The sequence below is a fragment of the Xenopus laevis genome, chromosome 2S, assembly GCF_017654675.1.
Source record: "Xenopus laevis strain J_2021 chromosome 2S, Xenopus_laevis_v10.1, whole genome shotgun sequence".
NCBI lineage: Eukaryota > Metazoa > Chordata > Amphibia > Anura > Pipidae > Xenopus > Xenopus laevis.
In genome coordinates this window covers 51,182,195-51,470,552 of record NC_054374.1, presented here as the reverse complement: position 1 = coordinate 51,470,552, position 288,358 = coordinate 51,182,195, and the positions used below count along the sequence as shown (strand labels likewise).

Below are 288,358 nucleotides of genomic sequence, written 5' to 3'. Positions count from 1 at the left end.
GATGGAGGTAATGTCCATATGCAGTAGAAGATCTAGAGCCTGATCATGGTTAGCAATAAAGCCCTAAGTCATGGTACAAAGGCTGCAATATATAACATGGATTGGTCACCCACTGATCTTGACATATTCTTAAGGGTATCATCAGCGCCAGTGGTATTACCCTATTAATACCACTGGGATCAAATAGAACTTTTACCAGTCTGGTAAAAACACTACATACATGAGTTTAAAAAAAATAAGTTGACACTGGAAATGGACCAGCAGAAAGGTTGTGTCTGGAAAAATGGACCAAAGCTGGCACATTTCCCACAGCCAGTTGGCTCATATCCCTAAACTACTATTCACAGCATAATTTTGTGAGTTTATGCAGTTTGATGAAATAGAAGCATTGTTAACCTAGATAAACACAATTAATGGTTGAATAAAATTATATTAATGATGTATTATAGTTTATAATAATTGGTTTGGAATAAAGATTGAAGGCGGGTGCCAGTTTCATTCTATTGTCATTGGTCCAAAGAGAACATTCTAAAGAGAAAACACATGTATGGTGAAGAATAGATATATTATAAAGGTTAGCACAGCTGTACAGTAGAACATAGGTGTAAAGAAATTATTAGAAAGTTAAAGGACATCACAGAAGGGAAACACTATTCTATACAGTGCAGATGGAGAACATCAAGCCAGAGAATTATGTGCAACCTTACTTTTAAACACACATGTTTGTCATTTCAAATACTCTTAAAATTAGTGAGAGTCCAAGCCACATAGATTAAAAACAAATGTTGTATGACTTAAGAGGCATGAGGCTTTCTGTGAGTCTGAAGTGTATTTCCCAACTCTGCACTAGGATCTAGAAAAGTAGGAAATGACACTGCTGAATTAAATCTGCAATTTTATTGGATTGTTGCTCTTGCATTTATTGCTGTGGTAACACAGTTTATACACATCATAATAGGATTTCACTGTGTAACATATGGTCCTCTGGGGCACATCTCTGTATATCAGATATCCATGATCATATAAACAAGAACATTGCATTTTCATCCTGCTCAGAGTGATCTCCCAAAGCTTAAGTAGATGATGATTTCTTGTAGAGCAAATAATTAACAGTTATTGATATACAGTGAACAGAGAAAGAGCTTTCCTTAACCCTTTCCAGCTAATATTCCTTTGGTATCAGTATTACAAACCAATAAAAGAGATTTGCTGGTTGCTGGTGTTGACAAGACCAGGAATTACCTTTTCCCATGCAACTATGTAATATAAATAATTACTAATTCTTCTTCTTATTATTATTATTATTAATAACAACTAATTTTGTAATGGCCATCCCACTACAAAGTCTTACTGAACAAAATATTTAATGAGAAAAAGACACAGTGGGTCATGTGATTAGAAATAGAGCTCCCTGTATATTTTAGTACTGTGCCTCTAAGGTAAGAATGTATCTTGTATTTAATTTATTGTCATCGCTGCTCATTAGTGATGGGTGAATTTATTCGCAGGCGCGAATTTGCGGCGAATTTGCGCGATTTGCCGCCAGCGAATAAATTCGCGAAACGCACGCGAAAATTCGCGGAAAAAATTCGCTGGCGTCAAAAAATTTTTTTTTTCACTTACTTGCTGCTTTCAAAGTAAAACTCCCAAACTTGGCTGCCCTTTTACTAGACACTAGTGGGATCACCTGACTATAGCTGGAAAGGGTGGGAGCTACATGGAGCTGGTCACTGCTCCTGTATAACTATAACAAACAAGGGAAAGTTGTGCTCACCACTAATTTTTAAAACCATTAGGCGGTGAAGCAATGAGGCTGTGACCACAAAATACCCATATCTGGCCAGTCCTATGCTCAATTTGCATCTGATTCATTAAGAATTCTATTGTTTCATTATTAATGAATCAATAGAATTCTTAATGAATCAGATGCAAATTGAGCATAGGACTGGCCAGATATGGGATGACTTTGACGTAGTTGGCCATCTTAAATATATTGCAATATATGGACAAACAATCCTTGTTTTGTTTAAAGGGTAAGGCATTTCTCAGTAGCAGTATGCACAAAATGTCTCTGTCTTAAATATATTGATAATGGGTTGAGTGCAGAGGACCTCTTGTATTTGTCAACATATATATATATATATATATATATATATATATAACACCAACATATTCCACAGTGCTGTGTATGTGTTGGTGTATACATTGATCAAGCCCTATATACACTGATTTTGATAAGATTATACTGTATTATACTGTATTTGTTTTCATTATAGTTGCCCATTTTAAGACTGATTCAGCTGCAAATCTGTCTGAAAATGTACCCCCCTGGTGCTAGTGCATATTGACAGTGGCGTCACTACATTTTGAACAATGAGGGTTAAACATACGAAACATTTTAATTTATTTATATATAATACACAAAAGCTATGAATATCTTGTAAATTATATCCTTATAAACGGTGAGTTCTGATATCAATTCTGTCACATAACTCACTGTGTGTATATTATAATAAATAAAGTACCCCCAGTTGCAAAATATGAGGATATTAGAAGTAACATAATATCCTTATATTTTATATACTATTCACTATAGTAGTGTGTATGTATATATATATATATATATATATATATATATATATATATATATATATATATATATATATATATATATATATATATATATATATATATATATATATATATATATATATATATATATATATATATATATACAAAAGGAATTGTGCACTCCGTAGACAAAATTAATACCTGGGTGCCAGCATGGGAAACAAGCAGTGAACAAGGATTGCGGCACTGACGAAGATCCCTGTGGGGGATCGAAACGTTGAGGCTTAATAATAAAACATTTTTTGTTTTTTCACTAAAACCCTGTGCCGCAATCCTTGTTCACTATATATATATATATATACACAGTTTGTTCAGAAACACTTCAGAGCGTGTCTTCAGAGGATCTCTCTGACTACCAGTACAACACACCCCCACTCGCCGCCAGGCTCCCTTAAACAGCCCCACCTGCGGACTAATTGGGCAGCATACTGAACTATTCTTACTCCAGGGTCCTAACCTGTCTTACCCTGGAGATTTAAAGGAGCCAATACCTCAGGCTGGGTGCTATATATCTCCCATCATATACCGGCAGGCTATTGGGACATAGCTCTTTGTCACAATATATATATATATATATATATATATATATATTGACATTGATTTCAGTAATTTGTAAATATATAAATATCTGTATTTGTTTTTCAAACAGATTATAAAAACATATTTCTCATGAGAGAAAGGAAAAAGCCCAGCATCAGGTCTCCTAATTCAAATAAAGCATTTTTACAGGATCAGAAACAAAATCAGTGTTATGTTATGTAATGAATACATACCAAACCTATGTAAACTGGTAAGCTATTTTGGGAGAATATAAAGAAAGTCATTAACTGCAAATGCAGCTTATGAACAAATGTTCTTCTATGCAAACACATTTTTGTGAAAACTCTAATTTATTGAGCTGTCATATGAAAAACTTGGATTTATCAGATTATTGATTATTGAGAATCCTGAAGGTAAAATACATGTTCCAAATGTTAAAGGAGATCTTTTTTTGTTTCAATTGAAATCTGTTTACCACTCAGCAGTACTTAAAAATACTAGAGCTTTTGTTTACTATTAAAGGAGAAGGAAAGGTTAAATGACTAGGCATTGCCAAAGTTTAGGTACCCCCAGAGATTATAATGACCTATTTGATAACCAAGGAACCAAGGCTCCTTTTTTTGTAACTTGTATTTTTATTGAAAATTATTGCAAAAATACAACATATACAGCAAAAAAATAACAAAATGATAAGATATACAAGAAGAAAAAAATATATAAAGAAGGAAAAGAAGTAAAGGACATAGATCGGTCACAGAGCAGAAAGAAAGAAAATAGGGAACTCCCACATTTTCTGAGAACAGAATAGATATGTCAATTACATGCTCTATATTTTTCTGGTCATTACCATTTGCCATTTACATGATATAATTGTATGCACAAATTAACAGATAGCTATCATCAGGCCAGACAGAGACATACTAAGCGTCATGCCTACATAATCAAGGTTCCTGTCTGAGGCATAACTTGGGATTGCAAAGCCCTACCCTCAGTTAGGGAAAAGTTTTGCGACGTAAAGCCCCTTAACTCCCAGATAGACCAAGTATTTAGATGCTGGAGGGTGGTATTTTGTAAATAGGCTATATTTGCTTCGAAGACTCTGTTGGCATTTACTCTGTTGATTATTTCCTGAATGCTTGGACAATTAAGAGTCTTCCATGTAGCCGCTACTGCTATCCGTGCTGCCGTCAGAATATGATTAGCCAACTTTTGGCCTGCGTTTGGTATACCAATAAATGGTCTGCCCATGAGAAAGGTAGACATTTCTAAAGGGATTTGGGTTATCAGCATCTGATCCAATACTTTATTGACCTCTTGCCACATTGGTTGAATAATTGGGCAGTCCCAGAAAATGTGAGGAAGCGTGCCTAGTTCCCCACAGTTTCTCCAGCAAAGGGGCGAATGGTCAGGAAATAGTTTATGTAATCTGTCAGGGGTATAGTACCAGAACATCAATATTTTATAAATGTGCTCTTTCTGTCTCACACATGTAACCATTCACTGAGCGTTTTTCGTAATTGCTGACCAGTCTGTCATAGATAGACTATCTTAATTTACATTATTCCATTTATGCATATAGGCATGTTGTTCTAAGTCGACTTCTAAAGAAATAAGCCCTTTTTGCGGGAGTCCCTGTTTGGCTAGGGTTTCAAAGGCTGTACAAACACTTGACTTTGCAGCAGTTAGATATGGATACAGAAAGTGGCGAAGCTGAAAGTATTCAAACTGATATAGAATGGAATGTGGGGCCAGGTCTCTTAGCTCATGTAATGTTAAAGGGGCTTTGGAGAGCTTATAAATCAATTCACCAATCGTGAATAAGCCTGTATGTCCCCACCGTTTGCAAAACGAGGCATTTGTGGGGGGGGGATTAGGATTTTGAAAGTAATTTATGTTCAAGGGATATTGTGAGATTAGGTCACGTTTATGTTTTAGTTTGTCCCATATTTTCAGGGTCAGTTGGATAGTTGGGAGCAAGCCCTTTCTAGTGATATCTTTAACATTGCTAGACCATATGCGAGAGTTAATCGAGATATCTGGAGAAGCCAAGTTTTCAATCAGTGCCCAAATAGTGGGGGGGAGATTGGTTCGACCATGCTAACAGTTGCCTCAATTGCGCCGCCACATAATATCCTTGCAAATGGGGGACTCCCAAGCCTCCATGGTTAGTTGAGGTGATCAGGACTGACTTAGCTATTCGATGGCTCTTTTAACCCCAGACAAAAGTGTGAAACAAACCTTGAATACCTTTCAGTATTTTTGGGGATATTGTGACTGGCAAGGTTTCAAACAAATAGAGATACTTAGGTAAAATACTCATTTTAATTGCAGCAATTCTACCAAACCATGATATCGGAAATTGTGACCATTTTGTGAACAGCTTTTTGGTGAGACTTATAAGGGGGTTAAAGTTGGCTATAAATAAGGATTTGTATGTAGCTGTAAGTTGCATGCCCAGATAAGTAATCGAGTCCTCCTTCCATCTGTAATTGAAGTTAGCCTTTAATAGCTGAAGATCCGCTAAGGGAACATTGAGAGATAGAGCTTCTGATTTTGATAAATCCAATTTATAGCCAGAGATAGAGCTAAAACCATTTATCAAGGCATGCAAATTAGGTAAGGAAACATTCGGCCTAGTTAACGTTAGGATAACATCATCCGCAAAAAGGGCAATTTTAAATTGCGCTGAGTTAATTGGTACACCAGAAATATTTGGGTTCAATCTGATTGCCACTGCTAAAGGTTCTATACTGAGTGCATATAAGAGGGGTGAGAGAGGACAGCCCTGCCTCGTACCATTTGTTATTGGGATAGTCTTATTAGATTGGCCAGAGAGCTTAAAAATAAGTTGAGGGATGACTATAAAGATTTCTTAGAGCTGTTAAATACGGGCCTCTCAAATTCAGGTGGGAAAGTAGGGAAAATAGATATGTCCTATTTAATCTATCAAATGCCTTTTCGGCATCAAGGCTTAGAACAACTGATGGAGCACTAGTTCTATTGAGCATTTCAATATGGTTAATAACCTGCTTAGTGTTGTCACCTGCCTGGCGGCCTAGAATAAATCTGACCTGGTCTTGATGTATTAATTTAGGCAATAGTGGGGCTAATCTGTTGGCTAAAATTTTTGAGAAGAGCTTAAGATCCGAATACAAAAGTGCTATGGGTTTGTAGTTTGTACATAAAGTATGATTCTTCCCTTCTTTGGGTATGAGAGATAGATATGAGACCTGAATTGTCTTAAATATTGGAGTTCCTTGTAAAAACTGATTAAAAAGCTTCAGCAAATAAGCGGAGAGGATGTGCCCATCTGGCCCTGGTGTTTTGCCACTAGGCATATTTTTTAAAGTATGTGCTAGCTCTTCCAGGGTAATTTCACCATTTAATATTTGCAAGTTATCGGCTTGAAATTTGGGCAAGTTGAGGTCTTTTAGAAAGGCACTAGATAGGGTCACTGGATGCACCACTTTTCGTTGGAGTTAGCTGAGATAAATTATATAATTTATGGTAAAATTTGTGAAACTGATCTCCAATTTGATTGGGGTCATAAGTAAGTTGCCGAGCTTCGTCTTGGATCGCATTAATTCGAGAGGATGTTCGTTGATCCTTCAGCTTTCCCGCCAAAAGAGTGTGTTGTCTGTCACCCTTTACGTAAAAAGCCTGCTTCGTCTAAAGTATAGCTTTGGAGACTTCATCATCCTTAATGTTCGCTAAATCCTTTCTAAGATTCACTATTCGGTCAAGTATTAGATCAGAACCATGCAGATTATACTGTGTTTATAGATCCCTAAGCTTTCTGTGCAGGGAGAAGTATGTTTCCACCCGTGCCTTCTGCTTGCTAGCAGATAGAGCTATATGATGGCCCCTGACTGAGGCCTTGTGGGCTTCCCGCAGAATAGACAAATCCTGGACTGAGCCCTCATTAATTTGAAAATATTCCTAAAGGCTAGTCTCAATTTGTTTGAAGGCCTCTAAGTTATGCAATATGGTCTCATTCAGCCACCAGGTTCTCTAGGTGGAGGTTTAAGTAAATCAAGGGTAAGAGCTATGGGCGCGTGGTCTGACCAAGTGATTGGGTATATTTCTTTAGAATATCGTAAACGTAGAACCAGTTGTGAAATGAGAAAGTTATCAATACGGGAATGGACCTTATATACCGGAGAATAGAAAGTGTATTGTTTGTCCTTAGGATGATTAATACGCCAGGCATCAAACATATGTGTCTGCCGTATTAGCTGTCGGTAACTACGTGAAATCAAATGGGCTTATCTGGGGAAGGGTGATAGCGATCTGCCGTTTGAGAGTGCACAACATTAAAATCTCCCCCTAGAACACCGTATGAAGAATCAGATTGCGCAATTTTGGCCGTCAAAACAAATCTGATGCTTATTAGGTGAATAGACATTCAGAAAGGATCACTGACATATTTGCATATTTACCAATTAACAATAAGTAATGGCCTTTAGGGTCACTGAAAGTCTGATCAACTGTTAATGAACAATCTTTATGGATAAGTATGGCCACCCCTGCTTTTTTAGCAGGACCTGAGGCATAGAAAGCTGTTGGGTAATACTTGGAGTAAAGCCTACAGGTACTTGTATTTATAAAATGCGCCTCCTGAATGAATGCAATATCAGCTTTTAGGGCCTTAATATCTTTCAGTGCTAAGTATCGTTTAGTTATGTTATTGAGACCTTTTACATTTTACATTACTATCTATCAATACTATCTTCGCCATGAGTTAGGCTGTATCTGTCCTCAGTATTGAAAACATCAAAAATATCACAGGCTGATCAGACTTGCAGTTCGTTCCCTTTGGCTGAAGCATGAGAATTATAACTAATACAATAGTAACGAGGCATTCAGTAAAACCCAATAGATATAACATCATAAGAGAAATGAAGCAAAGTGACCGAATAAAGTTCTCCAGAGACCTTAACAAATTTAGTGAGAGAAAAAAAAAAAATGACAAAAACACATCAGGAACTGTTGGGCACATCAAGATCAGACTCACGAAAAAAAAAAAAAAGTCAGTTTTGCAGCTTCTTACCCTTTACGAGTGGGGATTAATCAACTCGTAGAAAAAACAAAATAAAAAGTTATTATATCCCAAAAGATAATGAATAGGGCTCAGGTGAAACCAACCTGGGCCTATGTGGAGCGTATCCAGGTGCTCCACAATGCGGGTGTCAGCAAATAAGCTTTGGCAGCGTCTCAGAGTGTGTGAAATACACAGATGGTAAAGTAAGTCGAGACTACCCATTGTGGATTCCCACAATGGAAAGGGTAGTAAGGTAGAATTAACTGTTGTTGGTATCCAGCAAAGTAACGTAGCTTCATGTGTCCTGAGGAGGAGAGGGGCCTAGTGCAAACCTGGGTGACATCGAATGTGAAGAACCCGTCATAGTGTTCCATTGTTGGTGCAAGGACAAAGCAGGCTTCTCAGGCAAAGCAGGATGTTGGAGTGGTATATTTTGTTCAGAATTGAACAACGCTAGCGAAGTTAGGCCAGCGACCGCTAGTAAATCGGCGAAGTTCCGAAATGACGTCACACTGGCAAATTTTCGCTACCGTTAGTCACTTCGCCCTTTAGTAAATTTGTAAGGGAGATGGCCTTCTTGCAATTCAGAGCTTTCTACATAATGGGTTTCTAAATAACCTCCAATACCTGTACAATTTCCCTGACTAAATAAGCTTTTTTCTTTGTTGAAATAACCTTTTGGTACTGTAAATTAAATCAAGGCCTTCATATTTGAGTTGATCTTGGAAAAATTTTAAATCAGCAGCATAAATGTGTAATGTAAGAAAGCACATTTTTTGGTGAATACAAAAGGCGAACATCACCAATAAAATGTAGGATTTTTTGTTCATAATTAAGAAAGGATTTGAAGTAGGCGGTGTAAAGTTTCCATGGAGAACCATATTAAAAATAAAAACTCCCCACAGCCCATGGGATGCAGTCTGCTCATAATTTAAGTCAGGAAGTTGAATTGCTATGAAGCTTACATATACGAAAAATGATCTGGTGAAGTGGCAAGGCTGGCCCAGATGTCATTAGAGTCTAACAATGAAAACATTTTTGAATGCTTTTCCCTTTGCTTCTTCTTGTTTAGACCTTTTTTGAACATTTTAATTCATTACAATGCAGTCATTTTTTTTTCTGTTTCATATAATATATACATACATATACGCATACAACAGACACACCTTCTGAATGATTTAATGTGTTTTAACTAAACAGTAATAGGAAATGTTATTTAAGTATATTTTGGAAAAACTGATAATGTTTACAATAGGGCTAGTGTACTGGCCTCACTGAATGTCCTATCCAATTATCCAGCAAGCTAAACACCTTTGCATAACAACTCTTGGACCACAAAGTTATGTTGAAAGTGTTTACTTATGCAAATGGTGTGAAACTTTAAATACATGAGGAAAATACAAATCAGCATTTGAAGAAATGACAGCTGAACATGTCTAGCTACTATAAGCAGCATCTCACTAGCTGGATGTGCAATAAACCCTTATAATCTACAGTCTGGTCATTTCCCTATGGGACCAGACTGTAAATTATATCCCTATAAACGACGCGTTCTGGCGTCAGAACGCGCCGTTTATAGCTTAATGTGTCAGCAGTTGTCACTGCTGCACTCTCCCTACAGCTTTCCTCCTGCCTGTCTGCCTCACTTACGCCTTCACGCTGCATGCAATTAAGGTCGTGCTGCCTTTCCTACCTCTCCGTTCCATTTGACTCCCACACTCTGCTGCTTGCTCCCTTCAGTGTCTCTCTTACTCTTCTGTTCCCCCTCCATTACTGATCTTGCTTCGTCTGCCTTGGTCTTCCTCTTCCGCTCTTCCTCCCTCTGCCCCTCCCACACCCTGTCACCGTTTGCTCCTGTTTCTTCAGCGCTCCAATCCAGGTAACTTCAATATTGCTCCATCTGCCTCTCTCTATTGCTCCCCCTCCTTCTTCGGTCACACTCCATCTGCCCCTCCCACACCCTGTTACTCTTTGTCTCGATCTGTTTGCTGCTCCCAGCAAACAGATCGGGTGAGATGGGCTAAAAGAAGCCAAAAAGCCCTTTGTGAGCAAGACATGCAACAAGACATGTCTCTGTGTATTTGAACAACTCAAATACCCAGAGACACACTCTTGGAGTACAAAGAAAAGATAGAAAACACCAGGGTAACAATTATGTTACCTACAACCCACAACTGAACATTATTAGAAAAATAGACCTGCACCACATGCTCCATACAGATACCAGACTAAAAGAAATATTACCAGAACTGCCTCTCTAGTCTTATAGACAACCACCTAATCTGAGGAAAAGTACTCTTCCTAAAACAACTAAAGCAGGTACATTTCTCTGCAACAGCAACAGTTGTGAAACCTGCAAATATATCCTGTGCAAAGATCAAGATGCAATACCAAATGCACAATAAGTCTAAACCATTCGGGACTACTATTCATGTGCTTCATCTAATGTGGTATACATGATTAAATATATTAGATCCTCTTCAGGAGGCATATACATTGAAAAAACAGGACTTCGCACAAGGTTGATCTGCACCAAATCATGTGATACACCAGTGGTGCAACACTTCTGCAATCAAAATCACAGTCTTCAGGACATAAAGGTCTTAGTTCTAAAGGGGAACTTTAAAACTGAATGGGAAAGGAAGATTTATGAATACAAATGTATGGAGTTATTTAACACTTTAATACAGGGCCTTAATTTATGGTCAGGTTTCATGTTACACTATGTGACCTGACTGAATCCAGACCCCTGGACTATTTACAACCCACCCTAATTCATTTTATTATCTGTACAATTGATCTTTATCTATCTGTAACTTTCTAATTTATTGCCCATGAATACCTTTCACTGATCTAACAGTTTACAGTATATGCTATACCATTCCATCTTTCATTTGTATTAGCCTGACAAAGGGGCATTGGTGCTCTGAAAAGCTTGAATGTATTTTTATTGTTAGCTAATATAGGTATCACTTCTACAATACTTTTATTTGTTTGTTTTTTTATTTGTTATTTTTACTACTTTAATAAGAAACTTGTAAGGTGTAACTACCTCCTCCCAGCAGGCTAGCTGTCAAAATTCTTCCAGAGGGGAAGCAGACAGACTTTCTTTTGGTCAAGCCAAGACTCTATAGGTGCAAGGTTAACTACTGTGCCACTTCTGCATTTCATAGGATAAATTACAATATATACAGGGGTTACCCATTAAATTATGGGTACTAAATGTTATCCATGGGCAGTTTTATGAAGACTGTATTGTAGCTGCAACTCGACTTTTTCTCACTTATTTTAAAAAAATTTGACCAAACTCCCAAACCCGAATCCCTTTAACTTACCAATAAAATCTCTAGAAAAAAATCAATGTACCTCCCAAAGTCAAGAACAAAAATACTTGCAGGACATTGTTTCCGACATTCAGGATGACAACATGCTTATTAGAGATTGGATAACCTAGAAAACAAAGCTTCTGAATTACAATTCAAAATATGTGATCTAGAGAATAGATCAAGAAGAAACAATTTGAGGTTTGTAGGAATTCCAGGATTTCACAAGTTGCATGACATCATTACTTTTTATAACAAAGACAATTCCAAAAAAGAAGAACTTCCAAATCTTAAACTTGAGAGAGTTCATTGCATTGGCACCTTAAAAGATCAAGCCATACCTAAACCGAGAGCATTTATTCTAAAATGTCTTAACTACGCGGAGAAAGCTATAATACTTCAAGCATACAAGAAGATGCCTAATCTAAATATAGAGGAAAGACGTTCTTATTTTCCAAGACTATACCATCTTATTGTCACAGAATCGGAAAGAGTTTGCTGAATCCTTTAGATCTTTATTTAATTGAAAGATTAAATTTGCTCTTAACTATTCAGCTAAACTCAAGATCTTTCTCTCATCTGGAACACATTTATTCGAAGATCCAAAGTAGGCGCTCAAATTTGTAAGGAACCAGGAAATCTGACTCTCCACTGAATGCTCAGCTGAAGGATCCAAGCCTTCAACCTGCTCCCAAGCAAAGGAAACATATTCCGAAAGTCTATTCACGCAACCCACAGAAAATACAAGACTCAGCGACATCGTCAAATTCAAGATCTAGGTCAAGATCCCCCCTTACTTTAGACCAATTGAGGGAGGAGGTCATGGTTTAATAGAAATGCTATATTTCAATGTTGACGATATTTATCTAAGCAGTTGAATGGGTGGCATATGTTTTACCTTGTCACGTTTCTCATTGAGTGAGTTTTAAACTTCTTTTCTCTTTAGGAAAAAAAAGTCACAGAAAGATATTTTATGAAATGCAAGGTAGGTTCTTACACATGCTTTATCTTTTTAATTTGGTTTGTCGGTTCCTGGTTGGGTAGTTTTTCCCATAAATCTCATCATCCTGTTCAGTTCTTTATGAAGAATATTAACATGGGTAATCTTTTGACCCTAAATGTAAACATTTTCATAGGATATATTTGGACCTTATTTCTAGGTTTCTTTCCTAAAACATTAATATTTTACCTTGGGTTTATATGTGTTTGTAAGGGTTTTACATTTGTTTTTGATATAATAATAAGTCAATGACCTGTAACTCGATACATTTGAATTGTGATTACTTAATATACTGTACCTCTGTATGATACTTTTTGTTAACTCTGTCATGGTAGTGATACAAGCCTGTATCACAATGAAATTATTTGATGATTAATATAGTCACATGGAATGTGAATGGATTAAACTGTATGTATGTAAAAAAAAAAAAAGAATTTTAACAGAATTGAAAAAATTAAAGGCTGAAATAGTGATGCTTCAGGAGACTCACCTCTCTGAAATAAAATCAGAAAAAAAGTGGTTGGGTAGGTAATCTAAGCAGGGGGTGCGATTGGGCCAGGGCCCACACCCCCTCAGGGCCCACTGGCAGCTCACGCACTGCTGATTCTGGGCAGCGCACCACTGATTCCGGGGCAAAATCATATATGCACATTACTGGATACCTGGAAGGCAGTGATCATGTGCGAAATTACAATATACAAGACTAACTTTATGAGACAGATTAATAAAGAGTTTATATACCATAGTAATAAACAGAAGAAAACCTACTTTAATTTTATTAATTACTTTACTACTCACAATAGGACTAAGAGCCTCTTTTCTTAAGAATAAACAGGGATATTTGACAAACTCACCAAAAGTAATTTATGAAAACCTCTACTCTCCTTCACAAACAAATAACTCTGAAAGCGAAAAGTCTAAATGATATTTTCCTCAGATATCCCAAGTTCCTTGATTAACTTGATTTCAAAATATAATCCAAAATTGTCAAAATTATAGCAGATAGACTTCAAATATATTTCCTTATATAATTTCCCCCCAGCAAAATGGATTTGTGAAAAATAGTTAAATAAAGAACATTCGGTCCTTGTTACAGGTTATGTACAAAACCAAGAGATCTGGAATTCCAGGTTCTTTGTTAAGCCTGGATGCTGAAAAGGCGTTTGATAATATTTCTTGGGGATACCTTTTTGATTGTTGTGATTGTTGAGGTTTGGTTTGAAAAGGTCTTTTTTATTGCTTTTTAAACAAAATTATGCAACTCCTAAATAAAAACTTAATGCGTAACCTTTTCCACTTCAGGTCCCCAATTGATACTTTGTTTTAACCAAGGTTTACTACAAAGTCTCAATTGGGGACCTGAAGTGGAAAAAGTTACGCATTAAGTTTTTATTTTGCTAAACAATAACAATTATAACTGAGACAAATTAATACCTGGGAAAGTGTGTATTAAACATAAAGGGGTTTGGAGAAGTCTATATAGTTACAAACAAGGTTTCTTTTCTTTTTCTTTTACAACATCAGAGGCATTTGAACTATTTAGAGCAGGAGTGCCCATACTTTACTAATGCAAGGTCTACTTTTAGTGATGTTGTCCCATTATGATTTACATCCAAAAAAGCATTGTTAGCATTATGTTTCATGGAAAATATTACTTAAATATATCTATTATATATCTATTATATGGAAACCCACTATTCAGAAAACTTCGAACTACAGAATGGCTGTCTCCCTTTTATCCAAATAGTCCAAATTTTTAAAAATGATTTCCTTATTCTCTGTTATAATAAAACAGTACCTTGTGCTTGATCCAAACTAATTCTTTGACATTTTGTTTATCATTGGCTGAGCTTTCAAAGTAGCAACTTCCTTTTAATATACTGTATAACATGCCTTATGGAAACAGTAGTATTTCAGCAGTGACATAAAGTTTATCGGATTAACAGAAAATATGCAATATGTATCATAACAAAATTAGACAGGTGCATTAATTTGGGTACTCCAAAAGAGATTTTACATCAATACTTAGTTGAGCCTTCTTTTGCAAATGTAACAGCCCCTAGATGCCTCCTATAGCCTTTGATGAGTGTCTGGATTCTGGGCGGAGGTATTTTTGACCATTCTTCCATACAAAATCTCTCCAGTTCAGTTAAATTTGATGGCTGCAGAGCATGGACAGCCTGCTTCAGATCATCCCATAGATTTTCGATGATATTCAAGTCAGGGGACTGTGACGGCCATTCCAGAATATTGTACTTCCCCCTCTGCATAAATGCCTTTGTAGATTACCTAGTGTGTTTAGGGTCATTGTCTTGTTGGAATATCCAACCCCTGCATAACTTCAACTTTGTGACTGATTCTTGAACATTATATTAAGTTGAATTCATCCGATCCTCAACTTTAACATGGGCCCCAGTCCCTGAACTAGCCACACAGCCCCACAGCCCCACAGCATGATGGAAGCTCCACAAAATTTAACAGTAGGTAGCAGGTGTCTTTCTTGGAATGCGATGTTCTTCTTCCGCCATGCAAAGCACTTTTTGTGATGACCAAATAACTCAATTTTCGTCTCATCAGTCCAAAGTACTTTGTTCCAAAATGAATCTGTCTTGTCTAAATGAGCTTTTGCATACAACAAGCGATTCTGTTTGTGGCATGAGTGCAAAAAGTGCTTCTTTCTCATCACCCTGCAATACAGATGTTCTTTCTGCAAATTGTGATGAATTGTAGAACAATGTACAGATACTGCATCTGCAGCAAGATGTTCTTGCAGGTCTTTGGAGGTGATATGTGGGTTTTCTGTAACCATTCTCACAATCCTCTGCATATGCCGCTCCTGTATTTTTTTTGGCCTGCCAGACCTGGGTTTTATAGCTAGGGATGTCGCGGACTGTTCGCCGGCGAACTTGTTCGCGCGAACATCGGCTGTTCGCGCTCGCCGAATGTTCGCGAACGTCGCGCGACGTTCGCCATTTTGGGTTCGCCTTACCTGGTGCTTTTTTTTGACCTCTCACCCCAGACCAGCAGATATATGGCAGCCAATCAGGAAGCTCTCCCTCCTGGACCACCCCCACACCCCCTGGACCACTCCCCTTCCATATATAAACTGAAGCCCTGCAGCGTTTTTTCATTCTGCCTGTGTGTGCTTGGAAGAGCTAGTGTAGGGAGAGAGCTGCTAGTGATTTCACTGATTTGAGGGACAGTTGATAGTAAGTTTGCTGGCTAGTAATCTACTTGATACTGCTCTGTATTGGAGGGACAGAAGTCTGCAGGGATTTGAGGGACATTTTAGGGTAGCTTTGCTGGCTAGTAATCTACCTTCTACTGCAGTGCTCTGTATGTAGCTGCCTGCTGTGGGCACTGATCTCTTCTGATCTCATCTGCTGACTGCTGTAATAACCCAATAGTTCTTGTAAGGACTGCTTTTATTTTCTTTTTTGTTGTTTTACTTTGCTACTTTAACAGCCAAGTGCTATTAGTCTAGCTGTGTTGGGGAGTGGGACTGGTGTGCTACTGTGCTGCTCCTAGTAGTTCAGCAGCACCAACCCGAGAATATTTTTTTTTTTTTAATATACATATAATTTTTTTTTTATTTTACTTATCTTACTGTTCTTTAAGGTGTCCAGTGCTGTTTGCTGTTCTTCATAGTAGTGCACCAATAGTAGTGCACTTGCAGGCATTATTTGCCCAGTGGCCATCTAGCTGTGTGAGCTTGTTCACATTCTGTCTAAATATCAATAATAATACCGTCTCCAGAAACACCACCTGAGTGACGTTTTTCAAGCAGCAATAATATATTCCGTATCCACCACTGCTGTAGTGTATACGTTGACCTTGTAGGCATTATTTGCCCAGTGTGTTCTTCTTTTTCAAACCACTGCCACTTAGCTGTGTGAGCTTGTTCACATTCTGTCTAAATATCAATAATAATACCGTCTCCAGAAACACCACCTGAGTGACGTTTTTCAAGCAGCAATAATATATTCCGTATCCACCACTGCTGTTGTGTATACGTTGACCTTGTAGGCATTATTTGCCCAGTGTGTTCTTCATTTTCAAACCACTGCCACTTAGCTGTGTGAGCTTGTTCACATTCTGTCTAAATATCAATAATAATACCGTCTCCAGAAAGACCACCTGAGTGACGTTTTTCAAGCAGCAATAATATATTCCGTATCCACGACTGCTGTAGTGTATACGTTGACCTTGTAGGCATTATTTGCCCAGTGTGTTCTTCATTTTCAAACCACTGCCACTTAGCTGTGTGAGCTTGTTCACATTCTGTCTAAATATCAATAATAATACCGTCTCCAGAAACACCACCTGAGTGACGTTTTTCAAGCAGCAATAATATATTCCGTATCCACCACTGCTGTAGTGTATACGTTGACCTTGTAGGCATTATTTGCCCAGTGTGTTCTTCTTTTTCAAACCACTGCCACTTAGCTGTGTAAGCTTGTTCACATTCTGTCTAAATATCAATAATAATACCGTCTCCAGAAACACCACCTGAGTGACGTTTTTCAAGCAGCAATAATATATTCCGTATCCACCACTGCTGTAGTGTATACGTTGATCTTGTAGGCATTATTTGCCCAGTGTGTTCTTCATTTTCAAACCACTGCCATCTAGCTGTGTGAGCTTGTTCACATTCTGTCTAAATATCAATAATAATACCGTCTCCAGAAACACCACCTGAGTGACGTTTTTTCAAGCAGCAATAATATATTCCGTATCCACCACTGCTGTAGTGTATACGTTGACCTTGTAGGCATTATTTGCCCAGTGTGTTCTTCATTTTCAAACCACTGCCATCTAGCTGTGTGAGCTTGTTCACATTCTGTCTAAATATCAATAATAATACCGTCTCCAGAAACACCACCTGAGTTGTTGTTGTTTTTGTTTTAAAAATAATGCCAGGCAAAGGCAGGCCGCCACGCAGAGGCACTAGGGGCCGTGCTGCTATGCTATCCTGTGGCCCTAGGAAATTGCCCAGTTTTAAAAAGGCAATGACCCTGAACTCCCAAAATGCTGAAGAGGTAGTTGACTGGCTTACACAGCACACCCCATCCTCTACCGTTTCTAACTTTACCACAACATCCTCATCCTCCACTGCTATGGGCACCCCACGTAACACTTCCTCCACCACCGGCGCCCCTTCTTCACTGGAGTCAGAGGAGTTATTTTCACATGAGTTTCTTGAACTGAGTGATGCGCAACCATTATTGGCAGAAGAAGATGAAGGAGATGAGGACGTTACACCAGATTTAATTCTGGCAGAGAACACAACAGAGATGGACATAATGAGTGATGACGAGGAGGTCCCCGCTGCTGCTTCCTTCTGTGAGCTGTTAGAAGAAATTGATGCATCTGAGGAGAATGATGATGAGGAGATTGATGTTTTGTGGGTGCCCAGTAGAAGAGAGCAAGAGGAGGATAGTTCAGATGGAGAGACGGAGAGTCAGAGAGGCAGGAGGAGAATAAGACTTAGAAGAAGCAGGGAGGACAGCTCGCAGGGAACAGTAGGGCAACAACATGTATCGGCACCTGTGGTCAGCCGGCCAACGCACCCGCCATTGCCGCCAACGCCGCCGACTTCTACTTTTACCCCCAGATTGCCAGCCTCAAAAAGGTCAGCAGTGTGGGATTTTTTTAATGTGTGTGCCTCTGACAAAAGCGTTGTAATTTGCAATGAGTGCAGTCAGAAACTGAGTCTTGGGAAGCCCAACAGCCACATAGGTACAACTTCTATGCGAAGGCACATGAACGGCAAGCACAAAGCACTTTGGGAGCAACACCTCAAAGGCAACAGGCAAACTAAAAGCCACCCTCCTTCTGGTCCAGCATCTTACTGCTCTACCTCTGCTGTCCTTGACCCATCTGAACCACCCTCCACTCCGCCTTCCACCTTGACCACCAGTTCCCATTCCCAGTCATCTGCCCCCAGCCAAGTTTCTGTGAGGGCCATGTTTGAGCGTAAGAAGCCAATGTCTGCGAGTCACCCCCTTGCCCGGCGTCTGACAGCTGGCTTGTCCGCACTCTTAGCCCGCCAGCTTTTACCATACCAGCTGGTGGACTCTGAGGCCTTCCGCAAATTTGTAGCAATTGGGACACCGCAGTGGAAGGTACCCAGCCGCAATTTTTTTTCAAAAAAGGGAATACCACACCTGTACCACCATGTGCAGAGCCAAGTCACCGCATCTCTGTCACTTAGTGTTAGGCCAAAGGTCCATATGACTACTGACGCATGGTCCTCCAAGCATGGTCAGGGCAGGTATGTCACCTACACTGCCCACTGGGTGAACTTGGTCATGGCTGGGAAGCAGGAAATGTGTGGCTCAACAACGACAGTGGAGTTGGTGTCACCGCCACGGATTGCACGCGGTTCTGCCACCACCTCTACTCCTCCTTCGCTCTCTACCTCGTCTTCTTCCTCTTCTTCGTCCTCTGCTGCTGGGTCCTCCCCCTCCTCCACACCTGTGCACCCCCAGCTCCCCCTAGGCTATTCGACGTGCCAGGTACGCCGTTGTCATGCTGTCTTGGGGATGACGTGCCTGGAAAGCAAAAACCATACCGGATCTGTACTCCTGTCATCTCTGCAGTCACAGGCCGATCGGTGGCTGACCCCACACCAACTGAAGATCGGAAAAGTGGTGTGTGACAATGGAAGCAATCTGTTGGCAGCACTGAGACTGGGCAATTTAACACATGTGCCCTGCATGGCACATGTTCTGAATTTAATAGTACAACGTTTTGTCTCAAAGTACCCAGGATTCCAGGACGTTCTCAGGCAGTCCAGGAAGGTGTCGGCCCATTTCAGACGTTCCTATACAGCCATGGCACGCCTTGCTGACATTCAGCAGCGGTACAACATGCCAGTCAGGCGTTTGATTTGCGACAGCCAGACTCGCTGGAATTCAACGCTCCTCATGTTGGAACGTCTGCTGCAACAACAAAGAGCCGTCAACGAATACCTGTTTGAACTGGGTGGTAGGACTGGATCTGCAGAGCTGGGGATTTTTTTCCCCCGTTACTGGGTGCTTATGCGCGATGTCTGCAGGCTCATGCGCCCTTTTGAAGAGGTTACAAATATGGTCAGTCGCACCGAAGGCACCATCAGCGACCTAATACCCTTTGCTTTCTTCCTGGAGCGTGCCGTGCGACGAGTGACAGATGAGGCTGTAGACCAGCGTGACGAGGAGCAGGAAGCGCACGATTTCTGGTCGGAATCACCAGAACGAACCCAGGCACCTGCTGCAACGCAGGGAGAGGTGTCAGAAGTGGAGTCAGAGGAGGAAGGTGGCTTTGTGGAGGAGGAGGACCAACAGGAGCAGGCTTCCCAGGGGGCTAGTGGTGACCTTTTGGGGACCCCTGGTCTTGTACGTGGCTGGGGGGAGGAGACCGTGGATGATGCAGTCCTTGATAACGAGGAAGCGGAGATGGATACCTCTGCATCCAACCTTGTGAGAATGGGGTCTTTCATGCTGTCATGCCTGTTGAAGGACCCCCGTATCAAGAGGCTTAAGGAGAAGGACCTGTACTGGGTCGCGACTCTACTAGACCCTCGGTACAAGCATAAAGTGGCAGAAATGTTACCAACATACCACAAGTCTGAAAGGATGCTGCATTTACAAACCAGCCTGCAAAACATGTTGTACAATGCTTTTAAGGGTGATGTCACTTCAGGAACTCATCAACATTCCAGGGGCAGAGGTGCCAGTAATCCTGCCACGAGCGCACCTGCAAGGACAAAGCACTTTGGCCACTCTGTAACGTCAGACATGCAAATGTTTTTCAGTCCAAGGCAGCGGCAGAACCCTTCGGGATCCACCCTCAAAGAACGCCTCGACCGGCAGGTAGCGGACTACCTGGCATTAACTGCAGATATCGACACTCTGAGGAGCGATGAACCCCTGGACTACTGGGTGCGCAGGCTTGATCTGTGGCCAGAGCTGTCACAATTTGCCATGAACCTCTTGTCTTGCCCCGCCTCAAGTGTCCTCTCAGAAAGGACCTTCAGTGCAGCAGGAGGGATTGTAACTGAGAAGAGAACTCGCCTAGGTCACAAAAGTGTGGATTACCTGACCTTTATTAAAATGAATGAGGGGTGGATCTCGGAGGGTTACTGCACGCCGGAAGACTTGTTCTGAGTTTCTGATTCTGACTCCCCATGCAGCTGTCCTTCTCTGCACGCCTCATGACTCCACATACAGCTGTCCTTTAGCGTCCTCCTCCCTCCACCACCGTTACAAACTAGGGTGCAAACCCTACTGGTTTAATTTGAATCCAGGTAAATCCTGAGTTTTTCTGGCCTCTGTGCTTCAGTGGCTGCGACCAAAAAAAACAGAATATTTTCAGCATTTATATGGCATATTTTTTCTGGCCTCTGTGCTTCAGTGGCTGTGACAAAAAAAATGAATATTTTCAGCATTTATATGGCATATTGTTTCGGCCTCTGTGCTTCAGTGGCTGCGACCAAAAAAATTGAATATTTTCAGCATTTATATGGCATATTTTTTCTGGCCTCTGTGCTTCAGTGTCTGCGACAAAAAAAATTTATATTGTTAGCATTTATATGGCATATTTTTCCTGGCCTCTGTGCTGCAGTGGCTGCGACAAAAAAAAATTAATATTGTTTGCATTTATATGGCATATTTTTTCTGGCCTCTGTGCAGCAGTGGCTGCCACAAAAAAAAAATAATATTTTCAGCATTTATATGGCATATTGTTTCTGGACTTCTGGTTCAGTGGCTGCGACAAAAAAAACATTTTTCAGGAAAGTACACATGCCTAATTTTTCAGGGTTCTGCAACAGTGGCAAAATCGCATCTTTTATGGTCACCGCAGGTGATCAATAAAGTAGACCAAAACTGGGCCCACACTGAAGAATCAGTGTTTTTTGGTTCACTTCACTGTACATTGAATTACCTCTGCCTGACCGTGCACGTGCACACAAGCACGGTGACTGCTAAACACACCACTACAGAAATATTGCCACCAACAGGACGAACATCCTGGAGGTGACAAGCAACTAGTAATTAAAAACTATTATTTGCTCACTTGACGGTATCATTCATTAAAGCTCTTTGCGTCTTTTAGCGTTGCAGTAAGCACCGCGTTTCGTCTTTGCGTGTGAACAGGCTGTAACTTTTACACGACTTGATTGGCATGTAGACGCCGGACGTTTTAAAGCATTTTATTACACAGGTTTAGAAATGTAGTGTGATTTCTGCCCTTTACAGCACAAAACGCAGCGCTGTGTCAACAATGGATTTTTCAGATACATTTTTGCCCTTGATCCCCCTCTGGCATGCCACTGTCCAGGTCGTTGCACCCTTTAAACAACTTTAAAATCATTTTTCTGGCCAGAAATGTCTTTTCTAGCTTTTAAAATTCGCCTTCCCATTGAAGTCTATGGGGTTCGCGACGTTCGCGAACCGTTCGCATTTTTGACGCAAGTTCGCGAATATGTTCGCAAACTTTTTTTCCGACGTTCGCTACATCCCTATTTATAGCAACTGTGCCTGTGGACTTCCATCTCCTGATTACATTCCTTACAGTTGAAACTGACAGTTTAAACCTCTGAGATAGCTTTTTGTAGCCTTCCCCTAAACCATGATACTGAACTAATCCAACCAATTAGGTGTTGCCAGTAATCAGTATTGAGCAGTTACATGCATTCAAATTAGCAAAATTACAAGGGTACATTTTTCACAGTTTGTTTTTCACATTTGATTTAATTTTATACAACTGAATGCAGAAAACACCCGAGTACTCAGATGTTCCTGGGAAATGAAAAACATACAACTGTTATCTTTTTTGTTGAAAATGGACTAAATTATTATGCAGGCTGAGAGGGGTTCCCAAACATTTTCATATGACTGTAATTAATATTTAATTAATAAATACTGTAATTAATACTTTTGGAAGTGAAACCAGCCTATTTGGTTTATTTAATGTTTACATGATTTTCTAGTAGACTTAAGGTATGATGATCTAAATTACAGATCCATTTCCATAAATCCCCAGGTCTCGAGCATTCTGGATAACAGATAACATCTTGGTTATAGAACAATGTATCAAAAGATTTCAAATTTTTCGACAAACTCATTCTGCCCAAAAGGTAAAGAACATAATATGGATATCTTCCACTACATGTGGTTTTGTCCAGTTATAAAATCATTGTGGCAAAGGGTTGAATTATATATAGGTGCCATAGCTAAGAGAAGAATAGTAGTGATGGGCGAATTTATTCGCCAGGCACGAATTTGCGGTGAATTTGCGCTATTCGCTGCCAGCGAATGAATTCACGAAACGCCAGCGAAAATTCGCCCGAAAAAATTCACCTGCGTCAAAAAAAAATTTACGACACGTTGGAAAAACTACACTGGCGTCAAAAACGCAGGCCGGCGTCAAAAACGGGGCGCCGGCGTCAAAAACTAGACATCTGCGCCGTTTCGCGAATTTTTCGCAAATTCGCCCATCACTAAAGAATAGTATTACAACCACAGTTTGCATTATTGGATATTAGAAACAAACAAAAATCATCTTGCAGATTTCTCATCTGAAGTACTTTATTTTTGTTTATATTTGATGGCAGCTACACATAAATCCATTTACCTATTTTGGGTTAAAGAGAATACCCCGAAGTTTTTTCATATTTATAAACTATGTCTGCTAGAGGCCATGCGGTATAGGGAAGGTAGCCAACCAAATCAACAACAATTTAATAAAAGGTAGACAGTTTATTTAGATTCATTAGATGATAATAAAAGAACAATCAGACATAAAAATATTGGGATACCATTCACATTATGCATTCCCCAACTAGATTTGAATAAAGTGAGTTAGGGAAAGGCTCAAACAAAGAGTTATAAGAGATCCAGGTCTTAGCCATTTCTTCTTTGTTGGATACTTTATTCTATTTTGTAGTTGATGCTTGTTTCAGCCAATTATATACATTGTTTTAAGTTGTTGTAAGTATCTGTAGAATGTTATTCAGCTAAACATTATGCTTGTTTATTGTAAAATGAAATTTGAAAAGAAAAACATCAATGCCAAAAAAAATCGTGACAAAATCAAGCTTCAATTCGACTTGTGCAACTTTTTCTAATTGTTGCTCCAAAAACTCTAATTTATTGACTTTTTACCCCAAAAACTCAAAATGATTGCATTATATAATGAAAACCAGTGACAACAGCCGAAACTATTGAGAATCCTGAGGGTAAAAAACATGTTCCAATTGTTAATGGGATCGTCTGCCATTGACTTCACAAGCCCTTTTTAGTGAGCTCATGTTGAACTTTTGTGATATCATGCTGATTTTCTGACTTACCCAGGAGCAGTAACCTATAGCAACTAATCCAATGTTTTTGCCTAAACAGGTGACCATGCTACCTGCTAATTGGTTGCTATGGGTTATTGCTCCTGGCCAAACTTAGTGCCTTTTATTACATAACCCCCTTAATAAATTAAAGCTGTCACCGAAACATCAACCTCAATTTTTTGATATATATATATATATATATATATATATATATATATATATATATATATATATATATATATATATATATATATATACACACACACATACACACACACACATGTACTTTGATGAATTCCCTGTATATTGCATATTTGTAATTGCCATGGGCTATTTAAATTAATTTATCCACAAGCACATTATCGTTAATAGGGTGTGTGATTTGCAGTTATTGCCCTTTATCTAAATAAATAATAGTATTCTGTACTATTCAGTGCTTTACATAGACTATTCAACATTCACAATAGTCTCTGCCCCAGGAGTTTGCAATCTAATTTCCCTATAACACCCCCAACTAAGAACTACAAGGCAGTAATACCATTGCACCACAGGGCTTCTATGTATGAGAGCATAATTTGTAGTTCCACACTTCTTACAATAATGCATTCCTATATTATATGGTTACCTACATCAGAACAAGAACTATATTATAATATAATTGAAAGTATTTTAATTTTTTAAGTGATTTTTCAAAGTCATTTATTAAGAGAAACCATGCTGACAAAGGGGAATCTGCTGATTACTGTCCGTAGTTCAGTTTCTCCTCATTGACGGAAACCACAAAGGCTGACTCTTTCTAGATCTGTGGCAACATAGATGACATTTTTTTCTGAAACCGCCCATCTTTGTATAAAAGATGTATTAAACATTAACTGATGGAATTCTTAAAATAAGGCCTTACTTCCTACAGAATTGTAAGAATTTATAAAATATTAAGATGTGTACAACATATATGAGGAAATGTAATTAAAGCAACGATATTTGCTACTACTCTAGTAGCTAGTCTATTCACCTATAGCAACCAATCAGGAGGAAGCTGGTTATCTAAAGAAAATAAAATCAAACATCAGGCTGCAATAGGTTACTGCACCTGACAGTGATATCTCTAGTCCCTTACCCTTCCCTGAAACTTTCTCCAACTTGGCTTCTTGTTCCAGGTATGGCTTTAACCTCCATTGAATGTTCCTGAGCAGTGGCAAACTATAGAGGAAACCCCTATGGTTGTGGGGGGCCCGGGGACAGGGGGCACATACCTTAGGATCCGCACAAATTCTTTGGCAGTAGCCCAATATGGGGTTGTTATGCGGCTTATGGGGGGTTTTACAGGTAAGTGCTTTATGATTTGATAAAAATGTTGACATTGAGAATGGTGAGAAAAATATGCTTTTAAAGCATACACATCAGCTGAAACAAGAAAGCCAATTGCTATCAGACAAGCTGAAATCGAGATGGAAAAGGGTATTGCAGAAAAGAGTAAAATTAAACCAAAATTATATTTTTAATAAGTAAATAGTAAAAAAACAAGATGGGTCGGGCCCTTATTATTCGAGGGAGGTCAGTTGGTTGATGAGAGCAGGGAAAAAGCAGTAATGCTAAACTGTTATTTTTCATATTCATTTTCAAGTCTTTGTTATAAATTAGGATGGGATTTTGCTACAGCCCATCCCCAGAACCATAGTAGGATATGGATACCAACACAGCCACCTTCACATTGCTGTTCTCGCTCTATACAACTTCACTAGGAAAACTTATTCAGTCATTTTGACTTCAGTATTACCTTTATGCTGATGACACCCAACTCTACTTGTCTACTCCTGATCTTTCTAATTCTGTCCTTTCCCAAGTCACAGACTGTCTCTCTGCTGTGTCCTCCTGGATGTCACAGCGCCACCTGAATCTGGACCTTTCAAAAACAGAATTCATATTTCCTCCAAGATCTTCCCCTGTCCCTCAGATATCACTGACTGTAAACAACACAACCTTTCATTCCACCACACAGGCACACTGCCTAGGAGTTATCTTAGACTCACATCTGTCTTTTTCACCACACGTTCAAACACTTGCAAAATCTTGCCGTATTCAACTGCGCAACATTGCTTGAATACGACCATATCTCAGTTCAGAATCAACTAAAACACTGATTCAGTCTCTCATCATCTCCCGCCTTGATTGCTGCAACTTACTCCTCAAAGGTATTCCAACAAGTCACCTTTCACAACTCCAGTCTGTTCTAAACGCGGCCACTAGACTCATTTATCTGTCTCGCCACTCAACATCAGCTGCTCCCATATGCATGTCCCTTCACTGGCTCCCAATCTCTTCTAGTATCAAATTACTTACACTCACATTCAAGGCCCTTAATAATGAAACCCCTCCCTATATTTCATCTCTAATCTCCAAATACACTCCTTCACAAAACCTTCGCTCTGCTTCTGATCTTCGCCTCACTTCTCCTCTGATCACTTCTGCCCTATCTCTTATACAAGACTTCTCTCTGGCTTCTGCTTTTCTCTGGAAATCTCTGCCACAAGCTGTCAGACTTTCTCCTTCTTTCCAAATTTTCAAGCGCTCCTTAAAGACCCACCTGTTTAAAGAGGCTTATTCAATGTACCTTAATTAATCATTGCTGTATCAAAAATGACAAAGTGTTTATATAATCCTAACGTCTCAATTGTACCCTAACCTTTAGTTTGTAAACTCTAATTTCTAGGTCCTTCTAACCCTATTGTACTCTGTAATCCTTGTTTGTTATCCACCATTTATTCCCTGTTTGCTATAACTGCAGTAAAGCACTGCATATCTTGACAGCGCTATATAAATAAATGATGATGATGATGATGTTGATAAACACAAACAAAAATATAGTTCACTTGTAATTAATGTTCACTCACTTGTATTACCCAATTTCAGGCTGTGTAGAGGTATATAAACCAGAATAGGGATACTAAAAACAAGAGAAAGCAGTAAAACCCCACACTACCTTACTAAAATTAATTATATAATCTAATTATATAAGTGCTTAGTGCTATTATAAACATATGCTTAGTTCTCAATCAATTTAGCACCAACATACAATTAATGGTATTTCAATTGATTGTGTTAATACAAATAATTATGATTAAAGTGCTTAAGTGCTATAGATTAGGTGCTGTGACCTTCAACAAAATGTATCAACACACAATTGATGAATAATCTAAAAGTTCATGGTTCTTATATTAATTAAATAAGGTGCTAGTGCTGTAGTTATAATTTTAAAGTGAGTTCATGGTATCAAACAATTAAAAATAAAGCATCAGCAATTCATGAATAAAAGTTCGAAATTAGAAAATAGTATAGAGGTGGAGTTGTCCCGAAGAAACTAGCTGCGTTGTTCTAAACCCTGGGACACCACACGTGGAAGAAAGGCAGAACACTGAGGACTGTGGTCTCGTTACTACGTTTAACTGTCTTGTAAGGAGAGCTAACTTTGCTATAAAACCAACAAATCCTCAGTGCCTTAGAGATAAAAGAGAATAAAAGGAATGAATGCTGCGCTAATAGCGCTACAATTCCATTAAATTTCTCTGAATCCGAGATTCAATTAAAGTTTAAAAAGGAAATATTTCAATAATGAGCTTTTTTTTTAAAAAAAAAAGGGTTTGAAGGCTCGCCGACGTACGTTTCGCTTACACTTTATCAAGGCAAGGATAAAACCCATTTTCATTTAAAATCCAGTCAACTGCCCCCCTCCCTGCAAAATCTTTTAATGGGGCTCACTCTGGCTCAAGTTAATGGTAAAATAGCGAGATTTATTCACCCTTACTCTATATGTTACAGTAAACATAAGTCCTAAATGCATTGTCTCTGAAGCTGTCTTTTTCTTTAATGCTTTTCTCTATACACAAATATAGTGCTACAGTGCTTGGCCTATGAAATTCTTAGTGGTTTGAGTTTACTGTTCTACCTACTTTTAATGGACTTTTTTTTAGCTTTTACCTAGTTTAGTATATTCAATTCTCACAAGAACTAGTGTTGGGGATAACCTGTCACCTGAGGGGGGGTCACTTGGCTTAGCCACGCCAGAAATCTGGGCCTGGAGCACAGCACAGTGCTATTTTAGTTTTTACCAAGGTTGTTGTATTTTTTTCTAGGTTGTTGCATTTTTTTTATTATTATATACACTATCCCACAATTGCAGCCCCTTTACGTGATACAGTCTGACATACCCTTCCTCTGATAACACCTTGGTTTACTCAAGCAAGCATTTTGGTGCTTGCTTGAGTAACAGACAGGTCCACCTGCCTCTGCTCCATGTGAGTCAGCCAGGGCTCATGGCATGATATAACATTAGGAGCAGTAACAGATGAGAGGGGTGATGTTACGTACCATAGGCATTATGCCTGGGATGTATGTGACATAGATATCTCCACCCCTTTTCTGTCAATATTCTTCTAAAAACCAGACTGATTGTGAGCAACATGTTGATCTGTTTAGAATTGTGCCCCTAGGTCTCTTTCCTTTCACTTACATCTGCTATATTATGCCACTCATCTGCTATATTGTGCCCTGGAGGATGGAGAAGATACAATAGAACATCTTCTTCTCTACTCACTGGAAATAGAAAGTGAAACAGCAAAGGCTGCAGTTTACTATGTGAATGCCTTTCCTTCTAATTAGCTTAGTGTTTAATGGAAATGTATTTTCCCTGCAGAAAAACACTGCATTATATTTTTATTACTGAAAAACTTAAATTTTTTGATGTTACTGTTCCTTTGAGGTTATATAATAAATAGGTGTTTAAAGATAACATACATTTTCTCATAAATCAATATTTAAGTAATATTTTTCACTAACAATGCTTTTATGGATGTAGATCATAATGGAACATTATCAATTAAAGTAGACATTGCATTAAACATCGCATTAGTAAAGTATGGGCACTCCTGATATAGAGTAAGAAGCACCTGCACACTGCAAAATATGGCAAAATATTTGGCATCATACTGTATCTGCTATAATGAATGTATCTATAGTAGCAATACAATGGAAGTACAATTATAGGTAGAAACTTTTATTAATAATGGGAATTATTTTTCAGAGAGTTTCCTACTGCATTATGCAATTCACTACAGAAATGGGGAATCCCCCCTTCCCGAACATATCCAGAAGTTACATAAGGATCCAAAACTGATGTTAAAATTAATAGGGAATACATAATATTAGATTGCCAGCTCTTGCCCTGGCATGTATTATGCCTAGATCATTGCCCCACATGATGAAATGACATAAGGCTCAGTTAATGAGTGGATGAGAGCTGTGCTGAATTCAATCAAAACGTGCTGCTTTGATAACTACTCACAGAGCCACATGACAGTCACACAGGTACTACAAACACTGGGTCAGGGGGGAAACGTACGGTACTCGTCTCCACTCTCTGTCTCACATGCACAGCAGCAGCACAGGCAGCTCTGAGTCCGACCAGCCCGCCCCGAGTCCAGCAGTTATGCGGTGCCAGTGCAGACAGCCTAATCTTGCTTCTTCCGCTCTCCCTGCCTCACCTGCACCGTCCTTCACGTCACAACGTGCGTCCACACGACGATTACACAAGAGGAAGATGGAGGGCGGGCGGAAAGGCTGAGACGGCGAGTGAGACGCGAGTACAGACGAGCAGAGAGAGAGAGGGTGGAAGTAAGAATGAGGAGCGGCGCAGTACAGAGCAGGGAGGGCGGAAGGAAGAGGATCTATTCTCATCATCATGAGAGGGCGGACTCGGGAGTATGCCTGGAGAGGAGGTAGGGCCAGTGCAGTGCAGCAGTGGGGACGGATGTCACGGATGACGGATCAAACACCCGATGCGATGCTGGCTGCATTCATCAGGGACGGGCCCCCTCTCCTCCCCGCCCCCCCCCGCAGCTGCGGGGTCTGCTTCCTCCCTAGTTACGCCACTGCTTGCAGCAGTGTTCATTATGGACTGGAGAGGAAGGCCAATTAAAAGAGAGTTACAGTAGTCTAGACGCGATTTGATGAGAGAGTGAATAAGAATTATGGCAGCATCTTGGGTAATAAATGATCGTATTTTGGATATGTTCCTTAGGTGGAAGTGACATGATTTAATAAGTGACTGGATATGAGGAGTGAATGACAGGGCAGAATCTAGGATAACCCCAAGGCACCTGGCCTGGGGAGAAGGGGTGGTAGTGGAATTGTTAACTATGATGGATACTTCCGTGATGATACTGGTGTTAGTTGGGGGAAAGAGAACCATTTCAGTTTTAGAGAGGTTTAATTTAAGGTAGCGTTGCGAAATCCAGGTAGAGATAGCGGACAGGCAGGAGGAGACACGAGTTAGTTCTGGGTTGAGATCAGGAGATGAGAGATAGATCTGAGTATCGTCAGCATAGAGGTAGTAGTGGAAACCATACGAGTTGATTAATTTGCCGAGGGAGGAAGTATAGAGGGAGAATAGTAATGGTCCCAGGACAGAGCCTTGAGGAACTCCAACAGAAAGAGGCAGGGGAGAAGATGATACTCCATTGTAGGAGACACTGAAGGAACGATTGGTGATGTAAGAAGAGAACTAGGACAGGGCTGTGTCGCGAAGGCCAAGCGAATGGAGGGACTGGAGGAGGAGAGGGTGATCTACAGTATCAAATGCGGCTGAGAGATCAAGCAGTATTAGTAGTGAGAAATGATTGTTGGCTTTAGTGGTTAAAAGGTCATTAGTTAGTCGAGTCAGGGCAGTTTCCGTGGAGTGTTGGGGCTTAAAACCAGATTGTAGGGGGTCCAGCAGGTTATTGTCAGAGAGGAATGAGGTTAGTCGGTTGTAGACTAGGCGCTCAAGTAGTTTAGAGATGAAAGGTAGCAGAGAGATAGGTCGGAGGTTGTCAAGATTGGAGGGATCAATAGAGGGTTTTTTTCAGAATGGGGGTGACAAGAGCATGTTTTAGTTGAGAAGGAAACAGTCCAGTTGAGAGCGAAAGATTAAATAGATGAGTTAAGGCTTTGATTAGACAAGGATTGGTATTGCGGAGGAGTTTTGAGGGAATTGGATCAAGCGGGCAGGTGGTAAGGTGAGAAGAGGCCAGAAGCTTTGAGACTTCCTCATCAGTGAAGGAGCAGAGGAGAGACTGGGGAGTGTGGAGGGAGGGTGGTGGAAGTCTAAGGGGGTTGAGTAGTGTAATGTCCCTTCTGATAGTGTCAATTTTGTTTTTGAAGTGCTCAGCAATATCTTGAGCAGAGACAGATGTGCATGGAGGGGGTGGAAAAGGGGAAAGGAGAGTGTTAAAGGTGGAGAAAAGTTGTGCTGGTTTTTTAGAAAGGGAGTTAATGAGTGAAGTAAAGTATATTTGTTTGGCTTGGAAGAGGCTGGTGTTATAGGAGCGCAGGGCAGATTTGTAGCTTTAAAAGTCTGATTCTGAACGGGATTTGTGCCAGCGACGCTCAAGTGCACGTGAATGTCTTTGGATTGCTTTTGTATGAGCAGTATGCCAAGGTTGAAGTGGTTTGGTTCTAGAACGTTTAGTTTTTATAGGAGCAAGCTCATTTAGGGCAGTGGTGAGAGTACTATAGTAGACAGAGGTAGCCACATTAGGACAAGAGATGGCTGAGATATTAGAGTGAAGAGAGTCAAAGGAAGAAGAGAGATGTGACACGTCAACAGCTTGCAAGTCGCAATACGTACGTGTTTGGGGAATAGCAGGGGGTGAGGAGGGAGTTAGTGAGAGTTGAAATGTGAGCATATTGTGATCAGAGAGAGGAAATGGCGAGTAAGTAAAATTGGTGGTTGAACAGAGTCTGGTAAATATGAGATTCAGAGCATTACCATTGGAGTGAGAGGGGGAGTTTGAGCACAAAGATTAGCCTAGGGAGGAGGTTAGTGAGAGAAGTTTAGAGACAGAAGAGTTGTTAATGTTGTTAACGGGCATATTAAAGTACCCTAATATGATGGATGGGATGTTAAATGAAAGAAAGTAAGGAAGCCAGGCAGCAAAGTTGTCCAGAAATTGTGCAGTTGGTCCTGGTGGTCGATATATAACAGCAATGCAGAGTGAAACAGGAGAAAAGAGCCTAATGCAATGATAGAGAGGGAACAGGTGGAAGAACTTTAAAAGTACAGCGCGGAGAGAGAAGCAAACCTACCCCACCTCCAGGTCTGTTACCAGGTCTGGGAGTATGAGTAAGGTGTAGGCCCCCATAGGACAGGGCAGCAGGTGAGACAGTGTCAGTAGGAGAAAGCCAGGTTTCAGGTTTCAGGTTCAAATTTGTGAATGTGGGATTTTTCCAACCACAAATTATTTTACTATAAGCAGATGAAACTGGTACTTCATGGTCATTCCACTTCTGGGAAGCTCACGTAGGTGACACTTCATATAGTTCAATAAATACATCCCAATGTAAACAGCTGCAGTTACTCTATAAGTACTAAGCTGCAGTTACTCTATAAGTACTAAACAATAAATATGTACAGAGCTCATATAAAGACACAGAGCTTAAGTTCTATGTGGTAAGAGACACAGTCGGAAGGAGGTCCCTGCCCCATAGAGCTTACAGTTTAAGTGGGTGGGTGGCAAACATACAGGCACAAATTGGAGGGGGAAAAAGTGCACAAGGTAAAGGCATTGTCCAATAGGTAAGAGATGAAATTCCAAGGGTTTGAGACAAGAGGTGGCAGTGGATGGACTCTAAAGCTGGCCATAGATGTTGAGATTTTTAAAAGATCCGATCGTCATTGTGAGACCACGATTATCTCGGAAACGATCGTACGATCTTATGATCGTACGAATTGTCCATCAACTAAAAAGACCAATTTGCCAGGAAAACAAAGGGTAGCTGCCTGCTTGGCCCTTTAAACATAGATAGATTATACTGGGACCGACAAAGATTTTTTAACCTGGCCGATCAACATGTCGGCCGAAAAATTGTAAGATGTTCGATCGTTCGAATACCACTAACCACACAATAATTTCGAAGGATTGGCCGGACTTCGCTAAAATCGGTCGTTTGGCAAGAGAAATCTTTTGCGTCTATGGGGAAGCAAAGAAACGTACAATTGAAGTATCCTCCCCAGGGCTGTGATAACTGTGTGCTGTTACCCCAAGCACTTCATTCCTTCCTCATTGTTTGTCCTTAAATCCTAATCCCCTGTCTATTTTCATTCATTGCCTATCTCTCAGCAGATGCCTCTTTTAACTCTTAACATCTGCAGTCCACGAAGATATGTTTCTTCGGTATTAGAAGACATCTCATCCATGACAAATATTGGGGTAGATGATGTGCACCACTTACAAACAGAAGTGTGTATTGTATAAAAATATACCCTAAGGCATTAAATGAATACTATTGCTCTCATGTAATAAAAATTACTTGCCCTGGTGGTCCAGTGGTGAGGTGTGGACGCCCGCCGTGCCATCGGCGGGGACCCTGCCACGCCGTTCTTCTTCCTCCTCCATTTTGGGTTCCTAGGGCGCACCCGCCCGTGTTTCATTCTATTTATGGACATGCGGGCATTATGGCGCAAATGCATGTTTTGGCGTGTAATTCAAACCCCTATATAAGGCTCATTTTGGCTTCAGTACTTTGCCCATTATAGGTTTATACTTGTGGTGTTTTGAGCGTAAGCTATTTGATTCTGATCCTGATCCTCTTTGATATCTGTTTTTGACCCTGCCTGGCTTTGACTATTCTACCTTCTGAAACCTGACCCTTGCCTGATTACCGACTCCGATTCTGCTTAACCCTCTGATTGACTACATGGTTTTACCCTTGCCTGCCTGACTACGATTATTCTACGCCTGCCCTGACCCGGCCTGATCTGACTACGATTCTGCCTAACGCTTTGTATTGTGACCTTCAGCCCAAAGACTTTGCCAACAGTTGTGCCCCTCAGCCTGTTTAGAACCCCTCGCCTTGCACCTCTCGTTTTAAGACCTGGCAGCATCTGAGTAGCTGAGGGCTCCTCCAGAGGCCAAAGGCGGCTGCTACAGGCAGAAGCACGAGCCGAGACCAGGGTGCTTTACATCTGTTCTAGATTTAGGGTGCCAACCGTTACATTATAATGGGCCATGAATGAAGATGGTCAAGCTTCTGCTGTTGCTGCTCCTTCCACCACTGAAGCATTACTTACCACTCTATTACAGCACCTGGAAGAACATGAGCAGAGGCAAGATTACCTGATGCAAGGTTTTCATAATCTGACCCGCCAACTGAATTCTTCTATACAGTCTCCAGTTCCTGTAGTCACCCCTCCTATGGCCACTCCTGTGGGTTCTTCTGCCATGTTGGGTAACGTGCCTAAAACCCATGAACCCAAAATTGTCTTCCCCGAGAAATTTAATGGGAATAGAACCCAATTTTTTGTATTTAAAGAGGTATGCAAACTTCAGCTTTTTCCCTCAATCTTTCGCCACTGGCGAGGAAAAAATGAGGTTTGTAATGAGACTGTTACACGGTGATCCCCAAATTTGGGCCCTAAGATTACCCTCAACTGATCCTGCCCACTTTCCCTAGAAACTTTCTTTAAAACCATGGCGATACTCTACGATGACCCGGATCATGCTTCACCTGCCGATTCCGCGATTCGTAAATTACGCCAGGGAAAGCGGGATGCTGAGGTGTATTTCACAGAGTTCTGCCAGTGGGCAGTAGAAACTGGGTGGAACGACATGGCTCTTCATAGCCAGTTCCGGATAGGGCTCTCAGATTCTGTCAAAGACAGCCTAGTAAACTATCCTCTGTCTACTAACCTGGATGATCTCATGTCTCTTGCCATCCAAGTAACATAGTAACATAGTAAGTAATGTTGAAAAAAGACACACCATCAAGTTCAACCTCTTTTTTTTTTAAATCTGCCTAACTGCCAGTTGATCCAGAGGAAGGCAAAAAACCCATCTGAAGCCTCACCAATTTGCCTCAGAGGGGGGAAAAATTCCTTCCTGACTCCAAAATGGCCATCGGACTAGTCCCTGGGTCAACTTGTACTATGTGCTATCTCCCATAACCCTTTGTTCCCTCACTTGCTAAAAAGCTATCCAACCCCTTCTTAAAGCTATCTAATGTATCAGCCTGTACAACTGATTCAGGGAGAGAATTCCACATCTTCACAGCTCTCACTGTAAAAAACCCCTTCTGAATATTTAGGCGGAACCTCTTTTCTTCTAATCGGAATGGGTGACCTTGTCACTGGAAAGGCCTACTGGTAAATAAAGCATTTGAGAGATTATTATATGATCCCCTTATAAATTTAGACAAATACAAGAGGTCCTCTGCACTCAACCCATTATCAATATATTTAAGACAGACATTTTGTGCATACTGCTACTGAAAAATGCCTCACCCTTTAAACAAAACAGGGATTGTTTGTCCATATATTGCAATATATTTAAGCTGGCCAACTACGTCAAAGTCATCCCATATCTGGCCAGTCCTACACTCAATTTTCATCTGATTCATTAAGAATTCAATTGCTTAATAATACATTTTACAAAGGGACTAAGTTTTACCTGCAACGTACTGGCTGCTTTCAAAGTAAAGCTCCCAAACTTGGCTGCCCTTTTATTAGACACCAGTGGGATCACCTGACTATAGCTGGGAAGGGTGGGAGCTACAACAAGGAGCTGGTTACTGCTCCTGTTTTACTATAACAAACAAGGGAAAGTTGTGCTCACCATTAATTTTTAAAAACATTAGGCGGGGGTGCAATGAGGCTGTGACCATAAAATACATATAGACAACTACAAGAGGTCCTCTGCACTCAACCCATTATCAATATATTTAAGACAGACATTTTGTGCATACTGCTACTGAAAAATGCCTTACTCTTTAAACAAAACAGGGATTGTTTGTCCATATATTGCAATATATTTAAGCTGGCCAACTACGTCAAATTCATCCCATATCTGGCCAGTCCTACGCTCAATTTTCATCTTATTCATTAAGAATTCAATTGCTTAATTATACATTTTACAAAGGGACTAAGTTTTACCTGCAACTTACTAGCTGCTTTCAAAGTAAAACTCCCAAACTTGGCTGCCCTTTTATTAGACACCAGTGGGATCATTTTTTTTTTTTTTAATGTTTTTAAAAATTTGTGGTGAGCACAACTTTCCCTTGTTTGTTATAGTTAAACAGGAGCAGTGACCAGCAACTTGTTGTAGCTCCCACCCTTCCCAGCTATAGTCAGGTGATCCCTTGCCCCTTATATATTTATACATAGTTATCATATCACCCCTTAAGTGCCTCTTCTCCAGCGTGAACATCCCCAATTTGGCCAGTCTTTCCTCATAGCTAAGATTTTCCATACCTTTCACCAGCTTAGTTGCCCTTCTCTCTACCCTCTCTAATACAATAATGTCCTGTTTGGAGACCAAAACTGTAAGGCATATTCTAGTTGGGGCCTTACAAGTGCTCTATACAGTGGAAGAATGACCCCCTCCTCCCGTGACTCTATACCCCTTTTAATACAGCTCAAGACCTTATTTGCTCTTGATGCTGCTGACTGGCATTGCTTGCTACAGCCAAGTTTACCATCTACAAGGACTCCATGGTCATTTTCCATAATGGATTTGCCTAGTGCAGTCCCATTAAGGGTATAAGTGGCTTGGATATTTTTACATCCCAACATTGAATCTCATTTGCTACTTATCTGCCCAGAATGCCAATTTGTCAAGATCGTGTTGCAAGGATGCCACATCCTGGATGAAATTAATTGGGCTGGATAGTTTTGTGTCATCTGTAAACACTGGTACATTACTTACAACACCCTCCCCTAAGTCATTAATGAACAACATAGTAACATAGTAAGTAAGGTTGAAAAAAGACATATGTCCATCGAGTTCAACCTTTTTTTTTTTTTTTTTTTTTTTTTTTTATTAACTACCTATCTGCCAGTTGATCCAGAGGAAGGCAAAAAAAACCCATCTGAAGCCTCTTCAATTTGCCTTAGAGGGGGAAAAATTCCTTCCTGACTCCAAAATGGTAATCGGACTAGTCCCTGGATCAACTTGGACTATGAGCTATTTCCCATAACCCTGTATTCCCTCACTTGCTAAAAAGCTATCCAACCCCTTCTTAAAGCTATCTAATGTATCAGCCTGTACACCTGATTCAGGGAGAGAATTCCACATCTTTACAGCTCTCACTGTAAAAAACCCCTTCCAAATATTTAGGCGGAACCTCTTTTCTTCTAATCGGAATGGGTGACCTCGTGTCAGCTGGAAAGACCTACTGGTAAATAAAGCAGAGAGATTATTATATGATCCCCTTATATATTTATACATAGTCATCATATCACCCCTTAAGCGCCTCTTCTCCAGCGTGAACATCCCCAATTTGGCCAGTCTTTCCTCATAGCTAAGATTTTCAATACCTTTTACCAGCTTAGTTGCCCTTCTCTGTACCCTCTCTAATACAATAATGTCCAGTTTGAGTGATGGAGACCAAAACTGTACGGCATATTCTAGATGGGGCCTTACAAGTGCTCTATACAGTGGAAGAATGACCCCCTCCTCCTGTGACTCTATGCCCCTTTTAATACAGCTCAATACCTTATTTGCTCTTGATGCTGCTGACTGGCATTGCTTGCTACAGCCAAGTTTATCATCTACAAGGACTCCAAGGTCCTTTTCCATAATGGATTTGCCTAGTGCAGTCCCATTAAGGGTATAAGTGGCTTGGATATTTTTACATCCCAGGTGCATGACTTTACATTTATCAACATTGAATCTCATTTGCCACTTAGCTGCCCAGATTGCCAGTTTGTCAAGATCACGTTGCAAGGATGCCATATCCTGGATGGAATTAATTGGGCTGGATAATTTTGTGTCATCTGCAAACACTGATACATTACTTACAACACCCTCCCCTAAGTCATTAATGAACAAGTTAAATAAAAGTGGACCCAATACTGAGCCCTGGGGGACCCCACTAAGGACCTTACTCCAAGTAGAGAATGTCCCCCCATTATCCAGAATCTTACTTACCACATCATAAAATGCAATCAAATTTGTCTGACATGACCTATCCTTCATAAAGCCATGCTGATTGTTGCTCATAATGCCAAGTTAAATAAAAGTGGACCTAATACCAAGCCCTGGGGAACTCCACTAAGAACCTTACTCCAAGTAGAGAATGTACCATTAACAACCACCCTCTGTACCCGATCCTGTAGCCAGTTTCCTATCCATGTGCAAACGACTTCATTAAGCCCAACAGACCTTAGTTTAAAAAGCAGTCGTTTGTGGGGCACAGTATCAAACGCTTTGGCAAAATCCAAATAGATCACATCTACTGCCCCCCCACTGTCCAGCATCTTACTGACCTCATCATAAAAAGAAATGAAATTTGTCTGACATGACCTATCCTTCATAAAGCCATGCTGGTTGCTGCTCATAATGCCATTCACTAGGACAAAATTTTGAATGTGATCCCTTAACAAGCCTTAAGACAGAGGGAGAGAAGGGGTCAGAAAGGTACTTCCTTTCATTCTGGTGTTACCAATGTTAAATCTTTCTTTCCGAATGTGGTTACCAATGTCAAACCCCCTAATCATCCTGTGCCTTTGCCTGAAGAAGAAACCATGCAACTGGGCATATCCCATCTTACTCCTGAGGAAAAGGCCCACAAGAGATCTTTGGGTCTTTGCATTTACTGTGGGGAAAAGGGTAATTTTCTGAATCAATGTCCTAAGAGGCCGGGAAACTTCCAAGCCTAAATGGAGAAGGGGAGCTCCATTTGGGTAAAGAACTGTAAAGATTGACTGTCCAATTGACCTTGTCCCAGATTCTTCTCCCCCTTGTGGTAGGACTTATCCCCTTTCCTTGCCGGAAGCCCAGGCAATGAGAGAGTATATCAAGGAAAACCTTGAGTGAAGTTTCATCAGACCCTCTAGTTCCCCTGCTGGTGCGGGTTTCTTTTTTGTTGGGAAAAAAGATGGTGGTCTTCGCCCTTGTATAGACTACAGGGGTCTTAATAAGATCACCATAAAAAAACGTTACCCCATTCCTCTGATTTCCGAATTGTTTGATCAGGTTAAAAATGCCAAAATTTACTCCAAACTTGATCTTAGGGGTGCTTACAACCTCATCCGTATCAGGGAAGGGGATGAGTTGAAAACGGCCTTTAACACCAGGGACGGCCACTACGATTATCTTGTTTGTCATTTGGTTTTTGTAACGCCCCCGCAGTGTTCCAGTCTTCCGGGACCTGCTGGGGTTATTCGTAGTGGTCTATTTAGACAATATTCAAATTTTTTTCCCCTAAACTGTCTGTTTCAAGAGGTATTGCTAAGGTTAAGGAGAAACTATCTTTTTGCAAAACTTGAAAAGTGCATCTTTAAGGTTTCTTAAGTTCAATTTTTGGGGTTCAACATCTTCATTTTGAGTCTAGAAATGGATCCTGGAAGGGTTAAAGCTGTTCTGGAATGGGCCCAACCTCTTTCTTTGCGTGCTACCCAGAGGTTCTTGGGGTTCGCTAATTATTACCGACAGCTTATTTTAAAAAAATTCCTTGATTGTGGCCCCTATTACTGATTTAACCAAGAAAGGTGCAGATCTGAGCATGTGCACAAACAAAAAGCATGTGGCCCCCCAAGGCCATTCAAGCGTTTGAATTTCTCAAAAAACTATTTGTATCTGCCCCCATTCTTCGTCACTCTGACACTACTCTCCCTTTCATTGTTGAGGTTGATGCCTCAGAGGTTGGGGCAGGGGCAATCTATCGAGTCTGCCAAGCGGTTGAATCCTAGGCTTAACTTTTCCCTTACTTACAGGCCTGGTTCTAAGAACACTAAGGCGGATGCACTCTCCAGGAATTTTGAATCCAATTTGAGTCTACTTAATGCATCCCCATCATTCCTAGAGAATTAATTGTGGCAGCTCTGAGATCAGACCTTGCCACACTATTATCCTCAGCTCAGTCTTCTCCTGTAGAAACTCCCTCCAGTAGGTTATTTGTACCTGAGGATCTTAGGGAACAGGTTTTGGGTGAAGGTCACAACTCGAAAAATGGCAATATTTTTAAGTTAGATGGTTTTCCGGTCAATATTGTTTCAAATAGAGGGGTACAGTTTGTTTCAAAATTTTGGCGAGCATTCTGCTCTTTGGTGGGGATTGAGTTGTCCAGTGGTGCGGCGGGGATGCCCGCCGTGCCATCAGCTGGGATGCCCACCACGCCCCTCTTCTTCCTCCTCCATTTTGGGTCCCTAGGGCACATGCTCCCGCGTCTCGTTCTATTCTATAATTTATCAGACCCCTATATAAGGCTCATTTTGGCTTCAGTACTTTGCCCGTTATAGGTTTATCCTTGTGGTGTTTTGAGCGTAAGCTATTTGATTCTGATCCTGTTCCTCTTTGATATCTGTTTTTGATCCTGCTTGGCTTTGACTATTCTACCTTCTGAAACCTGACCCTTGCCTGATTACCAACTCCGATTCTGCTTAACCCTCTGATTTACAACATGGTTTGACCCTTGCCTGCCTGACTATGATTATTCTCCGCCTGCCCTGACCCGGCCTGATCTGACTATGTTTCTGCCTAACGCCTTGTATTGTGACCTTCAGCTCAAAGACTTTGCCAACAGTTGTGCCCCTCAGCCTGTTTAGAACCCCTCTCGTTTTAAGACCTGGCGGCATCTGAGTAGCTGAGGGCTCCTCCCGAGGCCAAAGGCGGCTGCTACAGGAAGAAGCACGAGCCGAGACCAGATTGCTTGGCATCGGTTCTATATTTAGGGTGCCAACCGTTACATCTCAGAGGGCAAATATGTATTTTTATTATTTTTACCACCCCTTAGTAGACTTTGTTCATAGCTGATTTCATCACCAATTCTTTATCAGCTTTATCTGTACTTAAGTTCATAACTAATAGCTAATGTGATCATCATAATAAATGCAATTGAAACCCAGGGCAACCTTGTCTATAGTTTTATGAAGGGGATTGCCTTAGAATGATCTAGTTCCCAGGAAGAGGTTTAAACTTTTTTTACTGCAAAAAAGTATATTTGAAATGCAAAATATTAAAGGTTAAAATTTTACTTAATCTTTACACAACTCTATCTGTATTATACATTAGACTGTATGTTATTATAACACAATAGGAGGTAAGAAATGAAAGCAGCTTATACTGGACTAGAGCTGTTGGTGTGACCTTGGTCGTCTTCTGCTCTGCAGGTGCTTTCTTACTATCTGATGTATAACCTTCTACTGTGATGCGTTTTACTTTTTAGGGAAGGAATGCAAGTTTCACTTATGAGTATTCTATTTTTGTGGAATATCCTATAGGCTGAAATTGGGTTTTAAAGCACAATCATGGGGGCAAAACTTCCTTCCCAGGATTCAATGGCCTCTTCAATCCTGTTGTGTTTTCTTACAATCATATAACCAGTTCACAGGTTTCACCTACTTTGGAATGAAGTAGTTCATGAGGGTGAAACCATGCTGCTGTTGTACCTGCCTTCAGGTTGAAGAACCACCTACACCACTTCAAATGAAAGTTCAGTTGTCACAGGAACTCTCTGTGAGGGGAGGGAAAAAAAGCTTAAAAGGGCTTACGGGTATAAGAGAAAGGTGAAAAAAATTAAAGAGACAAGGAGAGAAAGAAGTCATAAATATTCTGATTGGTTAAATGAGGAATGACGAAAGAGGAAGAATGATAACCAAGAGAAAAAAAGCACAAAGCATGAAAAAATCTGCCAGAAGAGAATAGGACTTGAGTATAGATTGACTAGAACTGGAAGTGGGGAACGGTAGGGTAGGACCCACAACCAGTATTTTTACCCACTTGGCCTGGCTAACCAACCTGCAACTTCCTTATCCACAACCTGACCTACTACCGACAGCTGTTGCTGCAAACTAGATTTGTCATAATCAAAAGAAGGCAGGGCAAAAAAAAGTATAAAAAAGGTTTAAAAAATGTAGCACTTGCTATAGATAAACTGACCGACAAAACTGCAGACCTGCCAACCGGCATCTATACCCGCATCATCGGAAAGTCCTACCTGCATCTCACAGGTTACTCACTTTTTTTGTAGGTTCCCAACATGCTGCAGGACTCTAAATGAAGCTGCTTTTACTGTGAAGTGTCAGTTAATACTGTATGTATCAATTTTTATGTTTAAAGGTTTAATGACCAGAGATCAGTTTTAATGAACTGCTACTGGAAAGCATGAGAGAGGAAAATTAAACTAGTTGATTCTCACTTATTGCACACACTGTGGGGCATGCAGATATATATACATTAGTGAATGATGCAAAGTCTCTCAAAGTGGAATATGTTGATGCTATATACTGTAAAAAATAATAATAAATGCCATTTGTGAAATACAGAACATGGGAAGGATGAAACATAAGTCATATTCAGATGTACTCACTCGTATTCCATTCAGGTTGGACAGGATTTGCTCTGCTATACTGTATAATGAAAACCACTTGTCAGTTGGATGTTTTTTATCATTCCATACAAATTGTCTCACCTTGAAAATCTGCATGAAAAGACTGTTGCTTTCATTCACAAATCACATGGTTTTCATTAGTGACTAGTGATGGGCGAATTTATTCGCCAGGCGCAAATTCGCGGCGAATGTGCGCGTTTCGCCGCCAGCGAATAAATTCGCGAATCGCCTGCGAAAATTCGCGTCAAAAAATTCGCCGGCGTCAAAATTTTTTTCCCGAAAAACGGACGCCGGCGCCAAAAACGGGCGCCGGCGTCAGAAAAACGGGCGCCGGCGTCAAAAACGGGCGCCGGCGTCAAAAACGAGACGTCGGCGCCGTTTCGCGAATTTTTCGCCGTTTCGCGAATTTCGCGCGAAATTCGCGAATTTTTCGGCGAAGCGAAACGGCGCAAATTCGCCCATCACTATTAGTGACATGAGATTTCCTTTGGTATCATATACCAGAGGGCATGGTGGGGAGTAAGTAGATAATTAAAAAAAAAAAACAATTAGATTTCAAACCACACAATTTGACAAGACACATAACCCAGTAAATTGTGTGAACTGGAAACATTTATGAAATCTTTGATTTTGTAATAATAATTATTGATTAGACATATATTTTGTTGTGATTATTTTTATTAGTCCATTCTTAAGGCATAACCATTGCAGGTAAAGTTGCTGTACCGTGTTAGCCAGTAAAAATGTTACAGGGCAACCCTTTTGAAATAAAAAAATAACAAAAGTGGTATAAAGGTGATACCTTAATTGGCTAACTAATATAATCATAGCAAGCTTTCAGAACATTTTAGTTTCTTTTTCAAGCTGATTACAACAAAGTTGTGGTGTTATCTGGTATATATACAACATTCAGCTCATAGGTCAAATGACCAACAAAAAGAAATATCAATCTATTTGTAAGGTGTCAAAGTCATTTATGAGGGGATCTGCAAGAGACAAGCAGATAAGGTACAAGATAATGTGGGTCAAAGAGGCTGAGTATAAATTAGGGCTGAATTATTGGAGTGTAGTATCAAAGGAATTCCAAATGATCTTTTAGTCCATATCCAGACATGTTGGTATTTCTGACCTGGTGCAGTCCTATCTTAGTCCACATAATTAGCCATAAATATAAGGCCCAGGTTTAGTCTCTTCTTCAGAGAATTAAAAGTTTCCATCAATTTGTATTGCCACAATTTTCATTCATTATCTGTTTTAAAATTGCCCTTAAAAACCAAAATTCTTAAATCCTTTATGGAGTGATGAGGGCTATTGAAATGATTTCCTATTGGTGTGTCAGACTTTGCAAAGTCTGAGAAAGAGAAATACTCACCACCAGAACTAAAATGTTCTGAAAGCTTGCTATGATTATATTATTTAGCCAATAAAGGTATCACCTTTATACCACTTTTGTTATTTTTTATTTCAAAAGGATTGCCCTGTAACATTAAGGCATAACCTAAACACCAATAAAATACAATACAGCACTAGTGGAATTGGTGCAAAGGAACATCAAGCTGTGTATAATCTGACATACATTTTTATACATGCAACCATATATTCTCTGCTCACCATTGCACACGTTAAAGGCAATTCTTCCTTTTGTTGAGGCTTATAATTAATGACAGTTTCTTTATATTACATTAGAGTGCAAGTGCATGGAGGCCTGTAGGGTTAGAATAAATCCACAAGTAACCACGTAATGCATCCATTCTAAAACTATTTAAAAAAAATCTCCTTGGAGTTAGTCTAATGTAGCTATGAATAGCCCATGATCATTTAACCCACGTTCTTGTGGGCTGGATGGCAGGTGTACAAAAACAAAATCCATATGTAGGTTTTAAGATATAACACCTTCTTTAACGACATTTTAACTTGTTGGCAATAGAGTTAAACAGATGCGGTTTGAAACATTCCAGAGAAAAATGTGATTGTTGTTATGGGAGTATTATTAAAGAATGTTATGGAGGCCACTCAGTCACCTGTTTAATTAACTTGACAAATGATAAAATAGCATAGGTTATCGCCAATCTTCTAGGTCTTAAGGCTTATATACTACATATACAGTATAGTCTTAGGTGCCCCATACCACCTTGAGGGGTGGGATGGTTTATCATTTTTTGAGGTCTCTGAAGTATATGCCTGTTAAACCCCTTTAGATCATTGACTGTTCTTCCTGTGGTTATGGTGAGGTCATAAGAAAAACAACGGCTGTTGGAAGTAAAAGCTGGCTAAACTGTATGTGTATGTGAATAATTATTCACTCATTATATATGAGGCGTTCAAGTTCTCCTGGCTTCATGTTCTGGAGATGTCCTACCCACAAGGGATGCTGCTGTCAGAACAGACAAGGTGATAACTGAAAAAGTTGTAATAATAGGAGGACTAGTAGTGTAATTTAGGAAAATGTTTTGCCATCAGTTTCTATGGTTGCTTAGAGAAGTCAGTTACCCAGATCTTCTGTAACTATTCCTATTCTCTTTCTATATAACAAAGTCTGTAGGGATTCTAGATATACATTTAGAATAAAAACAACTCACAAGTAGGGATGTAGCGAACTGTTCGCCGGCGAACTAGTTCGCGCGAACTTCGACTGTTCGCGTCCGCCGAATGTTCGCGAACGTCGCGCGACGTTCGCCAATAGGCGTTCGCGTCAAAAATCGTTCGACCATTCGATTCCTTCGATCGCTAAAATCGAAGGATTTTCGTTTGAATCGAACGATCGAAGCCATTGGATTGAATGAAATCATTCGATCGAATGGCTTTGATCGTTCGATTCGAACGAAAATCCTTCGATCGAACGATTAAAATCCTTCGATCGTTCGAATTGAACGATTTTCGGATGTTCGAAGTTCGCGAACAGTTCGCAAACTGTTCGCATTTTTTGCCGGTGTTCGCGAACGGCGTTCGCGAACACATAAACGGCAGTTCGCTACATCCCTACTCACAAGACAAAGTTGGATAAGTTACCCTTTTCCTATAAGGATCATTATAGGACAGCTTTACCTGACCCAGATTTTTGCAGTATGCTTGCTGCATTCAGCCACCTTTTATCTGATTATAGCTACATGTATGGAATCTGTTATTCCTGGCTTGGCCTGCCCCTGGGGATGAGGTCATATAAGTGTTTATTCCTCAAAAACATTTGGGAGCGCAGGCCTGCAGAGATCCATTTAAACTCATGAACACATCAGTGTTTATTTGAATGAAATAATATCTTTAATCTTTAATAGTGCACTGCTGCTTGGTTCAGGACAATATGTGTCTGTGTGTTCTACCTGTGCTCATGTGAGTTTCTGTCTGCTTACATTTGTTTCCTTACAAACTACAACAAAATACGGGGAAACTAATTGGCCCTTGATAAAAAAAAAAGAATGTAGCATCTGTGAATGTGATTGGGATACTAGCTTCAATTAGACTATGTATAATCTCTGTAAAGTGCTGCAAAATATAATAAATAACAATAGTGTGCTGTGTGAATTCCACAGGGACCTACAGTACATTACAAGCTTTACAGTTTCCTCTCTATACAGTATATAGTTAGTAGAAGCGGAAAAACTTAATTCTAAGCAACGTTGTAACATAGATTATTTAGAAATTTTCTATGGTTTTTACACATAGAAAAATCAAACCTCCCTGATCAATATCTGCCTGATTTTTGTCAAGAGATCAATCAGAGAGACACATCAGAAGCGCCTATACACAGGCAGATAAGCTTCCAAATTGGAAGCTTATCAGCAGCTGTAATCTACTTGTTTATGGCCACCTTAAAGGGATACTTTCATGGGAAAAAACATTTTTTTCAAAATGAATCAGTTAATAGTGCTGCTCCAGTAGAATTCTGCACTGAAATCCATTTCTCAAAAGAGCAAACAGATTTTTTTATATTCAATTTTGAAATCTGACATGGGGCTAGACATTTTGTCAATTTCCCAGCTGCCCCCAGTCATGTGACTTGTGCCTGCCCTTTAGGAGAGAAATGCTTTCTGGCAGGCTGCTGTTTTTCCTTCTCAATGTAACTGAATGTGTCTCAGTGGGACATGGGTTTTTACTATTGAGTGTTGTCCTTAGATCTGCCAGGCAGCTGTTATCTTGTGTTAGGGAGCTGCTATCTGGTTACCTTCCCATTGTTCTTTTGTTTGGCTGCTGGGGGGGGTGATATCACTCTAACTTGCACTACAGCAGTAAAGAGTGATTGAAGTTTATCAGAGCACAAGTCACATGACTTGAGGCAGCTGGGAAATTGACAATATGTCTAGCCTCATGTCAGATTTCAAAATTGAATATAAAAAAATCTGTTTGTTCTTTTGAGAAATGGATTTAAGTGCAGAATTCTGCTGGAGCAGCACTATTAACTGATTCATTTTGGAAAAAAAAAAAATTCCCATGACAGTATCCCTTTAAGGCAGCTAGTCTGCACTCTGCAGTCACTGGTAGTGGAACCTTAACCCTTTAAGCTTAACTCTGCTAACTATTTGTATAAAATGTTACTGCAACCAATTGCTCCTTCATAATTATTATTATTCTGGGGATAAGCAACTTAGCTTTAATTGCAGAATTAGGGTAAAACTCCATGAGCGATGTTCATCAGATTTTGTGCGTCAGATTTTTTATGATCCTCCATGCAACACCACACAATGAAGTGCAACAGTATGAGACTTTGTAGGATGCTGGAGACATGACTCATCTCTAGCGCAATCTACATACCAAGTGGGCCTATTATGCTCCGAATTTTGTTTGCAGCAGCAGAGGAAGAATACAAGTCCTTGGGTTATTCACTGCCATGTAGCTCATTTATATTAAAGGGTTACGTATAAATTCATTATGTAGCATTTGTATTTTCGACTTGCTTGGGTTTATTGCTTCAGGCTAAAAATGCAGACCCACTCCTTCATCTTTTCAATCTTAAAATGTCTAAAACAAGATGGTAAAATACTCTTTTCTAGCTCTGATATTTTTAATTTGGAATAACTCTTTCTTCCACTGTCCTTCCTTCAACATAGTTAATCTAATGAACAACATGATTTCAATTCATTCCATGTGAAAAGTTTTCATCTTTGTGTAAAAACACTGTTGAATGGTCTCTTATGGCTGATGGGATTCGATATTGTCGCATTAAGTACATTTCACATGGGCAGTTTTCCAGCTGTAATTAATCATCAGTGAAAAGCTGCCCAAAACACTACAACTGCCTATTTGTCAAAGCACAAAAAAAGGGGTGTCTGCCAGGAAAGCTACCTACAAGGCCATTATCATGGAAGGCCATTATCAGGAATCTCCAACCTGGGGTTTCAGGTTCTGACTCCAAGCATCAACCCAAACCAATAAATAGAGCTTTTGCAAACCTTTCAACAAAGCAGGGTCACTATACATTTACAACACATTCTTTTACCTCTAATATTTAAAATGCTTTTTACTTTTGAATATGAATCTTCACTAAATATTTCTGGTAAACTAAAGTTTAAAAAGGAATAATAGGAAGGAAAACCTTTGAGGTTTACCAACATGCTTACAATGATTTGCAATAAAAACTTGTTAATGTTACTGTTTATTAGGATCAAAACGTGTTATAATTGATTTGTGACAAAAAGTTAAACCAAATTACTTGATATCATTATTGATTAAATCAGTGAACGATTTATACCAGACTATATTTCTGTAATGGGCTCTCCCTAAACCCCATATTGAATACAGCCAAATACAACATTTTGGAAATAGAAAGAGGGATAAAAAGATTTGTAGCTCATTTCTGGCCACACCCATTTTTGGTCACACCCCTAATTGCCATGTTTATGTTACAAAATTTGGTAGGTTATGAAAGTTTGAACACATTTCTGTGTTTTTTATGTGTTATTACAGTTTTGCTAATGAAGGTGAATTGCCCTATAAGCAAGTCACAGTTTCCCCAAACACATGCTTTTCTTAAATTGTTACAATTGCTTCTTTGCTTATTTTAGATTGTTACAAATGTATCGAAGTGCACCTGTCACATATTTTGGGCTCTCTGCCAAAAAGCCTCTTATTTAGTTTTAGAAACTTTTTATCTTTTTCTGGCTGTTCAGTGCAGGAGATCAAAGAGAAAGTCTAGACATTTCAGTAACAATCCAGGACTGCGGGCTGAGTTGTCAAAATCGGGATAGTCTCGTGAAAAACGGGACAGCTGGGAGTTATGCAAATTGTGTGTTCCCTCCCCAGTGCATTAAGATCTATGGGAGAGAGAAGGGCTCTTTCAGTATTCTGTTAATGAAAAGTATAATATTCTTTTGTAGAAGTTCATTTATACCCTTCTTGATCTATATGTTCTGCTTTAGTTATGGTGAGTTACGGAGCAACTGCAGGTTAGCTAAAGTTTACAGTGAAGCGCTGCAGAGCACATGGCATATCCCAACATGGCTGCTGTATGAGAGATCTGCCTGTCTGAGCATCACCCAAACTGCAGATTGTTTGTTAATGTATTTTGCATTACACCGTATACTCTATAAGGTTATAAAAATCCTGTAACAGGTTTCTGAGGATTCAGTTGTAGCACACTTGGTATTCTGTACCTGAAGGACGCAGGGTATTGTAGTAACTAGCTAATGCTTCAATCTACAGGAAGGAAGGGATTCTCCAGCAAATCATAAAGGAGACAGTCTGTGTCCTGCCCCCATAGCCAGGAGAATCAGCAGGGAACAGGAAGAGGAACCAGTCAGGAGGAGAGATCTCCTGGGAGATGTGCAGACTGGCAGTGTGTGTTCCAGCCTGTTGAATGTCCAGCCAGAGAGAGTGAGACACTGCTGTGAATCTGCAGGGGGAAACATTGCAATGTGCAGCTGGCTGGGACTTGTTGCATACCGGACAACAATTTTTTTTGACCATGCCCATTTTTGTGGCAACACACCCTAATTAACATGTTAATTTTACACATATTCACCACTAAATGGATATATACTTTGCTGCTTTTATTTCCTGTACTGAAAGGGCAATCTCACATGTTAAACGCTTGTATAAATATAAAAAAGATATTGGCAACTCATTTAATTAGTTCCTTTCCTTTGCTACACAGCTAAGCTTAGGCTATAAATGTATTTACTGTGGAATTATAGATATACTTAACATGGATATGTTGGGGGGTATGTAACCTATGTGGCATATTTTTCTATCCAGTTACAACTTATATAATGTTGTAACATATTTCCCCTATAAAATCAGTTGATTAGCTGAGTTCATGCTGGACTATTACCAAACAGTGTGTGCTGAATTGTGCTCAAACCACGTGCCACCTTTTAAAAGCTATTGAAACATAGATTTAATTGTTTCCGTTTAAGATAGACCTCAGAGATGTGGATGCAATAGTAAAATGCAAAATATTTTGAGTTGAGTTGTACGGCACAATATTCACAGATGGAAGCAAATTGATCTAATCTATTCTCCTAGTTATATTTCACAAATTACAGGATTTTTTAAACATATATCTGAATAATAATATGGCAATGGTGTGCAAAGTTTTTCTTTACCTGACTTGGACGTTATTAGGTGCACCATATAAAGCCATGCCTTAAGTAAGAGATCTTGTGATGCCAGTATAGGTACTGAATACAAACTGGTATCAAGCATAATACAATATGAACAGAACAAAACTTGTGGATGAATATGAAACTAATAAAAAGCATCATAAAGGTATTTAGAAAATTAACCATATTTTGCACAAATTGCACTTTCAAAGATATTTCTTTCTTTCTTCCCAACCAAGCAGCAAATATATTTTTCTTTCTAAGCACAAGCCAGTACAGTGGCTTTTGGAGTGCCCTGCTGCCTTACTGTACCAAGGTAGCCAAAGTCCATTGACCAGAATGACTTACTGTGCAGGGAACTTACTTCCATGAGGGATGTAACTAAATATTTTAAATGGTGTAGAACATTTAGTACATTTGTTTTAGAAATTGTAACTAAATTAGCTTAGTGACAACACAGCAAAAAAAATCATATATTTCCCCTTAAAATGATAATAATTTTCCTAGTTCTCATTGTGTTAGACCAAGAACTGTTTAATGTATGAACATTGTATTGAATATAAGTGATGGCACTGAAGCGTGGTGTGTAAGAGAATCCTTTATACAGGTTTGTGCACTCCTTTTTCTTGAGAAAATTATGGAACAGACTATGTGAGTGTTCTATATCTTAAAATGACAACATTTTGGAACTTCACAGGAAGAAAGAATAATCACCAGTTCTAGACATAAGTGAAACAGTATACAAAAAAGACTAATAAAAAGTACATCAAGCCTAGACCACAAAAAGAGCAATTTCAGCTAAATTAGGGAAGTGCGCCGGGGGATCACATTGACAGAATTATCTGGTTTGTTCATCAGTGTTGCATTGCTAGTAATTCACTGTGAGATTAATATTCAGCTACACAGTAAGAGATCTTGTGATCTCAGTATAAGGACTGAATACAAACTGGTATCCTGAAAAATACAAATCAAGAACTATTAAACAGAAGAGAGAGATAGAGCGACTTCTTATATTTCTGTATTATTTCCCATTGTTGCTCTAGTTGCTGCCCACTCTACTCCAACCTAGAGGTTGCACAAAGCATTGAGCAGGAATAAATCAGAACCAAAGCTCTTCTGTCTCCATCCTGGTTTATCCCCATATTTTCATTCACTTGGAGAATACCTGCTTCTTTGAATATATCATCTTACAGCACACAATCATTGGACAGATATCCTGCTTCTCCCCGTGTTAGAGTGCACCTGAACAATATCACTTATGTATATTCAGTCCTAATTAGACAAAGGAGACCATAACAATGATAATATAACCGTATGCCCCCATTTCAGGAAGAGCCATCCTTTGTCATGAAAAACATGGTAGCCTTTTATTGCCCCGCTATGTGAGTTTGCTGGTTCTTGATGATGAAATCATGCAGATATCTCAGTTTTGTATTTGGAGACCACCTTATAAACCAAGGAGAAAGCTATGGGTTAATGGATTTACAGAACTAATTAAGAGTGGAGTCTAATAGAACTTACCTTTTTATCAAGAAATGTGGGGCAAAAATCTCTGCTTAATTCTTTTTCTACTTGTATTGTAATACAAGCAAAATGTTTCACTTGTATAAGTTAATTTCAGAATTAAAATATTATTATCAGGCACCTAAAACATAAAGGGGGTTATTTACTAAAACTCTTCTTTTTCTTATATTTTACCAGAACCAAACACGACCTAACTCCCATCCATGAATTTGGCTTATTTACTAATATTTCAGGTCGAAAAATTTGCATCGAAAAAACCTTCAACTTTTCTATGAAAAACATAAAAAAATTTGAGTTTTAAATTGAATCATACGACCAATTGGCACTCAAAAAACACAAATTTATTGAGCAAAAACCAGTGACAAACACTCCTAAAATTCGTGATGGTTAAAAACATCATTAAATGGTTAAGGGTAAATTGAAAGCTGCCATTGACTTTTTCATGAATTTGTCAGGTTTTATTTTTATATTTGCAACTTTTAGCAGCTTTGGGGCATAATAAATCTTGAAAAAATTGAGGTTTATTCCTTCAACAAAATTCCAGTTTTTTCATTAAAAAAAAAACTGACTAGAAAAAATTGAGTTTTAATAAATAACCCCCTAAAAGTACATTTATAGATGTTATAGTATTTTTTTGTAGTCAGTTTTATCAGAGCTATCATTTGTTGCATTAAACTGTGCAATAAAATATATACAGATATGTATTAAATTTTACACTTAAGAAGTAAATGTAAATGCACCAAGAAGCAGCCTATGTGACTTAACATAAAAGTTAGTAGGAAAGAAGAAAAGGGCATTTTAAAACTACAAGTCTGTGGGGACAGAAGCTGCTTTTAATGAATATAAACACTATAATAAATGTTGTAAAACCGCAATCCAGAAGGCAAAGATAGGAAATGAGGAGTGCATTCCGGCAGAGGCTGACTAACCCCAAAAAGTTTTTTAAGTATGTTAATAGTAAAAAGATGTGGGTTGAAAGTGTTGCTCCTTCAAATAATGGCACCAGTATGGTTGTAACAGATACAGAAAAGACAAATGTGCTAAATCAGTTCTTTTCTTCAGTTTATACTATAGGAGGGTCAGAATTCCCAGGCTCACTTTATAGCTGCACTGTTGGCTCAGTTCAATCTAGTCAGTGGCTGACTTAGGATATGGTACATTAAGCTTTAATGAAAATTAATGTGAACAAGGTGCCAGGGCCAAATGGCATACACCCATGGTTCTAGGAGATCTTAGTTCAGTTTTGGACCAGCCTCTATTTCTGATTTTCTCAGATTTTCTTTCATCTGGTATGGTACCTATGGATCATTCCAAGATTTAAAAAGGGATTACGATCTCAGCAAAAAATTTGCAAATTTTTAAAGGAAAAGTAAACCCTCAGAATTTTTTCCCTTGTCAATCTTTTTCCAAGTTTCTTCACAGGATCATCAAATCAAGATACAATTATAGATCATTGCCAGAAGCTATGGAAAAAAATTGTGCATAGACTATCTATGGTTCAAGACACACACAGATTAGTGCTGTAACACTTTGGTGACTGCACTGAAAATTAACAATGTTGCAATAGGTTCTGTTAATTGCCTTTTTCCATATGAGCAGCAATGAGCATGGTTTATGAAGAATAGGTAATGTCAGACAAATTTAATTGCGTTTTATGATGAGGTAAGTAAGATTCTGGACAATGGGGGAGCAGTAGATTTGGATTTTGCCAAAGCTTTTGATACAGTACCCCATAAATGACTGCTTTCTAAACTAAGGTATTTTGGGCTTAATTAAGTTGTTTGCACAGGATCAGGTACAGAGGTTGATTGTAAATGGTACATTCTCTGCTTGGAGTAAGGTTCTTAATGGGGGCCATCAGGGCTCTGTATTGGGTTCACTTTTATTTAACTTGTTCATAATTGACTTAGGGGAGGTTATTGTAAGTAATGTATAAGTGTTTGCATATGACACAAAACTATCCAGCCCAATTAATTTACCAGCTTAGTCATCCTTCTCTGCACCCTCTCTAATCCAATAATGTCCTGTTTGAGCTCTGGAGACCAAAACTGTACAGCATATTCTAGATGGGGCCTTACTAGTGCTCTATACAGCGGAAGAATGACCCCTTCCTGCCATGAATCAATGCCCCTTTTGAAACAGCTCAATACCTTATTTGCCCTTGATCCTGCTGATTGGCATTGCTACAGCCAAGTTTATTATCTACAAGCAATCAAGGCCCTTTTTCCATAATGAATTTGCCTAGTGCAGTTTCATTAAGGGTATAAGTAACTTGGATATTTTTACATCTCAGGTGCATGACTTTACTTTTATCAACATTGAATCTCATTTGCCACTATGCTGCCCAAATAGACAATTTGTCAAGATTCTCTTGCAAGGATGCCGCATCCTGGATGGAATTAATTGGGCTGGATAGTTTTGTGTCATCTGCAAACACTGATACATTATACAATACCCTCCCCTAAGTCATTTATGAACAAGTTAAATAAAAGTGGACAAAATGCCAAGCCCTGAGGGACCCCACTAAGAACCTTACTCCAAGTAGAGAATGTACTATTAACAACCACCCTCTGTACCCGATCCTGTAGCCAGTTCCCTATACATGTGCAAACAACCTCATTAAGCCCAACATACCTTAGTTTAGAAAGCAATAATTTGTGGAGCACAGTATCAAATAGATCCAAAATCCAAATAGATCACATCTACTGCTCCCCCACTGTCCTGCATCTTACTTACCTCATCATAAAAAGCAATCAAATTTGTCTGACATGATCTATCCTTAATGAAGCCATGCTGATTGCTGGTCGTAATGCCATTCACTAGGACAAAATTTTGAATGTGATCCCTTAACAAGCCTTCAAATAATTTTCCCACCACAGATGTCAAACTTACTGGCCTATAATTGCCAGACTGAGATAGTAATAACCCCTTTTTAAATATTAGAATGGCATCAGCTTTTCTTCAATCCATAGGTACAATACCAGATGAAAGCGAATCTGAGAAAATCAGACACATTTATTATAGTGTTTATATTCATTAAATGCAGCTTCTGTCCCAACAGACTTGTAGTTTTTAAATGCCTTTCCAATTAACTTCTTTACTTCTATATTAAGCCACATAGGGTGATTCTTGGTGCTTCTAAATTTACTCTTTAAGGGAATAAATTGAGAACATTAAAAATTTTGTATCAATTTAAATGACTATTTCTGTTCTGTGTTTTTAGCTGAAAACATAATGCCCAATCTATGCTCCGAAGGGCAGCCCTCAAGGCACTAAAAGCTTTTCTGAAATTCAAGGTTTTTGTTGCCCCAGTGTTTATTTGTTTTTTGCACCAGACATTAAGGGGCAGATTTATCAAAGGTCGAAGTGAAGGTTTGAAGTTAAAAACTTCGAATTTCGAAGTAATTTTCGGGTACTTCGACCATCGAATAGTCCAACTTCGATTCGAAGTTGAAAAAAACTTAGAAATCCGAATATCTAAATTTATCATGTACATTTTAAAACTTCGACCATTTGCCACCTAAAGGCTGCCGAAGTGCTGTTTTAGCCTATGGGGGACCTCCTAGAACCTGTATGGAGGCAATTGGGGGAGTTTGGGCCACTTCGGCCCACTTCAACCCCAAAAAACTTCAACCTCCATTCCGTTGGTCTTTTTGAATTCAAAGTTTTTTTAACTTCGACCTTAGAATCTGCTCCTAAATGATATAACATTATGAACACTATTGCCCAAGGGTTCAATTACTTGCACGTTATACTTGCACTACACATTCTGGGTTATTAGAGATCACTAGATCCAGAATAGCATTTTTTCTGGTTGGCTCCTCAACAACCTGTGCCATACAATTGTAATGCAACAAGTTTATAAACTTGTTCCCATTAACTGACAGTACTGGCAGTACTGTTGCTCCAGTCAATATCTGGGTAATTAAAATCCCCCATTATCATTACTTTCCCCAAACTAGCAGCCTTTTCTATTTGCATCAGGAGCTTAACCTCCTCCTCCTCACTTACCTTAGGAGGTCTATAGCATACTTCTACAATTAATTTGTTGGACTCTTTACAATTGGCTCCACCAATAAGAATTCCACCCTTCATTTTCTAACATCAGCTCCTCCTTTATATTAGCTTTTAAATCCTGCCAAACAAACAGACATACCCCCTCTCCTTTTCTATTGCCTCTGTCCCTCCGAAACAAAGTAATATTATTTTCCCACCAGCACCTCCAGCTCTCCCATTTTACCAGACTACTTGCATTTGCAAACATACAATTAATACTGGTACCATATGGAACATATGGTATGTGGTCCTCCCTATCCTTAACAGTACTCCCAACCAAATCTGCTCCCCATTTTCCATTCCTTTGCCCACTACCTCGTCTATCTTGTCTTCCACGAAATCCTTTACTGAACCCCCCACGCTTAGTTTAAAATCTTCTCCAACTCTCTAGCCATCTTCTTCCCCAAAACAGCTGCACCATCATCATTGAGGTGCAGTCCATCCCTAGCAAAGAGCCTGTAGCCGAGGGAGAAATCAGCCCCGTTCTCCAAAAACCCCAAACCCTCCTCCCTACACCCATCTCTCAGCCACGCATTAATCTCCCTAAACTCCCGCTGTCTTCTTAATATTGCTCGTGGCACAGGCAATATCTCTGAGAAAATTACCTCGGAAGTCCTCGCCCTCAACTTTACACCTAGTTTTTCTAAAATCGTTCTTGAGGACTTCACCACCTCCTCCAACTTTGTCATTGGTATCAGGTCTTCCCCATCCCCTCACAATAATCTGTCCACTCATTCCACCACATGCCAAACCCTAGCACCTGGCAAGCAGCAGACGGTTCACCATGAACCATGAACCATGTTCCTCACAAACGCCTTTTTGTTTTTAACCACCTTAATGTTTTTAACGCTGCTTAACACTTAAAGGAACAGTAACGCAAAAAATAAAAGTGTTTTAAAGTAATGAAAATATAATGTAGTGTTGCCCTGCTCTGGTAAAACTGATGTGTTTGCTTAAGAAACACTACTATTGTTTATATAAATAAGCTGCTGTTTAGCAATGGGGGCAGCCATTCAAAGGAGAAAAGGCTCATGTTACACAGCAGGTGGCAAATAAGCTCTGGCTGTCTAATGGTGTTATCTCTTATCCATTAATTAACCTGTGCCATATAGCCGTTTTTCAATTTCCGCCATTGCTCCACAGCAGCTTGTTAATATGTAACTAATAACTGTAATTAATAACTATAGTAGTGTTTCTGAAGCAAACAGATCAGTTTTACCAGCAACACTACATGATATTTTCATTACTTTAAAGCACTTTCATTTTTTGGTGTTACTGTTCCTTTAATTCACATGCAACACTTAGATCACATGAAACACTTACTTAGCAAATCCCACACTCCCAGTGCAGACACAAACTTATTGAGGTTACAAACCAAAGAACACTAAGCCTGATAAGTATTTGCCTGATTAACTCCTCCCCCTTAATTAGCACGCATAGGGAAAATAAAAAAATTGCTGTTTGCTGGCAGCAGTAAAATACCCCTTATTAACTTTAAAAAATATTCCCCTTAGAAAACATATCTCAGGCTAAAACACAAAGAAAATAAATGCACTAAATGTATCTACCAGTTTACCCCAAACAGAGAAGAGAAAAAGCTGATAACACTCAGAACACACAGCATTCAGTTATTTGCACTTACTCCCTTCTTGCACCCAGCACTCCCAGCATGCACAGCAAACACCAACTCCTTCAGGTTTTTAACGCTGCTTAAAACTTAATAACACTCGCTGTACAGGCACAAACTTTTTGAGGTTTCAAAACCTCAATTCAGTGGTAGACTCTGTAGAAAGTGGTAAGAATAGTTAAATATATCTTTTTTATTAACCTTTTGGGTACAGTCTATATCCATATATTTTAATGGCTGCCTATATGCCAGGGAACTGAAACAGTTAATTAAAAAAACAAAAACCTTAAAGCTAAAATCAGTTGTATGCTGTCTTTTACTACACATATAATCAATGGAAACTTTGAGTGTTTCAGATCATTACGTGCCATCAGTTTTGCTCTATTATAAAGACGTTTTTTTACATGAAGGAAAAAGAAACAAACTACCTGGAAATGCAATCCCTATGCAAGTGGAAAACATGACAAACACTTGCAAATAAACATTTTAATTTGAAATAAATTCCCTCTAAAATCTGTTTTCTGCTCAGCCTATTTCCCTCTTTATTACTTTTTAGTATTACTTTTAGTCCAAGTGTACACACTGAGTTTTAAGATGAGTTTTTACTTGAATGATTTATGTATAGTTAAAAAATAGAGTCATCTCCTTGAATATAAAATAAAATTTGGATTTAATACAGACATTTTTTTCAAAATACAAAATTGCAAACATAACAAGACTGAAATTGCTTACAGAATATTCAAACATTGTATTATGCAAAACGGTTGATGTCACAATGGCTTGTGCTTTATAGGGGGTGAATGCAATCGACAACCGTGAAGAATGTGAGTCCTGGAAAATGAACTGAAGTTTTTTAAAGATTCTTTGCACACCAATAATACACTGGAATAATATTCCATAACATGGATTCATTTTTGGATGCAACAAATTCACAAGATTCTTTGGAAAACCAGAAATTAGATTGGAATTGAAGTGCTTATTTCCCAGAAGCACTTGCTTGCACTTTAGCTGCTGTTGCTCATTTAATTCATTCCATTCTTGGCTGATTCAGTTCATATTATCATTCCTTCATTGTTCCAAAAGCTCAGTCTGAATTTCCTGGTTCTGTTTGATTTGAGTTCTGTTGCTATGCAAACAGTATGACCAAATACAGTTTCCACTGCAGCTTAGACACAAAATCATTAACATGAAGGCAATTTTAAAATCTGCTTATTTTTGTTCATTTGGCTAGCATGGAAGCTCTGATTGCTGACTTTTTTTGTTGTAGCTATTTTTAGTATAATTAATTGAATGTTCGCACCCTTATATGTTCCGACTATGAAACACAAATTTGAGTTTATTTCAGAAGGGCCATGTCATATGACTGTGTTGATGCATTTTTGTGCTAGATGTCTGCAGATTCTTCATCTGTCCAAACATCACAAAAAATCTGTGCTCTTATTTAACAAGCAAGTGATCTCTTGTTGATTTTTTTGTCCATTAGTGAAATTCCCTAAGGAATTATGCAGGAAAGAAAGAAACTCTGATGACAAACTACAATAACAACCAAGATGTGCATTTTGCTGAGCCGACAATGTTAAACAAACAAGATGTTGGAACTAATAATCCTTGTGTCATGTTAGGTGAACTATCATTGATGCATTAGTCCAGTAAATCCACAGCAACCCAACAGAATTTCATTATTCGAACAACAATAGACTGATGGCAGATAATGGTTGAAGGGTTGGAAAGGACGACTGTACTGAGGCAACTCTGCATCGCTGTAAATAAATGGGTCCAAAGAAAACTAAGAGTATTACTAAACTACTGTATGTTAAGAATACATTTTCATTGGAATAACAGCAAGGTGATTAATACTATAAAAATAGAATCAATCCTGATCGTGGGTTATATTTATAGTGGTATTAAAATTAAGGCAAATCTTAGTACATTTCTGTACCTCTGTAGTCAGCTTATAGGAATTCTGAAGCTGTTACCCTTTAACCTAAAACCTATTTGTTAACAAAGTGCATTAAACTGGCCTTTCAACAGGCACTTAAAAAGATTTACTACAACCGAGGCACCAGTTTCACAAAGCTTGTATTATTTTTCTTCCTTTAAAAAAAAAGCCTATAAAAATTTCCATTATTAATCTAATTAAAAAAATCCCTTTTCTTCCTGGCTTCCTTCTACAACGGAATTTGCAAAATCCATCACAAAAACCCCATATGCTCAAATTAATAATTTACACAAACATATTGCTGTATGCTTAAATATTTCCCAGTAAACATATTGGACCTAACAGAAAATGTCTTGTTTCACACATGTGCCTTTGATTAATAAGACGTGTTGCTGCCTTCTCCTTTCAGTTTACAAGGGCAATTTTCACATCAAGAGATAGCGAGCATGGCTTACATAAAATACTTCAAAAGCAGATTAAATGGTCATTAAATATAAGAACTGTTTGTATAGTGTTTTGGAGATCACATTTTATGGTTGCTATCTGTCTCATTCTCCGTTGTAAACTGTCAGTTCCTAAGAAAAAGAAGTTTAAAATTACAGGAGTATAAAGTTCAGGACTGATCTAAGAAACAGAAAATGAGTGTACAGAGTGTAAGAACAAACCAGGGCTTGGTTAAAGTAATTATGAAGATATTCTTTGATGAAAAGCTGTGAAGATGTGGAATTCTCTCCCTGAACCAGTTGTACTGGCTGATACATTAGATAGTTTTAAGAAGGGGTTGGATGGCTTTTTAGCAAGTGAAGGAATACAGGGTTATGGAAGATAGCTCATAGTCCAAGTTGATCCAGGGACTAGTCCGATTGCCATTTTGGAGTCCGGAAGGAATTTTTTCCCCCTCTGAGGCAAATTGGAGAGGCTTCAGATGGGGTTTTTTTTCTTCCTCTGGATCAACTGGCAGATAGGCAGGTTAAAAAAAAGTAAAAAGGTTTAAATTGATGGACGTGTGTCTTTTTTCAACCCAACTCACTTTGTTACTATATTAATTTCATAACAGCCGAAACTGGTCTACAGTGTCTCCTGTCTTGAAAGGGTCTCAATAAGGTTCATCACCTGGGCTCCAAGAGATGCCAAACCCATTATATCATTCCTTATTTTGTATTTGCATAATGGAAACATAAGAGAAGGAAAGCAAAAACTCTTTGGCATATATGAGTAGGTGAGTCAAAGGAACATCATGTAATAATCTACGTGGTGTTGTTTGTGAATTGTAATGTAGTTACTACAGTATAGGCTATAGAGCAAAGTGAGTAAACGGTCACAAGTTTGTCTGACAGACTGCTCTAACCATAAGAAAACAAAATACATGGTTATTATGCATGGCAAAAAAACTCTCAAAAAATCATGCTCCTGCTGCTGTTAAGTTATTGTCAACATCTATATTTGCACATGGCCATGTAAAAAAAATGCTGATATGCATACAACAGAAACAGATTTTAAACAAAAAACCTTCATATATGTGTATTCTCTCAACCCCAGTAATTATAATCTCAGATTAAACAGATGAACACAAGTTTTGAACAGGACTGTGCCAGCATAACAGTGCTATCCAACAATTCTCATAATGAAGCACCAAAATGTCAGCAATGCAACTTAAGCAGAACCTGTTTCAGATGGAATATTGAACTAATGTCTAGTTTTTGATGATTTAGGTAACTCTATTGTTTTTTTCTCACTCAGCAACTAAAATAAAACCCTTTTGTGGAGTGATATTGGATTAACATTCTGGATATTGTTTATGAGAACAAATAGTTGGCATATACTGTACACAATATAAATGTAAATGTGACCAATGCAATGATTTGCTATATGAAACCCTATGTAGGCCAGGAACTCAGCTTTCAAAATTCCCCAATTACAAGCTATTTAGAACCCACAAACAAATCATTCAATGTGCAAAACAGAAAACAATACTAATTAAATCATTTCATAAATAATTTATAAACCAAAATAGTTTTTTTTTTTTACTGGGGAAACCTGTGAATGTGAAATATGCCTTGTGCAAGCACTTGCTTGGGTATTGGCTTACACCTTAAGGGATGAACAATTCTAAAAAAAAATCTGAGATCCAGTCATTCTGTAGACTTAGTCTGACATTTGCATTACAGTGGATTCCCAGTGGTGTTATGCTAGCTGCTCTAGGCAGTCCAAGTGATCAGGAATGGGGAGGCCTGTTAAAATTGTCAAGCACTTATTCCACACGGTGAGAGTTGGGCACACGGGCTGTGCAAAAGCAATGTCAAAAGTGTAGAGGTGAATGGAGTTCAAAGCATCATAAAAAGACAATGAACCATTGTCGTAGTCCAGCAAGATCCCTACACGGCGAAGATGTGGAGATGGCTCTATAGGAATCTCTTTACTGTTGTGTCTTACAGCCCAGTTGTTGTTACAACGGCAAAACACCCAAGAGGCTGTGTTCTTTCCTATCCACTCATGCTTGGGTGCTGATTTGTAGGCAATGCCAATAGCATACCTGGACAATAAAAGAAACAATAAATCAGGTGGAAAGGAAACATATGTTCTATGTACAGTTAGTTTTATTATACATTAATAAGACAATAATTAAAACTTTGAGCAACTATGACATTTTCATTCATCCAGGTCATGGTATATATAGTAAGTAATTGGACTTGCCGAGTAATCATTGAAGACCTTTCACTACTCACCCCCCCCCCCACAGTCTCAGATGTCACCTCTCTGAAGAATGTGCCATTGTGATTGGATTAGTGGATGAGTTTATATGCCGAGGACTTCCCACACCAGTCAGATGAACTGAAGAAGCTGCTCAGATGAGTAGTGAAATGTCTTCAATGATTACGCAGCAAGTCCAGTTGTTATTTGAGCACCTACGTTCCTTCATTTTGCATTTATAGATATTAACAGGGTCTTCCTTTATGCTTGCATAAGGCTTGTTATTATGCTTATTCCTTTGAATTGACAGGTCAGTTATTCTTTATCAAGAACATATGAAGTGTTTCTTTCTATCAGTTTTTTATATATCCTGGTGGCAATAGATTTCTTTTATCTGCTGCCTTTACAAAGCACCAGCCATACCGTGTCAGGACAGTTGTGTTCAGTGGAACGTTAATGCATATTCATAATGCAGAACTTTTGAAAGAGCACACTATGTAAACTTTAAGCATGCATATAGGGACCGGCCCTTTGAGGGAAAATAAATGAAAGATAAACCCTACTTAATAGTATAAATATTATTTATTCTTTACTAAAGGAAAAATAAACAAATCTTCACATAGAATGATGACAGATTCATAATTTGTATTCCTAATATGGAATTTTCAAATATTTCAGCTCTTTTATGTGCTTTCAACAGTGATGAATTTGTCCCATTCCAGATGCTGCTGAATAGTGGCTGCTTGGGGCAGCTTGAATACCACGGGCTTGGCTTTACTGCTAACATCCGGTACTCGATATTATTATTATCATTTAGTTATACTATAATTATTAACCTGTCTGTATGTTTTTGGAGTACAAGGAGTAAAGCCAGGCAGGACATACCAACCCAGGCAGGACATACCGACTAAATCTTTTTTTTACACGAGCAGAGCAATATACAGACATAAATAAACCCTACATGAGCAATCATGGTTCTGCTATAGCAGCCAATTTTGTTACATTTCATGCTGGCGTTTCAATCAAATTTTGTTACATTTCATGCTGAAGTAATGAAGGACACACTGAGCAAAGGCTTAAATTAACCCTAGACACGCATAATATTCTGATGGTAAATGCAGCAGACAAATGGGCAAATCAGAACTGGTAGAGTCAAGCTTCATGCAAATCACAGTGGTATCCTGGAACCCAGCAGGTACTACTGTATGTGCAGAACTAATTTTAGCTAATATGATGCATCTAAAAGATATCTTGATCCATGTGGTGACAACAACTCACCACTGATTCACCACTGAGATGAAATATGGCGGGGGATAAGCATATCTTATACCTTACAAATGGGAAATTCCTATAAATCTAATAATCTTGCATGACTGATGAAACATTATGCAAAACTTTCAGATTCATTTTCAAAATAATAGTTCAAAAAAGCATTAATAATAAATTCCTTTTTTTTGGAATGCAATTACAGTTATTTATTAACCAACATTCAGCGATTTAATAAACCCCAGATTCATTTTCCTTGGACATACACTACACCCTGGGAGAGTGACATTTCTATACTTATTTGTATATTATTAACTAGATACAATTTCAGCACTGAAGAAAACAAGAAATTCTTGAAGATCACAATCAGGCTAAAAGGTAGGGGACAGTACAATAACAATTTTACAAAGCAAATTGCCACCACACCCTGATAATATTTGGAGTGATAGTAGATTGCATTTTCACGGGACGGGGCATTTGACTGAATTGACAGTGAATTGTCTACTGGGCTAATGGTTCACAAAAAATAAAAGTATATAGTATATGGAATGGGTCAGATTCATGAAATTTTGAATTTAGGAATTCTGCTGGAATCCCAACAGTTCAAATGGTATCACTTGTAGTAACATTTACCTGACTGTCAGACAAATTGGAGAGTTTTAATGATCCGGCATATTTATCAAAGCCTTCTGGTATTTTTTTAGTTCCTCCAAACTAATTCAATCACTTTAAGCAGGTGAATGATTTGTGACAAGCATTTGTGATAAAGGTTTAGTGGTGAAGCTAAACTATAACTCATGATCAATTTTGTAAGCCACCAAAAATGGATAACTATTCTGTTGCAGTTGTATTGCAATGCCCAAACACAGGGCGGACAGCATGCAGAATATAATTAGCAAGCTGTTCCTAAAACACATTCCGGCCTGAACCCTCCCACAAGAAAATGGCTGACTGTGAGGGAGTTGCAAAATTATGATCTCTTATGTAATTAGCACCAAAATATTCGACAGTGCTTCATTCACAGCAGTCCCTGCCCCACTAAGGACAAATTTACCAGGAACTAATTAACCTGCCTGTTTTTGTGAAAGTAAACTGGAGCTCCCAGGGGAAACCACACAAGCACAGGAAGAACATACAAGTGCCCTTGCTGGAAATGATCCTAGAACCCCAGTGTTGCAAACCCCTGTGCTGGCCATACCATGACTATTCAAACAACTTTCTGTATACCAATAATTTGGGAATTGAAAGCATTGTTTTTTATTATTCGTAACTGCTCGGAAAAATAAATTAAGAGCAGTGTGTTTGCCATTTCATTATATAAATTTTGCTGCACATTTACATTAATACTAATAATAGTTAATCGCAGGAAAACTTTTTTTCCCCATATAGAGAAAAAAGCAGCATTTTTTTAACCGGGTAAATACAACTTAGTAAATCTGTTCCCTATTGTAGGTTTTAAAAATGAGCATCTGAGAAGGTTTCCATTATCATAAGCTATGCATCAGCTCATTCTAAGACTACCTTAAAAAAGAGGCAGTGTGAAAGGCCAAGATGGATATTTAATACGTACCAGGTGCTTCCGCTTATAACCACTTCCCAATAATGCCGGCCACTATCAAGGAACACGTTGCCAGCAACACCATAACTTCCTTGGCTTGTAAAACGCTCTGGTGTGTGGCTCTTTTTTGAAGATGTTTCGTCCCTCTCTACGGTCAGGTTGTCGTGTGATACCTTAAGTTTCCTGTGAGCAGACTTGGGATCTAATTTAAAAGGCTGACCTAGGGAATAACAAAAAGTTCAATACAACATTAAATATGTGCATAGATATAGAATAATACTACTACACTGGGAAATGTTATGCCAAAGGATTGTATTTCATACTATCTTAAAGGAAAACTATACCCCCCAAACAATGTAGGTTTCTATTAAAAGATACTGAGTAAAACAGCTCATGTGTAAAACCCTGCTTCATGTAAATGAACCATTATCATAATAATATACTTTTTTAGTAGTATGTGCCATACAAATTAGAAAATAGAAAATTGCCATTTTAAAAAATAAGGGCCGCCCCCTGAGATCGTAAGATTCACTGTGCACACATACAAACCACATGTAAGGTCACAATTAACAGACAGAGTTCTGCCTTTTGCTTCCTCACTTCTTCCTGTTACAGTTAGTGTTGTAGTATTTCTGGTCAGGTGATCTCTGAGGCAGCACAGATAGAGTCACGAAATGGTGGTTCAAGGCAAGAGATATAAAAGGGCAATATTTATGTAAATATATATTGCAGTTTGATAAGATTTTTTAATATGTCATTCAATTTGATATAAACTATCTGTTGCTTAAGTATTCATGGGGGTATCGTTTTCCTTTAAATATACAAAGGAGCAGCACAATATCAGAAAGTGCTATATCATTTTATTTGTGGTGAGTTACTGTATTTTATGGCTTGTATGACTTTAAGAAGAAAGTTGAAACCTGGTATAACCATTCAGTAGATGAGACAAAAAGTATATACAAGACACAAATAAAATGTTCATTATTATGCAAGACAGCATAGAAATGACTCTGTTGTCCATTTTATCATGAGCATTCAGCATAAAAGGAACAGTTCAGTGTAAAAATAAAAACTGGGTAAATAGATATGCTATGCAAAATAAAAAATATTTCTAATATAGTTAGCCAAAAATGTAATGCATAAAGGCTGGAGTGACTGGATGTCTAACATAACAGGCACAACACTACTTGCTTTTCAGCTCTCTAAGTTTGAGTTAGTCAGCGACTTGATGGGGGGCCACGTGGGACATAACTGTTTAGTTAGTTTGCAATTGTTCCTTAGCATGAATGGTCATATTCAAAAGCAAACCGTTATGGCCCATGTCGCCCCCCTCAGGTCACTGATTGGTTACTGCCTGGTGAAAAGCAAGAGAGCTGAAAAGCATGAAATAGTGTTTTGTTCTGTTAGACATCCAGTCACTCCAGCCATACATTACATTTTTGCCTAACTAACTATATTAGAAACATTTTTTATTTTGCACAGCCTATATATTTAGCCGTTTTTTATTTTTACACTGAACAATTCCTTTAAGGGGAAGGATGGTAATGTTAGACAGACTGAAACGGTCACCCAATTTTGTAAACATGCAGTAAAGATTACAAATGTATAAACAACTGGGTGTAAAGAGATAACACACCATTTATATACTGTAATGTGCAAAGCCATCTTTGTATGAAAATCAATATCTCTATGTAAAGATGCCAGTGCCAGTGCACTCGTGGCACTTCGATTTCCAAAGTCAGCCGAAGTCTCCTCGTGCGAGAAATCTAAGTGCCGTGAGTGCATTGGCGCTGGAGTTTTCTCATTATAGCAGGCGGAAGGCAGGGGGAAGGCAGTTCGGGGAGATTGTGCCCCTGCCCTAAAACTCACGCAGACCTATAGCAGTGCTCTAATCATGATGAGCACCCCCTCCCCAAATTGGCTGGAGGTAAGGACATGGCTGGCCTGTGCCAACCAACACTGCACTTTGCTCCTCTCTCCAGATTAATTCATCCAGCAGAAACCAACCCTTAATAAAAAAAAAACCTACCCCCCTACCCTACATAGAGCCATCTCCCTCCTCCCCCCAGCCTAGCTGCCCCCCCCCCCAGGCAAATGCCCCTAACTCTTTACTTACACTTCCGTGCAGATTCTGTCCAGCAGAGTTCATGGCAGCCATCTTCTTCTCTTCGGTAATCTTCGGATGAGACCGGCGAATCGGTGCATGCGCAGTTGGAGCAATTTTCAGTTTTGCGACAACTGCACATGCTCCAAAACTCACAAAAATTGTCGAAGAGCCGGTCTCATTATGAAGATTACCGAATCAGCTGAAGATGGCACCCGTGAACTCCTCTGGACAGAATCTGCACGGAGGGGTAAGTAAAGAGTTAGGGACATTTGCCCGGGGAGCAGTTAGGCTGGGGGGAGGAGGTCTATGTAGGGTAGGGGGTAGGGTTTTTTTTTTATTAAGGGTTTGTTTCTCCTTTAATCTTTTTGCACTTCTGTCTGGAGGCACAGTAAATGCATCCAACGTGTTGGACCCAATATATATTTTACAGGGGGGTTTAATCTTTAAGGCATTGCTATCTGAAGTACCTTCTGTGTGTTACTACATGTGAGCAGGGAGATGGCAATGCCTAGTGCCCCAGTTGAGCAGGAGAATGTCAGGGAATAGTGTCGGAATGAAACATTATAGTGCTATTTTAGCATCTAAACCCACCATCCTCTGTATCCAATGGCTGGTAAAGAAAGATGGAATGATGGTAGTTACAGTTCAAAAGCTATAAGGCATATTTTAGTTTGAAAAATAAAAGCAATAACAAAGTATTGCTTGAGATAAATAGCACCTATAAAAAAGACAAATAAATTCATGAAAAGAGATAAAGGTGTAAAATCACTAGCTGTTGGTGTTGGCATGGTCTGCTTTAATACCTGGCAGAATCGGACACACAGTGCAATAACAGGAAACTGGGTGGGACAGGAAGCAGGCTTGTAGAGGTACCATTCCAACTGTCTCCTGGGCAAATTCACATTGCAGTAATGCATTTAGCCAAACATCCCTACAAGAGCTTTAGAAGGAAAGGGACAGAACACTAGCACTGTATTTCTTATATGCAACTTTCAGCACTATATTGGGCTTACCTATTTTTTTCCCTTAACATAGAAGTTATTTTTAATGATAACGTTTAATTTTCTAGGAGAGTTTTCAGGACCAGAGTTCCATCTTTAGAAAGCTACTCCAGCAGCCCGCTAACAGAATTACATACCTTGCTTAAAGGGGAACTCCATAAAAACACAACTTTAGCTTTTTGAAAAGTAAACTGTCCTGACAAAATTAACCTGCCTGTGAAGAAACAGCCAATAGGAAACAGAGTTACAAACAAAAAGAGATAGATACAGAGGGCAGAGTAAGGGAAAAACTCAGCTTACTGCAAGATCTCATCTCATCTTATACTGAGAACTGGACCACTATTTAGCCAGCACACCAGACAGAAAGAATGAGCTCCAAGCTAGGGATGTAGCGAACGGCGGAAAAAATGTTCGCGAACATATTCGCGAACTTGCGTCCAAAAATGCGAACGGTTCGCGAACGTCGCGAACCCCATAGACTTCAATGGGAAGGCGAATTTTAAAAGCTAGAAAAGACATTTCAGGGGGATCAAGGGCAAAAATGTATCTGAAAAATACATTGTTGACACAGCGCTGCGTTTTGTGCTGTAAAGGGCAGAAATCACACTACGTCACTCAGGTGATGTTTCTGGACACGGAATGTGAAAAAGCTCACACAGCTAGGCGGCACTTGGTTAAAGACTGGGCAAACAATGCCTGCAAGGGCAACGTATACAGTAGTGGATACGGAATATATTATTGCTGCTGTAAAAACATCACTCAGGTGATGTTTACGGACACGGAATTATTATTGTTATTTAGACAGAATGTGAAAAAGCTCACACAGCTAGGTGGCACTTGCATACCTCCCAACTGTCCCTCTTTTGACCACTCAACCCCCTGTCCCTCTTTTGTACTGGAAAGTCCCTCTTTTCTCTGCACTGAACAGCCAGAAAAAAAACAGTTTCTAACTTAATTGGCTTTTGGCAGAGAGCTCAGAACAGCTAACAGGTGCAAATAAGATACTTTGTAACAATTTTGACTCTGGTTGGTGCTGGTAGTGGTGAACTACTAGGAGGAGCAGCACACCAGTCCCTCTTTTCTCTGAACTGAACAGCCAGAAAAAAAACAGTTTCTAACTTAATTAGCTTTTGGCAGAGAGCTCAGAACAGCTAACAGGTGCAAATAAGATACTTTGTAACAATTTTGACTCTGGTTGGTGCTGGTAGTGGTGAACTACTAGGAGGAGCAGCACACTAGGGATGTCGCGGACTGTTCGCCGGCGAACTAATTCGCGCGAACATCGGCTGTTCGCGTCCGCCGAATGTTCGCGAACGTCGCGCGACGTTCGCCAATTTGGGTTCGCCTTAGCTGGCGCTTATTTTTGACCTCTCACCCCAGACCAGCAGATACATGGCAGCCAATCAGGAAGCTCTCCCTCCTGGACCACCCCCACACCCCCTGGACCACTCCCCTTCCATATATAAACTGAAGCCCTGCAGCGTTTTTTCATTCTGCCTGTGTGTGCTTGGAAGAGCTAGTGTAGGGAGAGAGCCGTTTAGTGATTTGAGGGACAGTTGATAGTAACTTTGCTGGCTAGTAATCTACTTGATACTGCTCTGTATTGTAGGGACAGAACTCTGCAGGGATTTGAGGGACAGTGAGTTTAGGTTAGTTAGCTTTGCTGACTAGTAATCTACCTTCTACTGCAGTGCTCTGTATGTAGCTGCTGTGGGCACTGCTTCTGATCTCATCTGCTGACTGCTGTAATAACCCAATAGTCCTTGTAAGGACTGCTTTTATTTTCTTTTTTGTTTTTTTACTTTGCTACTATAAGAGCCCAGTGCTATTAGTCTAGCTGTGTTGGGGAGTGGGACTGGTGTGCTGCTCCTAGTAGTTCAGCACCAACCAGAGTAATTTTTTTTTTAATATATATATATATTTTTTTATTTTACTTATCTTACTGTTCTTTAACGTGTCCAGTGCTGTTTGCTGTTCTTCATAGTAGTGCACCAATAGTAGTGCACTTGCAGGCATTGTTTGCCCAGTGTGTTCTTCAAACAACTGCCACCTAGCTGTGTGAGCTTTTTCACATTCTGTCTAAATATCAATAATAATACCGTCTCCAGAAACACCACCTGAGTGACGTTTTCCAAGCAGCAATAATATATTCTGTATCCACTGCTGTAGTGTATACGTTGACCTTGCAGGCATTGTTTGCCCAGTGTGTTCTTCAAACAACTGCCACCTAGCTGTGTGAGCTTTTTCACATTCTGTCTAAATATCAATAATAATACCGTCTCCAGAAACATCACCTGAGTTGTTTTGTTGTTGTTTTAAAAAAAAAATGCCAGGCAAAGGCAGGCCGCCACGCAGAGGCACTAGGGGCCGTGCTGCTATGCTATCCTGTGGCCCTAGGAAATTGCCCAGTTTTACAAAGGCAATTACCCTGAACTCCCAAAATGCTGAAGAGGTAGTTGACTGGCTTACACAGCACACCCCATCCTCTACCGTTTCTAACTTTGCCACAACATCCTCATCCTCCTCTGCTATGGGCACCCCACGTAACACTTCCTCCACCACCGGCGCCCCTTCTTCACTGGAGTCAGAGGAGTTATTTACACATGAGTTTCTTGAACTGAGTGATGCGCAACCATTATTGGCAGAAGAAGATGAAGGAGATGAGGACGTTACACCAGATATAATTCTGGCAGACAACACAACAGAGATGGACATAATGAGTGATGAGGAGGTCCCCGCTGCTGCTTCCTTCTGTGAGCTGTTAGAAGAAATTGATGCATCTGAGGAGAATGATGATGAGGAGATTGATGTTTTGTGGGTGCCCAGTAGAAGAGAGCAAGAGGAGGATAGTTCAGATGGAGAGACGGAGAGTCAGAGAGGCAGGAGGAAAATAAGACTTAGAAGAAGCAGGGAGGACAGCTCGCAGGGAACAGTAGGGCAACAACATGTATCGGCACCTGTGGTCAGCCGGCCAACGCACCCGCCATTGCCGCCAACTTCTACTGTTACCGCCAGATTGCCAGCTTCAAAAAGGTCAGCAATGTGGGATTTTTTTAATGTGTGTGCTTCTGACAAAAGCGTTGTAATTTGCAATGAGTGCAGTCAGAAACTGAGTCTTGGGAAGCCCAACACCCACATAGGTACAACTTCTATGCGAAGGCACATGAACGGCAAGCACAAAGCACTATGGGAGCAACACCTCAAAGGCAGCAAACTAAAAGCCACCCTCCTTCTGGTCCAGCATCTTACTGCTCTACCTCTGCTGTCCTTGACCCGTCTGAACCACCCTCCACTCCGCCTTCCACCTTGACCACCAGTTCCCAGTCATCTGCCCCCAGCCAAGTTTCTGTGAGGGCCATGTTTGAGCGTAAGAAGCTAATGTCTGCGAGTCACCCCCTTGCCCGGCGTCTGACAGCTGGCTTGTCTGCACTCTTAGCCCGCCAGCTTTTACCATACCAGCTGGTGGACTCTGAGGCCTTCCGCAAATTTGTAGCAATTGGGACACCGCAGTGGAAGGTACCCAGCCGCAATTTTTTTTCCAAGAAGGGAATACCACACCTGTACCACCTTGTGCAGAGCCAAGTCACCGCATCTCTGTCACTTAGTGTTGGGGCAAAGGTCCATATGACTACTGATGCATGGTCCTCCAAGCATGGTCAGGGCAGGTATGTCACCTACACTGCCCACTGGGTGAACTTGGTTATGGCTGGGAAGCAGGGAATGCGTGGCTCAACAACAACAGTGGAGTTGGTGTCACCACCACGGATTGCAAGCGGTTCTGCCACCACCTCTACTCCTCCTTCGCTCTCTACCTCGTCTTCTTCCTCTGCTTCCTCCTCCTCTGCTGCTGGGTCCTCCTCCTCCACACCTGTGCACCCCCAGCTCCCCCTAGGCTATTCGACGTGCCAGGTACGCCGTTGTCATGCTGTCTTGGGGATGACGTGCCTGGAAAGCAGAAACCATACCGGATCTGTACTCCTGTCATCTCTGCAGTCACAGGCCGATCGGTGGCTGACCCCACACCAACTGAAGATCGGAAAAGTGGTGTGTGACAACGGAAGCAATCTGTTGGCAAAACTGAGACTGGGCAATTTAACACATGTGCCCTGCATGGCACATGTTCTGAATTTAATAGTCCAACGTTTTGTCTCGAAGTACCCAGGATTCCAGGACATTCTCAGGCAGTCCAGGAAGGTGTCGGCCCATTTCAGACGTTCCTACACAGCCATGGCACGCCTTGCTGACATTCAGCAGCGGTACAACATGCCAGTCAGGCGTTTAATTTGCGACAGCCAGACTCGCTGGAATTCAACGCTCCTCATGTTTGAACGTCTGCTGCAACAACAAAGAGCCGTCAATGAATACCTGTTTGAACTGGGTGGTAGGACTGGATCTGCAGAGCTGGGGATTTTTTTCCCCCGTTACTGGGTGCTTATGCGCGATGCCTGCAGGCTCATGCGCCCTTTTGAAGAGGTTACAAACATGGTCAGTCGCACCGAAGGCACCATCAGCGACCTAATACCCTTTGCTTTCTTCCTGGAGCGTGCCGTGCGACGAGTGACAGATGAGGCTGTAGACCAGCGTGACGAGGAGCAGGAAGCGCACGATTTCTGGTCGGAATCACCAGAACGAGCCCAGGCACCTGCTGCAACGCAGGGAGAGGTGTCAGAAGTGGAGTCAGAGGAGGAAGGTGGCTTTGTGGAGGAGGAGGACCAACAGGAGCAGGCTTCCCAGGGGGCTTGTGGTGACCTTTTGGGGACCCCTGGTCTTGTACGTGGCTGGGGGGAGGAGACCGTGGATGATGTAGTCCTTGATAACGAGGAAGCGGAGATGGATACCTCTGCATCCAACCTTGTGAGAATGGGGTCTTTCATGCTGTCATGCCTGTTGAAGGACCCCCGTATCAAGAGGCTTAAGGAGAAGGACCTGTACTGGGTCGCAACGCTACTAGACCCTCGGTACAAGCATAAAGTGGCAGAAATGTTACCAACGTACCACAAGTCCGAAAGGATGCTGCATTTACAAACCAGCCTGCAAAACATGTTGTACAATGCTTTTAAGGGTGATGTCACTTCAGGAACTCATCAACATTCCAGGGGCAGAGGTGCCAGTAATCCTGCCACGAGCGCACCTGCAAGGACAATGCACTTTGGCCACTCTGTAACGTCAGACATGCAAAGGTTTTTCAGTCCAAGGCAGCGCCAGAACCCTTCTGGATCCACCCTCAGAGAACGCCTCGACCGGCAGGTAGCGGACTACCTGGCATTAACTGCAGATATCGACACTCTGAGGAGCGATGAACCCCTGGACTACTGGGTGCGCAGGCTTGATCTGTGGCCAGAGCTGTCACAATTTGCCATGAAGCTCTTGTCTTGCCCCGCCTCAAGTGTCCTCTCAGAAAGGACCTTCAGTGCAGCAGGAGGGATTGTAACTGAGAAGAGAACTCGCCTAGGTCACAAAAGTGTGGATTACCTGACCTTTATTAAAATGAATGAGGCATGGATCTCGGAGGGTTACTGCACGCCTGAAGACTTGTTCTGACTCCCCATGCAGCTGTCCTTCTCTGCACGCCGCATGACTCCACACACAGCTGTCCTTTAGCGTCCTCCTCCCTCCACCACCGTTACAAACTAGGGTGCAAACCCTACTGGTTTCATTTTAAGCAAAACTTTTTGGACAGGTAAATCCTGAGTTTTTCTGGCCTCTGTGCTTCAGTGGCTGCAACCAAAAAAATATATATGTTCAGCATTTATATGGCATATTTTTTCTGGCCTCTGTGCTTCAGTGGCTGCGACAAAATTTTTTTATATTTTCAGCATTTATATGGCATATTTTTTCTGGCCTCTGTGCTTCAGTGGCTGCGACAAAAAAAACATAATTTTTCAGGAAAGTACACATGCCTAATTTTTCAGGGTTCTGCAACAGTGGCAAAATCGCATCTTTTATGGTCACCGCAGGTGATCAATAAAGTAGACCAAAACTGGGCCCACACTGCAGAATCAGTGTTTTTTGGTTCACTTCACTGTACATTGAATTACCTCTGCCTGACCGTGCACGTGCGCACAAGCACGGTGACTGCTAAACACACCACTACAGAAATATTGCCACCAACAGGACGAACATCCTGGAGGTGACAAGCAACTAGTAATTAAAAACTATTATTTGCTCACTTGACGGTATCATTCATTAAAGCTCTTTGCGGTTTTTTGCGTTGCAGTAAGCGCCGCGTTTTGTCTTTGCGTGTGAACAGGCTGTAACCTTTACACGACTTGATTGGCATGTAGACGCCGGACGTTTTAAAGCAGTTTATTACACAAGTTTAGAAATGTAGTGTGATTTCTGCCCTTTACAGAACTCTGCAAGGATTTGATGGACATTTTAGGTTAGGTAGCTTTGCTGGCTAGTAATCTACCTTCTACTGCAGTGCTCTGTATGTAGCTGCTGTGGGCAGCTGTCCTGCTGCTGATCTCTCATCTGCTGACTGCTGCCTGTAACCCAATAGTCCTTGTAAGGACTGCTTTTATTTTCTTTTTTGTTTTTTTTACTTTGCTACTGTAAGAGCCCAGTGCTATTAGTCTAGCTGTGTTGGGGAGTGGGACTGGTGTGCTGCTCCTTCTAGTAGTTCACCACTACCAGCACCAACCAGAGTCAAAATTGTTACAAAGTATCTTATTTGCACCTGTTAGCTGTTCTGAGCTCTCTGCCAAAAGCTAATTAAGTTAGAAACTGTTTTTTTTTCTGGCTGTTCAGTGCAGAGAAAAGAGGGACTGGTGTGCTGCTCCTCCTAGTAGTTCACCACCACCAGCACCAACCAGAGTCAGAATTGTTACAAAGTATCTTATTTGCACCTGTTAGCTGTTCTGAGCTCTCTGCCAAAAGCTAATTAAGTTAGAAACTGTTTTTTTTTCTGGCTGTTCAGTGCAGAGAAAAGAGGGACTGGTGTGCTGCTCCTCCTAGTAGTTCACCACTACCAGCACCAACCAGAGTCAAAATTGTTACAAAGTATCTTATTTGCACCTGTTAGCTGTTCTAATATATTATTAGCTTATATTAGCTTATATTAGCTTATTATTATCTTATATATTATATTAGCTGTTCGGAATATATTATTGCTGCTTGAAAAACGTCACTCAGGTGGTGTTTCTGGAGACGGTATTATTATTGATATTTAGACAGAATGTGAAAAAGCTCACACAGCTAGGTGGCAGTTGTTTGAAGAACACACTGGGCAAACAATGCCTGCAAGTGCACTACTATTGGTGCACTACTATGAAGAACAGCAAACAGCACTGGACACGTTAAAGAACAGTAAGATAAGTAAAATAAAAAAATATATACATATATTAAAAAAAAAAAATTACTCTGGTTGGTGCTGAACTACTAGGAGCAGCACACCAGTCCCACTCCCCAACACAGCTAGACTAATAGCACTGGGCTCTTATAGTAGCAAAGTAAAAAAACAAAAAGAAAATAAAAGCAGTCCTTACAAGGACTATTGGGTTATTACAGCAGTCAGCAGATGAGATCAGAAGCAGTGCCCACAGCAGCTACATACAGAGCACTGCAGTAGAAGGTAGATTACTAGTCAGCAAAGCTAACTAACCTAAACTCACTGTCCCTCAAATCCCTGCAGAGTTCTGTCCCTACAAAACAGAGCAGTATCAAGTAGATTACTAGCCAGCAAAGTTACTATCAACTGTCCCTCAAATCACTAAACAGCTCTCTCCCTACACTAGCTCTTCCAAGCACACACAGGCAGAATGAAAAAACGCTGCAGGGCTTCAGTTTATATATGGAAGGGGAGTGGTCCAGGGGGTGTGGGGGTGGTCCAGGAGGGAGAGCTTCCTGATTGGCTGCCATGTATCTGCTGGTCTGGGGTGAGAGGTCAAAAATAAGTGCCAGCTAAGGCGAACCCAAATTGGCGAACGTCGCGCGACGTTCGCGAACATTCGGCGGATGTGAACAGCCGATGTTCGCGCGAATTAGTTCGCGGGCGAACAGTCCGCGACATCCCTACTCCAAGCCTCAACTAAGACCTAATTACAACACCCAAGCCATTATTTTTTAATACTGTGCTTTAATAAAAGTGGTATTGACATTTCCAGACAGACTGCAATCTTGTATTCCCTGAGTATTCCCATTAGGATTTACTAAAGTGGAGCAAAGGCATATTGTACAGTATATGGGTTTGAGTAGAGGAAGCAAAGGGCTCAACACAGTCTTTACATTGATACCCCATTATGTTAAAATATATTTAGGAGTAAAATCATTTAACAACTGAATATAAGTTAAGTGAATATAGTGTAAGTACTGAATAAAACATAAAAATACTTTGCAGATGAAAAAGTATTCCATATTTGAAATACATGAATCCTTCAACAAGCTTGGGATATGTGGACAGCTTCCAAATGTGGTGTTTCACTGAATACAATAATTTCTTTACCAGAAAATTTCCATTGAGTCCTTGCATTATACCCTTTGCTATGTTACTAAATGATATCCATGCCTACATTTTCCTCTTCAAATTAATTTTCTCTTGTTAAAAAAAGAACCTATATTCTTCTTCAAATAACCTGCAGGAAACCCAAAACTTCAATGAGGTGTGTATCTATACAGAATAAAAAAATATTAGTCCACAGATGCCATGACTTTACTTTAAGCCTTGGCTGCCACTGTTCATGAACAGGAAGGCATCCCTCCTCTGCCATCACTAGCTGATTCCAATTTTGCCATATGCATGGAAAGTCATTTACTTCTCATTTCTTAAAGGCAAGCAAATATTTCTCTGGCATCCATATTCTTCTTCTCATAAAATTAATCATCGTATCAATGGATAGTATGAAAAGACACATATATGGGTTTTCTACTAAATAGTAATACACATTCCCTGGCTTACTTAATACATAAAACCATTTTTAAGATTCATAATTTCATGTGGAGAAACGATAATTACTAGTGAGCTACAGAGTGAGCTGAGATAAGACATAGATCTTGCACAATCACATCCACTACTCCTGCATTAAATGAAAGGCTGTTATGTATAATTATCCATCACTAAATAGAAGAGTAGAATTGAACAGGACTTTTGTTTCCCTGGCAGAAGTACAGGCATGGGATCTTGTTATCCAGAATGCTCTCTATCTCCATACCTTAAATCTACTTAAAAAATAATTTAAACATTAAATAAACCCATTAGGATTGCACTGTTTCCAATAAGGATTAATTATATCTTAGTTGGGATCAAGTATAAAGTATGATTTTATTATTACAAAGAAAAAAAGGAAATCATTTGTTTAAAATGGGAATCATTTGTTTAAAATGGGGTCTATGGGAGAGGGCTGTCCCATAATTTCGAAGCTTTCTGAATAACAGATCTCATAACTTTACCAGCTGATATGAGGTTCTTAAACTGCTTCAGGGAAGAATACGATCGCATTTTGATTAGGCTTTTTAATGTTATCAGTAACAGACACATTATCTTATAAACTTTTTATATTGGAGATTTATGAAGTGTAAAAAGCATAAAAAACTCTACTATAAAACTGTGCAAAGTAAATGCTGTTGATGTCCCAGAAAAGTCCAAGGGAGCTATGCTGATCCTATTGGATCAGTCTTTCAGAATTTGAGAGGCTTTTGCTAGTAATTTCCAGAAAAATGCAAATTTTTAGAGGTTTTAGTGCATTGTTCAGCGTTTTTATTTTTCAATTAGTACTATTTCTATTTGGATCTTTTAATAACTTTCATAGCATTCTCGGTTTTAGAGAAATAGAGTTTAACCCTGGTTTCAAAAACCTCAAAAACCACTAAAATTTTACCATTAATAAATAGGCCTCTAAGTTTCTTACAGTTCCTATACCAGTTAGGAGAGCACATTTTCTCATAACATGCAGATCTGTGATTTAGAAAGATGGTCTCTTCTTACTTCCTATGAAATGCCACAAAAAACAACTGCAAAAAAATTTATGCTGCCGTTCTACATATCCCTACAGAGTTACTGCACATTAAAATAGTAAAATATAGGTCTAGACACACTGTATCTCTAACAGTCCTAGGAAATTAAAGGGGCTTTTAGGAGACATGTCCCTAAGTTCTGTAGATCAGCAGAAATCCCAAAGGACTTGTTAATGGCAAAATAAAATTCCACTTTTGTAAGTAAAGCTTTAAAGTTCAATTCAAGGTTAAGCTTGGACACCACACTGGAATAATAAAACAAATCATAGGGGACACGTGAAATACACTTACTTACATGCAAGGTCTCCATGTTGGGATAAAGTGCATAAAGTGAGAACAGAATAATCTAGGTAAGCATAGAATGGCTAATTCCTACATTCAAAATTTATGTGAAAAAAGAAATTTCTGTATATTGTTAGTGTGCAGTGGCGTAACTACCGGGGGAGCAGGGGGTGCGATTGGGCCAGGGCCCGCACCCCCTCAGGGCCCCCCGGCAGCTCGCGTGTCACGAATTTCTTCAGTGCTTCCGGGCGTACAGAGGGGGGCTGGGGCCCGGCTGCACGTCCCGTGCCAGGGCCCACCCCCCTCTAGTTACGTTACTGTTAGTGTGGGCCACTTTAAGATTGTGTACGTCTCTATAAATATATATATTATTTACAAATATGGAAGTTGTAAACAAGACAGAATGGAGTGTACTGGTTTTACATACAATATATATAGGAGTATTTATTAACTCTATAGTAATAATTGTAGCTCTGTTGCTGATAATATATGGAATTGGGGTTATCCAAATTCACAGCTGTTTCTGGGTTAAACTGGTTAATTCCTAAAGGAATGTAACTTCAGAGACTTCAATTTATGACTGTGTATTTGTTAAACCAGGCTTAAAAGTGCTTTCTGCTTGGAATAATATACAGCAAACCACTTACCCCTGATCTTCCCTGGGCCATGGGTCAGGTTATTTTGGAGATTACCGTATATACTCGCGTATAAGCCGAGTTTTTCAGCACCCAAAATGTGCTGAAAAACTCAACCTCGGCTTATACGCGGGTCATACCGTAGATACGCTCCTTCCGCGGCCCCAGCAGGACTGTCCGTGACTGACTGTCACGATCGCCGTGGCGGCCATGGGCGCCGCCATTTTGGGAGCGAACGCCGGCAGGGAAGGACGCGCCGCCCGGAGCTCCTGGACCTGCTCCGGGCGGCGATCGTGACAGTCAGTCACGGACAGTCCTGCTGGGGCCGGGTCACAGGGGGTCGCACTGCTGGGCTGGAAGTCAAAGCTCTGCGGGACAAGAGTTCGATGCTCAACGCTCTCCTTCGATCTTCGCTCTCCAGTTGCTCCCTCTGTCTCTGCAGGGCTCGCAGGGTGCTGGGTGTAAAGGGGAACATTTCTCCAGCCATTTTATGAGGGATTTTGATGTTTTTACCCCGTCGGATCAGCAGTGGCATCACTATGCGTCTGTGCTAGAGAACTGTGTCCTATTTATAACCTGGCCCACACTGATCCTTCTCAGGGTAAGCATATTTTTGCAGTGTCATGTTCCTGCTGATGGAATTATGGGGAGGCTCTTTTAAATAGTTTTAGATAGATTTCTATGCCATAAAACATGATTACACATTTACACATTCACATTTTGAAATCTGACATGGGGCCCCTAGGCTTATACACGAGTCAATACATTTTTCCAGTTTTCTTAGGTAAATTAGGTACCTCGGCTTATACACGGGTCGGCTTATACACGAGTATATACGGTACATCTGGCTTGCCACTTTTGTTTCCATTTGGGATGGAAATGAAACAACCTTTTCGAAAAGTTTAACATTTGATGCTTACAGTGCCCACTTCCTATGAGAGTTTGCATAGAACTACTATTGTTTTTATAGATTTTCGCAGTTGTGCAAATGGATAGGAACAATGAAATTCACAATCACCTTGGGATAGGCTTACAGAAAATATAAAAATGCTTTAAAAAAAATAAAGGACCAATTGGAAAGAGTAAATGAAGACACAGAAACAAACATCGTAGTATGTTCATTTTTATACTTCATTTGCAACAATGTGTCACAGTTTTTGGTTTCCTTCTCAATAATTTGATCTGAAAGTTGTTGCCTTATTATCAGTAAAATACATTAAAAGTTGTTTATGAAACTTCGGTTTAAGTTAATTTAAAATAAACTATGAGGATATGCAGTGTCAGACTGGGGTAACAAGACCAGAGGACCTGATATCAAGGGTCCACCAAGCAATAGCAAATCAATAGCAAATCCTACACTTGTATGTGTTACTATACCAGTCTATGGGAAATATTTATACATACAAATATTACAGCAACCCATGTGCTTCCATAAAAACACATGAACAACTAATCCTATGTTGGCAGCTGTCATTTCCTCAAGACACTTTTACAAAGAGAACTCTCCTATGCTAGCAATTTTGTGCCATAATATTTTGGTGGAGAATACCTTTCCTAAAGCATTTGTGGAAAAAAATTGTAACAATTTGTTACACATTGCTGCCATTGGCGAGTGCTTTTTAGAAATATTATTGATATATTTAATATTGATATGTATATATAAACTTATGAAAATGCAAAAAGAATGGAGTAATCAGCACCTTCCACCTATCAGCAAACACAATTGGTGTGCAGGGTCAAGTGATATATAGTGAACAATTAATAGAGAGTAAAGAATGACCCCAAAATTGCACCTTCCCAATTATTATTCCATGAATCCCATGAACACAAGGTAAAACTTAACCTTTATTGGTATATTGTTAAAATAGCACCAAGGGTGAAGAATCAAAAAAGATTAAAATTACAACCAGGAGGAGCACATTGTAGCTGAATTATGCAGTGTGTCCCAGATGCTTGAGAAACGATCGTATTCAATACTGAAAGGATCCCATGAGAAGCATCACATTAAGGATTCACTGCATTCAGCCTTGTGAATCCAAAAAAAGCCCATGGTGATTATCCAAGGGGTTAATTGACTGAGGGGCGCAAAGATCTGCAGTTTACAACAGTTAAATAGAATTGGAATGCAGATACCAATTAAATCGGCCCAAATCCTTGCAAGGAATATGCCTAATAGAACGGGCAATATAAGGTTAAAGATCCTGTCTGAGCGAATGAGATGGTCGGCGTTACATTCTTCCACTGTAAGCAGATATGGTGCTATTGAGTCAGACACCTTAACTGCACCCCCAGAGATACTATGTTTCCAACGGAAGGATCCGTTACAGAACAATTAGCAGCAACTAACTGAATTAGCAGCACGAGTAACTCCCTGCCTGGTTGAGCTAAAAAAGTAACAGGCGCCTGTTACTTTTTTAGCTCAATTAACCCCTTGGATAATCACCATGGGCTTTTTTTGGATTCACAAGGCTGAATGCAGTGAATCCTTAATGTGATGCTTCTCATGGGATCCTTTCAGTATTGAATACGATCGTTTCTCAAGCATCTGGGACACACTGCATAATTCAGCTACAATGTGCTCCTCCTGGTTGTAATTTTAATCTTTTTTGATTCTTCACCCTTGGTGCTATTTTAACAATATACCAATAAAGGTTAAGTTTTACCTTGTGTTCATGGGATTCATGGAATAATAATTGGGAAGGTGCAATTTAGGGGTCATTCTTTACTCTCTATTAATTGTTCACTATATATAAACTTACACAACTAGTGGGTTATATGTAAATGTGATACAACTTTTCTGTGTTTTCCTCTCTGCTTGGTGCATTATGCTCCAATTGCTAATATGAGATGTGTAAGAGCACAGAGCAATGCCTAGTCTATATGCTTGTTTTGGGCTGATGTACTGTATTTCTAAATCTTATATACTGTATTAGCTCTTGCACTTTGCACATTTTTTCCTGGGAACCCCCCCCCCCACACCATGCCAGCTCTATATTATTAACAGCCTCTCTGAGTCTCCTGTTTATGTGTGCAACAAATAGGGCATCTGTCTTTTCTCTGACCCATCACATAGTTTTAAACTAACTGTTCTCAGTCTTTCTTACATAATGATCTGACTTCCCCAGGCACTTGGTATTAAATATTTCCGTTTAATGAAAGACAGTGTAAAATCCACAGATGTTATAGCGATCCATGAGAGTTTCATATTTTTTCATTTCGGGAAAAAAATTGTATTATCACTGGGGATGAATGAAAACACAAGCATAACCTGAAAATATAATATTAACAGTCAATGTTCTGTGCCCCAGTAATGGAGAAGAGTCCTCCCAGACCAGTGCCCACTCCACAATGCCAAGACCAGACAGACCCTGAGGATACAGGGCATTTTTAATTGCAAAAATGGAAAGTGTCTGGTTAGCAGTAAGCTTCCATTGATTTGCATAGTATTATCTTCTTTAGCATTTGCTCACTTTGGGGCTTAAAGATTTGCTGGGGTATAAGAGCTCAAAAATATCCATGCACCAGGCAACCTCTAACAAGGTACATCTGTAATATTCGGTATGAACATAGCAACTGCAAATCAATTGGATCACAGGTCTGTTGGAACGCCCTCCCCCTCCCCAGCCACACGAACACACAAGGTGACATACATGCTCAGATGGTTGGCCAGTACAGGCATAACATTGGTTAACAGATCTTTTGAATAAAGAAAGCAGACCAGTGCAAGTGAAGTCCAGCCAACCAATCAGTATCTCACTACACCTTTATCCCCTGCAGTCTGCCCCACCTACAGGTGCATGTGTTTATGTCAATGAAGACCCAATATTTGTGCATGTCTTGGCAACACCAAACACAACTATCTGTGATTTACGCAAGGATGTTAATAATGTTTTACTGGTGCTTAGTATCAGTATATTGAAATAGGCATTGTACAGGTATGGAATGCCTTATTCAGAAACCTGTTATCCAGACAGTTTCAAATTATAGGTAGGCTGCTCTCTGTAAATAATTCTATATTTTTATATTTCCTTTTTCTAAAACTGTACCTTGTACTTGATCCTAACCAAGCTGCATAAATCCATATTGGTGGCAAAATAATCCTATTGTGCTTATTTAATATTTTTTAGTAGACTTAAGGTATTACAAATTGTGGGGTAAAAAAGCCCTCATTTAGAAAACCCCAGGACCCAAGCATTTCAGATAATAGATCCTGTATTATTACACACATACATAAAAACTTAGTAGAATTATTCAGGGCCAATCCATTCTTAATGAAGAACCACCATATGACAAATCAATGTCTGTCCATAATTGGTCCAATATTGCTGCCACCTCTGTAAATGGCACTTAACTGTATTGTCCTTTGTACTGGACCAAAATGATCTCCTCTCTGATTTACATCTGATCAGGGACCAGACAGATATGGATTGGGAAGACTGAAAACCGACCAAAAACTAGAATCTGTAATTTGGCAGATCTAATAATTGTCACCTAGGCCACTGATCATTTCACATACGGGTGTCTTCACTAAATGAGTTCAATTTACCCATAAGTGACCAGCTTAAGGGACCCACAATGGGTCATATAATTACACAGAAAAAACACAGATATTTATTAAAAAGAACAAGCCATGGTGTCACTGCAAGGGAAAAGGTTTATATAGTGGTGGAAACAAAATGGCAAAAAACATTGCATCCTGTCAAAAAAGAGTCTGTTTTATATGCTGATGAGGGAAATTAAACTGGCATTCAATTATGCCCATTCAGGCTAAAACAAATTCTAGAGGCTTCAGAACAGATGAACTTGGGTCAGCAAAGCCTGCAGGCTTCTTCCTCTTCCCTACACTTGCCAAGCAGATTTTCCAAATGCAAGTCCCATTGAAACAATATATCTTTCAAACAGAAAAATTGTGACAGCTCAAACAAGCAAAACATCCACAAAAAAAGATAAATATCTTTAGGTATGGCAGTCTGGCCAACTGCAGTAATTACACTTTACGCTGTTTTAAAGGGTAACTTATGTTGGATTTTATAGTTGCAGAGAAATGTATACCACTAGGAGTCCAGAATGTGTGTTAAGATGTGCTATGGGGTTCTGACTTGCTACTATCTTGGTAATGAGCTGCAAGCCTCTAACCATATAAAGTCTATTCGTTAAGTTTACTAGTTTTTTTAGACTGTGTTGCAAAGTATCAGGGTAAATTTGGGAATCTCTCAAAAGAGACACAGGAACCAGGTTTAGTAGATACATGATTATGAACTGCAACCTGACATGCACTGACAAATGTACAGACAAGTCTGTCTGCATAAGGAAGATCATCTGGCAATAATGTGCCTTACAAGCAGCCAATTAGAATGGCCATATATAGAATTTCACCAGTTACCCACTGCTCTACCAGTTATGTATTTTGTGCATTGGATTTCTCTTTTACAGAAAAGAACTGGAAGGTAAAGTTTTCTTTTCTTAAAAAAAAAAAAAATATTATCTCTTTAATTGAACGAACAAAGCAATAGCTTTCTGGCAAGAAGGATGAAAACCCACATAACATCTATCAGAATTTTAGAGTATAAGTCATCTTTAAACAAACAACTGCTGGTTTAACTGGAGCCAGAAAGATATCAAGTGTGGTAACTATGTAATTATAATAACTCGACAGTTAGAGGCATATCTCAAAATAACATACAGATGATTTATTGAATGCACTTTTTGGCAAAATGTATTACTGGAGTATGAGAAAAATACAGTGCTGAGTGGTGCAAATCAGTTTATATAGTGCAGTTGCCCCTGGCAACTAACCCATTGCAACATACCCAAGCTGCTGTTTACCTGTGGGAAGTGGAGGCTTCATTTAGTGGGGGTGGCAGGATGTTGGTTACTGGTTAAATTAAAGGAAAACTATACCCCCCAAACAATGTAGGTCTCTATAAAAAGATATTGCATAAAACAGCTCATATGTAAAATCCTGCTTCATGTAAATAAACCATTTTCATAATAATATACTTTTCTAGAAGTATGTGTCATTGGGTAATCCAAAATAGAAAATTGCCATTTTAAAAAATAAGGGCCCCCCCCCCCCCGGGATCGTAGGATTCACTGTACTCACAAAGATATCAACAAACTATACATGTTAGGTCACATGAGCCAATTAACAGACAGAGTTGTATCTTTTGCTTCCACACTTCTTCCTGTTACAGTTAGAGTTGTAGTATTTCTGGTCAGGAGATCTCTGAGACAGCACAGAGACCATCACGAAATGGTGGCTCAAGGAAAGAGATGTAAAAGGGCAAAATTTACTTAAATATATATTCCAGTTTGGTGAGATTCTTTAATATGCCACTTAATATGATATGAACTAACTGTTGCTTCATTGTTCATTTTGGGGGTATAGTTTTCCTTTAAGGAATGTTGGCCTGGAACATAGTATATGTACCTGGATAGAGAACTGGCTAAAAGATAGACTACAAAGAGTGGTGGTAAATGGGACATTTTCTAATTGGACCAGTGTTGTTAGTGGAGTTCCACATGGCTCTGTACTAGGTCCCTTGCTTTTCAAATTGTTTTTTAATGACCTCGAGATGGGCATTGATGGGGCCCCCAGACGGCTTCCCCGATCGAGAACTGGCCGAAAGTCGGCTAGATTTTGATCGAATGGGACTGAAGGTGGGCATATCGGAGAGAGAGCCGCTCGTTTGGCGACATCGCCAAACGAGAGGATCTCTCCATGTATGGCCACCTTTAGTTGGGAAACTGGGCAGCAAACTGGAAAATGAGGTTCAATGTTGATAAATGCAGGGTTATGCACTTTGGCAAAAATAATATAAATGCTAGTTATGCACTAAGGGGGTTATTTATCAAGGTCCGAATATCCGAAACTCGAATAATTCGAGGTTTTTGGAGAAAAAAAACCTACGAAGTCCGATGGTCTAAAAACTCCAAATCCGAAACCCCGGCATTTAAAAGCTCTCGAGTATAAATCAATGAGGAAGGTCCCAGTGTCTGTGCTGATGTCCGTACCGACATCCGATGAGTTTGTGGTTTCTGCACAAAATATGTCCGAAAACTTTTTTTTCCGTAGATTCCTGAGTTTTTTGTGCAGAAACCACAACAATTTCCGAGTTTTTGGGGAAAGGTCTGAAGTTTGACCGACCCTATTTTTTCAGGCTTTTTTCTTCATAAATAAGGTCCATTCGGGCAATCGGAGTTACTCGGATTTCTTACATAGAAATAATCATGTAAATTTGGACCTTGATAAATAACCCCCTAAATGTCAGTGTGTTGGGAGTTTCCTTAAATGAGAAGGATTTTGGGGTTTTTGTAGATAACAAGTTGACTAATTTTGGGCAGTGTCATTCAGTGGCTACTAAAGCAAATAAAGTTCTTTCTGGCATAAAAAAGGGCATTAACTCAAGGGATGAAAACATAATTTTGCCTCTTTATATGTCCCTCGTAAGGCCTCATCTGGAGTATGCAGTGCAGTTTTGGGCTCCAGTCATTAAGAAGAATATAAATAAGCTGGAGAGAGTGCAGAGACGTGCAACTAAATTGGTTAGAGGGATGGAAGACTTATGTAATGAGGGTAGACTGTCATGGTTGGGGTTGTTTTCTCTGAAAAAAGGCACTTGCGAGGGTACATGATTACACTTTACAAGTACATTAGAGGACATTATAGACAAAAAGCAGGGGGGACCTTTTTACCCATAAAGAGGATCACCGTACCAGAGGTCACCCCTTCAGACTAGAAGGAAAAACTTTAATTTGAAGCATCGTAGGTGGTTCTTCACAGTGAGGTCAGTGAGGTTGTGGAATGCACTGCCGGTGTTGTGATGGCTAATTCTGTTAATGCCTTTAAGAGTGGCTTGGATGATTTCTTGGATAGACATAATATCAAAGACTATTGTGATACTAAATTCTATTGTTAGAATAGATATGGGTATATATAATTTATGTGAGAGTAGGGAGGGGTGTGTGTATGGATGCTGGGTTTTCATTTGGAGGGGTTGAACTTGATGGATTTTGTCTTTTTTCAACCCGATTTAACTATGTAACTATGTAAATAGGGAGTGAACTGTAAGTGTGGCATAATTATAGAGTGCAGTTACGTCCTCTCCCCAGCTGCTCTCTGGGTGGCATGAGGGCAGAGAGTAGGCGGGCACAGGGAGTGGGCTGGGTGGTGCAGGTGGGAGCTCCTAAAGGTGAGCAGCCATGGACTGGAACATACACCTCAGAACTCCTTTCCCTTACCACACCACACAGAGATTACTGTAATGGCTTTCCATTACATTACACAAGCACTACAAGCAAACTGGGAAGCTGTATAATTTTAAATACAGAAAACTACACACAGGGAAGCCACACATAATAAATAAATAAGAATAAATGTGCAGAGATTAAGTGCCATGTGGTATGAGACACTGTAGGAAGGAAGTCACTTGCCTAAGTGGGTGGTTAGCACACAGGCACAAATAAGGCAAAGTAGACAAAAGATTGGGTAAAGACTCCTACATTCTGGACAGGTAATATTCTAGTGCAATAAGAAAGAATACATTTAAATGCTGCAACAGGGGTGATCCCAAATTTATTTCATATTTTTCAGACACTGCAATCACGATCAAACGTTCGGGAACACATGTCCCTTCCTCAATATTTTAGTGCTCCAGAATGTAGGATCTAAGTTTCTTTATCAACAGGTTGAGAGAGTGTCTTTATGGAGGAATTCAGGGATAGAATTCCACAGATAAGAAGTAGTAAGATAAAAAGGTTCAAGGCAAGAGATAGCAGGGGTGAATATGGCAGTGTTTGTGAGAGCAATTGAGGCGATGGTCATGAATGTACATTGAGACAAGTGAAGAAATGTAGTCAGGAGCAGAGGAGTGGAAGGATGAACAGGTTCCCTCTTTAAATCAATTAAGTCATTTCTGGTGCCAAAAAAGAAGGCATTTTAATCCAAAGAAAGGTCCCTCAAAAAATCTGAATATGAATTCCAGGTATACTTTGTGCATGGATCATTGGAATTTTCTCTGAAATATGGTAAGTGTGTGCCATGCCTTCCAGACCATAACTTTCTTGTCTTTTAGTGATATGGAACAGTAGCCCACTTACTATTCAATAAAAAGTGATCATGTTATTATTGAAAAGCATACTAAATTCACTGCTATGAAAATAAGGCAATGCAACAGAAGCACTGTACTCTGTGACCCCTTTATATGGGAATTATAGAAGCAAATATGGATTAAAGTAATTTACTTGCTACTCACTGTTGGTTTTTAGCTTGCCAGGTTCACTATTGCGACTTCCAGCTTGGTTTATGGCCTTAACAATGAATATGTACTTGGTGCCACTTTGCAGGCCATGAACTGTATAATGGTTCTGTTTGATATTGGGAACAATCATCCAGCTGTCGGCTGAGTTACACAAACCTGTAAGATCAAGGAAATGGAAGAGTCATAAAACATGCAGCACATAAGTGATACACTGAAATGTTTCCCTAATGTTTGCTTCACCAATGAAGCTCAATGGGCATTAGATTACTGATTTCTTTAAAGCCTTTTTATTTTTTAAACTGAAAGTGCCAGGCACTTCAGAGAGCCCTTGATATTCCAAGGACAATTTTCCTGCTGCTAATGGTTCACGCATTTCAGCTTTCAGTTATTTCACTAAAATAAGTTTCCATCAAAGAGTAAAAACTCAACAGCCAGGTACATTTATATATATTTCTTACTGCATTAAACCAATTAAACCCTTTTAAAAGTTTCCAATCCACTGAGTGTGTGCAAAACTACTTGAAATCAACAGAGCAGGGGCACCGACATTCATTTCTCTCAGCCTGGAAAAATGTGCAGGCTGAGAGCAGCCAAGCCTATAGCTAAGAAGAGAGAACTAGGCTGCTGTCTGTGCAAGCTAACACTGGAAGCCTGAGCATTGTTGGAAATTATTACACATTGCTACACACACAATTGTACGATGAATTTTCAACACATTTGTCATTCTGTGGCTTAGAGATACTTCCCATAATATTCCTGGAGAATTTTCCATTATGCAGGTACAGAAATATTTTAATACAGTACATTTGGAAAGTTTTAGGACATTTTTGAAAATGATCACATTCTTATGATTAATGCAGGAGAATAAAGGTTAAACAAAGTGAACTTCATGGGAAATACAGTATATTCAAAACCTCTTTGCAGCCTTTTATTCCTGAAATGTAAGCACTAGAGTTGCCCCCGGTGTATTCTCCCTTGGAGCCATACACTGTATTCAGCAGCAGTCACATCAACCCTGTCCCCTGAGGCACCCTGACCCAGATGAGTTCCTCCCTCACCCACAGCCTCTCTGCTGAGTGTTTGCTGTATATGTTCAAGCCTTTTCTATGAACTATGGTAAAAAGTACAGTTCAGATTTCATGGGACACATAGGATGTGATGTCTAAAAGTGGAGCTGGAAACAGGTTACATAGTAAGCAATAAAATGCTTTTTCATTTACACATATGAAGTAATAAATTTGCTTCAGCTTCACTCCTCTGATTTTGTATGTCTCCCATGAGACATAATATCAAAGGCTATTGTGATACTAGATGCTATTGTATTTACTTCATTTTAAATAGATGGTATATTATACAATGACAGCATCCATTTATGGTCAACTCATTGTTAAATAGATATTTGTTAATGCAGTCATACATCCAGACTTGGAACCCCAAAATACTGGTAGACATGCAGATGGGAAGGCAAAATGGATTTGAGGTTGGTGCCTGCCATTGTGGCATTAAAGACAGATTATTAAGATACAGTGTCTACATCCCCCACACACAGCAAGGGTCCTGTTTCATGAACTTGACAAATTCAATATGTATAAAGGTGTATATTATCTATTATGCCTCTGATTGCCATATTTGATGCCATTATTTTACACCACTACACACACAGACTTTCTGTCAGCTTAGTTTATGTAATGTAGTTTTTTAATTTGGAAAGATAGTATAAACCAGTAGCATAAACCATATTTTTATATGACTGCCTAAATAAATGCAAAGTACAATACAGGTATGGAATCTATTATCCAGAATCCTGTTATCTAGAAAGCTCTGAATTACAGAAAGGCCATCTCCCATAGACTGCATTATAATATAATAATCCAAATTTTAAAAAATGATTTCCCTTTACTCTGAAATAATAAAACAGTACCATGTCATTGATCCCAACTATAACGAATCCTTACTGGAAGCAAAGCAAGCTTATTGTGTTTATTTAATGTGTATTTAATGTTTGCATGATACATGGTCTGTTATCCCAAGGTCCAGAGTATTCTGCATAACAGGTATCATACCTGTATGCTTTTTTACAGGGCAATGTCTCCCAATCAAATACTAATGTATGCTGTATTTGATCACCATTTTTTACAGAGCATGAAAGATAGTCCTGAAAACTTAACAAAGAAGCTATGTTTCAGTTATAGACTGACCAATGAAAACACATAGAGGCAATGTGGCATGAAAACAGCAAACATAACTCAGAGCATTGGTGAACATAAAATATTCAATGGATGTGTAGAAAACCAGTGCTCAATGTAGGCAGGAGTAGAAGGGTGGATTTGGCTAAGGATCTCACCCAAATTCTGTATTTTGCTGCAGGATTTGGGTTCAGTCAAATCCAATCAAAGTGCCTGGTCAAACCATATTCAAACCCTGAAAATCCATGAGATTATACAAAAAATAAATGTTATTTTTTTTTAAGGTTTTGCAGGTATCCTCCACTCCCAAATCCATTGAGCAATATCAATACCATAAAAAAACAGGCCTTTGGGATTTGGATTGTGTTTCTTTTTAAAGTGATTGGAAGCATCCAGGTAACAATTAATGCTACCTACTAATTGGTTCCTATGGGTTACTAGACAAATAGCAAAATCACAACCATTTAGAAGCTTAAACTTCTGTGCAACTTGCAAAAAAAGGCTTGAGTTGCTTTGTACAAAGGCATGCACATTCCTGCATCAGAATTTGCATGTCATTAAGGTGCACAAGATAAGGAACATCGGGAGGCACAGCCTGCCACTGGACCATAGTCTTACAATCAGTAAGGGGTGCAATCTTGTGCTCATACTATTTTAAAAGTTTCACATCACGGAATAAAAAATTACTTCTACTTCTCTTAAAGATTTTCTATATTTTTTATTAAATGTGCCCTGATACTTTATGTTTGTTTTTACACCATATTGGAGACCACATGGAATTCCAAGCCATAAAAAGAATGTAGTTTGTACATTTCACTAAATATTTAACCGTGAATGACCCTCCACTAACATTACATTTAACATTTTTTATATTTTTATCAAACTTTGCAATTACTGATCTGGACTTATCTGTATTAATTTGTGTTTCTGTAAATGCTATAGTTGTTAATCCCGTTAACATACAGATGTTACCATTAAAACTATTTTTGGCAATATGTAACTTTCCACATGCTCCCTTGCCCCAAAAATGTGTCATCTACAGTGCTTTAAATGCCATTCATGGCCTTGGTTACATTTTCCATACCATCCAGAAACTCATTACAGCTTTCAAAATGATCTATTAATGGGCAGAAAGCACTGAACTACATACCCATCATCCCACCAGCTGAAGGAGAACTATATTCAACAACATCTGGAGCCTAGAGGTTGTCACTGCACCCTAGGGGGTGCAAAGTGAACCATGTTTCTTTCCAAGCTTCCAAATGATTTTTTTTTTTTTAAATAGAAAAATAATTTGCATTACAGAACAAGATGTAACCTGGAACTGTTCAGCAATAGAATAACTGTCAAGGTGCATCTATTATGCGCCACTGCATTAAGTGGAACACTGGGAGATCACAGCTGCACATGTAAATGAATACAGGATGTACAAGTTCCCAGCTGACTATTTACAGTCTTTCCAATCTGGAGGTAATAATGTGGAAAGTTATTTCCTCTGGGCTTGAATCTGACATATTCTATGCACCGGATGGGACCAATCCCAAACTCTGTATCTCTGTCTGCAAGAGAAATTCCCTGATTCATTTGATACCACATGATCCTATTTTTCTTTTTCAGAATCTTGGAGCCAAAAGCATCTTGTTAGGGAGCATGAGAAGAAATGATTTGAAATAAAGAGCGCAAAACAAAGCAACACTCAGAGAGGCATTTTTATTATAATAAAATTGTAGGATGGGAATTGTAGTGTTGAAAGGGACATTATATATTACTGGAAGGTGGCATATGTAATAGAAAAATGAAAAAGCACATTGAGCACTGCCATGTTGCAAATGCCTAGTTTCTGGGTGAGTGTTTGCTTGTGGCTAATTTATGCCTGTTATCAGTTTATTGCCATGTACTCCTTGAATTCTGCAAAATGTTGATTAAATTGCCATCATCTTGGGCAGCATTTGGGCAGGTTAGAAAATAGAGGTCAACACACTTGCATAGTTAGAACTACTGCCTATCAGAGTGGGGCTCTTGGGATTAATTTTGACCAAGACCAATATGGGGTTCTATTTTTCCTTATGTTCGTATGGCTTTCCTCCCACAATGACAAAACCCACTGCGTCCCTCTCTAACACTATCCTGAATGCACAAATCCAGGAAGAGGGATGCCATGTCAAGAAAGGCGAAGAGCAATATTATTAAGTCCATGTACAGGGATCTGTTATTCAGAATGCTCGCAATCTGGGGCTTCCTGGATAAGGGATTGTTCTGTAATTTGGATCTTCATACCTGTCTAGTAGAAAATCATGTAAACATTAAATAAACGATTGGTTCTGCTTCCAATGATAATTATGTATATCTTAGTTTGAATCATGTACAAGGTACTCTATTATTACAGCAAACAAGGAAATCGTTTTAAAAAAAGTTGATTATTTGGATAAAATGGAGTCTATGGGAGATGGCCTTTTCAAAATTCGGAGTTATCTGGATAACAGATTTCCGGATAACAGGTCACATACCTTTACATTAACAATAACTAATACATACCCAACAATTACCTTTCAGCAAGGCCACCTTTCCACGTACCATCCAAACGTATGTGCAACTTCAATATTGTATATAGGAAAGGATACGGCCAAAGGCAGAATAAATGCAATGTGCATTTATTAACACAACATGTTTCGGGTATAACAACCCAATATCACACTTGATAAAGGGTTGTTATACCCGAAGCATGTCATGTCAATAAATGCACATTGCAGTTATTCAATGCAGTCTTTGGCTGTATCCTTTCCTATATACAATATTGAAGTTACACATACCTTTACATGTAACTGCACTGAATCACTGATTATAACTGCAGAGAAAAAAATCTTCTCCAGATGCAAACTCACGGCTATAGTTATTGTAGCTATTTTCCTTAATACTATGCCAACCAGCTTTTGGCAAAGGTTATAAGGCATTTATGCTTAGGAGGATCAGCCGATCTAAGCACGTTTGTGTCCTGAATAACAGCATGTCAGCAGCAGCAAAATTATACGGACATGTAACTAAGGGGCTGTTCCAACTTAGGAAACGAGTAATGTATATAAATACATTTTAATTGTTAGACCTTAACGGTTCTTTAATGGCTAAGCCAGTTGTATATGTAATACAGTGGCTTTGATAAAACCAGCAAAAAATATGCACAAGATAAGTTGAATGACTAAGATCTGACTTTCCTTATACAGAAATATTTTGGAAGTTCCACATTTCTATGGCACAACGAGTTGTTTCACACTATATAATGAAGGCCCTTTAAAAATAAACCATAAAATAAGTTTTATAAAAGAACACTGGGCAACGTTTGTATTTCTTTACAGTGATTTAAACCATAGCTAGGCAATATTTCTAATGTAAAAATATTTTGCAAGAATAAAATGTATCAATTAATATAAATACTTCAGTTGTCAAAACAAATGCCTCAGTTGTGTTGCCATAAATAACAGTTCATTAAGGCTGCACATTAAAATTGACTAATGTCAATACATTATAAAACGATTCTCAGTAATGATATTTTATATGTACTTCTAATTGGCACTTTTTAAATTGAACTTTTTGGGTTATTTTCAAAATACATATCATCAGTAATGATCTGAAAATGTAAATTGCCACAGTTCCAGTTTAACTGCCAAATCTATGGGGAAATATTAAGAAGCTAAATCTGCTAGTATAAAACTTGGTGGTGTTATTTGGACTTGGTAACTACTGCATTTGAACTTATTTTTCATGTGCAGAATACTGTGCAGGCAATTATGAGAAGTACAGGTAACAAATTGAAAAGTGTATTTTAAAATCGTTATAGCTATGTGTGCTTTTCTAGTTAACTATAAATAAATGGTTCCTCTTATTTTCTCTTACAAAGAAGTTCTGTCTGTGCCTTATATCTGAGAATTTTTTTTTTACAATTACACCATTGTAAAGACATCAAGATTGGGGAACCTATTTTTCCAAATGAAAGTAAACAGGCTCCTTGAGTCTTACATATACTTTTTTAGAACTACAAGAAAGATTCTGTATTTCATACTTGACAGTTTAATACTTTTTGTTAGAAAAACATGTACAGTACATGTATACTATTTCCTTCCATAGTACAGGTGGGGGATCTGTTATTCGGAATGATTGGGACCTGCGTTTTTTCCGTCTGGGTAAGGTGTTTTTCCGTATTTTTGATCACCATACCTTAAGTCTACTTGAAAACATTTAACCATTAAATAAATCCAGTTGGGTTGTTTTGCCACCAATATAGATGTATTCTTCATAGTTTGGATCAAATACAGAGTACTGTTTTATTATTAGAGAGAAAAAATAAATAATTAAAAAAAAAAAAAAAAAAAAAAAAAAAAAAAGATGTTAGGCACCCCCAAGTGATTGTATATGCTTACCTAAAACCTCAGGCCGGTGCTCCTATCAGCACAGAACTGCACTGGCCAGGAGTTCTTCCAGCGAGCACCACAGAGTAATCCTCTTCCGGCTTCTTCTTTCTTCTCGTGGCTGTGCATGCGCAGTAGAGCAGAATTCAGTTTTCTGCTGATAGGAGCACCACCCTGGGGTTTCAGGTAAGTAAATACAATCACTTGGGGGTGCCTAATATTTGGCACCTGCAAGTGGAAGACGACTATCCTTCTCCTTTAAAATTGGCTCTATGGGAGTATGACCTTCCCGTAATTCTTTCTGGATATTGGGTTTCTGGATCAGAGATCCTATACCTTTACAACATAAAGGGATTTTTTGGCACAGGCTCACTTGTACCTCACTGGTACTCAATCTTTGCTCAACTGATATTATTTAAACATTTGGCCATGGACCAACTTATCGTATCAAAATAAGGGGCATATCTGAACCCTTTAAATATCTGCTCAGACCACTACATCCACAACCAGTGAGATATTGACTCTTAGAGTAAGCTAATAATTAAGCTTTTTGCTATATTACTTTATTTGAGCCGGAACTGTATAATTAGAATTCCTTTCTCCAACCTGAACCATATTTTCAAAACTACATCTTTTATGTTTTACTGACTATGCCATTTTAAATAACTCACACATAAGGACATGAAAAGAAAAATGCATAATTTAAGCAGAAAAGTCTCCTTTTTTTATTTTTTTGTATTAAAAACACATGCTGTTTTTATAAACAAAATCAATTTAATCGCTGCAATTATCAGAGACTTTGGAACAAGGATATTTTTTATATGATTATATTAATGTCTTAAGACAGCGATGAAGCATTGGAGTTAAAACATGTATGTGAATGTGAAGGCTTAAAGTTGATCTAAAGTGATTATTTTGATAACTGGGAAAGGAAATGATAAAAGGAAAAAAACCAAAAAATATAATGTTCTTCTCCCATTCCAGCTGGCTTTCTTCAGTTATTGGCATGAATTAAGATTCAGCCTTTCTTGATACAAGTAAACAAGAGAAAAACAGCTGCACATGTGCTTTTCTTAGTGGAATTCCAAAATTATGCTATAGAAGAATGATCTTACTGGGTAGACTATTTACTTTCTTTATTGGGGGAACCATGCTATTTCTCTCATTACTCATACATAAGTTACTGTTTTAACTACTGCAGGAGACCCTAAAAAGTCCACTTTGCTACCTGAGCACTGCCAAATACACTGACAGTTCAGCAGAATAATCAAGAAATAGCTTGGAGTGGTGCAATTCTCCTTTAGCCATGTGGTCCTTTAGATCAAAAAGGGTTGGAGGATGTAGGAAGCTGTAGTTCTGCAGCAGCTTGGGATACACATTGGCTTCACTGGCGGTGATATTTAGCTACTTATTATTTAAAGAAGATGGCAGTATAAGAATGATTGGCCTGTGGGCTAAAGGGGACACTATTCTGTGATATGCCAGTCTATACAGAAGACTTAGAGACTTTATCAAAATTCAAATTTGAGGGAAAAAATTAGGGTGGTTTCATGTTTTTTTGCATCATATTTTTCTCGAATTAAGAAAATAGCACCAACTCAATTTTTTTTATAAATAACCCTTCTAAGCAGTAGTCTCTCTTTGCCCTATTTGCCAACCCGCTATTTACATGCAAAGAAGGGTATTAGCAGAAGAATTGACAGACAGTGGTATATATGGCCAGACAACTGGCCAAAATGGTCTACATAGTAAAGTCAAACTAATTGATCATGGTTACAGGCTTTAACTAACAGACTAAATGAACATTTAGCACAATGTAGAAAGTATATTGTATTCTGAGATACTTTGCAATTCATTTAAATATTTTGTAGTTTTTTAAACTATTTAGCTTTAGCAGCTCTCTATTTTGCAATTTCAGCAATCTGGTTATCTTATATACAGACTTGATTTTCTACTCTCTTAATAAACCATGGTGGAAGTTAAAAGCAAATAGAAAGCGTTTTACATAATAACAGCAGAGGGATGCACAGAATGCTTTAACCTCCTATTATTTACAAAATTCTTTTAAATAAAATGCTCATAAAACAAATTAAAAGCATTCCTATGCTGAACAATAGAATAAAACCAGGAAAGAAAGTGTATATGTTATTGTAAAGTCATGGCACAAACGCATAATGAAGGAAGTAGCTCACAGCTCAACAGTGGCATCACAGGTTCCTGACAGGGTATTGCCCTTTGAAGTTTATTTAAAAATAGAGAAACATATACAAAAATTCCAATTATTTTTTATAAAATCTACATTAATGTGTTACTGTACCTTCATTTTGAATTTTCCTGTCTGATGGAAATAGTGAATTAATGAAGGTACATATTACTGGGTCAGCTTACTGTATATCTGGCTGCCCATTAATCCTCCTGGTCTAGCAGTCCATGGGCATATGGCATGACATCACTAGGTGTGCTGCCAGTCACCAGGGGACCAATGATACTTTATGTACCATGGACAACATCCTAGATTTTTCATAGCCTCTGTGGAGAGATACTGCACATCAATATATCTCCAGCACAGGTTATAAAGCCCAATTCTGCAGGAATACATGTGGGTAACACTTTATTTCTATGTGCCGCTCAAACTGAGAATTGAAAAATTATAGTAGCAGTAAAAGCACCTTTTTTCAGTGTGTGGGAAACCAAGTTAATATGGTGCATCTTCCAGCAGACTAGACAACATAGCTAAGAGAGGGAGAGTTAGGAATCCATGCAAATGGGCATGGTAAAACACAGGCCAAATAAATGTACACTAACAAATAAATTAGCTCTCAAAATTAAGTTTGTTAAATTCTGTGCTTATATCACACAAGATATTCTCCAACTTTCTCATTTTATAATCAGTATTTCATTTCAGAATAACATATAAAGTTTGGAGCAGTGGGTGACAGCTTTTGACTTGTGATCTGAAGTGAAGCAATTAGCACATGTCAACATGTAAATCTGATTAACACATACTTTTGTGCATGAAGGGGACTCCTCACATTCAGTTGTCATTAAGGAATTAGGTTTTGTCAAGCTATTCAAAGACTGTTTCTATATTCACACTGAAATGGGCAAAAGCCAAGTGCAATGTGCATCTTTAATATGCTGTTTTAGCTCCTGCTGATTCTATATGCAGACAGAAGCAGAGAGCTTCATAACTATATTTGAGATATAGCAAAAGATTAGGATTTAGCAGAAAGGTTTGTTTTGATGGAGACGACTAAGCTAAAACACTGCATGGCCATATGGTATAACTAAAAATATGTTTTTATTATTCTAGCACAGACAAAAAAAAACGTGGCTCTATCCAAAGGTGAATGTGTAAAAAATAACCAAAGCTCACCCGACATAGAACCTGACCTGGGTGCGGGGCCCCAGGTCCGTTTCTTAAGGGTTCAGCATTCTCGGCAATATGATATAAATGAACAGTATAAGTTTAGTTCGCACTCACCGATGAAAGAAGGTGGCCCGGGTGCAGCGCCCTGAACCCATAGCTTGGGGTGAGATGAAAGAAAAAGTTGGTGGAGCATGCACTCCTGAGTAAACAGTATAAGTTTAGTTCACACTCACTGTTGAGCTTTGGTTATTTATTACACATTTGGAGCTTACACCTTTGGATAAAGCCGCATTTTTTCTTGTTTGTGCTTGTATTAGTAGTTTCGCTGAGCTGGTGTGACGCAGAAGTGCATGCTCATACAACTTTTTCCTTTATTAATCTAGTGCAAACATTTATGCAGCAGGGAAAAGGTCTTAAAGGGAAAATATACCCCCTTTTGATATGAGCTCATTAAGTTGGCAGAAATCCTGCATAAATATCTATATACAGGTATGGGACCTGTTATTCAGAATGCTTGGGACCTGGAGCTTTCAGGATAACAGATCTTTCCGTAATTTGGATCTTCATACTTTAAGTCTACTAGAAAATTAATTAAACATTAAATAAACAGGCTGGTTTTGCTTCCAATAAGGATTAATTATATCTTCGTTTGGATCAAGTACAGGTACTGTTTTACTATTACAGACAAAAAGGACATCATTTTTAAAAATTTGGATTATTTGGATAAAATGGAGTCTATGTGAGACAGCCTTTCTGTAATTCGGAACTTTTAGGATAACAGGTTTCCAGATAATGCATCCCATACCTGTATACATTTATTAATCTATGAATATATATATCCAAAAATAAATATAAGCGTATATGTTTGTTACACAGACATGAATATGCAGCTGAACTGAAAAAACAAAACAAAAAAAAAAAGCTCGCACAATAATTGGAAGGTGTAATTAGATGAATTTGGTACTTACTAACAACATTAGCTTGTCCAGTGAAGATGGTGTACTGTAGCTCATAGGAAACCACACTAAACTCATCATCAGATGTCCAATGCACAGTAATGGTGTCGTAGGAAGCAGTGCATAGTTCCTCTCTAATTACAGGGGGATTTGGTGCTGTGGAGGCAGAATTCCAAGACTCCATAAAACTGTAACTTATTAGTTTTAAACACTTTGCTTCAACACATTTTTTTTCCTAACCTGTTGAAAAACTCATTCTGGTGGTACTGGCAGTATCAGTTTAATTAACTTCAGAGTTTAACCATAAATGTAGTGGCAAACGGCTTTACAAAGAGCTCCTAAGCCAGGAAATCGTGGGTTCTCTCATTCATAGACAGTAATAGGAATTTATATTTTTCTAGAATCAATAACAAAATCCACGGGCAGGAGTTCAAGAACACTAAAGAGCACAACAAAGCCCCAGGGAGCACAGGCCAGCTCTGTCCATAATGTCTGCAATGGGGCTATGTTTTTAACAGGAGCCAGTGTCCTCTTCTGCTGCCTAATGTGCTTGTATGTTAAGCATGCAAGTTAGGGGACAGGTGGGAGCAGGAGAGAGGACACCTACACGCCTCAACACTGCCAAATGCAGGCAACACTGTAATTGCAAGTTTAGCCACATGTTTTTAGACTCCAAAATGTTTTAGATGCCAAAAAAAAGAGAGTGATTACTCTCTCAAGCCAAATATCCAAGGCTGCTTGTAATTTCTAGAATCGTACAGGCCCAGCATCTTCCCAGCAATGCCACAGTCCATCCCTCCCAACATTTTGTAAAGAGGGGCAAAAAAGATTTGCTATGCAGAGAGTGGTGAACATTGTTAGACCACACCTGTTTTGTGGCCACATCCCCTAATTACCATGTTCATTTTACAAAATTTGGCAGGCTATCTAAGTTTGAACAAATTTCTGTTGTTTTTATGTGTTATTACAGTTTTGATAATGAAGCTGCAAGTCACAGTTTCCCCAAGAGACCTGCTTATCTTAAACTGTTACAATTGTTACTTTATCTTAAATTGTTACTAAGTGCACCTGCCACATACTCTGGGCTCTCTGGCAAAAGCCAATTAAGTTTTAGAAACTTTGTATATTTTCTGGCTGTTTAGTGCAGGAAATCAAAAAGAAAGTTGGGACATTTCAGTAACAATCCGGGACTGCGGGTTGAGCTGTGAAAAACAGGACATTTGAGAGGTATGCCACACTACTTATATCTACTCATGCCTGTATTACTTAATATTCCTTTCAATGATCGAATACATGATTAAGAGTTAAAACACAGCCTTACCTGTCAGATAATCAAGACATTCTAACATCTTCTTCTCTCTTGAAAAATCCAATGCAAATGTGTCAAATGTGTCATTCAGGTTGATTTCTGGAATAAGCACTTGAGAGGATGCTGTTGCCATTGAAACTCTATAGGGAGAGAAAAATATCCAGGTCATTCTGCACTTACTGTAGCGTCGATGAAGAACATACCAACAACATTGGCGTATACAACATCAGTTGACTGGATGGCAATAGAGCACACAGTTTGCATTGTATCTTCCTGCTGTTGTTTGTTTAAAGGTTTGCTTGATGAGCCGCAAACAAATATGATTTATTGTTTACCAGATAAATCTGAAATCTACTCTAGGCTTAATAGGCAGGCAAAATATAAAGCCCCCCTCCCTTTTTAAAAACCAGGGAAGTTAAAGGACCAGCAAGAGAAATAAATTAAATGATTTGTATACATTTACTGTAAATATAATGCACTTTTCTTTGGTATTGGTAAGTGGTGGAAATACAGACATCCAATCAATATTTACAACATAACTGCATCCTATTTGCAGCAAAGCATGTGCTATGCTGGAATTGTGGGGGAAACTCTGCATTGTGGGTAAGAACAGACTATGGGCTTGAAATGCAAGTCTCAGGCTGAAATCGAAGCAAGCTACAAAATATCCGTAACTGCATGTTTAAATTGATCATAAATAATTAGAAACAATGCTATGTTTATGATATTCTTCACTCTCAAGAATTGTTGTCATTTGCCTCCAAGTAAAAGTTTTATACCTCCTGAGAAACATTGGTATCTTCTATTAACAGGAAAGGCTTTATTTCAGGAAAGCACATGAAAAACGATATATCTAAAATATTTGCCACAAATTACTCTTGTGAACTGGGAGCCTTATACTGGATCATGGTGTTCTAACCAAAGAACTGTTTAAACAATCTCTATTTCATATGGCATATTGCTACAGACAGTGAGAGGAAACAGCTTTTCCTTTTTTGGATCCTATCAGAAAAACTATAATTGCAGCATCCTTGAACGTTTTTCCTCATATGCTGTCCCAACTAGCTAATGAAATATACAGAACTTTTAATGGTTTACACATTCTAAAAATTACAATAGGGTTATATATGAAAGAGGATTTAGCAATGACCATACATGGGGATGACCAAATACTAATATTGTATTCATCCGGGTCAACACACAGTGCATTCACTTTATTTGCATAGAATATTTTTGCAAAATATACTTACATAGCCGTTTAGGCTGGTGCAATAAGTTCAGTATATAAAATATGGCATTTTTAGCAATATACATTTTTAGAGTCTAGTTTTCCTTTAACTTTATACAAAGACTAATGAGAACGTTAGCCTTTAGGCCCAAACTGTCATGAAAAAAAAACTATTCATAATATTTTCTCTTTAGGCTGGCCATACATGGGCATATTCCTTGCTATATTATATGACCAGCTGGAATAACAAGTGGGTCATATTTGAGCTAGGCAAAAAGCAGCAATCAACACATTCAGTAGGCAAATGAAGAAGACGATCTTAAGGGATCTGAAAAAATTCACCAAAAGCATTGAAGTCTATGGGTGGCAATTTTTTTTTGACGCAAAACAATTTTTCCACCCATTGGACTCTATGGGCATCTTTTTCGCTGCTAAACCTGGTGAAAAATGTCCCTCATCACTAATAATAAGACAGTGGTATGCATATTATTTTCAAAATAGTCTGGGCTTTGTTCATGTCAAGTAAAAAAATACTTAGCACTAAACCATGCAGTCTGTGGGCCCATAAATTAGTAAAGGTGGCCATACATGATAAGAACCGGTCGATTGTCAAGGTTGCCAAACATCCTGTGTGCTCAGACTGGTGAATTACAACTTTTGCCAGTGCTAATAATATGGGACTGAATCAGCTGTTTCTCTGCCAGTGTAAAATTGCTTTGAAAGAAAATGCTGATGTAATATTAGACAGCCTACCCAAACAAAAAAAACACCCTCTGCTTATGGCAGGGGGCAAAATACACTGCTGTGCTGAAGCACAAGTAGTAGTCACAAGTATATTTCTACTCACTTGATGATGTCCCCTGTCAAAACATCCCAGTCAGACATTTTCTAGTTATTTCCGAATATTAATTGTGTACATAGTCAAAGTGCTTTTTCTGGATAATCAGGGCACTAACAATAAGGTGAAATGAGAAAAATGTACCACCCCACCCTTAGATTTACAAATCCCTAGCTATAAGTCTTGGAGGAAATACATCACATTCCTAAAGCCTTTTTTCACTCCCCTTGACATTTCTACATGGCGTCCTGCACAAAAGACTTCTCTTCCCTTTGTAGAACATTTTATGATAATTATTGCAAGAGTATCCGGTCATGTTTTCCCTTAGATATTAAACAAACCTAAAATACATGCTTTGGCAATTGTTCCCTTTTATCTGCAAGCTAGCAATCTATGTTAACTAGCAATCATGTTAATTGAAGTTGAATCTGCCGTTTAAAAAGGGATTATTCTTCCCTCTTTTGATGGTGTAAGAGTACTCCAGCAGTCAAGGACAGAGACACATATGCCAACTTTTTAAGTTCTGGGAATATTTCTGAAAAATTACACACACATTCTACATCTTACAAAACAAAGAGGGGCCAGAAACAACTACTACCTAAGACAAATACATTTCTGCTTTGCTTTTGTAAGATGGGAAGTTCATTAAAAAATACTGCAAACACTGCTTGTATTACCACTAAAATAAGTACAGTTTTTAAAAATTGTGTATGTCAGGGCTTAGTAGTTTTCTAGAAGGGTGCTAATTGTTCATGGATAACATCAAGTCTGATCAGACTGATCACTTGGACCTGAGAGATGGTTGATGCTTTTTATGGGGGGAGATGGTGGTAATGTAGTACTGTAGTATGTACATGAATTTTAGCCCTATCAATGGGGCTAAACATACTAGCAACTATCAGCTATATTTTGTGTATTTGCTTAAAGGTTTTGTTCATCTTAAAGTGATACTGACACTAAAAAATGACTTTTTAAAATATGAAAGTATATTAAAAGTTACATATATGTCATGATGATTGTTCTTTGCCGAGAGGTTTGTTTTATTAAGTAATTGTTAGTTGAAGTTCCTAAACCTAACTGTTTTGCTAACCTGACTGTCCCATCTCAGCCTGTCAATTAAAGTTTCCAATGCTAACGGACTCCTGCTGCAAAAATATGGCAGCCCCCTCATACAGGGACATGGAACATTAGAGGTAATGTTATAAGTAGCTTTCAAAGACAATATTATGATAGATGTAAAAAGAGTTTAATTTCTGGTGTCAGTATCTCTTTAAAATTTACTTTAGGTATAATGTCGAGAGTGATATTTTGAGACAACTTCCAATTGGTGTTCATTTTTAGTATTTGTGGTTTTAGAATGATTTAGCAGTTTGTTTGGCAGCTCTTCAGTTTGGAATTTCAGCAGCCGTATGGTTGCTAGGGTCCACATTACCCTAGCTACCAGCCAGTGGTGTAAATGAGAGCATGGAGTATGAATAGGAGAGGACTTGAATAAAAAACAAAAATGAATACAAAGCAACAATAACAATAAAATTGTGGTCCTGCAAAGCAAAGCAAAAATAATTTAAAAGTTGTAAGAAAGAAATATGAAGACCAGTTAAACAGTTGCCAAGAACTGACCATTATAAAATATAATAAGAGTAACTTAAAGGTTAACTACTCTTTTAAAGGTTTTCATGACATTACAATTTAAATAATTATACTGTTTTAAAGGGATAACATTGTGTGGTTGTACTTACCACTGTAGTTGTACTTCCTTCTAAAACAATTATAATATGTCAATTGAAATTGGAGTTACTGAGAGAAAAACCCAAGAATGCAGTGCTTGCTGCTTATTGTGCTTTATTGCCACAACATGTTTCGGGCTCAAGGCCCTTTAACAAGTTTTACACTGAGATAGAAGAAGCCTATTAAACCACTCTACCAGAGCACAGTCACTTCTATAGTGTGGCAATTATAATATGTCTGTTATGTTTATATTATTTTATAATTAGATTATCATTATATTAGAAAGTCGTGGATCTTACCTTATGAGTTGCTACTGAAAAACATGGGAATGGGGGAGATTTTTGACATTATGATTCTGCACATCATCAGTAACAATTAACAATGAGAAAAATATTCTACATACATGCCTGGTATGCCTGTATGCCTCTACATACATACATACATAGACTGCTGGGCACAGCCAAATACATTCATCTGTACTCAGATACACTAGTAGAAGACATTAGTACAGCACAGGAAACAGATAATATTAATAAACCAACACATTACTAGAAAATTAGGTCTAATTGGTACTTTTGGCTTCTGAGAAATTTACAGGCTATCCTGTATGCCGTTTACCTTTCTGTGATATTCTTGGCTGATTGAAGGAAGCGAGCATGATCATTTTCTTTTAGCGATTGTTCTGCCTGTGAGATTAGGGATGTGGAGCGCTCAATGCACTGTTTACAGTTGGCAACCTGCTGTGCCAGTTTTCGTAACCTAACGACCTAGGAGAGGAGTAAAAAGGTACGACATGAGGAGATGTACATAAGTGGTAATTACATAATAGCAAATATAAATAATGTACTGAACTAGAGAGCTAAGGAAGTGAAATGTGCGCAATGCATATAGACTCACTGCATATAGAGCACAGGTGAATGTGGCAGAAATTGTGCAATGAACCCTATTTGTGCTACCAGAGCCAGGCCAAGATATACTGCCACCTGATTGATCTACTTCTGCATGTCAACCTACCGTGGTCGGCATCCTCCCCTTGCTCCTCGCAACAGCCTACCCCATTACTTGCTAAGCGAGTTCCCCTGCTCTCTTGCATGCCACACCTGTTTGGCCTGGAACTTGAAATAAGTAAGGGAGGATTAAAGGCATTAGAAGTGGCTTAATTAGCAAATATTACTAATTTGAACAGTAGGCTGTAAATTAAATACTTTCTGGCATTATAGTCCCTTTAACCTGCGCCACTATTCAAAAAAGGGATCCTCAGCCTCAAAACTATAGGCCGTTTAGTCTGACATTAGTGGTAGGAAAGATTTTTTAAGGGGTTTTAAGGCATAAGATACTGGACTTCATTGCAAACTATAATACTATAAATTTTATGAGAAGGTGAGCAGGGACCTTGATTCTGTGAAGGCAGTTCATGTTATCTACTTAGACTTTGCTAAAGCATTTGATACAGTGCCACACAGAAGGTTACTGGTTAAATTAAGGAATGTTTTCCTGGAACATAAGGGCAAATTGACTAAAGGAAGAATCTTTGCCTGCGAAGGGTTTCGCCACACTCCGCGCCACTTCACCAGGCACAAATTCACTAAAATGCAAAGTTGCGTCTTGGCAGCTGAACACTTGTGAAGTTTCACTAGCCTTAATTTGCCAGCGCAAGCATTTAATAGCGAACTTTTGCTAACGTTCATTTCTGCCTAGCAAAGCTTAGGTCAATTTGAATAGGGCGAGAACATATAAGTTATATATACGTCTTTATTAGAGATGTTGGTGCAATAATGGCCACATATTATTACAAATTTCTATGGAAACAAAATAAAGACAAAAGATATCCTCTAATGCCCTACACCTGGGTCAACCCTAAAACAAATATGGGATGTCCCTCAAATTGGTTAAAGCACAAACAGTTTAGAAGTTTTATAGGCATCCTGCTTTACAATATGAAAACATGCCAATGTTTTTTAGAACTTTTATGACTTTTCGGCATACAGGATATGAAGTAATTGACAAGATTGTGGAGGATGTAGCTTCATCTTATCAGTCCGCAAGGTCTAAGGTTGGGAAGGAAACTCTGGCAAAACATAACGTACATTTTCCTTCTGATAGGGCACGACACTACTCTATCGACGGAGTCTATAGCTAGCGAATTGTCATCTACGTCTGTTAGTAAATTGCTGATGTGCCTGCGGGTGGGATTTCTAGCGAATTTTCACTAGCCACGGCCACTAAGCCCTTTACTTAATCTGTCCCACAGTATTTGTACCTGGATAGAGAACTATCTAAAAGATAAATGGTAAATTGAACTTTTTCTAATTGAACTAGTGTTGTAAGTGGAGTACCGCAGGGCTCTGTACACGGTCCTTTACTTTTCAACTTGTTAATTAATGACCTGGAGGTAGGCATTGAAAGTACTGTTTCTATTTTTGCTGATGATACTAAATTGTGCAGAACTATGGGTTCCATGCAGGATGCTGCCACTTTGCAGAGTGATTTGACTAAATTGGAAAATTGGGCAGCAGGAAAATGAGGTGCAATGTTGATAAATGCAAGGTTATGCACTTTAGAAAAAATAATATAAATACATATTAAACACTAAATTGCAGTGTTTTAGGAGTTTCCTTAACTGAAAGGGATCTAGGGTTTTTTGTGGATAACAAGTTGTCTAATTCTGGGCAGTGTCTTTTTGTGGCCACTAAAGCAAATAAAGTTCTGTCTTGCATAAAAAAGGCCATAAACTCAAGGAATGAAAACTGGCAAGGCCTCGTCTGAAGTATGTGGTGCAGTTTTGGGCTCCAGTCCATAAGAGGGATATAAATGAGCTGGATAGAGTGCAGAGTACAAGGTCAGGTTTGTTTTCTCTGGAAAAAAAGGCACTAGTGAGGGGATATGATTACACTTTACAAGTATATTAGAAGACATTATCGACAAATTGCAGGGAACCTTTTTTCCCATAAAGTGGATCACCATACCAGAGGCCACTCCTTCAGACTAGATGAAAAGAACTTTCATTTGAAAGCGTAGGTGGTTATTCACAGTGAGGCTGTGCCACATAAGGAGGTCATAAGGAAATCCAATAAAAGTGAAGCAAGGTTAGAACTATATGCAAAATAGTAAGCAGAACCTTCAAAGAAGTTAAGGACAAATAACACAAAGTAAAAGGATTTATATAAACCCCTCTATTTTTCTATTAGGCAAGCAGAATAGTGAAAAATAGTATTCTGATCCTATAAAAAATGCCAAGAAATGACATTTGGCAATGATTAATAAACGGTTATCTTCAACTCATTAATATGTATTTAGCTTAGCCCAGTTCTGGTTAATTGCTCACTTAACTTTATACTTGTATTTGCACAACATGACTTGAATTCAGCAGCACTTAAAGCATGCAAAGTGGAAAATTCAAGAGTTACGATTACCAAACAAATCATAACGGCTCCTTTATAAATGAGATATAACAACCACTGCTCAACCAGACTTAACTCAGTTGTTGCTGGACTTCACATGCAAGCATATTTTAACATATTATCAAGGGTCAAAGAGGATCTATCACCCTAATAAATAATTCCATATCCTTTTGTATCACGTTAGTTGAGCAAAATAAATTTACACTATGGGGGTTATCAAAATCCGAAACGTTCTCACTATTTTCTGAAAACGACTCCGACCAAATCTGCACTGACTCCCCCCCCCCTGTTTATCAATACATTTTTCCCAAGATATCAACGGGGCATCTGCCATTGACTTCCTCATAAACTCGGCAAGGTCTGAGTTGGAGTACTTTTTTATTCAGACTTCAGGGTTTAATAAATCATGAAAAATTCAATTAGGTGCTATTTTGTGGACACTGTTATTAATGCAAGTTGTGTATTACCACAAAATCTTGTTAAGGCCCCAGAACGGGGACCCTAATGCCCATGCCCATGGTCCAATAGGATTAGCAAAGCTCCCATTGCCTTCTATAGCACCTCAACAAATTTTAACAAGCAAATTTTTGTATTAGAGTTTTTTATTGTTTTTTCACTTTTAGAGGTTTGGAATTTAGGAAAACCACAAACCAAATTCAATCGTTAGTAAAGTGGTACCTGTAGTCACATCTCAAAAGAGTTACAGGAACAGCTGAGGTTTCTTTATCATGGAGGTGGCACAATCCTTCCACAGGCTGAAGTATAAATATAAGCAGTACTCCAGCCAATTGTAGGATGATGTTTCATTTTGCCCAGTGGCTATCCAAAGGAAGCCCCCTATTGCCATATTTTATTGGCATTTGGCAAGAACATTTCAGTATCACTGTAAATATGCTGTGACATTTACACTGCTATTTAGAACAACTAAATCTTTAAAAAGTATAAAATATTCAGATTTAAGCCCCATTTTCTAAGAATCTCAAAATCAGCATTTTTTCACCTTTAAAAATAGCAAATACCATCCATTCACTAAGCAGAAAACACTATTGTTGAACAGGGTTTCCAGGGTTAAAAAAAATTATGACGACAGCCAAAATAAGCACAGCTGGCTTGTGTTCCCCACAATTCTCCTCATTTCCTGGCATGTAGTTCTAACATGATAGCTGAAATGCTGTTTTGATAACCAAATCCCTATTAAAGGCGGCCCAATATGCAAGCTTTTCCTGGGAAGGCAAAATGCTGTTGTTGATGCAAGGGATACTTGTTCTGTGTTCAAGGCAGTGTCTTACCTCAGCCTGGACTTATTTATGTGTCAAGGTTTTTGGCATTTTGCTGCCAGTATGCACAAAGTTTGACAAGGGCTGCTTGAAAATGGATGGTGTGGTTTTAATCTCTAGAGGAAGAGGCTTTAAGCATTCCTGAGTCATGTATAATCAAGCATGTTCTTATTATAAGGTTAAAGAAAAAAATATTATTTAAAATGCTTTAAAATAATACAGTTTATCTGAGATTTTTGGGGTTATATATTAAGGCTCAATTTTTCGCGGCGTCCGTTTTGATGCCTAAAACCCAAAAAAGCTGCAGTAAAAAAAGACGTGTTTTTTGTTATATTTTAATTCCTAAGGGTGTTTAAAGTCTGAATAAATAAGTACACAGACCTGTCAATGGCAGTTGTACTGAAGATATACTGGTTTCTGAAAAAGTTACGTTATTTGGGCATCAAAATTTGAAAAAAGTTACGTTATTCTGCGGATTTTCCAGAACAAGAAATTTTCAGGGAAAATACGTAGAAATTTTTGGAGTTTGATAAATAACCCCCATAGCATTGCTCTTAAATTAGGGATTCCCCGAATTATTGATTAATTTGCTTTACCCCCTTGGAAGCACCCTGTCCTGCATATATATTACATGAGGCCTAGTATCCCTTGCTGCTGCTACAATTTAGCTAAATAGCATGTTACGTCTTAAATAAATCAAAACCTCCTAAAATTCACATTATAAAAGAACCGATAATATATTCAGTTTTGCCCTGATTAAAGCGAGTGAAAAAGAATTCCCAGCTTTCCAGTACTTCACTTTTCTAAAATCATGCTCTTCAAACACACTGTGCAAGCTTTTGCCAAAAGGGTGTTTTTTATTTGAAGTTAGAGATGCAGGACAACTTAGTGAACCATTACAAGCGCATTTGACGGGGACTATGCAATTCCCAGAATTCCACTACCTAGCTTTGACAATGTAAGTTACTTTTGCTAGGTATAATGTAACAATTTAGTCCAGAAGGCACCAGCAAAAACGTTACCATAAAACTTTTGTCTGAGCTAATCCTAAATTCGTGAGGGGAATGTAATATGTTTCGATTTCAAAGACACTTGTGAATGTTAGCGTCCATATTTGCAAATTTTTTGACTGATTGAACGACTTTCTCTCAAAGTTTGCCACCAAATTGCTTTTGCGAACATTTGCAGTGTATGTCATTATATTTCGCAATCGCAAACCATTTTTTGCAACAAAATATTTAACTATACTGCAGAGCAGGTGTTAGAGGTTCGCAGTGCGCAATTAAGATTCAAATGCAATAAAAGCCAAAGAATATATATATATATATATATATATATATATATATATATATATATATATATATATATATATATATATATATATATATATATATATATATATGTCACAATCTAACAGATAGCATTTACTGACAGGCAGTTTGAAAGCATACATGATTTACGTCTAACAACTGTTGTCGATGTTCTACATTTTTACATCTTGCCTGGAAAACTCTGTGCCCTTTAAATATTCCTTCGCCTTTGAAGTGGCTCCATCTTCTATGTCACATGCAGCCGACTTCACCCAAGTTATGACTGGCTGATCACTAGTTGTTTCTTCAGAGACCCTACAACCCTTCACTTTTTGCCCAGAAAGCCACCATCTTCAATGGTAATGATCCATAATGAAAAAAAATCATTCATTATGGAACAAGACAGCATCACAAGACAAGCACTTGTTACCAAAAAGGGGAGTGGGGCACTGGCAGTTGGGGTGGCCTTGAATGAAGAGAAATTACAAATAACACAAAACAATGTGCATATATACACGTGGTTATGTCTGCTCCTTATGGGCTATAGTGTGATCTGTCTGTATTGCTGATGCCCCCAAGCCCTGGTACCACACATCTATGAAAGGTACACAATGGCCTCAACCAAAATTGCTACATATTTATGCACTGAGTGGGGTCCGTTTATACTGTACATACTAAACATACAATATAAACTCCTACTGTCAAATATAAAACTATTGCTGATGTATACGGTTATGCACTAGTTACACAATTCATGAACTCCAAAAGGACTTTATATATCCTTGTATTCTATAACTGGGGCACATCATTTTTGTAGCACAGCTTGATTTTGAAGAAATCAGCCTGCAGCCTACTGCCTACAGATACTGTATAAATGTGTTTTATTTGGCATTGCTGAAACAGACTAATATTTTAAAAGTTATTTTCATTATTTTCTGTGATTAAAAACACAATCTTTCAAACCACACAGCTATGCTCCTCCCTCTGGAAAATCTGTGTCAGGTTTTTTTCTCTTAAATAAATATATTTTCTGTTTATCCACAATCTTTTACAGGGCTATGTTTAAAGTATGTTTAAATATTGTTCAAGTGATGGCGGAAGTCACGCTTAATGGTGCATAACACTTAAAATCATAACAGTTCTCAGCTGTGCAAGAAAAGTAAGTAGGTTACAAAAAAAATCGGAAGTAGAGTATGTCGTTACCTTTCCTTCTTTTATTTTTGTTCCAATTAGTTGTCTTCTCTGTTGAATAATTTCAATCAATTGGTCACTCTCCTCCATTAATTTGGCTTCTTGTCGTGATGCATTAACCTGCAAAAAGTAAGAGAATAGCAGCATTTAGTAAAAGCCTTGAAATATTATAGTGGGTGCAGGTGCTGTACTGTAAAACAAACACTGGACTGGATTACTTATAGGTCAGGTTTCTGGAATCCTTGAACCACAACCAATCCAGCAAATATGAAAGGTGGCTTTATTTGCCAAGTGCTTTTGGGTCACACAGAACTTGCTTGGTTACCCTATTTGATATTTTATTGCAGTACTGCCAAAAAATGCACTTATTTACAGGGGAAAAGCATAACCTCCCTTCACTGGGCAAGGTTTGCCTCTAAACAATGAAAACTGAAACCAAATGTGATCACTCCAGACAGAAAAATCTAGCCATTGAGCACCAGAGGCTGGCCAAGCTGGCTGGACACCCTAGGCAGCCTGGCTGGCCAGCCAGCTCTCTGCTCCACACCTCGTGTGCCCACACAATTGGCCGTGTGTGCACCGCTGACCTGCCTGACGCATGCGAGCATAAGCACTGACACTGGATAAGGGGCAAGCAGTTAAGGGCAAGCCAGGAACGGGGGTGAGCAGCAGAAGAGGTACGTGCCTGCCCTGGTGCCCTTGCCACGGCGCCCTAGGCACAGGCCTCTCATGCATACCTCTAGTTCAAGCCCTGTTCAGCACCTTCCATTGCTTCTTGGGCTCCAGTCAACCTTGATATTGAAAGGCAGCACTTCTTCCCACCAAAAATAGAACCAGAAAAACTGTAAAAAGCAGAAATATTTCAACAGTTCCTGTGTTTTAGATTTAAGCCACAAATGGTTATTATGAAATAATAAAGATTATAGGACACTAAAACCGGATTTGGATTAAATTAGTTTGTAAGATATTTTGGGCAGGGGCCTCTGTACCTCTTGTATAAAGTTATCGGTTGTTTTTTTGTCTATATGGTGCATGGTCTGTATGGTCAATGTATACACACATATATCACACTGCGGAATATGTTGAAGCTTTATAAATACATGTCAATTATAATAATATTAATCATATTAGCTGTGGATACAGGGAACTTAATGATAGTTGCAGATATATAGGAAGGCCATGTGCTATGTGGCTGAGCCTGATTTAAGATTTTACTCAGATGACTAATGTCCACAATAAAATCCTATATATTACCCAATTATTTACAGTTTCTATTGCATTTTAGATGGTGTTTACTTGTACTGGTATGACATAGACCTAATAACTAATAGTGTTTTTATCAACATGGTGCCAGCGTTTCATTTGTAACACTCTGTGCTTATTGCAATGACTTTTATAAATAACTTTAGTTGGTTTTAAAGTAATGAAAATATAATTGTTGTGCTGCACTGGTAATACTGATATGTTTGCTTCAGAAACTCTACAATAGTAGCTGTGCTGTGTAGCCATGGGGGCATCCATTCAAAGCTGAAAAGGGAGAAAAGGCACAGGATACACAGCAGATAACAGATAAGCTCTGTAGTATATTGGATATATCAAAAAACATATGTTATCTACTGTGTGTCCTGTGCTTGAATGGCTGCCCCCATGGCTACACAGCAGCTTGTTTATATAAACTATAGTTGTGTTTCTAGAGCAAACACCCCAGTTTTAACTGTGCAGGGCAACAATATATTATATTGTCATTCCTTTAAAACACTTTAATTTTTTGGTGTTACTGTTCCTGTGATATACTGAATGAGGATGCATCAATCCTGAGTAGTGGTCCAATGTGCCTTTACCATGCATGCACACTCCAGGAAAGAAATATAAGATGAAATCTTACAGTAGACCCCAGTACTGGTATGGGTCCATCTCTTTCTTGGCCCCCTTGCGATCCCTGAATGCTAGCTATGCCACTTAAGATAAGGATAAGTATTCTATATCTGTGTGTATTTCCTCAGGGTAATGCAGTCTCCTAATAAAACTGACCATTGTGTGTGAGTGTGTAAATGTAATAAAGACTTAAGATGGTAAGCTCCACTGTGGCAGAGACTAATGTGAATAATACATAATATCTTTATACACTGGGTAATAACCATAATAACTGGTGTATCTTTATGTGTGTATGTAGGTGTCAGTCAGAGAGATAGACAGAAAAACAGTATTATTTTATGGTTGTTAGCAATGCAGAATATTTTTGCTGTATTTTTTTAGCATTAAGGAATTTACTTAAAAGTAAACAAGCTTTGTCTAGACAGATTTGTGGTATGTTTATAAAATAATAGTTCCAGAATACACATTTTTTATGTACCCTTTACTATACCAATTCTAATGCATAAAGAAAAACAAAATTCCATGATTGATAGTTCCTCTTTGGCTAATGTGCATGGGCCTTTTTCTGCACTGGCTACTGCTTCCCACACCTTGTATGTGTATTTGCTGACAGGCAAGGAATTGGCCTGTTAGTGCATACATAAGGGCAAATTCACTAAGCGCCGAACGCTAGCGTTACTTCGCTAGCGTTTGGCATTTTCGTTACTGCGTAAATTCACTAACGAACGATGGCGTAGATTCGCTAGTGTTACTTCGCACCCTTACGCCTGGCGAATTTTCCCTATGGACGTAACTACGCAAATTCACTAACGCGCGCAGTGTACTGAACGCTACCTTTTACGCTAGACTTCCTTCGCCACCTCAGACCAGGCGAAGCGCAATAGAGTAGATAGGGATTGCTTCAAAAAAAGTCTAAATTTTTTCTAAGTCCCAAAAAACGCTGGCGTGTTTTCTACATTATGGGTTATAGGCTGAAAAAGATCGAAAAATTTTTTGGGGCTCCCCTCCTTCCCCCCTACATTTCCTGACTCATGGCAACTTACCTATACAGTGGGCAAAATAAAATGTTTATTTGATGTTTTGAAGGTTTCCCAGGCATTTGTAGTGATTCTACGTATTCCTCCTTTGAAATTTGGCGCCGTATGCAAATTAACCATCGCTAACGTAACTTCGCTTCGCTTAGCGAATCAACGCTAGCGCAACTTCGCAACCTTACGCTACCCCTGAGCGCAACTTCAGATTTTAGTGAATTTGCGAAGCGCTGGCGAAACTACGCCTGGCGCAACTACGAATCTTAGTGAATTTGTCGCATAGAGTGGATTTCAAACAAGAAAGCAAGCAAGTAATTTTAAGCAATAATCCAATATACATTGGTATTTAATGGTTTCAATTAGATTAGTAAATGTAATTGCAATTGAAAGTAGTATCTGCATTTGTCTGGTTGTCTCTAATGTATGCATATTTTTTTCTTTAAAAAGCACGTAGCAATGTACAGTAGAGATACCTCCCAACATTTGAAAAATGTAAAGAGGGGCAAAAAATAAATAAATTATCTTGACCACTTCCATTTTATGGCCACACCCTCTAACTACCGTGTCCATTTTACAAAATTCAGCTGGTTATGGAAGTTTGAACACATTTTCTGAGAGTTTTAGGGCCATGTTTTACGTGTTGTAACAGTTTTGCTAATGAAGATGAAATTGCCCTTTATAATGTGAATCATGATTTCCCCAAGTGTCCTGCTTATCTTAAATTGTTACAAATGTATCGAAGTACAGTTACTCAGTGTTCTTGGTTCTCTGTGAAAAAGCCTCTTCTCTGAATTATGTTTCAGAAACATTGTATCTTTTTCTGGGGTCACTGCAGGAGATCACAGAGAAAATCAGGACATATAAGTATGAGCTGTCAAAATTGAGACAGTCCCGCAGAAAGCAGGATAGTATGAAACTATACAGTACAGGCATAGGATCCATTGTTTTTTGTTTCCTTTTTCTCTGTAATACTAAAACAATACATTTTACTTGATCCAAACTAACATATAATTAATCCTTATTGGAGTCAAAACAATCCTATTGGGTTTATTTAATGTTTACTTTTTTTTTAGCAGACTTAAGGCATAGAGATCCAAATTATAAAAAGAACCCTTATCCGTAAAAACCCAAGTCCAGAGCATGCTAGATAACAGGTCCCATACCTGTAATAGGACAATTAGGGTTCAGTACAATAATAGTATAAAAGATAAATACATTTAGCTACATATAACTACAAGCATTAAAGAAACAAAAAGAAGGAGGTCCCTAACCTATACACCTTATAGTCTCGGTGGATGGGTAATTTATAGACCAGGAGTCCCTAACTTTTTTACTCATGTAAACTCTGATTACAAATGTAAACAAATTTGGGAAGCAACACAACTATAAAACATGTTCATGGGTGGTACCAAATAGGGCTTTGGTTGGCTATTTAATCACACCTATGTAAACTGGCAGCCTACAGGAGGTTCTGTTTGGCAGTATTTTGGCAGTTATTTGCTTAAGTTTCACATTGTTTGTTTAAAGGGGAAGGAAACCTAGGTGGCGCAAAAACCCTCCCCCCCTCCCGTGTGTTGCCCACCCTCCCTCCTCCCCCCTGGCCTACCCCTCCCCCTGGGCAAATGTCCCTAACTTGTTACTTACCCTTCTGCGCAGGTCGAGTCCAGGGAGTTTACAGACGACATCTTCTTCCACGCGATCTTCTTCCTGCTGTGAACGGCGTTTTGGCGCATGCACAGTAGGAGCATTTCGCCAGTACGGATCTACTGCGCATGCGCCAAAAGTCACGCGCATGCGCAGTAGATCGTACCGGCGAAATGATCCTACTGCGTATGCGCCGTTCAAAGCAGGAAGAAGATCGCGTGGAAGAAGATGTCGTCTGTGAACTCCCTGGACTGGACCTGCGTACCCCTAATCACCACTGAAAAAAGTTAAGCGGGTGCAGCTCTCTGACAGCAAAGCGTGCTGAAGCAGGCAGATATCCACGCTTGTTTGTGCCCGCCCTCGTTTGTGCTTGCCTGAGCATCCTTGTATGAACACTTGAAGAGAGGGCTTTGTTGATTTCAAGGTAGGCCACAATCTTGGCCAAGCATTCTTGTGCCAATCCTTTCCCAAAACTGGCAGCAAAAATTACATTAGAATTTGGCAAAGCACTTACCAAATCAACTAAGCTAAATTAACCAAAGCATCTGTCTGCAGCTTGATTTATATGTAGTGATGGGTGAATTTATTCATCAGTCAAAAATTTGCAACAATTCCGACGCCGGCAACAATTAAACTCGTCCATTGACTTAATGTGCGTCAAATTGCCGCCAGTGTCGGAATTGTGGCCGCTGTCAAAATTAGCGTTTTGCAAATTTCGCAGGAAATTCTGAAATTCTTCGGCAAATCGAACTTGAGAAATTCACCCAACACTATTTATATGTTGAGAATGTGATTATTGGAATGCAGTCAAATTATCTTTTGGTTGAACCTAGCCCTAGCAATGCAAAAATTTGCCTGTTTTTAGTAGATGCATAGCTCATTGCAGACTACATAAGAAACAGACTTGTGCAGCCACAAAAGCCAAAATTAATCGAAAGACACTAGAAATACATGTATAATCTTAAGTTCTAAGATCTGGGGAATGCAGCAAGAAGACTACAGTCATATAAAAAAGTTTGGGAACTTAGTTGAGCCTCCTTATGCAAATGTAACAGCTTCTAGATGCCTCCTATAGCCTTTGAGTAGTATCTGGATTCTGGATGGTGGTATTTTTGACCATTTGTCCATACAAAATCTCTCCAGATCAGTTAAATTTGATGGCTGCCAAGCATGGACAGCCTGCTTCAAATCATCCCATAGATTTTCGATTATATTCAAGTCGGGGGACTGTGATGGCCATTCCAGAATATTGTACTTTTCCCTCTGCATAAATGCCTTTGTAGATTTCCAAGTGTGTTTAGGGTCATTGTCTTGTTGGAATATCCAACCCCTGCGTAACTTCGACTTTGTGACTGATACTTGAACATTATCTTGAATTCATCCGACCCTCGACTTCAGGGCCCCAGTCCATGAACTAGCCACACAGCCCCATAGCATGATGGAACCTCCACCAAATTTGGCAGTACACTCAAGCATTGAAAAATATACTATCTTGCATAAGTAACACAGTGAATTTATGCATATGAATCTTCACCTATATATTTCTGGTTTGCTATAGGTTAAAAGAACAATAAGAATGAAAACCTTTGGGCTGTACCAACACACTTACCAGGATTTATAATGGAAACTTGTTAATGCAACTGTTTATTAGGACCAAAACAGCTTACAAGCTAAACCTGATTGTCTCATATCATAGATTAAATCAGTGGAGAACATATACCAGACTATATCTCTGTAACGGGCCTTCTCTAAAACCCTAGTGAATACAGCTGAATGGTCTGGTCCCCGCCCCAGTACATTAAGATCTATGGGAGAGGGAAGGGCTCTGTCAGTGTTCTGTAAATGAAAAGTATAATATTCTGTTCTAAAAGTTGATTTCTCCTCTGTATCATGTTGTATGTGCTTTGCTGTAGCTACTGTGTGTTGTGCAGCAACTGTACTGAGTTTGCACTGCAGATTAGCTGAAGTTTATAGTTAGGGATGCCACCTCACTAAATCCCTGCAGAGTACATGGTGCATCCCAAGATGGCTGCTGTATGAGAGATCTGCCTGAGCAGCACTCTTTTACCTGCTGATGAGTTTCTCACCACACTGCAAGGAGATTATTTGTTGACTACGAATGTTTAATGTATTTTGTGTATACTGAATACTCTATAAAAATCATGTAATATGTTTTTCGGGATATCTAGTAATAACTGCCTGTTGTAATTAGGGTTGCCACCTGGCCAGTATTTTACCAGCCTGCCCTGTAAAAATGATGCTTGACCCCAATGTTATTAACAGGGAAAAAATCTAAATATATAGGAAGGCCGGTATTTTTTTCCAAAAAAGGTGGCAACCCTAGTAGGTGGGCTTGCTGTGGCAGTGTGTTTCCTTGCTGTTTTACAAGTATGCTATTTCCTTATTTGTATACTGTTTTATGTCAATTTTGTTACCTCTATACGATCACTGTTCCAGTTATGTTAAAAAGCGAGTGCATTAAGATCTATGGGAGAGGTTGGCTGTGGCCTTGCTGTGTACATGACAGTGGCATTGATCTCTACATCATCTCTTAAACAACTTAGCTTGAAAGGGGTAGCTTAGTTAATAATGAAAATAATAAATTCACTGGTCACCTCAGATCTGAAAAGAAAATGAATGGAGGATCAGGGGGGGCACTTGAACATTTATGCTACTGTGCAAAACATATTTAGCAGTGTGACTGATAACCAGCAGAAACCTAGGAGCTGATGTAAAATATATAAAAATACAAAAGGGAGTGTTTTTAACTCTTTTTTAAAATACATGGTCAACAAAAAAAATCCCTCTCACCAAAAAGAAGAAGCAATCGATGCAAGAGAACAACATTTTACGCAAACATGGAAGCATCATAAATCAGCCACCTAATGTCTAGTATCTGGAGTCATGTAAGAATGCCCAGTGCTTATGGGCATATCAATCATGTGCTGAATGTTTGAGCTTGTATCCACCTGTCTACTACAGACGTCTTGAGCAGCTGCCTTGTCTGCCTTCTGTTACTTGTATGGCTTTCTAAAATACAACGACAGGAAAAACATAAAGTAATTGTTTTTCTATTGAATGCATTTTGGTCAGTGCTGGTTAACCAGTAAGAAAAGAAAAAACAAAATACTATTATTGTAAATAGAATTTACAACATTCCTGTTTTTCCTTCCAGTTTTAGATTTGCAGCGGTGTTGGTTTAGAATAAAATAGATTTTTTTAAAGAAGAAGAAAAGTTATTTATGCACCCCCAAGTGGTTGTATTTACTTTCCTGATACACCGGGGCTGGTGCTCCTATCAGCGGAAAACTGCACAGTTTCAGGGTTCTGCTAGCAAGCACCACCGAGCGATCCTCTTCTTCGCTTTTCAAATTTCCTGGGACAGACACATGCGTGGTAGAACTACTTTTTCATTAAAGTTCCTCTCTACTACTCATGCACAGCCGCGAGCAGAAATAAGAAGAAGCAGGAAGAAGATAGCTCAGTGGTGCTCGCTGGAAGAACCCCGGGCTGTTAAGTAAATACAATCACTTGGGAGTGCCCAGGGTTGCTCCACCAATGAGGTGAGTTGAGGCACTCGTCTCAGGCACCAGTGCCCCCCCCTGGTTGCCAGGGGTGGCAAAAATGCCGCTCCTGGTAACTAAGAGCTGAATTTACGCTTTTCAACACGAAAATTCGGCTCTTCTAGTGCTGAGAGTGCAATTGTGATCTCTGCACTACCGACGTGGACCGTCCCCGACCACTCCATCGCGATGTGGACCACCCCCCGACCACCTCCGGAGATGAAGAGGTGAGTGCCGTGGGGAGGGGTGGGGCGGCAAAAGGAAGGACACCTCAGGAGGCAAAATGACCAGGATCACCCCTGGGAGTGCCTAACTTTTGGCACCTCCAAGTATAAAAAAAACTTTTCTTCTCCTTTAAGCGAATCAGTTCTTGCTTGTACATTTTCAGAAAAATAACTTTTTCAGAACAGAATTTCAGTTTTTTGTCATACTCAAGCATTAAAAGCTCTGCTTACTATCTCCTTTGTACAACATTTGGTTTTTTATTAACATTCCAGAAGCTTTTCCAGAAACCATAACATTCAGAATAAAAAAATGTCTGTTCATTTTCTAAACATGGTGTACTCTGATTGGGTTATTGCAGTGTTTAAGCATTTTTTATATTGTTTTAATAAAACATTACATATTATAGTTTAAGGAATCTGAAAAAAAAATCACTGTTGCCTGCTGAGGCTTACTGGTGATGATTACTTATCAAGATACATTTTCAGAAGGGGTTTTTTACAGTAAGAGCTGTGAAAATGTAGAATTCTCTCCCTGAATCAGTCATACAGGCTGATACATTAGATAGCTTTAAGAAGGGGTTGGATGGCTTTTTAGCAAGTGGGGGAATACAGGGTTATGGAAGATAGCTCATAGTCCAAGTTGATCCAGGGACTAGTCAGGAAGGATTTTTCCCCCTCTGAGGCAAATTGGAGAGGCTTCAAATGGAAGGCTTTGCCTTCCTCTGGATCAACTAGCAGTTAGGCAGGTTAAAAATAGAGCTAAAATGTTGAACTTGATGGACGTGTGTCTTTTTTCAACTTACTATGTTACATGGTAGGTCCTTGGAGATATAAGGCTAAAGCAGTGAAAGTTATGCCAATGATTTGCTGTGTGGCCAAAAATAATATCTTCCACCGACAAAAAGTAATTTTTTTTGCTATGATTATCTCATTTGTTAAACTTACCTCAATTTCAGGCACATTTATAGTAAATCCCTTTGTTAGATATCAGCAACTGTATAAAAGTTCAATAAAAAGCATGTTGCTTAGTTCAGCTCCAGAACATAGTAACAAAGTTAGGTTAAAAAAAGACACAAGTCTATCAAATTCAACCTTTTTACTTTTTTTAACCTGCCAGTTGACCCAGAGGAAGGCAAAAAACCCCATCTGAAGCCTCTCCAATTTGCCCCAGAGAGGGAAAAAGTCCTTCCTGACTCCAAAATTGCAATAGGACTAGTCCTTTGATCAATTTGTACTATGAGCTATCTTCCATAACCCTGTATTCCTTCACTTACTAAAAAGCCATCCAACCCCTTCTTAAAGCTATCTAATGTATCAACCAGTTCAACTAGTTCAGGGAGAGAATGACACATCTTCACAGCTCTCACTGTAAAAAACCCCTTCTGAATATTTAGGCAAAACCTCTTTTCTTCTAATCGGAATGCGTGACCTTGTGTCAGCTACCTACTGGTAAATAAAGCATTAGAGATTATTATATGATCCACTTATATATTTATACATAGTTATATCACCCCTTAAGCGTGAACATCCCCAATTTGTCCAGTCTTTCCTTATAGCTAAGACTTTCCATACCTTTTACCAGCTTAGCTGCCCTTCTCTGCACCCGCTCTAATACAATAATGTCCTGTTTGAGTGATGGGGACCAAAACGGTTCAGCATATTCTAGATGGGTGCCTTACCAGTGCTCTATAAAGTGGAAGAAAGACCCCCTCTATTGAATCTATGCTCCTTTTAATACCTTATTAGCCCTTGATGCTGCTGACTGCCATTGCTTGCTACAGCCAAGTTTATCATCTACAATGACTCCAAGGATGCCACATCCTAGATGGAATTTATTGGTCTGGATAGTTTTGTGTCATCTGCAAACACTGATACATTACTTACAATACCCTCCTCTAAGTCATTAATAAACAAGTTAAATAAAAGTGGACCCAAAACCAAGCCCTGAGGGACGCCACTAAGAACCTTACTCCAAGGAGAGAATGTACCATTAACAACCACCTTCTGTACCTGATCCTGTAGTCAGTTTCCTATCTATGTGCAAACGGCTTCATTAAGCGCAACAGACCTTAGTTTGTGGGGCACGGTATCAAACGTTTTGGCAAAATCCAAACAGATCTATCAGAAGTCTTCTACTATACAGTATATCCAATATAATTCATTGGATCAGTGTAATTGATCTTTTTCCTTTTAATACTTCAGGCTGCTGGTCAGCCATAATACTTGCGTTGGCTTATACAGTTTCCCACAGACCTCAATTTAAGTTAAAGTAAGCACTGTCTCCAAGGGAACATCTATGCTGACAGTGTTTTATGGCTTCTCTCTGTACATGCAATAAGTACATTTAGGGGATTGTTCCGGTTTCTACAATGCAAGATTTTTTTTTATTTTCTAATGTATAATCACAAATATTTACACAGGCTGGAAGCATTTGCAGGCAAAACATTTTCTCTTTTATGCCCAAATAATGGCTGTACATCATTTCTAGCAGCTGGCCAACTCCAGAATGTAGTTTACTGGTTAACTCCTGCCTGTCTGGTTTCCAGTCAGCCACCACCTTGGTCCCTACATCAAACACTGCTGTGACACATTCACAGTATAGTTAGGCCATGGTAAAGGGTGCTCGTACATCTTCTGTCCGCCTCCTCTCTTCTGCCTCTATAATTCTAAGTGGCAGCCTGCCACAGGACATATGAAAACTCTGAGTATTTTTATATCGCCGATGGTGATGTCAGACCTATTGACCCCCCCCCCCCGGTCAGACAATTGGGGGGGGGGGCAATTCTGCACACTACCTTCCCTTAAGTAAATAACCCATACACTGTGCAAAGTAGTTTCATTTGGGGAAAAAGTTTCTATTGACTTCTGTGAAGCTATTGTCACTTTTCAAGCTTGCAGGAAGGAATCCATTTCCTTGTGCTCAAGTGATTCACTCTGCCTCCTGTCTATGCAAATGTTTAAGGCTATGGACACACAGACTGTTGGCAGTGGCTGTTGTCAGCCTGAGTAGTTCCCCTGCTCCATTGATTTGATTTGAATATGATCAGCCTGTGTGAAGTCACACACAGCCTGAGGTCAGCCCAAATAGACAGGCTAAAAACAGCCGCTGACAATAGCCATGTGTTCATAGCCCAATGGCATGGTTTCTACATACTATATGGCACTTGCCTAAAGCAGGAGCAATTACCCTTTACCTTAAAAAGAAAATTAGCATTTACTGCACTGCTGCTTGAAGCTGTTCGCTGTTGATTTAACCTTTGAGTTTGAAGTCACTTCAAATTGTTTTGGGAGGTTTGAGCAAGTACCACATATATAATGTGTACTTTGGTGTGGTTAGGGATAATTATATTAACTAAATATCTTTTTAAACTTTGGCTTCTATATTTTCTTAAAATCATTACTATTACGGTAAGCCATAAGTGAGACTGTTGACATGTGATGAATAGATATGTCAGCTCTCTACATCATGAAACTACTGTACTGTATAATTTCTCCCTTTGTTCATAAAAACCTCACCTGAAAAATCGGTATGATGGCTGCCCCCTTCTTAATGTTGTAAATATCAGATATAGCTGTTAGTTTTGAGAGAAGTGAAACTATGTATACCTATCAGTGACCCCATCTAAAGCAAACTGCACTACCTTAGAATGGATCTTTATTCAGTATTGGGAACTGCAGAGAGTTTCTAAAGGTAAAATGTATAGGCTTATTGCCAAGTCTAAAAATACTAGACACATTCCAGTGACAAGTCCTCTGATTGTTTAATACAGTGCTCAGGGGTCAGTTAATGTCATCATCGCTCCCATAGCTGAGGCTGTACGTAAGCAAATTGCAGAGATGGTTTTTATGAACAACACTGTTTTCTCATACTTTTTCTGTAAGGCAAATTAACTGTTTGTTCTGAGCACAATATTACCTTCTTTCAGAATTAAAATGTATCGCCTCTATTAAAGTGTATTAACAGTTATGTTGTGTTTTTAGAATGAACATTTTCCAAAAACATATGCAAGGTACTGTTCTACGTATATAATTCATGTGATTTAGTTGTATAATCACATTTACTTTACAGTGCTATGCAATATGTTGGCGCTATATAAATACATGTTAATAATAATAATACTGTCTTATTATAAAAATCAGTATTGAAGAACAATTTGTTTAAATAAGGCATTACTGTATTTTGGACCTGTCTGTATAATGTGTTTCCAGATAACTGATCCTCCATCTGTATCAAGCAACAATAATAAACTTTATTCTCAGCTATGTATTGATGGTAACAGATGGTATATTATTAGTATAGTACAGGTATAGGATCCCTTATCCGGAAACCCCATAGACGCCATTTTATCCTGATGTGGAAATTTTTCATATTTCGCCATATGGCCGCCACCGATGCGGGATAAGCGTCTTTACGACCGACATTTGCACAGTCGCCCGATCATTCCGGTTGCCATCCGATTTGTGTTCATCAGGCATGACTGCAGCATGCCGGGTGTGGCGCCGGTTGGGATTGAGGAATACGGACCACTGAACAAAGGTGTACTTTTACAAGATCAGTACAAGCCATGCTAAGATCACTGTGTCTGTGTATATGTATATTACCGGGGGAAGTGCCTTTTGTCCTGGTGTCTTTTGTTTGCCTAGGGAAGTCTACCTTTCCCCCCCCCTCTTCTATGGACATGTGTCTGTGTGCTGGTTCCACCAATTGATTCATAGCATAACATGCTCATTGATTGGATATATTGTAAGACCACCTTTTGTCTTAGTGTATAATAAACCACTGGCCATTGTAGAAGGAGGCAGAATACTGGACCCCAGCTGAGAACGACTGCTGTGACGTTATTTCCGGGGGATTGCGGAACATCACCACATGATACATCAAGGTTTCCGGATCGATTGTCCATTAAGACAAAATATCATTTAAATCTACTACAACAGATGGCGAGTCTATGGAAGGAGGTTCAATTTTTCCCTTAATTTCAGCAGAATTAAAAGGGGCCATATCTTATTTCGGGCAGCAAAAAAGGCCAGCATTGAGGTAAGACCTTTTTGTTTTGATACTCTCAGATACTCAGAAAGTTTTTGCTGTCTGCAAATTGATTTGTGGTCTCTAGGCTGCTGGAATCAGGTAAAAATCTACCAAAAGAACCTTTTGGGTGTATGTGTGGTGTTTTTCAGTATTAACTGCCCAGGTACTGGTTGGGGCATATCTGCATAACTGCTGTGGGGTTTTATTTATTTATTTATTTTTTAACCATAAGGGACTGTTATTGCACCCTGCTGGAGGATCAGTAAGTGGTTCAGACCAGTGGAGGGAGTTTCTGTGTATGCCGGGTGGTTGTAGGATAATCTTGTAGCAGGCAGATATGGCCAACAGTATCTAGAGGGGATTTAGAATAATTGTTTTTTCATTTCTGTTCGTTTTCTGTCTGTCTACTAAGTGGTGTTTGTTTTAAAATTGCGTCTCTATAGGTTTCATCCTTGAGAAAATCTTTTGTTTGGGAGGATTGTATTGCTTTTATTATTACAAGTTTCAATATTGGAGGTTGGGTAACAATCCAACCAATCTGAATTACAAACCAAGTTTCTAGCCCTTGCTGAGCGCTGAACAGGGGGAAGCCTACGCCATTTTGAAATAGCACATGTGCCAGTGGCCATTTTGTCTTTGTCTTTAAGCACATGTGCCAGCAGCCATGTTGTCTTAGTTTTTTGAAAATGTATATTGGGCTATTGGTAGAAGGCACATCCCCTGCATATAACCCTAACAGTTGTTTTATTGTATATAATAGATTTTCATCTTTACATTTCATAACAGCAAAGTTCTCTTTGAACTTTTTGGAACATTTTTTTACATGTTTGTTATACCTCTCTGCTGTTCCCTGCAGTCTATTGACTGCTACTTCCTCCAGGATAGGGTGAGCTTTGTTCTCTTTTCTCTTCCCCTCGAGGTCCATCTTAAGGGTGGAAGGTGTCCATGGTTCATACCAAAGCCCGGGGGTGGAGTTCGTGGGGAAATTATTGAGGACTGTTCCCTTTCTTGTTCGCTTTCTTGACTTTTCGTCACTGAGTGACCAGGTGTCCGCGGTTCGTACCGGAAGCTTGGGGGACAGAATTTGGGGAGGTGAACTGGGGAGGGGTTTCTCTGTTTCAATCTGTTTTTCTAGCCACTTTCTCTCAAAACCTATTGGCCTGACTGGGGTGACCAGGTGTCCGTGGTTCGTACCGGAATCCCTAGGAAGGTTCAATTATATCTCCCTTCCTGTCGCTCCCTCTCACTTGCTGTCAACACTCCAGGCATTGGGTACTCATCCTGTAGTCAGGGCGCTGTTTTGAGCCAATTTAGCACGAGGGATAAGGAAGGTATCTGTGGTTCGTACCTGTCCGGATCCCTCGGTGCTGATCCTTCTCTCTGAGTGGGCTACGGTGGATAATGTCCGTGGTTTGTATTTGAAGCCCTAGAGCTACTCAGAGGACAAACAGGTAAGGATCGACGGCAGTCTGTGCGGTGGACGTAGACACTGTACTTGGACGCATCTACTTGGAAAAAGCTTGAGACTCGAGTATTGGTGTAGGGAAATCTAGGGAACAGAAGGGTACCACTTCTGAGTTCAGGACGGCTCAGCAGCACATGAAATCCACATATGGAGGAGGGACTGTTAAGCCACTCAAAGATTGGCACAAATGGTCTTCAGGTTTAGAATGGTCCATCCCTAAGGAGGGGACGTTTGAGGTCTGGATCTGGGAAAAGTTTGTCCGTGAGTTCCACTCCAGACTCCAAACACATGGGTCTTTAGAGAAGGCCAATTTGTGGTTACAGGAATCTACCAAGCCTTAGCAGCAGGGCATTCAAAAGTCTCAGACAGTAAGGTTAAACATAATCATGTACTCCCGTCCAGCCAGAACTGCAGAAAGCAATAATGATAAGGACGAGACAGAGCTGCAAACAGGTTTAAATTTGCTGGCAACACAGGTCATCTCAACAGCCTCAGCTCATCTGTCTCCATCACCATCCCCACATCCGGAATCCGCATAAGATGCCTCTGACAAAACGGATTACTGCCGCCTTGGAAAATCCGATTTGGTCATCTTATGTGAAGCCAGAGGTATCTCTATAATAGACAAATCCAAATTAGAATGCATAGAGACCTTGGAAAGGGATGACTTCCAACAGGGCCCTGAGGGGCATTACGGGCGCTACGGGGGGGGGGGCAAGGAATTCTGTAAGCAACTGACAGACAAAATGCCCACTATGTATAGTGTTGTGTCCCCATTCCAGTTTATGACAGCGATCCAGGGCCCAGATAAGGACGCCTCGGTCTATTGGTGGAAGTTAAAACAAGGGGTAACAGATGCAGGGTTTGAGCCAGGTCCAGATGCCCTTGAGAACACCCAGCCAGTATCGCCCATACATCTAATGTTAAAGGCTAAATTTCTGGCTGGATTGGTGCCTAAGCTAAGAGATAGGCTACTGGTTGCACGACCATAGGCCCATTCTATGAGTTCCCACTCCCTTATGGCAACAATCCAGGCCATAGAACTGGACCTGCATGCCAGGAAAGAGGCCAAGTCGGCCAAAATCATGGCAGCTCTTGAGCTAATAGCCCAGGACCACCATCCCTATACTAGGAAAAAGAAACTCACCAAACGTACTAATATAACTTGTTTTAATCGCGATCAAAAAGGACATTTAGCGCGCCACTGTCCAGAAAATGAGGACAAGAAAGAACAAATTCTCCTAGTCCTTATAAAGTTGTTCCTGACCAGCCTTACGCACATAACCCAAACCCGGGGAAATCTTACCGTAGAACGCAGGGCCCCCCGGGAACCTACCCTTTCATACCAGACCCTGAAACCGTTAAAACCATCGGAGCTGCTACACAGTCCCATAGCTTCGCCCACTTGGGGAAAGGCAAACCGGTGTCGGCCCATGTCAATCTATTTCTTGAGGAATTGCCATATCCTCTGTCCTGCCTCATCGACACCGGCGCAGCCAGGACTGTTCTAAAAACACAAGATCTAAAAGGCAGGATTCCACTCTCTGGCAACACAACCCCCACCATTGGACTTACAGGTCATCCAGTGACTCTTAGGGAGACGAAACCATTGTCCTGCAGGTTAGGTCAACACACCGAAGCAGTCAGATCTCTATTAGTTTCAGATGATGTCCCTATCAACCTATTGGGAGCAGACATTCTGTCGGAGATTCAGGCCAACATCACTTATACCCCAGAGGGTGTTGTGGTAACTAGTGCACTCACAGACAAGTTGCTGTGTGCAGTGGTGGCAGTCCTGTATACTGGAGAAACTGGTACACATTTTTCCCTGGATGTACTAGCTGAGGTAGACCCTAAGGTTTTGGCGGTTGACAAATACGATGTCAGCTTGCTGCCAGTACCTCCAGCCACTATACGGATTGCCCCCGGTTGCGTGCTACCAAATTTGCCACAGTATCCTCTGAGTATAGCGCAGATGGACAGTCTCAAGATCCAGATTGATAGATATCTCCAAATCGGGGTCTTAACCCCAACACAATCACCCTGTAATACACATTTATTTCCAGTGGCAAAAAAATCAGCCAAGGGTCAGGAAGTCACTTACCGAATGGTCCATGATCTCAGAGCCATTAACAAAATCATAGTCAGTGATGCCCCGTTAGTGCCTAATACTCACACATTACTTGCGTCCATCCCTCCTGAAGCTTCGTACTTTAGTGTTATTGACTTGTCTAATGCCTTCTTTTCTATTCCACTAGATCCACAGTGTCAATACATCTTTGCTTTTTCGTTCCAGGGAAGACAGCTGACATGGACCCGGTTACCACAGGGGTCCATGACTAGCCCATCGGAATATAGTTGCAAGCTAAAGGTGGTATTAGACCAGAGGATCCGGAGGTCGCACTGTTACAATATGTGGACAATCTATTAGTTTGTTGCCCAGACAAGGATTCATGCTATAGACACACTATCTCGCTACTGAACCATCTGGCATCCACTGGGAATAAGGCTAGCAAGGAAAAATTGCAGTTTTGTAAGGAGAAAGTTATTTTTCTAGGCCACTATATCTCAAAAGGGCCCGACAACTGACACAACGGATACAGACTCTCAAAGACTTCACCCGAACTCGTAATGCCCGACAGTTGAGAGCCCTTCTAAGTCTGATCAATTACAGCAGAGATTGGATCCCTAATATTTCATTCAGAATGGGCCCTCTCTATACGTTACCCTCTCAGACACCATTTTAACTAACTGACGAACACTGGTCAACCCTCCAGGATCTGATCCAGGAACTCTCCAGGGCACAAGGTCTTCCCAGCTATGACCTACCCTTTTATCTCTTTTGTCACGAAAGCAAAGGGCATGCCACTGGGGTACTGACCCAATTACATGGATCCAGGTATAGACCCATCATGTACAGTTCCACTGAATTGGATCCAGTCATCAAAGGTTCACCTGGGTGCGTCCGAGCTCCCCCCGCCTGTGCTGTGTTATTACAGAAAGTTGGTGACATAGTTTTAGATTCCCCTCTAACCCTTCTCATCCCACACTCTGTCCAAGAGATTCTTAACCAGGTCCAGACCAAACATCTTTCAGCAGCACGTCTAACCAAATATGAAGTGACTCCTTACCGATGTACAAGACGATTTACAATCCTCAATCCCGCATCTCTTCTCCTGACCCATTCTAACTCGGTAGAAGAGGGGGGGATGAAGGGATTGTGACTGACTCTAACCCAACCATGACAGAACCAACAGACAATCACAACTGTCTTGAACTCATGGAACCCGAGACAGAAGCAGTACAACATCCACCTCCCTTAACGTGACGGGTGGATCCACGCCAGCCACTGCAAGAAGCTGCTGGACTATCAAGTGCAATGATCAGGTTCATTGTTTCTATATACACTTGTTGTTTAATGTATTTTGGATACTGTTATGAGGAGTCACATTTACAATTAGCAAAGACAGCAAATAGGTCCAACTGCTCGGTGTGCTCCAAACCCCCTCCGAGCCAGAGCATCCCGGCGATGGCGGCAGTACATGCCCTTTATGACATCAGGGTGGGCATGAGAAAATTTAGTCCTTCAGGTAGATCAGCGGAACGCCATCTGTCCATAGAATTTAATCAGACATTCTTAGATGGTAATGTCACCTATGGTCTTGATGTCAGCCCCGAGGCATGTACTAGACTTAGCAGTTCCGTGTGGGTATCCGGTCAATTAGGCCAGCCCGGGATTTGTTTTAATATCAGCTCTGGTTTTGGAGCCAAGTCCCTGATCGACCATAGAATCGCTGACGGTAACAACCTAACCACCAGACATGATTATGTCTGCTGGGGGGGAGGGTGTGACATTCAGGAGGGTGCAGCCATCCCATTATCCATCCAGTTGTTGCGCAATGCCCGTAACCGTAACCCCAATGACCTTTGTGTCTCATTAACTGGGCCCTATTACTTTTTGTGTGGCCAGGCTGCCTATAGAGTCTTTCCCCCCGAATACTAGAGGGTCATGCTCCCTAGTAGGGTTAGTCCCTGCCTCCTACATCCAACGGTCACAAGGACCTGATGGTGCAGAGGAGGGTGAGTGTGAGAAGAAGGACCAGGAGAGAGCTATTCTCCGCAGGGGACCGTGACCGGATGGGGTATAGAACTTATGAAGCGCTAAATAGTTTTTCCATCATAATGGACGAGACAGTCGAAGCCATGAGAGAAATTTCTTCTAAACAACGACAGCTGAAGACCCTTATGCTTCAGGAGAAAAGGGCTCTCGACTATCTTTTAGCATCAAAAGGGGGTTTCTGTGAGTTTATCGGGGAGGATTGCTGTACCTGGGTGGAAGATACTGGGGACAAGGTTCAGGCCCATCTTGACAAGGTGAAAGCATTACAGGGACAAGCACGCGCTATTGCAGAGGAGGGTTGGAACCCCTTTAAAGGTTTAGGGGGCTTCGGTGATATGTTGTTTTCTATTGGATCATGGCTTAAAGAAGTTGGAGTGTATGTCCTGATGCTGCTCTGCTTTCTTTTCCTCCTCTATGTGACAGCGAGAATGTTTGGTGAACCAAGTTGCAAAGAGCTGTGCAGAGGACCATGTGATGATTCCTTAAAGAGCCATCGCCTGAAGCATCCGGAACCCTTTACTTCAGGAAGATCAGCACAGGAAAAACCACCACCTTTTTTTAACACAAACTATGGACTGATCCCTAAAAGAACCGACTTCTTCCCTTCTTGGAAACTTTTTTTGGGCTGTTCTTCTCAAAGAAGACATAACCAGAAACCTTGTATGATGACATCACCTCCCTGAAGGCCAGTCTGGACCTCATGATCAAGCTATAGCTTCATTGAACTTATGTTAAACAAGGAGGTATGCTGCCCATTTAAGTTGTATGAGATCTATGCCCATACATACTATACTAAGGGGGTGATTTATCAACATTCACAATTGAATTCAAATTATGCATTAAAAACTCGAATGTACAAATGTAAAATTTGCTGTACTATACTGTGGTTATTTTTCAGGAATTCAATCACATTTTTTATACAGGTATTTGGATTTTTTCTATTAGATAAACATTCAAATTATTTAAAAGTTTTAGTTTAAGTGAAACAGAATAAACATCTAACCTCTTAACCTCAATTTTTTTTCTTAATAGGCCCTCGCTAAGAAGTTATTCTGGCTATCAGCAGGTATTCACAATCAGAAGCAACATGATAAAAAGCATTTTACATGGCCTCTTGTATGATTTACTCCAGGAGTTTTAGCAAAACTTTGCTTTTTTTTTGTTCCTAAATATCAAAGGAACATGCTGAACTACTCTGACATGATAATAACAGTGTACTTGGAGTTGATTTTGCTACACAGTCAAAAAGCAAAAAATTTCATCTGCTCACAAATCAAAAACAATGCAGATAAACAAAAATTACTGGTTGTACACGGAGTCGGTTAAACCTGGCATTCTTGTCCTGAGCATCTGTCAGAGACGAGTATTTACAGTTAACACATAATGACAAGTTCCAGTCTAGTCCATCAAACTGACAGACTTGAATAGAGCATTTGAGAATGTAATGATAAAATACTAGCTTTCCCAATACATGTGCTTCTTTACCATCTAATATCAAATTCCATACGTAAATGCAAGGTTCAAGTGGAGTTGCCGTTTTCATGCCAATGACCCTAAGCCAGTGTCTGTTGTACTTAATTCAAGTCCCAGTTGGAGGTGACACCTTTGTTTAGGGCCACCCTTAGTTCATAACAAGCTTACAGTTATTCAGCCACTATACAGTGATAATATATTTACCCTCAAAACATACTAGTATACCTTCAGACTGAGTTTTCGGGTGTATCTAGCAGAGCAAATACTGTAGGCATTCTCACTAAATCTCACACGGCCTGGCCTTCAGTCTTGTTGCCTATGCTAAAGACGCACAGACAGCCAAACAGGCATCTTGCCTCTTCAGATTTCTTGTGATTACATTTTTTGTTTTACAGATTGTTTTAAATATTAAACTGGTTAATATGATACATGCAGCAGAAAATCTGACACTTTTAAGAAAAAAAAAACAATCTTTTTCCAGGATATAAAGACAACCTTATACAATATATGAACACATTGATTTGTTTCCTTATGATTTCTGAGCACAACTGCTTCACACTTACGTTGTCTTCCAAACTTCACCTCCAGATTAGTAGATGGCTAACCTTCCCTACTATATTCCAAAATTATACATACATAGGGCTAATGTGATAAACAGGATAAATCTGTGAACAACGTTGCACAAGTTAAAAATCACTAACATTTCACCCAGCAAGCCTGACAATGAAGGATAAGCGAGTCCAAACCAACATAACAAGACCTGACATCCCAACAGATTTCCTTTTTAATCACCTCAGGCCAGTTTTATGTCTGATTACTGTCTGATGTCGGATTACTGCTGATGACTTACATTGTATTCCAAGCTTCACCTCCTTTGGGCTTATATTTTTTCACTGCCAACAGCTTGCTAATTGTAACACAAATAGGGTTGCCACCTTTTCTGGAAAAAATAACGTCTTTGCTATATTTTATGGTTTTTGAATATTAATAACATTGGAATTAAGCAGCATTTTTACCAGTAAGGCTGGTGAAATACTTTTCATTAACCGAGCAATCACATACAAACTCTGCATCACTATAACACTGACATACACTTAGGGGCCCATTTACTTAGCTTGAGTGAAAGAACAGAATAAAAAACTTTGAATTTCGAATGTTTTTTTGGCTACTTCGACCATCAAATTGGCTACTTCCAAACGAACGATTCAAACTAAAAATCGTTCGAATATTCAACTATTCGATAATCGAAGTACTGTCTATTTAAAAAAAACTTCGACCCTCTACTTCGCCACCTAAAACCTACCGAGGTGCAATTTTAGCCTATGGGGAAGGTCCCCAAAGGCTTCCTGGCAATTTTTTGGACGATTTTTCATTTGATCGAACTATTTGCGGTAGATCCTTCGACTTCGATATTCAAAGTCGAAGGATTTATATTCGCCAGTCGAATGTTGAGGGTTAATTAACCCTCGATATTCGACCCTATGTAAATCTGCCCCTTAGTTTTTACAATTATAACATGTTGTTTGCAAATACATTATTGGTTAGTACTGTATAAAGTCTCTTTAACTGAAGCAAATAATCAAAACTTGACAATTAAAGATTTGCTAAATTGAAGCATGCAATCTTTTAATATCACTTTATTTAATATAATTACAGTTTTGTAAGGTGTGAAGTCTACATTTCCTATTTCAAAATGTTTATTATGTCAGATGTAATAATATTCATTTAAGTTTCAGAATGCTGTGAGATATGTGATCCTATATAATCCATTTTAGCATGTGTGTAAGAAAAATAATATCTGATGAAGTGAAGAGGTGTTTCCATTTGGAGGGGTCATTTCACCACAAACTGATGGTACAAGTGGTACAATAGATCACTTAAATTATTACATAAGTTGTTCCAATTTGTGGTATTTTGATATTTCACAGCTAGAATGTAAGGTCTAAATCTGGAAAGTTAATAAACTCACCCTGCATTATACAAAACTACTTTTATGAGAGGTTTTTCCCTGACCCTGGACCATATTTCCATATAAGTATTCTATGAGACACTTAGCAGGACTTATATTGGGTCCAAATAGGTGGTTAAGACGGTTAACAAATATTAGGGGTTTTGCCCAATTGGACTACCAAAGTCATGGGCTAAATCAGGTTGATCCAGTGAGGACCCTGGGTGACTAGATTTTTTTGCCCAGTATGACTGATTAAATTTCAAATGGGACCATATTGGTCTAGAACACTGTCCCAGAGGAACAGGGGGACCACAAGGCCCTAATTAGAAAGCAATTTCAACATATATTGGTAAAAAGGTCAACCTCTGGATATATTAAGGGGCCCTAAAATAAATTTGCTGTAGGGCCCAGTAACATGTAGTTATTCCACTGGTTACACCTATAGCGACCATTCACTAGGAAGCAATTACTAGTCATCCATTGAAACGCAAACATCTTATTGGCTCAACCCAAGGGTTAATGCAAACTTTAATGCCTTTTATTACATATGGGGGTAAATGTTAAATAATTTTCTTGAAATATGCTACAAGAGGCTAAACAAAATGTTGGATTATGCCATTTTAAACGGTTTATTGCCCTTTTTCAGGTGAATTTTGGCAAAATATACACCTCCAACACTGATCGTCTCTCATTAACGTTTAAAGTGCTAAAATACATCAAAACAAATGATATCTTTATTATAATAACTACAGTTTCTCATATATCAGGTATCACAAGTGTTTGTGTCTCTGCTTTGATCAACTTCTGTTGCACTTCTAATTAGAGAATGATTTGCTGCACAAGAAAAGCTACTTCAGAGACTAAGTGCTAAATGCTTTAATGTTGCCCTAATGCATGCATTATGTTTCTGTGATGATGTTTCAGAAAATTAAAAAACAAAATGTGTATAACTATGAAAAGTATCCAGTTGGAAGCGAAAGGCACAGTTTTATTTTTCATAACAAAAGAAAATGTAATTCTTTTTCATATACAAAATAAAATGGTTTTGTGGTTTTAGATTTCTTTATATATAATCACAATTGAAATGTGCTCATCCCTTTCTCACTCCTTGTACTGCAAAGAATAGAAAGAGATTGACAAATGCTACTCTTAAAGGTGTTGTTTGAGTTTAAATTATCTTTTAGAATGACATTGATATTCTGAAACCATTTGAAATAAGTTTTGTTTTATTGTTTTGTTGTTTTTCTGTTATTTAGTTTATTGTTCAGCAGCTCTCCAATTTTTAATTTCAGCAGCGATCTGGTTGCTAGGATACTGCTTACCTTTACCTTAGCAACCAGTCAGTGGTTTAATGAAAGATGAGAATATGAATAGAAGAGGGACTGAATAGAAAGATATGTAATAAAAAGTAACAATAATAATAAAACAGTAGCCTCTCAGAGCAATGATTTGTGGGTGCCATCATGTTAGTCTGTTACCATAGATAAGTAGATGGCTAACTTTCCCTACTATATTCCAAAGTCACACAGACATAGGGCAAATGTGATAAAAAGGATAAATCTGTATACAAATTGGCACAAGTTGAAAATCACTAACATTTCACCCAGCAGGCCTGACAATGAAGGATCAATGAGTCCAGACTAACAAAACAAGATCTGACATCCCAACAGATTCTCTTTTCAGTCACCTCAGGCCAGTTTTATGTCTGATGACTGCTGTTGAAAATACACTCTTTGAAATGTAATCCAATTCCCATTTGTACTCACCTCCACTTGCTGGCAAGTCTGAATAAGCTTAGACAACAGCATTTCCATTTCCGTGTTCCTTTTGATGAGGTTGCTTAGGTTGCTCTCCAGGCTTTGCTATACGAATGGAAAAGAAAACAGTTTGTTGGCACAACATAATTACTAATAATGTGTGGCTTTGTTCCAAAGAATAACTTTTGGCCTTTCAATTTATTCTACCTGACAAGAGCTATAATGTATTGCAGGATGCAAATATATATACATGATTACATTATGAAGAGAGATGATGTGTGTGACATCACACATTCACAAATTCAGGAGAACCCCACAGGATCTCACACTAACACCATGTTAAGCTGTCCTTTTAGCATCCCATTCTCAACTAAAAGATGGAACTAAATTGCCACTGTGAAATCACTGTTGAGCTCTAATGGTGTCTGACTGGTGTCTGAGGGTGGCTTGAAGAACAGATAGAGGGAAGAATTAAGAACAACAGCAGCTCTTGCTAATCGTTAGGAGGATAGGAGAGCATCACAGGAAACAAATGCCGTATCTAAAATATCTGTTTATAGCTTGTGTGGTGGCATTTAAAGAGCTGTTTCTCCGACCTAGTGCAGACTAAAGTTGTCATAACAAACAGTCAAATGGAGGAAAACCATAACCATATCCATGTCATCCTCCTCTCAGTTATCTTCCAATACAACAAATTCTGAAACAGAATTCTACAACTTAACCATTCTCAATGAAAAAATAAAAAAAAAATCTTTTCAAAACTGCCTGTAATTTTTTAAGATACACAACTGCCTTTCCCTCCCTTCAAAAAGTCAATAATCTTAATGGTTAAAAGGATAATTTACTTATACACATTGTTTCTACTTTTTTTTTTTTTTAATAACATTCATAGATATTTTATTCAAATGTTTAACCCTTTGCAGTGTTTGAAGGCAAAGTTGCCTGTTTATGAATTAACCATTTATTCTATCTTAAACAGACAGTACAGAATTTGGTTGTGGTTATTTGTCCACACAGGACATTTCCTCTCTGTATTCAGATTTGTTTTTGGATCGTTCATTCATACTTTTTTTATTCTTAACTTTTAATAAATTCAGTCGTGGTTTTAGAGTTTCCGAGTTTAGTAGTTGTTTTCAAAAATCTCTAAAACAACTTAATTCCGGTATTTAAAAAGTCTCCACATGTTAAAAGTCAAATTCTGAGAGCAAAAGTTTGTTGTCTTCAGCTCCTTATAACCTCTCACAGGGCTTTGGTGTTGATAATTCCATTATGAGAATCCAGAAGAAGGTTAATGCAGGCCAAGCACATACCAATAATGATTATCAGCACATATATGGAGGCCCAACAATTCTATACAATATCTATATACTATGCATATAGATGTAGATGTGCATGGTATGAAAATGTAATCTGATGAAGCACCCTATCTGGCAGTGTATGGCAGATAGGCAGATGAGGCAATGAAGAGGAGTGCCTCTTTAATTCCTGCTGTTGTGATAGGGGTATTAGCCCAAACTAATTTAACAACAGAGCACCCATACCCTTTTTTCATCCATTTAGTCTGTGCAGGTTCTTATGGAGATCTGTCCCAAAAACTTAAAGCAAAGCCATAGTACTTTTTGGGTTTAAATTTATAGCTATAAGTTTTTGGGAAAACAGAATATTTTCCTGCTGCAAACAACTCAGATATCGGTATGTTACTTAGCACAAGCTGTATGCAGCAGTAAAAAATTTTGTATTGTGGAACTCACAAATAAAACTGAGGAAGCATGAATATTTTTGCTTAAATACAAACCCATTATGTTCCTTTGGGGTTAATTTGAAATACATACTTAACCGCTGAAGCATCTGCCATAAATGAAAATCTGATATGCATTTTTAAGTCTGGCTTTATCAGTTAACATCAGTCATGTAAGTGGTAGCTATTCAATAACAGGAACATGTAAATCATTTATTATTTTATGGTATAAAAAAAACCTGAAGTTCAAAGCATGGTGATGTTTTTACAGTCTAGAGATCCCTGTTAAATCTTAATTTAGTAGTAGCCAAAGCTTCTGCAATATTTATGTAAATGTCAGATTATGCAACTGCTTAACGTGAAACTGGAAAGACTGGATTAGTCTCTGTAGGGAGCCTTTGTCCTGAAAACAAACACAGAGCTTTTGCCAGGTTTAGATGTGTATCTGTGCATAAAGGTACCTCAATGTTCTGCTAACAAAAATAACTTCCTAGAGAGCTCATGGATTTTCATGTTATCTACTTATATCCCATTAATGCAAAGCAAACATTGTGAACACAGTTGGGCTCTACAAAATGTAGCAGACATAACCACTCTGAAACCATAGGCTTTCAATTCATAGTAACAAAAAGAAGTTTACAGTTTCAAAGGTAGAGGAGATTGCTGGAAATGTAGCCATCCTTCGGAGAGAGAACTGAAAGGGGATAAAAGAAACAAAGGCTTTCCTTTGCTTTAGTTTCAAGCACACTAGATCCCTTGTTGAAACTCATGTGTGAAAATAATGATGTGCTAGTAGCTACCTGTGGAATAACTTGTTCTTCAAAAAGACTCCCCAAAAATAGTTCAGCCGCCTTGGCTTGATGCATCTGACTTTCAGTGACTGTCAATAAAGCAAGTTCAGGCACTTTGGTACAATTAATGCAAGTTTTTATGCTGAAATCATTAAACGTTTTCTTATTATATTGGAGATTTTCATTTTCTTTTAAATGCTTTTATATACTATTCATACAATCAAACAAGTCCAGAGTTGTACAAACCCCATGGGCTCCTTTCCAGTTTTTTAATATTTTATAAACATTCACATTGTACAAGATGAGCTCAATCACTGCAGGCGCTCAGCCGGACAAAATTGGGAACGTGTGCTCTTCATCAAACATGGCTTTATTCATGCAAACAATGTGACAAACAGTGGCAATCAAAGTGCAGTTAAGCCTACGCATTTCGTGCCCAGAACAAATGGCACTTCTTCAGAGCTAAATTCGTAGTAGGTGAACTCCCCTTTAAATACTGTGATGAATCCACCCCCTACACATATGGATGCAATTAATGATATATTTGCATAAAATGAGTAAAATACACCTTTAAAAAGTTGTGCGAGTCTAACACTATAAAAGCTAAGTCCCAATCATTAAAAAACATTTCAATCGTGCATATATGGAATACACGCTAAGAATAAATATAAATGATTAAATAATACCAATTGTGCAAGTTATCTCATATATAAATATTAATATTAGTATTATACGTTTATAAAATACCATAAATTACTATTAATAGTGTGTTTCAGCAATTTGATGTGATGACACGTTTTTACTCTCTGAATGCTAGAGGATTGAATTCCCCCCACAAAAGGAATCAAGCCCTCAGAGATGCTTTTCAAGCCAAGGCTGATATACTTTTCTACCAGGAAACACATTTCTGTGTAAAAAACCCGCCACGGTTTTCAGACAGGCATTACCCTCATAGCTACCACTCATACTCACAAAACAAATCTAAGGGAGTGTCCATCTTGATATCCTCCCGCGTGTCATGGCAACTATTGAAGTCAGTTGTAGATCCCGCAGGCAGGTATATTCTTCTCATATGTATGATTGACAATGTCAAATATACCCTGATAAATATGTATGTCCCAAATGATAATCAAAGTAGATTCCTGACACAAACTTTTACCAGACTGCTTAATTATAGACAGGGGAAATGCATAATAGCTGGGGATTTTAATTTCACCCTAAATACGCATATTGATGTTCATAGAGCAGATGGTAGGGGGGTTATGAACAAAACTCGGCTAGCCCAGGCCTCCAAATTTAGAGCACTTTTACACAACTTCGCCTTAATTGACGTATGGAGAGCTAAATACCCCTCAGCGAAAGACTTCACATACTATTCCCCTGGATTCAAAACACACACTAGAATCGATATGTTCCTCACCGACTTGCAATCCACCACACGGGTCACCAATCCTTGGATTGGTCTGCGAACGTGGTCAGACCACACCCCAATCGGTATGGAGCTCCCCCTAGATAAACTAGCTGACAAACTTCCCTGGAAATTGAACAATACACTGCTACAGAACGAGGAAACCAGGAGATATATTGAACAGAGGATAATACAATTTTTCAGGGAAAACAACCCTAGAGATACCAATTGGCAAAACAATTGGTTAACGCACAAAGCAGTTTTACGAGATGAATTAATAGCCAAGGCAAAACAACTTAGAAGGCAAAAGGGAAACTGAACAGAAGATGTTAGAATCTAAGTTAGCAGACCTAGAAAGGAACCTGATACAACACTTTAACGCAAATACAGTCAAACAAATAGAGGCAACACGTACTAAATTAAACACGATCTTGGCTGCTAAAACGGCGTACAGAATACAATGTGAAGGGTTAACATGCCTACGTGCCGACCCTTGTAGGCCTCTGTACTTGTTTTTCTGTACGACCCTGTACTGTCTCTTCTTAGACAACCTTGCATAAGTATCAGCATGTACTAAAAACAATATTATCAGCTTGCCTCAGACAAAATATCTTAGCTAACGCACATGCACATATTTGTCTCTTTTCTATCTTCTCCATCCTGAATGCTATACCTATTACAGACATATACTATGCTAATAACTATGCTGATACGTCACTATATTGGGACGTCTTTACTTATAACCTATATAAGCCTATGTTTGACCTTCAATAAACGGAACTTGTTATTCTGATCCACTCGTTGGTGTTTCTTTGTGCAAGTTCCCCGGATCCGGAATACTAGGCATTGTTGGTCAGACGAAATCCAAAGCTTCCAGTAGCAGTCGGTTCGTTGTCCCCTTCAGTCTGGTGTCAGAAGCTGGAAATAGCAAGCGGCACGGACAGGTAAGAAAACATCTGTCTTATAGACGATATTTTTCTTGCCATCCGTATATGCTTAATGCTATATTCTTAAGCTTAAAGGGGAGACAAAAGAAATCCCTGACGAGGGATTCAAGAAAAAAAACAAGGAAATCCCTGACGGGGGATTCCAAAGGAGTTTTAGGTAAACTCCCGGTTTCTGGAGTTTTAGGTAAACTCCCGGTTTCACAAGTTTTAGGATCCCGGTTCATATATTGTTACTCCTGGAACGGATTTCTGCTGTAACGTCACTGCCTTGTATTCAACTGCATGTTGTCTGTGTCTGTGTTTTACTGTTTGTGTGTTATGACAATGTTTAAAGGTTAAGGCAAATTTTTTGTTGTGTATAATTACATGTAAAACGATCGCTTTATTAAGGAATACCTCTGTGAGTTGACAAGGTTTTGTTGGGACCCTCGATCCCAAGACAGCCCGTAAATTGTCTTGATTTATTGCGATCGCTTTACTCTATTACTTTTTGACGTCTTGCTTGTGCTCAGTAGTAGTATTTGAGTTTAGAAACCACACGTTCCCTATAAATCACTATTAGTGTACATGAGCTCTGCCATCCAGAGACAGGCTGTATTTTTTTATTATTTCTGAAATCTAGGATATAAGTTGTAATAACCACTTATATAGTATTTTTTCAAATAAGTAGTCTTCCTTAGGAACTCTGCGAGTTGCATGTAACACTACATACATTTAATTTTAGTATTTCTATCCGCCCTCTCTTCTTTTCTCACTAAGAAACTCACTACTTATTTGGTGCAAGCAAACATCGTATTTTATTTCAATATGGGTGCGAAAAATTCAAATAAATTGCCACCACCCATTAATGGTGAAACTTGTAAAGAATATGTGTATAGATGCAGTCCCACAGTAGGGTTTTATGTTGATCCCTGGGTTGATAAAATAGCAGGATGGGGAGAAGCTTTTTCTATACTGAACATCTTGTGTCAGTGTGGTTCTTCTGGTGTAAACCCATAATCTAATTAAGACGGGAATAGATATCCTCAGGACTGTTTGTGTCCTTATCAATTTTTATGCCCATAGTGAGGCTGAAGGTTCTGACTGCTCATCAGCCGATACAAAGGACACAGGTTGACCAATAGAGGACGGGACGGAGACTGATCACCTCCGGGACACAGGAAGACCTATTTTTATAGTTTCTTACTCGTGTCAAACCTGCTATTATTGTTCATACCTGTTGTCTAAATCGACTCCTGGCAGCCAGCAACAACAGGTATTTTCTTGCCTGCAGCTCTTTATTTGAACCTGTATAGAGCTATCTATTACCCGGTTTGTGTTTTATGTTTTGTGATATTCTCTTTCTGAGAGAGTAGAATTAGATGATTAATGCATGTGGTATCCAGACGTCAATAGGACGCTGATACAACTCTATCTATCTTAATGATAATGGTCATTGTAGAGACCGCTGAAGCGTGGTTCAAAGTTGCTAAATGCTTACACAAAGAATTTTGGTCCGAACAAAGAGGGAATGTTAAAGTGATGTATTAGAAGCTCTAGCCCCACAAGAGTTGAGTGGTTGTAACTCATATGGCATACATAGAGCCATCAACTCCCTATGCTAGGAATGTTTCCCATAATCAGAGCAGGGGAGAGCAAGAATCAGAAAGTGACATAGAAGAAGGTTAGGTAAGTGACATAGAAGGAGGTCAGGAAAGTGCCGTAGAATCAGAGGAAGCAAAGAGAGGAACAAGAAAAGCTGCAAGTAGAAGGGTTAAGTTAGAAAATAGAGAATAGTGAGAAGAGACAATTCATCTTTCAGTGCTGAAAACAGCAGCGCTGATACAGGCAGTTCTCAGCCCCGCAGCCAAGCTCTACCCCGCCCGTACAGTACAAACTAGAGAAAAAGGGGGGGTGGCGGGCGTCCCTGCAGCACGTCTCATTAACACAGATAGAAAGCTCATTCCATGGACAGCACCAAATCTTATAAGGATTTTTCAAGACGTACTAATCCACACAAATTTGGACAGGAACTCTTGTTTATCCATAGTGCCCATAACCCTAATTGGACTGATATGTTAGTTGTAATCATACATGTGTCTGGTCCATTGGATTACCAACATCTGCTCGCTAAAATGAATTGGGACACTAACCCTGCTAACCCAGCCCAAGTAGGGGTCACGTATCTACACAAGCTGCCTTTCTTATCAGTGCCCCCATCCCTGACAGTTTCATAGGTAGGGACATCCTTTGTAAACTAGGGTGCACCATATACTGCATTCCGGATTGAGTGTTTGTGTCTGTCCAACCCCAGTAAGTGTCTGAGATGACTAATGCCCAAGATACAGTAAATCTTTTGTCACTAAAAGAAATGTCTAAGGAGGAACCTTCCGTACCTCCTGAATTATAATGTGTCCTTATTGATGTATGGGCTTTATCATTGACGGATATCTAGTTGATGTCATCCATCCCACCTGTGTCCAAACAAGTAGACCCACGGCCCTCCAATGTACCCATTTCAGATATGGCAGATAGATTCAACAAATCTGTAAAGACATTGGGATACATCAAATGCTTCACACACCCTGACAAAGTGAGGTACATGGGTTTGATAATGTAAAAGATGAACTTTTGTTAAATCCTTATTGTGAATTGTTTTTTGATGGTTCTCGCTACTGTACTGAGGATGCTAAATATCATATGCTGTTGTAACATTTGTCTGATGTTTTAGTTCTGCAGAATCTACCTCCACACATGTCAGCTCAAGAAGATGAGCTACAAGCACTCATCCCAGCATGCACACTAGTGGAAGGTTAAAGGGCAAACATCTTTTCTGATAGCAGGTACTGTATTGGTATTTGTCTTGACTATCTTCTGATTTGGAGGGCCAGAAATTTTATGACATCATCAGGTAAACCAAATAAGAATACAAATACAAATTTAGTAAAACAGCTATTGTTAGCATTACAGCTTCCAACTGAGGTAGCCATTCTTAAAGTACAAGCGCACACAAAGCTTCAAACTCCAGAAGCTACAATGAAATGCAAAAGCTGACAAGAGAGCCAAGTCAGCTGCACTCTTGCCTATCATGACAGTAAGTTGCACCCAGAAAGACCACAAAGGGCCGTTGCACATGGATATCCTGGCTACAATACAGGACTAGGCCCCTGAGATGGAAAAAGGAAAGTGGTCGAAGCTGGGAGCATCCAAGGATGACATGGGTCTATGGAGAAATGGCCTATTATACTGTCTATCAAAAACAGTGTATGTCACACCTAACTCGTGGACTTCGCACTCAGGTAAGAATGCAATGGCTGCTTCAGTTTAGAAAAGTTGAATAGCACCTGGGTTTCCAGCATTTGTTGCAAAATGTGTATTTTCTTGTGTTACCTGTTTACGTCATAATCCTGGTCAGATAGTCAAATCTCCGAGACCGCACTTTGCTAAACCAGAATAACCCTTCCAGCGATTACAAATAGACTACAGCCAACTGCCTAAAGTAGGTCCATATGGATATGTACCAGTATGTATTGACATGTTCTCAGGATGGCCTGAGGCATGGCCAAGTTGCTAAGGCTACAACAAAAGCAACTGCTAAGAAACTTTAAATAGGTAATGTGTAGGTATTCATTACCAACCTACATTGAAAGTAACAGGGGTACACATTTTACAGGGCAGATAATGTCTTAAATAAAAATAACCCTCCTTTGGGAAGGTTGAAAGCCTAAATGGTGTTATATAGAATAAAAAATAGATGCTGAAAGAAACATTAAAATCTTGGGTTAACTTCCTTCCATTGATTTGTTCTCAATATGCGCCAATCCAAAAGGCCCTTACAAACTGTCACCCTATGACATTCTGTCTGGGTCAGCCCTAAGAATGGGATTGTATATGTAGCTATTGTACAGAAATGTCTAAATGAAATACACAAATATGTTTTTGATTCTATTCCAGATCCAAATGTCAATACTGGTTCACACTATCTTAAACCGGGTGACTGGGTAGTGATTAGAAATTACGTGAGGAACAGCTTGGACCCAAGGTTTGAAGGTCCTTTCTAAGTGCAATCAGTAATACCTACTTCAGTAAAATTACATAACAAAGATATATAGATACATGTTTCAAATTGTAGTAGAGCAAGTGTACCCGACAAGCATGTATTTGTATTTTAAGTACTACTGATTTTTGGTTTCGTTCATATGTCCTCTAGCAAAAGTAATTTTTATGAACAATCAAATCATTACATAACTTTACAAAAAAAAAAAGAATAACTAAGGAAGCAAATAGAACTAATTGTTGGGTGTTTGGCATTAGGCCAGCTGATTCAATGGGACTACCCATGGTAGTTTTCCCAATTTCTGCTCATAAACTAGTTTAACAATAACAATTATTATTTATATACGGCTTGGAAAATAGCACTATTAAAGCATTAAACATGTTTAAATGACACATGGAAAATAATGATTGGTCTAAGTGTGTTTTTACAGGCAACCAAAGATGAAGCTAATGAATTTAGCATCGAGCAGAAGATGGTATTTATAAAACAACTCTTAATTTGACAGATACTAACTTTAAGAAAAGTATAGAGTTTTGGAACCTATTCTATTCTAAAATAAAATTAACTATTTATGGATTAATAACATAGAAATCTACCTACTACTTTATATGTGGTACATGGGCTTATGTTTAGTTACCAGAGAATAGCTATGGTACCTGTATTATTGCTTCTTCAGCTCCTGCCATAGCAATTGTAGATTAGGATAATGTAACAGCAAATTTTTTAATATCACGCCACAATCTTTTTAAGAGAATTGTTTACCATAGTAAAGTTTAAGATTTTTTGGAGAATTGTAAATAAGATTAAAGAGTTACAATATGAAGCAAGGGCAATTAGGCATAAGGCGTGGAACCCTTTTAAAGGTTTCCAATTTAGTGATATATTTAGTTTAAGCAAGATAGTGTTTTCTTGTTCATGGTTTTCATTATATTGCTATAATTTTATGCCCTTTATAAACTTACTGTGTTTATAATTTCTCAAAGTACAAAACCTAAGGCTAAACAAATCTACCGTATCAGGATTCAAGATCCTGACTCTGAAATTCTTTATAAAAGTAGTTTCTAACATTATAATTTGTTTACTTCTATAGAACAACTGAGCATGTGGAAGATTTTGGCAATCGTTTTTCTTGCTACATGTTTATGATGATTTCAAATGAACACTCTTTATTGATAATTCAAAATCGGTGATAGATGGGAACCATTCTTATTTCACAGTTCCCTTTAATTACGGACATCTTTTCCATGTCTCTTTCCAAAGCACTATATAGAAAAAGTTTGATGACACCTGTCTCTACAAGAACACGACTATATCATGGAGATGCAAGTATACTAAGTTCATCACTTCTAAGAACTATACTGTACTTGGGACAATATCTTTGCAGATGCCTTTTTTCAAACTATCTTTTCTAAATGGCACTGGAACATGGATAAAGAGACTTATGTTTACTAAACGCAATATTTCGAAATACATGGCATGGAATCTTTTGGGTGTTGGTTGAATTATATATGTACTACTTCATGATAATTCTTTTTAAATGAAGAAGTTTGTATAGTTAGGCAAATAACAAGATTGAGATGGATTAGGAATTCTCCAGCATGTAGTTGTGTTAATTCTGCTGGTCAAGAATGAGTTCTTGGTTTTGAAGACAGGCCTAGCCCCTCTTCAGAGCATAGGAGTCTCAATACGGTTATTTGCATTTAGGTGAGTTTATAGTTTAGGTTAATTTTACCTATTGCCAATGATCAACTCCCTGTTTCTCTGTGTCATTCACTTATTCATCATCATACTAACACTGTTGCTGCATATCACAAACACACTGATAAATTCTATGATACTGTTGTTAAAACTGTTGCTACCAAACACAGATTAATTTCTTTAGGTTCTCAGTTACAAGATGATTTACAACACCATTGGTATGATGTGTTTACTGGTTGGTCACCTACTGGTTCTGCTATCATGCATTCTATTTTTTATCCCCTTGTTATTGTTACAGTCATTCTTGTTCTTCTTGTTATTTTCAATTTATATCTTTCCTGCTCTTTTAGGAAGCGTATCCGCTCTATGATACGTACTTCCGAAAATTCTCAGTTGAAGAAAATACATTCTCATATGTCTTTTTCACATTAGATGATCATGTTATGATCAAAGAGGGGGTTGAAGGGTTAACATGCCTACGTGCCGACCCTTGTAGGCCTCTGTACTTGTTTTTCTGTACGACCCTGTACTGTCTCTTCTTAGACAACCTTGCATAAGTATCATCATGTACTAAAAACAATATTATCAGCTTGCCTCAGACAAAATATTAGCTAACGCACATGCACATATTTGTCTCTTTTCTATCTTCTCCATCCTGAATGCTATACCTATTACAGACATATACTATGCTAATAACTATGCTGATACGTCACTATATTGGGACGTCTTTACTTATAACCTATATAAGCCTATGTTTGACCTTCAATAAACGGAACTTGATATTCTGATCCACTCGTTGGTGTTTCTTTGTGCAAGTTCCCGGAATACTAGGCATTGTTGGTCAGAAGAAATCCAAAGGTTCCAGTAGCAGTCGGTTCGTTGTCCCCTTCACAATGTATGAAACAAATTTTTTACACTAAGGGAAACAAAGCTGATCGATTATTGGCAAACTTACTATGACAAAAACAAGCTCAAACTCGTATACAATACTTAAAGGACGCTCAAACAAAAATAACTGACCCTAAACAAATAGCAAACAAATTTGCGTTTTATTATAAGAATTTATACAATTTAGGCTCTGACCCGACGAATTCTAGACCACTTCCAGAACAAATTGAAACATATCTGAACAATTTGGACCTCCCTTCACCAACCCCGCAACAATTGGAATCCCTTAGCAAACCCATCCAGCTTGAAGAAATTCAAAATGTCATTAAACAACTGAAACTTGGTAAATCTCCTGGCCCTGACGGCTTCACAAATCAATACTACAAACTATACCTCGACATATTATCCCCGCATTTACTTAAATTATTCCAGGACATCATGGATACAGGCCTGATTAATCCTGAGTTCTTACATGCCCATGTAGTTACCATCCCTAAACCGGGCAAACCCCAAGACCAGTGTCAAAACTACAGACCGATCACTTTGCTTAATACTGACCTCAAAATATACACTAAGTTGCTAGCTCAAAGGCTTAATTTGATACTGTCCTCTCAAGTGGGATTCATACTAACCAGACAGGGGGCTGATAGCTCAAGAAGATTTCAAAATATTTTACACTTACTCAAAAGCACTAGAACACCAGCCCTATTGCTTTCCCTGGACGCAGAGAAGGCGTTTGACAGGGTAAATTGGGAATATATGAAAGCTACATTGGCCAAATTCCAGCTTGGACCAACTTTCTTAAAAGCTGTCTCTCCACTATACTCGTATCCAACAGCTAAAGTTTGTACCAAGGGAGCCCTGTCAGACGCCTTCGAGCTTACAAATGGGACAAGGCAAGGGTGCCCTTTGTTGCCTTTGATCTTTGCCTTAATGGTCGAACCTTTAGCATAAAGTATTAGGGACAATCAGGATATAAAGGGCATCCCCACACCTGCAGGGCAACAGAAAATTGGTTTGTTCGCAGACGATATTCTCCTGGCTATTACAAATCCCTTAACCTCTCTACCTAATATTCTCAGGGAACTTGACAGGTTTCAAGTAGTATCGTGGTATAAAATCAACACCACAAAAACGCAGGCTTTACCCATTAACATACCTAGGCGGGTTCTGGAAGGAATTACACACTACCACGCCTTTAAATGGCGTGATTCCTACAGTATATCACCTATTTGGGAATCAAGCTACCCAGGGACCCGGACATGATATTTAAATTGAACCATTCCCCATTGGTAAAACTCGTTGAATTAGAATGTAACAGATGGCGAAAAGAAACAATTTCTTGGTATGAGCGCATAATGGCTATAAAAATGAATCTTTTGCCACGAATTTTATATGTATTTAGAATGTTGCAGATTCCGCTCCCTACTAAATATTTGGCGACTATACAGAAAACTATGAATAAATTCATATGGCAGCAAAAACCCCCGAGAATGGCCTTCTCGACTACCCAATATTCTAGATCTTCGGGAGGATTGGGAATACCCAATGTCAAAGCCTATTATATTGCCACTATATTGGAATTAGTTGTCCATTTGCATGCGGAAAGGGGCTGCAGAGCATGGGTGGATATGGAAGCTCAAATGACGGGGGATAATTCTGGATGCCCAAACATACCAGACCATCATTGGACAGTCTTTTACCCACCACTAAACTGTCCATAAAAATCTGGGATACTATGCAAGCAAAGCTTAAGTTAAGTTTGGTACCTTTCCCTCCCCTTTATTGCCTCTGAAAGCGCTGAAATATTTCATCCCTTAACAGCTGGGCTCCTGCTGGGATTTCCCAACTAGGAAACCTTTACCAGATATCAAAATTACGTCGGTTTGAGGACCTGATGCAGACCTATGGTTTACAACCACATCAAATATATACTTATGGGCAAATCACGCATTTTCTGCGCGCCGCTGCTGTGGATTACAAAACTTTACGCACTAAGACATTGATGGAGTGCCTCTGTAGTAAATTCTGGAACGGTAAATCGATATTGTCGGATTGCTATAAAATGCAACTATTACGTGAGGAATCTCAAAAACTTCCTTACATGGATAAATGGGAACAAGAGCTTCAACTGCAGTTCTCCCCAGCTCAGTGGTCCGCATGCATCAATAGTCCTAAAGGCGCTACCCACTGCACCAACCACCTGGAATCTCACATTAAAGTGGTTGGTAGATAGTACCTGACACCCTCCAGGATTGCAAAGATTTCTCTAAATTACCCAAACATGTGTTGGAGACAATGTGGACAGCCAGGTACAATGCTTCACATGTGGTGGCAGTGTGTAAAAGTCACAGTTTTCTGGACAGAGCTTTTCGATTTAATAAAGGAGATATTCCACAGGGAAATACCCCAACTGCCCCAGATAGCACTACTCCAAATTTACCGAGTACAAATTTCAAAAGCTGAGAGACGCCTTCTGTTTCAGATACTCAATGCAGCACTAACTCTTATAGCGAGTACATGGAAGACACCAACTACTCCTTCGATACCGCAGTTAACCAAACGGATAGAATCAAGGAAATGTATGGAATTTTTGTCGGAAACCGACCCAAAAAAGAATCTTCAAATCATACAGACATGGGAACCATGGACTTCCTACGAGCTTTCCATATCCACCTAGTCTGTTCAGCCCATTCCTATAGTCGAGAAGGCCAACTCGCAGCCTCTGAGGGCCACGCATAAGTGTTACGCTAGCCTTTTCTAACTGCATGATCAATGTGTTCCTTAGGTGTAAGGTGAGCGAGGGTGGTGTTATCACTGTATATTGCTGCATAAAAACCAATATTATGTACTTGCTCATTGTACCTTGCAAATGTCACTGTATGCCACTACTTTCTCTTTCTGCTTGTCTTTATGCCAATAAAAGCAGTATTGAATTTCAAAAAATAAATAAATAGTGTGTTTCAGTGGTGTGTATTTAATGTGCAAAACCGTGTATCATATAGCTATACTATCTCCAGTATATTAATAAATAGTATCTTCTCTTCACAACTGTTAATATACAAAACAACATCCCACATTTTTCGTTCACTTTGTGGTCCCGTAAAAGAAATGTCATCATCCATATATATTTCCTTTTGTAACAAAATCACGAAACAGTGTTAGTGGAAACAGTATGCTAAAAGAGTTACATATGTAGTAATAAACTAAAATAACAAATTGTATCACTAAATCTGGGACTACCAGCGTATAGAACTTAATAGTACAGTATGTATTCATTAATATATATAAATAGTGAATATCAAAGTATGGATCACCATCTCTAAACAACCCCGTATCGGTTACGGTTTTCATTTATCTGAACATTTACTGTATTGTTAGCTAGTCTATATAAGTTTTGACATCACAATCTTTGTTCAAACCCAACGGCTTTACTGTGTCAAGAGTGAACATCCATTTGATTTCTTTCTAGATATTTGTTTTTCAACATCTCCTTTTCTTCTCCCTAGTCTTATAGTTTATATTCCCTGAAATGTGACAAAGTTATCATTCGATCTATGTTTCTGTATTACGTGTTCCGCAATATCTGAGGACATATCAGATCTACCAATGCATGCTAAATGTTCGAGTACCCTGTCTTTAAATCTTCTCGTGGTTTTCCCCACATATTGGATTCCACACCTGCATGTTGCTAGATATACTACATTGCTGGTGCGACAGTTTATATATGTGTTGCATTTGTATTCTCTGCCGGTCACTGTACTCACAATTGTTTTAGATACATTTATGTAACGGCAGCATTTGCACACATTTGCTCCACATTTATAGGTACCTGTGTATCTAAGCCAATCACTCCGATCACTCCCTCTTCTATCCTTCAACATACTGCGGGATATTTGGTCTCTAATATTGTGGCATCGTTATATTTAAATCTGACAGTATAGGATCTAATTGTAATATTCCCCAATGCTTACGTATGATGGATTCTATTCTCTTAGCTTCCATACTATATTTAGTCACAAACCTCAATCTATCTATTTGTTGAGAATAGTCACACTTCCTAACATTCTTTCTGTCCTTTCGAACACTTCTATGGTTCATCCTGTTTTCATTACATTTCAATAGAGTATCTCTATCACTCAATACAGCTCTCTCATATGCTTTTTTGATGTTAATCGTATGATATCCTCTAGATATGAGTCGATCCCATAATTCCATAGCTCTGTCCTGGAAAGTATCCCAAGTGGAACAGTTCCGCTGTATGCATTCACATTCCCTCTAAAATTGTGGGGCAAATGTATCAAAGTGTGAGAATAGAGCTCACCACAGAAACACGTATCGCTTTCTATTCATTCCTATTAATTTTTAGGGCATGGGCACACATGCAGTTTTATGCAACGTTAACGGTGTGGTTTTTAAAAAAGCCGACCACAGCATAAATACGCTAGTCTAGTGTGCCATTGCCTAAGATTGAAACTGCTTAGCATATTTATGCGGCGGTCTGCTTTTTTTTAAAAAAACACGCCGTAAAACCACGTGTGTCCATGCCCTTAGAAGCATACTTATCAATAGATGAGTTCACCATCTGAACACCATTACCGAACACCATTACTGAAAAAGTAAATTACATTTAGATTAAATTACCAAACTTGTGTTGCCACTGCTTTTCAGAAGTGTAACATTCCCTAAGACTGGCATGCTCGCTTCCCTCCTTGAGGTCTGGTCTACAAGTGCATGCCTGGTCTCTGTGGCATAGGTGTAGATCCACCCACGTCATAACGGCGCTTGCTTCTTCTTCTGTTTCGTGCACGAATGCTTTGATACATTTGAGTGTGCTAAATTGCACTAGATTATGAACCCTATTTTAGGCATCTTTCCACAAGGAGAGTTGTCTGTGTAGCATTACTCACAAATAAGTCAGGTCCATTCTATTGCGGCCAACACTTAGGGGCTTATCTACTAATATTCAAATTTCTTTTTCCCCCCCAAATCTCTAATAATTATTAAAACTCAATTATTTTTTTTAGATTTATTAAGTGTAAAAACCACTAAAGAACAAATACAAAAATTCACCAGGTGTTGAGGTACTACTGAAGTAAATGTGAGTTGAGCTGATCAGATTGGACCTTAAACCAATAAGGGCTTTTAGGGGTTTTGTCTGAAACATTTGAATGTTTAGAGGTTTTTATTTGTGCTTTTTGAATTTGGATGTTTTAATAAATTAAATGGTATTTGTGGTTTTAGAGAAAGTAAATTTATTTATTGTGTCAAAAACCTAAAAATGACACTGTTGGTAAATAGGCCTACCCAAATAGAAAATTAATATAAACTGCAAAAGTGCTCAGAGAAGCACTAATTGCATGCCCTTTAAAGTAAAAATAAAGCTGAGTATATACCAAAAGATCCACTCATTTGACCAGGTCAGCTAACAAGCAGATCTTTGGCCAGGTTCATATGCATGACTATGCACATCCATAAGCAAAAGACTGCATTAAAGTGCCAATCCTGCCCTCAGTCACTGCAAATTTCTAACCTGCCTGGTAAATATTTCAAGCAGGCCCCATGCACATCCACATTTATGCCCACTTGTATAGTAAAATCATAAATAACCCAAAAACATTCCTGAAGGAATGGGACTCTTCAGTCTGAAATGGCAATCCCACAAAGCAGTTGTGGGATGGCCATTTCAGACTGAAATGGCAATCCAACAAAGCAGTTGTTGGTAGTATAAAAATGGAGGTTTTGCAAATCTAATTTATTTACTGTATTTGATTAAGCAGACTTTCTTTCTTCCTCAGTAGGAAATAAATCACCTCCATATTGGCAACGAAATCGGCCTTGAAGCCAAAAAAACCTATTGTGCATTTAGCAATTTTTATTTGGAAATAGCAAAACCGCATCCTTTAAAATGGATCTGCAGGAAGCTGTTAGTTTACTGGTGACGTGGCCTATATGAATGCCTATACCCAATGTAAGCTGTTTTTGTAAATACATTTAAAAAATCAGCTTCTGAAGCCAGGGCTTCAGCAGAAGAAGAATGAAATGTGTTAGGGGCAAGAACACAGACTTTGTGCTTTTTCCCCCACTATCCTTGGCACTTAAGCACTGTGTACAGAATGTCTATCTCCTGTAGTTTACTTAATGTCATTGCATTCTTTTTGTACAGTTACTGGCCTGCCCGCTCCAGAACTCTTACTTGTACCTGTCCAAATAAAATTTACTTAAAATTATGATCTCAAAGTATATTCCAATAGATTCCAATAGATTTGCCTTTGCTATTAAAATAAAATGGAAATCAACCGTCATTATAGTCTTACATTAAAAAAAAAAAAAAAATTATATATAATATATATATATATATATATTCATTACTTTTGTTTATTAGACTTTCCACTACTGCAATACAGTTTAAATGATGCATTTCTCAGAAATTGCAAACACCTTATTCCACTTGGCTGTAGAGCTGCATCTTATACATGTGTTCAGGTCGAAACATTACACTAAATCCTAGGCAAGCAGGACAGCAAGTACAGAAGATTACAGTCATCTGTTATCATTCATCTATTGTCTCTGGAGAACATTTCTTCTACTCATAAACCTTGTTATTTCATATAGTGGGGATGGCTTATTTAAGACTAATTAAATTAATATGAATAACCCAACTCCATAGGGTATTCAGCTAAATATAGTTCATTACTATTACTATACTATAATCAAGTTGACAGTTTCAGTATAGAAAGAGAACAGATGTGTTTGATTTCTAGAAAAACACATATTTTAAAAAGCTTTAAGTTTGCTTATTTTAATATTTTATGCAAAAAAAATGATATAATAAAAAGAGCAAAGTTTGCACCAGGTCTGTCAGGATCGCCGCCAAAATGGCGGCGCCCATAGCCACCACGCGGGTAGCGGCGGCGCAATGACGTCAGCGCGACGACGTTGGCATTGACGCTGACACAGTGACGTCACCAATGACGCCAAATTTGTAATAAAAGGGCGCCCTGGCCATCTAGACGCTGCCCAAGTATAGGATTTGTTTATTGGCATTCCTGGGTGCTTTATTATTGTTATTCTGGACTTTTGAACCCTTGCCTGGACTTTGATTCTGTTCCATTCTGCCTGCCTTGAACCATTGCCTGGACTTTGACCTTGTATTTGCCTTAACCCTTTCCTGTACCTTGAACCTGAACTTTGACCCCTAAAGGCTTCCTCCTTGGTCCTGACTCTCCCGCTGGGAGCTGATAGGCACCCTGACAAGGTCTAATGATCTTCGACTTAGAAGAATGAATAAAGAAAGTTATACTGTATATATTATACATTTGTATTAATGTGTCACAATTGTTAAATGGCTCACTTGTAATAAAAAGAAATTCATAATATATTGCTGCTATTTTACTTTGCACTATGATGCACTCAGGAACTGTAAATGAATGTGTTAATGAGCATTAACATTGAAAGAGAAAGGTTAGAGACCCATCATTAAGATGGCAGATGAGGGTGCTTTGAACCTGTTCTTTCGGAGACCTCTTAACACTAATTTAACATCTGACAGCATTGTGCTCTTTAATTGAAAATTGCTATCCACCAGTCCACAAGTATTTCTCGAGTAATACCATTTTTTTGTACCAGTAGAATTCATGTATCAACACATTCATTATGAAGTAAATGAAAAACCTGCCGTGAGAGAGGTTCCTCATATTCCATGCTTGCACTACCACTACACAAATATTTTAATCAGCTGACGCTGGGGGCTTGCTTGTGTTAATGCTTTAATTGCTGTACTCTGTGTGTCAAAAATATTATGCATTACATATTTTTAAAAGCCTTCCTTATTGAAGACTGTGAATTTAAAAAAAAAAAAAAAATTCCTTTTTCTTTTGTTCTGTAATAATAAAACAGGCCCAGGTCCTGAGCATTCTGGATGACAGGTCCCATACCTGTATTTCACATTATGGTCTTAGGGATAACAAACCACATACTTGTGGTATTGTTTTCTACAGGTTATGTAAAGGTGACTATACACAGGACAGACCTCATTGGCAACTTATTGGCCCATGTACAAGGCCCTATGGCGTTTTTCCCTAATCAATATCTGGCTGAAAGACAGGTTTTTAAAAATCCTGTCGAGAAGACCGCATCAGTTTGTTTATGCGGCACTTGCTCCAGCTGCCTGTATACCCATTGTTGAGATTCAATCTTTGGGCCCAATGGTAGGATCATCCCTGTATCACTCACCTCAGGGTTGGCATAACAAGCAGATCTTCAAGTGTATGGCCAGAATAACAACAAATGCGGTGAGCCATTGTCTTGTAGGAGTAAGTTCCAACATGACGAAATTTATTGTGCCTACAGTCAGTCACTGTCCTGTGTTGCTTTTTACATATGACTTCTTTAAGTAAATTGTAATCATCAGGTTCAGTGTGTCTTACAGGACTTGTGTAGACTATGCCTAAGGTCTGAGTGAGCTACCTCTTGCAAAAACATAAATGATTCAAAGTGAGACTGACAGCTACAAAAATTTCTTCACTCTATTACAGAGATTTAAATTTGCTTGAGGGTTATTATTTATTCAACATATAAAAGTTAAAGTATCCAAGTCAAAGCTTTTCTTAAGCCAACAAAGATATGGGGCCGGTCAATTAACACTTGGAATGTTCTACCCATATCTACTATATGCAAAATGAATACATTCTCTGTATTATTGCTACATGTTCCTGGTATTGCATACTACTCAAAGGAATGTACAGCGCCAGCAGCTATTTTATAAATTGCGAATGCTGGGAGTTTTGATGTCACAATTTTGTAAACTTAAAGTATAAAAATGAGCACAGTGCAGTCTATGACAAAAATAGGCATTTTTAAGATATAATGAAGTAAAGAATTATGCCATGTTGAACACATTATCCGGCAATGACCTACAATGTGCCTGAATTCCCTTCTGCCAGAAGATTTCAAGATTTGCTTCCGTTGTTGCAATATGTTGACATAGTTACATATTCCAGCTTTAGGCAAAACATGCTCTTCTACACTTTTTGTTTTGCGCTCATTACTGAGGAGCTAAAGCTCTAACTAATTTATATTAGTTAGATCAAATAGCAACTTTATGAGTTACAGGTGTAGAGCAAGAAGCAGTGACCTTTACCAGAAATCCAAGATTCCAATGTCAGGGCAATTCTTGCAAAAATAGTTAGATATTTTGAAAGTGATAAAACAGATTCTTCAATAAAACTAATATAAAAATGATGTAATCATTTTTACAATACAACAGGTATTCTAATCATACAGTACAAGGTAAGGGTAGTTGCATGTTATTGAACTGCCAAAATCATACCTCCCAACTGTCCCTTTTTACGAGGGACAGTCCCTCTTTTGACAGCTCAACCCGCAGTCCCTCATTTGTACTGGAAAGTCCCTCTTTTCTCTGCACTGAACAGCCAGAAAAAGAAACAAAGTTTCTTACTTAATTGGCTTTTAGCAGAGAGCCCAGAACAGCTAACAGGTGCAAATAAGATACTTTGTAACAATTTTGAGACACAAAAACACAGTTTAGATAAGGAGAAATATTTTCAAACTTTCATAACCTGCCAAATTTTGTAAAACGAACATGGTAATTAGGGGGTTTGGCCACAGAAAGGGGTTTGGTCAAAAAAATTGATGCGCTACGTGCGGAAAAAAAAATTTTGTCCCTCTTTTTACTTCCAAAATGTTGGGAGGAGTGCCTACAGCCATAAGATGCAACAGGGACTGTGTATACAACCCAATTTATTTAACTCATGATGAACACAGGTGTACATTGCAAATCTATGTTTTCTCCTACACAATAGCAAACCAAATGTTGCAACTATATATATATATATATATATATATATATATAGTATGTGCATATAACATTTAGCAATCCAGTCCTCTAGCGTTAAAACATATTGCTTGTATTTCAATATATTATATTTTGTCACAGAGTGAACCGAATTAACCAAAATTAATTTAAGGCATTTTAAAATGTTAAAAATGGAGCATTGTACATAAAATGTAAAACTAAGCTGTATCTCAGTGAGACTACTGTAGCTCAATCCAGACACTGCCCTTCCTGTGAGCCAATGGATTTGCCAAATAAAATATATCTAGAGCTCAGGATAAATGTTGACCAAGTATAGATGTGACATGTTAAAATATGAGACATGGAAATGTTATAATAAACATGATTTTAAAAAAGGAAACATGGCAGCATTTTAATTTCTGGGTAAATGACCTTAAGACTTCTGTTGGTTAGAATAATCAGGGCAGCTAATAAACGCACGGCCTAAATTGTCTCACAGGCCCTCTGACTGACACCCATAGAACACAGAATTGGAATAAGGATCCATTAAACTCTGGTGCTCATCTGACCCACAGAGGTATCTCAGGAAGGAAACCAAACACTAACAGGAAATATGCAGAAACAGATATTTGTTCGTAATAAGTCCAAGAATAACAATGCAGACATTTGAAGCGCACAGTAATATATGATCATTCTTCCTATGTTAAATCTGATGGTTTCAAAACTTTTGTTAGGTACTGCATAACTTTACTGCCATGTTTCAAACTGCCACCTAGGTTTTAATAGTTCACATCCAAATTACTCAATTTGATTCAGTTCCATACTAACTAAAAACAGTGAAGCAATTGATGTTGAGACAAACAGTCAACTGTTATATACTATATGTAAAATACCGTCACAACATTTCAGGATCTCGTGTGATGCTAATGTTTGCTCCTTAACCAAATTGAAAAAGAGGAGCATAGCAACTGCTCTAAACCCCAGAAGCTTCTACCTGAACTTAGCCACTAAACATGACAACTGTGGTCAAAGAGCAGGCTTTAGATATAACTAAAGCATTTCATAAGGTAGAATGGCCATATCTGTGGTTAGTCTTAAAACACTTTAATTTTGGCCCTAGATATTGTAAATGGATTTAACTCCTATTTCAACGCCTCTGTACTATTGTATGGCTCTAGCTCCAAACCATTCCTAGTCAAAAGAGGCATAAGGCAGGGTTGCCCCATCTCCACTCCTCTTTGCTATGGAGCCGTTAGCTCAAGCAGTCAGACAACACCCTGACCTCATGGGGTGGTGACTGGGTAATATAGAGGAGCATATATAATTATAAGTGGATGATACCCTAGTATCCTTAGGAGATCAAGGTGGAGGCTGGGTGATAGAGAGGAGTGTAAACATTTATACGTGGATGATAACCTAGTATACTTAGGAGATCAAGGTCCCTCTCTAGGGAGTATTACAGATTTGAGTACCAGATTTGCACACCTCTGGGGTTTGGTTACTAGTGCTACTATACTAATTGTGGACACCCCACCAGCACAGGTGGAATGGCCGAACTCCCCATTTACTGTGGGTAAGTAAGTACACTTACCTGGGAATAGTGATTAAGATGCCAGTCCCATTTCACAATGTAAATGTGCTGCCACTGATGGCTACCATAGCAACTAAAATTAGACCGTGGGAATCCCTATTGTTAAGCCCTATGGGAAGAATACAACTAAAAATGCAATTAAATTAATTAAATTTAAATTAAATTTATTAAAATGATAAATTTACATTTTCTGGTGTCATCAATTCACTCTCGTGGCCATTTATTGAGCTAATGCCTAAGATCATGTCTCTGACTAATGCTATGGTCTTCTACATGGCATCTGATGGATACCCAGTGAGAGGTTACATGAATATGCACTCGGCGAGCCTGCCAGAAAGTGAAATGCACTTGCTCACTCGCTGCATGTACAGTCAGTTCTGTTTCACTGAAACATAGCTCGTTTATGGGGCATAAGGCATCCAGCTGTCTGTCCTAGGTTTTCTGTCAAGACTGAGAAAGAGAAATTGGTGATCTAGGAATAATGAAAGGTCTTTAACACATATTATGGTTCGCATAAGAAATAAAAAAGCAGAAGAAAAACAGTAAAATTTAGAGGCAATTAATGTTACCCCTTCTATTTTTTTAAGCAACAGCATCACCAAAAAATCACGCTTAAACGCCACTACACGTTCTTTTTTCTCTTTTCTTTTTTTGTGCTTTGTGTTTATCTAATCGAATCTTCATTTTTTTCTTTTTCTTCAACCTAGTATTAATGCAGTTGTTACTGATCAGCACTGACCATCTGGGTTCAATGATCTGAAAACCAGACAAAAACGTACTGCCATAGTTAGTCTGCATGTTGATCGACCAAAAATGTAATAGGCCACTTCAGTGATTTGTAATCACACTGCAAGGATTTTTAACAACAGTGGGGTGTCATTTGCATGATCTGTCTTATTCCATTACCCCCACATTTGTGGCAATAAAATTTCTCTAGCCTCAGAGAGGGGTTCAGATCCAATAAATGACTGCATATTTATTTGTCTTTTACTTAGTTTCAAATGCTGACATGATAACTGCCTATGGTAAACAGGAAGGAAGGCCATAAGCTTTACTGATATCAGCATTAGAAACCAAATATAAGACCTATAAATAGGAAACTGAACAACAGTCATAGGTCATAGCTCCAAAAAACGGATATTCAGGTTTACCTTTGGCATTTTGGCCATTCTATAATAAGTACAAAACACAATGTTTTTTACGCATTTGAAAGGTCTGAGTGCACCCAAATGCTTGGACTAACTCATCCCATTTTATTATGCCTGTTTGTACCCACAAAAAAGCTTACATTCATTCAAACATACTGTAGCATACTACATTTTAGGGCAGAACTGCACAGGCGATTTCGCCGCAATCTGAAATAAGGTAAGCAATAGCAATGTCGATCTCGTGGCAGCATTCATCCGATGCGACACGACTGTCGGATGCAGATGGCAGCGTGCAGCGTCTGCATCCGACAGTCATGTTGCGTCACACAAGTATATAACTATATTCTTCTGGTGCCCCAGTATCCATTATGTTGCCCTGGTAGAGCTCATGCCCAATAAAGACATTTTTTGCCTTTTCTGTACTGATTTCTGTATTGCACAATCCGAAGTGCAGAGAATGCTGACTGTGGGGAATTTGGAACAGGATGGATAATTGCTGCCACCATGCACAGGTGTTTTGCTTTACATAATGAAATGGGGCACATACTCTCAAGTCAATTGAGGTGGTGCCATGACACTGGGCTTCTCACTCAATTCCTAATATAAGAACTAATGTGCAGGCAAACAAAGACAAAGTGTTTCTAGATGCATTTTTCAACTTTGTTTGAACTTTCAATAGGAGCCTCTTGGTGGACAAATCAGGCTTTGGAGCTGTGTCATAAATGTTCCTTTTTATGTTTTAGTCGTCCTTAACTTTTACCAAGGATTTTTTTTTCCTTTTTACAACTGAATGGAGAACGTGACTAAGCTACTCAATGCCAGATGAAGCCACGATTGTTGTGATAAGGAACATCATTTTGTTGTTGTTTCTTGCAACATGATTCATTAAGAGGACGGCTCTGCTCATATCTTAATGTGCAGAATTGAGTGAGATTACATTGGCAGCCTTTGTCCTCTGTCCTCTGAGGGGTGATCTATTATTAAGATAATTAGCAAGACTACTTTGATAAGAGTATAAGTAATAAAGAGTCTGACACCCAGGAATACATGGAAGAACCCAACAATTACCTTTGTCACTAATGTGTTTCTGAAATTTCACACGGTGACTATTCTGAAAAAGACCATCTTTAAATCATCTTCTTTATGCCACACCCTTTGACATGGCAATTGCATGCTATTGTCTTTATTTATATAGAAAGAAGTGTAAAATAACAGAATTTTCAGCTTCTGGTGTTGGATATGAGCTGCAAATAACACTGCAAATAATTCACTCTACAATATACAATTTCATTCCTGATCCAGCAAGTGTATTTTTTTAGTTGTAATATTGGTGTGTAGGCAGCCATCTCAGGTCATTTTACCTGGTCATGTGCTTTCAGAAAGAGCCAGCACTTTAGGATGGTTCTGCTTTCTGGCAGGCTGTTGTTTCTCCTACTCAATGTAACTGAATATGTCGCAGTGGGACCTGTATTTTACTATTGAGTACTGTTCTTAGATCTACCAGGCAGCTGTGGTCTTGTGTTAGGGAGCTGCTTCTGGTTGTAAGGCTGCTGGGGGGAGGGAAGGGAGGGGGTGATTTTGCTCCAACTTGCAGTACAGCAGTAAAGAGTGACTGCAGTTTTTTAGAGCACAAGTCACATGACTGGGGGCAGCTGGGAAACTGACAATAGGTCTAGCCCCATGTTAGATTTCAAAATTAAATATAAAAAAAATCTACTTGCTCTTTTGAGAAATGGATTTCAGTGCAGAATTCTGCTGGAACATATATTTTTCCCATGACAATATCCCTTAAAATAGGAAATAATGTACCACATATTATAGCATATAAGGATGTCAGCAAGATGGAACACCTGAGTGACTTTAAATATTCTCATATTTTATAATAGGGGGTGCATTAATTTTTTTTTAATGACACAAATTACACCACTTAGCACTAATTATAACTGATGACATCACTTAGTACTGTTTATAAGGATATAATTTACAGAATATTCATGGTTCAGTATATTTTATATATATTATATATTTGTCAACAAGTCCTTAAGGGTACAGTAATACTCAAATACTGGGCAGAGAGAACTTTATCAATCTTTATATAAACTTATGGACTACCAATGAAAACAAAGAAACCTGTTGTTAGGCAGAAATAGCAGCTGATCTGTGTGAAGCAATCCAACAACGAGTTTCAGTTTAAGGAGAAACAAATGTTTCTCCTAATTCGGTCCCAGTTTTTTGCAATTGACTTCAATAGAGTTTTCACTTGACAAGTTTTTTTTCATTGAATTGCATCTGGCTCTATATGACAATCTAGAATTGAGTTAGACGATAAACTTCTCATCAAATGGAATCTGGCAAATTCTGGTTGCTTCTCAAAATTTTTGTCTTATTTTACACAGAAATTATCAGCTACTACTTCTGGCTTCCTGACATCACGTTCCTTGGTTATCATTGGACAAGTAGTAATACATCAAAAGAAAACAACCAAAAGCTTTTCCAGCAAGCTACTAACAGCACCTCAAAATGAGCGTGCATTTATGTTATTCACAAACGTATCTGACCTCATCCATGCTTCGAGCAACGTCCTGTAAACACCAATGCTCCTACTGAGCCTGCTCTGATGATAGGAAACCCTGAAATCACCAGAAGTCTGGACCTGGCAGTAATCCATAAAGGTGACAAACAACATGCAAATCAGAAGCAAATGCCATTATTCATGCCTTACACATTGGGACACCCAAAAGTGTTGCCATTCACTTTCTGTTTATTGAATGTTCTAAATTGTACCCATATTTGTGTATTATACGAAAACTGTGACAGATACTACTTAGTGAGCACTGGAAGTCTAAGAAACGAGAGGGGTTTAAAACATGCTGCTTGGAACTTGAATTCATTATAATTGAGCCTTGTAGCCTGTTGCAATTTACACAGTTTTATTAGTCATGTCATAAGTTTGCAAGACCTAGGGGCAGATTTATCAAGGGTCGAAGTGAATTTGAGGGAATTTATCGAAGTAAAAAAATTTGAAATTCAAAGTAATTTTTTGGATCCTTCGACCATTGAATAGGATATTACGACTTTGAATTTACTTTGACTTCGATTCAAAGTAAAAATCGTTTGAATATTCGACCATTCGATAATCAAAGTACTGTCTCTTTAAAAAACACTTCGACTTCAATACTTTGCCAAATTAAACCTGCCGAAGTGCTATGTTAGCCTATGGGGACCTTCTACAACCATTTTCTTAGTCTTCATACATCGCAGTAAAATCGTCTGATCGTTCGATATTCGAAGTATTTCACTTTGATGGTCGAATTTCAAAGTATTTTTTACTTCGAAATTCAACCCTTGATAAATCTGCCCCTAGAAGTCATTAGGCTTATTAGAAGCTAAACATTATTATAGTTTCATACAGTGTCGGACTGGGACACCAGGGGCCCACCCAAAAACTTTAGGCCAGGGCCTACCATCAAACCTTAGACCAGGGGCCCACTCTCAGTACTAATATTCTTCATCTCCTCAATCAACCTCTATTCTCCTAGTTTGTTTTCTTTACATACTATAATCTATTATTCCATCTATTTAGCCTCTTTGTTCTCATATAATAGGGAATGGCCATGAAATAGGCCAAAAGTTTAGCAGCATGAGGGCCCACTGACACTTTGGCCCACCGGGAGTATTCCTGGTATCCCGGTGGGTCAGTCCGACACTGGTTTCATATAACTTTTTTTCTGTTTCCTATGTACACCCTATACATCATTAAAGCCTTTTTTATATTCATGGCATTAAAATAACTTTATCATAATCATTTATTTACGCATCAGAAATTACAGGGAAATGCAGACAGCAGAAGACTACAGCCAAGCTACCCTTACAAAATGGAATCCTTTAAAATGCTTTTATACTTTTTCTCTCCTCTACAAAATACATACCAACATACAGACAATACCAAACTACTTATCCTGCACTTGACTTTGAAATTATATTGCCTCTAATACCCACACCTCCTTTGGTCTTGTTCTAGACAAGTAAACACATTCTTACTGAATCTAACTGCCACTTTCTTACCTTTAGCTTGTCGTATCTGTCACCAAGCGCAGCGACTTGATGATCTCGATGCCTCCCAACCAATTTACACAAGGCACAGATTAACTGATCATCTGTCACACAGTACATATTAACTTTTTCGTCCTCATGTTCCAGGCACATTAACCCTCTTATGTGAGAATCTGGGATGGGTTCAATTAGACGGTGACCAGTGAATGGTTTCTTGTTTGGGTGAGTAGCTTTTAAACAGTCCTCACAATATGAAACTTCACAGGTTACACACGTTTTCACAGCCTCCCTTGCCTGGTCCTGATCACAGAACTGGCAGACTACTTTCTCGCATGATGTCATGCTGTTAGTGGTATCGTAAGCACGTTCTCGGCGCGTTTCACTAGGAGAATTGGGTCCGCTCACTGAGGCTTTCTGAAATCTGTCAATGATGTTCTGCAAAGTCACGTTCCTCTTTAGCCCCTCTAAGCCACGCTTGCTGAGTGTGATGACATAACGGCATGTGGGGCACTGGAAGGCGTTAATAGATTCTATGGATTCGTTGTTGGCACAGTGGGAAACAAGGATGCGATGCGCACAGTTAAAACACAGGCTGTGAGCGCAAGGCAGCAGCAGTGGATCTTCAAACAGCTCCAGACAGATAGGGCAGGTCAGTTCCGACTCCAGTGTTTCCATCTTTAGACAAAGCTTTCCTGTGTAGTAAGCGAAATCAAGGGATGCTGATCAGCTATCTGGAAAACACAATATAAAATCTGATTAGACGATAGAGAGTGAGGGGTCAGCCATGGGGGGGATGTCAACTTTGTATCCTTCAATGGACAATGATGAACTTTTTATTTAGAATTAATTAAGCGTCTAATTATTGCTTTCTAGGATCAATTAAGCATCTAACAATGGGCATGGAATTTTGCTCTAAGAATAGAACATTTGTGTAATGTCAAAACAACTGTAGTAAAATTATCAGATCTGAAGGAAGAGTGATGTTAAGGTACATCTAATGCATAATCAAATGTTAACTTTAATAGCCATATTTGTGAATTTATTAATTCACAAATATATTCTTATAAATATCATTATACTACTGATACTGATTCTGAGCGTAAGCATTAGAAACTCTAATTGACAGGTTTAGGAACTTTAAGTAACAATTACTTACAAAAGCAGAACTATCAGCGAAAAATGATCAACGTGCTCTATAGGTAATTTTTAATGTAAATATTTTGAAAACTTTTTAGTGTCAGTATCAAGGCTAGGACGCCCAATTAGACTCTAGGCAATGTAGCTTGCTCTAGCTAGAAAATTGTAACTTGAATCTGTTCAAATGTTCCAAAAGAAATCAATTTGTTTATGAATTGATTTGAATGTAGCTTATTTCCTAAATTGTCAGCTACAGTACTGGTCAATGGCAGGAAAGAACTACTCCACCCACAGCTAGCACTTGGTTGTGTGTCTCAGCACTTTCATAATTATTCATCTTAAACTATTCATGACATAAGAAATATATATATATACAAATTTAAAGTAGCTACGTAAGAACTAGGGATTCACCGAATCCACTATTTTGCGAAATGATTCGTCAAGCAAGTTAGGGGTGGGAAGGTGAAACATTTTTTACTTCCTTGTTTTGTGACAAAAAATCAAGTGATTTCCCTCCCGCCCCTAATTTGCATTTGCAAATTAGGATTTGGTTCGGCCAGGCAGAAGGATTCGCCAAATCCGAATCCTTCTGAAAAAAGCTGAATCCCCAACCGAATCCTGGATTCGGTGCATCCCTAGTAGGAACGAAATAGGAGTGGTGTATACCTGGGAAATGTATTAACCGTTAGCCCACTCTCCTGCAGTGCAAACAGACTGACAAGAAGAAGCCAAAAGCAGCTTGCGGGTCAGAAGAACTGGCAATGATGAGTGCATAAGAAAAATGAGTTTCCCTTGTAAAAAAAATGTTGGAGATGGATAAATGTTTTTGTTTTCCTAAGCACATTAAGCAAAGAAGCACATTATGCTAACAGTAGTGCACTGGTGCATCACATGTAGGGCAGTGAATTGCATTATGCAATAATCAGTGGTGGTGGAAGGGCAGGTGGTATGGCAGAGGTGGCCTTGGCTTGGATTTTTCAGTGGGCCCCAGGTAACCTAGTCCAACACTGAGTACAGGAATTGGATCTCATATCCTGAATACCGGTAATCAGAAAGCTGAACATTATAGGAAGGGTATCAGCCAAAGAGAATTTTATACAAATATTTATATTCCCCCCCCCAATTCCTTTTTCTTTTTATTAATGAAAGAACACCTTATACTTGACTTAATTAAACTAATCGAACACCATATTGATGGCAAAACAATTCCATTGTATTTATTTACTGTTTGGAATGTTTTAGTAGACAATATATGGTGAAACAAAGTACAGGAAAACCTTATTTTAAAACCTCAGGGCCTGAGCTTCCTGTATAATAGCTCCCATACCTATACTGATGTAAAAAAAATTTTTTTTACTATGGGATACATTTTCCTTAATTCCTTGGATGGCTGAATTGAAGTGAAAGATAAATACATATATATTATATTTTTTATGTAGTTTTAAGTATTTTTATCTACAGTTGGATTAGATTGAGAGGAAAATTGAATTTTCCAATTAACCTATTAACTACTTCTCTAGAGATTTAACATTGCACATATGTAAAGTCTCATCACCCTGCCATACAAATGTTCTTTGTGCAAAATGCACTGAATTGTAGAACAATGTACAGATACTCCATCTGCAGCAAGATGTTCTTGCAGGTCTTTGGAGGTGATCTTTGGGTTGTCTGCAACTATTCTCACAATCCTCCGCATATGTAGCTCCTTTATTTTTCTTGGCCTGCCAGACTTGGGTTTTACAGCAACTGTGCCTGTGGCCTTCCATTTCCTGATTCCATTGCTTACATTTGAAACTGACAGTTTAAACCTCTGATATAGCTTTTTGTAGCCTTCCCCTAAAACAGAGGTAGGCAACCCGCGACTCCGGAGCCTCATGCGGCTCTTCATCCTGCTTGTTGCGGCTCGGTTTTGCGGCTTTGCCTGTCATGCCGTCTATACAACCCTCGCACCTGCTGGCGGCATCTTGAGTGTGCGACCGCGGTAAGCTAACGGTTAGCTTACCGCGATTGAACATTCAGGAAGCCACCAGCAGGTGCGAGGGCTGTATAGACATCCCAGGAGAGACAGGCAAGACCTAGCCGCAGCAAGATGATTCATCATGGTCCTTACTGTGGTCACACATTCAAGACAAGAGAAGCCTCCAGAGTCCAGCTGCAGCAGGTGCGAGGGCTATAGACGTGGATGTGACGCATATTTTAACCTTTTCGCTGCCAGACAATTTGGCTGATTTGTTACTTCTATTGCCAGACCATTTTTGAACATTTTGTACTCTTTCACTTTAAGAGCCTTTCCTGGGCGGATCTTTTAGTTTAACCAGGGAAACAATATATGTTTTTTTTCAGGACAACCTGAGCTTTCAAAATATGCTAGAATTTTTGTGTAATTCAACTTCTGTAAAAAAATATAGGCTTCAAAGTGCCTAATAAAATGAAAAAAATCAGGTTTCACATAGTACAATTACATATATCAGAAACATCATTTATTTTATGTACGAGAACACAGCAGATTTGGAAAGGTCTATGTCTCCTGAACGCAACAATACCAAATATATATAGTTTTATTGAGATTTCTCACTTATATAGATCAAAATCTACAAGCAGTACACTAGCAAATTTCCAAAGCACCGCTCCACAAAACGGCATACTTCTGATTTCAAGGCCAAACATTCCACTAACAGTAGGTTCACCCCAGAAAACCATATATTTTCAGAAAGTACACATTCCCCTGAATCTAAATTGGGTATGCATGTCTTTCTACCCCAAAGCACCAAGCCGCAAATCTTTCCTAAATTTGCCAATTTTGGGGACATTTCCAAAAATCACCTCAAAACTTCCAACCTGCAGCATCTTATATCGAACATACTATTGGTTAACAAGACAAATGACCCCAAATATGAAAGCCTAGGGTCCACTGAACAGTTTGATGCCCAATATGTATAGGTGTACCTAAGCACGTGGCATATAGGGGCCTCAAAAGGAAGCCCCCATTTAGTCTATCATTTCAGGTGCTGCAAAATCAACACATTTACATCATTTTGGGGTGGGCAAAGGTAGGAAACAGTACGTTCACCCCAGAAAACTATATATTTTCAGAAAGTACACATTCCCCCGAATCTAAATTGGGTATGCATGTCTTTCTACCCCAAAGCACCAAGCCGCAAATCTTTCCTAAATATGCCAATTTTGGGGACATTTAGAAAAATCACCTCAAAACTTCCACCCTGCAGCATCTTATATCAAACAATCTATTGGTTATCAAGACAAATGACCCCAAATATGAAAGCCTAGGGTCCGCTGAACAGTTTGATGCCCAATATGTATAGGTGTACCTAAGCACGTGGCATATAGGGGCCTCAAAAGGAAGACCCCCATTTAGTCTATCATTTCAGGTGCTGCAAAATCAACACATTTACATCATTTTGGGGTGGGCAAAGGTAGGAAACAGTACGTTCACCCCAGAAAACTATATATTATAAGAAAGTACACATTCCCCCGAATCTAAATTGGGTATGCATGTCTTTCTACCCCAAAGCACCAAGCCGCAAATTTTTCCTAAATTTGACAATTTTGGGGACATTTCCAAAAATCACCTCAAAACTTCCACCCTGCAGCATCTTATATCAAACAAACTATTGGTTATCAAGATAAATGACCCCAAATATGAAAGCCTAGGGTCCGCTGAACAGTTTGATGGCCAATATGTATAGGTGTACCTAAGCACGTGGCATATAGGGGCTTCAAAAGGAAGGCCCCCCATTTGGTCTGTCATTTCAGGTGCTGCAAAATTAACACATTTACATCATTTTGGGGTGGGCAAAGGTAGAAAAAAGTACGTTCACCCCAGAAAACCATATATTTTCAGAAAGTACACATTCCCCCGAATCTAAATTGGGTATGCATGTCTTTCTACCCCAAAGCACCAAGCTGCAAATCTTTCCTAAATTTGCCAATTTTGGGGACATTTCCAAAAATCACCTCAAAACTTCCACCCTGCAGCATCTTATATCGAACATACTATTGGTTAACAAGACAAATGACCCCAAATATGAAAGCCTAGGGTCCACTGAACAGTTTGATGCCCAATATGTATAGGTGTACCTAAGCGCGTGGCATATAGGGGCCTCAAAAGGAAGACCCCCATTTAGTCTATCATTTCAGGTGCTGCAAAATCAACACATTTACATCATTTTGGGGTGGGCAAAGGTAGGAAACAGTACGTTCACCCCAGAAAACTATATATTGTCAGAAAGTACACATTCCCCCGAATCTAAATTGGGTATGCATGTCTTTCTACCCCAAAGCACCAAGCTGCAAATCTTTCCTAAATTTGCCCATTTTGTGGACATTTCCAAAAATCACCTCAAAACTTCCACCCTGCAGCATCTTATATCGAACATACTATTGGTTAACAAGACAAATGACCCCAAATATGAAAGCCTAGGGTCCACTGAACAGTTTGATGCCCAATATGTATAGGTGTACCTAAGCACGTGGCATATAGGGGTCTCAAAAGGAAGACCCCCATTTAGTCTATCATTTCAGGTGCTGCAAAATCAACACATTTACATCATTTTGGGGTGGGCAAAGGTAGGAAACAGTACGTTCACCCCAGAAAACTATATATTGTCAGAAAGTACACATTCCCCCGAATCTAAATTGGGTATGCATGTCTTTCTACCCCAAAGCACCAAGCCGTAAATCTTTCCTAAATTTGCCAATTTGGGGACATTTCCAAAAATCACCTCAAAACTTCCACCCTGCAGCATCTTATATCGAACATACTATTGGTTAACAAGACAAATGACCCCAAATATGAAAGCCTAGGGTCCACTGAACAGTTTGATGCCCAATATGTATAGGTGTACCTAAGCGCGTGGCATATAGGGGCCTCAAAAGGAAGACCCCCATTTAGTCTATCATTTCAGGTGCTGCAAAATCAACACATTTACATCATTTTGGGGTGGGCAAAGGTAGGAAACAGTACGTTCACCCCAGAAAACTATATATTGTCAGAAAGTACACATTCCCCCGAATCTAAATTGGGTATGCATGTCTTTCTACCCCAAAGCACCAAGCCGCAAATCTTTCCTAAATTTGCCAATTTTGGGGACATTTCCAAAAATCACCTCAAAACTTCCACCCTGCAGCATCTTATATCGAACATACTATTGGTTAACAAGACAAATGACCCCAAATATGAAAGCCTAGGGTCCACTGAACAGTTTGATGCCCAATATGTATAGGTGTACCTAAGTGCGTGGCATATAGGGGCCTCAAAAGGAAGACCCCCATTTGGTCTATCATTTCAGGTCCTGCAAAATCAACACATTTACATCATTTTGGGGTGGGCAAAGGTAGGAAACAGTACGTTCACCCCAGAAAACTATATATTGTCAGAAAGTACACATTCCCCCGAATCTAAATTGGGTATGCATGTCTTTCTACCCCAAAGCACCAAGCTGCAAATCTTTCCTAAATTTGCCCATTTTGTGGACATTTCCAAAAATCACCTCAAAACTTCCACCCTGCAGCACCTTATATCGAACATACTATTGGTTAACAAGACAAATGACCCCAAATATGAAAGCCTAGGGTCCACTGAACAGTTTGATGCCCAATATGTATAGGTGTACCTAAGCACGTGGCATATAGGGGTCTCAAAAGGAAGACCCCCATTTAGTCTATCATTTCAGGTGCTGCAAAATCAACACATTTACATCATTTTGGGGTGGGCAAAGGTAGGAAACAGTACGTTCACCCCAGAAAACTATATATTGTCAGAAAGTACACATTCCCCCGAATCTAAATTGGGTATGCATGTCTTTCTACCCCAAAGCACCAAGCCGCAAATCTTTCCTAAATTTGCCAATTTTGGGGACATTTCCAAAAATCACCTCAAAACTTCCACCCTGCAGCATCTTATATCGAACATACTATTGGTTAACAAGACAAATGACCCCAAATATGAAAGCCTAGGGTCCGCTGAACAGTTTGATGCCCAATATGTATAGGTGTACCTAAGCACGTGGCATATAGGGGCCTCAAAAGGAAGACCCCCCATTTGGTCTGTCATTTCAGGTGCTGCAAAATCAACACATTTACATCATTTTGGGGTGGGCAAAGGTAGAAAAAAGTACGTTCACCCCAGAAAACCATATGTTTTCAGAAAGTATACATTGCCCCAAATCTAAATTCGGTATGCATGTCTTTCTGCCCCAAAGCAGCAAGCCGCAAATCTTTCCTAAATTTGGCAATTTTGGGGACATTTCCAAAGATCAACCTCAAAACTTCCACCCTGCAGCATCTTATATCGAACATACTATTGGTTAACAAGACAAATGACCCCAAATATGAAAGCCTAGGGTCCGCTGAACAGTTTGGTGCCCAATAGATATAGGTGTACCTAAGCACGTGGCATATAGGGGCCTCAAAAGGAAGGCCTCCCATTTGGTCTATCATTTCAGGTGCAGCAAAATCAACACATTTACATCATTTTGGGGTGGGCAAAGGTAGAAAAAAGTATGTTCACCCCAGAAAACCATATATTTTCAGAAAGTACACATTCCCCCGAATCTAAATTGGGTATGCATGTCTTTCTACCCCAAAGCACCAAGCCGCAAATCTTTCCTAAATTTGCCAATTTTGGGGACATTTCCAAAAATCACCTCAAAACTTCCACCCTGCAGCATCTTATATCGAACATACTATTGGTTAACAAGACAAATGACCCCAAATATGAAAGCCTAGGGTCCACTGAACAGTTTGATGCCCAATATGTATAGGTGTACCTAAGCACGTGGCATATAGGGGCCTCAAAAGGAAGACCCCCATTTAGTCTATCATTTCAGGTGCTGCAAAATCAACACATTTACATCATTTTGGGGTGGGCAAAGGTAGGAAACAGTACGTTCACCCCAGAAAACTATATATTGTCAGAAAGTACACATTCCCCCGAATCTAAATTGGGTATGCATGTCTTTCTACCCCAAAGCACCAAGCCGCAAATCTTTCCTAAATTTGCCAATTTTAGGGACATTTCCAAAAATCACCTCAAAACTTCCACCTGCAGCACCTTATTTCATACATACTATTAGGTATCAAGATAAATCACCCCAAATATGAAAGCCTGGGGTCCTCTGAACAGTTTGATGCCCAATGTACATAGGATTATCGAAGTACATGGCATGTAAAGACCCCAGAATCTACCTTTTGCATCCTTTTTTGATGTTTTACATTTACACTAATTTCCAAACATTACCAGTTTTATATGGGATAAAAGCTACAAAAAGTTATGGTAACCCCTAAAAGCTATATATTTTTGGAAAGTACACATTCTGACGAATCTAAAATGGGTAATTATGTCTTTCTACTCCAAACTACCTTACTGCAAAGCTAAGCTAAAGGCTGTGGTTTTTATGACATTTCTGAAAACTGTCTAAAAATATTGCAATTGGTCGCATTTATCTCACCCAATTTGTTACATACAATTGTAAAACACCCTAAATAGTGACGCCAAGGGTCTACTGAACAGTTTGATGCCCAATTTGCATACATATACCAAAGCCGCTGGCATGTGCAGACCCCCAAAAAATTTGTGTATTTGAATTTTCTCCGCTGTCTTTTCACCTTCTGTGAAGTATGACACGTGACTGTTTATTATTTGCCAAAAGACCCTCCTAAAAGCACATAGACCCCCAAAACCATATATGTTTGGAAAGCACACATTCTGACGAATCTAAAATGGGTAATTATGTCTTTCTACTCCAAACTACCTTACTGCAAAGCTTCGAAAAAGGCAGCGGTTTTTATGACATTTCTGAAAATTTTCTACAAATATTGCAATTGGTCACATTTATCTCACCCAATTTGTAACATACAATTGTAAAACACCCTAAATATTGACGCCAAGGGTCTACTGAACAGTTTGATGCCCAATGTGCATAGATATACTAAAGCAGCTGGCATGTGCGGACCCCCAAAAAATTTGTGTATTTGAATTTTCTCCGCTGTCTTTTCACCTTCTGTGAAGAATGGCCCGTGACTGCGTATTATTTGCCAAAAGACCCTCCTAACAGCACATAGACCCCCAAAACCATATATGTTTGGAAAGTACACATTCTGACGAATCTAAAATGGGTAATTATGTCTTTCTACTCCAAACTACCTTACTGTAAAGCTACGCTAAAGGCATCGGTTTTTATGACATTTCTGAAAATTGTCTAAAAATATTGCAATTGGCCGCATTTATCTCACCCAATTTCTTACATACAATTGTAAAACACCCTAAATATTGACGCCAAGGGTCTACTGAACAGTTTGACGCCCAATATGTATAGATATACCAAAGCAACTGGCATGTGCGGACCCCCAAATAAAATTAGTGCATTTGAATTTTCTTCTCTGTCTTTTCACCTTCGGTGAAGAATGACCCGTGACTGTGTATTATTTGCCAAAAGACACTCCTAACAGCACATAGACCCCAAAACCATATATGTTTGGAAAGTGCACATTCTGACGAATCTAAAATGGGTAATTATGTCTTTCTACTCCAAACTACCTTACTGTAAAGCTACGCTAAAGGCAGCGGTTTTTATGACATTTCTGAAAATTGTCTAAAAATATTGCAATTGGCCGCATTTATCTCACCCAATTTCTTACATACCATTGTAAAACACCCTAAATATTGACGCCAAGGGTCTACTGAACAGTTTCATGCCAAGTATGCATAGATATACCAAAGCAACTGGCATGTACGGACCCCCAAATAAAATTAGTGCATTTGAATTTTCTTATCTGTCTTTTCACCTTCTGTGAAGAATGACACATGACTGTGTATTATTTGCCAAAAGACCCTCCTAAAAGCACATAGACCCCCAAAACCATATATGTTTGGAAAGTACACATTCTGACGAATCTAAAATGGGTAATTATGTCTCTCTACTCCAAACTGCCTTACTGTAAAGCTACACTAAAGGCAGCGGTTTTTATGACATTTCTGAAAATTGTCTAAAAATATTGCAATTGGCCGCATTTATCTCACCCAATTTCTTACATACAATTGTAAAACACCCTAAATATTGATGCCAAGGGTCTACTGAACATTTTCATGCCCAATATGCATAGATATACCAAAGCAGCTGGCATGTGCGGACCCCCAAAAAATTGTGTATTTGAATTTTCTCCGCTGTCTTTTCAACTTCTGTGAAGAATGACCCATGACTGCGTATTATTTGCCAAAAGACCCTCCTAACAGCACATAGACCCCCAAAACCATATATGTTTGGAAAGTACACATTCTGACGAATCTAAAATGGGTAATTACGTCTTTCTACTCCAAACTGCCTTACTGTAAAGCTACGCTAAAGGCAGCGTTTTTTATGACATTTTTGAAAATTGTCTAAAAATATTGCAATTGGCCGCATTTATCTCACCCAATTTCTTATATAGAATTGTAAAACACCCTAAATATTGACGCCACAGGTCTACTGAACAGTTTGATGCCCAATATGCATAGGTATACCAAAGCAGCTGGCATGTGCGGACCCCCAAATAAAATTAGTGCATTTGAATTTTCTTCTCTGTCTTTTCACCTTCTGTGAAGAATGGCCTGTGACAGCGTATTGAGCCACAATACCCTCCTAACAGCATAGACCCCCAAAACTATATATTTTTAGAAAGTACACATTCTGACGAATACAAAATAGGTAATTATGTCTTTCTACTCCAAACTATCCTACTGCAAAGTTACGCTAAGGCAGCGGTTTTTATGACATTTCTGAAAATTGTCTTTTCGCCTACTGTGAACATAAAGCAGTGACTGTATATTGTGCCACAAGACCCCCTAACAGCACAAGACCCCCCAAAAACATATATTTTTGTAAAGTACACATTCTGACATATACAAAATTGCAACAACAAAAAAAAAGCCTGAAAAGAAAAAGAATAAAGCTAACTTAGTAAAATGTGTATTGTGTATTTGTACATGCATGTAATTAGTATGTAAATGTATGTATAACTGTAAAATAAATGCTACTTACAGTTCTGATGTCCAGCAGGGTCCTGGGCAGCTAAGGGGGGGCCTAAAGCAGAGTGCACGCAGCAGGAAGCAGCAGGCTGGCTGGAACAGGCAGATGAGACGCAGCACAAGGAGCAGACACGTGTCTGCATAACTGTAGACGGGTCCTGCGACGATCGCAGCAGGACCCATGTGACCTCCCCCTCCTCTCATTGCCTAGGGGGGTGGGGAGTGTAACAGATCCCTCTGCTGAAGCGGCAATCGCCGCAGATGCAGAGAGGAGCAGAGGAGAGGAGAGGCAGTACAAGTGCAGACACGTGTCTCCATAACTGTAGACGGGTCCTGCGACGATCGTGTCGCAGGACCCACGTGACCTCCCCCTCCTCTCCCTCTGCTCATTGCCTAGGGGGTGGGGAGACCAACGGAAGCCTCTGCTGAAGCGGCAATCGCCGCAGATGCAGAGGGGAGCCCTTTACAGCCAAGAACGTAGGTACTACGTGCTTGGCAGTTAGGGCTTTTCCCTGCAAGAACGTAGTACCTACGTTCTTGGCAGGTAAAAGGTTAATGACGTCTATAGCCCTCGCCTATAAACAGATGAGAACACTAGCATTTAATAGGGCTATTCAGTGTTTAATTTATATCAAAGTAGGCTTACACATGCACACTGCACTTCTGTTTGTTGTATTCTGTTACAGTTAAAATTAAAAAAAGGTTAAAACTTTTAAAAGTTTATAAGCTGTGTTATGTTTTGCGGCTCTAGACTATTTTTCTTTAGTGGAAGAGGGGCCAAATGGCTCTTTTGATAGTAAAGGTTGCTGACCCCTGCCCTAAACCATGATACTGAACAATCTTTGTTTTCAGATCTTTTGAGAGTAGCTTTGAGGATCCCATGCTGTCACTCTTCAGAGGAGAGTCAAACAGAAGCACAACTTGCAATTGGTCAGCTTACTGTAAATACTGTACCTTTTCTCATGATTGGACACACCTGTCTATGAAGTTCAAGGCTTAACAAGCTAATACAACCAATTTGGTGTTGCCAGTAATCAGTATTGAGCAGTTACATGTATTCAAATTACAAAAATTTTTGCATTTGATTTCATAAACTGAATACTGCTTCACTAAAAATCTTTTTTCCAAAAATACCCCAGAACTCAGATGTTCCTGGGAAATAAAAGACACACATACCACTGTTATCTTTTTTGTTGAAGTGGAGTAAATTATTATGCAGGCTGAGAGGGGTTCCCAAACTTTTTCATATGACTGTACATCCAGTGATATGGTAGAAATTTCAAGTTAATGAAGTAATAATCACCAGGACAGTAAATTTGGCTCACACCTGCATCAAGCACAGAGATGAGCTTTTAACTGTTTATGATTAGATTTTTCCGGCATAACACAGAACAAATGAAGCTTTATTTCCTGCTTCACTTTTCCAACTGGGAGAAAGGAATAGCTTGGCAATGAGTCGCCCTACTCAGCTTTCCCTGACTCTGGTCCCATCAAAGACGCATTTCTGCCTTGAGCAGACAGGTCAGTGAGGCAGAAGCAACAACGGTGCTTCACACTCTCAGATATGTACCTCAGAGAGCAATATATATAAGTGTTTGTTATATGCAAGCAACAAGTGCACCAGATTGCACAGCTGCAACGCTCAGCGCTACACAGTTATTCCGTTAGTATGACCTCCTGTCTTCTCCGGCTCTGCACCTCACTGAACACACTATATGGGGAAAATTAAACAAAAGCCAAATGCCATATTACAATGGTTCATTAAGATTTTCTCTCATTAGCAAGAGCTTGGCAATTCAATTCAATCCAAACAAGGGTTTTCTCAGTAAATCAATTAATACCTTATTTAAAGAAACAGGAAATGGTTCCCATGGTCATATATAACCTTTGGGAATTAAAGAATTTTAACACAAAATGATCAACTGGAAGTCACACTTAGTCTGCTCATCATCAACCTCGAAAATCAGGACATTCTTTTGAACCACTGACAGTAATTTAACATTTATGTCAAGTTGTCTCTAAGAACTCATTAAGAAAACACAAATTATGTGTACTAAGTGGATCAAGAAAAAAACATCAGTTTGCACTCATTAAACCTCACCATCTGGTAAACACAACTGTGAACCCCAAACATTACACACCTTACCCCTAAATACTATCTAACTGTACTGATCTGGTATATATGGAGAATGACTCCTTTAAAATGTGAAGTGTGGCATCCCCACTCATATCTCACTACATATAAAATGTTAAAATACTTGTTTACATTTGCTGCGATTTTCATTCAACTTTCTTGGTGCATTATAGTCCCTTTCAAATTGGTAAATTGTTGGCAATGTTCAACAGTGATGGGGGACTGTAATAAAAGTCAGTAATGGGAAAAATATTCACAATGCAAAAGGTTTGTGTGAATTTAATATAGCTTTTGCAAATTGTTTAGTGAATTGTTAGCAAATTTTATAGTTTGCACCAAAAAGTTACGACACTTTCAAGCACTTCTTAAAAGTGCACAATTAAAACTCACTTTTAACAGTTTAGGTTTTGATGATACTAAATTGTGCAGAACTATAGGTTCCATGCAGGATGCTGCCACTTTGCAGAGTGATCTGTCTAAGTTGGGAAACTGGGCAGCAAACTGGAAAATTAGTTCAATGTTGATAAATGCAAGGTTATGCACTTTGGCAAAAATAATATAAATTCAAGTTATACAATAAATGGCAGTGTGTTGGGAGTTTCCTTAAATGAGAAGGATCTAAGGGTTTTTGTAGATAACAAGTTGTCTGATTCTGGGCAGTGACATTCTGTGGCTACTAAAGCAAATAAAAGTTCTGTCTTGCATAAAAAAGGGCATTAACTCAAGGGATGAAAACATAATTATGCCTCTTTATAGGTCCCTGGTAAGGCCTCATCTCGAGTATGCAGTGCAGTTTTGGACTCCAGTCCTTAAGAGGAATATAAATGAGCTTGAGAGAGTGCAGAGACGTGCAACTAAACTGGTTAGTGGGATGAGGGTAGACTGTCAAGGTTGGGGTTGTTTTCTCTGGAAAAAAGGCGCTTCCGAGGGGACATGATTACACTTTACAAGTATATTAGAGGACATTATAGACAAATATCAGGGGACCTTTTTACCCATAAAGTGGATCACCGTACCAGAGGCCACCCCTTCAGACTAGAAGAAATGAACTTTCATTTGAAGCCACGTAGGGGGTTCTTCACAGTCAGGACAGTGAGGTTGTGGAATGCACTGCCGGGTGATGTTGTGATGGCTGATTCAGTTAATGCCTTTAAGAATGGCTTGGATGATTTTTTGGACAGACAGAATATCAAAGGCTATTGTGATACAAAACTCTATAGTTAGTATAGGAATGGGTACATATAAGTTATGTGAAAGTATGGAGGGGTGTGTGGATGCTGGGCTTTCATTTGGAGGGGTTGAACTTGATGAACTTTTAACCTGATTTAACTATGTAACTAACTATGTAAGGAAGAAAATTTTACACAGATTAGCCTTTATTTTTATGTTAGTTTTTGTGGTGGTTCCCTGGGTGCTCCGTCTCTGACATCCTATATAGTATCACAATATTGTAGGTATGAGAATGCTATTGATTAAGCTATTAAATATGGACTTTAAATTCATTCACATTTGGACTTTGCACAGAGGCACAGCAAATGAAATGCTACTTTTAGGGGTGGTTCACCTTCAAACAACTATTTGTATTCAGATAGATCACCAGAAATAAACTACTTTTTCCAATTACTTTCTATTTTCTATTTGTGACTGTTTTTCTAATATTGAAGTGTAAAGTGTAATTTTTCACCTTCTGAAGCAGCTCTGGGAGGGGGTCGCCGATCTTGTAAACTGTTCTAAATGGATACATTTAGTTGATACATTTCTTAACTTTGTCCCTGCTGAGCTGAATCTCTGGGTTTCATTACAGGCAGCTGTTAGAATTGATACAATAGTTGCTATTACTCCAGATATGCTGCCTGAGAAATCTATCAACTAAATGTTGCAAAATGCTAACAGTTTAGAGTCTGCCTCTGAATTACTGAGCTGCCAGACTCAAACACCAGAGACAGGAATATTCAACTTTAAACTTAGATTTGGAAAAACAGTAAAAAATAAATAATGGAAAGTAATTGAAAGTGTCTTTATTTCTGGGGAACAATCTAAAAAACACCTGAATTGAAAAAAGTGTTAGGAAGGTGAACAACCCCTTTAAAACTCTCTAAAGCTGGCCATAGACGCAAAGATCCGATCATACGAATCGAGGATTCGTTCGATTTTCGGACCGTGTGTGTAGAGTCCCGACATTTTCGTCTGGCGGAGATCGGTCGTTTGGTCGATTGGACAGGTTCAAAAATTTCTGTCGGCTGCCGATAATATCTCTGCATGTATTGCCGATCGTACGCTTTTCAGTGGGAGACTGTCACCAGCTTTTGTCGGACATAACTTTCGTACGATTGCTGTCAGGGGCAGAACATCGGCTGATCTGTTCTTTTCTACTTTTTTTGATCTGAATGGTTAATGGCAGGTAGGGAGATGGGGAAGTCCGATCGTTCGAGGATTCGAACGATCGGATCTTTGCATCTATGGCCAGCTTTAGCCATGAACAAGGACAAGGACTGATGAGTTAATTGCCTTCAATTATGTGTGTAGTGTTATAAAGATGTTCACTTCACTGTTGGCTGTACACACTTGAGAAAGGGCCTGTGTGCCCTAAACATGTCGTGTGGAAGCACAATAAAAGTTTAATTGCAGTTAAGGTGGCCATACACGGGCCGATAAAAGCTGCCGACAGACCGTGTCGGCAGCTTATTGGCCCGTGTATGGGGGCCCCCGACGGGCTTCCCCGATCGAGATCTGGCCGAAAGTCGGCCAGATCTCGATCGGATGGGATTAAAAATCCCGTCGGATCGCGGCCGCATCTGTTCGTTGATGCGGTCCCGCGATCTGACCGCCCGTTTGGCGAACGCTAGGATCCGATCGTTGGGCCCTAGGGCCCACGATCGGATCAGCCCGATATTGCCCACCTCAAGGTGGGCATATCGGAGGGAGATCCGCTCGTTTGGCGACATCGCCAAACGAGCGGATCTATCCGTGTATGGCCACCTTTATCCTGATGTTTTGAGTGCTTCACATACCTACAATATTGTAGTTTTTGTACATGGTACAAAAATTATATTCACTGCAACCTCAGGGAACTAACCAATCCCCACATTTGTGTTTTTTACATTGTATGTTTAATAACATATTAACTGTTTTATTGGGGTTTGGTTCATTCTACTGAACACACACATATTAGTAACATTGTTACTGGAAATGGTCACTAGCAAGAAGTGATTATGGATAACAATATAAGTAAAGAGAATGCCCAAAGGTAGCTTCAGAACCAGTACTATGTTTTTGTAACCATTCCCAACCACCATGCTCTTATAAGGCTTGGATATGTGGAAAGGCTACAAAGGCCTAGTCTATTTTAGCAGCCTAGCTGGTCAAACACTAGCCAAGGTCGAGGCCATTCTTACAAATTTACCAGAAATTTACTTGCCGGTAAACTGATTACCTTCTTTTTCTGTCCTTGGCCAGCCCATTTAAGCCCTTATCTACCCCAAATCTAGTTCATGCTTACTTTACTCTACCAGGAGGGTCCAGAATCTGCTGTCCACTTATAAAGTCCCGGCCCGCATCACTGGACTCGCCTAAGAAAGGAGTTTGTTAAAGGGATACTGTCATGGGAAAAACATTTTTTTTTCAAAATGAATCAGTTAATAGTGCTGCTCCAGCAGAATTCTGCACTGAAATCCATTTCTCAAAAGAGCAAACAGATTTTTTTATATTCAATTTTGAAATCTGACATGGGGATAGACATTTTGTCAATTTCCCAGCTGCCCCAAGTCATGTGACTTGTGCTCTGATAAACTTCAATCACTCTTTACTGCTGTACTGCAAGTGATATCAACCCCTTTTCCCTTTCCCCCCCAGCAGCCAAACAAAAGAACAATGGGAAGGTAACCAGATAGCGGCTCTCTAACACAAGATAACAGCTGCCTGGTAGATCTAAGAACAACACTAAGGGCTAGTCCACACGGGGAGATAGCGACGCGTTTGCGGTCGCGGCGACAAAGCGCCGCGACAGTCGCCGCGACCGGCGCAGGCGACAGTTTTGTATGGGCGCCTATGTAAAAACGCCTGTGCTAACCACACGAGGCGATGCGCTTTTCAACAGTCGCCTGAAAAAGCCTGGCGAGGCATTTTCAGGCGACTGTTGAAAAGCGCATCGCCTCGTGTGGTTAGCACAGGCGTTTTTACATAGGCGCCCATACAAAACTGTCGCCTGCGCCGGTCGCGGCGACTGTCGCGGCGCTTTGTCGCCGCGACCGCAAACGCGTCGCTATCTCCCCGTGTGGAATAGCCCTAAATAGTAAAAACCCATGTCCCACTGAGACACATTCAGTTACATTGAGAAGGAAAAACAGCAGCCTGCCAGAAAGCATTTCTCTCCTAAAGTGCAGGCACAAGTCACATGACTGGGGGCAGCTGGGAAACTGACAAAATGTCTAGCCCCATTTCAGATTTCAAAATTGAATATAAAAAAATCTGTTTGCTCTTTTGAGAAATGGATTTCAGTGCAGAATTTTGCTGGAGTAGCACTATTAACTGATGTGTTTTGAAAAAAAACATGTTTTCCGATGACAGGATCCCTTTAATAGCTAAAGACAGATTGTTCCTGTGCCTCTTGTTTGAGATGAAGTTGGACTATGTTATAGAAATTATCAGCTGAATAAAATAAATATGCAGTATCTGGGAAAATCTTTATTCAACAGTTACTGCATGATGATGAAATGATGATGATGACCCCCATCTCGTTGTGCCCTGGGGGTCATCCCCAATTATTAAAGAGCCCCTTGTTCACTTTCCATTTCTCACAAAAGGGTATAGCTCAGAAATACCATTCTCTGCAGTCTCAGATGCTAAACCATATAGCAGCTATTTTTCCATTCAATTGATACCAAAGTGAGATGTAATTTTCTTGGACATGTGTATTCAAAAATATGCAAAAACACATATTAAATTAATATTACATCACAGAATTTTTATGATAAGGAAATGAATCACCAAATTTGTATTTTTCTTCTCAGAAAAGAGGAACATTTAGGGCAATACACCAGGGCTACCACAGGTGAGAAAATGTCTCTAGTTCCCTTCCCACCTGTAGTAAAGTTAATTGTCATTAGCAAAACACATAACATACAAAAAGTCCTGTGTGCCATTGACCCTAAATATCACATGGTTAATATGTGCAAATTACGAGCAGAAGTTTGTATTGGCAGGATAATACGTATGCATTGGTAATCGTATAAACGACAGTATATGGTACAGAACTATACATATTTTTAATACAGGTATGGGACCTGTTATCCAGAATACGTGGGGCCTGACATTTTCCAAATGAGGGGTCTTTCTGTAATTTGGTTCACTATTGTTTCAGGTTCAACGTCAACAAATTAAATATACCCAATAGGAGTGTTTTGCCTCCAATAAGAATGAATTATATCTATGTTGGAATAAAGTTCAAGACACAGTTTTATTTTTTTAAATTATGTATAATAGAAAAAGGAAATAATTTTTAAAAACGTAAATGATATGATGGGACATGGCTTTCTCTTAATTCGGAGATTTATGATTAATGAGTATCTGGAATAGGGATCCCATACCATAACAACAATAGTTTACACAGGAAGCATTGCAATAAATAAATTGAAATATATCAAGATTTAGGGCTACTTGCAAAGAGGTACAGGAAGAAGTTGGCCCTGCTCCTTAGAGTTTACAATCTCAATGACAGTAATACAACAATAGCAAATAAACACGGTTAGATAGTATGCAACCATTTCCTACTTTTTTTTTAACAGTAAACATTTAAGTTAAGAAACTGAGGGTTTGTAAGGTTATACCAGATTACAAATAATCACATGATGACTGACCAAGCAACCAATCTAATTACATGGGTGGGATAGGGATCAGAGAAGATTTTCCCCCCTAATGCTTCAACAGTTTTGAAGCACGAGTATATTGGAATCATGCTGTCACCTACATATTTAATAGCAAATCACATTAACAAAAACATACAGAGTTGTGCTACTCTGGACATGTAATAACACATGTAGATACAGCTGATTCACACTTGCAACATGCAAAATGAGTACCTTGTTTCAGAAGACACAGTCAGGATAATAGCATATTATTTCTTTTAAAAAGACTGCATGAGCTGTGTAAACTGTGAATGTGCAATTGTAAATGGAAAAAGCTCTGCTCTATATACAGGTATGGGATCAGTTATCCCTGTACTTTTTTTGAATACATCACCATAATATTAAATAGGAAGACAATGTTTTGTCAATTTAGAGCATCTTTACAGTCATAAATACTGTATATTAGTGATGTGCGGGTCGTGCCGACACCCATGGGTCAGGCGGGTTCGGGCCAACCTCGCACTCCTCTTCGCGGGTTGCGGGCTGGTCCGGGTTGAGCTCTTGAGCACCTTGGACTGCTTCTGGCTTCTTCTTTTATAGACGCTGCACCTGCTCGCCCAACACCTTTTGTGATGTCTTGGGCAGGTCGGCGCAGGTCTATTAAAGGAAGCCGGTAGGCCGGTGCAGGCAATTGCAGGTGGATGGTGGGCGGGAAACACCAGGTCCCAGGCATTCTGGCTAATTGATCCCTTACCAGTAAATGTATTTATCTGTAAACATTTCAGTTTTTTCAGGCTATGGTGCTAAGTAATAATGGGCGAATCTGACACGTTTCACTTTGATGAAGATTTGTGAATCAACTAAAAATTCGTCTTTGATGTGCGACAAAAATTTTTTGCTGCATTTTTTTACAACAATTTTTTTCACCCCTTGGAGTCTATGGGCGTCTTTTTAGCGGCAAAATCTACCAAAAAATAGATGATCACTAGTGCAGAAAAATTTAATTTTTTTTAGTTGCTTTACCACCATTTCTGAGTTATATTAGAGCCTTGTTCATACATACAGCCTACAGACAAAATCCTGTTTTGAAAGTTATTTCGTATGCAAGGACTTTCAACAAATAACTTAAAACTGCACAAAAAATGATAATGCAGTTCCTAAATCTACGTTTTAAGACACTGAAAAGAGGACAAAGGATGTCACGCACCAGAGAAAGGATTTCTATGGGCAGTAACCCGTATCAATCACTTAACCTCTTACATGCCTAACTGCAGTTGAAATCACAGTTCAATGTGATCTATCCACCCACCATTTGCCTTGCTCCTGGTCCCATACTATTTTAACAGGCACCCTTTAATCTGATCAGTAACAAACATTTGAAATATTTTAATTCAACAAACTAAATATGACATTTCAAACAAATAGTAAAAATCTGAAAAATGTACAAATGCCAGTATTGATGCTGGGGGAATGTATTTCCCAAAAACTAGAAGTAAATATGATAAAATAATGCAAATCTCTTTAAACATTACCACCAATACTCACCGATGGATTTCGCCATGCTTGTCCTAGATGAAGCATTGTGATAAATCTTCAAAAAACTGGGAAAGAAGCAATCGCTGAGAGGTTAGGGGTGCAGATGGTAACTGTTACTGAGAGACAAGGAATTCTAAGCTGAGTTGGGGTCACTAACATGAGACAGCTGACATTGAAACACAACAGGAAAATCTGTGCTACAATTCCAGGAAAGCCAGCTCCACCCAATCACCTCCGCCAAAATTTTAAGAATCAAAAATTCCTGTTGTATTCAGGCTGCCTTCGTCATTGGAGCTATACATAGGCATCCAGTTTGCCCCTATGCCTGCAAAGGCAAAACAGAATACACACTCCAAGTATCCTGCTGCTTGTGAGACAAATCTTGTAATGGAGAAGTGGAAGCATGTTCCTGAAAACTAGGATAAGCTCGGCTTTCTCTGTAATTAATCCAGGGATGAATGAAACTCACCAGTTCCCAGGACTGTAACAGGAAACTGACCTGGAGCAGCCTGAATACCTTGCATATCAGCAATGCTGTGTCTATCGCATGTTTCATTTCCATAATAAGCAAAGCACAGCCAATAATCAGTAAAGCAGTAGCAATCATTTTTACACAGCTAGATACAGAAAACAGATTGGCCTTTATACAAGACATGTTTCACTAGAACAGACAATTCTCTCTGTATAACTCTGTTATATCATGTAATTCAGTGACAACCCTAGCTAATGCTGAATTACTAATTGAATAGCCCAATTATCGTAAGGAGGAGAGAACTAGTTCAAAAATGACAAGAAGAAAAAATTATGGAGATTCCTGATTTGTGGTGTGTACTTGAGAAAGATCTCTAAAAAAATACTGACAGCTGGAATAAAAAGAGTGTATAGTATGCAGAATAAATCCTCTGTGGGCACTATAATTATTTGGCACTCTGAGACTGAAGTGGCTTATTTGAGGAAAAAAATTATCTTTAGTGACTGTACATTTAAATGCACATAGACAGCTAGTGTGTGCATTACTTGTTAGCTATTTAGACCCAATGTCTCCCTCTACCTGTTATGTTTTATATTTTTGTATGCTTGCATTTTATTAGGTTTTTCCTTTGGACCCTGATAGGTATAGGCACTGTTAAACTAAAGGGCAGATTTATCAAGGGTCGAATTTTGAAGTAGAAAAAACGAAATTCGACCAATCGAATAGAATCCTCCGACATTCGAAGTCGGAGGATTTTATACATCGTATGATCATATTACGATCGTAGTACGATCGTACTCCGATTGTACTTCGAATCGAACGATTCAAACGATTTTATCAAAAATTCCTTCGACTTAAAAAATGTTAGCAAAACACAGGAGGTCCCCCATAGGCTAAACAGCAATTCGGCAGGTTTAAGTTGGCGAAGTATTGAAGTCAAAGTTTTTTTAAAGAGACAGTACTTCGATTATCAAATGGTCGAATAGTCAAACGATTTTTACTTCGAATCAAAGTAAATTCGAAATCATAGCATCCTATTCGATGGTCGAAGTATCCAAAAAATTACTTTGAATTTCTAATTTTTTTACTTCGAAAATTCCCTCCAATTCTCTTCGACCCTTGATAAATCTGCCACTAAATGTCCATGGGTTGCTGTCAGACTGTGTTTGTGACTTATTTGAGCTTTTTATCCATGTTTGTATAGATGCTTTAATAACAAATCAGTTTTTAATCCCCATTTTTAGCTGCCCATGACAATACCTTCTACATGGCTTACCTCTAGTATGTGGCTAAGCTTGGTTTCTACTAATAGTACCTGGCTAAAACATGTTTTCCTGTTTGCCCTACTAATGCCAGTCATTATAACCTGTTTCTTCATTTTCTGACCTCACTTCAGCCTGACTCTAAATCATGTAATACTAAACTTGGTTTATTTCTAATTATACCATTGAACTGATTCCAAGACAAAAGCTTACATTATCAATGAACTGAAACAAATAGTGCCTTGACATAATTTGGGCACTTTATAAGAGGTAAAATGAGGGTATAAAGTATAAATTTGCAACATTTTATCAATTATAGTACTCTGCTGGATAGAGGGTAAAGCAGTAAAAAAAAAGGATCATTCTTGTTTAAAATTGGAAATATGAAGATTTTAGGTTTATACATTAATAACTATGTTTTCCTAAACCAATGTGAGATTTGTTTGTCTAGTGAAGTTCTGCAATACAAGAGGTTTACAAAGTAATTTTTTACTGCTTTCAAAAGGGAGATGCCTAATAGTACAATCAAGTTAAAATACAAACATCATCCTAAACTGAAATAGGATTTTGTTTAATACAGCTCAAGACCTTGTTTGCACTTGAACCTGCTGACTGGAATTGCTTGCTACAACCAAGTTAATTATCTACAAGGACTCCAAGGTCCTTTTCCACGAAGGATTTGCCTAGTGCAGACCCATTTAGGATATAACTGCCTTGTACAGTTTTACTACCCAGGTGCATGACTTTACATATGTCAACACTGAATCTCATCTGCCCTTAAGCTGCCCAGATTGTCAGTTTGTCAAGATCCTGTTGCAAGGATGGGTAGAATTAATTGGGCTGCATAGTTATATTACTCACAATACCCTCCCCTAAGACATTAATGAGCAAGATAAATAAAATTGGACACAAGACAGTGTCCTGAGTGACCCCACTAAGAACCTTGCTCCAAGTAGAGAATGTGCCAGTAACAATCACCCTCTGTACCCGATCCTGTAGCCAGTTTCCTATCCATGTGCAAATAACTTCATTAAGCCCAACAGCCCTTAGTTTAGAAAGCAGTGGGGCACTGTATCGAACATTTTGGCAAAAGGCAAACAGACCACATTTACTGCTTCCCAGCTGTCCAGCATCATAAAAAGCAATCAAATTTGTCTGGCATGACCTATCCTTCATAAAGCCATGCTGATTGCTGCTCATAATGCCATGCACTAGGACAACATTTTGAATGTGATCCCTTAACAAGCCTTCAAAGTATAATAGATTTCACTTATACAAAGCAAGCCAAAGTACAGTAAAGTATTGAAAATCTATGAGTCAGACTCAATATGATGAGAAAACATTTTCACTTGTAATTCTAATACAGGCAAATATGCATTCTCTACAAATGGTCATAGAAGAGCACTATTTACAGCAACCATCTAAAGCAGCTCTGGGAAGGGGGGTCGCGGACTCTTTAACTGTTCTAAATTGATACATTTCTTATCAGAGCAGAATCCTTGGATTTCATTAAAAGCAGCTGTTAGAATTGATACAATAGTTGCTGATATTCCAAAAATATTGCTGAGAAATGTATCAACTTATTGTATCAACTAATGTAGCAAATTGTAACAGTTCAGAAATTGCACCTGGATCACTGAGCTGCCAGACTGAGACATTAGAGACAAGAACAAAAAGTGTTAGGAAGGTGAACAGCCCCTTTAAGAGTTTATATATCTCTACTATGCCTAGACACCAAGGGCTATGGTGCCCTTGCTGATTTTTTCACTGCTGTGTTGATCTAGGGGTGAGCTTGAGCAGTACCTGTATACCTCCTTGCTCCTTTATTTTTAGCTAACTCCATGCTGGGGATTTAGTATTTTTTTGTAATACATGTATTACACATGGGACTTCAATGGCTTCTACTTCTAAAGGAGATCAAAACACAACTTCAGTATTTGGCTGAGTTGGCCTCCCATTCTTGACTATTCTCTTTGTAGGGGTGGGCTTGAGAGCTGCCTAATGAATGCTGAACATATTCTGAATGTCAATACTGTCTCACGCACAAATCAGGACTATAGTCGAAGTAATTCGAAATTTCAAATTTTTTTGGGTCAAAATTCACACATTCGAACTTAAATCCCCCAATTCGAATATAAATTCAAATTTGTGAAATATCACCCCTCAACCACAGGAAACCGTTCTAATTCGAATATTGGCCACCTAAACCCTGCCGAGTTAATTTACAACTCAATGGCAGAGGACCGTTGAACCATTTGAATCTGTTAATTGCCTTCCTGACATTCAAAATTTTTTTGGAGGGAAAACTCAATTCAGATTTTTGGGTCGGGAACTATTCAATCGAATATTAGACATTCCCATTTTTTTCTTAAATAACCTCCCATTTGAGTTGTGGGTATATTCAAATTTATTCTAGTAAAAAAAATTCACATAAATTCAAATTTCGACCTTTGATAAACCTGCCCATTAAAATATAGAAAACTGTAGAATATCACAATAGAATATTGCAATATCACAAGGCTGCTTTTTCATTGTTAAAAAAAGATGCACTTTAAATATTCACCTGCGTTTCACTCACAGAACTCCACCTAAAACATATGGTCCAAACAGGTACATATTCATCTAAGGCACATCGGCATTTCAGGCATGTTCAGGCAAGCATGAAATGTCTTGGCACTGGGCCATGAATGGTTCAACCTCACTTGCACTACCAGTTGCTTAATCTCAGGAATGTTACATTCACATAGAAATATACGAGAAAGTTGATAGGCAGACAAATGGCTTTCAGACAAAACAAAAAACTTTTCATGGGAACTCTGCATCCACTCCACAGGTAATACTATACATGGAGCAAAAAGCTCAAGCCAGGGTTTCTGCAATATCTCAAACGAAGTTTGCACAGACATCTTAAAAATGAAATATGTATCTCGTATAGTTTGTCAAAATATTTTTGAATATTTATTAGATTTCAAATTATGGTTTAAACAATAATGCTAATGTTAGAAGGGGTGAATTGACCACCACTGCCACTGCTTTCTATGGAAAGCACCATGCCTGAAGCAAATGTAGGGGGTCTCTACGTTGAAAAGCTCAACTGAGCACAGGGTTTGTCATAGATGAACATGTAAGTGATAGGTTGATCTCTTGAACTCCTCTATTGCCCATATGCAGCCCTTGTGTTTATACTAAATTATTTTCAACCAGTTGTTTTTATTGTAGTTGAAATACAATTCACAGAGGATGCTTGGAGCTGAAAATTCCTGTTATAATACTAGAGAGCATGGCTGAACACATGGTATGGCATGTGTAGTCACAAAATACAAATATAATTCTCGAATATAGCTACTGATTTTATTCTTTTCAGCAATATGTATTCAAGCATCAAAAGTTTCTATTTCAAGTTATGAAGCCTAAATAGCTTTAGAAAACCCCAAATTATTTAACAAACTAAAATGCTACTTGGATTTTTCAGGCAAAAAAAATGTCATTGTGCACAGACACATACCAGGGGTTATGTAATAACTGGTGAAATATTTGCTTCGGGCACCAAGTTTGGCTGTTCTGGGTTATTGTACCTGGTGTATATTGTGGGTCTGTTATTTCATTATCAACGACAGATTTTTGCATATTTTTATAAAAGGCATTAAAATAAATATGAAAAAGTGAACAAGAGGTATACTGCACCTTTTCAAACCACCCAGATTTTCTGGAACTCATCCAGATTTAATCACCAAGAGGATGAGAGGTTTGAGGTGATAAAAGCTGGGGCAATACTGAGTATGGCCAGGCCATTCCACCTCTGGGAGGCTGACACCTCTGAAAGATGTTTATGTAACGCAGCAAGTATTATTTTATGTGTTCTTTCATTTGTCACTTTCAACATAGTAACATAACATAGCCTTGACTTATTGCACTTACACATTCTTTTATATGATTAATTTTACCAATTACATTTTATTAATGCAGTTTTACTCACTTTAAATGATAAGGACAAATGATTTCTTAAAACACACTTTATGCCTTAAAGAAATCTAAACACAAGTGTAAACATGAATATCATAAGTTGAGGCAAATTCTATTTTCTTCTGACAATGTACAAAATGAAATACACCTGACATGACTTGATTTGAGAAGTCAATTGTATTTCTTGGCAACCTACACTAGCTTTCCCATGAGAAACAATTTACTTAATGGTTCAGAGTTAAACTGCTTAAAGAATACATAAGCGTAGCATACATATAATCATTTGTGTAAATGATGTAACAGAAAGTATCACATAAACAATCATACACCAGTTTTGGGAAATATTTTTAAATATTCTAAACTTGCCACTGCCATGAGCTTGCTGGCAAATCGTATATAATATTCACTAATACAACAGATATTTCAATAATACTACCAAAATGCCAAGCAATTAGAGTTGTCTCCAAGGCATATTAGGGGTTACTTACCTATGGGGAAGCAGTATGCAAAGTACAAAAGATTTGCAAAGTAGTTTTTGCATCTTCCCCACTTCATTGCTTTTTTCCCTAAATTGCTATCGCCCGCATGAATACAGCACTCACAGCGTGTGTCGACAGAGTATTCATATTCATCAGCAGCTATTGCCTCTCCTAGCTAAAAAATGCAGAGCAGCTTAGAGGGGTTGGCAAGCGCCATCTTCGCTTTGGGTCCTTTGGGAGGGGGAAGCCTAAGGTTGTTCTCAGGGGTTTGTTCTCAATCAGGGCACTATCTGTATGCTACTCCAGTGTTTGTGTGGGTATTATCGGACTGCTTTTGTTTCTTCACTCACTCCCAAAACAAATAGGCAATAGAATCAAAGTGACCTTAGCCAAGTCAAGTGGTTCCCTTAGGTTGGTGAGAGACAGGGAGATTAGACGCCAGCGACAAATTTTCTTTACTTATGGTGACCAATCTCCCCAAAAGCCTTCCCGCCGGCAAGAATATGAATCGCTGGCAGGGTGGCATACAAATTGCATGGTGGCAAAGTCACCCGAAGTTGCCTCACGCAGAAACTTCGGGCAACTTCATATTCTCCCCGTCTGCCACTACCCTTAAAGGGATACTGTCATGGGAAAAATAGTTTTTTTCAAAACACATCAATTAATAGTGCTGCTCCAGCAGACTTCTGCACTGAAATACGATTCTCAAAAGCACAAACAGATTTTGTTATAATTAATTTTGAAATCTGACATGGGGCTAGACATATTGTCCCAGCTGCCCCAGTCATGTGACTTCATTGGGTGCAAGTTGGAGTGATATCTACCCCCTTCCTTTCCCCTCAAGCAGTCTAACAACAAAACAATGGGAAGGTAACCAGATGGCAGCTCCCTAACACAAGATAACAGCTGCCTGGTAGATCTAAGAACAACACAATAGTAAAATCCAGGTCCCATTGCAACACATTCAGTTACATTGAGTAGGAGAAACAACAGCCTGCTATAAAGCAGCTCCATCCTAAGTGCTGGCTCTTTCTGAAAGCACATGACCAGGCAAAATAACCTGAGATGGCTGCCTACACACCAATATTACAACTAAAAAAAATACGCTTGCTGGTTCAGGAATGAAATTCTATATTGTAAGATAAAATATTTGCAGTGTAAACAGTGTAATTTAGAAAGAAAAACGACATAATAAAAATCATAACAGAATTCCTTTAAGGTGCTAGATCCCCTAAAGCAGTGCTGTCCAACTTCTGTGGTACCGAGGGCCGAAATTTTTTCGGCCTACATAGGAGGGCCGATAATGGAAGCCAGTGTTGACCACGCCCTATTTTTAAACCACACCCATGTTATCACAAGACCATATCCATATGAATTGTGTTAGCACACCAAAAAACCAAATGGTTGGTGCTCACTGCAGGGATATCACTTATACGTGAAAAAAATTGTCATATTAAGACATACCCTTAAATCCATATGCCTACTCTTCCCCTTGGATAACACAGCATCCCCAACACCTTAGGGGCCCCTAACAATAATTTGTTTTCAAATGCTAACAAATTCCCAGAACAAATACTAGGCTTCTGTTCCACAGGTAGGGCACATACAGGCAGAGCATAGCACACACAGGCAGAGCAGGGCACACACAGGCAGAGCAGGGCACAGCAGGGCACAGCAGGTAGGTGGGGGACAACATAAGGGAGGGTCGCCAGTTGGAAAGCCCTGCCCTACAGAACCTAAGAGCACTGGCTGAGGGAATCCATCTTGAAAGCCAGTCAGGGTAAGGATTGGAGTGAAAATGTATTTGCTCCCTCTAATAGTCTCGAAAGTTTTGGCCATACACATATTTCTTGTCCAGTGTCTTTTTTTTTATTTTCCAGAATGCTGTGTTGCCAGCAACTGCATTTATATATATATATATATAAATATATATATATATAAATATATATAAATATATATAAATATATATATATATATATATATATATAAATATATATATATATATATATATATATATATATATATATATATATATATATATATATATATATATATATATATATATATATATATATATATATATATATATATATATGCTTGAAGTAAACTGGAGCACTCTTAATGCAAATTGCAACTGCCTGGGTGCAGGTTAAAAATAATAGATATCCATAGCAAAAAAACGCACTGCCAGGTCTTTGTCCAAGTGAAAAAAAGATTTATTAGATATACGACGTTTCGGCCCTGTTACTCGAGCCTTCTTCAGGTGGGTTACACAGTGAAACTAACACTCAAATTTAAACCTAAAATGGCGCCAAACAAACAATCAAACTCACAATGATGACGTCATCACCCCATCAAGTGAAGGTGTATATATACTTAGCAGTGTCCAGCCGCCGCTCTCTATGGTGTGTATACCAAGTGCTTGTGCGCTGTCCATGCGGCGAGTGCTTAAACTATATGTTCCAATAAGGTGCTCATTTATTAGTGCTTCTAAGTGACCAAATCACATCCTCATACGTGATGTAACACCAGGGACCGTGCTTACCAAAGAAGGGATCCGAAGCAGCGTTACTCCTGTATGCTCATGATATCGCCTGTGTAGGTAGGAGACATGTTCCAATAGTATGACGTTATACCTAACCGACCTTCTTAACGCTCCCAGCCCTCTCACAGACTTACCCCTCCTTGCCGGTACGTGCACCGGTCATAGCTCCGATCCTTACCAAAAGGCCACGCACCCTAGAGACCGCGGGTATGTTTGAAAACTCCGATACCTTTCATTTCTCACTGAGCTTCCTTACAGCCGGCTTCCGTGCAGCGCATATCTTGGACTAGGGATGCAGCGACTCGTCACAGTCCCCTTCCATGTAGCTGCGCTATTTTATGAGCCATCGTATCTCAAACCACACCAAGGCGCAACGGGAGCTAGAGGTATAAGGTATAACCCAGGTCTCCTGGACGTGTACCAACCTATATATCAGAGCAAGGAGGGAACTGTGTATCCTTGGGCTGCTTATGCCAATTCCTCAGGTTAAACGTCTGGAAACAGTCTTCCCTATCCCAGGCCTTACCTTCTAAGAGACGCTGCCTCTCTCCCTTCCCTGGTTTTTCCGTGCCATACGACAGTGGTCATGGATTCGTAGTGTGTGGTCCTGGTGCTGTGGAAAATAAAAACAATAGAAGCAACAGAGGTTAACAACCTATTATGGGTTAAAATCACCCAGCAATAGAGTTACAATATATACGTGTCCTTATTCTTTGAAATAAATATATATACATTCCATCTTCAATCCTCCTTCTCAGTCTGATTCATACATGATTCAATGTGAGCAAGTAAGCCATATTGTTGCCATTTGAGCACATTTTGCACAGGTGACTAAGTTCTGGTCCGGATATCAGTAAGTTGCCATCCTTAGCCTCATCTGAACACTGGATAATACAGGGGGGTAGACTCTGATCCGTATGCAGGTAAGTATGTCCTAGTCATAGGAACCTCCCCAGGGAGAGGTAACAGCATAAATATAGATGTAGATGGTATCCTCTCAAGAGAGTCCAAGTTGACCAATCCAGGTAAGTTATACGTAGAGAAGCAAAATGATACCTATGTGTCCTATCAAGCAGGTAACTTCATTTCCAGCCTTAACCTCAAGTCTCCAGTAGGAGTCCAACAACAAAAAGCGGCTAGATGAAAGCTGCACATCAAGCAACGGAAAAATGCAAAAAAATGAAAAATAAAATAAAAATAAAAAATAGGTACTGAAAAAGAAAAAAAGAAATTTTTTTATCCAAAGTGCAAAAATGAAAAAATCCCACAAAGGACAACAGGGATACCAGTGTCTCCGGATACAAGGAACAAAAAAAGGTGATATTTCCCTAAAGTAATTGTCTCAGATTCTAGTCAATTAATAGAAATGAGACATGGGCAGAGTCTCGTTCAGCCCCTTGGGGGTTAGAGTGTCCAATGTAAAGATCCACATACTCTCTCTCTTTAATAGTAGGGCCTCTCTGTCCCCCCCTCTTCTTGGAGCTGGTACATGCTCTATAATCATATGTCTAAATTGTGGGAGTGAGTGTCCCATTTTGAGCCAGTGTCTAGGTACTGGCTGATCGGTCTTCCCTGTGGCTAGGGCACTTCTTATAGCACTGCGATGATTATTCATGCGCTCCCGATATGTGGTTGAGGCTTTGCCCACATAGTGCAAACACCACCTGCTGCAAATAACACAAGATAAGTCGGTTGACTGGTTAAAAAATATAGAGACGAATGTGACCAAGTACAAACAGGAACTTGTATCCTTCAAAGAGAGGAAATTGGCAACAGTTAAAGAAGATTACAAACATAAGAGAGGAAGGTTCAGCGCCCACAGACACGACTACAGAGACAGAGAGGGGAGGGACAACAAGAAAACCAGGAGGGGAGGCAGGAAACATCATAGGCAAACCCCCGAGAAGGGGGAAGAGGAAGACATAATTGTAAATTTGTCGCAGCATACATTGATTTAGGGGGAGAGGAGATTGTTAAATAGGGGTTTAAAATTTGTTCCCACAAACCCCCGCAAACCTTTTGAAGTATATAAGGATATACATAAATTCAAAAGACAACTAAAGTTGCGTGATTTCTATAAAGACAAAGAAAGCACTGACTCTCCTCACTTTAAGGGCAAAAGCACTTTTGATCCTCCAAATACGGCCCCATCTATCAACATTTTTACCCACTTATTGACTAAAGACTCTGGGGAAATACACCAAAAGCACAAAAAGATGTTTCCAAATTTGACAAATATGGAAAGAGAAGCCCTGAAAACCCTTAAAACAGATCGAGAACTCATTATAAGGCAGGCAGACAAGGGAGGGGCAATTGTACTTCTGGATAAATCTTATTACATCCAGGAATTAAACTCGCAACTATCCGAGGTGAACACGTATACCCCCTTGAGGGGAGATCCGACGAAGATATACAAAAACAAATTGGATGGTTTAATACAGATAGGACTAGAGGCGGGATGGATAGATGCAACCACCAGTAATTTCCTGTCCACTGAGTATCCTCGAACACCGTTTATTTATTCCTTACCAAAAATCCACAAGTCTTTAACGACACCCCCCGGTCGCCCTATTATTTCAGCAATTGACTCCCTGTTTCAACCTGTGGCTCAATATCTTGATTCATTTTTACAACCCATTGTACAAAAAATGAGCTCTTATGTCAAAGACACCACCCACTTACTCACCTTACTCAGAGAAGTGAGTGTCCCAGAGACAGATTACTTCTTAGTGACGATGGATGTCTCCAGCCTATACACGGTCATTCCTCATCAAAGTGGGGTGGCGGTGTGCAGGGAAGCTTTAATAAGACATCACCAAGGTCCACCTCCAATTGAGTTTCTGATAGAATTGTTGGACCTGGTCCTCACTCACAACTACTTTGAGTTTAACGATGCCTTTTTCTTACAGATCTCAGGGACCGCTATGGGATCGAATGTAGCTCCCTCATTCGCCAACCTCTTCATGCAGGCCTATGAAGAACAGCACCTACTCCCTAGAGGGGGCGCTCATGTTTCCTTTTACAAACGTTATATTGACGATCTCCTACTGTTATGGAAAGGCACGGAGAGGGAGCTCATCGATTTTCATAGGACGTTAAATGAGATTGATTCCCCCATTAGGCTGACGATGACATATGATAGACAAATAATACACTACCTTGACGTGAGTATTTATGTGGAGGATGGCAAAATGTGCACCACTTTATACAGAAAATCGACCGATAGAAATTCATGCCCACTCCCACCACCCACCCCACATGTCCCGAGGGGTCCTGTATTCCCAATTCCTGAGGATCATTAGGAATAACTCTAACAGGGAAACGGCTGAAGAACAGCTTCTAACATTAACTAAACAGTTTGCCATGCGAGGATATTCGGATACCTTGATCAGAGATCAATTAGAACGAGCACGCCTCCATAACCAAGATGATTTGTTACAGACAACAAGCAATTTGCCCAAAAAAGGACCGGATCCTATTTTTACAACAGAGTGGTCTGAGGTTACCCCACAAATCAAGAGGGCACTAGGAGGCAGATGGGAAATTATAAACACGGACAGAGATCTCCCGTTTTATGGCAAACAGAAACCCATATGTGGGTACAGAAGAGGTCGCAATCTGGGCGACATGCTGATGGTGAAAAATTTATCTACTAGCCCGAAGGTGGGCAGGACTTGGCTAAATCAACCACTAAAACCCGGATGCTACAAATGCTCAAATTGCCTGACCTGTGGGGGGATGCTACAGGGCACACATTTTGTACACCCACGGACGGGGTTCAGATATAAAATACAGCATAGAGTTTCCTGTACTTCCGATCATGTGGTATATATGGCATGGTGCCCATGTGGTTTGCACTATGTGGGCAAAGCCTCAACCACATATCGGGAGCGCATGAATAATCATCGCAGTGCTATAAGAAGTGCCCTAGCCACAGGGAAGACCGATCAGCCAGTACCTAGACACTGGCTCAAAATGGGACACTCACTCCCACAATTTAGACATATGATTATAGAGCATTTACCAGCTCCAAGAAGAGGGGGGGACAGAGAGGCCCTACTATTAAAGAGAGAGAGTATGTGGATCTTTACATTGGACACTCTAACCCCCAAGGGGCTGAACGAGACTCTGCCCATGTCTCATTTCTATTAATTGACTAGAATCTGAGACAATTACTTTAGGGAAATATCCCCTTTTTTTGTTCCTTGTATCCGGAGACACTGGTATCCCTGTTGTCCTTTGTGGGATTTTTTCATTTTTTCATTTTTGCACTTTGGATAAAAAAAATTTCTTTTTTTCTTTTTCAGTACCTATTTTTTATTTTTATTTTATTTTTCATTTTTTTGCATTTTTCCGTTGCTTGATGTGCGGCTTTCATCTAGCCGCTTTTTGTTGTTGGACTCCTACTGGAGACTTGAGGTTAAGGCTGGAAATGAAGTTACCTGCTTGATAGGACACATAGGTATCATTTTGCTTCTCTACGTATAACTTACCTGGATTGGTCAACTTGGACTCTCTTGAGAGGATACCATCTACATCTATATTTATGCTGTTACCTCTCCCTGGGGAGGTTCCTATGACTAGGACATACTTACCTGCATACGGATCAGAGTCTACCCCCCTGTATTATCCAGTGTTCAGATGAGGCTAAGGATGGCAACTTACCGATATCCGGACCAGAACTTAGTCACCTGTGCAAAATGTGCTCAAATGGCAACAATATGGCTTACTTGCTCACATTGAATCATGTATGAATCAGACTGAGAAGGAGGATTGAAGATGGAATGTATATATATTTATTTCAAAGAATAAGGACACGTATATATTGTAACTCTATTGCTGGGTGATTTTAACCCATAATAGGTTGTTAACCTCTGTTGCTTCTATTGTTTTTATTTTCCACAGCACCAGGACCACACACTACGAATCCATGACCACTGTCGTATGGCACGGAAAAACCAGGGAAGGGAGAGAGGCAGCGTCTCTTAGAAGGTAAGGCCTGGGATAGGGAAGACTGTTTCCAGACGTTTAACCTGAGGAATTAGCATAAGCAGCCCAAGGATACACAGTTCCCTCCTTGCTCTGATATATAGGTTGGTACACGTCCAGGAGACCTGGGTTATACCTTATACCTCTAGCTCCCGTTGCGCCTTGGTGTGGTTTGAGATACGATGGCTCATAAAATAGCGCAGTTACATGGAAGGGGACTGTGACGAGTCGCTGCATCCCTAGTCCAAGATATGCGCTGCACGGAAGCCGGCTGTAAGGAAGCTCAGTGAGAAATGAAAGGTATCGGAGTTTTCAAACATACCCGCGGTCTCTAGGGGGCGTGGCCTGTTGGTAAGGATCGGAGCTATGACCGGTGCACGTGCAAGGAGGGGTAAGTCTGTGAGAGGGCTGGGAGCGTTAAGAAGGTCGGTTAGGTATAACGTCATACTATTGGAACATGTCTCCTACCTACACAGGCGATATCATGAGCATACAGGAGTAACGCTGCTTCGGATCCCTTCTTTGGTAAGCACGGTCCCTGGTGTTACATCACATATGAGGATGTGATTTGGTCACTTAGAAGCACTAATAAATGAGCACCTTATTGGAACATATAGTTTAAGCACTCGCCGCATGGACAGCGCACAAGCACTTGGTATACACACCATAGAGAGCGGCGGCTGGACACTGCTAAGTATATATACACCTTCACTTGATGGGGTGATGACGTCATCATTGTGAGTTTGATTGTTTGTTTGGCGCCATTTTAGGTTTAAATTTGAGTGTTAGTTTCACTGTGTAACCCACCTGAAGAAGGCTCGAGTAACAGGGCCGAAACGTCGTATATCTAATAAATCTTTTTTTCACTTGGACAAAGACCTGGCAGTGCGGTTTTTTGCTATGGATATATATATATATATATATATATATATATATATATATATATATATATATATATATATATGAGACAATAACAGCAGCACATATGTTGCTCATAAATAGTAACATGGCAAGAAGTAGCACTGCAAATGTGCAGGTAAGGAATGGAGGATGCATGCAATACCAATGCTGTTGTCACACTTTACTATGTACTTTTTAAACAATTAACACTTCTTTCACACTGATTATCATTCTTTTTATAATATCGCTTGGCTTATTACATTTGTAATATTTATGAGATAATTTATTTGAAAACAGACAGTTATGTTAAGTTCTTTAACAAACATATAACTGGGAGACAAGCAAAGAATTTCAAATGTCTGCATGTGTCCCACTTGTAGGAACATAAATAAAATCTTCTTTCAGCACTACCAATTTCTCAAAGTTACAAACCCTCTGCCCACTTTTACAGCTGTAAAGCATTGTTAAAAGCATTAGGAGGAAAAGTGTATGCTGAACATTCTTGTGTCCTAGATAGAAGGAATTGCTTTGACCATGCTGATATGTCTAACCCCTTGATGTGAGATTTTAAAACAACATTTGTTTCCAGTTGCCAGCTAAAGTGATTAGTCTCAGTTAACATTTGAGGCACATGTTCAGGACCAGCAGTGGTTATGAATGCATTTGAGTCACACTCAATGGGTCCTCATTAGCCAGTATCTCAGTTTCTGCTTGACTAGCTTTACTGTCACAGAAATATATATCTAGTCTATTTACCCATAACCAAAGAGGAACCTGTACAATTCAGCCAATTTTGGATTTCAGGGTCAGTTTTTATATCTACATTGTACCAATGTAATGTCACAGCAAATTATGATGATAATGTTGACAGCTTCTTCTGTCTTACCTAAAAAAACTAATGTTACCCAGCTGTTTTAAATTAAGTGGAAAAGAATACAGTTGTGCCAGACAGAGTAGTCCAAAAATACATGAAGGAAACAGCTATTGGATACAAAAGTACCCTTTTTAAGATCTGCAAGAAAAGTTAAATACATTGTGCAATATACAGTGCTATTGAAAAAAAGAAAGAAAATGGAAATTGCTGCTGCGCAATGCCGTGCACGAGGCATTATGCCTGAAAAAAATTATAAATACATAACCAGGGTGGGTAACTCACCATACTTCCTATCAGTGATGGTAGTGTCATTTTTAATGCAGCAGTAATAACACACACAAGACTATGAAGCTTTACTATTTTGAGTGCAAGAGGCATGTGTAGTCATTGCCTAACAAAATTGATAACTTACATTACAATCAGAATGTGCAATGTGTAATCTTTAACCTTTCTGTAAGCCATTCTGCAATCTCTTTCCTTGTTCATTTTACAGTTTTCCTTGACCCATGCCAGTATTTACAACTTCCAGATGTGCTTGTGAAATATATAAAATATAGCAGCATGAAAGTAATTCCATGGAATGTGGATGCCTCAAGCTGGCATTGCTTCCCTTGCTACACAGACATAATTATAGCCCTTTGTCATATTTGTAAGGTAAATGGAGAAAATGAAAACTTGTATGCTGAGACTAAAACTTTGCAAAGAAACCCCATGCCATGGTATGAAAAATAGAAAAAGAAGCAGAATGTTACAACACAGACTACACATTCTTGGAACAGTAATACCACACAAAAATGCAAGCAATCGTTATATTTTCTATTAACTTAAAGCACCAGTTAATTTTTGAACCACAAATGTGCGGTTTATTGGATAAGTGGCCCACTACATGGAATGATTTGGACATCATTGCTAAGGAAATAATGCAATGCTATTTAGTGAATAAGTCAGATTCAATTATTGTCTTCTTAGTCACTATGCATTCAACAAATACCTGTTCTATCATGAAAATATGATTATAATCACTTACCCTAGTGATTGCCATGCCCCCATCTTCTCAACTATTCCAGGGATCACTTACAGCTGCCCTAGGTTGTGTGTGTGTGTGTGTGTGTGTGTGTGTGTACAGTATAGTAAAATAAGAACTACATTCAAGCTCTTCTGCACATGTATACAACTCAGGGCAAGAGTTCTCATGGACGGGACATAAGACGGACCAGGGATTATAAGAATTTAGCGGGTGCTCAGAGACAAATGGCTTAAACTTTTCCTTCTCCATTGAAGAGAGCTTAATAAGTATATATATATCCCTTGTAAAATGTTAGTAAAAAACTGCTAATCAATGCTGATGCCTGAAAAAATATGCTCATACACCAAGAGCCAAGTGCTAGAATCCACCTATGTTGCCTGCTGTGATTGGCTAACAATGGAAACATCTATTATGGCTGGCAGTTTTTACGTCAGGGTAACTGGCTGACACAAAAGTTGCAGAAGCTTGCACTTCTCCTTTGCCCCTATGCTATGGACTTGCTTGGCTCAAAGGAGGAAATGAATGCAATTTGACTGTCCACAAAAGAGTTAGGTGTCTTGTGCTTTATAGTCTTCTGTAAGTACACAAGATAAAATAGAATGCTAGAAATTTAGATTCTATTGTATTATCTCTAATTGCACATAAAATGACTTAAGAACTGTAATTTATATAAAATTCTACTTTAAAAGCTTATTTTTGAAAAAAAAAACAACAATTTTTCACTTTGAACTACCAGTTGAAGGATTATATTAAACTGCCTGGCAGTTTTGGAGAAGGAAAGAAGTAAAAGACGTTGAAGCAGCAACTATAGAGAGAAAGAATGTTAAGCTGATGTACAATGCTTCATCCACATCTATGACATGACTTCCACTGACATCATGCTCAGGCTGCTAACAAAACTAGGTCAAATCCCACTGACCTATCTAACACAATAAGATGTTTTTACAATGCTCACTGCCTGTACTCACAAGCATCTGCTAAAAGTGTTCTCTCTATGAACCACTAGCAATCTGACACATTAAAAAAATAACTAGTGAGAAAGATTATGAATGCAAATTTCACCTCTCTGTATAAGTTACTTTTACATTTTGCCATTGCAGTTGCCATATGCATGGAGGAAAGAGCCGCCAGAACTTATTTTCCACCTTTCAAATTGGGGTCACTGACCCCAGCAGCCAAAAAATGATTGCTCTGTGGGGCTGCAATATTAATGTTACTGTTATTTTTCTCACTTCTCTTTCTATTAAAGGAAATCTGTCGTCATTTTAAACTTTTTTTTTTTTTTGCATTTTTATAAAAAACACACATCCATAAACACTGTCTGGCAAATAAAATGTTAATCCACAAATCCATGCATAAGTTATTTTAGTTTGTATTTTTTCATGGGGGCTTCCATTTCTGCTCATTACACATTCATCCTGTGCTGCTCTAACAGCAGGCACAGCATTACCTGTGTGCTTAGAGGCAGCCACTCTGTAATGAAAAGCCAGGTCTGTGTGCTTAGAGGCAGCCACTCTGTAATGAAAAGCCAGGTCGCACTACGACATGAGACTCTAGCTGTACACTCCCCCTCCCCTCTCTGCCCATGCGTGTGATGTTTGGAGGAGAGAGGTCACATGGTTTGCAGGGAAGCAATTACTTTCACTTTCCTACGTCTTGCTCTACAGCTGCACTAGCAGCCCCTCCTCCCACAGACACTATCAAAGCTCCTGCCGTTCTGTAAATTTGATCTCTGCATTCCTTTGGAGGCGGGGACTTTCTCTCCTTGCTGCCTTCCTATAGTTGGTTTTACTGGTTACGAGATGAGGTAAAGGAGCTGTGAGTGCTATCCACCTCACACAGACCTTGCTCCTTTCCTGCCTGCAATACTTCTTTTTTCATTAACTACTTACTGCCTCCTTTCTCCTGAGCTATTTTAACCATACCTCCCAACATTTTGGAAGTAAAAAGAGGGACAAAATTTTTTTTTTTATGCACGTAGCACAGCAATTTTTCTGACCACACCCCTTTATGTGGCCACACCCTCTAATTACCATGTTTGTTTTACAAAATTTGGCAGGTTATGAAAGTTTGAAAATATTTCTCCTTATCTAAACTGTGTTTTTGTGTCTCAAAATTGTTACAAAGTATCTTATTAGCTGTTAGCTGTTCTGGGCTCTCTGCTAAAAGCCAATTAAGTGAGAAACTTTGTTTCTTTTTCTGGCTGTTCAGTGCAGAGAAAAGAGGGACTTTCCAGTACAAATGAGGGACTGCGGGTTGAGCTGTCAAAAGAGGGACTGTCCCTCCGAAAAAGGGACAGTTGGGAGGTATGTTTTAACCCTTCCTAGACTTCCTCCTAAGTTTTCCTGGTTTTCAAGTATGTCCTCCTTATTTTATCCTTTTTTACTATTCCCTGTCATCAGTCCTGGGAGTGTACTCCTGTGTTTCTGCCATTCATTTTTGTGTAAACAAATATAATAAACTATCTATATAAAATATTTTTTCCAGTGCCCAAAATGAAGTGTGTGTGTGTGTGTGTGTGTATATGTATGCATATATTTATTTTTGAAACGTAAGTGGGGGCAGTGATCACAGGACTATCTTATTTCAGTCCTTCTGAAGTGGTGTCAGTGGGAGCTTATCTTGATTCCTGCCTATTGTTCAATTGACAGGCTCAATGTAAGGCCAAAGGCCTCAGGAGTAGTGAGGACCAAGGGAGGAAATAACAATGTCCAAGTTCGCAGTACAGATAAGGATGAAACAGAAGAATGGTCAAACAGGCAACAAGATCAGTCCAGGCAGAAGAGGTTCAAGGTCGAAGTTTTCAGGCAAAGGTCGGTACACAAATATCAAGAAGTTCGCAATGAATCACACCCAGGAGTAGTAAACTAAACCTATAATCGGGCATTGAGGGAATCCCGGAGTTGCTTTAAATAGGCCAGGTTTCGGCGCCAATTTTGGACGCGCTGACATCATGACGCCGACGATGACGCACTAACACCAGCGTCCTGACGTTGACGCACGTTCTGACGCCGGCGTCCGTTCCGACGCCGGCGACCAATCCGGGGACGGAAAGACGCTGACGTCATCGTGCTGCGACCAGCAGGATCCAGGGGGCTGCCATCTTGGACGCCATCTTGGGAAGGACTTACGGTTTTCCTTACAGTACCCCCCTCCTCAGGGGGGGCCTCAGGACCACCTGGGCTGGACGGGAATCTCCGATGAAATTTTTGGACCAAGAGAGGAGCATGGACATCGGAGCTTTTTACCCAGGAGCACTCCTCAGGACCGAATCCTTTCCATTCAATAAGATACTGCAGGGTGCCTCTAGAAATTCGAGAATCCAAAATCTTCTTTACCTCGAACTCTTGATGCCCATCCACAACGACAGGAGCTGGGGAAGAAGCAGAAGAAGAAGACGAAACTGCAGGTTTAAGTAAAGAAACATGGAAGGCATTGGGGATCCGCATCTCAGGAGGAAGTTGCAGGCGCACAGCCACAGGGTTGATGATCTCGGTGATAGGGAAGGGACCAATAAACTTGGGACCAAGTTTAGGTGAGGGAACTTTGAGGCGGATATTGCGGGTAGACAGCCAGACCTTGTCACCAGGAACATACAGAGGGGAAGAAACCCTTCTCTTGTCAGCGAACTTCTTCTGTGCAAGCGAGCTCTTCTCCAGGTTGACAGTAGTAGCCTGCCAGATGACCAGCATGTGGGCAGCCTGATCGTTGGCGGCAGGGACATTTGTGAGCAGTAGATCTTGAGGAAAGGCCAGGGGGTTAAGACCATAAACACAAAAAAAAGGAGACTTTTCAGAGGAAGAGTGTATGGCATTATTATGTGCAAATTCGGCCCAAGGGAGGAGGTCAGCCCAATCATCCTGACACAGGGACACATGACACCGAAGGAACTGTTCAAGAGCCTGGTTAACTCTTTCTGCCGCTCCATTAGACTGGGGATGATAAGAAGAAGAAAATTGGAGAGAAATGTCCAGGGCTTTACAAAGGGACCTCCAAAACTTTGAAACAAATTGGGACCCCCGGTCAGAGACAATCTCAGCAGGAAAACCATGGAGACGGAAAATGTGTTTAATAAATAACGAAGAAAGTTCTGGAGCTGAAGGGAGTTTCCGGAGAGTGTGCCATCTTACTAAACCTGTCAATCACCACCCAGATAACGGTGTAGCCAGAGGAAGCAGGAAGATCCACGATGAAATCCATTGCCAAATGGGTCCAAGGGCGGGATGGAACAGGCAAAGGTAAAAGTAGGCCTTTAGGAGGAGAATGTCCTGATTTGGATACAGCACAAGTGGAGCAGGAAGAAACAAAATCTTTAACATCCTTTCTTAAGGAAGGCCACCAGACGAGACGAGATAAAAGTTCAGTCGTCTTTTTAATTTAATTCCCGGATGACCGGCCTGCTTAGAACTGTGAGACTGGATCAAAATGGACTGACGAAGCTCAGGAGGAACAAAGGCTACGCCCACAGGAGTTTCCACAGGAGCAGAAGATTGAATGGACAAGAGATGCGAAGCAAGGGAAGGGAACAGGGCAGCAATGATCTTTGTAGGAGGCAAAATGGATTCTGGGTCTTCGGAGATGGGATCTTCAGGGATAAAACTTCTGGAAAGAGCATCCGCTTTTTTGTTTCTTGAACCAGGACGAAAAGTTAAGATGAAGTTAAAACGTGAGAAGAACAATGCCCATCTGGCTTGTCGGGGATTGAGGCGCTTAAGGGTCTGGATATATTCTAGGCTAGAGGAGGCCAATGCTGTTGTTTACCCCCTTTTTGTATAAGAGCAAGAATTGGAGCAATTTTTGACGAAAAACCTTTAATAAACTGTCTATAATAGTTAGAAAAGCCGATGAATCTTTGAACAGCCTTGACACTGGTGGGGAGAGGCCAATCTTGAATTGCCGAAACCTTGGCTGGGTCCATCTTGAAGCCTTGTTGGGAAATGATGTATCCTAGGAAGGAGATGGATGATACTTCAAAGGAACATTTCTCCAACTTGGCAAACAGGTTGTTCTTTCGAAGACGAGAAAGTACTTCTTGAACTTGAAGACGATGCTCAGCAAGATTCTTGGAAAAAATAAGGATATCGTCTAAGTACACCACCACATACTGGCCCAGTAAATCCCTGAAAATGTCATTCACAAATTCTTGGAAGACCGCGGGGGCGTTACAGAGACCGAAAGGCATGACAAGGTATTCATAATGCCCGTCCCGTGTGTTGAAAGCGGTCTTCCATTCATCTCCCTCTCTGACCCGGATTAAATTATAAGCCCCACGAAGATCCAACTTGGTGAAAAGACAAGCCCCTTTGAGTTGGTCGAACAGTTCGGAGATGAGAGGAAGGGGATAACGGTTTTTAATTGTGATTTTATTTAAACCTCTATAATCAATGCAGGGCCGCAAACCTCCATCTTTCTTCTCAACAAAGAAGAAGCCGGCTCCAGCCGGGGAAGAGGAAGGACGAATAAAACCTCTTTGCAGGTTCTCTTGAATGTACTCCTTCATGGCACACGTTTCAGAAGGAGAAAGCGGATAGGTGCGACCCCTGGGAGGCATGGTTCCAGGAAGAAGTTCGATGGGGCAATCATAGGGTCGATGGGGAGGCAGGACTTCGGCAGACTTTTTATTGAAGACATCAGAGAAGGCTTGATAAACAAAGGGCAAAGAAGAATTGGAAGACACAGATGAAGCTTTAATGATGGATTTGGTGGGTAAACAATTTTGTTGGCAGAAGGAACTCCATCGGGAGATCTGAGACGAAGCCCAATCGATTACTGGGTTATGAATATTCAACCAGGGCAAACCAAGTACAATGGGGGTAGAAGGACAATCAATTAAAAGGAAGGACAATCTTTCAAGGTGCATGGATCCCACAATAACGGAAAGTTCATCGGTGGAGTGGGAAATTGTAGCAGAGGAAAGTGGACGATCGTCAATTGCCAATGCACGAAGAGGAACAGCCAGAGGTCGCAGGGGAATAGAGTGGCTTTCAGCGAAGACTTTATCCATGAAATTCCCAGCTGCGCCAGAGTCAAGGAAAGCTTCAGAAGAAATTGTCCGGGTTCCAAAACGAATCTGCACAGGAAGGAGGAAGCGTTGAGCAGAAGAATGGGGAGAGGGACCAATTCCACCCAGGTAAGTCTCCCCAGTCTTACCTAGGTGTTGGCGTTTCCCGGCTTCACTGGGCACTCATAGGCGAAGTGGGATTTTCCACCACAATAGAGGCAAAGTCCAGCAGCCCTTCTCCGAAGCTTTTCCTGTTCGGTCAGACGAGCCCGTCCGATCTGCATTGGTTCTTCCGAAGGCAGGGAAGAAGAAGCAGGAGCCGCAGGATTTGGAGAAGACAAGGTGGAAGCCGGGTTGAGAAGAAAGGGTCTTTGAAAACGAGGAGCCAGAGTAGGTTGGAACCTGTGGAATCTTTTGGTTGGGGAGCGCTCTCTGTCAAGTTCAGCTTGAAACTCCCTCTGCCGAGTATCTACCTTTATGGCCAGGGCGACTAGATCTTCCCAACGGGATGGAATTTCCCTGGACACCAGATCAGTCTTTATACGTATCGCCAGGCCGTTGTAAAAGGCAGCGTGATACCCGTCATTGTTCCACGAAGTCTCTGCAACCAGGGTGCGGAATTCAATGGCGTACTCCGAGACTGAGCGAGTTCCCTGTTGAAGATGGAACAGGCGTGCGGAGGAAGCAGTGGCACGACCCGGAGCATCAAAGACCACTCGAAGTTCTCGAACGAAGGCTCTAGCATCATCGATAATGGGATCCTCCTTCTCCCATAGAGGCGAAGCCCATTCCAGTGCCTTCCCTTGCAGACGGGAGAATATGAAGCCCACCTTGGCACGTTCAGACACGAACTGGCTGGGTGCGAGTGCAAAGTGGACCTCGCACTGGTTGATAAACCCACGGCAGGCTGCAGGATCACCACTGTAGAGTGGAGGGGCCGGAATGCGGGGCTCGGAGACGTGAAGCGGGGCCGCAGGTACAGATGCAGGAATAGGATCGGCGGGTGTTAAAGCCGACAGCTTAGCAAGAATGGTCTCCAGAGCCTGGCCAAAGTGAGACTGCTGTACCTCATAGGACTGCATCCGGGAAGCCAGACCACGAAGCGCTCCACCGACATCAGGCGGCGCTGGATTCTCCTCCGAAGGGTCCATGGCCCGATTATAATGTAAGGCCAAAGGCCTCAGGAGTAGTGAGGACCAAGGGAGGAAATAACAATGTCCAAGTTCGCAGTACAGATAAGGATGAAACAGAAGAATGGTCAAACAGGCAACAAGATCAGTCCAGGCAGAAGAGGTTCAAGGTCGAAGTTTTCAGGCAAAGGTCGGTACACAAATATCAAGAAGTTCGCAATGAATCACACCCAGGAGTAGTAAACTAAACCTATAATCGGGCATTGAGGGAATCCCGGAGTTGCTTTAAATAGGCCAGGTTTCGGCGCCAATTTTGGACGCGCTGACGTCATGATGCCGACGCTGACGCACTGACACCAGCGTCCTGACGTTGACGCACGTTCTGACGCCGGCGTCCGTTCCGACGCCGGCGACCAATCCGGGGACGGAAAGACGCTGACGTCATCGTGCTGCGACCAGCAGGATCCAGGGGGCTGCCATCTTGGACGCCATCTTGGGAAGGACTTACGGTTTTCCTTACACTCAGCAGACAAGGCTCTATTTACATTACAGCAGCTTGTAGGAGGGAGGGGTAATGACATCACTCCAACTTGCAGTGCAGCAGTAAAGTGTGACTGAAGTTTATCAGAGCACAAGTCACATGACCTGAGGGCAGCTGGGAAATGTCAAAATGTCTAGCAAATTTAAAAAATTAGATATAAAAAAATCCATTTCTTGTTTTGAAAAACGGATTTCAATGCAGGATTCTGCTGTAGTAGAACTATTAACTGACACATTTTGTAAAAAACATGTTTTTCCATGACAGTATCCCTTTAAGGCACTATGCTTTTCATATTTCTGTATCTCATTCAAACCACTGCTTGATTACTAGGGTAATCAGGACCCTATCAACCAGATAACTGCTTAAATTCTTAACTGGACAGTTGCTGAAGAAAAAGCTAAACAATACAAAACCCACAAATAATAAAAAATGAACACCAATCGCAAATTGCCATGGAATATCAAGCTCTACGTCATACTAAAAGTTAATTTTAAGGCAAAGTACCCCTTTAACATACACGATGAGCAATAAATATACAATTTATTTTTTAACAAAAAATGATATCTAAGAAAAAACTTCAAAAGTGCCCTACTTATAAAGCCCCAATGTTGAGAGAAAATGGTCAAGATTCTTTTAAGTTTTGACTACTTCAGGATACAGCTTTAACTTGTTCAATTTTTTTCAGTTTGCCCTATTGCTAGAGAAATTCCACAATCTCTTCCCTTTATTCCCTGGTAGGTTACATAAATTCTTTTAGGCAAAATACAAGCTAAGCGATCAACATTTTAATAACCATTGATAGTTTTAAATTCTTGAAATTTTAACACCAAAACGAATTATATTTCTAATTTCTATGACAAGCACATGCCCCAAGGCTGAAAACAAATCGCAGTTGCTGACAACATGGCTTCCTGAGTGCCAACAACCAGAAAATGTATCAACACCTTAATACGTAGCAACTACAAAAAAAACCCAGGCACCACTAGAACTAAATTATTATACATTATAAGATGATTTTCTCAAGGACAAAATTGTTTCTCTCTCATTTTCTGAGAAAGGACTGAAATGTTTGCATATATATCTGGTGGTGTTAAAATAATTCCATTCAGAATACAACTTTCATGTAGAACCGACTTCAATTTAAGGCCATGTTGAAAAAATAAACTATAATTTTTCCAGATCTGGTTCTATGGCTTCTCCAGTATTTATTTTACATGATTTTCCTGTAAGGAAAAGAGGATTATATTTGACAGATATATTTTTTAACACAACACACATGATTTTTAATTTACCTTCAATTAAAAATGTCAAAGTTTTCAATGTTACATCGGAAAATCAATAGAATTATCTGTAGAACCCGCCTATAATAATCTGATCGGTGTCAGTAATAAGGTGTCAGGGTTTATTGTTCAAAGCCAGGAAGCACTGAGCTTTATGATTGTGTAAAATCTGACACTTTCCTTCAGAGTGCAAGTTCCATTTGTTCTAAAGCTCACATTAAATTATTTAATATTAGAGCACTAAAGTGAGATTTTATTTCCAGACATGTAAAATGAGACCTCATTTAGGTTACAATAACAGCAATATTGCACTTGCCTCAGAGTAGCCTTACACTGAATCATATTTATCCGCAATAATTTGGTAATCTATAGGAAGATAGTTCTTTCAGTTTCTGTAACAGGCCTGGTTTTACCAATTATTTTCCATTATTACTGATATAAAATTACCAAAATTACTGATTATAAATACCAAGATTTGTCCTACTATGATTGCTCAAGTCTTCTTAAAAAAGATCTGCAGCAATGACAATGCTCTTGGCCACAGGCTTGAAAATAGCTGATATATGCTTCCCCGATTCAGTTATAGCAAGTGGCACATAAGCAGCATAAGGGCAAATATTTTGGAATTTAAGCCTTATTGGTTATCTTCCTTTTTGCCAGCGCCAAGCAGAGAAATGAAGCAAAAGTCCAAGAGAATATGCAAAAAAAAAACGATCAATCGAAATTTATAAAACAATTTTTTTTTTTTAAATTCAGGTGAATAGGATAGACCTGCAAACTCAAATTTGATTGTACGAGGTCCCCCATAGGCTAAAACACCAATTGGGCATGTTTTAGATGGCGAATAGTCGTAGTCAAATTCTTAAAGTGACAGTACATGAAAAATTTTGAATTTTGATATTTTTTTAAACTTGAATAGAATTTGGACTATTCCCTGGTCGAATTACACTAAAATAAACTCAAAATTAGAATTCGGAAATTTGAATTTTCAATTCGATCCTTGATAAATCTGCCCCTAAAAAGCAGAAAGGTATATAGTTGGCAGCCTAAAAGCTACTGTTACTGGACCACTGGTATAGGTATGGGATCCATTATCTGGAATCCCGTTATCCGAGAAATCTCCAAATTACAGGACACCCATCTCCTATAGACTCTGTTATAATGATAAAATTCACATTTTAAAAAATTATTTCCTTTTTCTCTGTAGTAATGAAACAGTGCCATGTACTTGGTTCCAACTAGGATATAATTAACCCTTATTGGAGGTAAAACAATCCTATCTGGAATGAGAATCAAAATAGGCCCTGGCATTTCAGGTACACAGAGGCTCAATCAGCCCACACAAAGGCCCAAACAGCCCCCACCAGCCCACTAAATACTGACTTTCTATGGCACCTTATAACAGCCCTTCAGGCATTTGCCAGAACCCACAGATTGCCTGTCGGGGCCTGATTGTGTTTAATTAATGCTTAAATTATTTTTTTGCTTGACTTAAAGTATGTTGAGCCAAATTACAGAAAGATCCCAGATTACAGAAAGAACCCCAGATTCCAAGCATTCTGGATAGTAGTCCCCATAGCTGTACTATTAATCAGCTGTATCATGACACCAGTAAATCAATAACCATTCAGAAAAACACTTGTTTCCTATTGATTCTTGCAATTTTTACTTTCCTGGCATTATTTTTACTTCCCATTGATAGGGATGTCGCGGACTGTTCGCCGGCGAACATCGGCTGTTCGCGCTCGCCGAATGTTCGCGAACGTCGCGCGACGTTCGCCATTTTGGGTTCGCCTTACCTGGCGCTTTTTTTTGACCTCTCACCCCAGACCAGCAGATACATGGCAGCCAATCAGGAAGCTCTCCCTCCTGGACCACCCCCACACCCCCTGGACCACTCCCCTTCCATATATAAACTGAAGCCCTGCAGCATTTTTTCATTCTGCCTGTGTGTGCTTGCAAGAGCTAGTGTAGGGAGAGAGCTGTTACTGATTTCACTGATTTCTTTGAGGGACAGTTGATAGTAAGTTTGCTGGCTAGTAATCTACTTGATACTGCTCTGTATTGGAGGGATAGAAGTCTGCAGGGATTTGAGGGACATTTTAGGGTAGCTTTGCTGGCTAGTAATCTACCTTCTACTGCAGTGCTCTGTATGTAGCTGCCTGCTGTGGGCACTGATCTCTTCTGATCTCATCTGCTGACTGCTGTAATAACCCAATAGTCCTTGTAAGGACTGCTTTTATTTTCTTTTTTGTTTTTTTACTTTGCTAGTTGCTACTATAAGCCCAGTGCTATTAGTCTAGCAGTGTTGGGGAGTGGGACTGGTGTGCTACTGTGCTGCTCCTAGTAGTTCAGCAGCACCAACCCGAGAAAAATATTTTTTTTAATATACATATATTTTTTTTTCTTTTACTTATCTTACTGTTCTTTAACGTGTACAGTGCTGTTGCTGTTCTTCATAGTAGTGCACCAATAGTAGTGCACTTGCAGGCATTATTTGCTCAGTGTGTTCTTCATTTTCAAACAACAACCATCTAGCTGTGTGAGCTTGTTCACATTCTGTCTAAATATCAATAATAATACCGTCTCTAGAAACACCACCCGAGTGACGTTTTTCAGGCAGCAATAATATATATCGTATCCACTGCTGTAGTAGTGTATACGTTAACCTTGTAGGCATTATTTGCTCAGTGTGTTCTTCATTTTCAAACAACAACCATCTAGCTGTGTGAGCTTGTTCACATTCTGTCTAAATATCAATAATAATACCGTCTCTAGAAACACCACCCGAGTGACGTTTTTCAGGCAGCAATCATATATATCGTATCCACTGCTGTAGTAGTGTATACGTTAACCTTGTAGGCATTATTTGCTCAGTGTGTTCTTCATTTTCAAACAACAACCATCTAGCTGTGTGAGCTTGTTCACATTCTGTCTAAATATCAATAATAATACCGTCTCTAGAAACACCACCCGAGTGACGTTTTTCAGGCAGCAATAATATATTCCGTATCCACTGCTGTAGTAGTGTATACGTTAACCTTGTAGGCATTATTTGCTCAGTGTGTTCTTCATTTTCAAACAACAACCATCTAGCTGTGTGAGCTTGTTCACATTCTGTCTAAATATCAATAATAATACCGTCTCTAGAAACACCACCTGAGTTGTTGTTGTTTTAAAAATAATGCCAGGCAAAGGCAGGCCGCCACGCAGAGGCACAAGGGGCCGTGCTGCTATGCTATCCTGTGGCCCTAGGAAATTGCCCAGTTTTAAAAAGGCAATGACCCTGAACTCCCAAAATGCTGAAGAGGTAGTTGACTGGCTTACACAGCACACCCCATCCTCTACCGTTTCTAACTTTACCACAACATCCTCATCCTCCACTGCTATGGGCACCCCACGTAACACTTCCTCCACCACCGGCGCCCCTTCTTCACTGGAGTCAGAGGAGTTATTTTCACATGAGTTTCTTGAACTGAGTGATGCGCAACCATTATTGGCAGAAGAAGATGAAGGAGATGAGGACGTTACACCAGATTTAATTCTGGCAGAGAACACAACAGAGATGGACATAATGAGTGATGACGAGGAGGTCCCCGCTGCTGCTTCCTTCTGTGAGCTGTTAGAAGAAATTGATGCATCTGAGGAGGATGAGGAGATTGATGTTTTATGGGTGCCCAGTAGAAGAGAGGAAGAGGAGGATAGTTCAGATGGAGAGACGGAGAGTCAGAGAGGCAGGAGGAGAATAAGACTTAGAAGAAGCAGGGAGGACAGCTCGCAGGGAACAGTAGGGCAACAACATGTATCGGCACCTGTGGTCAGCCGGCCAACGCACCCGCCATTGCCGCCAACGCCGCCGACTTCTACTGTTACCGCCAGATTGCCAGCCTCAAAAAGGTCAGCAGTGTGGGATTTTTTTAATGTGTGTGCCTCTGACAAAAGCGTTGTCATTTGCAATGAGTGCAGTCAGAAACTGAGTCTTGGGAAGCCCAACAGCCACATAGGTACAACTTCTATGCGAAGGCACATGAACGGCAAGCACAAAGCACTTTGGGAGCAACACCTCAAAGGCAACAGGCAAACTAAAAGCCACCCTCCTTCTGGTCCAGCATCTTACTGCTCTACCTTTGCTGTCCTTCACCCGTCTGAACCACCCTCCACTCCGCCTTCCACCTTGACCACCAGTTCCCATTCCCAGTCATCTGCCCCCAGCCAAGTTTCTGTGAGGGCCATGTTTGAGCGTAAGAAGCCAATGTCTGCGAGTCACCCCCTTGCCCGGCGTCTGACAGCTGGCTTGTCCGCACTCTTAGCCCGCCAGCTTTTACCATACCAGCTGGTGGACTCTGAGGCCTTCCGCAAATTTGTAGCAATTGGGACACCGCAGTGGAAGGTACCCAGCCGCAATTTTTTTTCAAAAAAGGGAATACCACACCTGTACCACCATGTGCAGAGCCAAGTCACCGCATCTCTGTCACTTAGTGTTGGGCCAAAGGTCCATATGACTACTGACGCATGGTCCTCCAAGCATGGTCAGGGCAGGTATGTCACCTACACTGCCCACTGGGTGAACTTGGTAATGGCTGGGAAGCAGGGAATGTGTAGCTCAACAACGACAGTGGAGTTGGTGTCACCGCCACGGATTGCACGCGGTTCTGCCACCACCTCTACTCCTCCTTCGCTCTCTACCTCGTCTTCTTCCTCTTCTTCGTCCTCTGCTGCTGGGTCCTCCTCCTCCACACCTGTGCACCCCCAGCTCCCCCTAGGCTATTCGACGTGCCAGGTACGCCGTTGTCATGCTGTCTTGGGGATGACGTGCCTGGAAAGCAAAAACCATACCGGATCTGTACTCCTGTCATCTCTGCAGTCACAGGCCGATCGGTGGCTGACCCCACACCAACTGAAGATCGGAAAAGTGGTGTGTGACAATGGAAGCAATCTGTTGGCAGCACTGAGACTGGGCAATTTAACACATGTGCCCTGCATGGCACATGTTCTGAATTTAATAGTACAACGTTTTGTCTCAAAGTACCCAGGATTCCAGGACGTTCTCAGGCAGTCCAGGAAGGTGTCGGCCCATTTCAGACGGTCCTACACAGCCATGGCACGCCTTGCTGACATTCAGCAGCGGTACAAAATGCCAGTCAGGCGTTTGATTTGCGACAGCCAGACTCGCTGGAATTCAACGCTCCTCATGTTGGAACGTCTGCTGCAACAACAAAGAGCCGTCAACGAATACCTGTTTGAACTGGGTGGTAGGACTGGATCTGCAGAGCTGGGGATTTTTTTACCCCGTTACTGGGTGCTTATGCGCGATGCCTGCAGGCTCATGCGCCCTTTTGAAGAGGTTACAAATATGGTCAGTCGCACCGAAGGCACCATCAGCGACCTAATACCCTTCGCTTTCTTCCTGGAGCGTGCCGTGCGACGAGTGACAGATGAGGCTGTAGACCAGCGTGACGAGGAGCAGGAAGCGCACGATTTCTGGTCGGAATCACCAGAACGAACCCAGGCACCTGCTGCAACGCAGGGAGAGGTGTCAGAAGTGGAGTCAGAGGAGGAAGGTGGCTTTGTGGAGGAGGAGGACCAACAGGAGCAGGCTTCCCAGGGGGCTAGTGGTGACCTTTTGGGGACCCCTGGTCTTGTACGTGGCTGGGGGGAGGAGACCGTGGATGATGCAGTCCTTGATAACGAGGAAGCGGAGATGGATACCTCTGCATCCAACCTTGTGAGAATGGGGTCTTTCATGCTGTCATGCCTGTTGAAGGACCCCCGTATCAAGAGGCTTAAGGAGAAGGACCTGTACTGGGTCGCGACTCTACTAGACCCTCGGTACAAGCATAAAGTGGCAGAAATGTTACCAACATACCACAAGTCTGAAAGGATGCTGCATTTAGAAACCAGCCTGCAAAACATGTTGTACAATGCTTTTAAGGGTGATGTCACTTCAGGAACTCATCAACATTCCAGGGGCAGAGGTGCCAGTAATCCTGCCACGAGCGCACCTGCAAGGACAAAGCACTTTGGCCACTCTGTAACGTCAGACATGCAAATGTTTTTCAGTCCAAGGCAGCGGCAGAACCGTTCGGGATCCACCCTCAAAGAACGCCTCGACCGGCAGGTAGCGGACTACCTGGCATTAACTGCAGATATCGACACTCTGAGGAGCGATGAACCCCTGGACTACTGGGTGCGCAGGCTTGATCTGTGGCCAGAGCTGTCACAATTTGCCATGAACCTCTTGTCTTGCCCCGCCTCAAGTGTCCTCTCAGAAAGGACCTTCAGTGCAGCAGGAGGGATTGTAACTGAGAAGAGAACTCGCCTAGGTCACAAAAGTGTGGATTACCTGACCTTTATTTTTATTAAAATGAATGAGGGGTGGATCTCGGAGGGTTACTGCACGCCGGAAGACTTGTGCTGAGTTTCTGATTCTGACTCCCCATGCAGCTGTCCTTCTCTGCACGCCTCATGACTCCACATACAGCTGTCCTTTAGCGTCCTCCTCCCTCCACCACCGTTACAAACTAGGGTGCAAACCCTACTGGTTTAATTTGAATCCAGGTAAATCCTGAGTTTTTCTGGCCTCTGTGCTTCAGTGGCTGTGACAAAAAAATTGAATATTTTCAGCATTTATATGGCATATTTTTTATGGCCTCTGTGCTTCAGTGGCTGCGACCAAAAAAACCAGAATATTTTCTGCATTTATATGGCATATTTTTTCTGGCCTCTGCGCTTCAGTGGCTGTGACAAAAAAATGAATATTTTCAGCATTTATATGGCATATTTTTTCTGGCCTCTGTGCTTCAGTGGCTGCGACCAAAAAAAACAGAATATTTTCAGCATTTATATGGCATATTTTTTATGGCCTCTGTGCTTCAGTGGCTGTGACAAAAAAATGAATATTTTCAGCATTTATATGGCATATTTTTTATGGCCTCTGTGCTTCAGTGGCTGCGACCAAAAAAAACAGAATATTTTCTGCATTTATATGGCATATTTTTTCTGGCCTCTGTGCTTCAGTGGCTGTGACAAAAAAATGAATATTTTCAGCATTTATATGGCATATTTTTTCTGGCCTCTGTGCTTCAGTGGCTGCGACCAAAAAAAACAGAATATTTTCTGCATTTATATGGCATATTTTTTCTGGCCTCTGTGCTTCAGTGGCTGTGACAAAAAAATGAATATTTTCAGCATTTATATGGCATATTTTTTCTGGCCTCTGTGCTTCAGTGGCTGTGACAAAAAAATGAATATTTTCAGCATTTATATGGCATATTTTTTCTGGCCTCTGTGCTTCAGTGGCTGCGACCAAAAAAAACAGAATATTTTCAGCATTTATATGGCATATTTTTTATGGCCTCTGTGCTTCAGTGGCTGTGACAAAAAAATGAATATTTTCAGCATTTATATGGCATATTTTTTCTGGCCTCTGTGCTTCAGTGGCTGCGACCAAAAAAAACAGAATATTTTCTGCATTTATATGGCATATTTTTTATGGCCTCTGTGCTTCAGTGGCTGTGACAAAAAAATGAATATTTTCAGCATTTATATGGCATATTTTTTCTGGCCTCTGTGCTTCAGTGGCTGTGACAAAAAAATGAATATTTTCAGCATTTATATGGCATATTTTTTCTGGCCTCTGTGCTTCAGTGGCTGCGACCAAAAAAACAGAATATTTTCAGCATTTATATGGCATATTTTTTATGGCCTCTGTGCTTCAGTGGCTGCGACCAAAAAAATTGAATATTTTCAGCATTTATATGGCATATTTTTTCTGGCCTCTGTGCTTCAGTGTCTGCGACAAAAAAAATTTATATTGTTAGCATTTATATGGCATATTTTTCCTGGCCTCTGTGCTGCAGTGGCTGCGACCAAAAAAAATTAATATTGTTTGCATTTATATGGCATATTTTTTCTGGCCTCTGTGCTGCAGTGGCTGCAACAAAAAAAAATTTATATTGTTTGCATTTATATGGCATATTTTTTCTGGCCTCTGTGCTGCAGTGGCTGCCACAAAAAAAAATTAATATTTTCAGCATTTATATGGCATATTGTTTCTGGACTTCTGGTTCAGTGGCTGCGACAAAAAAAACAATTTTTCAGGAAAGTACACATGCCTAATTTTTCAGGGTTCTGCAACAGTGGCAAAATCGCATCTTTTATGGTCACCGCAGGTGATCAATAAAGTAGACCAAAACTGGGCCCACACTGCAGAATCAGTGTTTTTTGGTTCACTTCACTGTACATTGAATTACCTCTGCCTGACAGTGCACGTGCGCACAAGCACGGTGACTGCTAAACACACCACTACAGAAATATTGCCACCAACAGGACGAACATCCTGGAGGTGACAAGCAACTAGTAATTAAAAACTATTATTTGCTCACTTGACGGTATCATTCATTAAAGCTCTTTGCGTCTTTTTGCGTTGCAGTAAGCACCGCGTTTCGTCTTTGCGTGTGAACAGGCTGTAACTTTTACACGACTTGATTGGCATGTAGACGCCGGACGTTTTAAAGCATTTTATTACACAGGTTTAGAAATGTAGTGTGATTTCTGCCCTTTACAGCACAAAACGCAGCGCTGTGTCAACAATGGATTTTTTAGAAACATTTTTGCCCTTGATCCCCCTCTGGCATGGCACTGTCCAGGTCGTTGCACCCTTTAAACAACTTTAAAATCATTTTTCTGGCCAGAAATGTCTTTTCTAGCTTTTAAAATTCGCCTTCCCATTGAAGTCTATGGGGTTCGCGACGTTCGCGAACCGTTCGCATTTTTGACGCAAGTTCGCGAATATGTTCGCGAACTTTTTTTCCGACGTTCGCTACATCCCTACCCATTGACTATTCAAAGTTACCTTTATATAAACCCAAACAATACAAAATTCAATCAGTGACATTTTAAACCAGATACAAAAAAAAAAAACTCCACAGCATCACGGAATAATAATCCTGAAGCTACTGAAGTCACTCAGACTTTTTTTTAAATATATCACAACGTAAGCTTTAAGCCTGACCCCTACAGGCTGGCAAATGTAATTATTCTCCAATTATACATTCTGAATAGCTGTCAGGCTGTGTACTTCTAAGAAACAATATTGTTCCTTACATTGGGTACAACCTAATGTAAGAATCTGATTGTTGTGCCTTAGTAGAAAAAAGATCACAGGCTTAAAGCAAGGTCGCCTTGCACAAGGCCTAATCCCCACTTCAATGCAACAACAGTGACCACCACCAGGCCATAGGTTACATAAATATACTGACCTCTGTGAATTACAATTGCAAGATACCACATGACAAGACATATTCCTGCCTAAAATTAAAAAAAAACTGAATGGAAACGTCAAAAGTTGTTAGATTACTGTGTTCTATAGTTTTGTTTTAAAGCATCAGCACTATTATTTGGGGGAGAACCTGCACAAACTGTATTCACCCGATCATTAGATTATGACATGATTAAATAACATGTTCTGTAATAAAACAAGCAATATATTATTAAAATTAATTACAGGTGACAGCTACAATATGAAAGGTAAAGGATATAAAAATCAGAGATATTTCTAAGTGACATGTTAGGTGCGGGGGGGGGGGATCTGGCATCTACAGTGATCTTGTGAAAATCGCAAGTGTGAACTGTAACAGCTTCCAGTGACACCTTTTATTGCTATTAGTAGTTGTGAGAGACTCTTATTTAAATAAAGGATAACAACCCAAAAAGCTAACAATGAATGCGCCAAAGGAAATTCTATATTCAGTGCACAAACAATTATATCGGACTCACTCACAGCCTCATACATATTCAAATATTTACTTCTTATTCAAACAAATGCATTTGTCCTGCTTTGTTTGCCTGATAACAAAAGACAAAGCACAATTGCTGCGCTTGATTAAAACGATCATTTATTTAATGTTTAAGACACTTTTTTTTACATCCCCCACCTCAATTTCTTATACTGCTTGAGCATTATGCAAATCAATCATTGCCAACTTTACAAAATCTCCTGTTTGATTTTCTATACATGCTAAATTAACAAACTAGCTTTTGTCCCCACTGACTGCATCTCCTCTGTTCCCACTAACCTACAGCAGAAGTTTCAATAGTTACCCCGCTTGTCTATTAACCACCTAAGCGATCAAAGCGAGCACATAGCGAATACAATCAGCATGTCAGGCTTCCTAGTGGGTAAATGCCCAACCACTAATTAACTAATATACATTTTACTTATGGAACACTTACCCACATTTAGCTTTTTACATTAAATGCTTATGCCACAATCAGTAACACATTTCGGAGAAAATCCACATTATTTTATCTTCTGCCCTGCTAGGAAAGCATTGAGCATTTGGAAGCCTGCATTCTTCTAAAGTTTCTCAAGCGAGGTTTTAAATGAACAGTGCCTAATTCAGTTTCACGTTCACAAAAGTGACAGAGAGGAAATACCAAATGTCTTTGATTTGTAGTACTACTGTGGGACTACAACTCCCAGAATCCAATGAAAGGCAAATACTTCACATCACTTGTTAGGCTTAACAGAAACATTTCCACAAATGATGCCCAACCTGTGGCCCGTGGGATGTCAGTAATGCTCCAGCCTGCTCCAATTTTATTTACAAGTTGACCTTTATGCAGGAGACTTTTAAGAATGACTCAGAACCCTGTTTGAAGTGCCAGAGGGAATGATGCTTTGATTCTGTATGTATGTCACAAGTCATTTTCCATGCACACAATTGCCAACATTTGAAACAAATGCCCAAAGACACTTTGCTGCTGGGTTAATGCACCATACAAGACAGGGCATAACTATAGAGGAAGCAGACCCTGCAGCTACAGGGGGGCCCAGGAGGTATAGCGGCCCCCTGAGACCCTAATTCATATACAATTTCAATAAATATTGGTAATACAGGTCAACCTCAAGACATTTTTGGGGCCTAAATAATAATTTGCTGTGGGGCCCAGTAATATCTAGTTCTGCCACTGCTTGCTGTAAGAGGGCCCAATGCCCAGCGCACATGATCCACCCAAGTAATCATTCCTATTACAATATAGCTTTCCATTTCCTAATTATAGCTTACAGAAGGGTCTCCCAGCCTGCAGCCTTCCAGCTGTTATTGAGCAATTGCACCCTGCCTTCAGCTGTCTCTGCTACCAAAGGCTGGACAAGCAAAGTTCACTCTGGAGAGCCAAATTAAATCCAGTGTAATTTATTCAAACACTCAAACACAACATGTCCGAAACATGTTGTGTTTGAGTGTTTGAATAAATTACACTGGATTTAATTTGGCTCTCCAGAGTGAACTTTGCTTGTACCTTGGATATTGTGTGGCTTGGACGGTGCCACTGACTCTGTTTGATAGAGCCTTGATGTCTTTGGAGTGAGGGACCACCCGACCATTAATAGTATTACCAAAGGCTGGACATCTACAGATTATAGACACTAGCAATAACATTCTTGAGATTTCTTTTTTTAATTTTATGTAATTGCCAAGTTGGAAATAATAGTGGTTAAAGAAAACACTGTCTTAATAGTTATATACTCCAGACTTTCACTTCCGCCAAGTGTATTTCTCAGCTGTATAATAAAATGAATGGTTGTGTATGTCAAACACTGATACATAAGACAGGGAATGGCCATTAGCAGAGAGAGAGAGAGATATTAAATCCAAATAGACAGTCCATGGAACTGAGGTCAATTGGCAAGTCTCCATGCACTGTCAATGACAAAGACTCATTTGCATAATCTGAGTGATGAGACAATGGGTTCCTGTCCCCATCAAGAGAGCTCATTAAATCCCGCAACAAAGCAAGTCGTTGACTGATTTCTTATGGGGTAGTGAAAGTTGTGCCCAGCGCATAACTTGCCCTTTAGTAGTGGAGAAGCACATGACAGCGCGTCATTTGCAGAAGCAACAGGAATAGGCGCAGATTCCACATGTTCGGTCCTGAACAGAAGTCTTACAAGCACATGCATCTTACCTGAGTCATGATTAGTATCCCATAATAATCCATACAGCAAGGGAAATGGTAATCTGTCCTGCAGAGCAACTTTTAGAAAAAGAGCGCAATAACATCCACTATTGCGCCCGCAGATCCCAAGCTTGTACGGTGGGATTTCACAGTTTGAAAAACTGCATTAACTTCACACAGATATTACCCCCTTCAGCCTATGAGAAGTAGCGAGAACCAGGGAGCGTCCACCGTGTCCGCCTCCTGTGCATTGCAAACCGCTGCTTAGCCTGTGTGAGAGAGCGCTGAGAGTCAAGCGTCGGGAGGTGATCGACCAATCAGCGGGCTGGTAGGCGGAGCCTATATAAACTAATAGGATTAACTAACTGTTGTCTGAAACTGGCTGTATGGACAATTGCATAGGCGTGAGCACCCGGTGTGGGACTGGTTTCCGACCTTATCTGCTGCCGCGTCCACATTCTGCTATTTGTCATTTAATAACATCCCTGTTTATAAGACAAGTCTAGTCAGAGTTCCATACAATGGCAATGGGAGGGAATGACACTTCTTGATAAATAAGCATGTGGGTTGGGAACTTCACATTAATTTTTAGATAGTTTTGCGGTGATTGCCTAAATTACACCGTCACCTACCTACCTCTGGGTCAGCGGGAAGCAAATTCTGGAAAGGTCCCCAGTGAGAAAAGTGGAGCTCATTTATAAACACTTTTGCACATTTGCGTGTGGGCAGTAGCCAATAGCAACCACTCAGCGATTAGTTTCTTCTTAGCCATCGGCAGGTAGAGCAATGAGAGCAAACATCTGATTTCTTGACATGGGTTACTGCCCAGGCAGATGTGTCTAGTATTAATAAATGAATCCCACAGTGATGCATAAACTTCTATGTCTAGTTGTCTGAAACTAGTGGCTCACAGGTCATTTTGTGCAACGTTGCCTTCAATCACAAAACAGTGGCTAGGGTAACTACCTGTCTAGTTGTAGGGTTGCCACCTGTCAATGGGGCAGGTCTGAAAAGCTCATTGATGACTGCGAGGCCAGCAGGTTGATGCTATTCTCACCTGGCAGGTCTCTGACAATCAAATCTAATTTGGCTCTGTAATTGGATGGCTAATTTGGGTGAAAATTGCCCAAAAATGCTTGTAGCAGTGCGGGCAGCTATGTTTGGTGACACACAATCGCATAATGGGTGAGTCTTCTGGCTGGCAGACATGGCTCCATCCCTAAGCGGCCATCATAGTGTGCTTTACAAGCATTTTTTGGACAAAATAGTATTGTTTCCCCCAATCAGTGTGATCTCTATTAGCCCACACCTCTAGTGGGGGAAATAATTTTACTATGAGATGTGCCCTTTAACTATAAAGCAGAATAGAAAACAAGGCATTTGTACACTAACATTTTATGCAAATTAACTGGTTTACCTGCAACAATTTCCACTGATCCCTTTGCAAAGGTATTTTTGTGCGCTTTGTCGACCACAAGGGAACATGATTTCCCATAGATGACAAAGTGCCTCCTGTGCCCTCACCCTTATATGAACAAGTAGGAACATTTGAGTGCATGTGTCGGGTCAATTTACTATATGAAAAATAAAGGGCTTCTACACAATCCATATAGAAAAACGTCGCTCATTGAATTTCATTAAAACATGATTAATTTTCAATCAGTGCAACCCAGCAACTTTCTGTGCGTTCCGGAACTGTTTGTGATAGGTGACGTTCCAGGTGTATTGTATAGATAAATCCGGTGTTACATAGTGTTGTTATTGCTGTTACTCATAATAATGTGAAAAACTGATATGTGTGTTTATTCTTTGTGTTGCATTATATATAAAAAGATACAGCCTGTGCAATATATTGGTGTTTATAAATATGTGTTAACACAATTAGGGTCAGTTCACACGAGGAGATTCGGGGAGATTTTGTCGCCTGGCGACAATCTCCCACGAACTGCCTCAGCGTGTTTTTCCATAGGCTACGGCTCACGGAGGCAACTTCGGGCGACTTTGGAAAACGCATCGCCGTGTGTGCTTTAGCACAGGTGACTTTTCATAATAGCCTATGGGAAAACACGCTAAGGCAGTTCGGGGAGATTGTCGCTGAGAAGACGAGGCGATTAGTGGCCAGGCGACAAAATCTCCCCGAATCTTCACGTGTCAACTAACCCTTAAGCTCCAATGGAAGGTTATAAATTAATCTTCACTGATCCATTACCCATTTTATCTTCCCAGCTGAGTCTGTCTATTATTTCATTTCCCACTTGTCCCTGGAGCTGTCTTTGTTTAGCTTAGTTAAACAGACAAATGCGTTGTTTAAACAACTCCCCATAGCAAGAATACTTTAATGACATGACTTAACTCATCAATAACCAGAAGAGGGAGTTACGCTTTATTAGTGCAGTATTTGCTTAGCTTTGTGGCACAATAGAAAGGCCAGGGAAAAGGAAGAATTCCCCTGTATAAAGGTATGATTAAATTGCATTAATCTAAGCAGCACCCTAATAAGCACATTTTCAACACATGATAAAATATGCTGGGGAATTTATAAATTTGCCCCAATGCACCTAGTAGCTGCTAAAATAAGCCACTGTGTTTCTACCAATCTTACTAGCAACAATACTAAAGCTAGCCCTCTTGATTCCATGAAGCAGAATGATCGGAGCAGCAGTGAAAATATGTATTCCATTCTCACTTCAGCCTACTTGCCCCAACTAGCATAGATTGAGAGCCAGAGTGAGTAAATTAAATGAAAAAGATTGTGGCAAAGTAAAAGAGGAAGATCATGGTTAGAGAGCTGCGGGAAGAAGAGAAGCGGGACTAAAACAAAGTGTTGGCATAGAAGGGTCACTTGTGAGAGGGATGACTGCATAATTATATTTTACAACACAGGTATATATTACCATGTTGCACAGGAAGCTAAATTGCCTTCAGTGGCACCATCATCTGAATCTTACTTTATTTTATGTTTAAGCTATAATCCATCAGTATTTAGACAACTGTGTGTTAGCAGGTGGGTGAACCATAAATGATTCAGTAAACAAATCAGTTTTTTGACAGCAAATGGGTCACATGCTTCCCATCTCTTGCTAGCCTAATATGTAATTATTACCTCCTAGGAAGTCAATGCAGATAGAGAACTCTATATTTTCCCAGTGGCCCATCTTTCTTAAGTGTTGATGAAGAAATCTTCATAGCAAAGCTCACCAGTGAATTTCTTATCTTACACTTGTTGTGACTCGCCTAGATGTTGTAAGAAGCATTTTGGTCTCTTTATTAGGAAATAACCTATTGTGCACTGGAAAGCATTGCTCTCTTACAGTGCTGGGGTCCTATTTTTACTGGCAACTTTTTGTTTTCCACATGTTTGCATGGTTTTCCGCCATGAACTCCAAAAACATACAGAGAGATTAACTGGTTCCTGATAAAACTAATCATAGCATGCGCCAATATGACATAGACCTTGGGGGCAGCATCTTATGTTAATAATGTATAATCTTTACAAAGCAATGTTAAATATGTGGCACTATGTAGAATAATCTAAATGCACCTATCCACAGCTATAGGCAAGGCTTCAATTGGTATCTAATACATTTTGCCTTGGAAAATAAATTGCTTGTGGCAATAGGTATGAACTACATAGGATTCGTCCATACACTTTCAGGTTGTAATCCAATTTTCTCTTCCCTATTAAGCCTATATAACCTTGGACTGTTAAAATGGCCATACATGTGCATATAAAAGCTGATAAATTTGGTACTAACAAACATTGGTGGAGTTGGCTGATGGGCCATCAGACAAACAGAGCATTTGAGAGTCGATGCAGCCTTTGTCTGGCAGATCTTTTTAGGCCCCACTGAATGATCCAGCACATGGGTGAGCAAATCTGTTTCAGGTTTGCTCATTTGGCAACCTCACCAAACGAGCATATCTGACTGTGTATGGATATCTTAAGAGATTTATTAAGAGGTGTGGGAGAAGCTAACAGAATGTGGTGTAGAGGAAGGTGCATTTCACTGTACCCAGTTAGGCAGGTTGTATGCCAGGAAAAATGATCAAAGAATAATAACTGTTATTAGTGAGCACAACTTTGGTCTCTGTCGGTACTGGGCCACACTGAACTCTACATCCAACCATATACTGGGCACATACAGAATAATGTAATATATGTCACAAATAATAAAGCAAGTCTTGTAACCCAAAATAACCAATTAGCAGGTAGCTTATTCAGGTTTCTTGTTTAATAACAAGGATCTTATTGGTACCTTGGTACAAACTTTACGACTTCTGTACCCCAAAAGTCTTGTTTAGAAGTTGGCAGTTCATTATTTACACTATAAGGAATGAGTGATCAGCAAATTATTATATTTTCATCTATTGCATGAAGATTTGCCTGCAGCATAGTAGAAAAGAAAAAGTACCCTTAGCTCAGCACGGTTTTGGTGGATTATGCCTCACAAAATTATTGTCTCATGTAAGCTGTTTTTATAGAACCCATTATTGTATGAACTGTCATGTGACCGTAATAATACAAATTTCCACTGCTAATTTCAGCAATACACAGGGCCAAACCAAAATAAAATATATCTTATTTGACCCCAATTCTTTTAACTATGGCTTCAGTTTTGCTTACCGATGTTAGCAAATTGCATTTAAGATTCAGCTGTCTCAAGGTAATTGAACATTTGTATAAAAAATAAAACCTCAGCTACTGTATATACAGCTGCATAGCTCCAAAGTCTTCATGTCTTTGAAGAAAATTTGCAATAAATGAGCAGAATAGCTCACACAGTACAAAATGCTTAATTTATTTCTGGTAACAGTCAGAAGGTCAAATAACATTAGTTAGAGACAGGCAAGGTGAGCTCCCCAGAAGTTATCAGGGGCGGCAAAAAGCTGTTCCTGGTAACTTTAAGAGCTGAATTTCTGGTTATTAAATGGGAAATTTGGCTTTTCTAGCGCAGAAAGCTCAATTTCACTTTCTCTGTGCTGGCGATGCGGCATCCCCCCTGGTCCCCCGTCAATGATTTTAAGGTACGCACACGGGCGGGGGGGCGACATTTTTAACACAGCGTTACAGGCTGAAATGTGCCTGGTTAGAGAAAGCCATGGACACAGTGCCAAAACACAGGAAAACAATTTGTGATCCCGCTCTACGGCATGTGAACAAGGACATTTTCATGAAACTGCTGATCAAATAGTGCCCCACTAAGTCCTCAGAGTCAGCAGTCACAGAATCTGCTTCCTCTACAATTCACCCTTATATGGGTAATGCAATAAGAGATGCTGTATTCAAATCATTGTATGGCTCCTTTTGGCACATTTTCAAAATAACACCATACAGCTGAGCACAAAGAAGTGAAGAAGAATATGTCCCAGAACAGAGCAATACATCAAAGGTCAAATTTGAATTCATGTGAGTTTTTAAAAACTCCCATAAATTAGACCAATCAAATTTTTAAAATAAAAAATCAAATTTTTTAAACTTGGATGGATGGAATTGGCCCAAAAGCTGAAATCAAATTTGAATCTAATTTGATTAGAATTTTAAAAACTCGGTTTGAGTTTTTTCTCTTTAAAAAACTCAAATGTCAGGAAAGCTGCATATAACTCACAATTAATCCCTGGACCTCTCCCATTGACTTAAACAGCAATTCGGCAGGTTTTAAGTGGAGAATAGTCAAATTCAAGTTCTTAAAGGGCCAGAGTTTTCGATTATGAAAATCAAATTCAAATTTTTTAAAAAAACTCTAATTAAATTTGAAAAACTCCCTAGTCGAATTTGACAGTTTTGACCATAAAATTAGAAAATTCAAATTTTTAATTTGACCCTTGATAAATCTGCCCCTTAATGTCATAGATTAATATAAGGAAATACAAAAGACTGCACTTAGACATAGTTTCGTGTTTCTGCTGCACTGTTTTAACTTACTATGGAACATCATTCCTTGGATGATAGAATGCAAACTAAAAACTTAGTGCTAGAGCAAATATTATATGGTAAAGAATGTGTATAAAATAGCATTGCATTTTTATGGCATGCTTCTGCCAGACATCGGTAATTATTTGGACATAAGACACATGATTCATTGTGAGCAACACATTTAGCAGGCAGAGAATCTGCTCTCCTCTTCTGTGGATATTGGCTGTGAACTCTCATTTTTTTTTTTGTGTCTGCATGCACCCAGATGTATTGCCTCCACTTGGGTAGAGCAGCAGAAGAGCAGTGGGAGAGTGTATTCAAGTGGCCTTAGCCTCAATACTACAACATCTATCCATCCATATTCTTCAACCAATTTATTCAAGATTATGTGGACCATCCATAGGGATTTTTATTGTAATTTACTGTGAGAAAGATGGAATGTTTTGGCGGCATGGGCAGTCAGGTGCTTGAGCTGTGTGTGGTTAGCGCTTGCCTTGCCAGAAAACTCCAGGAACCACCAGAGCTTATTCATGATAACAGGTGTTGTGCAAGCCCATATTACAAAGTAGAAGAATATGATGATGGGATTGATAGCATACAGAGCTTTCAATATATTATCTGGTACTCTCGCAGATGTGATCAAGTTTTAACCTCTGAACATTTTTTATGCGAAAAGTAGTTGCTCTTTGTTCCTTCATAACAGAAAGATAGTACTTTTGCCATTGCTGGCTATGGAGCATCATTATCATTCATTATTGCACCACCAAATTACATAACACTTGCGATAATTTTAGAGAGACAGGGGGGTTTAATAAATAAACAAACTAGTAAATCTAGTGTTTTATGACAGATTGATGGGGGAGGGCTTCCAAGGTATACGATTTGCACTTTGCATGGATTAAGACATTGCCTGGGTAGGGACATAGCTTTTGTATCTTTTAATTGATGTATAAACATAGATCACTGTCACTTAAATGAGAAATCGAAGATACAGAAAATATAGAGAGAGTTACAATCCCAATATATTCAGCATCCATAACCAATGATAGGAATTGCTGACAATAAACTGTTTGTTACCATAATGAATACATTTTAAGGTGAATAAACCAGTTTAGAGTGCTTACAATCTTTAAATAAAGACTTTTCTTGATCTGTACATTGGATATTACAGCTGAGTTATAAATCTATGTGATGTGGAATTGTGTTGGAAGGAGAACAGAAAATTCTTGTTTCTTCCTTTTATATTTTTAAAGACACTTACGGGGGAATGTAATCAAAGTTGCAAAGAGCAAAACAATTCCCACCATTAAGAATAAAAATCCACATTTCGCAATGTAATATTGTTACTTAAACCCTTATTGCATTGCGCATTGTAATTGCGCATTGCGAATTGTAATTGCGCACTCTTAAGAAGTGCTTGAAGGTGTCATAGGGGTTATGTAATAAAAGGCACTAAGTTCGCCCAGGAGCAGTAACCCATAGCATCCAATCAGATGGTAGCATTTACTGGTCAACTGTTTAAAAGCAAACATCTTATTAGTTGCTATGGGTTACTATTCCTGGGCAAACTTAGTGCCTTTTATTTCATATGGGGGGTAATCTGTTGGAGCAAAGATAACGACTTTTTCAGTAAGAAGTTTTATTACATTGACTGTGCATTGACACGAACTATAAAATTCGCAAACCGTCTTCCACTGTCGGAAGTGTTTGCAAAAGCTATATTAAATTTGTGCAAAGCAAAAGGCATAACTTTTCGCATTGCAAATAGTTTTTCCGTTACCGACTTTTATGACATTCCCCCATTAAAAACTAAACTCTAAGTAAATCTGTACCTGCACTTAAAATCATACTGCAGAGAAATGATCAAAAACAATTCCACCTGATAATAGAATCCCCCCCCTTTTATTCTGTAAAATAACTTTAATTATCTCTGCTGTTGTAGAAAAACAGCTCAAAGCACCCTTTTCTTAATGCTATTTTCAGGCTCTATTGAGTTGGAACAAGCAATATGCAAATCCAAACTCATTACTAGATATAAGTATGCAAAAAAAAGCTAATTTTCTGTGTACACCAACATGCTTATACCACAGTAAAGTAATCTGAACTTTTGCTTTAAATAATGTTAAATATGGTTTCATAATATCAAGATGGCAGCTCCCTTGCCGCCACATGGGTTGCGGCACTGGCGTGCTGACATCGGCACGTAGACGCGTGACGTCATGATGCCATGACGTCACCATGAATTTTCTCAACCCGTTTGGCTACCGCAAATTGGATTTCCTGGCTGGTGCTTCCTCCTTTGTCCGTACTTCTCCACTACTGGAGCCGTAAGGCCCCTGACAATGTTTACCTTTTGCATTTCAAGCCATGTGGCTCAAGCATAGGTCAATGATGATAAGCCATGCATGAAATTGTAACCAATCATAAGCATGTATATAGCTATGATTGAAAATGCAGCCCCTTTGTAATCCAAGTCCCTCTGCTGACATCAGAGATACCAGTAAGGAGTATATGCCACTTCTCACCACCTAATATGGAAACATAGTAAATCATCATCTTGCCTGGCTAGAAAGTAGTTAAATTAGAGCATGCAAATTGTTTATAGGTAGCCATGCATTATACATCTAAACAGTGCTTGAATTGGGAACAAAAAGGTAAAGGGATGGTGGGGTGTGCCATGTGTAGCCCCGCCCACTGAAGAAAAGCTACGGGAGCGAAGAAGTTTCGGCGCGCCAATTTTTTTAGGCCACGCCCCCTTTTATGGTCACGCCCCCACTAGCGCAGGATATAAATCAGGACTAAATCAGTATTAGCATGTACCCCCAGAACCCATAGCACAGAGGCAATATCACGTATAAATACCCCCAAAAGTCATAGAGGGTGTCACAGTGGCAATATCATCTATAAATACCCCCAGAAATCATAGCAGTGACTGATTTACAGAAGGCATGGAAAGATTTAAAAGTTAATGGAGGTCATTTATCAACACTGGGCAAATTTGTCCATGGGCAGTAACCCATGGCAACCAATCAGATTGCTGAATTCATTGTTCTACTTGCAGCTGGCTTCAAAAAGCTAAGCACTGATTGGTTGCTATAGGTAACTGCCCAAGGGCAAATTTGCCCAGTGTTGATAAATGAGCCCCAATGTGTGGAAGAAATGATTTAAGGGAAGAGTTAGGGGGCGAAGTGCCAGCAGGCAGTACAAGTAATAAAAACTGCTTACAATTATACTGCTGCACTTATCAGTTCAGGGGGGAGAGGGGGAATCTGCAGAGTAGCCCTGCCAGCAACAGACACCAATTTCTATTAGCCAAATTCCAGGAGTCCAGTGCAAAGAATCTGCTTTCCAACCCCTTCCCAACAGTTAGTGTGTGGGCGGGAGATTCGAATATTGTGATTGTCACCTATGCATGCTTTATATATACAATACAAAGAAGCTTTAAAACAGGGCAAACATTTTTAAGGACTTTATGTATGATGGTTGCTACGGCCAAAATTACCCTAGCGTCCATGCATTGCTTTGAAAAAGCAACTGGAGTCTATAGTAACAGTGGGATAATAGTCTCTGGGAAGGCAGTGTGACTGTGGGATAGCAGGTATAGTAGGGAGAGATGGTGCCTATAGTAACAGTGGATAATAGTCTCTGGGAAGGGAGTGTGACTGTGGGATAGCAGGTATAGTAGGGAGAGATGGTGCCTATAGTAACAGTGGATAATAGTCTCTGGGAAGGGAGTGTGACTGTGGGATAGCAGGTATAGTAGGGAGAGATGGTGCCTATAGTAACAGTGGATAATAGTCTCTGGGAAGGGAGAGTGACTGTGGGATAGCAGGTATAGTAGGGAGAGATGGTGCCTATAGTAACAGTGGATAATAGTCTCTGGGAAGGGAGTGTGACTGTGGGATAGCAGGTATAGTAGGGAGAGATGGTGCCTATAGTAACAGTGGATAATAGTCTCTGGGAAGGGAGTGTGACTGTGGGATAGCAGGTATAGTAGGGAGAGATTGTGCCTATAGTAACAGTGGGATAATAGTCTCTGGGAAGGGAGTGTGAGTGTGGGATAGCAGGTATAGTAGGGAGAGATGGTGGCTATAGTAACAGTGGGATAATAGTCTCTGGGAAGGGAGTGTGAGTGTGGGATAGCAGGTATAGTAGGGAGAGATGGTGGCTATAGTAACAGTGGATAATAGTCTCTGGGAAGGGAGTGTGACTGTGGGATAGCAGGTATAGTAGGGAGAGATTGTGCCTATAGTAACAGTGGATAATAGTCTCTGGGAAGGGAATGTGAGTGTGGGATAGCAGGTATAGTAGGGAGAGATGGTATCTATAGTAACAGTGGGATAATAGTCTCTGGGAAGGGAGTGTGAGTGTGGGATAGCAGGTATAGTAGGGAGAGATGGTGCCTATAGTAACAGTGGGATAATAGTCTCTGGGAAGGGAGTGTGAGTGTGGGATAGCAGGTATAGTAGGGAGAGATGGAGCCCAACAGATGAAAAAGATTGAAACAGATCCTAGGAATAGTTCTTTGACAACAAATAAAGAAGTATTTCTCCTAATTGTTATAAATAAAATGTCTATGCCATTGCCAAGTTAGATTATCCCACAATCCAAATGACAAACCAAATAATATTATACATATTAATTACATGTATTATACAAGAAACAATGGGCACAAAGCAGACCAGGGCATAGGGTCACAACCATGTATATAGACATAAAAAGATATATATGTAAATAAAATACTCAACATCCTACTCACTTCCTTGGTTGTTTTCTGCTTTTCTTTTCTTCTGTTTACTTGTCTTTCTCTCCTGCTTTGCTTCACTACCTCTCTGTATTTTTCTCCCTGTAACAGCATTTCTTCTGTGTTGTTTTGCTTTTTATTCTGCTCCTACTTGTTTTTTTTTAACCATTGTGCTACCACTTTCCTTCCTCTTCCCAGGCTTCCTTTTGCCCTTACATGAATCATCCATTCTCCCCTTAAATATTCTGTTGATCTGCACCTTTCTGGCAGTGTTTTAAAATGGGTGCTCCATGCTGTGCAGAGATATGCCCCAGCGCACAACTCTAGGTGACTGCTACCTAAGCAAGGAGACACAGATGGGCTGCAGCGCTGAAACTAGTGGTACTGCTTCCACTGAGGGCTCTAAGGAGCACACAATGAAGTATGAGTATCGCTTGTTTTTGAAGAGTAGTATTTGTCTGTATCTCTCCACTAAGATACAGACAATGAGGTGTCCCCAATGCAGCAGAATAGCGGCTTCGTGCAGCTGCTTTTGCGCATGTAGATTTCCCACAGAATGCCACCCATCTCCGTGCTGCCAGTTTGATGCTGCTACTTTTTCTGTTATCTCTAGAGCTGGCAGGCAGCTGCTAACAGACAGGTCCAGCCCACAGGAAAGAGCCTGATGCGCGCCAGCTTTGAAGCAATTCAAATACACTGCACAAGAGTTGCCAAACAGTTCCGCCTGGGAGTCCTCCGCACTGGCGCCAAAAAAAATAGCCGTTTGTGCAGACAAGAAGAACCTGATGCTCCGTACAGAATTTGACTCCTTTGCTGGGGTGCGGGCCCCATCCGCTACTGGTCCCACTGCTCCGAGGACTTGGCAGAGGCAACCAAATTTGCAGAGATTCGGGAGTGAGGTGGGTTCCTACTTCCAGCCAGCGTGCGTGTGTGCCCCCATTTGCGCCGCCCCTCTAGCCCTGCTCAGCCCGACCTCCCTGTCCTGCTCAGCCCGCCCTCCCTGTCCTGCTCAGCCTAGCCAGCCCAACGGACGGAGGCGGAGCTAAAAAAAAAAAAGCTCCGTCTGGCCCGGGGAAAGCTCCGGTATTCAAAAACGTGGCATCCCGCCTAACGGGATGACAATTAGGGGCAGATGTATTAAGGGTCGAATATCGAGGGTTAATTAACCCTCGATATTCGACTATGAACTAAAATCCTTCGACTTCAAATATCGAAGTCGAAGGATTTAGCGCAAATGCTGCGATCGAACGATCGAAGGATTATTCCTTCGATCGAACGATTAAATCCTTTGAATCGAACGATTCGAAGGATTTTAATACAACGATCGAAGGAATATCCTTCGATCAAAAAAACTTAGGCAAGCCTATGGGGACCTTCCCCATAGGCTAACATTGACTTCGGTAGCTTTTAGCTGCCAAACTAGGGGGTCAAAGTTTTTTTTAAAGAGGCAGTACTTCGACTATCGAATGGTCGAATAGTCGAACGATTTTTAGTTCGAATCGTTCGATTCGTAGTCGTAGTCGAAGGTCGAAGTAGCCCATTCGATGGTCGAAGTAGTCCAAAAAACACTTCGAAATTCGAAGTTTTTTTACTTCGAATCCTTCACTCGAGCTTCATGAATCAGCCCCTTAGTGTGAAAAAAGAAGTGGCGGGATTCCATCCCGCCCCAATTCAAGCACTGCATCTAAATTAACAGTGCATCGGACTGGGATGCCAGGGGCCCACAAGAAAAGCTGAAACCATGGAGCCATTCTATTTTTCTTTACATGATATATTTTTCCATCTATTTTATGTTTCCAAACAGAAATAGGGAATGAACATAAAATTGGTCCTGGCATCCTGGTGGGCCAGTCCGACATTGGCAGTATATTTTATTACTATGTCTAGATTGGTGTGTGGAGGCAATTCTGATACCAGATAATCATTCAGTCAGTTCATACTTAGCAAGTGGCCCTTAAAATATGCTTAGTATTAAACATACTTGGCCAAGCTTATAATTTATATGTTAGAGGCAGAGGTGGTGATGTAGGTGTATCCAGTAATTGTGGAAAAAGCACAAAAGCGAGTTCTTGGAACTGCAGCAGAGAGTAAAGTGAACATTAGGTGGGGAAACAATGGATTTTAAGTTTTAAAGCATACCAATATGAAGGGTTATACTTGAGTTATACTTTTATAACTTATGGATCCCCAACCTTTTGAACCAGTGAGCAACATTCAGAAGTAAAAAGAGTTGGGGAGCAACACAAGCATGAACCATGTTCTTGGGGTGCCATATAAGTGCTGTGATTGGCCATTTGGTAGCCCGTATGTGGATTATCAACCTATATTGAGGCTCTGTTTGGCAGTACACATGGTTTTTGTACAACTTGCCTCCAAGCCTGGAATCAAAAATTTGAGGCCACTGGGAGCAACATCCAAGGGGTTGGAGAGCAACATGTTGCTCACGAGCTACTGGTTGGGGATCACTGCTATAACTAGTAACATACTGTATTAACATATTTTACATTGCTGAAGGATGAAGTTAACTACAGTGTGCAATGTAACATGCATGTGGTTCCCTTCATGCTCTCTATAAGTATAATACATGATGCAGGATATGTCACCTCTACACAATACATGGAAAAACATCAGGGAAATTGAACATTTATCATCGTCAGTCAGTGGGGCTCATTTATAAACAGTGGGCAAATTTGCACCTGGGCAGTAACCCTTAGCAACCAATCAGTGATTAGCTTTTTTCAGCCAGCTGCAGGTTGAGCAGTGAAAGCAATCATCTAATTGGTTGCCATGGGTTACTGCCCAGGAGCAAATTTGCCCACTGTTTATAAATGAGCTCCAGTGTGTGAACACATTTTCCACATTTAGGCAAATGCAAAATGTAGTAAATATAACCCACCACTTATAAGATGAGTGCTTTTTCGAACATTAGACCAAAGAGTGGCGTCAGCACATATATTCCCTATGAATTCATAAATCTCACAATATAGATGTTTTATCTGGCATACGTTTTGAAATATCTTTTTAACGCACATAGAATGACATCATCATATCACTTAAAATCAAAACTTTGTAGATGAGGAAAATGTTTATTAAATTGTAGCATTATTTAGGAAAAAGTGGGGGGAAAAAAGACAACTAATAATGATTTTAAATCATTTAAATGCATGCTAAATTTTGTAGCATTTATGCTGTGATGACATTTCTTTGTACTATTGCAGTGAGCAATCATGCCACCCCTATACAGCTGGGAAGTTACGGAGATCACTAAGGACTCCAATAAAAATGAATCAGAGTTTTGAGGAAAGGTGTAATACTTTTCATCAACATCTGACTCCTTACTTGCTGTGGTAGGATGCTCTAGGCTAAAAAAGGTTATTACTGTAGAGGTTGTCCATTTTTAATGTGAAGGAGTGGAAGATCCTTGTTGAACAGGGGTTCTGGAGAACACAAGGATAATTTGAGCCTTCCTTCTGTATTGAAACTATACCAGGGCCAAGAGATGCCAGGGAATTCTTATGGGCAAAGCAGATTAGATACATTTCCCCAAAGGGAAAAAACTAGGCCTTAGCACAATTGCACATTGGCATAAAAGAAGTATAACAATTAGAAAACTTGCCTTCATTGGGTGACAAGTAGTGGAGTCCACAACAGGGGCCCATGTTCCTCTATTTAGATTCCTGCCATATATATTGGGTAGGAAGTGTTAATTTACTATGTATCTAGAAGAAACATTTTTTACATACAATTGCTCCAATGCTTAATCTTTGGTTTATGAAAAGAGTTTTAGCATTTAGCTAAATACGAAAATCGGATTGCTAATTTGCATATTCAAATGAAAGAAGAATGAAAACAATTATCCATAGCAATAACATCACATGCCTTTTACCGAAATTCAAATTAGGTTCAACTGAACACACCTGAATCCATATCCTACAAAGAGTTCTATGACTCCTGAATTTGCTACATTCCAGGAAATCTAAGGCCTAAAAACAAGATGTAATATTTAAAACATTAAAGTATTTTGGGGAAAATATTTACTTTAAAAAATATTTAAAAAAAATTTTTTTATTCAAGTTAATAAAACTGTTCTTTCCTTTCTTTCACAAAACAGCAATTCTGTCTTGCTTTCTGTCTGAGATTCCTGATGTCTTTATAAATGAGTAGCACATGACAGTAGTTAGCGTCTACTATAAAACATACTGTTTATTACACGGAAGGATTTTAATTCAATGGGATTATGAACGACTCATATAAAACAGCTAACAAAGGTTAGCAAAACATAAAAAACATTTCCAAGACATTAATGTAGACATGTAGACAATGTAGTACTTAAAGGAATACTGTCATAGGAAAAAAAAACATTTTCAAAACACATCAGTTAATAGTGCTGCTCCAACAGAATTCTGCACTGAAATTCGTTTCTCAAAAGAGAAAACTGATTTTTTTATATTTAATTTTGAAATCTGCATGGGGCTAGACATATTGTCAGTTTCCCAGCTGCACCCGGTCATGTAACTTGTGCTCTGATAAATTTCAGTCACTCTTTACTGCTGTACTGCAGCAGCCTAATAACAGAACAATACAAAGATAACCAGAAAACAGCTCCCTAACACAAGATAGCTGTCTGGTAGATCTAAAAACAGCACTCAATAGTAAAATCCAAGTCCTACTGCGACACATTCAGTTACATTGAGTAGGAAAAACAACAGTCTGCCAGAAAGCACTTCCTTCCTAAAGTGCTGGCTCTTTTTGAAAGCACATGACCAGCCAAAATGGCCTGAGATGACTGCCTATACACCAATATTACAACTAAAAAAATAGACTTGTTGCGTAGAGTGGATTATTTGCAGTGTAAACAGTGTAATTTAGAAATAAAAACAACATCATAAAACTCATGACAGAATTTGTTTAAAGAGGATGTGTGGTTGAGATTAAAATAGGGAAGTTTGGTGATGATTTTTTTGCATTAACTTGATCAATGTATGCAACAATATAAATATCACATTGTGCAGGCTTTGATGTTGTTCAATGAGTAATTTCACTTTTGATATTATTGTATTATCAATATGTAGAAAAACAAGCAAAGTAAATGTGGTATGGTACATTGTCGTGTGTTTCACTGCTTTTCCTTTTGCACTAATTGCGGCTTGAATTTTATTCTTTTATTTAACAAAAATCCGTTTTAGAGGTATTTTAGATTTAGTATAGGCATGCCAGTAACCATGACTGATCTACTGAATAACATTCTTTTGCTAAACCACAATTACATTCAAGGTATAACCTGTTAGGGTCCGTTATGACTAGACTGCACCTCACACTTAATGAGTTGCTGTTTGGTAAGACAATATTAATTCTTTTGTTTGTTTCAAACAGCTGTAGAAATAATTACTTTAAAGTGAAATCATGTTTCCTTGTCCAGGGGCAACACTTGTCTTAAAATGCCTTGTAACATAATAGTTTAGTGTTTTGCAGGATTATAAATGGAGTGAGACAAGCTGTTAAGTATACACTTGTGTAATTTAACTTTCAAACATCCTATGCTCTTCTCTAGCCAGGTGTTAGTGTGATGACCTTTATGACAAGCATTAGGTAATTATAGACCAGGGGTGTCCAAACTTTTTGCAACAAGGGCCAGATTTGGTGAGTGAGGTAAAAAATGTATGGGGGCCGACCATTCAGCCTGACATTCTTTGATCTATTAACACAATTTAACTCATTTAAACAAGGGATTGCGTAGCCGTAGCAGTAATATTTGGGAACTTTAGTGAAATGATCTGCCACTTGGTCTATACTGCTGCCTGTGTGCTTAAGGTGTTAGCAGTAGACACATACTGGCACATAGTGACGCGCCGCTCTCGCATAATTGACACCTTCAGCCCTAAAGAAGTATACGAGAGCAACGCATCATTAAGTAGCAGCAGTATATACCAAGTGGCATATCATTTCACTAATGTGCCCATATATTACTGCTACACCTACGTGATTTCTGATCGCACTGTGCTGGCGGCCCACATTTTTATTAATTTCATGACGGAGGCTGCAGGCCGGTGTAAATTTGAAAATGGGCTGCAATTGGCCCCTTGGCCCGACTTTGGACATGCCTGTAACAGACAGATTGTACAACAAATATCCTTCAAATGGCATTTTACTACTTTCGCACCTGTATATGTCTATACTACTCTTTCCTAACCTGACCTGTACCTGTACTGGTACACAATGTTTTCAAAAATTTAATATTACTTTTTAAGCTATGATAACACCCCATTACATATGAAAAATTGGAAGAAAACATTTTTTTTCTAGAGAAATGTAGCTATCATAGTTTATGGAAAGTTTTCATATTTGCCACAAACTGCATGTCAGCATTGTTCATATCGTATGAAACATCTTTGCATTTCAATTTAATGCACAACAGACTTCCTTAGACTTCAGTAAAAATGATGATGATCAGCGCTAGATTGCATGCAGTAGGTTGGAAGTGTACAATAGAGAAATAGTAAAATTTCTTCATGTCATGGGAACTAACTAGCTGATGGCCCTACCCTGATCCTTAGGATTTGTTAGTGGAAAAGCATGATCAAAAATAATGTTGTATCTGTGCATGAAAACAGTGTGTAATGTAAATTATATTACAGTAATTTGATTGATTTAGATGAAAGATTAGTCACTTTTACGCTTGCAGTGTTATTAAATGACTATGTCACCATCCTTTATTTTGCAAAGCAGCTTTTTCATGCTGTAGGGTTATGGGGAAACATGGGATGCTGACAGCGCAGATTGAGTTAGGAGAACCTCTTACTTCATAACACCCATAAATTCCTTTCAGCACTTCCCATAGAAAATCATGGGAAATGCTTTGCCTGTGGCAAGCACTGGTGGTGTCTGGCAGAAATGAACAAGCAGTGCTCATCTGTCATTGCCATTTTCTGGCAAATATAGAATGTTTCCAATACCTTCTTATGGGACACAAAGACAGGCAATTAAAGGCATTTTGCATATCAATGACACAATACTTACTTATTCTGAGCATTTATGGGGATTAATTAACAGAATGGCTGTGATGAGAAATCTTTCAAGGCAAAGGTAACATCTCCACAGCAGTTTTAAAATACTGTGTGTAATGTTATGAAATTGACTGCACCCTTCTCTAATTTTCTGGTTTAACACCTCAACAAGATAATCATCTTTCATGCCATTGCCCCTATTTATTTTAGGCCATTTAGGTAATATTTTAAAACCTACATGTAATTCTTAAATGCAGTATAGTGTGTAACAGTAATTTGCGATCACGTGACATAATATTTGAACTTTTCTAGTCAAGTGCAAAGTGTTACATCTGGCACTTATCGTGAACGTGCACTTACCTCTCAGTGCCAACTGAAGCATGATAATTTACATAATGCTGTTGGGAACAGAAACTCTCTTAATATCAGAGCCAGAATATATGGACCACAGATTAATTTTTTGGGTTAACTGTCCAATTTAATTGTTTGCCTATTGCGTAGTCATGTAGATAACCATATTGCTACCCACTCATTATTATGTGGAAGTTCAGTTTTCTCATAATGTCTGATAAATATACAGGCTGAGAATCATCTTCTACACTAGCATTAGCCTCTTGTCCTGCCTGCACCCAGAACTATTGTTACAGCCTGGGCAGGCCTGGATTTCTACTTGGTCTGCTCCTAGGCCTGAGAGTCCCCATGAGTGTGCTCCCCCCCTCGTCAGCGTGCCCCCTGCCCTTCGTACCAATCCTCCATAGCACTGGGGATTAGGTGCACAGCATTAATCGTTATTGACTGAAAGTGACGTCACACATGTTCACGCATACACATGTGCATGCATGCCTCAGACTCTAAGGAGGACCTTTGAAGATTGTGAGAATGCAGTAGAGTGATGGGAGACTTGGAAAGGAGGGCTAAAATTGGGTATTTCCCAAATAAATAGGGGGATTAACAGCTCTGCATGTTGACCGGTTTAAATTGGAATGATGATGTCATATAGTGAAGTCTGTGGGGCCAAAAAACCTGGTTGTCCAACTGGCCCAAGGGCCTCTAGTTGGACACCGTACCTTAGAGTATAAGCTCTATGGGAAAGGAATTAAGTATGCATGAAAATGTATTACACTGTGTTGCAAATAAGTTTTAGCTGTGCACACAATGAAAAAGAATTCCACTGTTGGAATGTTACAGCACTATATACTGTATACCCAGGCAAGCAGCTTCTTCAAGAAGAAAAGAATAAAGTAGGTTAAAAGGTCAAGTAAACATAAGCCACTTCATAATAGGGACGAGGAATGATTTCAATGTACTTATTTAATCCTAAAACTTGTAACAGACAGAGCTACTTATAGATAAGTCCTGCACTAAATTACCAAGTTTGTGTCAAACTTTAAATATTTGTCCCCTTATTCTGTATTTCTCTAGTGTTCAGAAGTAGAATGCAGCAAAAGTTTTCAAACAAAAACAGGGCCGACTTGGAGATTTATGCATGAACTTAACTTTGCCAGGGCTTTTCACAGTGACAGATGCTTTGACCTCAAAATCTTTATCACTGTAGCATAAACAACAAAATCAGTCACTTTGTGATATGGAGTGGCAAGTTAGGCCAGTACTGGTAGCAATTCAAATAAACCTTTTTATATTTCTGAGGTGGAACATTCTGCACATTACCCTGCAGAATATGTGTAGTATAAAGTGTATATTAGTGATGTGCAGGTAATGTATATCTGATTGGGTGGCTTCAGGTTTTAAAGTGAGGTTATTGATGGATTCAGACAAGTGGTGGTAGTCTTTGGTATTGCCAGATGTCAGTGTCAGGAACATCAACATCAAAAAAATTATTTTAAAGAAATACAAATATAATGCAGTGTTGCCCTGCACTGGTAAAACTGTTGTGTTTGCTTCAGAAACACCATATAAATAAGATACAAATTTATATAAATAAGATGCTGTGTAGCCATGGGGGTAGCTATTCAAAGGAGAAAAAGCTAAAGTTACACAGCAGATAGCAGATAAGCTCTGTAGAACATAATGTTATCTATTATCCACTATTTATCCTGTGCCATATAGCCTTTTTTCAATTTCCACCATTGCTATTCAGCAACTTGTTTATATGAACTATAGTAGTGTTTCTGAAGCAAACAGAACAGTTTTACCAGTGCAGGGCAACAGTACATTTATTTTCATTTCTTTAAAACACTTTAATTTTTTTGGTGTTACTGTCCCTGTGCATTGCATCCCCTGCTTTCCAGTGAGTCTTGCCTTTTGGTTAGTGGCAGGGTCATCCACCTCAGGATGTCACAGCCAGGTTCAAATTGAGTTAAAAGTAAAGATCTGTGGGCTTGGGTGGGTGTTGGATCCCTATCTTTGTGTGACCAATGAATTACTGTGTGTGGATGTGATAGGGACCCATAGATTGTAAACTCTATGGGGCAGGGACTTAATGATGTATAATCTCTGTAAATTGCTGCAGAATATGTCATACATAAATATATGTTATATGAATATTTTATACATACATATACAAAACAGTCATACAATTATGCTATGCAAACATCTACTAAGGTGGACTCATTTTGTGTAGAAGAGTGGGGACATATAAGTTAAAATAGAACTTAATTTTTTGCTGAATGTTTTGGCACTGTGTTTAATACAGTGACTTTTTTTTGTCAATTTGCAAATCTATTTGCAACCCTGCTCTTGCACCTAGCCCTTTGTAAATAATCCTGTTGTTTGAACTTTGCAAGCTCTTGATTCCTACAGTTTGGTTCCCACAAATTGCATCAAGTCTCTTAAAAAACAAGAAAAGTATGGTTAATTGAATATGAGAGTACATTTATGGTGTAAGTGTATTGTGGGTTTTTTTGGGCAGGGTGCTATAAATTGTTAACTGAGTTCAGAAGAATCTAGTTTGTTTGACTGTGTAAGTATCATTATAAACATGAATGTATAAAGCGCTAACATATTCCACAGCTCTGCAGAATAAATGAATACATTAAATATATAATTTACATGCAGAAACACAAAAATAACCGATGTAATAAATGCCTTTGGATTGTAAGCTTTTGTGAGCAGGGTTTTATTCTATAAACCTTGGGTGCTAAATTACTGTAAAACCATTATTCATTATAAGATAATATAAATATTTATATATAATATAAAGCTATGTGTAGCTTGCTTGTAATAGGGTAAAATGTTAATGGTTTAATATAAATGTTTATGTTTAATTAGTGGTTAATATATATATTTAGGTTGGCCACTCAGGGGAACTAGAGGATAATAGTTGTAAGGGAAAGTCTCCAGTGGGTGGAGAATAGGAAGTTATATAAGGGAATGCAGGAAATGATTTTTAGAGATGCGTCATAGAAGAGGTAGTGAGCCTAGGTAGTGTGAGGCCTAGTGGTGCAACAGTACACTCTAGGAAGTGTAAGTGAGAGAGGTAACGAGCATAGGCAGCTATGGCTCCAACTAGGAGTTAGCAGGCATAGTGTTCCCAGTGGGAATCCTGCCAGCCAGGGCATAAGAGGAAAAGCTAGGTCTGAAGAATGAGCCGGCCAGGACCCAAGAGGGGTGCCTGTGAGCATGTGCCCCCCCCCCCGGCAGTGTGCAGTTACTGAAAGTGTCAAATTTTGAAAGCTGTGAGATTGAGCCCTGGGAAAGTGCTGCTGCTTAACCGAAGGCCGTGACAATAAAGAGAACATGTCTAAACTGCAACTTTCTGCATCATGTGTTTCACTGAAGGTTTCCACAAAAGGTTGTGGTACATCAAGGGCAAACATGGGTACAGCACTAGTGATATTTGCCCCCATTACATGCTGGTGCTATACAAATAATGATGTTAATGTCTGTGTTTATGGAGGGTTTAGTGTTTGTTGACATTTAAATAAGAAGGAAAGGCTACAATTAAATAAGCTTTATATATAAGCTATATAAATACACTAGTTAATCCTCAAAGTAATGCTTCTCTGAGTCCTCTGTCAAAAGAAACACATAATTTCTTTCCTTTTATTGTGTACAAATGGGCTTCTGTATCAGACTTCCTGTTTACATCATAAACCTCCAGGGCTAGGGCTTGAGCCTGCTCAGTTTGCTCCTCTCTCTTTCTCTCTCTCTCTCTCTCTCTGACCCTCCCTTTTCCCCCCTCTCTTATCCCCTCCCTGCTGTAATCTGAGCCCAGAGCTATGAGTGAGCAGGGAGAGACTCAGGCAGGAAGTTATATCACACCAAGCTGGCAGCTGCTATCCTAAACAAACAGAGAGAGAGCTCCTAGAGCTGTTTACTCATGTATGGTAATGCATTCTGCAAAATAAATATAGTCTTATAGCTTGCACTATTGTGGTTAATTTATTCGCAATGACTGCTTTGTTAGATTTCCTTCTCCTTTAAGTGTAGGTTTACGTTTATGTGGATATCTGTGTGTGGTGAGGATTTGAATGCATAGTTGTGCATGTGTTTGCTGCTATGGTAACCTGGATATTTGCACTAGGATTCCTTTATGCATGTTTGAGACTTTTCTAAAATTTAGCTTCTTGTCTACTGGTTCTTTTATGGTTGGAACATGTTTTTGGGGTGTTTTATGAAAAATTATTTTGATTCCTGAAGTGTAAATATTACTTTGTTAATATAGATCAGCATAAGTGACATGATCTACCATGCTTGAATGACCCTTCAGTTTTTTTATGTGAGGAGTTTCTCTATCTCCAGTAAACTGTCCAGAATATAACCATCTACTCTACATACTACCAAATACCAATTTCTTGTATAGTATCTGTATAGCGCTCCATGAGGGCAAAGCACCTGACAGCAGAACAATAAATTAGTAGAACAGGCAGGGGTTACTGCAATAATAAGTACAAATAAGTTCAAAAATACAATACACATAAATAAATACAGTATGTGCTGCCTATAAGTATAGCTACAATACAAATTAAGTGCATAGTTACAAGGAGACAAGGTTGGAGGTGCCTGCCCAGTACAGCTTACAGTCTAAATGGAAGGGTAACTTACAAACACACATTGGTGGGATATTAAGTGCTGTAGGTTACAGTGAGAGGCACTACCATATAACTGCCAGTTCCCAGTTTAGGTGTTATGCAAGTGCTAACAGTGATACTGGCTCCCCTTAATCCCTGGATTTGAACTAATGAAAGACTAAAGCTATGGTGTTAATCTGATCATTCAGTCCCTTTGCTATAATTAAGAACACACAGGGGGCCATAGGTGTGCTCTTGTGATATTGTCCTCATTCAACATATTTCTAGTTTTGTAATTGATATCTGATTGTATAGGGGTGTCCAAAAGGTAGATTGGGATCTACGAGTAAACCTTTAGCTGGTGATCAATAGATCTCAAGACAGAAGATCTCAACAAACAGCTTGTCTAAATCACCCTCCTGTTTCATGCTTTTCATTCAGATATTAATTATTTTCAGGTTACATAAAAAATAGTTGTTTATTAAATATAGCAATCTATATGTTCTCATACATCAATATTTCAGTAACATTATACATGGAACAGAATGCTAACAATGTTTTTATGGATGTAAATCATAATGGGACAATATCACTAAAAGTAGACCCCGCATCAGTAAAGTATGGGCACTCCTGGTGTAGGCCATATTTTGACTTTCTCTATATGGGTTAAATGCAGCAGCCAGCATTGGCTTATAGACAGTCTGCTTAAGTTGTTCAACTAATTGTGATCTTGGACAAGTCATCTTCAATGCCAGTAAAATGTAGAACATCATTTACTAACATATGTGGGTATGTTACAAATGTGACTTACAGCAGACTGCTTAGAACTTTTTACTGATTGGAAGCATCAGACTTGGGGCCCACTGGGGCTGACACCTCAGGGCCCCATATTACCCCTGTTCCAGTTGTGAGATTCTCCATATGCTGACATTGAAACTCCTCTCGCCCCCAGCATGTATCCAGTACTTTTCCCTTGCGGCTGCAGTCAGGGGAGGTCAAGGGTGGTGGGGAGGTCAGGGGAGGTCAAGTGTAGGAGCTGGTTTGGGTCAGTTTGGCTCACTGGGTTTTTCCCTAGAATCCAACTAGCCCAATCCAGCCCTGCTGATTGGATGCTATCAGCTGCTCAATTAAAGCAAAGTTATATCTGTCTTAATAAATGAGAGCCCTAATTTTACATTTTTAATTAATAGCATTTTCCTGTAAATGAAGTAGAATGTGAGTATAACACTGTATAAGTGAATACATGTACTATTTTTATATTTTTGCTAAATATCGATTCCAAGGTACATAATGAACACAATAATGCAGACATTATCTTTTTGAGCATCAGTAATAAACATACAAAAGAAACTATTGTTAAAAGAGCTCAGCTGAGAGCTAAAGGTCAGTTGAAGGATATCTTGGTGCTTGAGGCCTTTCTTTAAGAGCAAATTATTGCAGCTATTATTTTTTACATTGTCCATAAAATCATGCTTCATTCAAAGGTGTCTTCTACACATACTTTCTCAAGCACCAAGTACTGTAAATGCATGCATAAAAGTAATGGAAGTTTAATAAGTCATCAGTAAGTTTATCAACAACGTATATTTTCTAGTAAAATACTTTTTTAAAATGTCAAAGCCCATTTTTAAAAAGGAGAAACATATAGTAAAATTGACTTGTTTGAGGTTTAACCTATGTAATAGATTTTATTAAAGGGAGAATCAGTTACTTTCACTAGGATTTTTAGACTATAAAGAGAAGGCTAAAATCTTACAATAATGAACTGAAGGACAATAGGACATGTTTGTTAATATTATAACTTATAAAAGTAGAATTGAAGGCATCTTTGTATAAATATACTAAGCAATAATTTTAACTTATGACTTCTCCAAACCAACAGAATCACTATGTGGCCAAAGTAAAGGCATTTTAAGAGGCTGCAGTGTGTCACAAGCTTGTATGCCTTAGTCTATCATTTTGCTAAATGTGGAACCTAAACTCTTTGTAAAATTTGCATGAACTGGCAAGCACTGATGTCTGAGGAATCAGGGTCAGAAGAGCAATCTTGTTCAGGCAAAGGTTAACACAATATGAAAATGCAATATGAAAATACAATACTAATAATGAAAGAAAGGATTCTGCAAGTTTATACGTTTGACACATTTTAGCATCTGCACAATCACACTGGTCAGCCTCCATATCAAGTGCTTCTTTGTATCACTTACTGTATGGTGGGTCTAGATGATATACTGTATGAGTGTACATCTTGGCTTATAATTTTTTTGCATGTTCATGCAATATTTAAATGTATGTAAAAATGGACATACACAGGTGGATGGTTGAGTATTTGCCTGTGTATGGGGTCAACAGTGTGCCATGGATGCAACAGGTCTGTAGCCTGACTGAAAAGATGCCAATGAAAGAATCATGGATTTTTTTTTAAGTTGCGTGTCAACCACAGAGCTATGGTCCTTTAGTATTAAATTGGTGACTGTTCACCAAATGCTCAACCATACATGTTTTGGAGATACATCTGGAAGTCATTTGCTGGAGATAACTGAAGTACTATTGGTCAGATTTATCAAGACATGACAAACGGGCCTAATTAATTTCTCACGTATGTTTTCTCAGAAACTAGTTAATTTATCACATGTATTATTCAGTGCATCTTGAGTATGAACACCTGAGACACAGAGTGGTACAACCTTTCCACAGCCTTCTGTACAATCAGTTTACTAACTCAGTTTGAGAATTTTCAAGTATACTCATTCTGAAAAGTAGCTGATCCGATAGCCTCTGCTCATTTATGTGTGCACAAAACTGTCTAGTTTTGAACCAGACCCTCCGATTTTCGGAAAAGGGCTGTCCAAGTCAAAAATGCCAGCTTGTTTTTTTAAATTAGGACCAAGACTCGTGCAGCAATAGGGCAATCATTGGTTGCCACATCATAGCCCAACCTCTGTGACAAGTACACCCTGCCTCTGTTAAGAACTTGCAAGTGCAGTTATATGAACAGTCTAAATTAGTGTTGCACTCTCTGTGGCAATAAAAAGCACGGTACAAGATTGCACATGTGAGTAGTTTTTGTCAGCATGTCGAAGGTTCAGCAAAACTACAACTCACAAAATTTCCAGCCAGGTAAAGACAGGGGGGAGTTATAATTCTGCAGCAGCTGGAGAACAATAACATCTTTATACTTGAGATAACCACTTTATAAACTAAATGTTGGCACCATATAGAGGTTAACATAACAGAAAAATACATTTCCCCAAGCTCTTAGATAATATTGTATACCTGTACGACTCCCCTCCCTTAAAGCTTTAATGTTACATAAAGACAGTAATGTAACTTATTCTAAGAAAATCCATTCCTGCTGTCTATGCCAAAGTTGCATGCACTTATGATAAAACACATTTTATAGCATTTCATTAATTTCAGCACTTGATGAAACATTTCCAAAAGCAATAAACCTTTCCATATTAGATACTTTTATCTGGCTGATAAGGACCAAAGGGAACCAGGGTAGAAATGCGCGAGTCAGGCTACAATGTAAGGCCTTATTATTAACGTGTTTCCTATTAGCTGCAAGGATATACTACAATATATGAATCCTTTGCTGTGGGAGATTGACAGTGGAATCTGTAGAGAGTATCTGCAAGATATAACCAATACATTTGCTCATGGTGTTATTTAGGGGAAACAAGGATTTGCACTGTGGTATTAGGTAAAGCTTATGTAGATTTTATAGTTAACATGTTTTGCATTTCAGTATATTGTGGCATTACTAAACATTTTAAATAATGAATGTTTAATTGAATTCATTATATAAAAAGTCAATGCTTCAAATATGTTTAACTTTTTAAGTAATACTTCATGATTCATGATTTATGATTTTGACAAAATCATACCATTTCTGCAGAAAATAAATATTCAGAGATTGCTATCAATGGTACAGGTGTGGGACCTGTCATCCAGAATGCTTGGGACATGGGGTTTTCTGGATAAGGAATACTTTAAGTCTAAAAAGTCATTTACATAGTTACTTTACATAGTTAAGCTGGGTTGAAAAAACACCAACCTCCATACCCTCAAATACCAATATCTATATTAATGTAGATTTTATTATCACTATAGCTGAAAGGCATTAATAGAATCTGCCATCACAACAACATCCAGCAGAGCATTTCATAACCTCACTGCCCTCACTGTGAAGAGCCCCCACATTGCTTCAAATGAAAGTTATTTTCCTCTACTCTAAAGGAGCGGCCTCTGGTGCAGTGAAAAAAAGATCTTCTGCTAAATGTCTATAATGCCCTCTCATGGCTGTGGAGCGGGCAGCATTACTGAATTTTTCTTTTCTGGTTGTTTTTTTTATATAGCAAAAAAAGTAGAATTTTAGTAAATAACCCCTTAAAACTGGAAACTAAAGTTTGGTCCTGATAGATGTAAAATATAACTTCTAACCTTTATTTTTAAACAATAGCCACAAAAAGACAACCATAAAATAAGTGAATTTTACCTAAAATGAATATTGGTTTGGTTGAGTATAGTAAGGACAGACTCACAATCTGTTCTCACTTTAACAGGAACATTGGAAGGAATATTAAAATATATTTTTTTCAAGACAAGCTGGAATAGTAACATACAATAATTGGAGAGATTGGCAAAGCATGACTGACATGGTTTTACCTTCATGGACTAACATTTGCTGGTGTGTGATCCAAAGACAGAAAAATCTGTTAGGTTAAGGGTGGTACGGAACAGTTGTTCTCATTGAAAAAAAGATGCTTGTAAGGGGACATGACTACACTTTAAAAGTACATTAGATACATTATAGATATGTAGGGACCTATAGGATCTATTAGGCTCCTATAGAGTTAATCCCCTACCTTTGCTTAAATTCTCTTTTCCCTTGTTATTGGGCCAAGCCCTTCTAACTGGTAAAGTGTAACATCTACACCTACAGTATTGGACAAAGAGTGTAATGACACTCCCCTGCCACACTGCTATATAGTGCTGTGTAGGGAGTGGCCTCTTCCTCTTTGGCTCCTGGTGTCTGTGCTGCTAGGTGTTTCCCATTGAGCCTGGGATCACCAAGGCCCCAGTAAGCCATTTACCCCAAAGGGACCTGTACCTTTGGTGCTGAAGTCGGGAACCAGGCAATCCCGTGAACGAGGATTAGTTCTCATCAGGGCAGATTCTGTAATAGTCTCTCTAGGAGAGAGAGATAGCCAGATATATGTAGTATGAGCAGTTGTATGCTCCAACAAGGAGAATAGCAGGGAGTAGCCTCCCAACGGCTTCTAAGGTGCCTTTAGTGTAGGGAACTCAGTGATAGGGAATTCAGTTTAGCAGAGCACTGCCTGACCCCTACTTGATCGATCCTGTTTCACATTGGTCACTGGTCTTTGAGAGTGAGATATTCTTCCTACTGTTTGACTTGAGGAGTGACATCTGTACATGCTGCATCATCATCAATGCTATCCTTTCTCCTCTGTGATATGCTAATTCCTACTACAGCTCCTGCGTGAGTAAACCTGTGGTCAATTGCCTTTGCATATTGTTGTGCTAATAAATCATCTCACTTGTTTTCACTATCTAAAGAACCTCCTGGTGTCCATTATTCTATTTTAACACTAATTAGCCTGTGGGTTGTAGTTTTACACCATCTTAAAGGGGAAGCTTCCATTTAGCGAAGGCTCCGCCCTGAGTGTAGTTTCACAGTGTAACCCATGCTCATACACTAGCTGGACACCCTTAACCCCTAATTGGCAGGATAGGCCAAGAAAGCGTTACAGATACATAGCAAGAGAACTTTGCTTCTATTAAATGGATCACTGCATGTGATCACTGCATAATATTGGTATATACAGTTTATGTGAGTGTATGCAGGAGTCAGTGTGAGTGTATGTATGTAAATGCACTGGGTGTCATCTGGAGGGATTCAATTTGATAGACTTTGGTCTTTTTTTCAACCCAACTATTCTATGTAACTATGCATTGCTTTTCAAAGATATGAAAGTGGCATTCCATCACTTTCAATGACAATTTGGGCCCTGGAGGGCACTTGCTATGAACAGAGTCTCAAACCCAGAGCAAACTCCAAGGACCCTGTCACAGCTCATCCCTCTGCCTTTAGCAACCACCTTTGGCTTTGGGAGGAGCTGTCCGCTACTTGGGTGCCGCCAGGTCTTAAAAGACCAGTAACATCATTTTTTTAAAAAAAAAAAAAAATTTGTTTCTACTTAACGAAAAAAACCCCCCAAGGCAGTTTTAACCGCTGCTTTCGTATTCTGACTTGGCCTGTGACTCCGGCTACGCTTCTACCTTACGATTGTGTACTGCACTGCCCGATTGGTAACGACCCAGCCTGTAGCTTTCCCACACTTCTAGTTATCCACTTCAGTACCATGTTTAGTTCCCTTGCCTGCCTGTAGCTCTCTCCCTGGTCCTCTCATATTAAAGGACCAGTAACCTAAAAAAAAAAAAAAAAAAAAAAAAAAATTGTTTCTACTTAACGGAAAAGGCAGTTTTAACTTTCAATTCACAAACTCTTTATTAAGAAATTACTTACCGATTCTCTGCTTGCGCATCTCTTAAGAAACGGTGACGATCCATCGTGCGGCACTCGATTTCTCCTCCCTGCCTTCTATAGGAGATAGCAGGGAGGAGATATTGAGCAACACATGACGGATTGTCGCCCTGTCGCCGTTTCTGAAGATGAGTGCAAGCAGAGAATTGGTAAGTTATTTCTTAATAAAGAATTTGCGAATTGAAAGTTAAAACTGCCTTTTCCGTTAAGTAGAAACAATTTTTTTTTTTTTTTTAGGTTACTGGTCCTTTAATATGAGAGGACCAGGGAGAGAGCTACAGGCAGGCAAGGGAACTAAACATGGTACTGAAGTGGATAACTAGAAGTGTGGGAAAGCTACAGGCTGGGTCGTTACCAATCGGGCAGTGCAGTACACAATCGTAAGGTAGAAGCGTAGCCGGAGTCACAGGCCAAGTCAGAATACGAAAGCAGCGGTACAAATCAGGATCCAGGGGAAGAGTAGAAATACAGGCAGGAATCAGGTCAGGGAGCAATCAGTACAGAATCAGGGTCAGGCAAGGTCAAACACGGAACAAACTACTAGAAAAAGCACCCAGGAACTATCAAGATAGACCTACATTGGGTTTAAATATTTGAATTTTCGCGCCATGCACGATGATGTCAGATGCACGCCTCCTCAAAAACCCGGAAGCAGCGGACGCACTTTAGAGAAGACACACATTGACCCGTGAAGAGAGTCCTGGGCGTCCCTGACGACCCCCCACTAGACCACCAGGGATGAGTTTTCCACAACACTGTTTCAACAGAAACTATTGGTCTGAAAGCCCACTTATGAAAACAAAACACAAATCAGTTAATAAATAAAGCTTACTCTTATAAATAACTATGCCAATATATTTTACTAAACATTTATAGAAAATAAAAATTACTGCAAACTGTACCTATAAGTAAGTGTAAAATAACAATAAAAAGCATAACTAAAAGATAACCATCTATTCCTTTTGCAGCATTTGAAAACTGTGACATCTGTTTTTAATAGCAAATGTTCTGAATAAAAAGCAGAACACCAAGCAACAAAGGTCAGAAGTACTAACACATGTATTTGCATAGTATGCAGCCTGGAAACATTTGAGTAGTAAAAAAGCTCACATGTTCCAATGAAAATGAAGACTTTGAATTTAAATGGCTTGCAGTCCATGCCTTGTTTACTCTTCACATGCTCTTGAAAGGGATATTTTATCAGGGAGTGCCATAGCTTAACATTTTGAGGATGGAACTTGTCAGGGCAGTGAAACACGGATTCTAGGAGTGTCTAGAAATGTGGCATAGCCAATTAGTATCATCATTTATTACCAATGTATCTAGCAAGCAAATATCCATCCGTTATTAAACAAATACCCTTGATAGCCTTAGGCTTGCATGCCCTTTGAATTACTGGCAAGGTTGAGCAACATTTAAATATAAACAAGTTGCGGAGCAACATAAGCATGAAAAATTTTCTAGGGAGTGCTTAATAAGGGTTATTTGGTATTATTATTTGGTATTCCCTATGTGGACTGGCAGACTATGAAGTGGGCCAGTTTGGCAGTACACATGATGTTTATGCCTCCAAAACAGAAATCCAAATAAAAGCACCTGCTTTGAGGCCACTAGGAGCAACATCAAAGGGCTTGGTAAGTGACATGTTGATCATACACGACTGGTTGGGGATCACTCTACGGTATACCTTTGTAAATAGGTTGACTGCAATATTATCCTGTGATACTCCTGGTGGCATGCCATATTAGTGCACTTGTTATTGAGGGTGGTAGGGTTTTGCCAGAAATTCAAAGGATTTCATTCCTTCTCCTTTTGTCTTCCTCAACCTCAATCTATAACAGTGACCATACTGACCTCAGATGAGTAGGACTATGTGTAATAAAATATCTAAATGAGGAATGCTTTTCATTGCTGATCTATAATAATTTATTTATACAGTGCAATGTAGAATTATATAGCCAATGTACGTATATCTTTCAAAGGATACTATGGGGTTAGTAATTACACACACAGTTATATGTTACCATTCTATACTGACAAAGAGCAAATGTAGGTGTTGTGCCTGCAATCACAAAGTCCCAGCTTTCCTAACTCTGCTAATAGCTTACAGCTGGCCTTGAATATGTTCACATTATTAGCATAGGTCAACCCTTCCACTTTGCCCTGATCGCCAGCACAGCCATCAGCTCAGTCTCACCTAGTCCCTAACTGTGCTTGGCACGTGGATCAGCTCTTGAGCTTTCCCATCTGAAATCTCACAGGATTTTAAGTGCAAACTCTCATGATGACATCACTGGAGTCACCAGGTAGGGATTTTTTTTTTCTAAAGACACTAGTCAGCATCACCCTTCTGCCCCTCCCCCCAGACAAGCTTAAATACATACATTGGTGAGACAGAGGATTTTTAATTTTTTTTCTTTTAACTTCAAGCCTTAATGTACATCTGTCTATGATTGTAATTGGGTCTTACTAAATCAAACCAGTGTGAATAGCATTATGAAAGAACCTTTTTTGTATTTCCAACCTACCTGATTGTAAATGGCATTATTCTTTTTATAATTGTCTCAGGGCAGATTAAAAAACACACTTTTACACAGATAAGTTAAACATGTGGATCCCAGTAATAAATCATTTTGGCAAATCTCATCTATTTGCACCTGATTTCTGGAAGTTCACAAGGACAAAGACTAGGTTCTAGAATTTTAAGAACATATAATTATTCTGTCTATTAAAGAAGAGGCACATGTCACTGTGTCAACTCACACATACATGTATAAAAATATTCTTAATTAAATGCTTTGAAAAGGTAGACAAAAAACCCGAGGGCTTATTCAATCTATGCACAATATTAAACATTTGTAGTGATGGGCGAATTTGCGCCGTTTCGCTTCGCCGAAAAATTTGCGAATTTCGCGCGAAATTCGCGAAACGGCGAAAAATTCACAAAACGGCGCCGGCGTCTCGTTTTTGACGCCGGCGCCCGTTTTTACGACGCCGGTGCCCATTTTTTAGACGCCGGCGCCCGTTTTCCTTTTTTCCAAAAAAAATTTGACGCCGGCAAATTTTTGCCGCGAATTTTCGCGGGCGTTTCGCGAATTTATTTGCGGGCGGCGAATCGTGCAAATTCGCCGCGAATTCGCGCCTGGCGAATAAATTCGCCCATCACTAAACATTTGTATTAACTTTGCTGTTTTCAGACATAATTAACAATTCCTCAGGGGAAAGCACATTCACTGCTAGAGGGCTTCAAAAGTGAAACAGACATGTTACATTTGGTTATTTATTACATTGTTAATCAATTAGCTAATGGTTAATTATATGTCTGCTTTCTGCAGACTTTTGTTTGTTTTTGTTACTTTCTGGGGGGGGCACACTTTCTCAAGTTCAATACATTTCCAACAAATGTGACTGTTTCTATCTATGAAAAGCCTTCCATTTTTTTTATTTGCATTCAGTCTTAGTTTCTTTTTTGCTTAAAGGCATTCTGTCATGATTTTTATGGTTTACTTTTTATTTCTAAATTACACTGTTTACATTGCAAATAATTCATTCTACCATTTAAAATTTTATTCTTGAACCGATAAATGTATTTTTTTAGCTGTAATATTGGTGTGGAAGCAGCCATCTCAGTACACTGTGCCTGATTCTGAGCTTTGAGAAGTAGATTCAAGATGGAATTGCTATTGTTTCTCCCCTTCCCATTTTATTTACCATGACCTAGCTCCATAGTGGTACACATGAGAAGAGCACCCAAGCAGGAAAAGCATTTTTTTCTGCTTGGGTTTTATTATTTTACCTACCACTAGGTGGGGCCTATCAATGCCAAAAAATCCCTCAGCAGAGGTGTCAGGGAGCTGCTATCTGGTTAGCTACCCGTTGTTCTGTTGATAGGCTGCTGATGGGCTGATGGGGAAGGAAGGGAGGTGGATGCTATCACTCCAACTTGCAGTGTAGCAGTAAAGATTGAATGGAGTTTGCAGAGCACAAGCCACACGATGAGAGCACTTGGGAAAATTACAATATGTCTTGCCCCATGACAGATTTTAAATTAAACAGATTTCAGTGCAGAATTCTGCCTGAGCAGCATTATCGGTGTACATCGGTGTACAGTTTATAGATGTAAAGAAAAAGGAAAAAGAACAAAATCCTGTTTGAACAATGAAAAACAAATAAATATATACTACATTATATGTATAGTATTGTGGGGTCACATGCAATAAACAACCAAACTGTAAAGCTGTTAAACCAAAGATTAATAATACAAAGAATGTTTTTATAGCGGTATAGAATCCCTTATCTTGAAATCTGTAATCCAGAAAGCTCCATCTCCCATAGACTCAATTCTATCCAAATAATCCATATTTTATAAAAATGATTTCCTTTTTCTCTGTAATAAGAAAGCAATACCTTGTGCTTGATACAAACAACAATAAAATTAATCCTTATTAGAAGCAAAATAATCCTATTGGCTTTATTAAGGGGCAGATTTATCAAGGGTCGAATTTCGAAGTAGAAAAAACGTTGAAATTCGACCATCGAATAGAATACTCCAACATTCGACTCCGGAGGATTTTAAACATTGTACGATCGTATTCTGATTTTATTACGATTTTATAGTACGATCGTACGATTTTCCTAAAAAATCTTTTGACTTAAAAAAACTTAGCAAAACACACAGGAGGTTCAACATAGGCTAACATAGCACTTCGGCAGGTTTAATATGGCGAAGTATTGAAAATGACGTTTTTTTAAAGAGACAGTACTTTGATTATTGAATGGTCGAGTATTCAAACGATTTAACTTCGAATCGAAGGCAAAGTAAATTCGAAGTATTAGTATCCTATACGATGGTTGAAGTATCCAAAAAATTACTTAGAATTTCAAATTTTTTTACTTTGAAAATTCCCTCGAATTCACTTTGACCCTTGATAAATCTGCCCCCTAATGTTGAAATGATTTTCTAGTAGATTTAAGGTATGTAGAGCCAAATTACGCAAGGATCCATTAACTGAAAAACCCCAGGTCCCTAGCATTCTGGATACAATTTATGCAGTACAATTTCTAAATACTTTCCTGACTGTCAGCAACATTTTCTGAAAATATGGGTATGCAGAAGAAGCACGAGTCTTGTGTGAACTACAGAGAGATACAGATTTGTAGGTACACCATATACTTACCAGTCCCTCCCTGTAAAGGCAGCCAATCTACAACTGTCCATCACACTCATAGGCCAATGCCTAGCTTGTCAGTGAATTGGCAAACATGGTGCAGCAGAAAGCTGATGCTACCATGCGCCCCTGTCCTATGTTTATTATAGTTCTTTAGTAGGGATAAAGTCATTGATAAGGAAGGCTGTGGCTAGTTAGCTCAAGGCCATACCAGTTTAAGTCATCATAGTTTCTGGAGGGTGATCACTGGAGAAGTAACTATACATTCACCTCATACTAAGAAAATCAGGAAAAGAAATTACAATGGTTGTTTAACTGCCATGGTGATTCTTAAGTTTGGAAAGCTCTATTACACCCACTAATTGAAGACTGAAAGCATTGTACAATGTGAAAAAAAAATGACATTATACATTTCCTGGATTATCCATTTAAACTCTGGAATTATTGTGTATATATATATATATATATATATATATATATATATATATATATATATATATATACACACACACTTTCCTTAAGCGTCCGCACTCGCTCCTTCCTTTTAATTGGGGTGCATGATCAATTTTCAGCATATATATGAATCTTGGAAACAGTTCATTCCTGGATCAGCACTCCCATTTCTTGTGTTTAATAGTGTTTTATTTATACACACATGTTATAGTATTCCAATGTTTCGGTCCACTCTGGGACCTTTCTCAAGGATAACATATACCGTGGAAATCAGTTTGAAAAACTGATAAAACTGTCATAGTGCATGTGATACATAGCCATCGAAAAATGCTTGCATTTAAATATATTAACATAGTGATTTAAATATATTAAAAAAGGAAAAAAAATCCTTCAAATCCTTCAATGCTATCATTGTGTCAATAGTGTATCATTGTGTCAATAAAAATATTTCATAAAATCTTTGTGCATGTTTCCTCCTTTAAAGATACAAAATACATTATACGAATCTATTACAATGTTACAATAAAAGACTTTCTCATTAATGTCCTTTTATTTCTCTATATATCTTCTTATTGTCTAAATTATTTTAATTTGTCAGATATTTCTGGAAAGTTTAATTACCTCGTTTTCCTTGTATTCTATATCAACCATACCCATTTTGACTATTCAGGCCACGTGGCACCACACTATCCAGTTCATGAATCCAGAATGTTTCCTTCTTCTTCTTGTAGTAATTCATTTTCAAAATCACCACCCCTGTGGTGTGGCTTTATCAGATCTATTGGCATGCACCTAAATGCAGAGGCATCGTGCTTAGCCTCTTCCTAATGCTTGGCCACTGGTTGCTGTGCTACGTCTTTACTGCTTTTGATCTCTCTATCTGGATTTAGGGCTGCCCGGATGCTCGACCTATTTTTCTCCAATAGACAGCACTCCAGTTATAGTAAAACCGTCTTTATTGTTTATAGGACAGCAGCACAATGCAACGTTTCGAGCGGCACTCCACTCTTTGTCAAGCATGAAACACTACACAACCACCTAACCTTAAATACCATGGAGCACAGTGCCCCCTGGTGTCACCACATATTTTAACAAGATATAAAAAAATTTTTTTATAAAAATTACAAATTGTCACATGTATCTCTTTGTTTTACATGGGTTAGTTATCTTCAAATGTATCCATATTATCATATCAGAAAAGAACTTGAATGTGTCCAATGCTGGTTACAATCCCAGAAAAGAGATACAAAGTATCCATATAACAACCTATAAGAGATAAAATCATTTTAAAATCAGCAGCTATTTCAATAAAAATGGATTCAAATCATATTCATGATTAAGTCCATTTGGGGACAATGACCCTAATCTTCTTATCCACTGCGTCTCCCTGCGTAATAGTTCCTTATCTCGTTCTCCCCCACGTCTCCTTCTTGGGACTGAATCTAGAATTTGAAACCGTAGCTGACTTATAGTGTAACCGTTTTCATTAAAGTGCTTGGCAACCGGTTGATTTAATTTATTCCTAATGGCTGACTTATGTTCAGTGAGCCTGTCTCTCACACACCTAACTGTTTTCCCCACATATATTTTTCCACAGGGACACTTAATGCTGTACACCACATGTGTGGATGCACACGTGAAAAAACCTTTGATGGGGATACGGGTACCCTGTAGGGGATGGTATACCCATTCTCCTTTGAAAACATTACTGCATTACTGCAGTGGCTACACCCACAACAAGGGAAAGTCCCATTTTTAGGCATTTTAAGAAAGGTTTGTTTACATTTTATAGATGAGCCAAGATCTGCTTTTACCAATTTATTTCTAATAGTGTCTGCATTCACATATAACATAACTGGCGGAGATCTGAATGCAATTTTATCTGGGAAATTTCTAGTCAATAAACTCCATTCCTTCCGTATTACACCCGAGATCTCATTACTCAATAATTGTAAATGTAACGGATGCTCGACCTATGCATACTTATCCTTTCTTTTAATTGCCATACTGTTTTACCACAGTATAATAGTTCACAGGGGCATTAAAAATGTAGACCAGAATTTTTGTCTCGCATGTCATCCTGTGCCTGATCTTATACTTTTTCCAAGTTTGTGGGTGTGTGAAGTGTGTGCTTAGAATCAGGCTATTACACATCACACATCCCGTACACCTGTATATCCCTGGGTGCGGGTTCAAAAAATGCTCCTGTCTCTCTTTAGAATACTTATCCACTGGATCTGAAGGGCTTAACTGTTCCTTCAAATTCCTTTTCAAGGCTTTCAAACTATTTAAAGCTGATTTGCACAGTATATGTTATCCTTGAGAAAGGTCCGAAGTGGATAAAAATATTTACATGCTAGGTGCAAGTAAAGGTGCAAGTAAAGCAATAAAGTGAGCAGTGCTATTACCAATATAATTAAAAACAGGCTAGAAGACGGCCTATCAGCCGTCAATGTCGGGCAATCCTTATACATATTTTAAAATAAATATATAATTTTTTTACACAAGGTGGAAGGCCTTTTTGAAGTAGGATATGTCTCAAGCTAGTCATCACATTACTTCAACATGTTACATTTGTCTAGCTACAATATGTTACATTTGTCTGGCTGTTGGCAACCCTTGATGTTATACTTGTATCTAATTCTATTATTGGAAAACTGAAACAATGCTACGTGTGTAAATTTTTGACATTTTGACATTGTATCCAATTATCATCACATAGTAGCTAAAACATCCAGGTCATAACTAGCCAGTTCTGATGAATTGACTCCACAACTACATTCACAGACGGGTTAGAGGTATATATGTCATGTACATTTCAAGAGTTATATATTTAACAAAAATAGATTCTTACATGTTTACATATTAGCCAGCATACATGTATTTAGTAGAATTTATATACCACACAATTTAATTTGTATGTCCAAAACGCTTTTCTTTGAAGCAACATACGGTCAATGTCTCCTCCTCTGGTTAAATCTGCAATGCAGTCTATAGGCATACATTTCAAAGAGGCTGGATGCTTAGCCTGCAGCCAGTGCTGTGCCACAGGTTGTTTAGATATGTCCTGTTTTGTTTCCTATTTGGGTTTGGGATCAAGAGCCGCTGTGATGGTTGAGCGGTGCATACTAATGCGTTCCCTTAGCTACGGGAAAACTTGTAGGCAGCTAAGGGAACGCATTAGTATGCACCATCACAGCGCTTCTTGATCCCAAACCCAAAAAGGAAACAAAACAGGACACATCTAAACAAGCTGTGGCACAACACTGGCTGCAGGCTAAGCATTTTTTTCACCAAAAGACTCTGGGGCAGATTTACATATAGTCGAATATCGAGGGTTAATTAACCCTCGATATTCGACTGCCGAATGTAAATCCTTCAACTTCGAAAATATCGAAGTTGTAGGATTTACCGCAAATAGTTAGATCGAATGATTAAATCCTTCGAATCGTTCGATTCGAAGGATTTTAATCCATCGATCGAATGATTTTTCTTCGACCAAAAAATTGTAAGAAAGCCTATGGGGACCTTCCCCATAGGCTACCATTGCACCTCGGTAGGTTTTAGGTGGCGAAGTAGGGGGTCGAAGTTTTTTTTAAAGAGACAGTACTTCGATTATCGAATATTCAAACGATTTTTAGTTCGAATGGTTCGATTCAAAGTCAAAGTCATAGTTGAAGGTCGAAGTAGCCAATTCGATGGTCGAAGTAGCCAAAAAAAACCATTCGAAATTCGAAGTTTTTTTATTCTATTCCTTCATTCGAGCAAAGTAAATGTGCCCCTCTGTGTTGCTGGTCATTTCTACATATATATATTCTACAATTGTTGTACACACATATTTTACTTAAGAATAATTACCAGGAAGGAATGAAGGACTACATTTTAAGAAAATAAAAATGTATAATAAGACACATGTTAATGTCAAATGGCTGTGAATAATAGTTCACTTTTATAATTCATTGCTTGCCTATCCCTCAGGCTGCTGCTTTGTCAAAGCCCAAACATTTATGATTGCATATTACTAGCCCATGACTAATTGATATGCTCAGATGGAGTCAGGTGCACAGTTTCAGAATCTAATTTATCATCCCTGGAGGTTCTATCTCCAAGTGGGAGGTATTTGCAGAATAAGTGATGAAGAACAGAGATGAGAAATGGCTAACAGAAGTGATCTGTTCAAACCCCAAGTCTTTTCACATTGATAAAGGCACATTATGCTATGGATCACCCATCACACAGATTCTGAAAGAGTATCAAGTTCTTTAATTATGCCCATCAGAACAAAAGGCAAGTTAATCATGCATGGCTAGTACTGAAAGGCACCATCATGTCACTGGTGGCTGCACTTTCAAAGGAAACCCTGCCACAATTTATTTCTTAGTTCATATCGTGTTTAGGAGAAACTAATGGTTTAGTAAAACTGTTTTTCTTGTTAATATGTCAGTCTTTCTGTTATATTTCATGATGTCACTTTAGATAATTAAGGGTAATATTTAAGAACCACTGATGATAATTCATACTTAGCACATTTTAGATACATTAATCAGTTATGACATTTTTATATTTTTAATGCTTAGAAATGTAATGTGGAACTATTACACAAAAGAAAGGCAAAATATGTAAGCAGTTCAACTTGACCTTTGCACTCCCTGCACAGACAAACAACAAACTACCACCTTCCCAAGAGGAAATCTTCCTACTCTATCTACCAAAACACTGCACATTCCCTAATTTCTATCAGGTTTTATTAATATTTAAATATATATTTTTTTAATTTTAGTGTGTTACAGCAGGACCCCGATTTTACATACTGAAATTATATGTTCTACCAGAACTGGATTTTACATTTTCCTGGAATTTATTTAGTTTGTATGTTGTCCCCTGGCAAAAATCAGGGTACCACTGTATAATGGTAGCTTATTTATTTGTTTACTGAGCAAGCTACCCCCTCTACTTTTAGACTGTAATCTCTACATACAAAAATTGTATTTTACCTTTATGTTTGATCAGGGTCGGACTGGAGCCTTGAGGGCCCACCTGGGCTGTAAAACGCAGGGCCCTCCTGGCAGTTTCTAGGGGCCCCTCCCGACCCCTTAACTCCCTATGCGCAAAAGATGTTGCACTGCACGAACAGTTGGTCAGCTGGGGGAGCAGGTCTGGCAGGGGCTCATGAGGGCCGGGCCCATCTATTTTACAGTGCTATGGCATATGCTAGCTCTTTATAAATAAGTGTTATTAGTATTAATAATAATATCAGAATGGAATAACTAAATCACCCTGTGGGGAGGAGGGGATTCAATAACTCATAATATCAAGTCATACATAACTAAAACAGGGTTTAACCATACTCCAGTCACTGAGCAATTTGCAACCTATACTGAATTCTAAATTGCTTTAATTTAACAAAACAAAAAGAAAACCACACAAACACAATTTCTGGAAGTGGAAGATGGGACTGAAATTAATATATAATATGCCATAAAAAAATCATGCTAAAACAAACTAGGACCGCATAAATTTGGCCCTGATCACTGCTTTTGATAAAGCAATAATAGCTGCTTCTACTGAAAGGAATATATAAAAAGAGGAATAGGGTCAGCCTATCTTTTGCTAACAGTTTATAGAAACTTAATATGAGTTACAAAATATATTAAATAGGGTATACATTTATTAAAATAAAACAGAATTGACAGAAGAGCACAATATGATCTATTTTATCCAATATACCCAATGTTTTATTGTCTTATTGGTCCTTGTACAATTTTTCATTTTATTTTTTCGTCCCTGGTTGTATATTTATGTATATTTATGTAAATAGTCTTGCCCATTCCTCCTGCTGCCCAAGCTTGAGCTGATCCTTATGGACTAAAGGGTGACAATGGTTGTAGCAACAAGCATTTGTCCAATATTTAATAACATTTGAGCTTATTATTTATAACCTCGACTGACTATACAAAACAACCACTGTATTGCCAAGGACAAACATGTTCTCTTCTGAATATATTACTAAATCAAAAAGTATGAAAGCTGAAGTTCTGTATTCAGCCAAAGACTGTAGAGGATAACTGTACTTTGGGAGAGCCAACTAGCAACAGAGACACTGGCACATGGGAAAAGCGAAAGAAAAAAAGAATATAAAATGCCACACAAGGCAGGACTTGAACATGATGGTGGGGGAAATGATGAATGTGGGAATGGTCAACTGGGATTCCATTTGTAATAACATTTTAACCTCTGCTATTATTTAACAAATATGTCACTATTATTAGAAACCTACTATTACAAAATAATTTCCTATGACATAATACAAAAATATGATTTTATGAAATTGAAACAATAATAAATCAAAGAGAAAATTGTATATCTTTAGCACTCCCTTTTCCTGCGCTTCATCATCTGAATATGTTATACTTTTCCTGAAGTGAATTTAGCCTCCTCCCTGGATAAAACAACACAGCAATGTTTTGAAGGCTCTATATAAGTACACTTGTATCATAAAGTTATTTTGTCAGTTTGTCTGTCGGATTTTTATAAACAGAAATGCAGCTGCTTATATACAATCTGTTTTTGTCAACAGTGAGGACTCAAATATTATTTAAACTGTCTTCTTCACCTTGGGGCATTATGTTATTGTAATTTTTCATATTTTCAGCAGGAAAAAAGTGAATGTTTTACTTATAAATTAATAATCGGGTATAGCCAATTATATGGGTATGATAAAAATAAGTTACTGGACATCCATCAAGAATACAATAATTCATCAAGGCCCTTGTACAAGAAGTTGGAACTCTTTATTAGTAAATATAATATAATATAGATAAGGTCTATTATTACTTCTGATAAACTGACTGTCTTTGAAATAGACTTTTACCTTGTTTTCACATTTTAATACTAATTCAGAAAAAACAAAACTGATGTAAAATTAAAAATTTCCTGTGATGGCAGAACCTTCTTTATGCCACTGTTTTCTACTTTTTGCAAATGAATCTACTGTATATGTTTTTGAATGTTATGTGCCTAAAACTGTTGTGGAACAAAAAAACTTACACTAGACTGTAGTGAATTGACACCTCAATGTAATTTCTCAGGGATTTGGGAATGGGAGAAAACAGAAGACAATTTATTACAAATAAAGTACCAGCAAATTGACCATTTTTAAAAATGACTACAACCCACTGCAGTGTAAAGTGCTTGCACCCTTTTTAATGCATGGTTAGCAATGCTTACATGCAATAATTTCATGCATCTGCTTTTTAAATTTTACTATGTAAAAGCAACAGCTTTGAGCAATTATGTTATGCCTTGTCATAAAAAAAGAGAATATGAAAATGATAAAAACAGAACATTTCAGGCGATATAAGGCACTGAATAATTTTAATGACCACTTTTACTTTTCCCCATTCCTGCAATATCCATATCACATTTATTTAAAAGTATCCAGTCGTATTATGTTAATAAGATATAGAATTTAAAACGTTAAATTACACTCCATCTCTGATCAATCCCCTGCATATGGGGCATCATGGCTAGGTATTGGTGGTAATTTATTATATAAAGTACATTTATTCAAATGGGTGCCAACGTTTAAATGTCACCGCTGTTTCCATGGTTTATTTTAATTTTTTTGTCCCTGGCAAGAAAATGGGGCAGTTTGTTGTTCTAGAATATTATGAATCAGTTACAGTAGGCTTAAAAACATTACACTGTATTTTGAAATACATGCTGTAATGAGGAAGCATAAACTGTACAATTAAAAAAAAATATCTGCTTTCTGTAGCATTTTAACTGATTTCTGCAAGTCGCTAAATATACAAAAACAATTTGTACAGCCAAAACATTGCAGAATTTTATGAATTGCCAGAATTTGCAGAAACATCTTTTCACAGTAATTAGGTGAGCAATTTGGCAAAACAGATCAAAAACTTCAACAGAATAATATAATAAATGAAATTGTATTTTTTATATTAGTCCAGAGAGTGGGTTTTATTCAGCAATTCGTTATTCTACTATTTCGTTATGGGGTGGTACATTGATTACAAAAGGCAAATGATCAGAAAACAAGCCACCAAAGAGATGCTTAACCTCTTCCCAAGAGAGTCTATTGTGAGCATACATGAAAGTACTCAAGATGACTCAGTTGCTTGCCTTAGCACGTATGCCTCCCAGAAATCATGGTGGATAACTTGTCTTGTCTTTTACTTTACAGACTGTTAATTGTCAGCAACACAGTTACATCATTCATAGTGAGTAAAAAGACTTTAGTTCAGAAAAAATATTTTCTACTCCCAATCTAATGAAACCACTTATCTCAAAACAATTATGTGGCAAACTCAGCATGATCATAATATATTATTTCAAGTAAATTTTGGCTAATATGCTGTGACAAATCCTGTAAATTTTTCCAAATTGATTTAAAGGGTATATATAGTCCACTTCTAAAGAGGAATTTAATTTTGTTTAAAGAGCAAGTATGGGGATGGCACTCGAAGCACTTCGTTTTCTAAAGTCGCCCGAAGTTTACTCATGAGGCAACTTTGGCGACTTTGGAAAACATATCGATCTGAGTTCCATCCTGCTGGCGATTTACATTCTAGCCGGCAGGAAGGCAGGGGAAGGCAGTTTGGGGAGATTAGTCTCCCTGAAGAAGAGGAATTTGTCGCTAGGTGACTAATCTCCCCAAATCTGAGCGTGTGTCTCTACCCTAAGAGTTGATAAAAATCCCATGCTCAGTGTAGGTTCAGTCATTTGAACAACTGCCTTATATAATCCTGCCCATAATTTCTCAAAACCAAGAACAATAGTACATTGGAAAAACCCTTCTAAGGCTTGTAGGGTAGGCATGCTTCAGTAGACCCTGCCGATTTCCATGTAAATTAGTACAGTCTATTTAGAAATGAGTGTGCTAGCTGAGATCTAATTATTGGCTAAATGTGAATAGGGAGCTGAGCTTTGGTCCATAAATAAATGTCTGATAAAGAAGATCTAATTTATAAAGAGTGATATTATTATCCTCTGGTCATATGCTAAATTCATTTTGTTTTTATTGCATTGTTCATATTTCAGATCTCTGAATCAGATGTAGGTTTTGTTGATTGATGTCCTTAAGGAGTTTGATAGAACCATATGTCCTTATGTATGTAAACATTTTTTGTCACTTTTTTTTACATTTTTGTGCTCAGATATGTTTCTATTGGAGACTTATTCAAAATATTCTTATACATACTTACTAATAAGTAATAGTATTATTATTATCATCCTTTTCTTATATAATGTCATTGCTTTTATGCAACACTTTACAGAAAAATAACATTCCTGGCACATTAAAGCTAACCATTGAAGGGACATAATTTATGAAAATGTTGTGTTCAAGGAGATTTGATTTAAAAAAATATTAAAATAATAAAACATGATCTATTCAAATTGTTTTTAATATATATTTTACTTGCTGCCAAGAGATGGATTAAGATGGATGATAGTTTAGTCCAAACCATATATATTTTACTCCTGATACATTCCTGAATAAACAATACTTGAGAAATACTTCTGTCAGAAATTGGATGGATGTACAGTATCTATAGGGCAAGGGTTGGTGGACCTGTCTCAACAGCCAAGAAAATGCTTACGAATTACTGTTGTTGGATTTTATAATGAATAGCTGTCTCTATAAAAATTACAAAAGCATCAATGAAGTCTCTATGCAGATAAACATTTTACAACCACCAAAACAATTCCAATACATCTTTAAAGCTTTACTAAGGAGCAATAGTATACATTTTAGCAAGTGAAGAAAATGAATACTTTTACAACGGCACAATCATTTTGATGTCTTTCCCTTTTAAAAATGTTTTCTTTTTGTGGAGTTTGCTAATTTCACACTTTTCCCAACAATTAATGGACACCATTCATGGAAAAAAAAATGATTTGTTGTATATTTTCATAAAAATAGAAGCCTGTGATGACATCTTAGATTAAAGTAATTAGAAAATGAGATTTTCTCATCCAATTGAATATGGGCCAATAATTTATTTGTGCCTTAACGCACTTGGGGGGTTATTTATCAAAATCTAAATTTATCGCAATATTTTCTGCTACAAACTCTGATCAAATCCGCTCAGGTTTTTTACACTTATGTATTATTACATTTTCCCGAAAATTGGCTTTGCGGCAAAAAATCAGATTTTCACAATTTTTTTGGACTTTTTCATCCGATTTTCAGGATTTTCAGGATTTTTTCGTAATGTTCACCGTACAACTTTGGGCTATTGCCCGAAACCCAGCACAGATCAAAAAATCATTGGGACTTCTCCCATTGACTTGTATGCAACCTCGACAGGTCTGAGATGCTGGATTTTCAGATTTGTACTTTTCCATCCTCGGGGTTTAATAAATTCAAAAACAAATTTTTCATGATTTTTGCATTTGGAGTTTTGCAAATAACTCCCTTAAACATTCTTTTGAATGAGGAAATCTTATTTCCTAATTTAATTCCAGATGTTCGCATAGCTTTGTACATCTGAAAACTATTTTATCCTATTGGCCTAAAACCAAATTGGCTCTTTAAGGAGCTTTCCTACCACTAACATCAGACTAACTGGCCTAAAGTTTTGAGCTTGAGAACGGGATCCCTTTTTGAATAGTGGCACCACATTAGCAATTCGCCAGTCTCTCGGCACCATGCCAGACCTGAATGAATCCTGAAAAATTAAGTAAAGAGGTTTGGCAATCACTGTACCTGGGATGAATACCATCTGGCCCCGGACCTTTGTTTATCTTAACATGTTCTAGTTTCATGAATTTCATCATGTGTAAACCATGCATCATTAGTTGTATTACTAGAATTGGGACTATTAATAAGGAAACCTTCATTACCTGGTTCCTCATTTGCGTATGTAAGGGCCCGAAGGCACAGTAGGAGTGCGGACCAAGGAGGAGGCAGGTAGTAGCCAAGTTCGTGGTAACAGAAGGATAAGGCAAGAGAGTAGTCGAGGTTCAGGCAAAAGGTTCAATCCAGGCAGCAAAGGGTCAATCCGAATAACAGGCAAGGTTGGTACACAGGAATCAGTCAATAATATCACACCCAGGAATTCACGAAGATAAACCTATACTTGGGCAAGGTCTGTAGTGTCCAGAAGGCTTAAATAGGCAGAATTGGTGCCAAAGTTTGGGCGCAATGACGTCATGACGCTGACGTCAAGACGCTGGCGTTTGGACGCTGACGCACGTTCTGACGCCGGCGACCATTCCGTCGCCAGCGACCAATCGGCGGGCGAGAAGATGCTGACGTCATCACGCTGCGACCGACGGGATCCACATGGGGAAGCAAGGGGTCGCCATTTTGGACGCCGTCGCCATCTTGGAGGTGAGTAACTTCCATTTCCATTACAGCGTAGACAGACGAAAAATATGAGTTCAGAATCTGAGCTTTTTTTTTTTTTTGCTCTCATCAACCAGCTGACCCCCCCAATATTAAAGGTCCCACCCCTTCCTGCTTAATTTTTTTACTATTAACATATTTAAAAAATAATTTTAGATTTTTTTTACGGCTTACTGCAATATCCTTCTCCATATAGATTTTAGCTTTCCTGATAGCTTTTTTGCATGATTTAATGGCCTACTTGTACCTTATAAATGATTCGTCTGTCCCAGCTAACTTGAAAGCCTTTCTAACCCACCTCAACACCAACACTTCTATTGAACCAGAAGTTTTGCTTTGTAACAACGTTCCTCACTTACAAGAGGAATATACTGACATGTATATTTATTAAGCAGCAGGAAATGAAGAGGCATTGCAGAGCTTTAGCTCTTTTCCCTTCCTTTTGGCTGACCAACAGAATTTTTAGTTGGGTTAAATAATCCTTGATTCACAAGGATCACTGCATTATCCATCTAAACACCCCTACTGATTTGCCATATATGCCACACTGCTCAAATAAATCTGTGTATGTATGGTAATCTTAATCCTATCCATTAAGTGAGGTATAATGTTTCTCACTGGGGGTTTATCAAAAGCAAGTCTGTGAAAAAAACCTGCTACTACCTTAAATGTAGTTACAATTCTATCTGTAAAATAATGCTTTAATTTGTAACCAGTCCAATACTAATGTATTGGGTGGCTTGTGTTAGAGATAATCATGATGGCTGATAAAATTCCTTTGGTGTGGACTGAACTAGGCAGTGTATGCTGTTCTCTCCCAATGAATCTGGAGAGGGCCCTTATGTCTGTCCTGTATGGAACAAAAAAAAAAAAGAGTCATCTGACCCCAAAGATACATATACACATATAGGGGTAAATCAAAGAGTGAAGTTCCGCCACTAGAGTGAAATTCCGCAGCTCTCCATTCATTTCTATGGGATTTTGAAAGGCGTATTTATCAATGGGTGAAAGTGAAATTTCACCCTTTGATAAATACGCCTTTAAAACCCCCATAGAAATGAATGGGAAGTGGCGGAATTTCACTCTAGTGGCGGAACGTCACTCTTTGATAAATTTACCCGTATATGTGTATACGTATCTTTGGGGTCAGGTGACTCTTTTTTTTGTTCCATACAGGACAGACATAAGGGCCCTCTCCAGATTCATTGGGAGAGAACAGCATACACTGCCTAGTTCAGTCCACACCAAAGGAATTTTATCAGCCATCATGATTATCTCTAACACAAGCCACCCAATACATCAGTATTGGACTGGATACAAATTAAAGCATTATTTTACAGAGAGAATTGTAACTACATTTAAGGGAGTAGCAGGTTTTTTTCACAGACTTGCTTTTGATAAACCCCCAGTGAGAAACATTATACCTCACTTAATGGATAGGATTAAGATTACCATAAATACACAGATTTATTTGAGCAGTGTGGCATATATGGCAAATCAGTAGGGGTGTTTAGATGGATAATGCAGTGATCCTTGTGAATCAAGGATTATTTAACCCAACTAAAAATTCTGTTGGAACTTCACTATTAACTTCACTCTTTGATAAATATACCCCATAGAGTTAAATGATCATTGGCAGTAAATCACCTATAATAGGTAGGAGCTTCCTGGGGAAAAATACTAACTAATAGACTAAATAAACCAAAAAAAGAGACAACCCCCAATCACAGAGCTACAATGCAAACCAGGTTTTATAAATATAAATTTTTTTTTTATTCAAAATGTATATGCCATATGACCTACCACCATGAATATTCACCATGGATATTAGTGGGCTTTAGCAAATTTAATAAGGGAAACATTTAAAAAAAAAAAAAAAAGATATATATATATATACAGTCAGTCATATATATACAGTCATATGAAAAAGCCCTCTTAATTCTTTGGAGTTTTGTTTATCATTGGCTGAGCTTTCAAAGTAGCAACTAACTTATGGAAACAGTAGTATTTTAGCAGTGACATATAGTTTATTAGATTAACAGAAAATATGCAATATGCATCATAACAAAATTAGACAGGTGCATACATTTGGGCAACCCAACAGAGATATTACATCAATACTTAGTTGAGCCTCCTCTGGATTCTGGATGGCGGTATTTTTGACCATTTGTCCATACAAAGTCTCTCCAATTCAGTTAAATTTGATGGCTGTCGAGCTTCTTTCTCATCACCCTGCCATAGAGATGTTGTTTGTGCAAATTGCTCTGAATTGTAGAACGATGTACAGATACACAATCTGCAGGAAGATTTTCTTGCAGGTCTTTGGAGGTGATATTTGGGTTGTCTGTAATCATTCTCACAATCCTCCGCATATGATGCTCCTGTATTTTTCTTGGCCTGCCAGACTTGGGTTTTACAGAAACTGTGCCTGTGGCCTTCCATTTCCTGATTATATTCCTTACAGTTGAAACTGACAGTTTAAACCTCTGAGATAGGTTTTTGCAGGTAACATTCCCCTAAACCATGATACTGAACAATCTTTGTTTTCAGATCTTTTGAGATTTGCTTTGATGAGCCTAAGCTGTCAAATCAGAAGCATAACTCCTCCTTATCATTAAAGTGGTGGTTCATCTTGAAGTTAACTTTTAGCATGTTGTTCTATAGTTATTCTAAGCAACTTTTTTTTGCCTTCAATTTTTCTTTTTTTATAGTTTTTGAAATATTTGCATTTTTCAGTCCCCATCTGACCCCATCTAATGTATGCTCTGTAAGACTACAAATGTATTGTTATTGCTAGTTTTTGTTACTTATCTTTCTATTCAGGCCTTCTGCTAATCATATTCCAGTCTCTTATTCAAATCAATGCATGGTAGCTAGGGTGATTTGGACCCTAAACAACCAGATTGCTGAAATTGAAAACTAGAGAGCGGCTGAAAAAAAAGCAAAATAACTCAAAAACCTTAAATAATAAAACCAATTGCTCTCTACATCACTAAAAGTGAATTTAAAGGTGAACAATCCCTTTAAATTAGAGACACTGCAGCAATAAAGGGAAAGAGATATTTATTCTGTAGTTGTTATTGTCTATAATTTTTATTATCGTTCGTTCATATTGAATAAATATGTAGAATATACTGTACATTGCCCATTAAACCATGATTAGTGATGAGTGAATCTGTCCCGTAACTGCAGAAAAAATTGTGAAACGGTGAAAAATTTGCAAAATGCATTGAAGTCAATGGGCGTTTTTAGGCGCAACTTTTTTTGTGCGAGTGACAATTTTTCTTCTTTAAAATGCACTAAAGTCAATGGGCGTTTTTTTCTTATAGAGACTTTTTTTGTCTTAATGCATTAAAGTCAATAGGCGTTTTTTTATATGGGTGTTCCTCTCTGCAAATTTTTACCGCAGATTCACGAAAAAATTTGCACATGTGGAAATTCGGAACTTTGTAGCAAATCCTTGGCTGCTGAAAAAATTCGATCATCACTATCCATGATACTAATTTTAATGATTACCTAAAGCCAGGATGGCAATATTGACTAGATGCAACAACCACAGTGGTGTCATAGAACTGCTCCATGCAGACTAAAGTAAAGTAAATGTTAAAAAAAGTCAATGTTTTTCATTACAAATGCTGGAATGCATCATTACGAGGTTGCAAATGTCTTCCAGGTGGGTTTATATTGGAGCACCTAATCCAAATGTAAATTGTCTCATAATAAACATTTGCAAGTTTAGAGAAAACAACCGGACCTTCTTGTTTATTGAGCGAAACATCAACAGAGACTGTCCTGGCAATAACTAACAAATAAGGCCATTGTAGGAAATGGAACATTATATCAGGGATGTCAAATACGCATCTCCCCAGCTGTTGTGAACTACATCTCCCAGCATCCTTCGAAATAACTTATCACATGTTATTATCAGGTTTGAAACATTATTGGTCATTGTGATACATGACAATTATAACTTTATACCTTTCCTGCAAATGTGTGAACATGTGGAAATGCTATTTGAAGACACAGACAACAAGGGCAAAAACATATAGTAAAACAATGGTGCTTCTGGGAGGCCCTGGGTTCAGCTCATAAAGCATCAATAACCAGTTCAAAATGACAGCAACGCAATTAAAAATATCCAGTTATCAATGGCCCCAATGTTTTGTTTTGCTTCTAGAGAGCAATTTCAAATAAATAAAATGACTTTGCCAATGAAGAATAAACATTTATGGTTTTATTGTGGGAAGAGGGAGTGTTACCCCCCCTCCCCAAATGCTAGTTAGACATGTTCTGCTACATTCGTTCTGTTACATGACTATTAATAAAAGGCTAAAAGCCATTTTTTTATTTACAACACCTGCTCTAAAACTGTATGTGCTTTGTGCCCTAGTGGCACAGAATTATAGGATGCCTCTTGGGCACAAAACACGTAAGGCTTTAGAAATTATGTTAGAAATATTATATTTTTATTTTCATTCGTGGCCTTTGTGGATTCGTTGAAGAAGCACTACCCATTTTTTGTGTGTCTTATTGCTTGCCACTTGTGCGAGCTGTAGATCTGGAGCTGGTGCATTTTTATTTCCTGTATCCTTGCTTTTGTTTAACATCATTGTGGTGTTTATACAAATGGCCTGTAGATGTCACTGTGCTCAAGACTTATAATGTGCATACCTTCTATACAGCGTGTGGTGTTAGAGTTCCTCCCTGTTGTGTAATGGCTGCATGAGCCTGTTAATAAAGAACTGTTATACTCTACTCATCCTCGGCTACCAAAACATGACAATCATCATATGTACTGAATCAGTCATGCTGGCTGATACATTAGAGAACTTTAAGAAGGGGATGGATTTATAGCAAGTGAGGCAATACAGGGTTATGGAAGATAGCTCATAGTACTGGTTGATCCAGGGACTGGTCTGATTGCCATCTTTTTTTTTTTTGCCTTCCTCTGGATCAAATAGCAGTTAGGCTGGTTTTATACATAAGGGAGCCTATTTATTATCCAGTGTCAAATGAAATTAGCCAAACCAAGGTGTAAAAAGCAAAAAGCTGTGTAAAAATGGTGATTTTATCAGGGTGTATTTTATTTTAGGCCATACAAACACCAGTTTTGCTGCAGTAATTTTACACTGCTTCAGACCTTCAGTTTTTTTACACCATATAATAAATATGCCCCAAAATTTGAACTTGATGGATGTGTGTCTTTTTTCAACCTAACTTACTATGTTACTATGTTACATCAGTGGTACCAGATAGCTGGAACCAACACCCTCAAAAATTTATGAAGTATTGCCCTACTTAATACACTCCCACATGTGTAAGGCTAATGCTGAATAGATTTGCATTCTCCAAGCTTATTACAAATGGGGGTCTATTATTTCTGGATAATGCTTCATTTAAAAGTAATTGCAGATGAAAGTGCTAATTGGCCCCAGGCAAATGACCACTTTTCCTATTAAGTGGTGCAGACAAAGCTTGCACCATAGGGTGCCTGACCGCTAAGGTTCATGCACATTCATCTTAGCAGAGGGGAGGACAGGGGAAGGAGGGGAGAGCGGCAGAGGGGAGGGAGGGAAGAGAGACAGAGAGGAGGGATTTTTTTTATTGAAATGAGATTAAACTATAAGCATCGCTAATGGCCCTAAGCTTTTCATGCCCAGTAGGCACTTGGGCTCCATGTGCCTACTAGGCACAAAACCAGGGCCATTGGAGAGGCTTACATTTTAATCTTATTTCAATAAAATACATTTTTACTTTTATATCTAAACTAGGAAAGGTTGTGGCCAGCCACCCAGAGAAAAATAGAGGGTAGATTGGTCACATAGTGTGAGAGTGCAAATTGACCACAGAATACCTTTATAGAAGCTAGGGACAATGCTCATGCTCACTCTTTATATTTACATTAGTCAAATACTAAGGGATGAGGCTCTTTAAGAGCATTTAGATCACTGCTACCTACAGAGAGGCATTTCATTGACATCATTGGGAATTGTCACTTCACTGCAGGTAATGGGCATTTTTTTTGACCTGTGAGCCATAGACCCTAATCAGATGACTGAATTTACTGCTTGATTTGATGGATATTTGAGCTGGCTGACTACAAATTTGACTTTACTGGGTTAATGTATTTATGTATAAATGTTCTCATTGATCATACTTTTAAGATAAAGGAATGTAATTTGCATTTTTTCTTTAAAAAAACCCAAAACTCATAGCATTTTTGCTGAAGGCAACAAATAACTTTAGTACATGTGTTTTGTACCAAAAGACAAAAATTAAGAAATTGCAACTGACCTGACCTAAGCACAGAACTATACATTCTCCATATCTAGTACAGATTATGCAATTAGTAGACTTTTCTTTGTTCAGTGTAACAAACTTTAACCATGTATGTCCACATTAGTGGTCAGGGGCCCATGAGTTTGTTATTGGAATTTTTTTTTTTTAATTCACTGACCGATGGGTCCGAGATGAGTGACCTGCCAAGTCCTCCCCCCCACCCCCCTTGCTGCCTGGGACTGGGGGAGACAATTTAGGCAAATTCAGGTGATGGCACACCCCCTTCCCCTGTGGCTTTGCAGGGCTGGCCTGGCTGCACTGTGCGTGTGTGATTGGTTTCTATTGAGTGTTGTTGGAGACGTCACAGCTACTCATCACTATCACGTGACTGTTCTCCTCTGGAAGAAAGAAAGATACTGCCTGCCAGTTGCTGCCCCTCCCTCCCCCTTCTGCTGTTTTGAAAGCTGCACTGGAATTTGAGGTGAGAGACGAAGTAGTGGGAAACAGCTCCAGCCCCCAAACAAACGCGACTACTAGCTACCAACCATTCCCATTACACATAATTGCACAGAACACACTTTAAAGTTGCTGTGTGTGTGTTTAGTGTGTGTTTATTGTGGGGGTGTGTGTTTGGTGTGTGTGTTCGGTGTGTAGGGTTGCCACCTTTTTTTAATAAAATTACCGGCCAGTGATGGGGTGGTAACGGCGTAACATAAAAAAGGGCGGAGCCACGTATAAATAGGCGGAATGTGACGTAAAAAGGGGCGTGCCCAAGTGTGGCGTGCTGCAAAAGGGGGTGGGGCTCCATCGCGAGAGGGGCAGAAGACTATGGAAAGGTAATTTTCTGCCGGAGGGCCAAGGGCTTTTGTTAAAGGTATTACAAATTACCGGCAGCTACATTGCCGGCAAATTTGTAATACCGGCCCCGGCCCTGGCAGGTATTTTACCGGCCGGGTGGCAACCCTATGTGTGTGTGTTTGGTGTGTGTGTGTTTGGTGTGTGTGTTTGGTGTGTGTGTTTGGTTTGTGTGTTTGGTTTGTGTGTTTAGTGTGTGTGTTTGGTGTGTGTTTTTGGTTTGTGTTTATTGTGTGTTGTGTGTGTGTGTGTGTTTGGTTTGTGTTAATGTGTGTTTTGGTGTGTGTGTGTTTGGTTTGTGTGTGTGTTTGGTTTGTGTGTGTGTGTTTGGTTTGTGTTTAGTGTGTGTGTTTGGTGTGTGTGTGTTTGATTTGTGTTTAGTGTGTGTGTTTGGTGTGTGTGTGTGTGTGTGTGTTTGGTTTGTGTTTAGTGTGTGTGTTTGGTGTGTGTGTGTGTTTGGTGTGTGTGTGTGTATGTGTGTGTGTTTAGTGTGTGTTTGGTGTGTGTGTTTGGTTTGTGTTTATTGTGTATGTGTTTGGCGTGTGTGTTTGGTTTGTGTTTAGTGTGTGTGGGTGGTTTGGTGTGTGAGTCTGATTGCATCTATGACAAGCATCATTTTCCCTTCTCCCTATTTGATGTAATCTCTGAGGCGTAATATACACTCTGTGCAGGAGTTTGTATTGAATAAGTTTATCTCTCCCTGAAACCAAATGACAGTATGGGTCCTCAGTAACCTCTTCCCAGTCGTCGTCAGTTAAATTAGGTATATCCGCCTGCCACTTTAGAAATAGTGCTGGATATTTTGAGTCCTGACTACCCATAAGAGCCTTATAGATTCTGGATACCACTTTTGTAGGGGAAGCATTCCATGCCTGCTCAATTTTGTTGGAGTGTGAGGGCAAAGATAAAGTGCCAAATTGTTCCCTGAAGGCATGCCTTAACTGTAGATACCGATATTGCAGGAGTCGGGGTGGTGACATATTTTGTTGTAGTTGAAGGAGAGTGGGGAAGGTATCATTCACTTGTAGCTGTTCCAGATATTTAATACCGTGTTGTGGCCAGTATAAGAAATCTGGAAAATGCCGAAAGTGGGATAGGCTATTATTACCCCATAGTGGTTGTTTAATTCTGATATAGGCCGTCTTTTTCCCCATGTGCTTCATCTCCAGCTGCCATATTTTAATTGGGGTAGTTATAGTGAGAGGTTGAGCTAACATATTTACCCCTAACCTGTACGGATCGTTACGAAGGGATTCCCAGGATCCTGCCGCTAAGGCTTGAAAGATCAATAATGGACTATTCGTGTCTGGATTAAACCAAGCATGAAGGTAGGAGATCTGCGAGACCACATAGTACTGTTGCAGATTTGGGAGCGCCAGACCGCCCATGGTTTGTGTGTGTTTAGTGTGTGTTTGTTTGGTGTGTTTGTTTGGTGTGTGTGTTTAGTGTGTGTGTGCTTGGTGTGGGTGTGTTTGGTGTGTGTGTTTAGTGTATGGCCAGCCATCGTGGTAACACCCAGTCCAGCAGCAGTTCTTGTGTGCTGCAGAAAGGATAGTCAGTGGGCAGAGATATAAAACTTCAGGCTCAGCCAGCAAAGGCTGAATTAGACAGCAGTTACCGCTGGCCAGTGGCTTTGCTTCACTGGGATCAGCATTGGGGTCTCACTCCCAGCCAGGCGCAGCTCGCCGAAATAAAGTCCTACCCTACAAGGGGGCCTTGTGGAAAGTGTAGCCTATGGGCCTCACGTGTCCTTAATCCGCCACTGGTAGATGCAGAGATTAATACAACCAAGTGTAGCGCTATAGTAAACTGACTTGTGCTAGGGCAGTTTAAGCTACTTTCCTTGGTGGGCTGGGACCACCGATAAGCTCTCTTTCTCAGGGGTAAGCCCACGCAACGGTGTGGAGGCAAGGGTGTAGTGTAACTGTAACCTGGTGCGATAGCACAATGATGGCGCCAGTAGTTCTTTAACAGTTAAACAAAGAACAGTATTTATTGAACAATAGCACAGAGATCATTTAGCACATTGATCCACAATGGAGCATAGAACATACACAGCAGCATAAAGGAAGCCTATACTCACAGCACGTATAGGCTGAATCCCCACAGGCTAGGGAATATACAGCAGAGAGTAAGTTGACAGCATGTGATGGGTATTGCCCAGTTTTCAGGATATCTTCCAGTGGCAGACTAGGGGAACTCCTGACATCCCTATCTCAACACTTGGTTCCTTACTCTGGGTCAGTAATACCCTGGGATCTTAATCCCTCTAATCTCCTCGGCAGAGCCTTGAGATGGTCAACTAAATAACCTCTCTATCACTCCTAGAGTCATCTATAAAATGAGTATAGCTGTCTAATTACTAGGGCCAAGGCGCCTAGGGTCAGCACTACCCATTCCCTTCCAGCCTGCTTGGTTGGGCTAAAGCAATGGAACCAGAGCACATGGTTCCTAAACCTTTTATACTCTGGCACAGTGCCATCTGGTGTACACTGTGTGAACTGCAGGGGTTACACAAGCACAAGGTCCCCATAAGGACCCACTGAGGTGTCCATATTACTAGGGATGTGCCTGTCTGTAAAGTGTAAGGTTGTCTAAGATTTTCACATCCCTACATTCTCCCCCTGGTTAATTCCTTCCGTCCCGGCAAGGAACCTTTCAAAGCGCAAATACTGAAAATATAGCAGTTAAGGCACATCATGCAAGAAACCTTTTCAGAGACCAAAAATACATTGCACTTAGCTATATGTATTGCATTTCTATACCAATGGCATAGCTGGAAAGAAACATATCAATAGCAACAGTTTCATTCATAGGCAGGTAAACTTTGTCAGTAAACACCTGCAAAACAAAGTACAAGTTAGAAACACTGCGTTTCAAATACATCAGTATTCTAGTCCATCAAATAGTCGAACCCACAGTCCTTTTCAAATGCACTTAGGAGGGTAAAGGGGAAAAATTGGATGAACCTACCAACGGGCAGGTGTTAACTAAAACAGTCCTTGGACCTAACTCCAAGAGGAGCGAAAGAAGAAAAATCCTTCCCTGAAGAAAGTTCAGTCACTTTGTAAGGACAGGAAAAATGTAACCGGAACAAACTCCCAATGGAGCATCATCAGTGGGAAAACACAATGCCCTTCCAAAAAGAAACCACCACCCACCAGTAGACTCAAATCATGTGAAGAAACCTGGCCTTGGTGTCTTCATAGGGAATGTAGTATTTGGGATGGGGTTTGTCCACCCATTGTCCATCTCCCAAATAGACTTCTAAGTTGAAATACTTGGTGGGGTTGTACTTTCCACAGCTTTTCACAACATTTTGCAGAATAGTGCGGCCATACCACCACTCTTTCTCGATGGAGCACAGGTACTGCCAATCCTGCTCACGCCTCACCTTGTCAGGGTTTTTGAGGCAACTGTGGTGCATCTTTTCTTTTCTTAGGATCTCATCGATCAGCCAATTCTCGTATGATGCAGCCACCTTTTCGTACACCCACAGAGGAGCATAGGGCATAAAGTAACCCCAAGTTCAATGGACATGGAAGTTGATTACTCTCTGCACTCTGGAGACAGAAGTAAACATATTCGGATCTGTCCGTCCTGGCAGCACCCAGAAATCCTTTTCCTCCTCGGGGCCTATGATAGGATGAAGCTAAGAGGCACTTCTGTGGGAGGACCAGGACCATGCTCAGCTTCTGGAGTCTCCTCATATTCTTCCCATCCTGGAGCTGGTCCTAAGGGATTATCTTCCTTAGGCTTGGGAATAGCAGCAAGCAAATTCTTTTCCCTCTCCAGGGATATCTTTCCCCACTCATAGTGGTACAATTCAGCCACTTTAGTGCTCTCTCCTGGCTCACTAGGAGTTTAAGGCACCATCACTTTGGGGCATACGAATTGGATTGGCTCACTCACCACTGATCTCTTACTTTGGCACCGAATCTGTGCAGGAACTTCCAGTATGGATTCATCAACACTGTTCACACTGGAGAACATCAACTTCTCCAGCAAATCCTCATCATCCTCCAATATTGGCGGGTCTCGAATGGAGGGTGCTATGGGTGCAATCGGCCCCAATCAGTTAAATGAAAACTTTCTCCAATCCACATCATGGCCTATGACTGGAGTTGGAGTAGGAACAGCAAGGGCTGTATAGATGGTGACAGCCAAATCCCCACAAGGCTTTGAATCACTGAGCAACACTTTGCGGGATGAAGACTTTGACTCAAAAGAATTAGACCTCACATGAGGAGCGGCAGCTCCTGTAACAACCATAGGAGTATTGGAAACTTGAGATTCAACAAAAGGGTTCTCTGTTCCAGAATTCGAAACATGCTGAAAGTATTCCTCCTCCGAGGATACCAGGACAGCGTCAGGCCTGCAGGCCACATCAACTTCAGGCACCTGCCACGCCTTTTCCAGACAGTCTTCTGGTAGTGGTTCTGGTGCAGGCACACAACAAACGGGGGCCCCTATAACAAAAGGGGTACACACTTCTCCCCCTGGTGCATCCGACACTGGTGTAGACACAACCAATGGTGTGAGCATCACGGCCGCAAAAACATCACACAAGCCCTCAGGCTTCAACGAAGGGGTAGTGGAGCACACATCTGCCGTCCAGCCGGATGGGGTTGTTTCACTGGCCACAGCCACGGTCACGGGCACATCTCCCTCAAGCGGAGCCACTTCGGTTGGGGAGGCACAAGCTGAGGTGAGCGTAGACTCACCGGGTGATCCCTCTAATACGCCCTCTGGTGCGGGTACAAAGGCCGGCTCTAGCGCGGGCTCTGGGACCTTCTCTATTTCTTGGTAGACAAGAAATGTTTTGCCGCTCACCTTGTCCCGTGTCTTCTCCACCAATGGAGGTTGATCAGCCCGGTTAAAAGGTCCCATCCATAAGCGGGTCTCGCATTGCGAACACACGCCATCCGGGTCCTCCAAAGCGTTGGGCGCTTTCATATCACACACGCCACAGGCCGGAATCATCATTCCCCTTTCGCTCGGGTAAAGGTACCCAGGTATACATAATGCCGCTCGGGCTCCAACCGGGTAGTATCACAGGGCAAAGGCTCCATGGTAGGCTCCGGAACCTCCGGTTCAGCAACAAATTCAGCCACCGGTTCAACAATTGGTTCGCCAACACACTCAGCAATAGGTTCGTCAACACACCTATCTGACTCAGCCGGGTCCAAAGCAGGGAAACCAAACTCAATATTGCGGCAGTACTATCCTCCAGGGTGGGACGTCGCGCCATGGCTCTGGTAACACCCCCTTGGGATAATCTAGTACGCCTTTTCTACTTTTTTGCGCGTTTCCCTTCTTAACCCATGCAGGGTAGGGCGTTGGCACTGGAGGTTGCGCAACACAAAATTCCTTCACAGCAACTTCAGTGGATCCTCACACTCAGAAGTCAGACTAAGCAATGATATGGGGGGGGGGACTGCATATGAGCTGGGCAGACTTAGGCAGGCTCTGATACCGGCACGGACACCCCTCTGCAGAGACTCCCATAGGGTATACCTTGGAAGGTCATGTATCACTTCTAGGTACGGCAGGGACCCAATACAAGAACCGCACAAATCCTTTCTCATCAGAAGGTTCTTGTGCCACATACTCAAAAGCATTAAATATGGGGTTGCCCCTTAAGGAGTGATTCACAACATCTATGGAGCACCCCTCTGGGACATTATCCACTACAAACGTGTAGTCAGGATCCGCTCCCATTTCTAAGGACCAGTCCCACAATGCTGCTTCAGACAGGGGAGCCATTATGCTTTTGCTGTGACCGAAATGTGTGAGGGATACACGCTCACAATATAATCAGTAGGCACACCGCTCGGGGAATAAGAATTACAGACTTTCCCCGCCTAGGTGCCTTTTTCCTACTGAGTCTGCACACGCAGCGCCTGTCACACTAGGCAGCGTGCGATGTTACAGTTAAACCCTTTAAGAGCCCCACGTTGGGCACCAAAATGTACTGCTATAGTAAACTGACTTGCTAGGGCAGTTTAAGCTACTTTCCTTGGTGGGCTGGGACCACCGATGAGCTCTCTTTCTCAGGGGTAAGCCCTCGCAACGGTGTGGAGGCAAGGGTGTAGTGTAACTGTAACCTTGTGCGATAGCACAATGATGGGCCAGTAGTTCTTTAACAGTTAAACAAAGAACAGTATTTATTGAACAATAGCACAGAGATCATTTAGCACATTGATCCACAATGGAGCATAGAACATACACAGCAGCATAAAGGAAGCATATACTCACAGCACGTATAGGCTGAATCCCCACAGGCTAAGGAATATACAGCAGAGAGTAAGTTAACAGCATGTGATGGGTATTGCCCAGTTTTCAGGATATATTCCAGTGGCAGACTAGGGGAACTCCTGACATCCCTATCTCAACACTTGGTTCCTTACTCTGGGTCAGTAATACCCTGGGATCTTAATCCCTCTAATCTCCTCGGCGGAGCCTTGAGCTGCTCAACTAAATAACCTCTCTATCACTCCTAGAGTGATCTATAAAACGAGTATAGCTGTCTAATTACTAGGGCCAAGGCGCCTAGGGTCAGCACTACCCATTCCCTTCCAGCCTGCTTGGTTGGGCTAAAGCAATGGACCCAGAGCACATGGTTCCTAAACCTTTTATACTCTGGCACAGTGCCATCTGGTGTACACTGTGTGAACTGCAGGGGTTACATAAGCACAAGGTCCCCATAAGGACCCACTGAGGTGTCCATATTACTAGGGATGTGCCTGTCTGTAAAGTGTAAGTGTGTCTAAGATTTTCACATCCCTACACAAGCAAGGGCACACAATGATGCTAGAGAACCCTGGAATTACCAACAACCTAGCTGTGGTGTTAGTTTAAGGGTATCAAGAGAAGAGAGAACATAGCCTGGTTAGGGTGAGACAGGCTAATAGGAGCATTCAAGACATGCAGCACAAAGCCTTCTGAAAACAGAAGGTATTTACTTGCCTTGTGCCATACATACAGTAGCACTGCCTTTATACCTTAAAATAAGGTTTTAACAGAAGGCATTAAGGGCAGACACATGCAAATCACTCCTTCATGTCCCTGTGGACAACTATGCATCCAGAACCGCTGGTTTTATAGCACAGATACAGCTTAATAGTTCCAGCCATATATCCGAACTTGCAGACAGCCTGTTTTGATCTCATCAGTGCAAGATATTGGAACATGTCTTTTGAGTGGGTAGGACTTGTGGAGTAGCGAAGCAGAGAAGCCAACCTGGTTAGGGTGAGATGGGCATCACTAACAGGTAATGTAAAAAGTTGCTGCTGACTTGCATCAAGCTAATTTTGCACAAATGATGCTCCTGCACACTGTGATAATGTTAGGGGAAAATTTCTCATTATTTCAGTAAAACCACTTTGACCAAACTACTATCCACATTTTTTCCTTATTCATCAATAAATTAAATCGAAAAAAATCTGGTGTGGAAAAAGACGTGATAAAATCTGAATTGTATGATTTTTTTTGATTTCGGGGCAAATTTACTTAAGGTCAAATATCGAGGGTTAATTAACCCTCGATATTCGACTGTCGAAGTTAAATCCTTCGACTTCGAATATCGAAGTCGAAGGATTTAGCGATATTCGTTCGGTCAAACGATTAAATCCTTCTAATCGTTCGATTCCAAGGATTTTAATCCATCGATCGAACGATTTTTGTTCGACCTTAAAAACATTAGAAAGCCTATGGGGACCTTCCCCATAGGCTAACATTGACTTCGGTAGCTTTTAGGAGGCGAACTAGGGGGTCAAAGTTTTTTCTTAAAGAGACAGTACTTCGACTATCGAATGGTCGAATAGACAAACGATTTTTAGTTCGAATCGAAGTCGAAGGTCGAAGTCGATGGTCGAAGTAGCCAAAAAAAACATTCAAAATTAGAAGTTTTTTTCCTCTATTCCTTCACTCGAGCTAAGTAAATGGGCCCCTTTATTTTGTCACCCGAAAACCACAACGTTTTCGGATTCTCATATAAAACCCAACACAGATTAGGATAGCTTCCAATTGTAAAAGGGACATCTGCCATTGACATGACCTCAGCAGGTTTGAGATGGAGTACTTTTTTAGTCAATCTTTTAGTAGCCTAGGGGTATAATAAATCTCAGGCTTTAGTAAATTTAGTAAATTAACTCCTAAATGTCTATGAGTAATCCTATGAGCAAGGGTCTCCAACCTTTTTTACCCACATTCAAATATAAAAAGAGTTGAGGAGCAACACAAGCTTGCAAAAAGTTCCCAGGGATGCAACACATTGGTCTATGTATGTCCTAATAAATTAATTATTGATACTGTTTTTTACTTTTTGTTTGTCTCCATAGCTTAGTGATTGTTTCACTAAATGTAAAAGCTGTTTATTGCACATATTGGAACTTTGTGCACAATTACTGCAGATACAATTTATTAAGCTGGTATTCTGGGACAAAAGGTCACACTAAAGGAAAAATTTTTTACTTTTCATCTAAAAATTGCACTTAGAACAATGCACTGTATTTGTAATTAAGCCACTCAGGAGAATATGATAAAAGTCAGTAATTTACAATGTGAACATTTATGCCTTTGTGTGAACAAATATCCCTTTATGCAAATTTAATATAGCTTTTGCAAAACTGGAAACAGTTTAGTGACTTCTGACAGTGGAAGAAAGATTTTAAATGTTATAGTTTATGCTCAGTTTAGGTGATAACATTTTACTGAAAAAGTTTTCTCTAAAAGATTAAGCCACCTTCAAGCATGCCTTAAAATGATCAATACACAATTGAAATCTGAAATGCAATAACAGTGTAATGAAGAATATTTCATTGCAATATGTGAACTTTTATCATATTTGTGCAATTTCTTTCTTTGTGACTTTTATTAAATTTCTCCCTTAATTTCTGTGAATGCATCAGCAGTTGAGCAAGTTTGTATTGAGTAAGGAATGTGTGTCCAAAGAAACAAACATGTGAATATGGAAAAATTACGATTAGAATACTTTGGATCAAGCCAAACAACTACACCAGGGCTAGCTGGGGTTGAACAGGGGAGAGAGACTCCTTGACATCATTGGTGAAAGGTTTCTATAATCCAGTAGTACAGTACAGTGGAAATAGAAATAATCAATCAGCATCAGGACTGGCAGATTTATTCCCCATTCAAGTTAATTGACTATGGAAGCAGAGTTTTCTTGTGCTTCTCTGCTGGTAGAAAATACACATCATATCACATGTGCCATCATCCTAAATATTTATATTGTTTTAAAATAATCTTGGAAGATACATTATTCATGAGTGATCAGTAGTTATCTGCAAATCTGGCCATATATGATATCTAACGTTGTCATGGTTGTTTTATTTTGGTTCCATACACAGACCAACAAGTGCTGAGTCAACATGTGTGGCCATCTTGGTAGCCATTGTTATCCCATGTTTGACAAATTGGTCTATTTTTCAAAATGTGTATCACCTCTGTCAAGAAGAATTAATCAAAATATTGCTGTGGTCATAGGTGAAGAGGCTCCTCATTGAATTCCATAGCTGCCAATAAGAGGCAGGAGAAATTAAAAACGTAACATGACTTCACTATTAACTGTTATTATTTTCTATTTCCTGTCTTGTTTTCTTGGCACATGTTAAGTGAATCCAAGTTTTGTGCCAACACGACTCTAGTCCGTCACTATATATTTCATATTGATTTTAGGCATATCAAATTATATGATGATGATGATTAAAAATTTGTGCTGTTACTCATAAACCAAAGCTGCATTGTACTGTGTTAGAATACAAATATTTTGTTGATAAACCTTGAACTGCAGCATAAAAGTTAACTTTTACCTTTTTTTAAAAAAAAAAAAAAAAGTATATAACGCCAAGCAATTACCTGAATTACAGAATTGCTTTCCTGAAAATGCTGACGGATATTTAATGACTTGGGAGAACAAAGCACAGAGAATAATCTGATGAGGGTGATTGGCTCTGTACCAAATTGATATACCTTATAAAAAGTCATGCATGCAGCAATGTCTAAGGCCTCACCATTTATCTTTATAAATGTCATTCAGAGTGAGTAGGGAAATGAAAGTTCCTTTCATTTTCTGAAATGTGAACATATAATTTATGAGTAATGTGTAAACCACAAAAAAATAATAGTAATAATTATGTTGCAAGTGAGTGAGTGTGTGTGTGTATATGTATACAGTTATAGTATATACTGTATATATAGATAGATAATAGATAGATACTGTATATAATAGGGTGTAGCATCTAATGCAGTAGTGGTGAATGCATCAAAATACACACAATTGCATTTCTATGCAAATTGGAAGTCATTTCAATGAAAATTTTCATGGTTAGGATTGTGCTGTTTCTGGGCTTGGAATCAAAATTACATCAGTGTCAGGATTAACAGAAGCTTTTGCATATGATTTGTGCTTCTACTATTTAGATGATTTATTGGGCAGTGTCAACATTTTATTTAGGAAAAAAAAATAGGTCCTGATCCCCAGATTGAAACACTGATGCTAATTGTGGAAGTCAGCGGAATGTGCCCTGTTCATGGTGTTTTTCAGCAGAATCATTATCCAAAATAAACCATAATAGCATGGCATCTGCTATATAAGTCCATTTTTCTTACAATGGCGATCAGTTGATCAGTAGTCGATTAGACAGGTCAGAAAATTTATATTGGTAAACAACAATTTCTCTGCATGTATTGCCAGTGACTATCAATGGGTGACTGTCGGCCATAACTTTCATTCAATTGCTCTCACAGGAAGAACATCATCTGATTTGTTCTTTAATTACTTTATTTAATCTGAATGGTTAGTGGTAGGTTCGGAATATTGCAAAGCTACTATTGTTCATTGTATACAAGGCCAAAATCTGTGCTTCTATGGCCAGCTTTACTGAACCAAATGTAAGGATTACCCTTCAACTTTAATTACACAGGTTCATTCTTTGAAGATGGAAGAGTATATATCACAGAGCACTCCAAGAAAAAATTAGAACGCCATTCTTTATTTTCCATTTAAAACTTCAGGCCATATAGGATCGCATTCATATCACCGAACCATATACTTGACCCGCTTTGTAGCCTAATCGCTTTCATATCACCGAACCATATACTTGACCCATTTTGTAGCCTAACAGCCACGTTCTGAAAATTCTTTAAAGGTGGCATAATTTTAGTTTCCCACAGTCTTAAGTGGTGCTGCATAGTTAATCAATGTACCACTCTGCATAACTTTATTAATAGCGCTGCTACTGTCTGCTTTGTTTAAATCCGGAGTTATGGAATCCTTGGAGTAATTGTTAATGACTTTATTACGAGTTACTTTCTTTAAAAAAAAGGATTGATAATATATTTTTGTTCCTATATAAGGCTATAGTCACGTCAGGTTTTTCAAAAGTAAAAAATGGAGAAGAGGCAAGTGAAACACACTCTTTTGGGTCTATATATTTAGCTACTCCACTGAAGGAAATGCCCCAACAGTTTGCACTCTAGTTCAGACCAGTTCAGAGAGTTGGTGAACAGGTTTACAGAGCTACTTCAGCAAAACGTCAACTAATACATTATACAGGATAAAGATAATATAAGCAAAAGCAATTGGAAAAAAGGTGTGAGAAAGATGATACTTTAAAAAAATTTTGAAGTTGCAATTGTTACTAAGACAGCTATTGTTTTCCATCGGCTAAGTGAGCATCTGCTCCTTTTTAGTTATCCTCATTGGGACAGGCTCCATTTAGAGGCTCAGCTCACTAAATACTCCACTGATAGCAGGCAGGATGTATACCTGCAGGGGGAACTTTGTGACCCTGACTGAGGTGGTTTTTTAGCCCATCATTTGCACCCATATGGTCAGGCTCCTCTGGTGATTATGAAACTCCAGTAGGTCTTTGGAAGGTGATAGGGAAGGCTGAGGCCAGGCAGTCTCATGATAGTAGCGGAAAGATTGGAAAGATTGAATAAGCTGAATCAGAAACATATTCTTCATTCAACTCTTATTTAGAGTAAAATAAGGTGAAAAGATAAATGAAAGAAATTCAGGCTGCATTTGCCAATAGAACAAAACACTTTTTATTGAATTAACTTCAAACAGAAATAAGTATGGAGTCAGGATAAAGGTAAACCAGTATTTTTCATTTCCAATATCCTTATTAGAAGGAGGTACTCTACTGTTTACAGCAAACCACAAGCTACCCTGAACATATACAGTATATGTATCTTTTATTAACATTTGTACAGATCTATAAATATTCTTTAAAAGAGCAAACTGTTAATGTAGTCATCCGTGTGTCTTTCATCTTGCTCTCAAACATATACTGTATTATCCACTTAATCAAATCACATTGGCTTCCACAACACCAAATCTTTTCTTTATAGTAACAAGTAGAGGTGGCTAAGTGTGGGTTAATTGTAGGCTCAATTCTCCAGTACACACCCCTGCCACAGGTGTAATCGCAATATGCATAAGGAAAACAGGAACTGTGAATGAGCCAATGAAGCAGTACTAGCTGCAAAAAGTGTTTATTCCAACAACATGTTTTGGGCACACAGGCCCTTTATCAAGTATAGTGTACAAATCACATAGTGCACATTTGCAAAGGGAAGCTTTTTGGATTAAAAAATTGGATACTTTGCAACCAAAAGTTTTAAATGATAGCTGGAGCATTAAATGTTTTTTGGGGTAACTCAACAATAAGGGACTAACATATGTGTTCTCTTCCCCTACAGATAAAGTTATATATCTATATGCCCATGCTTTACAAGCTTGAAATATTCGAATATTACTGTAAGTTACCAGTCAAGATAATGGTAAGATTCGGGCATTCCTTCCGTTTGTTTATTCGAAATATTGTTATTATCATGTCATTGGTAGGCCCTAGATTTCAGGGCAGTTCCAGTTGGTCTTTGTATTTCCTTATTTTTTTCTGAATTTTGTGTAAGACTGATTTACATGCGAAAACACACAAGGGTGGTTGTAATGGACTGATATGCTAATGGACTATTTACCACTCCCACTGTGGGATGACATCATATCCTTTTTTTTTACTATATATATGTGTGCACTATGTGATTTGTACACTATACTTGATAAAGGGCCTGTGTGCCCGAAACATGTTGTTGGAATAAACACTTTTTGCAGCTAGTACTGCTTCATTGGCTCATTCACAGTTCCTGTTTTCCTTATGTCTTTTCTTTATAGTGTTTGCCTCAGGAAAAAAGAAAAAAAAAATTGTCAAGTTATCTACTACATATAAATCACGAGAAATTATGAGACCCTTGACTTTCAGTGGACACTGGAAATGTTATTACTTATTCTTTGATAAAAGGGAAATTGCATGAAAGTCCCATTTCATGGGACAATAACCCTGTAGTGTTATGTCTAGTATTCAAATTTGTGTCCTGACAAGACTGTATCATTCCGAATAAAGGCAGCATTATCTGCACCTGCACAATAAAGTTAAATGGGTTTTGGCTAAATTAATGAATGTGTATATTTCTAATCATTATTTTATTATATGGTATTAAGTATTATTAATATATTACTATATAACTTATTATATTGTTATGTTCTAAGGATTTTTGCAAGTGCAAAGTGTGCACTTTTACTTTATAATACTTTTATCATCAGGTAAGACATTTAGACATTTATAGCCAGAACAGTGGAGGGTAAAACAAATATATATATATATATATATATATATATATATATATATATATATATATATATATAAATATATATATATATATATATATATATATATATATATATATATATATATATATATATAGACAAATGCAAGTGGTCCTCTGCACTCAACCCATTATCAATATA

At 39.3% G+C, this 288,358-nt stretch overlaps 2 protein-coding genes across 6 annotated transcripts; one reads left to right on the top strand and one right to left on the bottom strand.

The window, feature by feature from the left end:
• Positions 1-60,110: 60,110 nt before the first annotated feature.
• mid1.S (midline 1 S homeolog) lies at positions 60,111-221,505 on the bottom strand. 3 transcript variants are annotated; one of them, XM_018249234.2, is made up of 11 exons: positions 221,196-221,499; positions 183,772-183,827; positions 163,101-163,819; positions 134,983-135,078; positions 110,854-110,961; positions 104,281-104,429; positions 99,881-100,008; positions 98,572-98,715; positions 87,642-87,803; positions 64,424-64,631; positions 60,111-61,429 (listed from the first exon to the last, which is right to left on the bottom strand). In XM_018249234.2, the coding sequence occupies exons 3-11, from the start codon at positions 163,761-163,763 to the stop codon at positions 61,081-61,083; spliced, it is 2,007 nt and encodes a 668-aa protein (XP_018104723.1). In that variant the 5' UTR covers positions 163,764-163,819; positions 183,772-183,827; positions 221,196-221,499; the 3' UTR covers positions 60,111-61,080. The 3 variants fall into 3 exon arrangements, with proteins under 3 accessions (XP_018104723.1, XP_018104722.1, XP_018104725.1); XM_018249233.2 differs by lacking the exon at positions 183,772-183,827 and having other exon boundaries at positions 221,196-221,497; XM_018249236.2 differs by lacking the exons at positions 134,983-135,078; positions 183,772-183,827 and having other exon boundaries at positions 221,196-221,505.
• Positions 123,980-130,500, top strand: LOC108709430. 3 transcript variants are annotated; one of them, XM_018249237.2, is made up of 3 exons: positions 123,980-124,216; positions 127,969-128,571; positions 128,613-130,500. In XM_018249237.2, exon 3 carries the CDS (start codon positions 129,738-129,740, stop codon positions 130,473-130,475), a length of 738 nt encoding a protein of 245 aa, XP_018104726.1. In that variant the 5' UTR covers positions 123,980-124,216; positions 127,969-128,571; positions 128,613-129,737; the 3' UTR covers positions 130,476-130,500. The 3 variants fall into 3 exon arrangements, with proteins under 3 accessions (XP_018104726.1, XP_041439703.1, XP_041439704.1); XM_041583769.1 differs by having other exon boundaries at positions 127,969-130,500; XM_041583770.1 differs by having other exon boundaries at positions 124,026-124,061; positions 127,969-130,500.
• Positions 221,506-288,358: the final 66,853 nt, after the last annotated feature.

Coding starts and splice junctions, on each gene's coding strand:
- mid1.S (XM_018249234.2), bottom strand. CDS start 163,763: ATGGAAACACTGGAGTCGGAACTGACCTGCCCTATCTGTCTGGAGCTG. Junction 100,009..104,280: donor GCCAAGAATATCACAGAAAG/GTAAACGGCATA, acceptor CTCTCCCTATAG/AGTTTCAATGGCAACAGCAT. Junction 61,430..64,423: donor GTTATAAGCGGAAGCACCTG/GTACGTATTAAA, acceptor TTTATTGTCCAG/GTATGCTATTGGCATTGCCT.
- LOC108709430 (XM_018249237.2), top strand. CDS start 129,738: ATGGTGCAGAGGAGGGTGAGTGTGAGAAGAAGGACCAGGAGAGAGCTA.